The sequence below is a fragment of the Lemur catta genome, chromosome 11 (genome assembly GCF_020740605.2).
Source record: "Lemur catta isolate mLemCat1 chromosome 11, mLemCat1.pri, whole genome shotgun sequence".
In the NCBI taxonomy this organism is placed as follows: Eukaryota; Metazoa; Chordata; class Mammalia; order Primates; family Lemuridae; genus Lemur; species Lemur catta.
In genome coordinates, this window is record NC_059138.1 from 79,493,178 (window position 1) to 79,769,456 (window position 276,279).

Consider the following 276,279-nt stretch of genomic DNA (forward strand, 5'->3'; position numbering starts at 1 on the left):
GGTCCTCATTTTTTTCTGGTCAATATATTTTATTAATGACTTGGATGTGGACAGCAAGGGTCTGGGGATCTGATAACCCTGATCAGAGTGTATGGAGAGAGTCAGCCTGGCTGCCCCAACACGAGAAGCAGAAATTAGAATATGAGAGGGTAAAGCCAGGTTGCAATATGGCCCACTATATCAGATGGGAGCCACTCCCTATTAGCCAGCCATGCGCTTATGTAGTTGCAGATTTGGTGGAAATTAATGAAGCTACGTGACTTCCAATAGAGTTGAGGTAAGTCTCAAGCTAATACGGTATTGGGAAAAAAGTAAGGTCCTAGTCCCAATGTGCACTGAGCCTCTCACATAGTTTAGCTGCATGACAGAGTTCAGTTCTGGATCCACCTAAGAACTGGGGGACCCAGAAGAACTGGAACATGTTCAGAGGAGGTAAAAGCATTAAGGTATTATTACATGGGGAGCTGTTGAAGAAACAGAGAGAAGAGAAGATCCATGGAAGACAAAATATGTGTCCTCACATACTTGAAGGGTTGTCATGCAGCAAAAGGAGAAGACTAACTGCAGTTGCAGCAGGGGCTGACTGCACATCCATGTCAAAAGAGCTAGGAAAGAATAAATAATCTGCCTAAGTAGGAAGTGAGTGCCCCCTCACTGAGGAGTTTAAACAGACAGGAATCTGCTGGGGAATGTTTTGGGGGAATGCTTCAGTTAGAAATAATGGGCCTGCGGGTGTGTGTGGAATGGCTTGAGTAGTCTCTGCTGTACGCTTCACACCAAAATTCTACAAGACTGTGAGTGTGAATCAGATTTCCCTATGGTGTCTTCTTCCCACCTGTCACTGTTGCATGAAAGTTCCTTTTTCTGTGTGCCACCTTCTTGAGTGGCCCCAGACAGAGCTCTTTTCCCCCTTGTTTTTACACCCCTTATAGCACTCACCATATTCTGCCTTGTACTTGATTTTTTTTTTTTTTAACTCGTCAAGTACTTGTGTACTTGCTTTTTTTTACTTGTCTTTCTTCCTCATCTGACTGATTCTGACGTGTTAGGAGCAGGCTCTCACTCTCTGTCAATTGCATGCCCTTTATCCAAAAGCTGCCTGTCAGATGTGAGTATGTGCATCCTTGTAAATACATAAGTGACTCTGAGAAAAGAGAAGAATCTGCTGTAAGAAAAAGAGGATTGGTGAGAGATCTCAAATACTCATTTTATGGAATGCAAAAATTAAGGGAGTAAGCCAAAGTGTAAATTCCCCTTTATATAACCAACTGGAATTGTACTTATGTAAAAAAAATAATTTCTTCTGAACTGGAAAATATCATTTACACATTAAGGAAACTAGTGTTTTCTGAGGTCAACCAGACTACTGCTCAGAATAAAAAGGATAAAAATCAAGAATTCAGAAAAACAGAATAGGGGCTCAGTAAAGCCTTCTTTGAGCCCTGGGGTTCTGACTGTGCTGGATCTGACATGCTGGACAACCAAACCCAAAACCAACAACTGTCCGTTTTCCAAAATCATTAAATGGAAAATCCTGTCTAGCAATTTCCTGGATATGCAGCCTCTTCATGGGGATTCTACCTGGGTGTACTTGACGCTAGAGTTAACTTGCAAATTTATGACCTTCACTCTGCAGGGAGAGGTTACGAGATGGTTCTTTCAGACTCTTCACGTGCTGGACAAGCTGCAGCCGTGGATGCAGCCAGGGGAGCTGTCAACCTTGCCGCCCACAGTTACAATGGCTAGGAGCAAAGCAAACGTGCACATACTAAAAGTGAGAACAGACATCTTCGAGAACAGTGTATTTGAGACTGTCAAAAGTAAATGTATGAGAAAAGTTTCTTCTAATTGCAAAACTCGACTATGCTTTGATGTCATTGATTAGAATGAACTCTAATTTTTAAATAATTTCCCGGTGCCATTTGTCCATACATTTACTATTCGGCAACATCATATTACAAAAAAAAAAAAAAAAAGGCAGAATAAGGGGTCCCTTGCCTCAGGAAGATTATAGCCCTTTTGGGGTGTATACCTGGGGTTTACCCCAGGCTCATGCCAGAAAACAAGGGACAAAGCAGAAGCCAAGAGGGCTGAAGGAGTGAGCTCTCCTCCATTAAAGCACCTGCTGCTGAGAAGGCCCGTGTACCTGAGGAATCTGGGGCTACTGGGTTTGGGCAAACAGTAGAGCCATGGTGCCAAACCACTAACCAGGGAGGAGCAGCAGAAGAGTCCAGGATCCCAAGGTCCAGCTCGGCTGAGGGGTGCCACACTTCTGCTTGATCTCACTGTTCAAGGCAGGGGTGAAGCTCGGAGCTGGGGATACCAGAACAGGAACCTCCCTTGGAAGGGGACCACTGTCAGGGCAGGTCCCAAGGAAGTTAAAGGGCAACAATCCCATCTATCCTTTCTCAGCTGAGCCTTACAGGCAACAGACACCACTCATTTTTAAATTAAAAGTTTAAAAAACGAGGTTAAGTAGATTTATTATTCTTTTCTTTGACATGATAACTTCTTTTAAGTTCCTGGTTTCATTGTTTTTATAATTTTTGAAATGCTTAGAAAGCATCTGCCAAATAGTTCTTAGAGGGGATTTGTTTGTCAAGGTTGGGTTGTGCTCATGGGTTTGCGTTGTGCAGGCGAACATCATCCATCACATACGGCCCAGCAGGAAATGTTGAGATCTGCTACCTTAGAAGAACCTGTATGATGATGTCTTTGGTGGTCCCCTTTAACTTCCTTGGGACCTGCCCTGACAGTGGTCACCTTCCAAGGAAGGTTTCTGTTCTGGTATCCCCAGCTCCGAGCTTCACCCCTGCCTTGAACAGTGAGATCATCATACAGGTTCTTCTAAGGTAGCAGATCTCAACATTTCCTGCTGGGCCGTATGTGATGGATGATGTTCGCCTGCACAACGCAAACCCATGAGCACAACCCAACCTTGACAAACAAATCCCCTCTAAGAAGTATTTGGCAGACGCTTTCTAAGCATTTCAAAAATTATAAAAACAATGAAACCAGGCACTTAAAAGAAGTTATCATGTCAACGAAAAGAATAATAAATCTACTTAACCTCGTTTTTTAAACTTTTAATTTAAAAATGAGTGGTGTCTGTTGCCTGTAAGGCTCAGCTGAGAAAGGATAGATGGGGTTGTTGTGATTCCATTCATATTAGCTCCCAGGCCAGCCCCTTCTCTCCCACTCAAGGTTCAGGTGCTAACTACAGAGTGATCATTAATCTATGCTATAAGCTCTAATTGCTGATGAAATTAAAGTATCAGCATACTTCATTCAGTACTGGAGTACCAGCAACCCTCCTCAAAATTCATCATAGCACTCCCCTGTGTCAGTACCAGGTATGGGAAGACTGGGGTTCTGGGACCCGATATGCACTCTGAGACCCCTGAAGGAAAGTCTCGTCTTATGGAAACATCCTTGCATCCAGAGCTCCTTCTCCTCTCTGATGCCACTGTCTCTAGACTTCAAAGGGTAAGACCTTAATCCAGGAATAAGTGAGAGGAGGATGAATGGGGACCCAGTGGGAGAGACACATGCACAGAGCAGAAAAACAGAATGACAACTTCTCCTCCTCCTCCTCCTCCTCCCATCCTTTTCCTTCTTCTCCCCTCCGTCTCCTTCTCCCCTCCCCTCTCCTACTCTCTTTCTTGCTCTCTCTCACTCGCCTTTCTCATCACTGTCAGTTCAAGGAGAGAGGAAAGCTTAAATAATTGCAGGAGATTATTACAGAAAAGTCCAATCAATGTGTGATAAAAGGGCAATCTCTTCTTCCCCACGACCTTCACTGGAAACTGAAGGACCAGAGTATTCTTCACACACAGTAGCTAGCCCTGGATATAACCCAGAATATTGGGTAATGGACCTCCCTGTGTCACTTGGTTATTTTTCAAGTCAAGGCAGACAGTACAGTGGTTAAATGCAAAGGCTTTGACATATGATCAGGATGGTTCATGCTATAGCCAAACGGTTTACCATCTATGTAATCTTGGCCCTCAGTAAAAAGTGATCCTGTATATAAAGTGATTAGCACAGTTCCTGACATGCAATAAGCACTCACCTCAGGCCAGCTGATGAATAAATCCAGTGTTAACAAAAGTGGTAATACAGTTGGCCCTGTGTATCTGCAGTTTCCACATCCTCGGATTCAACCAACTGCAGATCGAAGATATCTAATAAACACATAATAACAGTACAACAATAAAAAATAATACAAATGAGAAATACAGTACAACAATTTATATAACATTTACATTGTACAATCAGCCCTCCTTATCTGAGGTTTCCTCATCTGTGGATTCAACCAATCAGAGATCAACAATATTAAAAAAAAATTATGTCTGAACATGTGCAGACTTTTGTCTTGTCATTGTTTCCTAAATAATACAATACAACAACTATTTATATAGCATTTACATTGTATTAGGTGTTCTAGGTAATCTACAGATGACACAAAGTAAATGGAGGATGTGTGTAGGTTATATGCAAATACCACACCATTTTATGGAAGGGACTTGAACATCCACAGATTTTGGTATCCGAGGGTTTTGCAGGAAAGTCCTGGAATGAATCCCTCATGGATACCAAAGGACAACTATAATGATGCAAAACATGTGGACTTTGAAGTCACACACTGCCTGGGTTCAAATCTTGGCTTTGGTTCTTTATGTGACATTGAGTGAGTTACTTGCCTTTCTATGCCTCAGTTTCCACATCTGTAAATGGAAATAATGATGGTATCTACTTTGCAGGGTTGCTCTGAATAGTAAATGATATTATCACAAAATGCTTGCAACACAGCCCTCATAAACATTAGCTTTTGGTTGTTACTATCCAGCTGAGGAGAGAATCATTCCAGCCAGAAATCCCCCAGATGTATAAGAGATCAGCACCCGTCTTCCCCGCTCAGACTGACTTACAGTTGAATTGGAAACCAAAGATGGTGGCTTCTTTGAGTTTATTCTAGGTGGCTGTTTGTGCCCCTCATGCCAATGGGCATTTTAGTGGGCTATTCCACTAGCAATGGCAACCTACTCTAAGCCCCAGTAACTGTGAACTTCTCACCGCTTCTTTAATAACTCTGGACAATCATGGCCAATCCGTGCTTCCGGGACACTGTCCACAGGGCTCCTTCTCTGAGGCATGCCTTTCCTCTCCTCTCTTCTCTCTCCTGCAAATGCTCATCAAGTCTGTGACTCCCCACCTCCCTCAGTAGAGGTAGGCATTCCCTCCTCTGGGGTACATGGCTCTTTTTCATAACTATTGTAGGATTTATTGTGCAGTATTTTGACTGTCATGTGTCGTCTTTTCAGCTAGACTGTGAGCTCCTTGAGGTCAGTGACTGTTCCTTTTTTCTCTTTCTCCCCAAAGTTTACCTGTGGCTGGTACAAAACATGTGCTCAGTAAATCTGTTAGCCTAAAGAAAGTAAATCTGTTCAACATTTCAGTGTATCATATTCTTAGCTTCTTTCAAGTTCCCCCACCACCCCTGCTAGCATGAATGGATTTTTAGGGCAAAGATGGTGGTTTTTTTTAAATCTCTAGAGTCCCAGGATAGCCAAGTACATAGTAGGTACTTAATAAGTAGAATAAATAAAAGGATGAATTTCTTTTGAACATAAACTTTTTATTAGTATATAAATTAAATCAATATTTCTTGTGTCAGATAAATAGCATAACAATCAAAATTAGGTAGCATCTTGTAAGTAGAACATTTAGTTGATACAATAAAGTATCAGTCATCTAGAGATCCTGATACTTGGTCCTCAGGAAATTAATAACAATGTCTATCATTTGCTGAGCTTTTAAAATGTGTGTTCTCAGGTTCCTACTGAACCTATTAAATCAGTCTCTAAAAATGAGCTTAGACAGATCTTTTGTTTTGTTTTTCCAGATATCTCCAAAACGTGAAATCTAGGTTGAGAACCATCTTGGCCCTATAAATTGCTAACCCTGTGATCTTCAGCAAATTTTTAATTTCTCTAAGCCCCAATATCTTCATCTGAAAAAGGAAGATAATTATGCCTACCTCCTAAGGTTGAGTAATAATTAAATGAAATAATCCCATAAGAAGTATTGAACGTGGTACCTAAAATACTGAAATCCCTTTATAATTGTTTTATTAGCAACAGCATTTTTATTATTGGCGTGTAAGTCATACCACCACCTGTGAGCCACTACTGCCACATCTTGGCCAAATATCATAACTGCAGGTTACTGACTTGTTTTTGAATAGTTATGCCTTGCTTAACAACCTGATACATTCCGAGAAATGTGACATTAGGCGATTTTGTCATTGTGTGAACAACATAGAGTGTACTTACACAAACCCAAATGGTATAGCCTACTACACACCTAGGCTGTACAGTGTAGCCTATTGCTCCTAGACTACAAACCTGTACAGCATGTTATTGTACTGAATATTGCAGGTCATTGTAACACCATGGTAAGTATTTGTGTATCTAAGCATATCCCAACATAGAACGGGATAGAAAGGGTGCTGTAAAAATACAATATTAAAATTTTATGGGACCATCATCATATATGCAGTCCATCATTGACTGGAATGTTGTTATGTGGCACATGACTGTACTTGAAACTGGACCAACCTACTACCCCAAATTAAACTTGTCAAGTCAGAGAAGGGCAAGTTCATAAATTTCCAGCTATCTTTCCTTCTATCTGCTAACAAGATCCAAAATTTCCCCAGCTATTTCTAAGCATTAAATTATTTGAACCTCATTTAGGCTTGAGTTTACTGCTTCCCAGAGGGGAAAGAAAGGCAACAGAGAAAATACTGTAGAAGAAAACTTTCTAAATATTATTTATCCCCAAGGGTGAAAAGCTGGCTTGAGAAAATCTGTGTAGGAAATCGTTTTGAAAGATAATTTGGATTGATTCACTAATTTTCTTTATGTTATCCCTCTAAATGTCCTTATAACTCTAGGAGGTCTCTGCAGTGTCCATTTCTATGGCATTAAAAAGGAGCTAAATGAGTACATTCTGTGCAAATCGTAGCTCACATAAACTATGATAAATTCAGAAGCCAATTTCTATATTAATAGGAGGGAAAACAGGTAAATATTTATAAGGAAAATGAATGCTTAAGGGAGGAAAAATGAGCCTCCTTAAAGAAAGCAGCCCAAGGATTTCTACATTCTTCTAAGAAAGTAAGGATGAGAGGAAAATATTAATAGAAACAATATTCTAACCTTAATAAAGCATTGACAGAATGTCTTAGAGACAACACCAATGCAGTGTCTACTACATATCTCATCTTCACATACATTATCAAAGGTAACCTTCCCAGTGACACTGAGGGGAAAATGCTGTTATCCCGCTATTAAAGATGATGAGATGGAAATGCACGAAGGTGGGACTTCACAAATTCACGCAACCGCTGGGTGGCAGAACTGCGCGAGACTCAACGCATGGCTGGTTTCATGCCATGGTTCACCTCCTTCTATTAAACTATTCTGTGTAACACAGGGAATAATCCACAACTATCACAACCCTTGCTAACTAAAACAGAATATAATGATTCATGCATGAGAAAAGCTCCAGAAATGAGCACAAGGCTCAGAGGGAAGAGTTTGTGGTGTGGGATGCTACCCGTGCTGCCTAAGGAGATGAAGGCTTGCACCAGAACAGGTTTTGATTCATTTGGAGGTCATGAATAAAACAGTTTTAAACTTTGGAACAGAAATAAATTGGTTAGGGGGTATGGGATGATTTTTTTTCCCTTAGGTCTTCGTATTTTAATTAGTAGAAGATTTCTTTTTCTTTTCTTTTCTTTACTTCTTATAAAAAGGAAAAGTTGTCCCCAGGACCACGCACTGGGACATTTCTTCTGTTTTGTCAGATAAGGAGGACTCAACAATTGCTTTTTTTTTTTTTTTTTGCTCTCCCTTTCTTTCTCCCATAAGAACAATAAAGCTTTTAATAAAAGTATTTGCTGTTTTCCTAACAATTCCTCAGAATCTTACCATGTGTTGTAAAAATCCCAATTCCTCCTGAAAGCTTGATGCTTCCTTCTCTTTACAAAAGCCCAGTGAGAAGGGGGATGCTAAGAGGATGATATTTGGAGAGTACTCCTAGGACTAGGTTTTGAGCAAGTAATCACAGATTTACCACAATGTTGGAATTATCTCTGTGCTTTGGTTTCCTAAAACTGATTTATATTTCACAGAGTTCTTATGGGGAAAAAAAAAAAAACAACGCAAAGGATAAACAAACTCCTCTGCAAAATTCTACTAGTTTTAAGTGATAATTTTGTGCCAGATGCTAGGCTCAGGTCTTACTAAATGAGACTATGTTGTCTCATTTACTCCTTAAGACAACCATTATTATACCCTTTTATCAGAAAAGGACACTGAGCCCTAGAGAGGTCAGGTAGATTTCCCAAGGCCGTGCAAATCCTGAGAAGTGGAGCCCAGTTTCCCTGATTCCTGACCTGTGTGCTTGGGTGGTGTAAGGACTTTAGAGTCAAAACGCTTGGCTTCAAATTCTCACTCCACTAGCTGTGTGACCTTAGGTCAGTTTCTTAACTTCTCTGTGCCTTCGTATCTTTTGTCTCCAAAACAGAGAATAGTCATAGGAAGAGTACGTAAATCACAGGGCGGCTGTGAGGATGAAAAGAGTTAATATATTTCAAGAGCTTAGAGCTGAGATCCCCAGCCTTTGTGCCAACATGCCCCAGGGCACTGTGGTCAACTCCTACAGGGTTGTTGGTTGAAACATTTAAAATTTTCAAGGGAAATGTGGGAATAATGACATCTGTCAGTCACTGAGTGGACTAGCTAGGGGTAGTTCACAGTTTCAACATTAGATCACACCACATTCCTTTTGATGGCAGTACATCTTCACAAAGCTGGGTTTTCAACTATTGCTGTGATGAAAGGCAAGTGCTGCCTCAAAATCAACGTGGAGCAGGGAAGGAGAATGGAAGTGTCCAATCCCGATTCCAAGGTTTCAGAAGTTGTACAGCACCCAACAGGTGCACACGTCCCGTTAGTAACTGTTGTATTATTTAAGAATGAAATACAAGTATTATCATTTCTTTCAATTTATGCATATTAGTTTTTTCAAATCTCTACTAAGTTGTCAGGACATAAATATGTATTAGGTTGTTGACACATAACTACTTAGTAAATGGATACGATGGGTATTTCTGTTGGCCGATGTGCTATGAAAAAATTACCATTACTATGAATGCCATGAAATGAGAACATTTGGAACTTCTGGCTTGGAACAGTTCCTAGTTGTATAGTCACAGTATGGATGGCAGCTGTTATTATCAGCCCCCATGCTGAATCTTATAAGAAATTTTGCCAGTTCCATATGATTAACATAGCTAATTTTTGTGTCTGCACTCTGCCGAAACAGGTTGGAAGAAGCGAAGGGCTGATTTTTACAGAAAAGGATATGGGGTTAGACCGGCATGTGACTTGTCCTAGGTCACTTGGCTCACCCTATGGGGCACACAAATTTCCAGAGAGAGGGGAGCACTTATTTCTCTGAACCAGGCTGGTTCTTCAGAACCAAATGACACAAAACAAGAAAAATGTTTACGAAAGTCAAGATTCTTTTTGTTTTTTTTCCCACCATGGGATTCGGTCTCTTTCTTTCTTCCATCATTAATTCACTTGAAAATATGTTATTTAATGATTTTACTGAGAGTGTCACTCTGCTGATTGGGAAGATAAATAATCAGAATTAATTTTCTTCTCTGACTAACTGGGAAGGCTTAAATTAAGATCCCAGAATTTCACTGTGGGATTCAAATTTCTGTTACTTCTATCTCCGGGAGATTTGTGCTCCATGGAGATAGGAGCCTTCTGCTGCCTCTTAGGGACCACGTCAGGCTCCTCTGAGACCTGGGCAGCAGCTGGGCTGCTTTAGTTTCTGGACTCAGTTCTGCCATTACTAAGAAGCGAGGGGAGACAGCATGGAGAAAAGATTCTGCTTGATGCCTAAGTGTGCAACTGGAGGCAGAGCCTTTTCAGACTGTTTCAAGAAGCTGCATTGAGGGGTTTGTGCTTTGTTGTTTGTTTATATTATTTTTTATTTTTCCCCTTAAATATTTAGGGTATTGATTTGCTTTTAATATTTTTATAGCATCCCCAGGGTCATTCCAAGGGAGTGCTTTATATCAGCTGCAAGAAATTTGGCTACTTCCACTGGTTAAAGGATTCTACAAAAGGTACTCTGAGAAGATGAGGTTCTCAATGACCTTCAAATATGCACGCATCCACCCCTGCCACTTACTAGGCACCTTGTGAAGGGTATGGTCTGGCGTACATGTTTTGTTCACAGACTCAGAGCTGAACTGCCTTAATGGATTCCCCAAACCCTCCTTTCTTGCCCTCAACGTGCCTCCCTATGGTCTCTTCATTGCCCAGTCCTGGAGTCTGGCTCTGCTGCAGTGACTGGGGCTGTCACCTTCCTAGCTATGAATGTGTTTCCTATCATGAGTCAAACGTAGTGCTGGATTTTTCATCCCAGCAACACTTTGACACCACCTTAGATCAAACCACTTCTTGGGGTTTGAGCCAACCCCCATGGACTTTCCTTCCTGGCACCCACAGCATTATCTGTTATCAGTATTATTAACATAACCTCTATTTTATTAATCCCACCATTGGAGCCTTGTGTTCTGGTTGGTGATAAGGAGATAAGCGTGTCTAATTTCTAGAATTCTTGCAAGAATTAAACGGCATGCTGAATGTAATGCACTTAGCCCAACCTCACAGGCTCACAGCAATTGTAGCCTTCATTGTTATGAAAAGGGGCCCCACCTCTTTACCCAACGAGGACAAAGGGAAACTTAGAGCCTGAGGAAGTCAGAAAGGTCCCCAACGATGTCCACACTCTCTCTTATCCCTGGATCCTGTGAAAATGCTACAATACGTGGCAAAAGAGATTTTGCAGGTGTGATTAAAGTTATGGACCTTAAAATAGGGAGATTAGCCTGGATTGTCAAGTGGGCCCAATCCAATCACATGAACCCTTAAAGGCAGAAGAATCCTCCAGCTGGAGTCAGCCAGCTGTGGCAGAAGGGGAAGTTAGAGATACTCAAAGTGTGAGAGGGACTCAACATGCCACCGCCGGAAGGGCCATGTGGAAAGTACAAGACGGAATGCAAGTAGCCTCTGGGAACAAAGATCTGCCCCCTGCTGACAGCCAGCAAGGGAATGGGACCTCAGTACTACAGTGGCAAGGAACTGATTTTGCCCAACAATCTGAATGAACTTGGAAGCAGATTCATCCCCAAAGCCTCCAGGCTGAAACACAGTCCTTCCAATACCCAATCTCAGCCTTGTGAGACTCAAAGCAGAAGACCCAGCTGGGCCACTCTGTGCCCAAACTGCTAACCTACGTGACTATGAGATAACATTTGTGTTCTTGTAAACTGTTAAATTGGTGGTAATTTGTTACCATGGCAATAAGAAACTAATAAAGCCTATATCCCGGATTAGGTCTGGTAGGAAAATGACCTCCAAAGAAATGCAGAATCCAAGTCACTATCAAGGGCCGCACAACAAGAGCAGCAGCCACAGGAAGCCAGCAGTCGCCTTGATACAAGGCTTGGCAGAGGGACTCAGACAATAACTCTACTTTTAACAGTGCTGATGGCCACAGCCAAGAGAATTGTGAGACCTCTGGCACCAGAGCTGAAGTGTAAAGAAACTGGGGGAGGTGGCATGCCAGCTGGTGGGACTGGGCCAAAGGCCAGTGTTTTGTGCTTAGCAGCCAGGGATGCATGTGTTGCTGTTACGCATCTTAAGGTCCGTTTAGCAAGGACTGATAGTGCTAACAAACAGATGAAGTTGCTTCTCTGTCTTTTTACTGCCGCACAGATTTGGTGAGCACTTCATTTAGCACTTCTAAATGAGTGACCCTCCAGTCCTTGGTAACTAATTAAAAAGATAAAACACAGGTGTCTCCATGCTCAGATAAGTTAACCTCTGAGACAGCTGGGGACTTCAAACACATTTAGATCTGGTTTCAATATCAGAGCGCATATGTCTCCCACAAAGTGTACTTTTTATCTTTAAAATGTAATTTATGACAGAACTGTCTCTTGCCCTTTTGTATTAATAATTATTCCCTTCCTCTGGCCCACAGTCCATGAGCATCACAAATGTAGCATTCTTATTTTCTTTTATAATAAATAATACCAGTAGCACCTGTTGAAAAAATAAAGCCCTCCCTGATCTGGTCCCTGCCAATCATGATTCTGCAGCAGGGGTGGTGCTGTTCAGTCCTGGCTCTACCCCTTCTGCAGATAGTTTTGTGACTGAAATGTAATTCTTTCCTACTCATTTAACTAACTCGTGATCATCCTTCAGAATTTAACTCAAAGCATTTCCTTTTGATGACCTTTCCCCACTATACCCCCATTCATTCGCTTCACAGATATTATGAGCCTTACTCAAAATTCCTCATGTTATGTAACATGATTCAACGTGTACCCTCTAAATCTATTAAAATTAAAAATTTTTAAATTCCCAGGGGGATGGGGGGTTGGGGGCAGGGATGGGTGTATACTTACATGATGAGTGCGATGTGCACTGTCTAGGGAATGGACACACTTGAAGCTCAGACTTGGGGGGATGGGGGGACATGGGCAATATATATAACCTGAACTTTTGTACCCCCATAATAAGCTGAAATAAAAAATTTTTTTAAATTCCTCATGTTAGGGATATAGAAGTGAATAAAAATGAAATGATCTCTACCTTCACGGAGCTTACAGTTTAGTGGATGAGTTAAACATTAAGAAAATAATTCACATGTAATCACAGATTGTGATAAGCCTGCTATACCAGGGTGATGATGTATGAATAATTTAATAAAGAAATTACCCTATGTATTTTTATTCTGCAGATAATTTATTAAGAAAAAATGTAAAGGTATTTTTTTCTCTCCCCCTTCATAAAGATACTCAGGCTTTATGTAAAGCAGTTTTAGGGCTCCCACTCTCTGAAGATAGAGTTGCCAAACGGGGAGGGGTCTTGGCCTCTGCTCTGGAAGGTTTAGAACAACACTGTACAATAGAAATGTAATGAGTTACATATATAGTTTTACATTTTCTAGTACCCACATTAAAACAAATAAAAAGAAACAAGTACAATTAATTTTTGTAATGAATTTTATTTAGCCCAATATCTGAAGTATTCTTTTTACATAATTAACATAAAATTATTGAAATATTTTACATTCTTTTTTCATATCAAGTTTTCAAAATCTAGTGTCTGTTTTACTCAAAGCACATCTATGCATACAAACTAGAAAATCTAGAGGAAATGGATAAATTTTTGGAAACACATAACCTCCCAAGCTTGAATCAGGAAGAAATAGAAATCATGAACAGACCAGTGATGAGTAGCAATATTGAAAGAGTGATAAAAAAAATCTCCCAATAATGACAACAACAGCAACAACAACAACAAAAGCCCAGGACCAGATGGATTCACACCCAAATTCTACCAGACCTACAAAGAATTGGCAACTATCCTACTGACACTGTTTCATAAAATCAAGAAGGAGAGAACCCTCCCTAACTCATTCTATGAAGCCAGTATCACCCAGGTACCAAATCCAGGAAAGGACAAAACAACAACAAAAAAGAAAACTACAGACCGATATCCCTCATGAACATAGATGCAAAAATCCTCAAAAAATACTAGCAAACAAAATTCAATAGCACATCAAAAACATAATTCATTATGATCAAGTGGGTTTCATCCTAGGGATGCAAAGACGATTCAACATATACAAATAAACACAAACATACTTAAAAACAAAAACCATATGATCATCTCAATAGATGCAGAAAAGGTATAGAGTAAAACCCAGGACCCCTTCATGATAAAAACCCTCAACAAACTAGGCATAGAATTAACATACCTCAAAATTATAAAATCCCTATATGACAAACCCCCCGCCAACAACATACTGGAAGCGGAAAAATTGAAAGCACTCCCCCTAAGAACTGGAGCAAGACAAGGATGCTCACTGTCACCACTTCTTTTTAACATAGTATTGGAAATCCTAGCCAGAGCAATCAGGCAAGAGGAAGAAATAAAGGGGATCCAGATTGAGAAAGAGGAAATCAAACTATTCCTGTTTGCTGATGACATGACCTTATATAGAGAAGCCTAAAGACTGCACAAAAAGATTCCTAGAATTGATAAATAAATTCAGTAAAGTCTCAGGTTATAAAATTAATGTACACAGATCAGTAGTGTTTCTATACACTAATAACAGTTAAGCTGAGAATCAAATTAAGTACGCAATACCATTTACAATAGCTGCAAACAAAATAAAATATCTAAAAATATACTTAACCAAGGAGATGAAAGATCTCTATAGAGAGACCTACAAAATGCTGATGAAAGAAATCATAGATTATACAAACAAATGGAAAAACATCCCATGCTAATGGATTGGAAGAATCAATATTGTCAAAATACCCATGCACTCCAGAGCAGATTCAATACAATTCCCATCAAAATACCAATGCCACTTTTCTCAGAATCAGAAGAAAACAATCCTAAACTTCATATGGAACCAGAAAAGAGACCAAATAGCCAAAGCAACACTAAGCAAAAACTACAAATCTAGAGGCATCACATTACCTGACTTCAAATTATACTACAAGGGTATAGTAACCGACACAGCACAGTACTCTTATAAAGGTAGACACATAGACCAGTGGAACAGAACAGAGAACTCAGAAATAAAAGCAGATAGCTATGACCAACTGATCTTTGACAAAGCAGACAAAAACATACCTTGGAGAAATGATGCCCTATTTAATAAATGGTGCTGGGGAAATTGTATATCCCTATGCATAAGAATGAAACTGGATCCCTATCCTCACCATATACAAAAAATAACCAAAGGTGGGTTAAAGACTTAAATGTAAGACCTGAAACCATACAAATTCTAGAGAAAAATGTAGAAAAACTCTTCTGTCCATTGGCCTAGGCAAAGAACTTACGACTGAGACCCAAAAGCAAATACAGGAGCCGTAAAAATAAATAAATGGGACTTGATTAAACTAAAAAGTTTCTGTTGGAAATAACCAACAGAGTAAATAGATAATCTACAGAATGAGAGAAAATATTCTCAAACTATACATCCAACAAAGGACTAACATCCAGAATCTACAAAGAATTCAAGCAAATCAGCAAGAAAAAAAAAACCCTATCAAAAAATGGGCAAAAGACATGAACAGAGTTTTTTCAAAAGAAGATAGACAAATGGCCAGTAAATATACGAAAATATGCTCAGCATCACTAATGATCAGGCAAATGCAAATTAAAACTCCAATGAGATACCACTTTATCCCTGCCTGAATGGCCATTACTAAAAAGTCAAAAGACAGTAGATGTTGGCATGGATGCAGTGAAAAGGGAATGCTTATACACACTGTTGGTGGGAATGTAAACTATTACAATCTCTAATTGAAAAAAGTGTGGAGATTCCTTAAAGAACTAACAGTAGACCTACCATTCAATCCAACAATCCTACCACTAGGTATCTACCCAAAGAAAAACAAATCATTTCATGAAAAAGACACCTGCATCCAAATGTTTATCACAGCACAATTCACAATCACAAAGATAAGGAATCAAACTAAGTGCCCATCAGCTGAGCAGTGGATAAAGATAATGTGGCGTATATATACCATGGAGTACCACTCAACCATAAAAAGGAATGAAATGCTGTCAGGTAGAACTAGAGACTATTATCCTAAGCGAAGTATCTCAGGAGTAGAATAACAAATATCACATTTTCACTTACAAATGGGAGCTAAATGAGGGATATATATTGTCATAAAGTGGTGTAATGGACATAAAAAACTGAGCAGTGTGGAGGGTGAGGGGGTGTGAGGGATATAAATCTACCTATTGGGTACAAGGTACACCATTCTGGTGAAGGGTACGCTAAAAGCCTTGACTTCAGCATGATAAAATTCATCCATGTAACAAAAAACACTTGTGTCCCCTACATCTATTGAAATAAAAAAATCTCTATTTTTACTATACCTTTTCTATGTTTAGGTACACAAATATTTAATACTTATTATTGTGTTACAATTGCCTACAGTATCAGTACAGTAACATGCTGTACAGTAGGTTTGAAGTCTAGGAGCAATAGGCTGTACCATATAGCCTAGGTGTGTAGTAGGCTATGCCATTTAGGTTTGTGTAAGTACACTCGATGTTCACACAATGATGATATTTCCTAATGATACATTTCTCAGCATGTATTCTCGTCATTAAGCAACACGTTTTCATAGTGAATATTAGATATTAGAGAACTATTAGTTTTCTTAAATGTGATAATATAGCTAAATGGGAGAATGGCCTACATTTGGGGAGTTTCACAAAGGCGTGTTTAGGAGTGAGATGTTTTAATATGTGTATCTTAATTCACATAGTTCCACAAAAATGACAATGACAACAACACACACAAACACACACACATGGGGGATGAGATGAGGGGTGAGCAAATGTGATCAAATATGAATAATTTTTGAACTTGGCTGTAGGGCATTGTACTATTGTACTATCCTTTCAAAGTTTCTCTATGGTTGAAATTTTTTATAATAATACATTAGGGAAAAATAAAGAAATTAGGATTATTCTATGGCATTAAAATTTGCATAAAGGTCAAGGCAAGATCTTAGAAAATCTTTAGCAAGAAGGTGGTGGTGGTGACTGAAGACATTTAAAAAATGTGTCACCACTGTATGATGAGGGTTGAAGTCAGAGTAGAGGGGGTTTGGAAAACAACAAGGCAGCTTGACACTCTGAAGCAGCAGTCTCCAGCCTTTTTGGCACCCAAGACTGGTTTCATGGAAGACAAGTTTTCCACGGACAGGGGCGGGGGAGGTGGAGCTCAGGCAGTGACATGAGTGATGGGGAGTGCCTGTAAATGCAGATGAAACTTCGAAGCTTCTCTTGCCCGCTCACCTGCTGCTTACCTGCTGTGTGGCCCAATTCCTAAGTTTTTATGGAAGACAGTTTTTCCACAGATGGGGTTGGGGGGCCAAGCTCAAGGCGGGTGGTGCTCCTGGTTCCCAACAGGCCACAGACCAGTACCAGTCCATGGCCTGGGGGTTGGGGACTGCAGCTCTAAAAGATAGGAAATTGTAAGAAGAAAATGGGTTGAGTTGCTAGATCAAGTACTAAATTATTGATTTTTAATAGAAAAGACAATATCACAGTAGTATTAAAGGACCTTTGAATGAGATAATGATAATAAACCATCCATTATTCTACCACTCTCCTTCATATTAATTGCATATATTACATTCTACATTCAAATTTTACTAATATTGCCATGTGTGCTATTTTATAGTCTACCTTAACTATATATACATTATGTTAACACATAATGTTACCACATAATGTTTCCACATTTGTAAAAACATTTCCAAAACAGCTTCATATTTTATTATGCTTTTGTGCATAATATTTGTTTTTTAATCCATTGCTCTATTAAACTCTTAGATACCCTCCTTGTTTTTGCTAAAACATATGGTAATACAATATATATAATTATGTATGTTTTCTCTTTAATAGATTATATCTTTGGTATTAATTCATAGGAATGAAATAACTGGGACAGAAAGTATAAGGAGTTTTATGTTTTATCATGCTGCCTTCCAAAGTGTTTTGCCCATATATAATATCACCAATAATGAACAAGTGTATCTGTTTCCCTCTGACCTCATCTGACACCACCATTTACCAGTTGTGAGCTTGGATGGGTAGTCAAACCTCTCTGAGTCTCTGTTTCTTGATGGACATTTCCTTGTAAAAGGTGGGCACAGAGATGCTGGGTCTTATATGTAAAGCATCCTATTAATATCCACCATGCAGAATATTATGAAAACCAAATATGATATGTCCAAAATACTTAGTATTGTGTCTTGTTTGTAGTAGGTACCCAATTAAATATACTCATCAATCTCAATGTCCCATTGAAATGATAAGAAAAAAATATATCAATGTTGAAGAAACAGTTACCACATTCTCAAGGCAGAATCATCCATGAAATTCTAGATCAGATGGGAATACATTGAGATGAAGTCAAACCAACTCATAAAATAAACATACTTGAGAGTATGTTCCAGAATTAAGTGGAATGTATTCCCAGCAAAACCCATTAAACAGTCCCTACCTCAGGTGTGGGGGATAGAGGCTGAATTAAGCTGTAGCAGCTGAGAGAAGGGGAGGAAAGTTTTAACTTCATTAATAACTTTGGGAAATGCACTAGCTGCCATCGAGCTCTGAGCTCTGGGATCTGAGCTATTCCTAGAGTACATGTGCCACGCAGCGTGCGAACTAAATAGGGCCAAGTCAGAACCACAGAGGTGCTGAACAAAGACAGCGCCTCATTTAGGGATGATGGGCAAGGCCACAGCAAATACATATAGTTGGATACCTCAGATATTCCATAGGTAGGGTACTTTTCCAACTTAGTGTAACTGGTGCCAGAAATCACCAGACAATCTTTAAAAGTGGCCAGCCTGGTAGGGTAGAAGGCTATACTCTGGAGTCCCTTGGGAGATTTCTGCCAAGAACTGAGGATACAGAGGCCCCCTGGAAGCATTTGAAACAGTCTCCCTTATGAAGCTGAGGAGAAATCTCACTGTCCACTTAACACAGGAATAGTTGGGCCTTTTCTGTGTTGAGAGTCTAACCTTAAGGCTTGGATGTAGAGCCATAATAACAGAAGGGGGCATTAATTCTTCATCCAAGAGAGGAAGGACACCAGAACTAGGCCTGATCCAGCCAGAGTTTCTGATATTGGATGGGGACCTGAGAAGAGGTTGGATATGGAAACAAAGAGTCGAGTTCTAAATACCCAGCATGAGGCCTCCTGGCACTTCGAAAGTGTGAGAGTCCCTTCTCCATTCAGACATCTGAACCAGAGAGCATTTCACAGTGTAGGATTTATAATGGAAACATTCCAAGCACTGCATGAGAAAGCAATGTGAAATATATTAGGGCATATCCATTCAATGAAAACCATTCAGCATCAGGGTCATTGTCAGTCACAATCCAGTCAGGGAATTGAGCATATAGGTGACAGAAGAGTTGAGAAGACAAACAGGAAATGAGGAGACAATGCAGAGAGTAGCAACAGCAGGAAGCTTCCTTGAGCCTGGGCTGATGACGAAATGATGTTTCAGGAACCAGAAGCTGAGGCCTCCCTGCGGGAGCTAGGGTCCCCTCAGGCACCTGAGTGAGGTCCCACAGGGACAGGGAGCCAAAGAGGAAAGGGCTGTCCTGCTCTTGCTGGAGCCAACCAAGAGGCTCAGTTGTTGTGGGAAGTCACACCCAAAGTAAAGAGAAAGGCAGAGAAATACCCTGACTTACCCTTTCCAGTCTTCCACCAGTTCCTCCCATTGGTGAATCTGACTGGAAGTTAGAGGCGAGGGAGTCTGGGAAACATGATTCCCTGCAGTTCAGAAAGTCAGGGGGATGAATCTGAGAGGAAACAGCAATAAGCTGACACAGCTATTCTATCATGTAGTACTTACTGATGATGAAAAAATATCCATGATATATTGTATGGAAAAAACAGGTTATACACATTTTTATTGTCCAAATAGGCATATACATACATATGCACATAGAAAAATGTCTAGAGACTATACCAAGATATTAATATTAACATTGTCTGGATAATAGCATTTTAACTTATCTGAATCCTCGAGTTATTCTAAAATAAATATATATCACTAGTGACAAAATAATAAAAGGATAATTGTGTTTCTGTATTTAAGCAAAGAACAGGTAGATTGCCAGCTCCTTGAACACAGGATATGAAGAGGAGCTATCTTTATCATTTTTAGGGGCCAAAGGTTAAATTTTCTGCCAATATGAAATACACCACTGCATCTACTGATGTTGGCCATCAGACAAAATGTTCGATATATTTTCATTTCTGCTTACCCTTTTCTACTCCCATTATAATTGAAATAATAAGGTATATTACATCTGATTCCTTTTTATCTCTTTCAATAATACATTATGAATCATCTCCTTTAAGAATTCCTTTCATCATGGCTTCTTTTATTGTCATATTAACTTCTATAATTCAAACGGTTCTATTTTGTGGTTTTCATAGTTCAATATCATTTCTCTTATAACAGGTATTCTCAATCCTTTTATTTTTAATCTTGCCCATTATCTCCCTCAACACACCTCAACATGGTATTTGAGTAGTAGGAGAGTATAGATCCTGTTTGGAAGGATGATCCTGACGCCAACTAGAAATGGTAAAATGAGAAACCCTTACTTTCCCATCAATCAACAGTCCTCCTTTTTCTCAGCTTGTCCCCGTCAGTATCCAGTAAGCAGACAGTGATCACACCAGTTATTTGCATAGAGAGCATTTAATGTGAAGAGTAGTTAATCAGGTATTGGAGAACAGAAAGTGCAACTCCGGGACACTGGGGTATTACAGAGGTTGTAACTGCAGGAAAATGCAGCTACTTCCTTGAGTTAAGAGGACACAGAGAAAGGATTGTGATTATAGAAGCTTAGAGAAGGGATCTCAAGGAACCGGGATGGACGCCTCCAAGGAAAGGGCATTCACCACCTGATTGGTGCTGGTGTGATGCTTCAAGGGCTTGTAGGAGGCGCCCTGTGGAGCTGGCGCTCAGACCTCTGGGCACAGGGCTCCCCGGGCCAGTGCAGCCAGTGCTACTACCCCTGAGAGGGTACCATGAGGCGGGTTCTAATGACAAACTGGGTAACTACTACTGCTAGAACTTACTGCCACTGCCAGGTGGACCGCCACAGCTGTGGTGTTGCTGAGGTGAACAGGAGAAGGCATGAAGCAGCAATCCTTGCTCCCTCTTCCACTTGGCCATCCTCCCTCCAGCACCCCTATGGCAGAGCCTAACGAGGAGCCCGCTGATGGAACCAAAACGGGGCTTGCAGAGCCCTGGCTCTGGTGTGAAAAGCTGAATCCAGAAGGGTGGTCTGAAGCCGAGAGATAGTGACACACAGCGCCTGTCAAGAGTACCTGGAAGTAATAAGACTCTCTGCCTATTTCTGAGGGTGAAGAGGAGGATTGGGGACCAAAGAAGAGTAGAAGAGGCTTGGAATAAAAATTGTGGGAGTTGTTTACCCTACTAAGATAACAAGGAGGAACCACCTCCCGCTAACTCAGCCAATGCTCCAGGTAAACACGCTTTGGGCTTTCTTGGGCTGAAATCCTCTGACCTTATCACTGTGTTCATTCTGCTGTCTGACTATGCAGCTCCTGGCAGGTTTTGCCTCATTTCCTGTTATTAGTCCCCATTGAACCAGATAACGAGTTTGGATTTTTGAGTTTTGACCCGAGAGCTTTCTGTCAGGTACAAAGTGTGTATGTTCACCCTCTGGTCTTTTAGATGATATCCCTCTCCAACAGTAAAGTGGCCCATAGTATTCTACCTTGGTATTACCCTTTCCCACAAGACCTGTGCTGGCCTAAGAGAGGCTGAGAGGCCTCTTCACTCATGCACCAACTTATTCAGCAAGGGTTTATTTGGAGGTTCTGTGTGGGGCATTCTTCTCGACACTGGAGATAGAACAGTGAGCAAAACAGACCAACTCTCTGCTGTGATGGAGCCACACTCTAATGGGAGGACATGGGGAGAGGTAGGGGAGTGGCAGGCAATACACCAAAAAGTACATCTTAGTGGGTCATGGAATCATAAGTCCCGTAGAGAACAATACAGCAGTATGAGAAGACAGAGAGTGACTCAGATGTAGGGGTATAGAGAGTGATCAGGGAAGGACTCTGAAAAAGTGACAATTGAACAGAGATCAGAATGATACGAGTCACAGGAATATCTATGAAAAAAACAATTCCAGGCTGAGGAGATAGGAGGTACAAAGGGGCTGAAGCAAAAGCTATCCGGCTGAGCAGACAAGCAAACAAGCCAGTGAGGTTGGCAAGAAGCTGGCCGGAGTCAGATACGGGATGAGATCAGACGGGGGCAAGTCACACAGCGCTGCACGAGCCATGGTAAGGGCCTCGCAATGCCTTTCCCATGTGAAAGAGAAGCAACATGGGGGGGGGGGGAGAACAAGAGATGGAAATCTGTTTAAAAATTTAAAAATCATCCTGGCTACTGTGTGGATACCATAGACTCTAAAACCAGTCAATCAGAAGAGACACCATTGTTGTAGGGACCACCAAGAAATTGAAAACACTGCTAATTAAACATCACATGAAGCTTTCTTGTGACTCAGAAAATTTTTTACATTTGTTTAAAGAGTTGTTCTAAACTTATTCAGACATAGGTTTTTATTGTGTAGCATTCTTCTGCATACATTAAAGGAAAATATGTATGAAATTAATGGGTTAATTCCTAAGTCTTCTTCCTATTCAGAGTTCAGCTCTTCTGAACCACTTTTTAATTCAAAGTCATCAATGAAACCAAAATATTCATCAATTCATTCATTCATTCAACAAATATGATCAAGGATGTACTATGTAGCAAGCACTGTTCTCAGTGCTAAGATACAGTCGAAAATATGACAGACGCAATCCCTGACCTCACTAAGTTTACAGACTGATAGTCCACAAAAAACAAGGGAAGAGAAGGCAATAAACACAAAGGAAAGGCAACATTTCTGCCAGTGGTCTGCCCTCATAAAATGTTGTTAACAATGGGAACTTTAATGTCAGACAAAACTGACTTTGAATGTTGACTCTTCATTGACTATTTATGTGTCCTTGAACAAACTATTTGGCCCTCCCCCCCGCCGAGTCATTCGTTTTCTTCTAATATATAGAGTTGTCATTAGGGTAAAATAAAACAATGTATGTAAAGCCCTTAGTAGAACATTAGCTCTAATTTCAGAATTCATGGTTACTACATAAGCATATATATTTTTGTGTTTAAATATTTTTATATGGTTCTCAAATTAATTCATATGCTCATGATACCTGGGACCCTTTGTGAGCACAGCCATAGTGCCTTCCTCCTTCTTTCTGTAACCCTTGAAGGATCTTCTAAGTATGCTACACATGCACAAAATTGTAGCAACATAACTATTTTGTTTTCTTATAATTATGTATTGGGTTGACATCTTGTTTCTCCTTCTAACTCATAAGATCTCAGGTGAGGCATATTTTGCTAACAATTGTGCAAAAGATATTATTTATTATTTGCTATTCCTTCTGTTTGGCAGAGGTAAAAATTGAAGAACTGAAAGGAGATGGGAACACGGGCTCAAAGACACTGAAGGACAGTGCAGCCATTATTGTAAATATCTAAGCTGATTAAAGGAAATACTGAAGTGTTCCATTTAGATACCCCATTGCTTACTTGGTTCTTCTGTGAGCCTCTATAACAGTTTTCTGTCAGTGTATGAAGTTTCATATCAAAGGCCTCTTAGGCCTAAAGCCAGAGATGCTGTTGATATTCACAGTAACACACTTCATGATCCTGTTATTACAATCTTTGTGCTAACAGAACTGACAGTATCAGTAGCCTGGTCATCTTTCTGGCCATTTATATAAAGGTCTTATTGGGCACTGCTTCTATTCCAAAAAGCCTTATGTAGACAAAGAAAACCACAACTACAACCTCCCTATCTTTTAAAGCATAAATGATATAAATTGTTGAAGTGTTCTTGGTGTAAGTTTCTTTGAGGAAAAACGCATAATCTATCTCCAAAAGGTAATTAGACTCTGTTTCTCTTCTAATTTCTAGACCTGACTGGAGATTTCATTTGCCATCTGGCTCATTTGTGAGAATCCCCCCAAAATTGGAGTTATGACCTGGAAAGATATACATCTTTCTTTATGCATCCTCTGTTAATATGTTGGCATAGGGTATGTATGACCAGCGATATGCCCATGCATGTGAGAGGGCCATTCTGCTCCCTGCCGACCCTCTCTGTTCCAGAGTTGGTGCAATGCCAGAGATCAGACAGTACAACAGGATTCTATGGTCCCAATATGACTATGAGAGCATAAAGTCCCTTTCAACTCCTAAATATTTTTCAACAGAGCAACTTGGGGCAATGTGAATCTAGGGTATGACCATAAATAGCTACTGAAAAACAATGAGATTAATGAATTCTTATCCAGGCAACATATGGTCTTCACTATAGATATATGAAAATGTTCTAGGTTTATAAATTCCTAATTTTTCAAAATATTCCAAGCAGCTCAAATTAATTTGTGGCATTTGTTAAAACTTCAAGACTTTTAACTTATGTTGATAATCATATGTCAACCGTGTAGAGGGAACCCATTTCATCCACATTATGGATAAATAGTATTTTAAGTCAATGATGTTTATATCTTTCAAAAGTCTTGCCTGTCCTACTTTCCACACAATTTCTTTCATGAAAAGAAATAAATTATTATAATAATTCCTCCATTTTTAACTTGTCAAAGAAAACTGTGACTCCAAGGCTGGAAATGCCTGGTATAAGGTTTGCACATGGGTCCCACTTTCCTCTGAAACTTTCCAATTTACTCCCTATACTTACTGATGATTAATGATGATGATGATGATATATTTTATTTTATTCACTCAAATGTCTTTCAATAGTCCTGCACTATAATGCTTTCAAAGTACTATCATATTTATTACCGAATTTAATTCTCACATCAACTGTGGAATAGGCAGGGCAATAATATTATATTTATTTTTATAAACAGTATAAGAGACATTAAATTATAATTTCACAAAATGATAGAATTATTAAGGATTGGTATTCAAAATAGTTCTCAGACCTCTTTACCCCAGCACACCATGTTTTCCATGAGGTCCTAGGTGGGAAAAATTTGAGTTTTGCTACTGCATATACCTCAGCTGGAACCTTCTCCTCACTCGTCCCTAGCCAGGGGAACGTGACTTTAAGTAAACTCCTTAGAACTCTTCTTGAGCTTCAGTTGCCTCGTCAGCAAAATGGAAATAATAAACAATGTATATAAAACACCTGGCTCAGGTCCCCACATGCCCTAAGTTTGTAATAAGCAGTTGTGAATGTCCTCCTGCGTGCATAGCAGACGCTCCATAAATGCAAGTTTCTTCTTTTCCAGCCAAAAGACATCATGGCTCTTTACAAATGACACGGTCACTAAATGAGAGGATTGATGGAGTAAAAAAAATACAAATTAAGTCGAACAATTACTAATAGTAGTTCATATTTATTGAGCTCCTACTATGTGTCACACACAGTCTGCTCTCACAGTGAATCTCATAGTGCTTTATGTGTAAAGCTAGGTGCTATTAGTACCTCCAGCTTAGACATAAAGAAACTGAGGCACCAGTAGGTTAAGTAACTTCCCAAAATTACACAACGAAGGGTAACAGATCTGGGATCTGAACGAGTAAATCTGGTTCCAGTGTCCTCCAACTACAGGTCAATTGCAATATCAATGCTATATCCAAATTATTACAGAAAGCACTAGTAGTAGCCTTGAGGAAAACCCTAAGTATATACTGGGACGTAGTGGATCCAGATGCCGTGATAGACCAGTGGGTGCAGGACAGGCAGCTGGCATAGAGAGTGGACAGTGTGCCCAGGTCTGACATAAGGAACGAGAACATAGGTGATGAAGTATTAGGAGGTTGTTTCTCCCCTTGGCCTCCTCATAGCCATTACCCAAATCAGCTATTACCCAACTCAGCTACTCTACAGCCATTTTCAACACTATTATTCCTTTTTGCCTCCTATTACCAACTATCTAAAAGCCAGGCACTCATTTTCCAAACGCTCTTATATAGCTAGGGGTTGCTGTATAATCTAATTCCTGCCAACAAGATGGAAACAGGTAATTGCCAGCACCTTCATGAGCATTGTGAAAATATATTCCTCTCTGAAAAGAGAGGCAGATGATAAAAACATATCCTGCCCCCCAACCAGCTCCCCCACTATACCCATCACCATCCTTGCTTTCTGCTTTGGATGCTGACACGTGAAGGTAAGATGATTAGGGTCTGGCAGCCATCATGTGATCATGAAGGGAGACATCTGCAATATGACAAAAATGGCAGAGAGGAGAATGAAAGGACCCTGGGTCCCCTGGGGCCTTGTTGTGCTATCAGACTTACCCTGATACTGCCCATGGCCAGCCCTCTGTGGTGTAAATGATACATGACTTCATGGTTTCATCTACTGTGAATTAAATCTTCTTCTCCTTGTGGTCCAAGGCATCCTAAAACCAATACACCAGCAAATGGCAACAGCAATAACTTCTTACATGCTCTGCCCTTTTGGGCAATGTAGATATAGCCTAGAACAAGAAAGTCACTGAATCTGTGAGTGACATTTTTGTAAAGCTATAGAAGCGAAAAACACAAGTCTTAAAAGACTTAGCTTTTATTTGTAACAGCCAGATGACTGGATTCTTGGGAAAATTCCTGATGGACTTGGAGCCTACAGTTTACACAGTGAGGCAGGAGGAGGAGAATTCTACTTGAGAGTTGTTTTCTCCGTCTGCACAAAGAAAATAAGAATATTTTTTCTAGAGAGGATTGGTAATGGACAGCAAGACAATAGATGCTAATGTTGAGCCCTGCTTGCTGGCTGCCCTTTCCTGCAGGTTTGACCCAGTGGTAGGGAGTTGAATAAAACAAGCTTGGGGATCTGAATGCAGAAAGGGCTGGTACCACACACTTGCTGCCTGGAACTCAGAGAGGAGACAGCCTTGCAGAGAGCCTTGCACTAACACAGGCACACTGCTGTGGATACGTGACAGGGGCATAGCATGGTAAAACCAACCCATGTCGGGCCGCGGAAGAGATTTCAAGAAGTTCCCAAGCTTCCCCCAAAGGGCGCCAGAGGACAGCTGAGAATTAAGAGCGGGTGTGCATCAGGATTCACATGCCCATAGCAGAGCCTCAGAAAGTGATTATGCCTGAGAGATGGGGGAGAAATGAGTACAAAGAGAATCAGACAATTTTAAAATGAATTACCCTGAAATGGGGGGCTAAAGGTTTGATTCCACTACTGAGCAAAAGTGGTGTTTCATGAACTGTGTTCATTTCCCTTATGAAGAAAGTTTTGTTTTGCCCATCTGAGTTGATATTGTAAAATTTAAAGTTGCTGCAGGCAATGTGACATCTCTGGAGTGTAAGACATTAGGATGCATTTCTCTGAACTAACAAGGCTTTCCAAAAAAGCTGTCAGTGGAGGGCTGCCTGCTCTGTTACCATCACATCTGACTCTTCATTTGTCTGAGCCAAAAGATGGTATCAACTCATACTTTCATGTGACCTAAGGGAAAAGACCCAAGTTGAGAATCTCCAGGTTTAGAAATGCCACATGCTAAGAAGTTTTAAGCACATTTCACAACCATAAAGAGCAGGCATAAACCCACCAGATGAAGATGGCTTGATCATCTTTTGCAGCTCTCACTATACAGCACTTCCATGTTCAGTAATGGACCTGTTCAAAGGAAGCCACATCACTCCACTGGATTTGCTTCTGATACCAGGTTCCTGGGGGTTACTGACCTGTCATGAGTAATGTTTCACTGTTGGCAGATAGGCTTCTTAACTCACTGTGGGTAACTTTTCATGTCATTTCAAGCTCTGCAAGGCCCAGAAAGAGAACGTTCAAATTAGGAACCAAGTCAGAAATAATGAAAGAGAGTTTAGAGCAGTTGTGGGCACTCTCCTTTACCCCTCCCATCACAAGTCTGCTTTTCCTACTCTATGTCTGGGGCCCTGGGTCTGGCCCGACGGCCGCAGACCACCACCTTCCTCTGGCAGAGGAGCCGGATACACTGTGGAACATATTTGGCATTGGAGTCAATAGAGAACAAAGGACAAGGACAGCTTGAACAGCTCACGTCCTGTTGTCCCAGCTTCTGCCTTATTGTGAGTTCATGGTCAATCATGGTCTCACCTGGAGTAATTGTTCAGGAGAGCATCCCAACAAAGAGGGTGTAGGCAGTTTCCCCAAACCTAATTCATAGATCAGAAGCCAAGATAGAGAGAACAAGGTCAGGAAATGAATGGGAAGTTGAAAGAGCACAGGCCAAGCAGGAGCAATCATGAAAGTGTAGGGGAAAGGTCTGGGGTATGAAGGTACAGGTGTGAGACAGAGTTGGAAAGTGCTGCTGAATAAGCACAGCAAGGAAGCAGGGAGGCAGTAAGGAATCCTTAAGGACTATTTCAGATTCTCTTCCTCCATCCCCACCCCAATCAGACACACATGGGCACTGGTATTTTTGCCTTCTGAATCTCTGGGATGACACATCAATCATAGCTTTTGCCCTGGGGATAGGGTCTTTGAAACTAGCATAATAACTCTGATTTTCAGCCAAACTGTTAATCAGAAGGTGACCTAATGCATAAAGAATAGGGATCTATTGCTTTTGTAGATTCCTTATTCCTTGGGCAAGATATAACTCTAACTTGATCTTACCTCCCTTCTCTGATTTTACACTAACCAGGGGTGTAACAACCATCTCAAACTTCCCAAGCTGTCCCTCGTCCCACCAATAGCTGAATTTGAAAAATTGGGGCAGCAATTTGATCTCCTCATAAGGCCCAGTGAGTATGTTGCCAAAGGACATTTTGAGTGTTGGTTCTCTAATCCTGCAGAAACTTTGTAACTAGTTGAATTTAGTGAGATCAGGAACTATACAACTTTTGTCACCCTATCTTCAGAATGCTAATCTGTATTCTCTTTCTTTGATACATTCTATAGATCAAATGACAGGTGCATTCTCTGCAATGACAAAAGGGGCATTCTTGGGGAGGCCCAGTTGGTCTACTGAGTTAGAGGGAACCTCCCCTTCAGCCAACATACACAGAGTACCTGATATAATCAGCATGAATTAGGTTTACAGTGATAAATCTTCTCTTACTTAAGTGACAGGACATTGGACTTTTAATTTTGTTTTCAGCAAATGTCTCTTAATATGAATATTTCTGAGATTCTTTACAGCACTATAATTGAGAAGAGTTTAGTGTGCAATACGGAGCATGATGTTCTGATTCTGATAGAAGTTTGGTCGTAAATGAGAGAAGGGAGAAATAAAAGGCTGGTCGTTCAGATAAGAGAAAATAATTGGCTGAAAAGATTTTATATTTGAGACTGATATAAAAGTGGAAATTGAAATCATTGACATGAACTGAGGACTTTGGCAGACCTTTACACTGGAACCGAAATTACCCAGCTGTGCCTGGCATCATCCCCTCTGAAGTCAGGGGTGGTGATATAAACCTCCTCTCTCTTATTTTACGCGAACTCAGCCTGCAATAGACATCTCAGACTTCCCCAGATACGCCACATCCCTCCAGTACCTGACTCTGCCACCTTGCTATCTATGGATCAGGGCAGCAATTCAATCGCCTTCTCATATGGTCCAATCAGTATGTTGTCGTCAAGTAAAGTACAAAGATATAGCTCAAGAAATTTCTACTATATATAACTGAATTTAAGTCATAGGAGACTATGCATGAAAACAGTGCACAAATTGCGAAAGACTTACTAATTAAGTTCCCAGGAAAATACCCTAGTGCAGTGATTGTCAAATTTGTGGTATATATCAGAATCCCCTGGGGAACATGTTGAAAATACAGGAGCCCAAGCCCTTACCTATTCCCTGAGCCCGAGCCTCTACCTCTCCAGGTGATTCTGAAACACATTTAAGTTTGAGAACCACTGACACAGTGCTATGGAAATTAAGTAGAATAAGGATGGGCTGTAGGTAAGATGGCAACATTTCTATCACCCTTCTCACTGCATGTAGCAGTATTTTGAGAAGTGGTTTAGCTGGATGGGAAAGCAAGTGTCCCCTTCCTCTCTTTTTCACTGAGCAGGCAGTATTTTAACTGCAGAGCCTTCTTCCTCTGACTTGAGGGAACACTCCTTACCCATACACACATTACGAATCTGAGGTTATGTGGCCATGCAGTCACACCACAAGAGAGACAAGGACCTATTTACTTGCCCATTAGACATGTAGGGACATGCTGTTTATCCCAGACATGCAGAAAGCCTGCGGGGGCTGTGCTTCTGTTTCACTCAGTACTTCTTAACCATGACAATACATCAGCATCACCAGAAGAATATTTCAAATGCCCTAATGCCCAGGCTGTATCCCAGACTCTTTACAGCAAAACCGGGAGGTGGAACACAGGCATGGGTGGTTTATAAAGCTCCCCAAGTGATTCAGAGTCTGACCCAAATTGAAAAACACTGTCCCAGATTCTCACAAAGGAGACAGATTCTCCCTGGATTAAGAAAGTAATCAATCTGTAACTTGAAGGATACACCTTCTATTGGACACTCTCATAATTTAATGTCAGATTGAAGTAGCTTAAAATATGAGAACATGCAGAAAAAGTCCTAGAGATATGACTGTCCATATTCTTGCACCTTTCCTACTGGCCTCAGTCTACATGCAAATGCCAATATAAGCCAGCTCTTTTGAAGAAGAAAACATCCACCACACCAAGATATGGAAATAACAAAGTGCATAGACTTGATTCCTTTCTGAGTACAGGAGTAAATGAAAACAACACATATGGAATTCAGAATTTATAAAGAAGTTTTACAACTCAATAAAAGTACAAATAACCCAGTTTTTTAAATGGAAAAAAGATTTGAATAGCCATTTCACCCAAGAAGATATACAAATGACTAATAAGCACATATAACGATGCTCAGCATCATTAGCCATTAGGAAATGCAAATCAAAACCACATGAGATAACATTTAGTCCTCACTAGAAGGGCTATAATAATAAAAAAAAAAAACACAATAAAAGTGATGTCAAGGATGTGGGAAACTGGGACCCCTAGTCCAGTCCAAGAGAGATGAAACATGTCCACACAAAGATTTGCATGTGAATGTTTATTATTCATAATACTGCAAAAGTGGAAACAACCCAAATTGTGGTACTTTGCATAGGACCTCAGGGCCTCTGTGTCACAGGGGAACACAGCACAGGGCAGAATACTGCCAGTGTACACAGAGGGAATATTTAGACCATTCTGGCCAGAGGGAAATCCTCCACCTGGAAACCTAAATTGCAGTTAGCAGCTAAAAAGTGGCCTGGGGCCTGCAATAAAATTTGTAAGGCAGTCAGGCCAGAAAGATTGCAGTCCTTGGGCAATTCCTGCAGCTGTGCTGGCTTGGAGCCAGTGGGATGGGGGTGAACATGACCCAGTGAGACACTAATGGTGGCAGCCAAGCCAGTAACTATGTCACCCCTTCCCAAACTCTAGGCAATGCAGTTCAGGGATGCAATGCAGCTCTCTTCCACTTAGAGAAAGGAAAAGAAGAATTTAGAGGGCTTTGTTCTGCAACTTGGGTACCGGCTCAGCCACAGTAAAACAAAGTACTAAGCAGACTCTCGAAGCCCCTGATTCCAGCCTTAGCTCCCAGGTGGCATTTCCAGACCCACCCTGGGCCAGAAAGAAACATGCTGCCCTGAAGGGAAGGACCCAGTCCTAATAGGATTCATTTCCTGCTGACTAAAGAGCCCTTAGGCTAGGAAAAAACATCAGAAATAGCCAGGCAACAGTCACCACTGGCTTTCAGTGAGACAGGGCTGGCTTCCCTTGTGAGCTGGCACAGTCCTAGTTGCAGTGGTCACAAGCAGGTGCCCACATCACTCTCCCCCAGCTCCAGTAGCCCAGCACAGAGTGTGAGGGACTTTGCCTGATAATACAGGGAATTCTCCCATATCTTAGCCAACTCTACCAAGGCAGTACCACTAGGAGTCTGCAAGAGTCACAGCATTACTGGGCTTGGGGCAACCTTAGTGCTGATATGGCTTTAGTGACCAAAGACTTAGGTTAAAACACTCAATTCCCTTTGAATATCTGGAAAACCTTCTTAAGAAGGACAAGTTCAAACAAGCCCAGACTGTGATGATTTAAATAAATACCTAACTGTTTAACGACCAGACATTGACAAGCATCAAGAACATCCAGGAAAACATGACTTCACCAAATGAACTGAATAAGGTATCACTGTCCAATTCTGCACCTTTCAGACAAAGAATTAAAATAGCTGCTCTAGAGAAGCTCAATGATCTTCAAGACAACACAGAGAAGGAATTCAGAAGCCTATCAGAGAAATTTAACAGAGATTGAAATTTTAAAAGATCAAGTAGAAGTCCTGGAGCAAAAAAAAAAAAAAAAATCTCTAAGAAATGAATCATAGTCTCTCAACAGCAGAATTGACCAAGCAGAAGAAAGAATTAGTGAGCTTAAAGACAGGTTATTTGAAAATACACAGAAGAGAAAAAAGAAAAAATAATTAAAAAGAATGAAGCATGCCTACCAGGTCTAGAAAATAGCCTCAAAAGAGCAAACCTAAGAGTTATTGGCCTTAAAGAGGAGATAGAGAGAGACAGTGGGGAAGGAAGCTTATTCAAAGTAATAATAACAGAGAACTTTCCAAACCCAGAGAAAAATATCAATGAAATATAAGTAGGAGCTCTTGGGAGAAGCTTCCAGGAAAGCTCTTTTAAAAGAGCTAAGCTCCCTTTGCCTTTCCCCCTTGCTCCTTCCATTACCTAGAATGCAAACGTGATGGAGCTTGAATGTCCATCTTACAACCATAGGGTGACCTTAAACGTGGAAACACTTCATCAAGGAGACTGAGCACGAAGATACAATATGAGCCTGGGTCATTGATGACATCCTGGGACCACTTAACTACCCTTTTACTTAGCATTCTAACTTTTTCTCATGTTTTCCTACATTAATTCAAATTTGACTCTGTAGAAATTGTTTTCTGGTATTTAATGTTGTGGAGAAAAAAATTCAGGATATTATTTTTTGTTTACTTACTAAATTAATTAATACTTCTTTTAAAGTGACTTGCTTCTATGGAGTGCATGTGAGGTTGTTTATTAATCCTTAAAATACAGGATTTCTTGGTATAACCACTTTTTCTTTTTACTAATTTTGTCTCTATATGATGAACACTCTAGTGTTACAGATTTAGTGTAATAAAATAGTTAAACATAAGGGCCTTTAAGGCTTATACAACTGAAAGTTTTGGTTGTATAACTTACCACCTATAGTTCTTACCACCTATAGTTGGTTGTATAACTTACCACCTATAGGCTCAAAGTAGATCATGCAATTTACCATGTGACTTTACAACAATCTTTGACTCTGTGTTACGTGGGGTGGGGGGGGGGAACACTATCCTGTTTAAGCTACCCTTTTTCAGGTCTCTACTATTTGTACCCAAAAGCAATTCTTAACATATTAACATAGAACAAATCAAAATCCAAGGTGAAAAAAGTTAACTGTAACAGGGTATTTTTACTTACTGATTAACATAACACAACATAAATATGTGTGTCATAAATCTTTCTATGACAGCAACACAGCATCAAAATGTATAGAGTAGACCTGTAGGAAATACAGGGAGAAATTTATATGGTCTTGATAATAATGAGAAACATAAAAAAACAGTTTCTGTGTCTGAAAAATTAAATAGACAAAAACTAATAGGTAAAGGATTGATGTTCTGAAGACTACACTGACATTAATAAGGGTATCAATATGCTTAGAAAAGTATTTGTGTGTGTGTATCTGTCTGTCTGTGAGTGTTTAATTATTTTGTAAATAAAATTCCAGGTATTCTTTTCAAAAATCAAATATATATACATTTTTAAATGTTTCAAAATATAGATTTTGTCTTTGAAATATAATGTAAGAAATAAATAAAAGTATAACATTGAATGGAACTGAACGAAAATATAAACATTTGGAAGGCATTCAGCAGCAATTCTTGTCTAGGAAAAATGCAAATACATATTACATTTATCATAGGACATACTAAAAATAAGAACACTACATATCAAAATCTCCAGGTCAGAGCTAAAGCATCTCCAGAGGAAAATTCATTGCCTTAAACATTTCAATTATAAACATTAAAGAATTATGAATTAAGAACATTAATGAAAATAAATCTTAAGCATTTAATCCAACGGTTCAGATTAAAAAAATTAGACAGAAGGAGAAGGACTGGATGAAGGAGAAGAGCAATTGTACCTTAATAAAATATTTTAAGTAAATGATTAGACAAGAGCTCAAAAATGTTCAGTGATCTGTTTCTGAAAAATCAGAAACAATTTTAATCTTAATTACTATAGGGATGATCATAGCATAACAGACACTAAAATAACTAGTTATTTCTTTATATAAAAACCTACACTATGTGAAATAGAAAAGTAGAATGCAAAGCAGAGTATAATATAATCTGACATGGGCATTGAATAATATGTTAGCAGTTATAACTTGTGTTTTTGCATGTGCAGAACTTTATTTAGAGTAGGCACATTTTACTGTTATAGTTAGAAAAATGCAACCCTAAAAGCATAGACTGTGAAATCATATTTTTTCCAGTGTCCTCTTTAGAGTAGAACATTGCATTCCGTTTCTTAAGGGAATATATCTCATATTCAGTGTAACATGTGTAAACTCTCATACCTATTAGAGCCAGCAATTACCAGATGTAATACTGCATTTGTCTTTTTTCCAGGATCCCAAGGATTTCTCTCTGTCTTCAAAGCAATCGTCTCTAACACTGAGCAGAAGAGACTATTATTTCCTACTAATGATTTAGGGCCCTCACCACCACATCTCAATGCCTGGCCAAAAATAAGGTACTTTGAAAAGTTACCTGGCATGGAGAGTCAATGATCATTTTTTATTCTGTTTCTCTGCTTGAAAAGCTCTCCTTTATCAAGAGCTCTCTGCACCTTTGCAATGGGGAAACATGTGCTCAATTTAAAGAAATATTCTGGGAAATAAATGCTGTGACACCTGTCAAGCACCCAGCACAGTAGTCAGATGGAATTCCCCCCTTTCCCTCCCCCATATCCTTTCCTGCTCCTTCCTCTATAACTAAAACTCCTCCAATCCATCCACTTTTACTTAGTTTCTAAAAGAGGCACTTACAGAGTAAATGTCCACATGCAGCAGCTGTGACATATCTTATTTAAATAATGGTTGCACCATTATGGCTCTTTCAAGCTTAAATTGTCAATTCATTCCTTTGAGAGAAAAGTCACGGGTGTGGGTGTCTATTCACACCTTAACTCTCAGAAATTGAATCTCTCTGCAGGCAGTGACACTTTCTCTTATCAGAGGATCAAAGTCCTGCTGCTGAAAGTTTATTTCCTTTGTCCAAAATCCACTCTTATTCACCATTCTCCACACAGGTGAAAAAAGAAAACTTTGTGTTCTTTATCCAAAGTAACTAAAAGCACAAAAAAAAAAAAATGAATTTAAACCTCAAAACTCTAATCTCTGTTTCCTCTGAACTCAAAATATAATCTAGAGATTAATCACATCCTGCCTTTATCACCTACTGCATTTGTATTATTTTAGTCTCCTTTTGTCATTTGACCTGGAGAGTTTGTATCTGTTCTCCCCAACAAGACCATGAATTTGCCCAGCTCAGAGACCCTCTGGCAGCATCTGGCCCAACCTTTTCCTTATATGTCATTTGCTTAATACATTTCTTAAGACTGAATTGTTAGCCAAAAACATTTTTTAATAGCATGTATGTTAAAACACTTTGGAGGTGTCAAAAAACAATTTGGTAGTTAGATAAGAAAAGATTTTATTCAAAAGTGCTCCCCAGAGGGGTGCAGGGGCCATCACCATAATGAGGGGGGAGGTTGTAGTGTGGAGAACGTTCCTATCATAAGGTCTGTAAGCACCGCAAGGGTTAGGGTGAAAAAAGGTTTTCTTTTATAGAGAGAAGTACACAGAGTTAGAAAGAACCAGGTATGGAGAAGAGGGATGACAGGAATAGTGTGATCTGTCAGTAGATGAGGGGACTTCTTACCCTGCAGGTGGCAGCAAAACAGAGTCGTAACCGAAGTTCGTTTAGCCAGTGTTTCATTCTGATTGATCAGTGGGGACAAAACAATCTAGCTGGCCACTTACGAGGCAAAGGAAGGGAATTTAGAGTCTGCACCCGGCCTTGTTCTCAGTGTTTGTGACCCACGAGGGCGCATCAGTGAGTCTGAGCTGAGTCACACAGAGAAAGAACCAAGGTTAGTTGCAGTAAAGCCCTTTCAGGAACACAAAGCGATGCAGGCATTTCTGAACCTTCTCTGTTTTCTAGGATCACAGGGTTCTGGGAAAGTTCAAAATTGTCAAACAATACAAAAAGAAAAGGGGCAGTATCTCCCTTCAGGAATTTGGAAACTAAGTGAAGAGCCAAAAAAAACACAACAAACCAATCTCACACATTTAAAAAAATGTAATGATTAAGGAGAAAGAGAAAAGGAAGACAATCAGCATTAATGGATAAGCATTATCTCATTTAGTTCTCTAACACCTTCGTAATGCAGGCACTACAGTCTTTCCAGTGAGCAGACGAGGAAAAGGAAGCTTAGGGGTGTAAAGCAAGTAATCCGAGGACTCACAGACAGGAACTAGCAAGCCATCTTCGAATTCAGATCGTGTTAACAGCCCTGATCACAGTTAATACATGAAAATGCCAAAATTTCAACTACAAAATGCATTCTCTAGGCAGTTAGAAAATACCTGTACCCTGCAGGATTTTCCATTTTATTTATATAGAACTAATAACAAACCTTTGGACTTTCAGCCTACAATGAGGCAGAGTGGCAATCCCTGTTGAGATGGACCCCAATAACCATTAAAAATATATGCATAAGTAACAAGTTTCAATATTTTGCCTATAATTTTTATTCCAAAGCTTATGAACTCTTTCCTTTTAACATTACAGGAAAACAATGTATTTGTTCAAGGACGTAAATATTGTAGCCAGGATTCCCATAATGAATGTCTGAAGCAGGAAGCTGGAGGGAATTCATGGAACTTTGAGCATCTCTCTTCCAAACCTCTCCATCATTCTGTTTGCTGAAACTGAAACACCTGTCCCAGGGGCAAAGCTTTTCACCCTGGGAAGGTCAAGACTTAAAACTGTTCCTACCAGGTGGCTCCAAGGGGTACATGACTGATAGGAGACTCATTCTGAACGAAGGCTTTCCTAATGGAAATGAGGAAGGGAGCCAGCAACCTGGGAAAGGTGACCTTCATCTAAGAAAGGAAGAGGCTGGGTATCCAGCTTTCCTAACACCATTTGTTAAAAAATAAAACAAGCAAAAAGGGAGGAGGGCAAGGTGGGAAGAGTCAGGGAGGGGAGGTGAAGAATACAAAAAGATTTCAAAACAAAGTCAACAAAATCCTGCCCCTTTACAATGGTCAAAATATTTAAAAATAATATATCAAATGTAAATTTGTATATTCCTTTCCCTCCACACTTATCAAATCTCCTTACTTGTAGACCAAGGTCATCCCCCTGTCAAGCCTGAAGAGCTGTTACCCACTGCTTTGGAGGACAGTGGTCCCTGTAGGGTGGGTCATGTGTGAGCCAAGTGCAGAGGCCTTGTGGAAGGCCAGTTGGCTCCCAGCTATTCTTTCGTTGGCATCTGGTAATGGCCCACAGTCAACAGTGGCCAGCACATCCCCAATTGTCCATTAGGTCTGTGCCCTGGGATTTGGGGAAACCCCCTTCACATTCAACCCACTCTGGCAATCGGAATGGGAGACAGCTGGGAGCAGAGCCAGCCAGATTCCATGTGACCCTGACATTGGCCACAGAGGACATTTGTTTCAGCTGAGGCTTTCGGGTTTTCCATCTTACCTGCAGGGGGGACACTGCACATGCTTCAGTAGCTACTAGAGGTTGGAGAGTGACCAAGGTGATGTGGGAGAAGGGGTTATTTCACTGACTGTCATTGGGTGATGTGAGATGCCATCCTCCAAGCTAAATGCTTGAATGACATACATCAGGAAGAGGTGGGGACAAAGGTAAATCAAGAAAAAAAGGTGAAACTCTCCAGATACCACCTCTTTTCCAAAGCCCCACAGCCTGATGTGTAAACTGTACCTCGCAAAGCCTTCTCTTAGTAGTCTGTGTGAATTTCTCTTTTGGGATCTCCAAGCCTTGGTCAAGTCTTAATGTGATGCCCTAGTCTGATATCAGTTGCATTCTCAGGCATAAGAACAGAGACCCACCTTTCCGAGGTCAGAAAGGCAGAATAAATTACCGAGCCACCCCAAAAGCAGAGAAAATTCAAGAGATGTAGCTGGAGTTTTGTAACCTACACTCCCTTTCTTATCTGGACATTCTTTCAGGCTCATGTTGGATATTTTTTCAATAAGGCAATACTTAGTCCTAGAAATGTGATCCAAATTTGGTGTATGAGAGTCTCTAAAAATGGATGTTAATTTCCTGTTGCTGAGAAAGAGAGAAAAGCTGGTGGCCCCATGATAAAGAAGTAGAAAAGTTGAGTCCCTTTCTCTGCTCCTCTGAGACTATGGCTACCCAAGGGCTAAAACTGGGTCTTAAGAAAGCAGCACACAAATGAGCTCAGGCTCTCTGTAGGTCCCAGCTGTGCCCTCAGCAGCCCTCAGGGCTCCAGACCAGGCAGCACTAGATAATTAAGAGGGCAGCCCCAGAATGAAGACTACAGGGCAGGCAGCAAAAATGCAGACTGGGAGCAGGGACATAGAACTGTCATCCTCCTAGGACTGGGCTTCTCTTCCCTGGATGTACATTAGAACCACCTGGGGAGCTTTAAGAAATCCCAGGGCACTGGTTACACCCCAGAACAGTCTTTTCAGAGCCTTTGGGGGTGGTGCCCAAGCATTAGTATTTTTTAAAGCACTCCAAGTTATTAAAATGTTCAGTGAGGACTGAAATTCACTACTCTGGTAGGCAGTAAACATGTAAAATGTGGGGCTTTCCAGTCTCCACAGGTAACAGAGAGATTTGATGCTCACTTTATTGCAATCTGTTAGTAAACCACGTACTAAGGCTCGTGTTAGGGGGTGGTAAGGAGAGGAATGCCAAGTTGGCTCTGCTGATAGAGTTAGCAGAGACCAGGGCTCTCAGAGTAGAGTAGAATCACTGTGAGAGTAGCTGCCAGACCCTGCCTTGAGCCAGTTTCCCCAGCACCATTGGATATTCAAGGCAAAGATTCTCAACTTCACCATCACAACATGCTTGGGTTTGTAGTTGTCATCAGTTAACACCTAATTCATAAAGTTAAAGTCTCGCGTTTTCAAATGATTTACCTGCTTTTGTTAAATTAGAAAAGTTTCAAGGTTTTCCTGTAACAACACTATACTCATACATATGCACTCTGATAGGTTCATTCATTCAACAAATATCTAACACCTGCGATACGTGTGCCAAGCACTGAGTTAGATACTAAAGATAAAGCAGTCAATGCAACAGCTGTGCTCTGTGCCCTCTTAGAGATTATTGTCTATCAGAGAGCAGAAATACTTAAAGTATAAAAATGAGATGAGCATTAAGACTACCAAGGGGACACAACGCAAAGGGCTCTTGGCAGAGGTAGAAAAGCCCTTTCTTGCCATGGCGCCTGAGTGGTGGATAGATGATGAGTGAAAAAGCAAAGGATGATGTCACAACTAATGATGAGGAATTGCCCAGAGTGAGGAGCCTATCTTCGAAGCTATTAATATAAAAGCCATCATCTCTAAAGGGAGTTAATAGTCATCACCATAATTAACTATCATAATACTGCAATATAGCTTACTTCCCTACAGATTTTGGTTAATTCATCAGAATCTCAGTGATACATGGGAGGAAATGTTCCAGGCCTGTGCATCACATTAAAAGAAAGGTCGAGATACATAAAACTGCATTTGGAAACATGGCAAAAGGTAATCACATTTATCTTATGCCTAAAAGCAATGGATTCATACATTTCTATCCCTCCATACTTCCACTCAGGCAAGTCCAGCCACTGTTATCAGTTCATTCTTCTGATGACTCCATGGCCTTCAACGTGCTTCCCTGGGATAGTGCTTCTCAAACCCTAGCAGGAATCAGGATCATCTGAAAAGTTTGTTAAAGCAGATTCCTGTGCCCCTCCCCCAGAGAGTCTGATTCAGTAGGTCGGAGTGGGGCCTTACAATTTGCATTTGCAGCAAGCTCCCAGGTAGTGATGCAGATGCTCCCAGTCCTCTGACCACACCTTGAGCGTCAGTGTTCCATAGCACTGGTCCTTGAGAGGAATACCCATCACATTTGTAGCCATCTGAGATTCTGCTCCATTCTTTCCCTCTGACTGCAATATTCAAAGAGGGTTCTGAAACAGGATGCAGACTTGGAATCTGCTGCCCCCATATTTTTATTTTGTAACCCTTAGAAAGGAACTTCCAAAAGAAGGATTTCTAGGTGTTGGCTACTAAACTTTGTGAATGTAACAGTCCATTATTTGACCTTTCTCTGATTAATCTATATTGTACTAAGCAGTGCTCTCAATCATTGTCTAATTGAAGAAACTATATAGCAATTGATGAGATTTTAAAAAGTAATAAAAGTAATATCATTGTATATAAAATATGTTTATTTGTAGAATGGTGTCAATAAATTTCTTAAACCATATATATGTTTTTATTTCTTTAAAAAAAATCATTTGGGGGAAAGAGGGGGCAAGATGGATGATTAGAGACACTGGTTGCCAGATCATCTCAGAAAGAAAGAAAAGTTTTAGAGAAACTTTAGAGAAAACCATTTACAGAAAAATCTCTCTAGAGAAAAAATATATCTCAGGTGTAATTCTGAGGAAAAAGTGCCAAAACCTATTGGAGACTCCACAGGAAAAAGTTGCAGAGCAGAGCAAGAAGAAGTAAGATATCAGCAGAGATCAACCCCTATGAAACTTGGAGTCCTGTGGAAAGGGTAGGTGGGGGGTTTATTTCTACTCCCCTCACACCTCCACTAGTCAGCAGCATCCCAGGCTGCTGGAGAGCTTCTCTACTCTCACAAACCCAAAAGCTGCTGTCACCAGTAAACTGGGAGCTTCTTGAAAATGAAGCACTGGGACCCATCCCCCTCGGGGTTACTCCCCATCACCATGAACCTGAGCAGAGATGGTGTGCCATGCTGGTTTTCCACCCATTGTGTGCCTTTGTCTTCCCCTGGGACCTTCGGCCCTTCAGCTTTTGTGTCATTGGTCCCCACACAAACAGTTTCCAACTCCTGTCCAGACTGCAGTGGCCACAGGGACTGGTGGGTCCCAGGAGAACTGTGAGATCCCAGAGCTTGGCCATTCTGGGTGGGCTGCCTTCTGGGAAATGGGATAAAGTGAATAAAAGTGCCAGCTCTCCTTCAGATTCTTTTCCTCCCCTACTCCTCCTCCACTCACTGCTGCTGAGTGGCACAAGTGACTCAAGAGAAGATCTCAGGAGCAGCTGCTTTCCCACTGCTGGCATACCTACTACACTGAGGCTTCTACAGAGAGTGGGGTTCATGCTTTTTCTCTTAAAGACCTACATCAGAGCAGGACATACCCCAAAGCAGAGGGACATAAAGCCTGCTTGAGCACTCCATGGGCAACTCAGGACCAGCAGGCTTCTCCCTGACACAGTTAGGGACTGAACTTGAGGGACCAGGAGACAGGCCTTCAGGCCAGATACCATATCCCCTGGGCTTGAACATGTTGGTTGGGGGCATGGAGGGGATATTTGTAAACTAATCTTGGGAAGCAAGGGAGCCCAGGTGGGAATAACTGAAAGGAAAGTGCAGTGTGGGTCTGAGCCAAGCGCACTCTTAGAGCGCCTCTCCCCACCATGGGAAAGTCATACTTTCTGTCTGGGACAGGATCTTGGGCAGGGAAAGTCCCAGCCACAGCACCATTCCTGGTGAGCTCAGCTAGTTTGGGCTACTGCTTGCAGACAGATGCCCAGAAGGAGAGCTTGGGGCAGGGGAGGAGAGAGAAGAGCAAAAACCACTCCCAACAGCTGTGAATCCCAGAAAGTCCCTCCCCCACAAGCAGACTTTCTGGCTTGGTGGGACCACTTCACCCCTCCATGATGACTTTCCCCACCAGCCTGGGAGCTGACCCTTAATCCCTGTGGAGGCAGCTCCCTTACTGGCCTTTATGGAGCTTGAACACAGGCTCACGCAACCCAGCCCTGCCAAGACTTGCTCCTCCACCCATCTCTGCTATGGTGGAGAATAAGGAGTCCCCTGGGAGCTCCAGGACCCTGCCCACCACCTGGGGCATCCAAGTGCTTCTCCTGGTGGACTAGAGTGGTCACAAGTCCCAAAAAACAACACTGCAGGTGGCTCTTTCCTGCAGGCACCACCTACAGGGAGGACACCTGGCAGGGAGAACAACTTGTACAGCCCATGATACCATTTACTGATTTAATTATACAGAACATGGATGACTCTTACGTACAAGCACCACTTAGTGTCTCAGAGATTAAATTGGCCATCCTAATATAATTCACACAGTTAAGAAGACCACAGGGCCTAGGAAAAGCAAAGTATTTCAAAGACCTCCGTCTTCCCATGTCAACAAGAGACAGGGCATCTGCTCATGCACATAGTATACCACCAAGACAGCCTGCAAATAATAAACAATTAAGAAAACCACCATGCTAAGGATATTTATCACCTAGGCATCCATCCAGAACTGAGATCCCTATCAAAGTACCCACAAGCAAATCCAAAGGTCCTTGTCCAATATATGCTACAGACAGATACTTAAGAATGGGGAGGAGGAGAAGCCCCATCTAAACAAAAGAAAATCCTAAACCAAGAAGTAACAGCTACTCCAGATGAGAAGGAATCAGTGTAAGAACTCTGGAAGTATGAAAAATCAGAGTGAAAGGGTACCCCCAAAGGAGCACACTAGCTCTCTAGCAACGAATCCCAACCAAAATGACAAATAAAGAATTTCAAATATGAATTGTACGGAAACTCAATGAAAGCCTAGAGAAAATGGGATACTAACTCAAAGAAACCAGAAAAATAATTCAGTAAATGGATGAAAAATTTACTAAAGAGATTGACATATTTAAAAAAAAAGAAATAAAACTTCTGGTAACGAAAAACTCATTTAGGGAAATATGAAACACAGTGGAAAGTTTTAAGAATAGACTAGACCAAGTAGAAGAAAGAATTTCAGAGCTTGAAGACAACTCATTTGAATTAACCTACTCAGTCAAAAATAAAGAACAAAGAATCAAGAGAAACAAAGTCTACAAGAAATATGGGATTATATAAAATGGCCAAATATAACAATCATAGGCATCCCTTAGGGTGAAGAAGAAAAAGCACAAGACCTGGAAAACCTATTTGAAGAAAACTTCCCTGGTCTTGGTGTGCATTTAGACAACCAGATACAAGAAGCTCAATGAACATCTGGAATATTCATTGCAAAAAGGGCATCACCAAGGCATGTAGTCAACAGACTGCCAAAGGCAATATGAAAGAGGAACTTCTATGAGCTCTGAGGTGAAAACCTCAAGTAACTTATAAAGGAAAACTCATCCGATTAACAAGAGACTTCTCAAGAGAAACCATCCCAGCCAAAAAGGAATGGGATCCTATATTTAGTCTCCTTAACAGAATTTTGTATCCTGCTGAACTAAGCTTCATAAATGAAGGAGAAATAAAGTCTTTCCCAGACAAGCAAACAATAAAGGAATTTGTCACTAACAGACCCATCCTACCCATTTTAGGAAATGCTAAAAGTGCAGTATACAAGCAACAGCACAAAAGACAACAACCAGTGTAAAAACACCCCAAAATTATAGCTCACAGCTCTTATAAAACAAAAGCACAATAGGAAAGACAAAACAATAAGGTATTATCCAACATGATGAAAAGAACAGCATCCCACATATAAATACTAACACTCAACATGAACTATCTGAATGCCCCTCTTAAAAGACATAGACTGGATGAATGGATGATAAAACACAACCCAAATATCTGCTGTCTCCAGAAAACACGTGTAACCCACAAAGACTCACATAGATTCAAGGTGAAGGGATGGAACAAAATATTTCACACAACTGGAAACCAAAAGGGAACTCGTGTATCCATTCTCTTATCAGATAAAATAACCTTTAAATAACAATGGTGAAAAAAGGCAAAGATGGTCATTATAGAATGGTAAAGGAAGAAATTCAACAAGAAGACTTAACAATCCTAATAACATAATATCCATAAATTATATATCTAACAGTCAGCTGATATCCAGAATCTATAAAGAACTCAAACAAATCAGCAAGAAAAAACCCAAACAACTCCATCAAAAAGTGGACAAAGCATGAACAGAAATTTTTCAAAAGAAGATAGACAAATGGCCAAGAAACATACAAAACAATGCTCAACAGCGCTAATAATCAGGGAAATTCAAATTAAAACTAAAGCGAGATAGCACCTTACCCCCATCAGAATGGCCATTATTAAACAGTCAAAACACAGTATATGCTGTTGTGGATGCAGAGAGAAAAGAACCCTTACACACTGTTGGTGGGACTACAAAATAGTATAACCTGTATAGAATTCCTCAGTGAGATAAAATGTAGACCTACCATTAGATCCAGGAATCCCACTGCTGGGTATCTACCCAAAGGAAATGAAGTCATTTTATCAAAAATACACCTGCACTTGAACGTTTATTGTAGCACAATTCACAATTGCAAAGATATGAAATCAACCTAAGTGAGCTTCAATCTGAGTGGATAAAGAAAATGTGATACACACACACACACACACACACACACACACACACACACATACCATGGAGTACTACTCAGCCATAAAAAGGAATGAAGTGATGTCATTTGCAGCAATGTGGGGGGAGCTGGAGATCATTATCCTAAGCAAAGTATCTCAGGAATTGAAAACAAAATACCATTTATTCTAACGAATAAGTGGGACCTAATGGATGGGTACACATGGGCACAAAGTGATATAATGGATGTGAGAAACCAAAAAGCAGGAGGCCAGGAGGGTGGATATTGGGATAAAAACTTAACCCATTGGGTATAGTGAACACTATTCTGGTGATGGGCACACTAAAAAGCCCTGACTTAAGCATTACAAGGTATCCATATAATAAAAACACTTGTACTCCCTTAAAAAATAAATTTTAAAACTCACTTGTTATTTTTGTCAAGATCATCTGACAATCTTGAGTACCCCCACCAGAAAAAAAAAACTGGCTCAATTTGGAGCCATGAATGTTAAACAAAAAATCCTTATATTATACTCACACATAACCTCAGCTTTTCTGGATATAAAATTCTAGACTTGAAGGTATTTTTTTAAATCTTCAAAAACATTACTCAACTATCTTCTCGTATCCAGTATTGTTATTGACAACTCATATATCAATAGGATGCTTATCTCTTTGCAAAAGTTCTGTTTTTTCTCTTTGGAAATGTTTAGAATTGTCTCATCTTTAATGTTCTTAAATTTTACTACTATTTGTCTGGATTCCTCTTTTATTCACCTGTTTCACACTTGCTGTATCCTTTCAATTTAAGAATAGTTATTATCTAATTATCCTTTATATCATATTACATATTTCTTTAATCCTGAGAAATTTTCAGTAAGTATTTCTTCAAATATTTTCCTGTAAATTTTTTCTAATATTTTATTATAAAAATTCCCCATCATATAGAAAAGAATTATACAGTGAAGACTCATAAAAATCTCTCATATTCTATCATTATTTTTTTGTCACAAAACTATCACTCTATCTCTCTATCCATCAATCATTTCAGGTTTTTTTATGAATTTCAAAGTAAGCCACAGACATCAGCACACTTCCCCCAAATACTTCAGCATGCATATCCTTATATTTTTCCTTAAATAAATGCATACTAATATTTATTTATATTTTCATGTTGCCTCTTTAGATAAAATTTATTCACAATAAAATCCACAAATTTCAATTACACCATCCAGTGAATTTTGACAGATGCATAAAACTGTGATTCCTAAACCTATGTCAAGATACAGAACATTACCATCACCTCAGAAAGTTCCTTATGCCCCTTCCAACAATCTCTACAACCAGCCCCATCCCCATGCCCACAGATGCAAACTCTGTGCTTAAATTTTCCACCATAAATTAGTTTTGCTTATTCTAGGACTTAAGATGAATAAAGTTATATAATATGCATTCTTTTAAAGTTTCTTTTCATTCAGTATGATTATGACATTAACCAATGTTGCAGCATGTTTTATTGCTTTGTTCCTTTTTATTGCTGAGAGGTGTTCCATTGTATCAATGTTCCATTGTATGAATCCATGTGGGGTTTATTTACCTATTCTCCTATTGATGAACACCTGGAATCTTTCCAGTTTCGGGCCATTAAGAATAAACATAAACCTCCATGGTGGTACCACTTCTTTTTTCTTCCACCAGCAGTGTGTGAGTGTTTCAGTCAGTCCACATCTTTACTATTCCATTGTCAGTCTTTTGAATGTTAGCTGTTTTTGTGAGTGTGTAGTGGCATTCATCGTGCATTTCTCTGACCATTAATCATATGAGCACTTTTTCAAATGCTTATGGGCATTCTCATATCACCCTTTGTGAGATGTCTACATAAATCTTCTCTTTATTTTAATTTTTTGTCTTTTTATTATTATTATTGCTATATCTTTGGTACTGGTTCTTTTTCAGATATGTTTTATAAATATTTTAACATCTTTTTTCCAAAAAAATACATTTTTGAAATATATTTTGATGAGCATAAGATTTCAATTTTAATAAAGTCTAGTTTATCAATTTTTCTGTTATGATTATTGCTTTCTGTATCCTAAGAAATATTTTCCTAACCCCAAGTTATGAAAATACCCTTCTGTGCTTTCTTCTAAAAGCTTATAGTTTTGAGTCTACGATCCACCTCAAATTAATTTTTGTTCCTGGTGTGAGATAGAGGCCAAGCTTCATTTTCCTTTTTATATGGTTATCCAGTTGCTTCACACCATTTGTTGAAAAGGCTTTCCATTCCTCATTGGATTATTTTGGCACATCTGTCAAATATCAGATACCTATACAAGTGGAGGTCTATTTATGTATACATAAAATATTTTGTTCCACTGATCTATTCATCAGTCCACACCATCTTGAATTCTGTAGCTTTGTAGAAAATCTTGAAGTCTGCTAATTTAAGCTCTCCAATGTTGTTCTTCATTGTCAAGAGGACTTTGAATAGTCAAGATTCATTGCATTTTCATATAAATTTTCATATCAGCTTGACAATTCCTTCTGAAAATCTTGGTTTGATTGTGACTAGAATTTTACTGAATCTATAGATCAATTTGGGAAGAATTGACATCTCTCACAAGACAGAGTCCTCCAATCCCTGAACTGGTATACCTCTTAATTTCCTCGTGTTTTCATCCATTTTTATCAGCAATATTTCATAGCAATATCTTGTGTCTTTTGTTAAATAAGAATTTTAAATTCTGAAATTTCAGGAATTACTATGGATTAAAAGTAAAATTGTTTCGTGAATTTTATTTTTCAGTTCCTTCCATTTATTTTTCACTCTCCCAGTGGAGCTCATATAAATGTTCACACATTGACTTCTGTTGTACATATTCCTTAATCATTTTTCTCTCATTCCTTTCATGATTTTATCACTTTCAATGTCTTCTGAGAGTTTTCTACCTGCCTTTTTAGCTCAATTATTTTTTTCTGACATTCAAAACACCTATTAAGTTCTTTTTTCCAACTATTTATTTTTATACTCAGTATTTCCAGTTGATATGCCTTAAACTCTTAGCTCCACTCTACCCTGGTCTTTTTCAAAAGCTGCCTCCTCAGTTGTGAACACCTAGCCCAGGGAGTGGTGTGGAGGACGGACTTTAAGGTGACCTGTTGATACCTGACACCTGGTATTCACGCCTCTGTATAATCCCCTCCTCTTGGGTGTGAGCAGACCCTGTGACTTGCTCTCAGCCAATGGAATGAAGCAAAGGTAAGTAACACCATATACTGTTTCTCCTTACTCTTGTCAACGCTTGGGAGTAGTCATACCCTAGGTAAAAGGTCTTATAGTTTCGAATTGCTTTTCCTTAATTGTTAATGTGGTCGAACATTTTTTCACCTTCCTTTGCCTGTGAGAATATGCTGTGCTCATTTTGTGATTGATTGGGTTGTTGTCCTGTTCTGACACTTTCCCTAAGAACTCACAGCTTATCCAGTTTTCTGGACGATTCCCTCTGTTTGCTGCCCCTTCATTACGGACTTAATGTCTCCTGATTACTGCTAGCACACTGTACTCTTCTTGGGGCTGGATGGGTCATGCTAAGGCTTTCCCAGGAGGTCTCATGGGGCCAGGTCTTTTATGATGGTCACTGAACCTGCTACCTCTTATTCCAGGTGTCATAAGCCAGCAAGGGCGGGGGCGGGGCTATTTGGCTCACAGAGTGTTCCCATGTGAGTGATCAGGTACGATGCTTGGTTGCAATACAAGCAGCTTAGTTGCTATTGTTTTATACCTGGCTCCTACCCTTGTTCATGTTAACTTCATGCCCTGGCAGGCATTTGAATTTCAGTGCAAATCAGTGTCTGTTACGATAAAAACACCACTGTCTAAGAATTTCTGAAGAGATGGGTTACCAGCTCATTTCTGTCACCAGCTGCGGGATCTTGAGTAAGTCATTTCACGTCTCAGAGCCAGTCTCTTCTAGTGTAAAAGGAGAATGTGCAGATATTAATACTTTCCCTGCCTACCTCACAGAATTGTTTTGAAAATCCATGTAAATGTGCTTTGTGAGGTTTTTTTTTTTTTTTTTTTTTTGATGAAACAGGAACAGCTCTTATTATTCTTGCCCACTCCTGTCTATAGTGCCAAGGACACTGCACGACCGCTTTCTACCCTCACCCTGAATATCAGTCCTAGGCAGGAACTGAGGCAAATATACTGAAGGAAATAAGAGAATGAGAGTCTTCACCAGGCACCCCCAGTCATATATTAACAGTCTGTGGGCCGGGTGTGGTGGCTCACGCCTGTAATCCTAGCACTCTGGGAGGCTGAGTCGGGCAGATCATTTGAGCTCAGGAGTTCGAGACTGGCCTGAGCAAGAGCGAGACCCTGTGTCTACTAAAAATAGAAAGAAATTATATGGACATCTAAAACTATATATAGAAAAATAAGCTGGGCATAGTGGTGCATGCCTGTAGTCCCAGCTACTCGGGAGGCTGAGGTAGGAGGATTGCTGGAGCCCAGGAGTTTGAGGTTGCTGTGAGCTAAGCTGACGCCACGGCACTCTAGCCTGGGCAACAAAGTGAGACCGTCTCAAAAAAACAAAAAAAGGGTTTGTGGCTTACTGACAACACAGACCCCGTGCTCTTCTGAGAACTGCCCTGTGAAAACCTCAAACTACAGATATAAACTATAAATGTACTATTTGCCTACATTTACGGAAATAACATGCATGCTAATAAGTAAATGTCAGGGTGAGGGGTGTGAATCAGAAAGCAACCTCAGCTGACACAAATGCATAATTCTGATTTGATTTGATAAGTGCAAACATGACCTGAATTAATGGACCTGCTAATTAGTCCAAATTCCTGCATTGTGGAAGCTGGATCAGAGGTAGGGGTCCATTGTGAAAGTTAGGAAAAGCACTCCAGGCCCGGGAGGCCAGTCCAGGGGGCCACAGAGAGGGCTCTCAGGGTAAGGCCTGGGCCCTAGTCCGGGTTACAGGGTGATGAGGGCTGCGCTGGCTGCTGGATCGGATCGTATCTGCCAAGGAGAGAACAGCACGTGGATCCTCCTGTCGTCAGTGAGGTGGGCTCAGGGAGGGCTCTGTGCCTCTGCTCAGCGAGCTCCAGCCAGAAGCCTTGGGAGGCAGAGGAGGTGCTGAGCTGCAGCTGCTTCCCTGCTCTCCGGAGGCGAGCTGGGCTCCCTCACTCTGCTGCAGGCGCAGGGACAGTGAGGCTCAGCCCTCCCTGAGCCATGGGAGCCACCCTCACAGAGGGCAGCCCCAATTCCAGCGGGACCACGCGGACGCTGGATTCTTCTCCAGTGGCTTGCACTGAAACGGTGACTTTCACTGAAGTGGTGGAAGGAGAGGAGTGGGGCTCCTTCTACTACTCCTTTAAGGTAAGTTTCCTGCCTTCCACTCTGAACGCTGACTTGAAATAATGAGACGGGAAGAACCTAAGAGAGCCAGTTAGAGTATCATGGCCAGTATTGTGAATGGGTATTGTTAATTTTCTTTACTAAAAAGGATTAAAAAAAACCCTGATGACCTAAAGCAACAACCTTTAGTGTGCAGATAATATTGTAGTTTCTCATGAATACAGGTGTTCTTTTTTCTGCTGCTTCTGATAATCATAAGTAATATTTATGAGTGGATGATTTTTATTTTCCCCCTTTCCTTAGGCAAAAGCACCTTTAATTAATCCCATAGCAGTGCTTGAAGTGTCTGTTTCTAGTAGGGGTTAGAGCTGTGAGATTTGTGCTAGGAACACCAGAGGTGTAGAAAACCCATGTCCCCAGGGATAGTGACTGCTGGAATGAGAGACAGCAATAAGCAAGGCAGTGCTGTCTTTATTGATCCTTTTCATTGAACGTCAGTGAGAAATTGATTCTTTGACAGTAGTTGGTGGTGCCACCTTTTGCAACAAGTTGCTTCCCATGACAAATGAAATAATCAGAGTTTGTTGAGTTTCATCTTCAAAGTATCCAAGAGCCACACTGAAAAAAAGATCTTCATTAAGCTAATACTGTACTGTGCCCTATTCTGCAACAAGACCCTGGGAACAAGAACGAAGCAGGCAACTGGCAAGCAATAGTTCCTTGCTTCTTGCATCCAAACACTGAGCTGCGAGGTTATTTCACACACTGCCTAATGGTACCTTTGTTGCAATAATCCACGGTCTCAAACTGGTTCTTTATACCAAAAAGGAAAATACTTCAAGAAAAATTCTAGCTGTTGCTTTATTGTTGTCGTTTAATCCTCTCCGTGTTCTTGAAATGATTTGGTTTTTACACAATAAGTTAGAATTACTGTGACATCCACCTCTCTACTGGAGGTTCGCTTCTTTGCGAACACTCAGAATAAAACTTTCAGCAGGGAGCTGTCCCGGGAGTCAGTCTGGCACTCAAGGGCTGGAGAGACTCTGTAGTAAAGCAGAGCCTGCACAAATCACTTCTGGCTGCAGCAGGGTCCAGTCCCTGGGAATCACCTCCTAACGCATGCACACGCACACAGCCCAACTGCTCAGCTCCGACACATGGCTTTGAAAGTGAAATTAGAGTTTGTTGCCATTTTCTATTGACTGAATAATTCCCTTTGTGAAATCAACCTGCAGATTCAGAGATTCTGTCTCGGCAGGCTTTGTGCACTCGGGAGGCACAGGACTCCATTCAGTGATGCTGCCTGTGCAGCCTCCTTGATATTTACAGAACATGACAGCAAACAGAATGAAGACAGACTGACCATCGCAAAGGGGATAATAATCAACAATGAGGCAGTTGTTCTGAGACTCGGGCCATAATCAGTCTCGGCTGAAATCTCATTTGCCAGTTTTTGAATACAGCACCTAAGGGAATGCTTTGAATATGTGAACAAACAAATCCCGGCTGGCTCTCTACAAGTGTTTGTCCTCTCTGAACTAGCAACATGATCTCTAGGCACGCAAAAGAATCACATCATCTTGATCTCATTCCTATTGATATGTTTGCAGCAAAACAGCTAGACCACTGGACAAAGAGAGAAGCAGAAAGAGAGGAATTATATCTTGCCAGGAGCTTAGAATGTTCCACCTCATTTTTTGAGAGATACATTCATTGACTAAATCATAGCGATTTTTAGTTGCACAGCAATCAGTGGTGGTATCCGTGGGAACCTAGCTTAAATTTCTTAGTGTAACTTTTTTCCTTGCTCCCCTTTGAGCACAAGTACTTTTGATGCACTGTTGATACAGAAACAGTTCTGATGCAAATGATTGTTCACTGAGAGTCATTTTATGCCACATATTTCTGAAGAAGAAAGTCAAAACTCTGCCCCTTTGCAATCTCTCAAATGTGTCCCTTTAATCCCCTTGCCTTTACCAAAAGCAGAAAAAAAAAAAAAAGCATAAAAATTTAAATGGTGACAGCAGTAAAAGTAGCAGAAATAATAGCAACAGTGGTGGCCACACATCTCATTTGCTGTGGGCATTTTTGGTGCCAAGCGTCTTAGCAAGACTCGCTTAGCAAGTGAGCTCTGTGAAGTATCCCATTTAATTCTCACAACCCTGGTGTAGCTTTCCATCCGGACTTGCCTCCCATCTTCATCTGTGTTTATGTAAATTCTACCCATTCTTCAAGGCTCAGCCTCAGTGGCTTTCTCCGTGAAGCCCTCCTTGACTCATCCTGCCTCTGAGTTTCAGTAGTCGCGGACTGTACCTCTCTTCTTGCCACATGATGCAACTCTGCCTTAAGCTGCTGTTTCAACACGTGTTGGGTAAATGTGTTACAGTCTTTAAGCTCTTTGGGTGAAAGGAATGGCTAATGTTTCATATTCTCTCCAGGCCCCAGCACCATGCTAGGCATATACAATAAACATTTACTGCATAAATGAAGCGTGGTGGTGTTTTTCTGTCAATTGCCAAACTTTGTCAGAATGAACAACAGACAGCTTGCTCTCCCTGTGCCAGAGGTGGGGGGGAGGGGTAGGGTGGTAGGGGTCGGTCTTGCGAACCACAATTCTACCCCTCAACCTCTTCTCTCCCTGGTCTCTACCAGCTATACTCACCCAGGTCCGATGATTAGCTCATCCTTATCCCATTTCTAAGCCCCTGGGACCCAGGTAAATTACAAATCCCAGTGGGTGGGCTATAGAATCAGTTGTGGCACCGTGGGCTGCTGTCCAGCTTGGTGTAGCCCTGGGGGGTCCGTACCCACCATGTTGCAGCCTTACCTAGTCTTAGCTGCCCTGCTTGGTCCACACACCTGGGCTTCTACCTTAGCTTCCCCCCTCACACTCTAGTTCTTCTCCTCTGAACCCCAAAACTCTCTTGAGGTCTAGTTCTTACTGGCATCTCCTTTACAGGTTCAGAGCCTTTTCCTTCCTCCCATCTCCACCCCCAAATCCTAGCTTCTATATCCACCACTCTAACATACTCTGCCTCCCTAAGCATGTTGGGCTCTTGGAAATCAGCAGGAAGGTTGGGGGTGAGACCACCTGCCCCTCCTCTATCATGGGCTTTGCGTGACTAACCCTACGTGGTCTTGGGTTCAAAGTTCGCAGCTCAGACACTGTTTTATTTTATTTTTTCATTGTTCCCTGTTTCTTGTATTTTCAAGGTCGCATCCACCTCACCTCCTCAATTCCTAGGCCCCAGCATTAGGAACTTATATGGGCTTCCAGAATCTGCTGAAAGTTTTCAAGGAGGATGGGACCTAGCTCATCAAAAAGTGAATGGGGCCCCTGAGTACACGGCTGTCCAAATGGAAGACAAATACAAAACTCACACAAAGCACTTAATTTTGCCGGTGAATTCACTAGCAATGTTTCCTGAATCTCTGATTCTTAATGATGGGAAACCTAATTAGAAGTAACTGGAAGGAATACCTGTCTGAATTAGTAAATTACCTAAATTATAAGATAATGCAAATAAAACTCAGTTTTATTACTCTTCCTAAAAGGGAGAAACATGAACCTAGACTGCTAAATATCCCCTAATGACGATCTTTTGTTGAGCCTCCTTCAGTGGGTAGTTACAAATGATATGTGATTATCTAACCATTGTTTCTATGTTATTATTATCTAACCATTGCTTCTCAGTGCTTGAGGGTGATTGGACACAGCTTGTTCCCTTTGTTTGTATACTCTCCCTTCCACGCTCTTCTACTGTTAATTCTCTTAACATATCCTTCCTCCATTAATATAACAAAACCAATTTCTGTTCAAGGCATGTCCCAATTATCTCACACTCTGCTTTTGCAAGAGCTCAATTTAAGAAGCTTAAGTAGACTGTGCTTGTTTTCGTTACACTTAGGTTGACAACTCGTTCTAAGACCTCGTTCTACCTCCTGAATACCGGCATTTTCACCTCTGTCATCTCAACTCCTCTCTGCCCACTTGCCTGCTTCCCTGTGCCCCCTCCCCACCCTCCCCAGCTCTCCGGACTCGCTGGTCTCCCTTCCTGCCCTGGACCCAGGATGCCCTTCCCGGAGTCCAGGAGCCCTAAGTTCCCAACCTTCTCATGCATTTCCTGAAATTTGTAACGAGGAGGCTTGCATTTACATCACGTATTTTTTATCCTCTTCTAATTAGTCTCGCTCAGTATGTTCAGTTTGAGTTTCTACAGCTGAATACTGTGGCTGTTCCTAAGGGAATGACTACTAGTTTCGCTCAGTTAAATAATTATTAAAGGTCTGATTCCTTCTGCCTGTCGTGCTCCCCACACCTAGCACTCCAGGTTCCAGTCCCCACCCTACCAGGCAGCGTGTCCAGTTTCACTCCTTGCAAATGAGAAAGGCAGAGGACGGCATGCAATTTCCTTATAGCCTGTCTTAGAGCTATAGACCCTAGTGTGTGAAAAAGGAAATTTTCCTCCATTAAATTTCTCTTGGCGTTACTAATACATCTTATGGCAGGAAACACAAGCTTAGTTAATTCAGAGTAAACCCGGTCATTGCAGAGCATTTCAGCCTAGGAAGAGTTTTCACATTCCTTGGCTTAGGGAAGGAATCCAACTCTAGGGCCAGTGCTTTTGCAGGGTATTCCTGTGTGTGTATGTGGGGGGTGGGGTGGAAGATGGTGGAGGGGGTTGGATCTTGTGAGGAACCTGGGAAAATTAGCCTCAGCTGAAACAAGGCCTGTGTGCCCCTTAGACATGGTCATCCTTGTTCTGAACCCTTGCTTGGGTCCCCATCTGGCCCAGGTCAGGACCCACTGCTTTCTCTCTCCAGGTACATAGTACTCAGATCTCCCTCTTGCCCTCTCTCAATCCAGGCTAAATTTCCACATCCTTACTAGGAATGGCAAGTTTGACTGCTCCCCACTCTGCTCTGGGCAGCAGAAAACATAGTGACATTATCTCTGACCCTCTCTCCCACCACGTAGCCATCTAAACTGTCCAACTCCCACCCCATAATAGCTGGGAAAATCCGGGAGGCTGCCCTTCCTCAGGCCCTATGCAGTACGTGGACCTCAGCTCCCTAACTTTAGCAGGTGTTCTCTCTCCCTCTCTCTTTTTGGGCTAACTCTTGGGGGGGGCAATCCAGTGCCCTCTCATAGGTGTCTAAGCTCCCCCACATCTCTCCTGCGATGCTACACCACTATTGGACCTTCTAACCCATCTGTCTCCCTCAGCCTCCCATCTCTGTAGTGGGAAATTGACTACACAACGTTCCTCCCAATTTATCATTCTGGGCTCTCTGCTCTGAATGCTCAAAAGACAAGAGCCATTTCTCTTCAAGCTGCTTATGATCTCCTCCAGGAAGTATTTTGAAAGCTCTGCGTTGCCTTGTTTCTCCCAGTCTACCTTGGTGGAGCAGACGTTGTACCCTGAGAGCAGCGGGGTAGGGGCTGGGGCTGCCTGGGCTGGGGGAGGTTGTATCAGGGAAATGGGAAGGAGCACATCCTTTAATGCTTCAAAATGTTACTCTGTCATCCTTGAAATGATTTCCTGTTGATACAGTGAGTAAGAATGTTTCAAGTGGTGCATTCAAGTAGACAAGAAATCAAACTTTGTTTTTCTGTCACTAAACTTAGCTTCTCTGTGGACCTGTCAGTCCACCTCTTGCAGAGAAGGCAGCTTAGTCATCCCAGGTAAACTCAGCCTTGAGCTTTCGCCACCGTTTCCGTGACGCTTTAGAGCCAGACTGCTGGGGTCAAATCCCATGGCCACCACTGTCTAGCTGCGTGACTTTGGGCAGTTCACTTCTACCTGTACCTCGGTTTCCTCATTCAACAAACAAGGCTAATAACTGAATGTCCTTCAGAGGGCTGCTATGAAAAGTCAAATGACAAAATGCTTGTAAAGCCTTTAAGAACTGCAAGTGGCCCAGAGTAATGGTCAATATTAGCCATTATATTCCCAGGAATTAGTCATTTCTCTCTTTTCTCAAGGCTACAACTGAGAGGTGAGAAGCCAATATTATCTGTACAGAAGCAGCTTCTAAACGTGCTGGGAGAGACACCGCAGGCCCAAGCACTTCAGCACGGCTTTAATATGCATCCGGGCCTCAACCACCGGTGGTGGATCGAGTTGCTTTGTTTGTTTTCTTTCTTTTTTTTTTTTAAATTAGATCATGAAAAAAAATGTAGAATAAGATATAGATATTTAGGGAAGATTCCATTTCTTACTTTATCATCGTGATATTATGTTCTAACTATTATCTAGGCAAGCTTAATGGCCCACTACATGAAAGGCTATTTGCAGAGAGGAGAAATTATGCCCTACCCAGAGAAAGAAGGAATTGGCTTCTTCTGTGGCAAAAAGCTTTTCCAGGCCACAGATGGCAAAAGCACCCAAGGTCATGATGAGGTTGTGAGCAATAATCAAGGTTCTTGTTTTCCCACTTAGGCAATATTGATGGCTGCCTGAAAACGATGGCTCTCTTACTCTTAGCGCACATTATAGTTTGCACTGTGATTTCATATCAGCACATTTGAACCTCCCATCATCTCCAAGGGGGGTTAAAATTGCATTCTTTTTTTTTAACTATATATGAAAAGATGAGAGAAGTTAAAGGTGTAACTTCCTAAAAAAATAAATTAATAAAATAAAAAGGAAAGAAAGTATTCTAAGCTGATTTTAGTCATGATAGGTAAGGCACAGTAGCAAATTCTGAATCTCAGCAGATTAACACACCAAACGATTATTTCTCTCTCACATTTCAATTGCAAAGAGGTCAACTTGTAGCTACACTTTCTTGACCAAGTGGCTTCCAGGAGAGATGGGAAACACTTTTTGGCTTTGGCCTGAAGTGACACATGATTTTGAAGCACTTCCATTGGCAAGAATTAGTTCCCTGACAGGCATGGGAAATGCCCCCAGTGTGGGTGACATAGTGCGTGGCTTTAAAGCTTTGGTCCCCACCTTCTGCAAGATAAAACCCAAATTCCTGGGCCTGGCCTACTGAGCTTTCACAGTCTGACCTAAACCCCTTCTGCTCCTCTCCTTACAACCTAGACCATGGCAATGAGTGTCTCACCATAGTCCAAGAGCAGGAGATTCTGTTTACCTTGTTGGAAATGCCTTTCTCACACATTTTTGTTCTGCTATCACTCTAAACCCAACCTCTCCTTCTTTGGTGCAAGCTTCAGGTAGGTTTAGTAGTCCAACGTCGTCACTATACCTGTCCTCCTAATGCACCTGGAATCTCTGTGCAACAGGATTCATCCCTTCACGTGCATATTTGCCTACATTCACATACACAGGCACACACACACATATGCACACACATACATACAGTCATGAGCACAAACACATGGACACACAGAGACACAGATATATACAAGACACACACAGACAATAGATGTCAGTCACTTAAGCACATCTCTAGGTCCCTCTACCCCTAGTACAATACCTGACACATAGCAGATAAATAGTCAATAAACATTTTGTTGAATGAAAGAGCATATCAAGGAACAATCTGTATAACACGTTTATTGCTAAAGTCTCAGTAAGTTCATGTAAAGGAATTAGGGTGGATGGAGTTTTAATCCTTATTTACCAACTATTGGGTTTGAATTTTAAAGGTGCCATAATTTGGGAGGATTCCTGACACCACCACGATAAGCCATGTTGAGAGGATGCATGGACAGGTCTTTAGAAGGAAAGCAAACAACACCCAGGTCCTCTCTCTTTCCCTTCCTGTGCTGCCAGATTCCTCATTCCAGGCCTTGGGATCATCCACCTCTGAGCCCCAGGAAACCAGGCAGGCATTGAGCAAAGCACAATGTTAACATTCACATCGCTGCTCTCCGTATGTGTCCTGGTGCTGATTATAAAAGCACAACCACAGACAGCTTCTGCGGGGTGCACTGGGCAGAGGGCACCACTCATGGGATAAACGGATCCAGCCCTGTCTACTAGAATTCTCTATCAGGCAGTTGCATGTGATTCCTGCCTCTGGACACTTCTAAAAGATATGTCAGTCCTGTGAAAAGTAAGACTACAGCTGTTTTCTCTGGGTTGAAGCCTAATCTAGTACTGGGGAGCCAAAGAGGATTCATTACTGTCCTGAGGCTGGTAAACTAATGTGATAATTCAATAAATATTACTAAAAATGATTTTAGGCTTGTAAATCTTAACACCTATGGATAAACATAAGTATTTCTTACTCTGTTTTGATTTAATTTAAATTTTAAAATTAGTATCCTGTTTAAAAACAGTCAAAGCATAGTAATGTGGAATACATGCCTTTAAACTATATTCTTTCCCTCCCATTACGATAGGTAACCCTTCACCCTACTAAGTTGAGAATGACAGATTGATTTGACCAAGTAGAATCGTTCCTTAGTATCCATGAGGAATTGGTTTCAGGACCCCTTTCAGATACCAAATCCATGGATGTTCAAGTCATCAATTTAAAATGGTACAGTTTTTACATATAGCCTATGCACATCCTCCTGTATGCTTTAAATTATCTCTAGATTACCTGTAATACTAATACAATATAAATGCTATGTAAATAGTTGTTATACTGTATTGTTTAGGGAATAATGGCAAGAAAAATGGCTGTACATGTTCAGTACATATGCAATCATCTATTTTTTTTCAAATATTTTCAATTCACAGTTGGTTGAATCCATAGATGAGGAACGCACAGATGCAGAAGATTGACTGTATTACCTTACACTCTGGGGGTTCAGAGATGGAAAAAACAGGTGCCTTGCCCTCAGGAAGCTCTGTCTATTGGGAAGAAACAAACACTTGGTCAATAATTACTTACATGCCAGGCACAGTGGCTCACACCTATAATTCTAGCACTTTGGGAGGCCAAGGTGGAATGGTCGCTTAAGGCCAGGAGTTTAAGACCAGCCTGGGCAACCTAGTGAGATCCCATCTCTATAAAAAATAAATAGATTAGCTGGGTGTGGTGGTACACACCTGTAGTCCCAGCTACTTGGGAGGCTGGGGCAGGAGAATCGCTTAAGCCCAGGAGTTTGAGATTGCAGTGAGCTATGATGACACTACTGCACTCTAGCCTGGGCAACAGAGTGAGAGACTCTGTCTCAATTTTTAAAAAACTACTTATAATACAAATTAAAAAGATGTAGTCATTTAGATAAAGAAAGAAAAGATGGGGGGCGGGGATAGGCAGAAGTATAAATAAATGGGGGAAAAAAGGATTTCTGCATAGAAAATTAAGTTGACCTGCATAGATGGAGTAAAGTTTAGGATTTATATAAAAGAGTTAGAGAAGTAAAAAGAACCAAAAAAAACCAAGTGGACCATCAGATTAAATAATAAGGGTTTTTTTCTTATAAGCAAGAAGAAATCTTTGAAGTTTTATCAGCAAAAAAATGTTAACTGTTCAAAATCATGATCTTAGAGAGATTAATCAGGTTGCTGGGTAGATTGCAGGGAGAAGATGCTGGGGAAGGGAGGTCAATTGTGATGATCAGAGTGAGGGGTTGAGTGCTCAATCAGCCAAGATTGTCCCAGATGGAGGAAGAAGCATTGGGGTGTCATGTGGGACCACATGTGGGGCTGGGGGATCATAGGAGATTGGCAGAGGCAGAGAAGTAAAAGAGATGAGGGTCAAAAATTGATGTTGATTCTAAAATTTACATGGAAAGACAAAGGAAATTGAATAGCTGCAATAATTCTGAAATAGAATAAAGTTGGAGAACTCACACTACCTGCTCCACAGACTTACTATAAACCTACAAGGTAGTATTGGGGAGAGGACAGATGTCCAGATTAATGGAATAGAAGAAAGAGCCCAGAAACAGTCCCAAACATATATGGTCAATTGATTTTTGACAAAAGTACAAAGGCAATTCAATGGAACAAAGGAAAAATGGTGCTGGAACAAGTGGATAGTCATGTGTAAAAAGTGAACCCCAATCCATACCTTCCACCCTATAAAAATTAATCCCAAATGGACCATAAACCTAAGGGCAAACCCAATATAAAGAAAATATAGGAGAAAGTCTTTGTGACCGTGGATTAGACAAAAGTTTCTTACATACACCCACTAAAAATAGCACAATCCATAAAGGGGAATTTTGATAAATTGGATTTCTTTAAAATTAAGAACTTCTGTTCTTTGAAAGATGCTTTTAAGAGAATAAAAAGCTAAGTTCCAAACTAGGAGAAAATATCTATAAATCCTATATCTAATAAAGAATTTGTATCCAAACATATAAAACTTCTTAAACCTCAATAAAAAGAAAGCAATCTACCCAATTTTTAAAAATAGCAAAGGATTTGAACATACACAGATGGCACATAAGCACATGAAAAGATCCTCAGCCTCATTAGTCACTAGATAAATAATAAATAAAACCACAATGAGATGCCACCACGCATTTATTAGAATGGCTAAAATAAAAAAATACTGATAATGCCAAATACCAGCAAGAATGTGGAGGTACTAGAACAATTATACATTGTTGATGGCAAGGCAAAATGGTAAAGACATTTTGGAAAGCTATTTGCTACTTTCGTATAAAATTAAACATACATTTACTATACAACCTAGAAATCCTACTCCCAGGTATTTGCCCAAGGGAAATAAAACACAAAAGGCTGTACGTGAATACTTATTGTGGCTTCATTTGAAATTGCCAAAAACTGAAAAGAAAAAAAAACACAAACATTTCTCAGCTGGAATATGGATAAACAAATTGGTACATCCGTACAATGGAATATTATTCAGCAATGAAAAAGAAATATACTTCCAGATTATACAACAGCATGGATGAGTTTCAAATGCATTATGCTAAGTGAGAGGAGCCAGATTCAGTTGCTATTTATCATAATGATTTCATTAGTATTATATTCTTAAAAATGCAAAACTCTAACAACAAAAAACAAATCAATGATTGCCATGAGCTGGGCAAAGAGGACAGAGTGACTACCAAAGGGCACAGGGAGATCTTTTTGAATGGTGGACCTATTCTATGTCTTAATTGTAATGATGGTTACATTTTTCAAAACTCAAAGAACAGTGTATTAAAAGGGTGGATTTTTCTCTTTATAAATTATACCTTAATTTAAAAAATGATTACATAGGGATTTATATCATGAGTTCAATTTTCAACAAAGCATGTTTCACTTAAAATTGTAGATCTCAAGTGACAGCATAGTGAGAGTATAGCTGAAGCCCCAAAACTGAAATGGGATGTAGATTTAGAAGTGATAAGTACATAATTAAAGATGGATAAAACTCCAAGAGCAACAAGTGTGGCTCAAAACGGGCAGAGTAATGAAGGCCTCACTTGGGTCCCTGCTCAACTGTCACTTTCTCAATGGTCTTCTATGATCTGACTGTCAAGAATGACGACAGTCCCATCATCACTCTCTATCCTCCATCAGGGTCTATCTTTCCTTGTAATGCTTACATGGCATTATATGATATGTTTATGCATGTGTTGTTTATCTCATAGTTTTTAGAAATTATGTTCCATATAGACAGGAGCTTCACCTTGTTTCACTGCCATGTTCCCAGTTCCAACAACCATGTCTGGCCCAGACTAGACACTCACAGAGTCGTGAAGAGTGAATGAATCTTGTTATGGACTTAGCACTCAGATAGGCATAAATTGACAAAGAATTTAGGAGACAGTTCTAAGAACATTTTCCACTTTATAAGTACTCATCAACCATGAGTCATTCACCATGAATCTTCACTATATATTATTTAGTACTAGTAAAGAATAACGACAATGCTACTGAATTTTAGGAAACATCAGTGGGATTGGTGAAATGAGGCACTAGATGAGCCTGGAGAAGGGAAAAGGAGAGAGAATGGATTCTTAATAACTAGTGATGCTGTTTGCTTGACTCAAAAGTTAGTTGATCTCAATGCCTTTCTCACCTTCCCAGCTAAATACTGACTGTCCTAGTCTCCCTTGCAGTTAAAGGTAGCACAGTTTGGGAGACTTAATTGGAAGTCTCTGAGATTTCTGATAAAGGTTTTTCCTTTGCTGATGAAAGGAGAAAGATGTAGATGGCATTTTCACTCCCATCTTTTTTTCCGTTTGAACTCAGACTCAATGCATGGTGCTACAGCAGCTATTTTGTGACCACAAGAGAAAAGCCAAGACAACCTCAGTGAACTGAGGTTAGCAGAAATCCACCGTCAAATTTCTTATTTTATGAGAAAAATTAATTATTTGTTTAAGCCATTATTGAGTACACTTTCTTTTATTTTGAGCTGAATATTTTCTTAACTGATATGAATACTAATTGTAATACAATGTTAAGAGTATTTTAAGCCAAGGCCTTAAAAAGTGGCCCATGGAAAGTCAGATGAACATTTCAGTTACATGGGGAGTGCAGAGGCTGGCTCTGCCCGTGTTTCTTGTGCCGTTGTTACCTAGATTACAAAGGAGTTAAATAGATTCTTATAAGCATTGATTAACAGTGGATTTTATGTTTCTGAGCAACCGAGAAAAAGAAAGTCTCTCCCACTCCCTAAAGAAAAGGGTCTTACTTTTCAGATGATTCTCCATATTCTAGATAATAACAATGCCATTCGTTTTTGTAATTTTACAAAAAAATACTAAAATCCCTCAAAAAACTAAAAAAAAAAAAAAACTACCCAAACATTAGGTTATTTGGATTATTCAATCCAACGGAACATTTTTATTCTCTTTCAAAAAGCATAAGGAATCTCATCCTTTCCTGATATTTTAAAGCAACCAAAGTAAGTGGAGTTAGGGACATGGGCTCTGGACCCAGCAGCCAGTATTAGGCTGTGGGAACCTGAGCACGTCACACAGCTGCTCTCGGCCCAGGCAGCTCTGCTCTGGGTGCAGAAAAATGACAGCTACCCTGCCTGGACAGGGAAGTAGGAGGGGAGCCAGTTCTGACGTGGGGGCAAAGTTGTGGGAGAGAAAGAAAGGGAGGTAGACATGGAGGAGTTCTGCTCACTTATCCCCTGGGAGGGGCCTCTCAGAGCCCAGAGCAGGAGGGAGGTGGAGGACTGATACTCCTCCCTCTCAAACGCCAGCCTCACAGCTAATCTGTCCAGCCAGGTTCTCAACACTCCCAGGCTCCCCATCCACCCAGATTCTTCATCTTTCCAGACTCTCCCTCTTCTCAGATACTCTACCCTCCAAGATTCTCTAGCCTCCTAGCTTCTCCATATACCCAGATTCTCCACTTTCCAGACCCTCCTTCTTCTCAGATACTCCACGCTCTCAGCTTCTTCACCTTCTCAGATTCTCCACCCGCCCAGACTAGTCCCCCATTGCCAAAGGTGAATAAAGCAGAAACTTCCTGGGACTCCTCCCCCTTCAGAGTTCCATTTTTGGAAGGAAAAATAAAAGTTCTCCTACAGACAGAAGTAGGAGGTTGGAGAGGAATAAAAAGCAAGCATAACCTCAGCACAATTCATAAGAACCCAGATGAAGATTCCCTGCCCTCTCACAAGCCACTCTTTCCCCACCTCCTCTGCCAGGGCGTTCAGCTGAGACCTTGCATGCCGTATTTTTTTAAAAATTTTCTTCTCTTTTCCCCAGTTCCCTTTTTATCTCATCTTAACGTTTTCCCTTGATAAACCAATTCCAAGTGCTAGCATAAAAGCCATTCTGAGTAAACTAACTCCATCCTGCAGCTGTCTCTCACCTTAGTCCCCCTAACTTTCCATGGCTATTTGCATATTAAAAAAGGTCTTTGCCTAATGTAAATAAACCCCTACTCTCCTGAGCTCCCTGGGCATGACATAGTGAAGGTCATACGGGGTCTAGAGGATTCTTAGAGCTCCTTGAGGAAGCTACAGCTCTTCTGCAGGGCTGGAACCACAATCCACTCAGGCCTCTGCATCAGACAAGAGATCTCCCCACAGCACTCAGAATTCCATTCACATACAGAGATTGAATCCAAGTGTTTGTTCAAGGAATATCATACACAAGTCACAGTTTGATAAAAAAAAAAAATGAAAAGAAACAATGCGAGTGCCCAAATGTAGGTTTCCCTACAATAATTTCATCTATTATTGTAGATTATAACCCTTGGCAACAGCTAGCAATCCATGCACCCAGGAGATAGTCTTTTGACTAAGAATACATTTGATTCCCTTTTTAATACATTTAGTCCCATTTGGGAATTTTTGGCCTAAGTTATGAAAACATGCAAAGGGTATTCAAGAGCACAGAAACTATTGGCCTAAAAGAAAACTTAAAATAATTTATTGAATGCTAGCTCTGTCCAGCCACTCAGTCTTCTCCATTGATTATTTGATTTACTACCTCATTAATCAGATTAAGTTAGGTTATGCTGAGGTGACAAATAACTGGGTATTCTCCATGAGTTAAAACCATTATGCCTTAGTGTTTATTTCTTGCTCATGTTCCATGTCCGTCACAGGTTAACACTGGGCCTTGGCTTGTTCTGTTCGCTCAGGGATTCAGGCTAATGGAAGCTCTGTCTCAATACAGGCTTCCCCTATACCAGAGTTATGAGAGGGGAGAGAAAGAGAGAGAGAATAACAAAACCTGCCCTGGCTCTCAAATCTTCTTCCCATAAATGACACATATCACTACCACTCACAACTCAATGGCCAAAATAAGTTCATGATCAAGTCTGATATCAATAGGGCAGAAAAATATAAGTCTCCCTCTGGGAAAGGCAAGCAATATTGGTGCTCAGTAACCATCTACTGCAACTCCTAAAACTCTGAGACAGAGGAAAAGTGAGCCTCAGAGAGGATAAGTTCACACAATAGTTAATAGTCCAAAAATATGAACCCAGACTCGGTTTTCCCATTCCATTTCTTTCTCCTGTCTCTCACATCAACTCCCCTGACCCTTATCATTTTTTCATGCCTTAAACACCATTTGAGATCTTGGTAGTGGTTCCTGGATTAGACATACAACATGTGAATTATCTATTTTGGGGAAAATCCATTTTTCCAATCATCTGCTGTTTTTCTACCATCACTGGGATGGGCTGAAGTATTGAGTGTGCATGGACTTCCATGTCAAATGGACAAGAGCAGGAAGATGGATTAGACAGAGGCAGGCATCAGGCTAGAGCATCAACCTGGCCCAGGGGACTGGCCTCTGCTGGGGTAACCAGGGCTCCATCAAAATCCAGGAGACCAGGATCAGCATAGTATTCCAGTCAGGCAGGCGGCTGCATCTGCAGACCTCAACTAAGCTCCCATGGAGTGACTCATGAGAGCTGGAAGAGGGAATGTCTGACCCCAGGTTGGGGGGGCTTGCACGACCCAGACAGCACATAAGGGGCCCAGAAATGCAGGCGAGGGAAGGAGAGGACAAATGAAAACAAAGGCAGATGATCATCTGTATGAATTGGGTGCACACTAACTCATTAGCTTTTTAAATCTTGCTGACCAGCCATCCAACTTAGTTGCACAGAAAACGAAGTTTCCAAGAGTAGCAATTTAGGATGTTCTCCCAGGAATACTCCTACTGCACCTCTCTCATGCTTCTCTCCCCTACCCATTCTCACCTCCCAGGATGTTCAGTGCCAGATCCTTACATCTGCTTCTGCTCTTCCACCTGTCAACTCTTTCTGCTTTCTTTTAGCTACTTGATTTTAGAGTCTCCTGGACGGACTGGAAATATCAGAGTCTGAGCTGAGGTGGGCTCCCAGGGGAACCTTCTCTCACACACGCTCTTTGTTATGCCCTCCAGGACAGAAAACAAATTCCTGCAGGTTTCTTTTTCTTTTTTTTTAATTATGTGGATCACCAGGAATAATAGTATTTTTATTACATGGTAATCACTTTGTTTTCTACTACATTGTAGAAATTTGGACCTAATTTAACCAGATGTTAGTTTTCCATATTTCAAGAGTCTAGAGCTTAAATAGCAATTTAAATGTTAATCTTAGTTCTTGGTACATAGCAGACATTTCATTCGTTTACTCAGCAAATATTAATTACTGCATAGACTTGAAGCCCAGCAGGTTTTCAGATGATTTCTAACATCTGTGGTTTGGTATTGTTAGAGCCGGTTCCCATCTGCCCCCGGAACAGAATCAGAAGACTCATCCAGAAGAATTTGCAGTTTTGAAGGTGCCGGGGCGGTGCATTGTCAAGCCTCTGCCTGGGGCTGAGGAATGTCTCTCAGAGGCCTTCCCCTGGGCAAGACACTCGACTCTGCACCTGGTCTCCAGGCACCGGTGGTCGCCACTTGCCTTATCTTAGAGCAGGATCTCGGTGGAACCTCCAAATGTTATGGTCTGAGATGCGAGAAATGACCACCTGAAGACCGAATTGAGCCAAATCAGGAGTCTTTATTAGCTGGCCAGCGACTGCCCTCTGCACCGCCCAAAGGCAGCACAGAGAGCAGCAGTGAGCCTTTGAAACAGAAAGTTTTTATAGTGTAAGTTTGTGGGTGGACAATTACTAAGACAGAGCAAGCATGTGTACAAAAAACCTTGAGTAAGCATGACATCATTTTCTTATCTTTGGTGTAACAGGATCTGGGCAGTTTGGGCTCTGGGCCATATCTTGTTCACGTAAAACATGAGTGTCATAATAGCTTTATGCAAAACGTGGGGGCTGTCATCATTTTACGCAGAACATGGGTGTTGTAGTCACTTAGGAATTTCTGTGTTGGGGGTAGCAAGCAGGAGCAAGCAGGTTTACAGAAGCAGAATGGCAGATTAATGATCTTTCACCGCAAAACTCAGACTGTAACAGTATATTATGGGAATTCAGATGGAATCCCAGAATTCAATTGTTTCAAAGTTTTCAATACATCCTATTTGTGGTTAATCTGGAAGTTCTCTTGTGATCCAAGAAAGAATTGCAAGAAGGGACTCACATTAAAATGAATGCAGAGCACTAGTGTTTCTGTTTCTGGTGAGATCTGTGGATTCACTAGTAACCAAAAAGCTGAATCAGGCAGTAATGCAAATGCAGTCTCATCTGCCAAGCCCTGATTGGAATGAGAACAATTAGACAGGGGGAGATTATCATTGTTAATAAAACATGATCTCTGACCCATGGCACTGATGATAAAACATTCTAGAACAATAACTTACCATTTCCAGCCAGAGCAGAAATGGCTAATGCAGTTAGTTATTCAACATGTCCTGAAGACTAAACTAAGAAATAATGTGTTAGGCAATAATCCAAGGTCCATTGAATGGCTTTCCTGCTCAGTCCCAGTCTGAAGGTGCTAACATTATGTTCTGTCACTTGTGACAGCGTACTGAGAGGTAGGGCACAGGCAGTTCAGGCAATGAAGACAATTGAAGAAGACCCCAGATGGACAAGAAAGAATCTTTCCCCTTGGTAGCAAGTTCTTTTAACTCTGGATGATTACCTTGTCCCATTTTTTAAATAAGTGGTTTGGTTTTCAGGATCAATCCCCAGTTTCCCATCATAAACCCTTCTCTACTGGTACCACACCTAATGGGCCTGAATGGCCACTGTCTGTCCCCACTAACCTGTAGTTTTCACCCTCCAACTTCACTCACACTACTGCCAGGCACCCTACTTCTTAGGTTGGCCACTTCTACTCATTTGTTCAGACTCAGCTCACATATCAATTTCTCTGAGACATACCTCTTGGCCAACTACAACCAGCCCCTCCCCAAGCTCTACTTTGGGATTCTACCTTTCTATCCTAGACATTCACATTGAATATTTTGGTTTACATTCTTTCCTCTACCATCAGACTCTGAACTCCTTGCCTTAGCCTTATGTCCCCAAATTATGTCGAACTTTGCTACTAGATTCTCAAAACATGTTCATTGAATTTGATTATACAGCCTAGAAACTAGTATAACCATGTCCACAGTTCCATGATTTCCAGGAGAGTTTCCCACTTTTGGCTTGAGTATCATTTCTACACCAACATGCAGACACCAAGGCTCTCCCTTCAGGGTAAATGCTTCTCCCTCTGACACACTACATAAGAGTTCACAGAATGACTCTTAGTCCTCAACTTGTTGGGACCATCTTCACCTCAGCAGGCTTAACTTCAACTGCAGCCCCATCCATGTTCTCTGTTCTTCATGCAGGAGGCCCCATCAGCTTGTCCTGCCAGCCCCTAGACAGGTCCAAAGGCACTGCAGAGGGTGCCACTTCCACCCCTGCCCTGGACCCCTGTCTAAGTGCTATGAGAAGCCTTACCAAGGTAGTAAACCTTGCATTAACATCAACCTTTATATGTAGCTTTATACAGGTTTCTTATTTTTTGTAATCATGATTAAAAAGTCTTATCATACATGTTTTCATAATTCAGTGTTAGAAAAGACTACCTCGGGTAATCTAAGATAGAACACCCATGGCTGTAGGTAAAATAGTTAGAAAAGGTGAATGCAGAACAGTGATTGTGATGACAATGATTCAACTATATTTGCAAGGGTATCTCCCTGCTGGGTTATAGGAGTTCGGGGGCAGGATTTCAAAAACGGCATCATTTGAAGAAAATGGCAGTGGGGAAGGAGGAAGGTGGGCCCTCCTGTACTGGCCCAGTCCTACCTCTGGGCTTCCTTGTTGACCTTGGCTGGTTGTTAACCACCTGGCAGTGCTTCTGAAGCAGCAGGTGGGAGTGAGACATGGAGAGAAGCTGGGACAAGCTCCTAAATGACAGGTTCCCAACTTTTCAGTTACTGCTCTGAGGTCACCAGATCCTCATAATGTAGTAATGTGTCTCCATCTCCAAGTCTAACTGAGCAGCTTCAGGAATCCATTGCTTTGCTATCTGTTCCTACTTCGCTATCTGTTTCACTTAAAATTGTGTGCCCCTATGTGTATGTGCATGTGCATCTCTGTGTTGCACCATGACTCATCCTCAATGGAATTAGAAATCCCAGTTCTTTGCTTTTGATGTTCCCCACCCCCCTGAGCAGATTAATGAGGCTTGAGGCTTTGAGTAGGCCTAAAAGCCTGGGTGCTGGAATGATAGAAGCCACACAGATCTAGTGACAGGACAGCAGAACTTCTCTGCCTGTTCACTGAGAACTGACGCTGAATCTTTTTTCGGAGACTTCATTCCCTGTCTTGGAATAGCCACTTGATATTCCCTGTCTTGGTATTAGTTCCTTCCTGTGTTTGAGATATTCCTCTTCAATATCACATAAATAGCAGCATTCATAAAACAAATCCTGAAAATATGAAGGGCACAGAAAGTCTTGTGACCCCCAGGAGTGATGATGTAGCTACATCTTGTGTGACATCTGTGACTACCGTTGTGTGGAAGCTACATGTTGCTCCAATGCATTAACTTGATACTCAGTCCTCGGAGAGACAGTCATGAATCTGACCAAGTCATGGAAACCCAGCTGCAGACAAGTTTTGGCTCAGAATGAAAATGAAGATTTGTTTCCCACTTGAAAATTGAAAGTAAATGAAGCAAATTCACTTTCTCTGAACCAAAATTTGAGCAGAAAACCACTACAGTAAGCAGGGCATGGACTTTTCAGTCAAGCAAAGCTATGTTCAAATCCCACGCATCACTTATAAGCCAGTGACCCAGATGAGTAACTTCTCTGAGCCTCATTTCTTTACCTGTAAGACTGAAGACAGTTATGGCTCATTGGCCAGGTTGTGATGGTAAAGTGAGCAATATGTAAACCTTCTCAAATGAGGCTTAGCATCCGATAGTTGATCAACAACAAACATTTACTGCTCACCTACTATACATTACAATCCAGGTGCTGGATTAATGTGATTCACTCAAATAGTTTCGTTCCCATTCACTGTACATTTGTTAAAGATATTTAGACTTTTTGTCTTCCAGTTTCCAGGACTTCATTGGAAAAGATTATCATTAGATCTGGATAAGTCGTATCTTCCACTCCAGACAAGCCTGACTTACCCAGATTCCACTAGAGTAACTGATAGTCCTTTATCTCCCATTTCAAATGACCTTTTCATTTGAATGATCCCTATAAATACCCTTGCACTTGCCGTCAACCATGTATCTATCCATGCAACTGATATGTATCAAGCACTTTCTGTGGACCAGACAGATGTTAAGCTTGGAGCAGTGACCCAGACCTAGTGCTTCCTCATGGACATCCTTTTGGAAGCATGGACCATGGGAGCCACATCCCAGTATTAGCCCTGTGGCAGCACCAGCATCATGAAGAGAACAGCGTAGTCCATCTCTCTGAATCCCAGTTTGCAATTCTTGGAATCTGGGGAGTGTTGATGTCACTGCACAGCCTGAGCAACCTGAAGTTGAAAGACAACCAGTCGTGTGATAGCAACCATGTAACTGAGCTGAGAACACTCCATCTTTAGCTATTGAAACATTTTAAATACACTTATATTTCAACTCTGTATTTGAGCCTCTGGCTGCGGTTTTGCCTCACATAACCACTAGGGGGCATTTAATCTCTAACTATATTCTGCAGTAGATTCCCCAATAGTGTTGAGACACCATCAGTACTTTGGGGAGGGCGTGGAGGGTGGGTAATATAGGTGGAGTCCTTAGTAGGTGAAATTCCAGTAGATCCGTACTGAAAATAGGATGAACAGAGTGAATTCAAGCATCATTCTGAAGAGGTTGTGAGTTATTTATCACTCCTCAGATGTTTATAAGTAGGTAGTCCACACCACTAAGGAAGGAGATAAACCAGTTTTCACTGCATGCCTACTATGTATCAGGCACTGAGCTAAAAATGTCCACCATCATCATCTTATCTACCTACCACAGCTATCCTGATATAGGTTTTGTTTTTAATCCTTATTTTATAAATGAGAAGATCAGAGAGGTTATTACTTATGACCAATCACACCTCTAGCAAGCAGCAGAGACTCTGAGTCCATGTCAGTCTGGCTTCAAAGCCTATCTCCTTTTCTTCTATTCAGCTCACCTGGTTGTGATGTTCCGATTCCTCTGAAATTGTTTTCTCCATCCCCATTACTGTAACTCTCCAAATTCCCATATTACCCTGGGATTTGAGTGTGTGTGTGTGTGTGTGTGTGTGTGTGTGTGTGTGTATGTTCACATGCACACGTGCATATGAGAATGCTGTGAATAAACAAGGCTGCAGCTAAGTATTTTCATACTTAGTGACCCTTATACTATTTGATGAAACAGAATTTAAACTTGGCTGAGTATAACTCATATCCTGTACATGTTTTGTTCTGTCTTGTAGCACCAACACTTTACCCCATGTCTAGCACATAGTAGACAGTTAATAGATGTTGGATAAATTCATAAATAGATAAGTAAACATGGCTCTTAGGAAGACTCCAGAAAGCAACAGTGGGAACTTCCTGCATCTGGAAGCTTCCTGAAACCTATGAAGAGAATGTGAGATTCTCTTCTAATAGAAAACTCCAGAGAGAGGGTAGAGGGGGCCTGATTTCATAGGATTTAGTCAGCCTGCCCTAGGGACCATGAGCCAATCCTAAGGATGATAGATCCCAACCTGTTTACAGAGCTCCTTGGACCTACCAGCCCAAAGCAAATTTACCTGAAACTCTTACGAAAAAGGCCAAGTACAAGCAAGCACTGGCTGTGAACTTCCCCCTTAGCACTACTTTTACTGTATCCCATAAATTTTGGAAGTCTGTGTCATCTTTGTCACTCAATTCAAAATATTTTTTTTATTTCCATATTGATTTCATCATTAATCCAAGGATCGTTCAGCAACAAGTTGTTTAATTTCTACGGATTTATGGATTTTTAAGAGTCCCTCTTGGAATTGATTTTTAGTTTTATTCCACTGTGGTCTGAAAAGATACAGGGTATGATTTTAATTTTTCTAAATTTTCTGGGACTTGTTTTGTGGTCTAACACATGATCTATATTGGAAACTGTCCCATGTACTGATAAGAAGAATGTATATTCTGCACTTTTTGGATAGAATGTTCTATAAATGTCTGTTAGGTTCATTTGTCCTAGAGTCTTGTTTAGGTCCATTGTTTCTTTGTTGATCTGCCTTGTGATGTGTCTAGTTCTGTCAGTTGAAGACCCAGCTATTATGATGTTGTTGTTTATTTCTTTCTGTAGATCTAGTAGTATTTGTTTTATAAATCTGGGAGCTCCAGTGTTAGATGCATAAATACTTAGGATTGTTAGATCTTTTTGTGAAATTTCTCCCTTTATCATAATATAGTGACCATTTTTGTCTTTTTTTACCATTGTTGATTTAAAGTCTATTTTATCTATTATAATAATAGCTACTTCTACTCATTTCTGGCTTCCATTTGCATGGAATATTTTTTTTTCCACTCCTTTACCTTGAGTCTATGAGAACCTTTGTGAGTTAAATAGGTTTCTTGGAGACAGCATACATTTAGGTTGTGTTTTTTATCCATTTAGCCAATCTACATCTTTTAAATGGGGGCATTAAGACCCATTATGTTCAATGTTATTAATAGTATTGATATATGAGATATTGTTCTGGGCATCATTTTGAGTGTTACCTAGTTACTTTGTTCTCTCCCTTGTGTTACTGTTTTATAAGAACTGTGAGCTTTAACTTTTGGGTGTTTTTACACTAGTGGGCATTGATTATTGTGCTCCACGTATAGAACACTTTTAAGCATTTGTTTGTAGGCCAAGTCTAGTGGTGACAAATTCCCTTAGTATGTGCTTATCAGAGAAAGACTTTATTTCTCCTTCATTTATGAAAGTTAGTTTTGTAGGATAGAAAATTCTTGGCTGGCAGTTCTTCTGTTTAAGGAGACTAACAATAGGACCCTGTTTCTTCTTGGCTTGAAAAGTTCCTTTTGAGAAGTCTGCTATTAGTCTGATGGGTTTTCTTTTGTAAGTTACTTGATGTTTTCACCTCACAGGTCATAGGAGTTCCTCCTTCACGTTGACTTTGACCAGTCTGATGATAATAATAATGATAATAATCCCATATTTCTCATATACTTTGTTTACTCACCTTGATTCTTTGTTCTTTATTTTTTACTAACTTGGTTAATTTGAAAGATCTGTCTTCAAGTTCTGAAATTCTTTCTTCTGCTTGGTTGAGTCTACTCTTAAAACTTTCCACTGTGTTTTGTATTTCCCTAAATGAATTTTTCATTTCCAGAAGTTCAATTTTTTTTTCAAATATGTCTATCTCTTAGTAAGTTTTTCATTTATTTCCTGAATTGTTTTTCTGGTTTCTTTGAGTTGGGAGTTGGTTTTCCATCTTCTCTTGGATCTCATTGAGCTTTCTTACAATTTATATTTGGAATTCTTTACCTGTCATTTCAGCAGTTTCATTTTGGTTGGGATCCATTGCTAGAGAGCTGGTGTGATCCTTTGCAGGGGGATGGTCCTTTCACTCTGATTTTGCATACTTTCAGAGTTTTTGTGCTGATTCCATCTTATCTGGGGAAGCTATTGCTTCTTGGTTTTGGATTTTCTTTTGTTTAGATGGGACATTTTTAGTCCTCCCTCTTAAGGGTGTGCCAGTAGCATATGTGGGGTAAAGACCTTTTACTCATCCTTTTATCAGGAACCCACTCTTGCAATAACTTACCCACTCCCAGAATAATGACATTAATCCATTCATGATGGCTCTGCCATGAGGTGAATTAATCTGTTCAATCACCTCTCAAGGGTTCTACCTCAACACCATTGCATCGGGGATTAAATTTTCAGCACATAAACTTTAGGGAACACATTCAAACCACAGCAATATTATTCAGCAGAACTTTATTATTGTTATCTTATGAAATTACGTCAAAAGAAAAAGAGAAAAGAGAATCCATAATCACACTACCCTCAGGTAACCACTCAGCATTTTAATGTACTTCAGTCTTTTCTTGTGGGTATAAATTTACGGAGTTGTGATCATACCCAATATAGAATTTTATCATGTTTTCCCACTTACCACTATAAGTATTTTCAATGTTTCTACACAGTCTTTATAACCACCATTGTTAATAGCTACACAATAGTTCACTGAATTAAAGTGCTTTATTTGCTTAACTATCCTGTTATCTTTAAACAATTTCTAATTTATTTTTACAATAAATATGCACATCTTTGTGATTATAGTATTTTTTTTCACACCTTGAACTCTTACATAGAGTTAAAATTACTTGGCCAAAACAACTTTTTTGTTTTTAGTCTCTTGACATGTATTTCCAAATAGATTTTTTTTTAAGAGTGCATCAGTTTACTCTGCTGCTGGTGTACATGGGGACCATTTTACCATTGTTGTCTTGAGAGCACAGCTTTGAAAGGTAGGGATATGGGACCAGAAGGAACACAGCCCTGCACCAAAGCCTGGGACATGCATTCTGTAAAGTGCCCTGGTCCTCACTGATATCCCAGTGTTATGTTGCTCTGTTTTTTTACAGACTGAGCAGTTGATAACTCTGTGGGTCCTCTTTGTTTTCACCATTGTTGGAAACTCTGTGGTGCTGTTCTCCACATGGAGAAGGAAGAGGAAGTCAAGAATGACCTTCTTTGTGACTCAGCTGGCCATCACAGGTAAGTCACTAAAAGAGGAGGAAGCTGTGCTCCTATTCCTTTGGCTTCCTGCTTTGAATTATTTTACCAATAGAAATGTAACACAAGCAGTCCAAAAGCTTGAGCAAATTTGGGAATAATTTCTGTAGGGATATAAAACTCATGTTTGAATATTTCCTCTGGCATATTTAACACACCTCAATGTCTGCAAGGTTCTATTGTAAAAATAACTCACTACACTGATGGAAATACCATTATCAGCACCACCAAAGGGTTCGATATGGTTTCATTCTTAAACACAGCAACCTCCACAGTTCACCAAGGCAACATTACTATATCATCCCATATTGTGAGCTTAAGGAATACATCAGAGAAAATGCACTAGAATTATCTCTACTCAATAATAAATGTGAAATCTCAAATACATTGCATATTAAAGCCTGCAAAAATTGCTTTTGAAATGCAAATGATGTGTAATACCACTGCTAGGGTAGTATAATGAAATAAAATAATCTCCAGGATGAGGATGCTTAAATGTGGACTTTGGAAACGACCATTTCAGGAGTGTGAGCACAACACACCTGGAGGAGGAAAGGTGGAAATAGTCCCCAGGAAGAAAATGACCTGTGAAAAGAAAACCCCCAGGGATGGGTAGAGGCCAAATTGGTAGAGCCCATGTTCAAAAGGAAAAGGAAAACACAACCAGGGAGAGAGTCCTGTTCTACGAGCCAGAGAAGAAAGTGGGCAAATGGGATTCGCAGAGGGTCCTGCATAAGCCAGGCTTGGAGTCCTGAGCTCTGGGAGCAAGATGGCTCTTATGTTAGTTTAATTTGGATCAAACCATAGGAAAAAAGCAAAAATTAAAAAAAAAGTGTTAAGTGCCTACAAGGAGAGACAGTGGATGACTTTCAGAAAGGGCTGTTTGGTACATTTCAACTTGTACTATCATCTCATTTGCAGCAATGACAGTGGCATTCTTGGGAATTTAGTCTTAAGCCACAATATGAAAAAATATGACACTGTAACTTACAAGAGAACCTTAGCCATATATTGTTGGTGATGTTAATGAAAAAAAAATCAAACTCTGTGAAATAATTTAAAGGGGCTTATTCTGAGCTGAGTGTATGACTGACAAGCCCAGAGCACATGTTTTCAAGAGGTTCTGAGAAAATGTGCCCACGGTAGCTGGATTACAGTTTGGTTTTATACATTCATGGAGACAGGAATTACATGTAAGATTATATAATAAATCAATATGTGGAAGGAATTCACTGGTTTGGTCTGAAAAGGTGGGACATCTCCAAGTGGGGGCTTATAGGTGGATTTAAAAATTCTTTGATTTATATTAATAATTGGTTAAAGAAATGAAGCTTTGTCTAAAGGCTTGGAATGTTTTAAGTTAAAATAAGGCTGTCTGTTAATCAGAGACAAGCCGCTGGGGACATTTACCAAAACTCAAGTGACCTGTAATAAACTGATGGCCTACAGGTGTGGTTTAAGCTTTTTCTTGCATGGCCTTGGGCTTGTTAATGATTTATTAATAGTATCTTGTTATAAAGAGTAGCAGAGAGGGAGGAGGCATAATGAGGTGTGTATGATCTCCCTTCTCCTCCTGGTTGGCAACTTAGTTTTAAGTCTGGAGTCTCCTTGGCCAAGAGGAGGTCCATTCAACTGGCTGGGGGTGCTTAAGATTTTATTTTAGTTCAGAATAACCTGAAAGCCCCCTTTTTCTATTTAACAAAATGAAGCAAGCCCATCTGCTTGAGCTGGGCTGCAGTGCCCAGGGTGAAAATCAAAGGCACCATTGAAAATTATGGAGAAAGGAAGAGGAGCTTGAGTCACAGAGGTGGAACTTGTGATGGGGAAAGGCTCCTTTAATCTTTCCTACAAACAGGAGCCCCATTTTTCACTCCTATGATTGTAGAAGATAATTAGTATTATCTAGCAAATGCTAAGATGCAAAATCTGTGGATGAGAGTATCATAACCTACTTTTGTTATATTTCTTTGGTTGTGGTGCTGTAACCCACATTCTGTGGAACCATGTATTCTTTTAGAGTGTACGGATTTAGAGGTGGCAAGGATATCAGCTTGGAATCTAAAGTTTTGTCACAAATAATTGATATATAACTAATTGAAATTACACCATCTATTATCAGAGAGAAAAGTTATATGTCCTATTCTAATTTGTAGTCTGCTGTATCAACCTGAGCTTATGTTCTCATGAATGTTCTAGACAGTTTGTATTTGTTGATTCCTTCTGGAAATCCCAAGGAGTCAGGTCAGAAGCATTTCAAGTGAAGAAGAATCTTCAGTAAGAAAAGCATTACCAAAGGTCTAGGATCAAAGCTCAAGGGTCTGAAATTGAACTTCTTATATATTAATATTAAAATTTCTTCCATACACCTTTCACCATGATTGAAAATGCTTTGATAGGGGAGGTGAGAATAACATCTGTCTTGAGTTTGTAAACAAGAGTTACTCAAGCATTACTGAGGGACCTATTATTTGAGATTTATATAAATTGGGTTTGAGTCCCCTATCTTACATCTATGTCCTCCTCAAGATTTCCTCAAACTTTCTGGCCCCTATATTCTTATTTATCATTTTAGATTCTTGTTTCCTACCTCCAGTAACTCCTGCTGTCTCTCATGGGCATCTCTTCTTCCTTAGTTCATCTTTTTTTGTGTTCCATGCTGTCTCTAACAAGGCATCCAACCCTCTTTTTCTTTATTTTCTTTAAAAGCATCCACAGAAACATTACTTTATATGTTTAAAAAACTTTTCTGAATATTTTAGGCAACATAAACATACTATTTTGTAGAAAGGCAAATATCTGTCTTAAAATTGATTATTTCATATTCTCAAACCATTTAGCTGCCACCAGAAATTTCTCAATATTACCTTGCTCCAGCCTTGTGTCTTGTCTTTACTTTCCTACTTTCTCTCTCTTCTAAAGGTTTATTATCTTCTACTAAGGATCTTTTAGTTTTTCTTTGCTGTTTTTGTTTGTTTGTTTGCTTTGGTTTTTACTCCTACCAAACCATGAACTTGGGAACCCCATATATTCCAAAAAACAAATGTCACATTGTTTTTTTTTAACAAAGGAAGTTGCTCCCTAAAAAAGAACCCTGGAACCAATAACAATGATAAACAGACAAACAAACATACATTCTTGTATTTATATTTACATGTGCCATAGCTAAATAAACTAGTCTGAATTGTATAAAACTGTAAGATACACAGTGATAGCTTAAGACTATATTACGCGATCAGCTTTCAAAAATTTTAAACTCATTCATTTAGAACCAATACTCCTATCTATAGTACAATAATTGGAAAATCTGGACAAAATTTAAACATTCATTAGAAAGTGTCATATAGCTACCAAAACAACTAAGACTTGGGGGGCCAAGATGCCATAGAGTAGAGAAATTCAAGAGTTAAATACATTATTTGACACTATTATTCCCTCAAAGCATTAACTGATTTAAAAGAAGAGGCTGGAAGGCTGAAAACCTGAGTAGAGCTTTTGGTAGTCTCATTGAACTAACGGGGGCAACGATTAATCTACCAAGCCATAGTAACTATGGTAAAGACTCCTGATTTTCTGTTTGGACTATTGAAGAGATGTAACCCACAAGTAAGAGTGAACTGAAAATAGATCATCCCTCACAAAGACTGAACTATAGCTCAAACCCTGAATGCAGTCAGATCTACCTCTGCATGTACCCAAACTGTCTGTCAGGGCAAAAGTAATTCCTCTTTGGAGGAAGATTGCATTATCAATAGTACCAAATTAGCTATGATTTTTCATGACAAATGCTCAACAGTTGATAAAAAAATAACCAGGAATTCAAAAAGATAAGAATTGACCAAAAACAAGAAGAAAAAAAGATAATAGAGTTGCACAAGAGATCAAGCTATTAGAGTTATCACACACAGGATTTGCAAATGTTACTGATCTATTTATGAACTGAAAAATAAGATGAAAGATTGAATGTCCTAGAAAGGAATAAAACAAAAAATTTAGAAACTGAAAATTATCAAATAACTAAAGCTGAAAATACAGTAGTTGAATATAGCAACAAATTAAACATAGACAAAGAAGACATTTGTTGAACTAGAAAATATGTCAGAAGAAAATAATCAGACTGAAGCACAGAAAAACAAAAAGACAGAAAATATAGGAAGAAAATTAGAGGCACATGGAATCAATAAAAAGGACTCCCAGAGGAGATAAGATGGAGTGGACAGAAACAATATTTAAAGATATAATGGCGGGGCAAAGGCAATATATGTAACCTAAACATTTTTACCCCCATAATAATGCTGAAAATAAAAAATTTAAAAAATAAAATAAATAAAAGATGGGCAAAAGATCTGAAGAGACATTTCTCAAAAGAAGAGATATGAATGGCCAACAGATATATTTAAAAAGTCAGGCCGGGTGAGGTGGCTCACGCCTGTAATCCTAGCCCTCTGGGAGGCCGAGGTGGGTGGATCACTCCAGGTCAGGAGTTCGAGACCAGCCTGAGCGAGACCCCGTCTCTACTAAAAATAGAAAGAAATTATCTGGCCAACTAAAATATATATAGAAAAAAAAATTAGCCGGGCATGGTGGCACATGCCTGTAGTCCCAGCTACTCGGGAGGCTGAGGCAGTAGGATCGCTTAAGCCCAGGAGTTTGAGGTTGCTGTGAGCTAGGCTGATGCCACGGCACTCACTCTAGCCTGGGCAACAAAGTGAGACTCTGTCTCAAAAAAAAAATAAATAAATAAAAATAAAAAGTCAAACATCCCTAATCATCAGGAAACTGAATATTAAAACTCCAATGAGATATCATCTCTTACCTGTTAAAATGGTTATTATCAAAAAAAAAAACCAAATAGTAATAAGTATTGGTGGGGATGTGAAGAAAAGAGAACTCTTGCACACTGTTGGTGAGAATGTAAATTAGTATTAATATAAGCATTTTGGAAAACAGTGTGGAGGTTTCTCAAAAAAATAAAAATGGAAGAACCATATAATCTCGTAATCCCCCTTCTGAGTATATATCCAAAGGAATTGAAGTTAGCATGTCAAAGAGATATCTGCACTTCTGTATAATGTAATATCTTTTTTGCTTAAGCATTTACATCACTATTAGTGCTTTGAAATAAATTTTAAGATGCACAAGTTAAAAATACAGAAGAAAGAGCAACCAACCAAACCTAACAATTTTGTACTGAGACTATGCATAGATTTCAGTTCTGTGTTTATTTTAAGTTGATAAAAACATATGGAAAAATGGCTAAAACTGTTTTCATCTTTCTTTATATGTATTCTTTGATGTAATAAAGCTTATATTCATTAACAAAAATAAATAAAAATAAAGAATATAAAATGGAATAAAAAGATATAATGGCCAATGATTTTCCCAAACTCTTGAAAGATATCAAACCACAAATTCATAAAGCACCATGGACAGGCTTGAAGCTCTGATTTGGGGGGGGGGACAAGGGCAATATACGTAACCTAAACTTTTGTACCCCCATAATATGCTGAAATAAAAAAAAATTTAAAACAGAAAGAAAAAATACACATGACAATAATAGAACAAAATAAAGAGGTTTGAGGGGTTAAAGACATTAAAGTCCTTGATTGTCTGGATATAGTAAAAGTACTAATTTCTATTATATTGTAATGTCACAGAAGTGTGTTGAAATCTCTGGGATAATCTCCCCAAATTATGAAAAGTTATATTATTAGCAAGTTAAAAGAGATATAAAATGGAATATTAAAATATGCATATATATAAATTTATATAAACCGTTGTGCCACAATATCCATGGAGGGTTGGTTCAAGTGCCCACCCATATAAAAATTCAATAATGCTCAAATCCCCTATATAAAATGACAGTATTTGCATATAACCTATGCACATCCTCCTGTATACTTTAAATCTCTCTAGATTACTTATAATACCTAATACAATGTAAACGTTTGTAAAGAGTTGTTATGGTGTATTTTTTAAATTTGTATTATTTTTATTATGTTGTTGTTATTTTATATATTTTTTAACAATTGTGATCTACAGTTGGTTGGATCCACAGAGGTGGAACCCACAGATACAAAGGGCTGACTGTAATACATATGTATCAATATATAATTAATCTAAAGAAAGTTAAGACAAGAAAGAAAAAATAGAATTTTGGGAATAGGTAAAACAAATAGGCTAGTACATTTAACCTCAAATATGTTAATAATTGCATTAATTATAAATAGACTAAATATTCCAATTAAAATAAAATTGTCAGAGTAGATGTTTTTTCAGAGTAGGTTTTAAAATTACCTACTTTATTCTATTTATAGAAAATGTATACCTTAAATATAATGATGTAGAAAAGTTAAAATTAAAAGGAAAGCTAAATAATATTAAAGTGATTAAAAATAATAAAACAAGAAAACACAAACTGAAAGACAGCCAATGAAGCTATATACTTATACCAAAAATTCATGTATTCACCGTGCTTTTGGGCATCACCTGTAGCCTAGCCAGTGTCTTAGCACTTGCTTTGAAGGGAACACCGATATTACCAGCTTCTAAACCTAGTCATGTTCTATTTATTGACTTTTCTCATAGTTATTTGGCTATATTCTCCTTGTAAGAATTCGACAAATTATATGCTCATGATCTCGTGCACTTTTCTCTATGTAGTTTATTTAATGAAAAGTTTACTTACAAAACACATCACATCAATACAGAGCTGGGGTTGCAATTTCAAATGCCTTCAGGAATCAAGCAGGTAATGCAAATGTGTGAAAGAGCCACAGGGAGGAGACAGGGAAATGAAAACTGAGATACACTAGAGAATGAATGCCCTGCCTGAAGATATTCAAACTTAATTTTTGTCAGACGCTGGGCCGATGAAACAAACCACACATGCAGAGCAGATTTGGCTGAAGGGTCACTTTTTTATAACCACAGCTATATAAAATTCAAAAAGCAGAATTTGAAAAGCTTATGCCACATAAAAGTCTAGCCCACCACTGAAGTATGAATCCTGCCTTCAGTCTGTGAGGTGGAATAGTAATCTTTTGGGGTGAGTTGTGGGAATTGAGGGCAAGGGGTTGGGGAGCTTAACATGTACAAAGGTTTAGAAAAATCACGTTTGAAAAAGTTTTAAAATTCACTCTGTTCAAAGAAGATGTTATGTTAGGACTTTCTTCTGCAGTTTTTTTTATTATTATAGATGTTTTAGAAATATGCACCATGATATGCCTCAGAGACCCTAAAAGTGGGAATGAAAATATAAAGGAAATTTTCCAAAGGATAGAAAGCCCAACCTGATAATCTTCATGATTATGAGATGACCATCTAGATTGAGGAGAAAAGTCAAGGTCAGCACATACTCATATCTGCTCATCACCAAAATTCTTCCATCAGGAGACCATATATTGAGTTTCTCTATATGAGGGGGAAATAAAAAACACTGACAAGATACTGGCCCTGTAAAAATGATATTAAAACAGAGGCTGCTGGCTTAAGATTAGCATGGATGAGTTGTTCTCACATAAAGATGCTGTTATTGGCTGGGCGAGGTGGCTCACGCCTGTAATCCTAGCACTCTGGGAGGCCGAGGCAGGTGGATCGCTCGAGGTCAGGAGTTCAAGACCAGCCTGAGCAAGAGTGAGACCCTGTCTCTACTAAAAATAGAAAGGAATTATATGGACAGCTAAAATATACATATAGAAAAATTAGCCGGGCATGGTGGCACATGCCTGTAGTCCCAGCTACTTGGGAGGCTGAGGCATAAGGATCACTTGAGCCTAGGAGTTTGAGGTTGCTGTGAGCTAGGCTGATGCCACGGCACTCTAGTCAGGGCAACAGAGTGAGACTCTGTCTCAAAAAAAAAAAAAAAAAAAAGATGCTGCTATTATTAGTGTTTCCCTGTAATGCTAATATGCTTACATAAATATAGCTATGATTTTATAGGTGTTTTCCTCTTGGCATCAAGAAGGGAGATATTTTATGATGAGAGACTGCCATGACAAAATACAATAGACTGGGTGGTTTAAACAACAGAAACTTACTTCCTCACAGTCCTGGGGGCTGGAAGTCCAACACTAAGGTGCCAGCAGGATCGGGTTCTGGTGGAGGCCTCTCTTCCTGGGTTGCAGAAGTTGCCTTTGGCCTTTCCTTAATGCCTCTGCACAGAGAGAGAAATAGTGAGCTCTTTGGTGTCTTTTCGTACAAGGACACTAATCCTACCAAATCAGGGTCTACTCAAAATCTCATTTAACCTTAATTACCTCCATAAAAGTCCTGCCTTCAAATACAGTCACATTAAGGGGTTAGGGATTCAACATATGAATTTGAGAGCAACACAAACATTCAGCCCACAACAGGTGGAAAGTGCTGGGTGCATCAGGTTGGGTGGAACGCAGCTGGGGGACAGAGGTGCCAGAGGAGAGGTAGCGGTAGCCAGAGTTGGGGGTGGAGGGCAGTGATAAGAGGAGCTTCATAGTCCTTGCTAAGAAGTTCAGGCTTTACTTCCTGCTAGCTTTGTTCAGGCCATTACTGCCTTTTATGTGGGTTACTGCAAAAGCCACCCAAGGTGAAGGAAATAAGAAAACACATATGGAAATTAATCCATGGCCAGGTTTTGCAGGTAACATGGGAACACAGTAAGGCAAGAAAATTAACCTTGTTGTCAAGAAGGCAAAGCAAGTGTTAGACCACAGAGACCATAGCTAAAGAAAGAAATGAAAGCAGGAGCAATCAGAAAGACATAGAGACAGTAAAAGGCCGAGGAATCAGAGGTCTTCCCAAAGGTATAAGGTGGGTATCATGAGAGCACCTGAACCACAGAACTGGAAGTAGGGAAGGATGTGTTCAGGAAGCAAGGTATCCACAGATGTGTACTGCAGAGATGATGTAATTCAGTGTGGCCATTGTGCTGGGTAGCCAAAGTAGGGTGACAGGCAAAGTCACTAGCAAACAGGGCCACAATAATAGAAGCTAAGCTCTATGAGGTGCTTACCATGTACCAGGCTTTGTGCTAAATGCTTTATGTGGATTATCTCATTTAATCCTTACATAGAGACTTAATCCTCACATTTTTCCAAAGAAGATATACAAATGACCAATAAGCACATGACAAGATGCTCAATAGTTATAAGTCATTAGGGAAATGAAAACCAAAACATCACTGAGATACCTCTTCACACACATAAGAATGCTTACTCTATAAATGAATGTACTAAGTCACTCTTTAAAATACACAAAAAATTCCACAAACTTGCCTCTTTGGATGAACATTTTGCTTTGCCAGTGTTTTAGGTTATTCAGACTTGAGTTTGAATCTCAGCAATTCTACTACCTAGCTCTGTAGCCTTGGAAAAGTGACAATTTCTCGGAATATAAATATCCCAATCAAAAAAGTAGGGATAACTCTTAGAGTTGTGGAGTGGATTGAATGAGATAATATATATGAAGTGCCTAGTATAGTGAGAAGCACATTATTGTTCAGTAAATGCCAGTTGTGAATGTAGCTGTGGTTGCTTCATTCATTGCAAAAATGATTAATTTAAACCCCTTCAAGTAACTTGCTGAAGAGTGAAAGTTCTTCAACAGGCCTAAATTTCATTGCAATCCTCCTCACTTACTTTGTTCTTTTATTCGGGACAATTAACACTGCTTAGGTGTATTTTGGCTCTCGAGTGTTGCTTCAAATGGTAACCAAACTTTTTCATATAACATTCTTGAAAGAGGTCAGGACATTCCATCCCCAAATATGCTGCTTTGTATATTGATTTTTTTGAGCAAAAAGCCCTTGGAAAATAGCAAATGCAGAGAGAGGCTTTCTCTGAACCCCTCTTACCTGCCTAAAGACAGATCCTCCAAAAGGAACTCAGTTGTCATAAATTCTCTCCCTGGGGATTTTATTAACCAGGGAAGATTGACAATTATTAGAGGAGAGGAGACTAGAAATCTAAACTATTATATCTCCCACCTATTATTCTTCTAAGGATGCATTTATGTTTTCTAAAACATAATCATTTACTTTCTCCTAAATGGCCTACATCATCTCTTCCATTCCCCTATTAAGACAGTGTATAAGCTCTCAAATCTCACCAATTTTAGGGGTATTCATTTTTTCTTGATGCCCCATACACACAATATTAAAAATTAATAAATCTGTATACATTTTCTCCTATTAGTCTGCCTATCGTCAGTTTATTTCATGGACCCAGCCATCAAATCTAGGAGGGTAGAGGGAAAGTCTTTCCTCTCCTATATTCTTAAATCATGAGTTTCAACTGACATCATCAATGACACAAATATTTGGAAAACTAAATTCGGAGGTGTTCTACCTGGCTTTCCTGAGGGAGAAAAGTAAGTGCTAACAGACATTGTTGAATAAGGCAATACTAATGTTCATCATTAAATAATATTGTTCATCACGACCCACATCTTGAAAATAGCTTCCTACTTACAGACCAGTAACCCTGAGTGATTCCTTGAAGATCACTTTGATTTCCATTTGGCCTTTTATTTATTTTGTTGAATGAATTGGTTGGAATTAGATTCAGCTATGTATACATAAAATCCAGACAATGCCAGCCCAAGTTTATAAGGATTTGTTTTTATTTTATGTGATGTCCAGAGGTAGGTAATCCAGGGCTCATACTGTGTTTCCTTATCTTTAGGGTCCCATACTCCTCTAAGTTTCTACCCTATTAAAAGACTTTCATCCTCAAGGTAAGCATGGCTCCTGGTTTGAGACGGCTGCTCGAACTCCTGCCATCAGGCAGAATGGAAGGAAGAGGGAAGGAAGGACAGAGGAGCTCATGCCAGCTACTTTCCCTCCTCTTAATTGACATTCCTAGAATTCCCACCCATTAATTGTTCCTTTCATCTCATTAGCAATCTCTAACTGAAGATTTCTTTCTTTATTTATTTTTCAACCTGGGCCCACTGGCCAGAATAAAGGAGGTTGATTTTCCTAAGGAAGAAGGAGGGAATAGCGTTAAGCAACAGTCTCTGGCATAGCTTGTCTCCCATTGAGAACTGAGAAGTTTAGACAACAAATCTTGTCTGTCTACCGTTCCTCTGCTTTGAGAATGTTTCCTCCACTGTGCCCTGCTCTTGCCTAACGACCTATTATCTTGGCAGGCTGTGGTTTGTTCATTCTCCATACACTGCTGAGATGATTGTTCTATTATGTAGATAAATTCCTATTGCTGGCTGTTTACATTTTTCCCCCCAATTTTAGGCTAATTTTTAGCGATTCTGCAATGAACATTCTCACAATTAAATCTTTGTGAGCATTCTGTATTAATTACTTAGGGAAGGTTTATAGAAGTGGAGTTACTGCATCTGAGAAAGACACTTTTGTGGCTTTTGAATGGTCTAATGTCCTTTTAAGTCACCCACGTCTAAAGGATGATGGGAAATGCCATGGGACAAATCTTCTAGAAGCTGTCAGCATAAACCTACACTGAGTCTTATTTAAAAAGAACCCTGAAAACAAAAGCCTCATTGATTTTCAAAAGTTATAGAATCATAACCCGTTCCTTGAGGGCAGAGATCTCTCAGTTCCTTCCTTAATGATACTTAACCACCTACTCACCGGTAATTTGCTTATTTTTACAAGGAACGTTTTCTTCCACTCTAGCCAGTGCATCAGAGAAGAATCCACACCTAATTGTCTTCTTTCCCCCACAGAGCCTATGGCAGCACTCACATTATTTGTGAAAAGAAAGAACATATCACTTAGCAGAACATTTGGAGGAAGTGTTTTAATATTTTTCTTCCCTGTTTTAACCCACTTTCCTCTTCTTCACAATTCTGACTCCTTCAAAAAAAAAAAGTTAACTAATTCCTCTATTTATATTCCACTGAGAATTCTGGCTATAGGGTTAATCTTGAGGTTGGGAGGAAAACAAATCTTGAAGCTGCTATTTTGGCACATTCTACAATTTTTAGCACTTCCATGCTAACAATTTTCTGGATGAATTTAATGACTGTTTATATTTTATGAGCTAAAGTGCCAATTAAAATTTATTAGTCATTTATCATCTTCAAGACTAACTTGTCTGTTTTATTCAAATGCAATAAAGAAGGGAAACTAATGAGAATAATTCCCATTGAGTGCTCAACAAAGGAAAGAAAGAAAACATATTTTTTGGCACATATTCAAATAATTTCCTTTTTCTGGTAGGGCCAAATCATATTGGGAAAGGAAGTTAACTTTGCCTCAAAGCACTTTCTGGAGGCTAATTTACTAATGAATGTAGGAATTCTCTATCTTTGCAACCCTCCCGTATATTACCTGAGAGCAGAGAAAATAGACAGAGGTTCAGCAAGGGAGGTAAGGCCAGGAATGAAGTGTCCAAGGCCATTTGTGAAGTTCACTACCACTTTTCTCTGTGGACTTCATTAATTTTTTTCCCTGGATTTTGAGTTACATGCTCAATTCATTTACTTATCTTAATTCTTATTCATAATAAAAACATTGAATCTTATGAATTTTTTTAATTCATACATTTTTATATGCAAATGTTATTGTTTTTTGTTTTTTGTTTTTTTGAGACAGAGTCTCACTCTGTTGCCCGGGCTAGAGTGAGTGCCGTGGCGTCAGCCTAGCTCACAGCAACCTCAAACTCCTGGGCTCGAGCAATCGTTCTCCCTCAGCCTCCCCAGTAGCTGGGACTACAGGCATATGCCACCATGCCCAGCTAATTTTTTCTATATATATAGTTTTTTAGCTGTCCATATGATTTATTTCTATTTTTAGTAGAGACGGGGTCTCGCTCTTGCTCAGGGTGGTCTTGAACTCCTGAGCTCAAGCAATCCGCCCGCCTTGGCCTCCCAGAGTGCTAGGATTACAGGCGTGAGCCACCGCGCCCGGCCTGTTATTGTTTTTATTTTCTAAATATTTTACTGTTGAAGCAGTTCCTCTTTCACATGATAACTATTTAATAGCTTTTGTTGTTGTTTATAATTTCTAGGTGACTTTATTTTTCTTCAGCATTTTGTAACTCACATTTAATTTTATTGCCTTGTACCCAAAGAATATCTTTGGAAGGAATTCTGCTCTTTAGAACTTATTAAATGTGTCTTTGAGGTGTAAAATGTAATCGTTATCTTGAAAAATATTTAATGTATACTAAAAAATAAGACATAGCTTACGTGAGAGAATTAAACAAAGACCACCCAAATGAGAATAAGCAATGGCTACTTACTAAGGGATTGTGATAGCACAGGAGTTAGTCACCATCGCCTGTGTTGATAGAGACTCAAAGGCAGGGAGAGGAGTTGGAAAGTTTTACAGAGAAAGAAAAAGTGAAGGTTTCACGTGTGCCCTGATTGGAGGCTGTTGGCCTGGGGAAGCCATAGGCAGGGTAAGCAGAGCACAGCATCCTATGTGATGGGTTAGGAATGCATATTTAACTCTCTCTTGTTGGTCTTAAGTTGGAAGCAAGGACAAAAATGAAAGAAGTTATCCATCATTAATCAAGTTCTGGATGTTTGGGGCCAAATGCTACTAGGCGTATTGTTTGGCTTTGTCATCCAAAAGACCACTAGGATGGCTACACAGTAGAAAGAAAAGCTTTATTGGTAATATTGGTTTACAAATTGGGAAGAGAGAGTGATCCAGAAGTGCTCTCTTTGAAGAGGGCAATACGCCTCATTGGGCTGGTATCATACATACTCAGCAGGTTTAGGAGAAGAGTTATATATATTTGAGAGGAGCTGAGTGCATGTGCAATGGGTAAACATGTATGTAACATACATCCCATATTCACTTGGGAGAAGGATTTTAGCATTAAAATGAGGTGGAATTTGGCTCTTTCCATCAAAAAGTGAACTATAGCAGGGGTCCCCAATCTATGTTGAGTTATACAATTATTTCATTATATATTACAGTGTAATAATAATAGAAATAACGTGCATGATAAATGTAATGCACTTGAATCATCCCAAAACCACCCCTTCCCCCACCCCACGGTCCATGGAAAAACTGTCTTCCATGAAAACGGTCCCTGGTGCCAGAAAGGTTGTGCACCACTGAACTAAGGACACAAAGACAACTTGCACACAGCCTCTATAAACAGGCTGAAACTGGCTTAAGGTTTGCAATAGCTTATTAGAAAGTAATATTTGTACGGCTGGTCCTCTGTCTAATCAGAGTTTTAAGAGTCTGGGTTATAAATAAGCCTGAAAGCTCCTATTGTTAGGGAGGTTAGCAAGGGTGTGGTTTTTCTTGGAGCTGTAGGAATTTAGCTATTTTCCATACTAGCTGTGCCCTTGACCTATAAGTAACTTTTGTTTCCTTAACCTTAGGGCCTGTTTTAGTTGCTAAAGGGGCATCTATTTTGGTCTCTCAGATCACAGCTTCCTGGACTGGTTGCTATAGAAGGTAGTTCCACTTCCTGAGCTGGTTTCTGCAAGTTGTGCATCAGAGTTCTATTTTTATGTATATTCTGGCCATTGTGTCTATATATTCATTTTCTCAATGTTTTCTTCGTACTTATCTTTTTAAAGTTGCCTTATTAATTATGGTCTCTAAAGTGTCTCTATTTTCATATATTTCTTACCCATTTGATATGTCATGGATGGCAAAAAGTGCTGTTAAAAACTTTCACATTTTCTCTCATCTTCTAATATTTTTAACTGATGTTTGTTTTATAAATTTCAACAATTTATTATTTGGTTCCTAGACGTTCCTGAGTAGGATATCTTTAATGCATGTTTGTGTGCTTAATCTCTCTCTCTCTTTCTCATACACGTAAACCTTTTGTTTTCATTTACTAGCTTTGCTTTAAATTTTGCTTAGATGATATTAATATTTTCCTTATCTATCTTGTTTTTATTGCATTTGTTTGCCAAATACTGAACTAAGCATTGTAAATAATATCTCCTTTGAAAATATTTATGGCATTTGCTTATGGCTTTGTGACTACACTTGCAACATGAATTTCTATGCTTGAGTGTTTCACTGCTTACCAAGGGTTGACTTCTCCATTCTTAGTTCCTATATTTTGATACAGCTCTCAGTACTTTGGGTGTTATTTTTTTTTTTTTTTCTTTTCAGTATAAGTACTTGGATAGGATTCTCAAACACCTGGCATTTCTTAAAGAGTCTTTCTCTTGACTCTCCAACAATGACAATATAGATGGACATAGACATCTTGAATTCACAACTTAAATCTCCACAGACATTGCTCCATTGACTTCTGACATTTTGTGTTACAAAGGAGAAGGCTTAAGTTGGCCTGAGGTTTCCTCTTTTATGGGTTATCAGATTTTGTCTTTGGTTTCTGAATTTATTTTTCTTTAAGGATACATACTTTCACCGGGTTATATCTATTTATTGGTCTGCCATATCAGTTCTGCTAGGTGCCAAGTATGCTATTTTGGTCTGTAGATTAAAGTGATTTCCTAGATAATTTTACTTATGTCTTTGAATATAGACCATCTTCCATTTTTTCTTACCTTATCTTCAAGAACACTTATTATTCATACATTAGTAATTATAGTCCTCTTCTACTATCATTTAAATATCTTTGTTCTATTCCTCTACGTTTGGAAGAATTATTTAAACTTTTCTAATCAATGATTTGATTTTGATTCAATTATTAACAGTGTTAACTCTACTTTTTATTGTTACTAAAATATCTTAAAAGTTGCTTTGCCTATGATAAGTTTCAAAACATTCTTTCTTTATATTATCTAGTGCCTTTTTATTTCTGTCAGCTTCTCAGTATTTTCCTTTTCACAACTTATCTAATGTCTCATTATCTCGTCTTTCACCTTTTATTCCGCAATGTCAAAGTGTTCCCAAAATGTAAAAAGAACACAAAACAGAAACTGTGTAAAATGTAACGGTGTTTCCTGAACTAACTTTTTTTGAATATGTATTCTTTTTTTGACATTTTTGTGCTCTTTTTGACTTACTTTATGCCAGGACATTTCTCTGCCATGTGACTCACTCATTCCACCAAAAGTTGCTTAACTGGCCAACATCTGAATAAATGCATGCACCTTTTATTTAGATTATTCCTACGGTAGCTGCACAATGCCATCATTGTTTCCTCTTCTGAGAAGAGATGGTCTCTGTTTATAAAGAAAATCTGTTTCTCTCGATCAGGAAAAAAAAAGGCATTGTCCTATCTCTATGGGAATAATTTAACTAAAAGGAATGAGCTGTTCTCCTAGTAAAGCTTTTTCTTCTTTAGAAAATTTGGGTTTCTTTATGTTCCCACCTTTTCTCCACCATTAGCACATCGTTAGACCTTGGAAAAGCACTTAACCTTGTTAAGCCTTTGTTTCTCTCCTCTAAGATGGAGGGGTTATCTCCATGATCCTTTAGGGGGCTGGAAGCAGTCTAGTTCTAATGTCCTTTGATTCTAATTAGAAATTTCCAACTGTGAAAGTTGAGGCGAATTCTTACATTTTCAGAAGTCTGCCAATTACACAACTTTTGTTGTAAGAGTGCCAGTCACCTTTATGAATTAGCTTTGTCACTTAACGACAGAAATATCTGACTTCTGGCCCATGCAGCAGGAATGTGATCGATAGAGAGTAGTAAATAGGTTGACTCTCATTGTCGTGCTGCTCTGCACCTCGCTCAGTTTCCCAGGCCAACATATTAATACTACAGTTCCATACTTTGCTTATTAATTCCTTCCTTGCTTTACTTATTCAACAAATAGTAGTAAGCACTTACCATGATGAGGCATGAGTCTAGGTGCTAACAGCCCTCATGTATTAGGTTACAAGTTACAGCTCAAACAATAAAGCAGTAAAGGGGATAGTTTTTCTTCTGCCATGTAGAGTTCAGTGGTAGAGTGGGCCTTGAGCGTGATTTGCCATAGCAATTCAGCAATGGTAGAAGGCAGAGGGCAGCCTCAGCCTAAGCCTTGCTCTCCATCCTGATGCTGATTAGTCTACTGGGGCTGCCATAATAAATACCAAAGACTGGGTGGCTTCCATAACATAAATTTATTTTCTCACAATTCTATAAGCTAGAAGTCTTTGATCAAGGTGTTGGGTTAAGACTTCAACATGTGATTTTGGGAGAGCACAATTCAACCCATAACAGATGCCTATGAATAACTCCCGGGGAATTCTAATCCACATGCATAGAGGTAGACTATGACTTCTAGAAGCTTTCTTAGACGTATAGGAAGAAACCCTTCCCAGCAGGGCTTGACAAACCTTTCCATGTGCCTCACTGACTTAACTTGCATTATATGCCTACATGTGAACCAATCCATGTAAGTAAGACATGACTCACACTGATGAGCTGAGGCTAAAGACAAATGCCCCACCCTTAGAGACCCAGCTTTCCCCCAAACATTGGGCTGACTAGGTGGAATGGACTCTTGAATTAAAAGCCTGGGTTCTTAACAAAAGAAGGAGGAATAGATGCTTGGGAGATAATCCCAATGACCACTGCTATGAGGAAAAAAGATAGTCTCTAACATGCAGAAGCTTACAGTTAGAGGAAGTGAAAATACAGTATTTCTCGGGGCTTCAGGATTGGCTGAGCTGAGCAGTCAGTGCCTGGACTCCAGAGCAGGGCAGGATCTACCTCTGCCCAAGATTCAGAAGCCTTTTGAAGATCTCTGAAGATTAAAAACACTGTAACACTGAGAAAACTAATGTTATGAAGTTACAAATTTAGCCTATTCCATTCAGTTCAGGGAGACTTGCCCAGCTCAAATACACTCCAATGTGTTTCTCCCCGATATTCATACAGAAGGATGAGTGGTGAGCACTAACTTCAGGATCTTTACAAATATCATCACTTTCATCCTTACACCAGCCTTATGAGGCAAATATTCCCATTTTCCAGATGATGATAATGGGGCTCAGAGAGGGTAAGTAGCCTGCCACAGTCTTCTAGCTGAATTATAACTGGCTTGACCTGCCTTTTGCATTCCACCATCCTGCCTGTGAGGGACACAGGAACGAGGAACCAGGAGTGACAGGTATTTGTTTTCCCCTAAAGAGGCTTAAGAGCCACCAAGCATCTGTTCAAGACACCTTTGAGAATTCAACGGCCTCCTCATCTTGTCAGCAGTCCTTAGGGCCATACTTTTCGGATCCCCAGGAGCAGAGAGAAAATACAAGTACCGCACCCTCCTCCTGTGCAACTGTGCCCTTGCTCAGCGATCACCGACTCCATTCGGGGTGAACTCTGCCAGAAACTCATAATGCTAATACCTATTGCCTGTTCCTAATTTAAATCATTAAGAGAAGTTTTACAACTTCCAGTGACTTTTAATTCCATTTTCTTTGGCTCACTGTTCCTGGGTAGTAACAGTGTGGTCATTGTTGTAGAGACAGCAGCTAGACATGGTCTATGATCAACGTCTTCCTCCACAATAATCTCATTAATTATCCTTCTTAATTATCAAGGTTTTTGTACAATTTGGTTATTGTTTCGAAATTTGAGGAATCAAGACTTGTGTTAAAACTGTGTTCTTGTAACATCCTTTTTAGGCCAGCCAGTTCAGGACACTCCATCTGAACTCATATACTCACTGCTTACCCAATAGGTCTAAAAGTCCCCTCTTTATGCACAGTTTTCCAGTCTCAGTTGATGCCAACACATCACATCTTTGCAGTTGCTTAGGATACACATGAAACTGTCCTAGACCTCTCTCCTTCTCTCTGCACAACTGATTCATCAGGAAATCATCTGACTTGAGAAAAAAAACAAAACTGAAACTCAACCACTTCTTGCCATTTCTGTTACTTCCACTGTGGTCTGAGTTATCATCATCTCTTGCTTGGATGGCTTCAGTATCCTCCTAGCAGGTCTTTCTGCGTCTATATTTGCCTTATAGTTTGTGTCAAGGGTGGCAAACTATGACCCACAAGGCAAATCTGGCCAGCTGCCTGTTTTTGTAAATACACTTTTATTCGAACATAGACAGGCCCATTTGTTTATGTATTGTCCGTGGCTGCTTTTGTGCAAAAATAAACGTGGCAGAGATTGTATATCCCACAAAGTCTAAAATACTTACTATCTGACCCTTTAAAGAAAAATTTGCTGACCTCCAGATGATTTTCAGCTCTGCAACCTGAAAGGCCCTTTTGAAATGAAAATCAGATCAGCTCATGCCTCTGCCCACCTCCCTCCTATGACTCCTCATTCTAGTTGGTATAAAATCCAAAAGGCTTTAGAGAGGCTGTCAAGGCTACATGGTCTGGCTTTTCCTTTGCCTCTCTGACTTCCTCTTCTACTACTTTCCCCACTCATTCACTACACTCCAGCGCAAAGGACCCCTTGCTGTTCTTTTTTTTTTTTTTTTTTTTTTGAGACAGAGTCTCACTTTGTTGCCTGGGCTAGAGTGAGTGCCATGGCGTCACCCCAGCTCACAGCAACCTCAAACTCTTGGGCTTAAGCGATCCTACTGCCTCAGCCTCCCGAGTAGCTGGGGCTACAGACATGCACCACCATGCCCAGCTAATTTTTTCTATATACATTTTTAGTTGTCCAGATAATTTTTTTATTTCTATTTTCAGTAGAGATGGGGTCTCGCTCAGGCTGGTCTCAAACTCCTGACCTCGAGCGATCCACCCGCCTCGGCCTCCCAGAGGGCTAGGATTACAGGTGTGAGCCACCTCGCCCGGCCCCCCCTTGCTGTTCTTTCAACACTCCAGACACATTCCTGCCTCAGGGCCTTTGCACATGCTGTTCCTCCTGCCTGGAGAGATTTCCCTAGACAATCTGTATGGCTAACTCCCTCATGTCCTTCAAATCTTTACTCAAATATCAGATTCATATGAGGCTTTCCCTTACCAACCTAATTAATACCCCCTGCCAGCCCCAGACTCCAGCATTCCTGACTTCCTTTACTCTGCTCCATTTTCCCTTTTTTTTTTTTACAGTTATTGTCACATTCTACAATATTATAATTTATTTATTTATTGAGTTTGTTGTTGATTGTCTGCCTACTCTCCCTAGAAGACAGGGCTCTTTGTTTTAGTCTTTATTCTCTAAGAACTTAGAACAGTAGTTACTTAATAAATATTTGTTGGAGAAATGAGTGAGCAAATGAATGAGTGAAAAATGAATATAAACATACCTAGGTCCTAATACTGTACTAAGCACTACAGGAAATATGCAAAAATCAGTGAAATGTTTCTTTACATCAAGAATTTATTATCATGTATACTGTTGAAGGGATTCAGAAACGATGCATTGAAATATAATTAGCATTAACATTACTTGTGTTGCTGAACGTACCAAGCAGATTTGAGTACAAGAGAGCAAAGTAGAGCAAAGTGGTTTAGGAAGGCTTCCGTGGAACACCACGAACCACTCCCAGAAAAATGGAGAGAATGAAACAGATAGGAAGTGGGTGGGGGGAGGGTTTCATCATATTTCAGGTAGAGGACACAGCATAAACAAAGCCAGAGAGACAAGGAAGAGCAATCCTTACCACAGCTGATGCTCAGCAAATTACTAGCTAGCACTAGCTCAGCAGTCCAGGTTTGAAGTTTTAATCTTCCTCTATCAATCAATCAATCAATCAATCAATCAACAGCACATTGAGGAGCTTGGTCTAACTCACCAGGAGGGTGTGTGCAACAAAGGCAAGCTGGGAAGGGGACATAAACCTTCTGAAGGACCCCCAGCGCTGTGGTGCCCGAGGGAAGCAGGTGTGGGGCATGGCTTTAGTGGAGCTTCTTTGTGTCTGCACGTAGGAAATCCCGGTGGGCGTTCAGGAAGCCTCTACCGCAGGACGTGAGGGTGAGGGAAAGAGGGTTCTCTTTCAGGAATTAAATTTACTTACTTCCCACTCCATGGTGGGAAAGGACAGTCTTCTGGACCCACTGAAATACCTATTTTACTGTAGCTTAAGCAGTGATACTAAATCCTCTAAATATGTAATACAATATGTATTATACGTTACAGTTTTATATAATATATAATATGATAATATATACTCTATAATATATAATAAATTATTATTCAGATCTGTATCTGAATCATCTATGTATACTATATACAGATATATAGTACATATATTTTATATTAATAATGTATATTATATATACATATTTTATATATAGATACTATGTACATCTATATTTATATATGCACAAATAGAGATATATAAAATTTAAAGAGACTAAGATTCTGAATTTTTTTTAATAAAAAGAAATTGTGGAATCAGGTTACCACTACCGGCCAAGAAAGAGGTGCTCAATCAGATCACTAATGTGGTCTTCTGTCCTTTGAATCAGTGATACCTCATCTGGCCTCGATTATGTGTTCATTCAACCAACCAAAACCCTTTGAGCATCAAGCCTGTGCTGAGTGCCAGGGATCAGGTAATGAGCAAAAAACGACAGCGACCCTGCCCTGCGAAGTCTCAGCCGGGTTGGGATGGCAGAGATTAAACACACACTGGTCAAAGAGGTGCGAGGAGTCTCCAAGACCAGCCACACCTTCTTGCTCTGCCTCTATGATCCTGAAGCAATTTTCCGATGACTGCTTCAGTCCCTCAAATAGACGGTTATTGGGAAACTGTGTGGGGTTTTCGGAGAAGCGGGTGGCAGGAGGGCCAGAGTGGAAGCTCAGTTTCTAGAGCTGCCATGCTGAGGACAAAACTACCCATAGGCCCTGGCAAATTCCCCATGGGAAGGCCACCCAGTAGGTCTCTTGCAGACATCTTCCTGCTTGCTCTGGAAGTCTTTTCAGGAGAAATTTTTTCTTGGACTTTCTTTCCTCTTCCTACTTACGTTTTTTTCACTTCTTCCTCCTTTTTTTTTTTTTTTTTGTTTTTTTGTTTTTTATAAGCCTTCCTCAAAATAAGCTTTTCTTGACTTACCTTTGGGTTAGTTTTGCCAGATTGTCTGTTCTTGATGCAACATCATTCTTACCCCTCTCTAGATTTTCCTGCACTTCACAGGAGAGAAGCCTGCATTTCTCAGAATTATTTTCCCCATTTGCTCCTGGGTCAGGTTCTGCCTCTGACAGGAACAGGCATGAGGTTTGGAAGACAGAAGAGAAGGGGAAACCATTATTCTCTGGTGGCAAGGCTAACAGAACATGAGCAGACGGCAAACATGAGACTGGCAGCTCCTTCTGGGCCGGCTTCTGGAAATCAGCTGACTTCCTGGTGCTTCCAAAGATTCTTAGAGTTTCAGAGACTCCTGGGTGAGTCCCTTCAAGCCACCTGTTCTGGTGCTGCAGGCACCTGCAGTAGCTTTCTAGCCATTCAGGCACCTGCTGACTTTACAAACTCAACCCATAGCTCCCGTGACCTTCCCTGCCTGAACACTCTTCAGTCTCTAATTCCGTCTATCTAAAACCCTTCCTACTTGGAACATCTAGAAAGGTACTTTATGACAACTTGGTAAGTTTGGCAGGTTTATACAGGAAGGATAATTGGATTATTCCCAATTTTTTGACCCTCATCTCAAGTTCCTAAGAGCAAGTATACAGTGGCCTCTCTGCAGGGAAAGGAGAGAAAGCTGAGGAAGAGAGGAAAAGAATCACTATGAGTGAATTAGCTGTTTCTAGATTCTATTAGTGATTAAAGTGCCCTTTGCACTTTGTGTATTAGATTATCAAAGGCCATGAATGATCAGAAGCTTGAGAAGAAGCCAGTAAGAGAAAGTCAGACCTTCACATCTGGCCTGATATTGGATAACGGAAAAGCCATCCTTGGTCTGTGGCATGACTCAATAAGCAAAGACTAGTTGGGAATCTGTCACACACAAGGCACTCTGCTAGGCACATTGGAGAAGAGAAGTATGCGTAGGAAAAATAGTCCTTCACTGGGGGTCCTTTATATAGCATAAGGGACAAATCGAAGTTGTAAGTTGAAATGGCACAAGACAAAAGGAAAAGTTCATAAGAAAAATATTCATCAAAGCAAGAACTAAGAGGGTGTCAAAGAAAGTGAAAGTAAATTCTGATAAGGCATTATACTGTGGATGAGAGAATTCAGCAAGGCCTTTCTGGAAGTGATGGATCTTAATGATGGGTAGGTTTCCCAAAGAGATAGGTGGGGAGGCCATTCTAACCTAGAAAACAGGATGCCCAGAGGTATGCGGCCTTTTCAGAAAGCGGCAAACGGGCTTGCTTGACTAGAGAACAGAGACTCCATAAAAGAGTAGGTTCGTAAATACAAGCACTAGAGCACCTTGCAGAGTTCAAGGCTAGTGGTTCTCAATCATCCTGCCTATAAAAACCAACCGCAAGAGCAGTTAAAATGCACACACACTCTAACATCCAGGCCTCACATCAAAGATTCTGATTTAATTAGTCTGAGGCCAAACAGAGACATCAGTATTTTTTCAGAGCTTCCCACATAATTTTAATTTGCAGCCAGGGTTGAGAAACACTGAGAAACATGAAACGCCTAGCACAGGGCCTGCTCAGAAAACGTTAGCCTTGTTTCCCTGCTGTCACTGTTCGGGAGATTGGGACTTGGACCCAGGCTTCCTATGGGATTGTTCTTTCCATTGCCCCACGGCCGGCTGGAAGTGGTGGAAAAACTGACCATATGGCAGCACTTCTCAGCACTGGCTACACATCCGAATCAATGGAGGAGCTTTGCCAAACAAAGTTTGCAAAAGACACCCTGGTCCTGCTCTGACCAATTAAATCAGAATCTCTGGGGGTGGGATCCCGGAATCCCCATTAATTATTTTTCCCAATAATTATTTGGTAAATATCTCCGTATGATCTGCTCCCTGTTTCCTCACAATAATGGATTTGCACTTCTCCAGCCATTGCAGCTTTCACAGGTGCCTGTATTACACCTGCTTGTTTATACTCTCTCTCCCACTGTGAACCACTGGAGATCAAGGACGACGTTTTGCTTTGTTTATTTCTGCTTTCATACACTCCCTTTCCCTTTGTACTCAGCGCACAGCAGAGGTCTGACACATGGTATATATTTAAGTAATATTAATTTCATTAATTGTCAAAGACTATAAATACCCAACTATGGGACTCTCTTGACTTCTCCGCTCTACTTTTCCATTTGTCATGTTTTCTTTGTCGTTGTGTTCTTAAATCCTTTTTCACACTGTAGCCAAAGTGGTTTTTTTTTTTAAAATTCAAATCCACTTTATTATGGAAGCTAGGTAGGTGATGGGTATAATAATATAAATACAATGGTATAATTAGCATGCAGTGAGTTACAATGTTCCATGTATTTTTGTGTATGTGCAAAGGCATCTATCATTTACAAAGTTTCCCAGTGATTCAAGAATGCTCCCAAAACTAAGAACCACTGCTTTAGGAGTAGTTTGAGGCCAAACTATAGAGGCCTCCAAGACACAGGGCCAGGAGTTGGAGTGTAATGAATTAGGGCACTGGGTCATCACTGAAATCTTTGAGCCGAGGAACTACCTAAAATAGACATGTCTGAGCTTATAAACCAAAATAAAACTTGCAGATTTAAGAAGGAGGCTTAATTACTTTGAGAAAAATCCTTTACTCATTTCTCGATGGGCTTATGTAATCATCTCAGTTGTGTCTCCTGTTTCCTTCCTTCCATGATTATTTTTTCTTCATTTACGTGCCCTGGTAGCCTTATATTCATCTGGGTATCTGTCAAAAGGCTACATTTCAGTATATTAATTCTCTTGCTGAATGGCACAGCTTGAATTCCCATCTGCTAGTTTTATTAAGAGCTAACTGGAGAAAACAATCCTCTACCTTATCTAGGAGATCCCCGTGAGCTTGCCGGCCCCATCAGCTGTTGTCTGGTGGAGATGGATTATGAGTGGGCAAGATCTCAAGGGCACATCCCCTTGGTGGTTGCTAAGAAGGACACAGACTGGGCGGGGTTACCATCCTGATCAGCCGACACCGGTTCCCACAGCAGACAGAATTTCAGTTGTCAGATCCATCCTGGTGGAATAATAGAACACAACTGTGAATTTAATAATTTGGAAACTGAGAATATAATCTCACTTTTATGAATGAGTTTGCATCTTCAGAAAGAGTCAGCATATTGGTGGTTTTGATGGCACAGTCTCGTGGTTAGGGGGGAAATACACAAAAATATTCTAGAGAGAAGAAGGGGGATGCAAGTTAAAAAGTCAGATGGAGCAGCCTCTGGAATTCCTCCTTTCTAGCCCATCCTCATACCTCACTCCAGATTAGAAATTCTAGGAAAAAAATATTTGAAAAATAATAATAATTTAGCTCAAAAGTAGAAAGTAAAATTTCTAGGTGGCAGAAATGAAAAGCAAATGTTTAAGTGGGAGGGCTATAGGAGTTGAAGCTCTGCAGAACATTGTGGGGACCAAGGGGCAATATTTAGAGGTTGGTATTTTCACTCGCCTGTGGAGAAGTCAAGGCTTCAGGTCTGGAGCACAGAACTGGGCTCCCCAAACAAGCCTGGAGCTGGCAAAGCTCAGCACAGTCTGTGACTGAGAGATGGAAAATCTCCCTGCTGGCCGGGAAGCCAGCCATTTGTCTTAGGCCTTGTCCCAGATCCTTCCAGAAACAGGAGCCTCAAGAAATAGGATTGCAAACCCACAGCACACCACATGCCAGGTGCCACGTCCACTGGACACATGCAGGGAACAGCATTCACATAAACAACCACCTTTGTTCTGGTCATTAATTGCTGTGTAACAAACCATCCCAAATGCTAGTGGCTTCAAACTCTCATGTTTCTGAGGGTCCAGAATTCAAGTGGGATGCAACAAGGCAACTCATCTTTGCTCCAGGCTGTCTGGGGTTCAGCTGGGAACGTCTTGAATGTCATTGTCAGCATGTTGGTGCTGGCTGTCTGACCGGAGCTTGGCAAGGACTCTTAGGCAAGTTCCTCAGTTCCTCCTCACTTGGGCCTCTCTAGAACATACTTGCTGAGTGGCACCTGGGTTCCAAGAGCACAAGGTAAAAGCTGCAAGGATTCCTATGACGCAGGCTCTGTATGTCACTTCTGCCATACTCCACTAGTCAAACATGAGCTGCAGCTCCAGCCAGGGTCTGAGGTGAGCAGACCACACAAAAGTGTGAATAATATGAAACATGGCTCAGTAGGGGGCTGTCTTTGGACACTTGTGACCACACTCCTAGAATTGTGCAGTTTTCCAGTATTTGGCTGTGGTTGTAGAAAACCTAGTGTAAAAACTAAATAGAAACACAGGCTGAGAATAAGTCAACCCAATGGTGCCCTTCAGAAGTGACCATGAAACTGTAGAAGGCCCTCCACACATTAGAGCACCTCCAAGACTCTCTCAGAGTTCCCAAAGATGATAGGTCTCCTGGAAGACAAACTTGAAGAGAAGAACCAAAGCTGGGCTGTGAGCTCCAAGCTGGGCCCACTTGTCCAACGGGGGTGCACAGGGTTATCCACCCTAGACCCAGTCAAGTGTTCTTTACCACCCTCGGGACTGAATCACAGCCAGGGTCCGGGCTGGGTGGGTCCATGGGCTGCCCATGACTTTAGCTATGCATTGAGCAGTGGCACAGAGACCAAGAGCCAAATGAATGATGCTTTGTCATTACTTGGAAGAACATAAGGCCATATGCATATCTATAAGAAATTGCACCAGGATCCCAATCCTCCCATCTCAGCCGAGCAGCAGTGATCTCTGAAAAGGAGCCCCCTGTCTGATACAATTCACAGTGAAGACACGTGTTCAGATTAACACAAATGGCAAGTTCCATTGTGCTACTTCTATCTGGAGGAGGATTGGGTGAGGACACCTGGTGTGAGAAAGAGCATGAGAGAGGTCCGGGTGTCAGCGCGGGAATGCTGCATTGTGGCAGGCCCTCTGTCTGGCGGATGCTTCAGAATAGAGCAGAGATACGATGGCTTCAGAATTTGAGCTGCTTAAAAGGAGGCAAAGAAAGGAAAATTACCTGATCTAGTAAAATCAGGAATTGTAAGCATGGAAAGTATATGCTATCCAAAACCAGCATTGCTCTTGAAATAAGTAGATGGGAATGTAATTCCAGAAAGTTCTTCACCCAGAGAAATCCTCTTTTTAACAGCCAATGAGGCCCAAGTGGTTCATAAAGTAGCCCAAGCATCAAAACATTTAAGAGAGTCAGAAAACGCTTACATCATTGGAGCCTCTACCAAAGAATTGTCAGTCGGCCTTACAGAACATTCTTAAACTTGTGGCAGAAGTAACACCATAATGTTAACAATGTCCCCTGGATAAGGTCAGGTGATGTGTTCAGGGCAATGAAATTTGAACAGAAGTGATTATGTCACCTCCAGGCTGAGGCCATGAAAAGCCCCTATACGATTGTCCTGTGTCTGTATGTGTAGAGGCCATGTGTTGAGATGATAGGATCCTTAGATCAAGGCAGCCTGGACCACCGAATCACTGCGTTTGGAGCTTGTATGCTACTACAGGTACCATAAGCCTCACCTCTTCCAGGGAGAAGATCTATAACAAGTCTTAGTCACATGCACCTCAGTATAAATTAATTTCTCAGATTCATTTCGTGAAAGCAGGTTAGATGAAGGGAAAATGTAAGACGGAGTGAAAGATTTGGGCATTTGAGAGGCAATTGAGAAGGAAAAGGACCCTGGGGGCCCCAAAGACAGTCACTGAGGTGGTACTCATTTGGTGCTGAACTTCTCCTACTCCTGCTGCCAACTGGCCATGCCCAAAATGAGGCATACCTCCAAAGGCCCGGTAGGGCCCCCCAGGGTCTTACCTGGAAAGGGCACAGCTTCCAAAGCCTGGGGTTGCGGAGTGTGTCATGGTGAGTTGAGGCACTGGTGCTGGCTTACCAGTGAACAATGAGTAATCAGAGTGCAGAACCAGTAGGCTGAGTCTGGCACCAAAGGCCTTTTCATTAAGACACGTCCTGCTTGGGAAATTTTAAGCGCCATCAGACCGGTCAAATCCCTGCCCTCCCATTCATTAATGTCCCCAGGATCCCCTGACCCAATCCCCTGCCTCTGTGGCCCTTCAGGGAGTGTAAGCACAGAAATGAACACAGTGGATAGACAAAGCCAGCTGTGCATTATCCTGGCATTGTATTTTGTGGCAACAGTTTCAAACTTTTTATCTTATACCTTAAAAATAATATTAAGAACCCCAAGGAACTTTTAATTAGGTGGATTAATTTATCTCTGCAGATATTTACTATTTTAGAAGGCATTTAATATTTTATGTTAAAATCGAGAAATTAAAAAAATATTTATGAATTCATTTTAAATAATAATAAAATGTTAACATAAATAATATACATTATGAAATATAACTATATGTTCCAAAACAAAAAAAAGTGCTTGCATTGTTTTACATTTTTGCAAATCTCTTCAATGCCTAGTTCTTTTTTGTTTTTCTTTTTCTTTTTTGAGACAGAGTCTCACTGTGTTGCCCAGGCTAGAGTGCCGTGGTGGCATCAGCCTAGCTCACAGTAACCTCAAACTCCTGGGCTCAAGTGATCCTCCTGACTCAGCCTCCTGAGTAGCTGGGACCACAGGCATGGGCCACAATGCCCAGCTAATTTTTTCTATATATTTTTAGTTGTCCAGCTAATTTATTTCTATTTTTAGTAGAGACAGGGTCTCGCTCTTGCTCAGGCTGGTCTCGAACTCCTCAGCTCAAACCATCCTCCCGCCTTGGCTTCCCAGAGTGCTAGGATTCAATGCCTGTTTCATTATCAGTCTACTGTGATATCAGTCACCATGTAGCCTCTGGAAAACTCCACTGTACACACAAGAGAAAATAGACAGAAAAAGGTAAATTACAGCTTAAGCTTGTTGTGAAAATGTGTTTTGACTTTGCAGGCCCCCTGACAGGGTCTCAGGGAGCCATAGGAGGCCTTGACCGCACTTGAAGATCTCTGTTTTAGGGGATTGGTCTGTTCTGAAATGGTCCATTCCTTGGCTCCTAAACACCTCATGCAAGTCTCCAGGGTCCAAGCAGAAGGTCAAACACATTTTCATGATTAAGGATATGCCTAGATTTAAGATCAAGGAGTCCTGGAGTTGTAGAATAATTATGGATTAGGATAAGACAGAATGGTTGTGAGTTTCTTTGTTGAGCCTCAGTGTTTGCAAGTCTCGGGCTCAGAGGGCAACAGCTGTGTCCTGAGGAACAGGCACTGGGAAGTACCAGAGTCTGCCACTTAGCTGTACCAATGTGGGGAAAGTCATTACATCCTTCCAAGATTTCCTTATTTGGAAAATGGAGGTAAGGTCCAAGCACTTTATGGAGATGTCCTTATTCAAGTCACACACAGAGACACGCAAAATCCAGGAAAAAATGTTACCCTGTTTAACAGATGAGAAATCACATGCTCAACAAAGTGCCCAGTAGACACAAAGTGACAAAGTCCTAATTTGAACTTGTGTTCGTTTGACCTCAAAGCCCATGATTTTCCTACTCCTGGTAGTTTGGTGAGATGGTGCCCTGGCTCAGCAGGGAGCAGAGAGAAGTGGAGGATGGAGTTTGTCCTGGAAGTTTATCCAGAGCCCATGGCATGCGGTAACAATGCTAGGAGTGTGTGAGCACTTAATACCTAATAAGTACACGTGGGAGGGTTAGACAAGGAGCGGAAAAATAGAGTGGTAACCTGGCTGGTTGTCAGAGGAGCCCAGTGTGGGTACACGCCCTCGGGGCACATGTGCTGTGTAGGCATGTGTGGACGCTGTGCTTCTCAACAGAGGAACGGAGGGAGGGAGCTTTCTCCTCTCTTTTCGTTCAGACATGCTGGTGCCTGGCATAATTTGCTGCAAAGCATTTTTCTCTCTCAGGACTTGGTTAGGAGAGTGGAATCAGAGGTTAGCAAGCTAAATTGGTCAGAGCTTTGGTGAAGCAGCAGGTGACCTAGAAAAGATTTTCCCTAGGAAAAAATGCGATAACACACTGTCTCTGGATAATGATGACATTCTGTCTCTGTACACTCGTAAGAAGCTTCAGAAATATTATGGGAAAATGAGCAATGGATTTTTCACACAGCTGGTTCCTTACTAAATAAATACACATTTCATACCTGTTTGGGTAATGAGGATTCAAAATGTATTCTCAGGTTACTGGCAGAGTATTTCTGTAAATCACAGACAGATTGTTTCCATTCTCTCATGCAAAAATCTAGATGGACTTCCAGTTCAAGATTGTGCCTGGCTAACAGCCCTCAATGCAACCTGTCCCATTTTCTCACTTTAAAAATATGGGAAAAAGTGAAAACTCTCATTACTATGAAAAACCACTAGTGACAGACAATCTAATGTCAGAATCAGAGAGGAATTGACATTAATTATAGGCAGATGGAGCTGCATGAAGAAACACCAAACCAAGGAGCCCTCCATGCCACACCTAGACTAGTTTCACAGAACAGAGAGCCAGTCACAGCAGAGGCAGATGCAGAGCACCCTGTGTGCCAGGATTCAGCCCACCAGATAAGGGACACCAGCCTTCAGTTGCTGCCAGGCTGTGAGGCAAGCAGAGTGTGGACTCCTTACGCCATTCGCCATTCTTTACTTTCTGGAAGGGAATATAAGTCCGGCAGGAGGGAGGAATGGGCAACACGTAGGGACAGACAAGGATATAATGCAATCTATAATTCCACAAATAAAGAGCTGGATGTGTGAGTTGAGGGAAGTCCTCTGGTTGCACATTGGGAGTTATGTGTGGTATGTAGGGTGTGTGTGTGTTTGTGTGTGTGTGTGCATGTGCCCAACTACAGTATTAAGAGGCCTGAAGAATCAGGCAACTGAGAAAGAGGAAGGCTTTCCTTGGATAAAGACCCACCAGGGACTTGGAACCAGTCTGGAGCTGTACACATTGACCTGCCTCCAGTTGCATCTCGGGAAAGAGTCTCATTTATTCACCATACGGTAAACAGAAAGCAGGAACAAGAGTAATTCAGTTGCCATAACTGCTTCCAAACATCAAGTGTGAAAAGAAATCTGGATTTTTTTTTAAGAAAAAATAAAGAAGCCATAAATAATTTGGAACTGTAAAAGTATATTTTATACCAAGAAAAAGGAAACAATATCTGTAAGGCTCAGAAGAAAAGGATATCTCTGAAAAAAAATACCTCAGTGACTAGAAAAAGATATTTCAAGGAAATGTTTTAGTGTCATCCAAAGTTGTAGGAAGACATAAATAGGAACAGTGTCATAAGCAAAAAGGCAGGGAAGGTAAAGGAATGGGATGATCCGAAAGAGTCAGGACGACAGAGGAGAGGCGCACATGAGACAGCACTCGAGGGCCCCACAGCCAACAAAGGCACAATTCACAACACGCAAAATCCGATCAATGCCAGCAAAGACAAATTTGAGAAGCCTTTCCAGAATGCTGAAGGAAAGGATAAGGAAATGAAAACAATATGAGAGGAGAGCAGGATCAAAAACAGCAAAGAGCATTTCTGGTAGAGAAACAAGAATAGATAGAAGAGAAGCAAAATCAAATCTATAACAGAAGAAACCCTTCTGATTTAATAAAAAAGGGGAGGAAACTGTGTGTGCACATTCCCAGGGCTCAGCACTTTCAAGCACAGTAATTAAAGAGACTCCACTCCCCATTTCCATCATCACATCTTGCCAAAGCATTTTTATTCATTCGCCCAACTAACACTTATTTTATTCTAACTATGTGCCAGGCATTGCAATTGTAAAGGTTAAAGAAAGAGTCCCCACAGTTTTAGGTTGAACAAATTGTTTATATATAATACCCAAAGTGACTTTAAATTTCTTTGCAAGAACAAGCATCAAAGCATCGTGGAAAGACATCTATAGTTTTACGAGGATAGTTTGTGGCTCAGGGATTTCATTTGCTGCCAAGTTACATTTTTATGTATAAAAGCAACAGTTTTAAAAACCATGGTGTTAATGTTGATGCTCAAAAAAATAATTAAAGTTGTTTCACAACCAATGGAGAATTGGAACAGAATTAAAGGCCTAAGAGTAAAGAAGTCATGATATAGAAGTTGTGAAATTACTAAAATGCAGATAAGCAAAAATAATTGGTACGTGTAGTTATAAATTCAAAATATCTCAAACATCATACTAGGAAAAGAATATAAATAAATGTCTATATGCGTAACTCAACAATTCCTTTTTTTTTTTAAGAAAAGAGGAGGAGAAAGTTTAAGAGAAGGAAGAGTAGGAAAAGGAGGAAGGAAGAAAGAATCAACAAAAATTCTACTGTGGTAGAAAAATTTCCCAGGGAATTATTTAAGGATGAGTATAATGGTTTCTAAACAAGCTGTAATTTACAATGTTATTTACAAAGTGAAAAAAATTAAAATAAGAATAAGACAATAGTGGGTTTATTTATATAAACAATAATTTATACCTATAATGAAATATAATAGAATAATGATGATAAAATCCATTTATAGGCAATAAAGTATAATATGTTGTCAAGTTAAAAAAAAAAACAAGTTATGACCCAATACTACAGTATAATTCTACTTTGGAAAAATATGTTTATATTACATAAATAGAAAATAAAGCCTAGAAATCTCTGCCATTAAATAACAGTTGTTATATCTAGATGAAAAGATTTTGTATGTTTTTTATTTTCATTTTTATGTTGGTGTTTGGGGCTTCTCTGGATTTTTTTAATCTTTCTACAAGTTACATGTAAAAGATTTAAACAAGAGTATGGGATACTTAGATTTTCAAGGGCAGAGACAGGATTGCAGGGGGCCAGTATGAAAGATAAGGTAATTGAAGCAAATCAGGTGAGAGATGATGGTGGCCTAAATCCAGACAGTGGCATTGGGAATGAAAAAAAGTGGGCAGACTCGAGCGATTCCAAGACGAGGAATTGATGAGGTAGGAGATTGATTAGATACCGGAGAGAGGCTGCCAAAAATAACGGTGCCACATGCCAGCATCAATGCAGATGGAAGTGTCTCAGGCCACTAGATCAGTCTGGGAGGAGTTGGCAAGGCCTCTTAGAAGAAACCATGTCTCCCCTAAGTTTTAAAGGATAAGGAAGAGTCAGCCAGGTGGAGAGGAGAGGAAGGCCATTTTAGCTTGAAGTGAGTGTCTCATTATTTGGCCTGTCTCACAGTGGCTTTTCCCAGCAAAATTGCAGAGTCATCAAATTTGAACCTTTCTAAAGGGAGGGGAAAGCACTGTTCCCTCTGGAACCTGTGAGCACATTCAGTCAGACCAAATCCACCCATTCTGGCTGCAGAAATCCCCAGACAATGCTGCCCAAGGAGAGACTGCTTTCCAGAAAGGGGTTATTCTCTGTTAAGCGCCTCATTTACTTCTGAATGGAGAACTCCTGGGAATCCTGGATCAGCCAAGCACAGCACAGTTACTATTTCTAGGAAAATTTCGTTTGACCCCAATTACTTAAAATAGCAGAGGGATGTCCCATTGTCCAGTAATAATCACCATGGCTTTCATTAGGATTAAGTGTCATTTCCCCAAGGACCTGCTCCAAAATGCCATCCAGCAGATCGGAGCTCCCATTGGAACACAAAGAGTCATCACGCTGACAAGATCTCCCTGAGGACTCCAAGTGCCTAAGGATTTAAATAAAGCATCCTTTTATGTGCAGGATGAAGGGGGCACAAGATTTCTAAATAGCAAAAAATGAAGATGAACTGTAATTATCTATCTTCAGCAGACATTTGAAATAGAAATAGGTCATTGGGATCTCCATTTGAAATCGTCATTGAAATTGTCTACCAAAAAATATTTTTTTCACTCGATCTATTCAGCATTTTTTTTAAGAGATGTGGTCTTACTATGTTGCCCAGGCAAGACTCAGACTCCTGGGGTCAAGTCATCCTCCACCTCAGCCTCCTGACTAGCTGGAACTACAAGCACATGCCACTGCACCCAGCTTAGCATTTTTTATCAGCTATCATTTGTAACAATAATAATAATAATAATAATAATAATATGAATGTTTGTTACTGTTTGTCAGGCCCTGTTATGACTACATCTAATTTTATCTTTATAACAATCACATGAAAAAGGTAATTCAATTTCTACAGATGTCAGAGAGAAAAATTATCCATCTGGTTGAACCAAAACACATCTACCACCCACACTGAGTTAGTCTTTTATTTTTAAAAATATGTTGCTATCAAGAAAGGCACAGCCAATCCATTATACTTTCACTTTGACCTTTTCATTCAAAATCACCCAAACCTGAATTACTAGCAGGCTTCTCCAAAAGTATAATTAATATAGACTTTCTTTTTATCACCTCCTATAACTAGATCTTGAAAAATGGTATAGCTAGCATAAAGAAAACCTTCTAAACAGTTTAGCCATATTGCTAGAGAAACAGATTCAGAAAAATAAACCTGAGAACTCTTGAGAAAGAACACATGTTACGTAAGTTTTTCCCTAGAGTTTGGCAGCCTTTGTTCATAGTTGGATATGAACTTATGCATTTCTACCCATAAGCCCACACAACTTCACTTCCTGACATCTGTTCTCTCCTCCTAGGATCTGGAAGTTTTCTCCCTTCTGATAAAGTGTGAAACATTTGTGGGGATAAGGTAGGTTCAGAAATGGAGAGAAAAATGACAGCCTGATTCATTAGTTCTGAGGTGGTACCCAGGAAGTTGGATTATTTTAATTCCCCCTTCAAAATTATTCCTACTCAAGTGGTTTGGGGACGACACTTTGAGAATCTCTCAGGGGGAATACTTGGTGGTATGCACATAGTGGTTAGGAACATGGTGTCATAGAGTTTGCGGTGAAATCCCAGCTCTGTGCCTAACCAGCTCGGTGAACTTGGCAAGTCAATTCACCATCTAAGCCCCAATTTCCTTGTTTTCTAAATGAGAGTGATAATATTCCAAAGTGCTTAGCGTAGTGTCTAGATTACAGTGGTGTGCAATAAATGGAAGTGATGATTATCAACATTATATTATATGGAAGTACAAAACAAGCAGGACCATAGTATGTAGCAAAGCCCTCATTTTATTGTACAGAAGTGATTAAACAAATCCCCACATGTCTGTTGCCTGTGGGGTTAGATGAGGGAAATGTCTAATGATAACAGAGAGCAAAATGTTACCAAGCTACTCAGATGGATGATCCATTTAAATTTCCACTTGAAAAAGGAATAAAAAAGGAAAGGGGCCTCTGAATCCCTTCTAAGCACAAAAACACAGAGCTCTCTGAACACTGCCAACTGCCAAAGGGTGACTACAGATACAACTTTCATAACCACTCCTGAAATCACTCATATTACAAGAAAAGGAAATACTTGTAGGACTAAATCTTAATAATTAAGATACTATAGCCAAAAAGGACATCACAATGCATGTCAGAACACCCATAACAATGGAAAATTTACCGTGTCCCATCAACTGCACCAAATCCTCTACTGAGATGAGATCATTCTATCTTAACAACCCCAAGTATTGGTTTTATCTCCATCTACAATTGAGGGTACTAGGGCGTAAAGATTGAGTAATCTACCCAGGCTGCACACCTTACCAACAGCAGAACCAGGACTCATACCCAAGTTAACAGATCCCAGAGCCTGTGCTCCTAAACATAGCCCTTACACAGAACTGCCCGTGTATTAACAGTCAAGAACGTAGTAGAGTCCCCAGAATTTGAGCAAAATGTAGTGCAGAGACTGTTTTCTGCTTCATATGAGCTGTTATCACCATTTTGTTAGTAAAAAGAAAGTGGATCGAGAGAATAAGAGGACAAGCCACAAACCGGCAGAAAATCTTGGCAATAGACACATCTGATAAAGGGCTATTATCCAAAATATAGATAGAACTCTTAAGTTCAACAATAAGAAAACAAAGAACGAATTAAAAAATATGCGAAGACTTAAGCAGACACTTCACCAATGAAGGTGTACAGATGGCAAATAAACATAAGAAAAGATGCTTCACATCAGACCTCATCAGGGAATGCAAATGAAAACAACAATGAGATACCTCTATACATCTATTAGAATGGCCAAAATCCAGAACAATGACAACACCAAATGTTGGTGAGCATATGGAGCAACAGGATTTCTATTCACTGTTGATGGGAATGCAAAATGGAACTGTCACTTTGGAACACAGTTTGGCAGTTTCTTACAAAACTCAGTATACTCTTATTATATGAATCTACAATTGCTTTCTCCTTGGTATTTAGCCAAATGAATTGACAACTTATTTCCACACAAAAACTAGCACACGAATGATTATAGCAGTGTTATTCATAATAGCCAACACTTGGAAGCAACCAAGGTGTCCTTCAGTAGGTGAATCGAGAAACTGTGGTATATCTAGACAATGGAATATTATTCGGCAGTAAAAAGAAATGAGCTATCAAGTCATGAAAATACACCAAGGAAATTTAAATTCATAATACTTAGTGAAGGAAGCCAATCTGAAAGGCTACTTATGATTCCAACTAGATGACATTCCGGAAAAAACAAAACTATGGACACAGTAAAAAGATCAGTGGTTGCCAGGGGTTAAGGGATGGGAGGGATGAATAGGTAGAACACAGAGAATTTTTAGAGCAGTGAAACTATTCTGTGTGATACTATAATGGTGGATATATGTCATTATAGTTTGTTTAAACCCATAGGATGCACAACACCAAGAGTGGTCGTAATGTAAACTATGGACTTTGGGTGACGCTGATATGTCAATGTAGGTTCATCAATTGTAACAAATGTTCCACTCTGGTGGGGGATGTTGACAGTGAGGGAGGCTGTGTATGTGTGGGGGCAGAGGACATATAGGAACTCTCTGCACTTCTTACTCAATTTTTTTATGAACCTAAAACTGCTCTAAAAATAAGGGCTACTTATTAATATAAAAAAGGAAGTGTATTTGTCAATTATACCTTAATAAAGCCGGGGGGGGGGGTGGTGAAGGCTAATCTCCAAACACAGGTGCAGGATTTTATAATTTGTTTATACACAGTGATTTCCAGCAGGGCAAGAATCATGTTTATCTTGTTTGCTTTTTAAATTTTATTTTATTTCAAAATATTCAGGGAGTACAAATGTTTTTGTTACATATATACCTTGTATAATGCTTAAGTCAGCATTTTTAGTGTGCCCCTTCACAGAATAGTGTTCATTGTACCTAATAGATAAGTTTTTATTTCTCACCCCCCTCCCAGCCTCCACCTGCTTGGTTTCTAATGTCCTTTACATCTCTTTGTGTCCATGTGCACCCATCGTTTAGCTCCCAGTTATTAGTGAGAACATGCGGTGCTTGTTTACTCACTCCTGAGACACTTCACTCAGGATAATGGTCTCTATTTCCATCCAAATTGCTGCAAAAGACATTACTTTGTTCCTTTTTATGGCTGAGTAACACTCCATGGTGTCTCTGTGTGTGTGTGTGTGTGTGTGTGTGTGTGTGTGCGTGTGTGTATACACACACACCACATTTTCTTTGTCCACTCATGAATTGATGGGCGCTTAGGTTGATTCCACACCTTTGCAATTGTAAATTGTATGGCAATAGACATTCAAATGCAAGTGCCTTTTGGGGAAGAAAAAAGTAAAAAAAGACTTATTTCCTGTGGGTAGATACCCAATAGTGGGATTGCTGAATCAAATGGTAACTCTCCATTTATTTCTTTCCAAAATCTCCATACTGTTTTTCCATAGAGTTTGTACGAGTTTGCAGTCCCACCAACATTGTATAAGGGTTCTTTTCTCTCTGCAGCCACACCAGAATCTCTTTAATAATGGCCATTCTGACAGAAGTAAGGTTGTATCATTGTGGTTTTAATTTGCATTTCCCTGATGAGTAGTGATGTTGAGCATTTTTTCATGTTTGTTAGCCCTTTTTTCTTCTTTTGAAAAAACTTCTGTTCATGTCTTTTGCCCACTTTTTGATAGGGTTGTTTGTTTTTTTCTTGCTGATTTGTTTGAGTTCTTTGTAGATTCTGGATACTAGCCATTTATTAGATGTATAGTTTGCAAATATTTTCTCCCTCCACAGGTTGTTTATTTACTTTGTTGATTATTTTCTTTGCCGTGAGCCGCTTTTTATTTTAATTAAGTCCCATTTATTTATTTTTGTTGTTGCTGTAATTGCCTTTGGGGTCTTAGTAATAAATTCTTTGCCTAGTTTTATGTCCAGAAGAGTTTTTCCTGTGTTTTCTTCTAGGATTTTTATGGTTTCATGCCTTACATTTAAGTCTTTTATCCATATTGAATTAATTTTTGTATATAGTGAGAGATAGGGGTCCTGTTTCATTCTTCGGCACGTGGCTATCAAATTTTCCCTGCAACATTTAATGAATAAGACTTCCCTTACCCAATGTATGTTGTTGTCTGCTTTGTTTAATATCAATTAGTTGCAACTATATGGCTTTATTTCTGGGTTATTAATATATAGAAATGCTATTGATTTGCAGACATTGATTTTGTAACCTGAAACTTTGATGAATTTGTTTTATCAATTCTAGGAGTCTTTTGGTGGAGTCTTTAGGCTTTTCTAGTATAAGTTCATGTCATCAGCAAACAGGGGTACTTTGATCTCCTCTTTCCCAATTTGGATGTCCTTTATTTCTTTCTCTTGCCTTATTGCTCTGGCTAGGACTTCCAGTATCATGCTGAATAGAAGTGGTGGCAGTCAGCACACTTGTTTTGTTCCAGTTCTTAGGGGGAATAGTTTCAACTCTTGCCCATTCAGTATGATGTTGGCTGTGGGTTTGTCATATATGGCTTTTATTATTTTGAGGCATGTTCCTTCTATGCCTAGTGTGTTGAGGGTTTTTATCATGAAAGGGTGATGGATTTTATCAAATGCTTTTTCTACATCTATTGAGATTATCCTATGGTCTTTGCTTTTGCTTCTATTTATGTGGTGAACCACGTTTATTGATTTGCATATGTTAACTGTCCTTGTATCCCTGGTATGAAGTCCATTTGATCATGGTGAATTATCTTTTTGATATGTTGCTGAATTTGTTTTGCTAGTATTTTGTAGAGGATTTTTGCATATGTGTTCATATGGGATATTGGTCTGCAGTGTTTTTTGTTGCTGTTGTGGTGTCCTTTCCTGGCTTTGGTATCAAGGTGATATTGGCCTTATAGAAAGAGTTATGGAGGATTCCCTCCAGTTTAATATCATTAAATAATTTCTGTAGGATAGGTACCAGTTCTTTTTTGTAGGTCTGATAGAATTTGGTTGTGAATTCATCTGGTCTGGGGCTTTTTTGTGTGTGTTGGGGGGAGATTTGTTATTACTCTTTCAATCTTGCTACTCACTATTGGTCTTTTCAAGATTTCTATTTCTTCCTGATTGAGTCTTGGGAGTTTGTGTGTTTCCAAGAATTTATCCATTCCCTCTAGGTTTTCTAGTTTCTGTGTGTAGAGCTTTTTGTAATATTCACAAGTGATATTTTGTATTTCTGTGGTATTAATTGTAATTTCTCCTTTTTCATTTCTGATTGAGCTTATTTGAGTCATTTCTCTTCTATTGTTGTTAATCTGACTAGTGGTCTATCGATTTTGTTTACCTGTTCAAAGAATTAACTTTTTGTTTCTTTCAACTTTTATATTGTTTTTTGGTTTCATTTCATTTAGTTGTGCTGAGTTTTGTTATTTCTTTTCTTCTGCTGGCTATGGTTTTGGCTTGTTTTTCTTTTTCTAGTTCCTGGAAATATGACATTAGGTTGTTAATTTGTGATTGCATGTCTTTTTGATGTAGGTATTCAAGAGTATAAACTTTCCCCTTAGTACTGCTTTTACTGTGTCCCATAGATTATGAAAGATTATGTCCCCATTTTCATTTAGTTTGAGGAATCTTTTGATTTCCATCTTGATTTCATCATTGACCCAAGGATTGTTCAGCAGTGATTATTTAATTTCCATGACTTGTGTAGATTTGAGAGTTTCTCTTGGAATTGATTTCTAGTTTTATTCCACTGTGGTGTGAGAAGATACATGGTATGATTTCAAATTTTCTGAATTTGCTGAGACTTGTTTTGTGGCCTAAGATGTAGTCAATCTTGGAAAATGTCCCATGTGCTGATAAGAAGAATGTTTATTCAGTAGTTTTTGGGCATAATGTTCTGTAAACATCCATTAGATCCATTTGTCCTACAGTCCCAGTTAAGTCTAGCATTACTTTATTGATTTTCTGCTTTGGTGATCTGTCCAGTTCTGTCACCAGGTGTTGACATTTCTAGCAATTATGAAGCTATTATTTATTTCTTTGTTTAAATCTAGTAGAATTTGTTTTATGAATGTGATAAATCCTATGTTAGGTGCACATATATTTAGAATTGTTATGTCTTCTTATTAAATTGTTCCCTTTACCATTATATAGTGCGCATCTTTGTCTTTTTTTCTTTACCATTGTTGATTTAAAGTCTATTTTATCTGATATGAGAATGGCTATATCTGCTCACTTTGGGTTTCCATTTGTGTGGAATATTTTTTTCCATCCCTTTACCTTGAGTCTGTGTGAATCCTTGTAAGTTAGACTTGTAAGGGTTTCTTGGAGGCAGCATATATTTGGGTTGTGTTTGTTCATCCATTCAGCCAGTCTATGTCAATGTTAGTATTAATATGTGGGATACTGTTCTGTTCATCATATTGAATGGTAGCTTGCTGTTTTATTTTCCCTTTTTTGTTACTGTTTTATCAGAGCTGTGAGTTTTAGCTTTGGGGTGTTTTTTACACTGGTGAATATTATAGTGCTATTCCATGTATAGTTTGCTTTTGAGCATTTCCTGTAGAGCAGGTCTAATAGTGACAAATTCCCTAGTGTTTGCTTCTCTGGAGAATTCTTTATTTCTCCCTCATTTATGAAGCTTACTTTTTGCAAGATACAGAATTCTTGGTTGTCAGTTGGTCTGTCTAAGAAGACCAAAAGCAGGGCCCCAATCCCTTCTGATTTGTAAGGTCTCCACTGAGAAGTTGGTGTTAACCTGATGGATTTTCCTTTGCAGATTAGTTGTTGCTTTCATCTTGCATCTTGTAGAATTTTTTTGTTTATTTTGACTTTGGCCAGGTTGATGACTATGTGTCTTAGAGATTTCTATTTGCTATGAATCTTTGCAGTGTTTGATGACCATCTTGTACCTGTATATCCGAATCTCTGATGATACTAGGGAAGTTTTCCACAAAATTCCCTTAAATAGGTTTGTGTTTTTTCTTCTTCAAGTTCCAAGATACCTATAATTCATATATTGGCTCTCTTCACATAATCCTATATTCCTCTGAGTGATTGTTCATTTTTCTTTATTCTTTTTTCTACATCTTTGACTGACTAGGTTAGTTCAAAAGCCTTATCTTCAAATTATGAGACTCTTTCTTCTGTTTGATCTAGCCTGTTGTTGATTCATGCTCTATTTTGAAATTCCCTAAATGACTCTTCCATTTCTTTAATTTCAGTTATGTCCTTCTTATATTGTTTATCTCTTTAATTACTTTTTCATTCTTTTATTTTTGTCCTGAAATATTATTTTGACTTTTTGTGTTGGTTTTCAACTTCCTCTTCAATCCCATTCATCTTATTTGCCATTCATATTCTGAATTCTGTTTCTGACATGTCAAGAATTTCTTTTTGGTTGGGTCCATTGCTGTGGATCTATTCTGATCTTTTGAGGATATCAAACTTGTTTTTTCATGTTGTCAGAATTCTTTTCCTGGTTTCTTCTCATCTAAAATCTCTTCTCTCAACTCAGGGCAGGTAGGTTTGTAGCATACCTCTTCTCCTTTGGCAGGAACTCACCTAGTTAGTGAGAGAAAGGTGATGTCCCTAGATGGTGCTTATGTGTCCTACTATAGAAGACTGATCTGGCAGAAGAGGGGTGGATGCACTGAGAGCCTGTAATGTTCTGTGTTGTCCTGTTCTCCTGTGATTATCACAGTCCAAGCTAGTGCTGCATGATCTTTGTGCACAATGGTGGCTTGTTCATCAGAATGCTGTTGGAAGCTCAGGTGGAGGTCTGGGCAAGTCCCTCTCCATAGAGGTTGGCATTGCAGGAGATTATTCTGCCCCAGTCTCCTCATGGAGGTGGCAGTGGCAGCTGGATGAGGCTATCTAAGAAGTGGTTGTAGATTGTAGATTTTAGGGCTACAGATGTTTGCTCCACCTAGGTCCAGGTACAATGGTGGAACATGGCTAGCATGTCTGTGGAGGAGAATTAGATCACAGGGGCGAGTCCTGCCAGATGATGAGTGGAGCCACAAAGGTCAGGGCATGGGGCAGGCAGCAGCATGAAAGTTGCAGGGGCCTTAGGGATGAGGCTGCGGAGGCTGTTGGCAGCACAGGAGACTTCAAAGGGGTAGCTACAAGGCCACACAGCAGTGGGGGAACTTCAGGGGCATGGCTGTTGGGCCAGTAGCAGCGAGGTTGCTGCAGGTGTCCAGTTTTTAAAAATTTATTTTGAAATGTAATAAATTCAAAGGAAGTTGCAAAGATAATAAGGAGGCTCACTGTATATTTCATCCAAAATCCCCCAGTGGATTTTGCACAGCAATTTACATAACTCTAGTTCAATATCAAAATTAGGACATTGACATAGGTACAATGTGTGTTTGTAACTCTGTGCCATGTTATGACATGTGTAGGTTCAGGTAGCACCACCATAATATCTTGTTCCCTTTTGTCATATTCTTGTGACTCAGTGAACCAACAAGTAAGCAAATGGCTGAGCAGATGACTTAATCCAAGACATCAATAAACAGCATGTGGTTCTTCTGATTTGGGTGTAGGCTCAATTTCACAGATCATATTTATTTGTATAAAGTCTTGAGCTGAGAGCTTTTTATAAATGCATGGGGTGGGGGCACCTACCATAATATTGAAGTGCCCTGCTCTCCACTTCAGGTTGGCTAATTGAACCTATGTGAATACAACTGCTATCCCCTAAAGCATTCTTATTGAAATAATATAGCATAAAAAATAGGAAAAAAAATTAAAAATATATCCCTGATGATAGCAAAGAGTGCTATGGAAAAAAAAAATGAGTCTTTCTTGCCAGATTCAGAACAAATGCGGTGGAAAGCCTCCACATGGGAAGAAAAACACAAACCTACCTTTGTCGTGATTGGAAGAGATACCCATCAGGACTCCATTTTCAACCCCAGAACACAGAACACCAACAGCTGGAGATAAAAAGTGTTTCAGGTGTCAGTTATGGAGGAAATAAACCAGACTCTGTTGCAGAACAGGGGATCACAGCATCCTCGCAATCTATACTGGGCAAAGGAAGCATGCTGCAGTTAGGCTGGACTGGGCTTGGGGTATGGCAATGGGGTGCCTGCTGGCAGAACCAGTTCTTACCTGAGCCAGTGATGCTAACTAGAGAGGTGTTCGGTGCCTTAGCCCCTGACAAAGCTCAAAAGCTCCAGGTCTAATGTATGCTCTTGCCTTAGTCTCTAAAAATAACAACTTTCTTGCCAAATGGAATTGGAAAAAAATTCTCCCTCTTCTCTCTGCTCACCTGAGGTTTTTCAGGAACCATCTGAGCAATTGGAGGATGTTATCAGGAGTGATGTTATCTCAGGAGTGATATGATCTCTGAAGGAAATAATCTCAGCCCCAAGTCTCGTATTATGAAAGACCCTCAGGAAAAAACCCTCTGCTGGGCTTGTGCACTGGTTTTCTTCTCACAGGAAACTGATGAGCACGAAGATGGTAGCGATTCACCTTGCTCTTTGTGCCTCTTCTCAGATAAGCTACAAATAGGAACAAAGAGAACATAAAATGTCTGTAAATTCTCATTATAGTCCATGTTTGTTTAGAAAGCATCTCTGCTTACCTTTTATATTTCTATTAAAGAGAAGAGAGAAACTTATTCCACAGCCTCCCAAGAGAAGAACAAAAGTTAGATTAGAATTCATAGTATACACACGGTTCCTGAAATAAGGACATTAATAAGGGAGTTCAAACCCTTCCCATCTATTCTTTGCTAGAGCCATCACCCGCTTCCCTGCTCCAAGGTTCAGCTCTGAGCAAAACCCTTCTGAGCCTCTCTCAGGGAGCCTTATGAACTCAGTGTCCAAAAGTAATTGGGCTCTCCAAGACTCTCACCCTGGCCAAGGGCTGTTGCAGTGCAAGTGATATCTGGAGACTGTTTAGTCTTATACTTAAGAAGGAGTAAAGACAAGGAAAACCTCCTGATTGGTCTCTGTGTGTTTCTGTGTGTCCTGAAATTTCCATCTCCTTGTGAATAAAAAAAAGCAAAGCATGTTCAATCACAGACAGAAGTTATATCCTTGAATTTTGCAAGATTTATAAGATCATGAAAAAATTGACCACCCTCTGGAAAGATAAGAAAAATAAAAAAAATGAATGAACACATTCAAAGAGTCCATATCTAGGAGTCTTATCTATGGCTAGCAAAAGGAATTTATCTAAGGAATTTAGCTAATTCAATTCAATAGGAAAACAACATAAAAGATCTAACTGAAAAAATAAGTGAAAATATCAGTTTGCAAATGATGTGACTCAGAAGAAAACACAAGATTGTTTTTAAAAACCCATTAGGCCTAATAAGAGATTTAATTAAAGAAGCTGATTGTAAAACAAACAAATATAAAAAGCAATTAGCTTTTCTATATACTAGCAATAACCAATTAGAAAATATAATTAAAAAAACAAAAGATTGAATTTTCAGTAGCAATCAAAATAAAAAATGCATACAAATAAATTTTAAAATAATTGTGGTGACTTATACGAAGAATATTGTAGAAGTTTACTGAGTGACATTTTAAAAATTTAATAATTCAAAATCCATTCAATATTTCTTCTAAGGAAACAGAATTAATGGCCAGAAACAAATCCAATATACATAAGAATTTAGGACTTAAGAAAAGTACATTTGAAATGAATAGGGAAAAAAAGATGTATGGAATAAATAGTGGCAGAACCATGTCTCTAACAGACTGATTTTCTCTTTTATGAACACACTTCACTCCATGCTGCCAGAAGACCTCTGTATTTGCTGTTCCCTCTCACCAGGACAATCTTCCCCCAAAACCTATTCCTGGTCTCTGCTCAATATTCCTGTAAAAGGTATCAGGAGCTCGAGGTCTTTGGAGTTCTGGGTCTTCTCTTATCTATGGCTAGCAAATGCTGGGCACAGTTTTGCAGAGAATGCAAAGCAGGCAAACTCTAAATGGTTAAAAATCTGTTTATTAGGGCTATGTTTAAAACAATTGGATGTATTAAAATTTGAGTGTGGTGCCAGCAGGAAGTTGCACTAATGGATCTCAGCCTGCTGTGAAGAAGTCAGTAACCTATGAGCCAATATACAGGGGCCATCTTTGATTCATTTACATAATACACCCTCATCCCCATTCTCAAGTTCCTTCCCCCATTTCATGTGCTTGAATAGTACCTATCACTGTGTGATGTTATAATCTATATTTATTTGGTTTTGTGTTTATTATCTGTTTTCCACAATAGAATGTTAACTCTATGGAGACAGGAAATGTGTTATCCTTGTTCATTATATTTCCCCAGTGCCAAAAAAATTGAGTGTCTAAACAGAGTGGGGACCTAAGAATCATTCACTGAAGAATGCAAGAGAGGAAAAGAGGAAGGAAGGGAATGTATTAACATAGGTTAAATAATACAATACAACCATAAAATTATTTTTAGAAAAAAATTTCAATAATTAGAGTAGGCAAAGATTGTCTCATAAGAATAACACCAAGGTAGAAATCATTAAGAAAACCAGCTGCCAGCTTAAGACTCAGGGGAAGTTGAGTTCGGTTACAGCCTCACCCTCTGATGTGGGGAAAATACATTGTCCTCACCGACTCATCATGCAGGTAATCAGCGAGAATTGCCAGGGTCACTTTTGGACTATTCTTTTTGCCATACCAGAGGTCTATGACACTTAAAATTAATTTTAATTTTACTGAGGCTGGATTTGACTCATCCATGCTTGAAGGGTAAGGTGCAGCGCACATCACTAAACTAGTGAGGTTATGCAAGTGCTCAGAACACTTACATTAGCCCACAGTTGGGCAAAATCAACCTCCAGCTGACCACCAGCAGTCACCATCTCAATTAGACTTCTTTTCATGTACTTATCAGCACACAGTCATGCTCACTTACACAATGAGGCTGCTATTTTGTGAAAAGTAGTCACAAAAGGATGCTAATTCCTAATGCTAGTGGGGGCCATAAAGAAAGAAATTATTATTTCTTAGACAGAAAAGAGAGGTTCTGGATATATGACAAAGAAGAAAAATATTAACACATCTAAAAGTTTGAATATGAGCAAGTCCAGCACTTAGAAAGAATTAAAGGTGATTTGTGAAACCATTTTAATGATTTACTCAACCAATTCAAAAATTCTTCATCAACTTGGAAATGAGAGAAATAAATGATGAAATGGTGGTTTACTTAGAGTGTTAACAGGTATCTGACCCTTTACAAGAATCCATGCAGAGCAAAAGTACTGTCACGTCTTTGGAACAGCATATTCTGCAAAATAAGAGTTAGTTGGAAATTTTAGGAAATATTTTTCTTTGCAAAATTTAGATAATAAGCCTTAGTGAAGAGAAGACTTTTCATAATCACATCTGTATACAAACGTGGACTCTATAGGAATAATTAACATCATTCATCACTCTTGGTTAGTGTTACTATAGAGATGTAATGCAATATTGTATGGTTATTCTCATGACAAAATATACTGTAATTGCTACCTAAATTATATTACTTTTGCATTTATATAATCATCATGGAAGTCACAAATTTTTCAGTTACAATTTACTGTATTATATGGAATGAAACTGTGTGACATTCAAGAAAATGGAATTTCACAACTGTTTTGAGATATTTCTCTTATGAATGCCACAGACTACTTTGGCACTGCTGTAGCAAAAATAGGGAGTGGAAAGGGACAGGAGATGCTCTGGAGGAGATGGGGGGAACACATACCATGGAGTTCTCTTTAAAGCCATGCATAGGGGTTAGGGTGACAGGAGAGTCACAATTACGGGAGTGAGAGAACCAGATTGGAGGTCTACAAATATTCCCCTGGAAATAGTAGAGAGGACAGATTGGAAAGGAACTAGACTGCAGGAGACAAGTTGACAACTTGGGAGGCTGGTTTAGTAGCCCTAAGAAGATAATGAGAATCTAAAGTTAGCCTCAAATCCAGTGGTCCTCAGCCCTGGCTGTATATCACAGTTAGCTAGACAGCTTTTGAAACTACTAATGTCTGAATATCATTCCAGATAAATTATATCAGAATATCTGTGATGACACCTGGGCACCAATATTTTTTTAAAGTCCTCCAGATGGTTCTGATACAAGATGAGAATTGAGAATGCTACTCTAAACCAAGCAGTGGCAATAAATGTGGATACTTCAAAAAGCCTTTAGGAGATAGAACTTGATGACGATTGTCTGATTGGAACAGAGAAACAGGAAGGGTCCAACTTCAAGATATATGTCAAGGACAATTTGGAGGATAGGATAGGGAATATCAAGACTAAAAATATTAAGGACCTTCTCAAAGCTGAACACTCTTCAAGTTTTGAATACATACTAAGCTATAGTTTATTCAAAATCTAACATGCCTTAAAGCCTACAGACCTGGAGTGGCAATCAGCAAAGAAAGCCCCCATTATCTGAAAAGTAATTCTTTGCTGTTTTGGGGAAAAGTACACCTTCTCAAAAGTCACAAGAAAAGATGGCTTGACTATAGATGCCTGTTCTCAAGGAAGATACGGATATTGAAATAGCAATATCTTATTAAAAGGATTTTGCTCCTATTTGAGATTAGACTAATGATTTCCTTAATACTGAACAAGTCTCCCCAGAGGACAGGATTTCTCAATAAAGTGGTCTACACAGCCACAAAGTTTTATAATAATAACAGATGCTCCCCAAAGTATGATGTGGTTATGTCCTGATAAACTCATCATAAGTTGTAAATATCATAAGTTGAAAATGCATCTGATACACCTAACCTAGAGAACATCATAGCTCAGTCTAGCTTAGCTTAAACAAATGTGCTCAAACACTTACATTAGCCTAGAGTTGGGCAAAATCATCTAACACAAAACCAATTTTATAATAAAGTGTTGAATATCTCATGTAATTTGCTGAATACTATACTGAATGTGAAAACAACAGAATGGTTGTATGGGCACTCAAAGTATGGTTTCTCCTGGATGCATATTGCTTTTGCACCATCATAAAGTCAAAAAAGTTGAACCGTCATAAATTAGAAACCATCTACATTAGATTTCAGTCTTCTTGAAAACCCATGTCTTCTGCTGGCCTTAACTGTTGCTCTCTTGCTTGCTCTCTACCCATTTCATGGCTGTATTTTCTTTCTGAGATGGTGTTTCTCTCAGGCAGGATCTTTCCACAAGGGACCTCAGCAGCACTAGGCTCACATGGCCCTTAGAGCTAGTAACCAATCACCATGGCCATGTAGTAGACTACTCTGATTGGCTACACCTGGATAACGAGTCCATCCTAGGTGGGGAGAATGGAGTCAACACCACCTAAAACATATGAATTAAGACCTAGTTGCAGCGAAGGATGATTGCGATTGTGTTATTAGAAGAAAAGAATATTTATAGAGTAGGCAAAAACAATAGACAATGAGTAAAACCTCAGAGAGTCTCTGATTTTCCACTCCCCCGACCCTCACCCAGGTTGTGACCCACAAGAATGACCCATGGATTACTGTGTTCCCTCCCTGGTCTCCATGCATAGCCACGAGTGGAGGCAGAGATGGCCATGCTTCATGTGGAAGCCCTGAAGGTTTCAGAGAAAAGACCACATTGGAGGTCAACAGTAAAATGAAGGCCATTGTACCATTTTTGGCAGGGCCATCCCTCCTGTTTCTTATCGCAGAGCCCTGCTCCTTGGCTCTGTTCTGCTGGCTTCAATAAATGAATAAATGAGTGAATGAATATGAAATGAGTATATATCTGGAAGACATCTGTTCCCTACATACCCCATGCCAGCCTTGCTCCTTCCCTCCAAAAAATAAATTGAGTGATTATTGGAATATAAGAGCTGAAAAAGTGAAACCTATCTGCTCAAGATCCAGAGAAAATAGCATGGGGCTTATGAAAATTAGTGCTTAATGAGTTAATTTCCAAAAGCCTGAAACAGAGTTTTAAAACCTTCATTTCTTTGAAATAGTAGTTAAGATTCTGATAATCTCCCCTGAGGAAGTCATCTAAAACTGCTGATAAAGCTTTTTGCAAAGAAATTTTCATCACAGGGCTATTTATAACAGTAGAAAATTGTAAACAACTTAAATGTCCAACATTGAAAGAACAGATGGTAAATTCACTCAAAGAATATTCTGTACCATTAAAACTAATGTTAATAGTAAATTTGTAATAATATAGAAAAAACTCATAAAATGAATAAAAAGCAAGATAGAAAATTGTATATGCACTATAAACTCCAGCTATATAAAAAAGTGAAGGCTTACATTTTTAAAAAATGGGAAGGATCACTCAAGAATGTAAATAAGTGTTGTTTTTGTGATGATAAAAGATGAAACATATGCTCCCTTCTCCCAACTTTCTACTTTCCTCTGTTTTCCGTATTTTGGGTAAGCATAACTGATGTCTAGTTCTCAGTCTTCTTCTTGATTGACCTGTCAGCAGAATTTGATACAGCTGATCACTCCCTTCTCCATGAAAAACTTTCTTAATCTTCCTTCCAGAGCACCACACTCACCTAGTTTTTCTCCTACCCCATTGATCTCTACTCTCCTGTCTCCTTCCCGTGTTTCTCTTCTTATTCCTGGCCTCTTAGTGTTGATGTCCAAGAATCTGGTCCACAGACCTTTACTGGTCTCCAACCACACCCACTTTAGTGATCTCACACAGCAACAAGACTTTAAATATCCTTCATATGCCAATAACGTTCTCATTCATATCACCAGACCAGCTCTTCCTCCTAAACTCTAAACTAGAATATGCAACCCTAGTAGGCATCTGCATAACAAGACATCTCAAATTTAATTCACCTCCAAAACTGAGTTCCTGATATTCTTTCTCCAAATCTACTCCACTTTTATCCTTTACCATCTGTTAGCAGTCTAGGTTTGGCCAAGAAATCAGAGTCACACTAATTATTATGGGAATAAAGAAATTTAGTAGATAAATCGGTGTTTCCCCAAGTGTGAGCAGGACTGGAAGAGTAAAGATCAAAAAGATGGTAGCCAGAAAGTTAAGGAAAGACCCACAAAAGCTGGTGGTCCTCAGAAGTTTCTCTGGGAATCTGCAGCAATTCGCAAGGTCTCTAAGAAAGCTCCCACCAACTATCTCAGCTACAGCAGCAAAGCAGTTTCTTTCAGAAGCCTGAGAAGCTGCTGTGAACCTTGCAGCTGCCCATACCTCTGCCCTCCACCGGCCTCCTGACAGTAATGGCCTCATGTCACTTTCACTTTTCAAATCTCATGCTGATTCCTCTTTCTGTAAAACTCTAACATGAAACCATATGGGGAAGAGAAATCTAGACAACGTCCCTGGAGTCTCCTCATCCATGCAGATTAGTTTGCTAGAAGTGGAGGGAGAGATGCAAAGCTGGCAACTAACAATCCTGCACACTACTCAATTGATGGCAAGGCCATTCTTCTAGCTTCTCAGGCCAAAAATCTTAGAGGTATGTTTTTCTTTCACACCCTACTTCCAATATATCAGGAAATTGAGTTATCACAACCTTCAAATATATCCAGTACTGACCACTTCTACCAGGACACCCTGGTCCAAGCCATATATTCCTGAATTCTTACTATGTCCTCTCACTTGGTATCCACACTTCTACCCTTTTCACGTTTATGCCCAAACAAATTATATCACTGCATTCAGAGAATTCTTTCAAAACTTAAGTCAGATCACGTCATTCCTCTGCTCAAAACCCTTCAATGGCTTCCCATTTCACTCAGAGTCAAAATCTCACAATGTTCTATAAGGCTCTACATGATCTTCCCTCCCCCATTGCCTCTCTGATCTCATCTTCTACAACTCTCTCTTTTTGTATAAGTTATCTATTCTACAATAATGCTATGTAACAAACTAACTGAAAACTCAGTTGCTTGAAATGACAATCATTTATTTTTTCCCATGACCTGCAGGTCAGCTGAGGATGAGCTGGTCTAAGCTGGGCTTGGCTCCAGGCTCCAGGTTGTGATCCTAGTGTGTCCATGTGTCTCTCGTTTTGCTTGCAGGAAACTAGCCCGGGAACTAGTGTTCCTCTCATAGTAATGTAAGAAACACAAGAGAGCAAGTTGACCACAAACATATGTTCCAAGTGTTTACTTGCATCATGTCATGGCTGCCTATGTTTAATTAGCCAAAGCAAGTCATATGGCCAAGTCTAGTATCAAGGGGCAGGGAAATGTGTTCTACCTAAAATCTTATGTGTATGGACCCAGGGATGCATAAAGAAGTGAAAGCAATAATGCAATCTACCACATCCTCGAGTGAACTCCATTCAGCAATATAAGTTATTATTTGACTAAACCAGGTACTCTCTTGGTTTGGGCATTTGCACTGGCTGTTCCCTCTACCCACAATGTTTCTCCCACGAGAACATGTGACACCCACACGTCAACTCCCTCAGTCTCCTTCACATCTTTGCTCTAGTTTCACCATTTCTTTGACCACTTTATATAAAATTTTAACCCGCCCTTCCACACCCTGGCTCTCCAGATTTATCTTATCCAACTCCTCTTTCATTTTCTACAACACTTCCAACTTCTAATAAACTACATGATTTATATATTTACTATGAATTTTGCTTATGGTATGTCTTCCTCCATGAGGACAGAGATCTTTGTGCATCACAAAGACTTGAAACACTATATAGCACATAGTAAGTGCTCAGTAAAAAGTAACTGAATGAATAAATAAAGGAGCATCCAAAGAACACTGAGCCTCACTTTGGCTTGATATTAAGGCTCCAGGTGTGGTCACATGACCAGAATTTAGGCTGCTTCGTTGCAAGCCTATGCCAGCAACTGAGGCCAAGGAAGAGTTGACATTTTCTCACCATGGTGAAAATCACTTGACAGCAGGGAGCATCTGATTTGGTTGGCATATGTCTTCCCAGAGAAAATCTTCCAGCCCCTTTTGAGGCTGGAGTCCTGGGGAAAGTTCTCTCTGATTATCACACCAGCAAGAGGAGGTTACAGAACCACGACAAGGGGTCAGAGAACCATGACTAGCACTGTGTTGAATATTAAGAGTTCTTTATATATTCTGCATAGTAGCCTCTAATCATATATACAATTTGAAAACATTTTCTCCCATTCTATAGCTTGCCTTTTAATTTTCCTTATAGTATCCTGTGCTGCACACAGTTTTTAGTTTAAATGAAGTTCAATTTATCTATTTTTTTCTTTTATTGCTCATGTTTTGGTGTTATATCTTAGAAGATTTTGCCAAACTCAAGATTATGACAATTTACCCCTATGTTCTCTTCTAAGAGTTTTAGAGTCTTAGCTCTTATATTTAGGTACCTGAGACATTCTTAGTTAATATCTGTAATATGGTTTGAGGTAGGGGTTCAACTTCATTCTTTTGCACATAGATATTCTGTTGTCCCAGCACAACTTATTGAAAAGTATATTCTTTCTTCATTCAGTGATGTTGATATTCTTGTCAAAGCCAATTAACTATAGATGTTTGGGTTTATTTTGGACTCTCAATTCTATTCCATTGCTCTTTATGTCTGTCCTTATGCCAGCAGCACAATGTTTTGGTTACTGTAACTTTATAGTAAGTTTTGAAATCAGGAAGTATCTTTCAACTTTGTTTTTCTCTTTCAAGGTTATTTTGGCTATTCAGGGTTCCTTGCAATCCGATATGAATTTTAGGATTGACTTTTCTGTTTCTGAACAAAAGGCCATTTGGGATTTTTGACAAGGTTGGCATTTAATCTCTTAACCAATTTGGAGAGTATTGTCTTCTTGATAATACTAAACCTTTCCCATTCATAAACATGGAATATCCTTCCATTTATTTAGGTCTTTATTAATTTTACTGAGGAATGTGTGGTAGTTTTCATCATGCAAGTCTTGTACCTCATTAGTTAAGTTCATTATGATGCTATTGTAAATAATTATTTTCTTAATTTTATGTTTGGACTGATTGTTCATGGCTTTTGTATAGAAATACATCTGGTTTTGTGTATAGATCTTATATCCTACAATTTTGCCAAACTTGTTTATTAGGTCTGATAGATTTTTGTGGATTCTTTAGGATTTTCTACATATAAGATGATATCATCTGTGAATAGGTAATTTGCCTCCTCCTTTCCAATTTGGATGCCTTCTATTTACTTTGTCTCACCTAATTCTTCTGACTAGAACTTCCAGTACAATATTGAATAGAAGTTGTGAAAGTGGGTATCCTTGTCTTTTTCCCAATATCAGGAGAAAGCTTTTAGCCTTTCATCATTGAATATACATTAGCTGTGTATTTTTCATAAATGCTCCTTTTTATGTTAAGGAAGTTTCCTTCTATTCCTAGTTTATTGAGTGATTTTTATCATGAGAATGTATTGGCTTTTTGTCAAATACTTTCCTGTGTCAATAGAGATGATCATGTGGTTTTACACCCCCTTCATGCCATTTATATGATATGGTCATTGATTGATTTCCATATGTTGAACACTCTTGCATTCCTAGGATCAACCCCATTGGTCATGGTATGTAATTCCTTAAATATGCTGCTGGATTTTGCTTACATGTTTGGTGTTTTGTTTTGTTTTGTTTTTGAAGATTTTTGTGTATTTTTTCTAAGGGATATTTGCCTATGGCTTTATTTACTTAGCGAAGTTTTTCTGGCTTTGGGATCCAGATAATGCTGGCCTCATAGAATGAAATAGGAAGTATACACTCCTCTTCCATTTTTAGGAAGATTTTGAAAAGTTTTAATGTTAATTCTCCTTTAAATGTTTGGTTTGGTAATATTCACTAGAGGAGTCACCTGGTCCTAGGCTCTTCCTTGTTTAGAGGTTTTTTATTACTGATTCAGTCTCTTTACTTTTATAGGTCTGTTCATATTTTCTATTTGGCCTTAAGTTAGTTTTTGGCAGTTTGTGTGTTTCTAGGAATTTATTCATTTCCTCTAAAGTATCTAACTTGTTGATACACAATTGTTCATAGTTTCCCTTTAAAATCTTTTTTATTTATGTAATGGCTGTAGTAATGCCCTCACTTTCATTTCTTATTTTTGTAACTTGAGTCTGCTCTCTTTTTTCTTAGTTGGTCTAGCTAAAGGTTTGTTGATTTTGTTGATCTTTTTGAAGAATCAAATTTGATTTTGTTGATTCTATTAGTCTTTTATTCTCTATTTAATGTAACTCTGCTCTAATTTTTATTGCTTTCTTCTTTCTCATAGCTTTGGGTTTAGCTTGCTCTTCTTTTTTTAACAATTTTTAAATTTATGTTATTGATTGAGGATCTTTCTTTTTTTATATTAGGAATTTAAAGCTATAAATCTTCCTCCACATACAGTTCTTATTTCACCCTGTTTTAAAATGTATTTTGAAATTGCATTTTTGTTTTCATTGACCTAAGTATTTTTCAATGTACCTGTGATTTCTTCTTTGATCCATTGTTTACTTAAGAATGTGTTAATTTCCACATATTTGTGCATTTTCCAGTTTTCCTTCTGTCCTTGACTTCTAGCTTCATTGCATAATGGTTGGAGAAGATACTTTGTAAAATTTTAATTATTTAAATTTATCAAGATTTTTGTGTTTTGTAACCTAACCTATGGTCTATTCTAAACAATGTTCCATACGCAGTTGAGAAAAATGTGTATTCTACTCTTGTAGAGTGGAGTGTTATATAGAAGCGTGTTAGTTCAGTTGGTCTACAGTGTTACTTAGGTCTGCTATTTCCTTATTGACCTTCTGGGCCGATGTTATATCCATTATTGAAAGTAGATATTGAAGTCTCCAACTAGTATAAAACTATTATAAAACTGTCTATTTTTCCCTTCAAGTTCATCAATTTTACTTCATATATTTTGGAGTTTTTTTGGGTGCATATATGTATATAATTGTTATATCTTCTTGATGAATTCACCTTTTATCATTTTACAGTGTCCTTTTTTGTCTCTTTTAACAATATTTGTGTTAAACTCTATTTTGTCTAATATTGGTACCTACTCTCTTGGTTACTGTTTGCGTGGTTTTTTTTTTTTTCATCCTTTTAGTTTTATCCTATTTATGTCTTTGAATATAAAGTGAATCTCTTTTAAGCAGCATATAGTTGAAAATAATTTTTATCCATTCTGATAATCTCTGCCTTTTAATTGAAGAATTTAATCTAATTTACATTTAAAGTGATTGCTGATAAGGAAATACTTCTGCTACTTTGTTATTTGTTTTCCATGTTTACAGTTCTTTTTCTTAATTCCTCTATTACTGTATCTTTTGTAAATAATTGATTTTTTCTAGTATACAATTTTTATTACCTTTTCATTTTTTTCTGTATGTTTTTTAGGGATTTTTTTTCCAGTGGTTACCCCAGATAGCTTAACATTCTAACAATCAAAGTTTAAATTCATACCAACTTAGTTTCAATTATATAGAAAAAAGCTATGCTTCTTTACAGCTCTTCCCATGTTGTTATTGTCACAAATTACATCTTTATACATTGTGTGCCCATTAACATATATAATAATTATTATTTTGCAAATTTGTCTTTTAATCATATAAGAAATAAAAGAGAAGTTACAAATCCAAAATCCAATGATATTGGCTTTTATATTTACCTATGTAGCTAAGTTTATTGTTCTTTATTTCTTCATGTGGTTTTAAATTACTGTCTAACAGTCTTTCATTTCCTGAAGGACTCCCTTTAGCATTTCTTCTAATGCATATCTACTACAGAGATAGTCCCTCAGTTTTCATTTGTGAGACTGTCTAAATTCCTCTTCATTTTTAAAAGGCAATATTACTGAATATAGTCTTCCTGGTTGCAGGATTTTTTTTTCTTTGAGTACTTTAAATATGTTATCCCATTGCTTTCTGTACCACATGGTTTCTGAAGAGAAACCTTGATTAATCTTATGGAGGATCCTCTATACATGACAAGTTATTTTTTTCTTATTGCTTTCAATATCCTCTCTGCCTTTGATCTTTCAAAAATTTAGCTACAATGTGTCCTGGTGTGGATATCTTTAAGCTTATCCTACTTGGAGTTCACTTTACTTCTTGCATGTGTGTAGATTCATGTTTTCTTCAAATCTGGGAAAGTTGTAGCTATTAAACCTTTAAATATTTCTTCTTCCTCTTTCTTTCTCCCTCTTTCTGAGATACCCAGAGGTGAAAGATCAGGGTCTTCACATGCGTTTTTAAAGAATTTGTCCAGTCCCTAGCATGCGTTTAAACTTTTTGATTCACCTGTACACATTGGTGCTTTTAAAAATTGTTATTCCCCCACCTATATTCTTTCTCAACCTCATTCTTCCCAAGCTTTTCAATCTATTGTTTGTCACAAGTATTATTCCTTGCTCCAAGCAGCTGTGGCCAATACTTTTGCTTCTAAATATTTTCAACAAATGCTGCTCAGAATATAGCCCTGGCAACACTCCAAGTCAGATGAAACAATGGCACAGTTTGTACCATTCCTTCAGGGAACTGCCAGATACGTCAAAACACACAACCACAACTCTTTGAGAATAAAGTTCACATTGTCCCCCTGTGGCACTAACAAACTGTGCCAGTAGGGCAGTGTCTTCATGGCCACCACTGATCTGGGGAGGGGGGCTGCCAAGTGGGCAACTTAAAATGCCATAACAATTTTTTATCACAATGCAGCTGCTTCTTTCTCCATTAAGCTTTCCCCTGGTTGATAGATTTTTACTATGTTCTCCAGTTCTGTGAAAGTTAATTCTGCTAGTTTTTGCCAGCTTAGTAGTTGCTGGGGGGAATGGAGCCCTGGAATTCTCTACTCTACCATTTTCAATAAAATAACTTCCACCTTTTTTCTTAACTTCTCAAGTTAGATGCTTACATAATTTATTTTCACACTTTCTTCTTCTCTAATATAAGCATTTAGGGGCCATAATTTTATCTTAAGAATTCTTTAGTTTCATCTCACAAGTCCTAATGTGTTATTTTCATTACCATCTCATTATGATCACTTAATTTCTAATTTTTATTATGATTTCTATGTTGACCAATTTTTATTTAGAAATGTTTTTAATTTTTGAAAGTACCAAACTTGTCTAGTTACATTTATGTTATTGGTTTCTACCTTAATTGCCTGTATGTTTTAGATTTTTTTTTTTTAAATTGAATGAAACTGGACATATGGTTTAATACATAATAATTTGATAATGTTTTATGTGCCCTTGAAAATATGTGTTCTTTAAAATTGAGAAGTATTCTTTTATATATTCACATTAGGTCAAATTTGTTTACCATGTTGTTCAAATATCCTGTATTCTTATGATTTTTTTATCTATTTGATCTGTAAATAGGAGAGGTTGCCAAAATCTGAAGTTATGATGATGAATTTGTTAACTTCTCCTTGTAGTTCCATTAATTTTTTACTTTATTTAATCTAATAGGTTTAAAATTGCTACATTTTCCTCATGAATTGAACATGTAATCAACATACAGTAACTCTTCGCTTTAAAGAAGATTTTATCTTATATTGATGTAGCTATAGAACCTTTCTTTTAGTTAATACTTGCCTGGTATATCCTTTTATTTTTTATTTTAACATTTGATTTTTTTGTTTGTTTGTTTTATGTGCTTCTTTTTTTTTCTGAAAGCAAATTTTTATGCACCTTGCCATGTGTTTCTGTGTCCAATAGACCACCTTCTATAAAGTTAGCAGTGGGCCTCAGGATAAAAGGGGCAAGGAGGGACAGGAAATGGGAAGGATCCCCCATGCTAGCACTTGGCAGGGATTCAATAGACATTCATTGACCTGTCAAAGTGAATTTAGATGGCTGGCATTTCTCCTAGTGCTGGCCTTGGACCCAGATGAAGTCTCCCCATGTCTTCTTTATGATTAAAACTCCAGGTATCCCACTGGGAAACCCTGATCCCCAAGACCTTCTGTTCATGCTGGGTTCTGCTCAACCCAGTCTGTGATTCAAAGCAAGTTCTATCATCTCTGTGAAACTACTTCCTCATCCTAAATCTGTGACATTGTTTGACATAAGTATGGGATATTTAAAAATAGGACTTTGTCAGGTTTCCTGTATTTGAGTGCAGTTGGCCCTCCATATCCATGAATTCTAACATCTGCAGATTGAAAGTATTTGGAAAAAACTGCATCTGTATTGAACATAGACAGACTTTTTATTGTTGCTATTCCATGAGCAATATAATATGACAACTATTTACACAGCACTTGCATTGTATTAGGTATTGTAAGTAATCTACAGATGATATAAAGTATATGAGAGGATGTGTGTAGGTTATATGCAAAAACTATACTATTTCATTTTAAGGAGTTGAACATCTGTGGATTTTGGTGGAAGGCCCTGGAACCAATCACCATAGACACTGAAAGACAATTATATTGTCATTGTCATTGATTATAGAAAATTTCTAGCCCTTACCTCAGTGCCTCTTTCCCATTATCTTAATTATCTCCTCCTGTAATTCCAGTGAGATTTTCTGTTGGAATTTCACATCCTATTCACTATGCTCTTAACTTCTCTTTGATCTGTCTCTTTGTCTCTCTACATTGCCTTCTGAGTAATTTCTTTGTTCCAATTTTCAAGTTTACCATTTCTCTTTTTACGTGGTTCCAATATCCTAATTGACATGTTCATTGAGATTCCAATTTTATTACATAATTTTTCTTCATTTCTAAAATTTCTATTTTTGTTTTCTTTCAATATGTCTGATCAAGTAGAGAATCACTTTTTAATCTAATAAAAAAAATTTCTGCTTACTTTTAAATTTTAAAATATTAAATAATATTGTTTATCTGATATTTCCAATATATGAAATCTTTGCACATCTGATTTCTGTGTGTATGCAGATGTTCATGCTTATACAGTCGCGTTTTCCAAAGGCCACAGTACACTCAAGAGGAAATAAAACAGAAAAAGACAAATAAAGTCATAGTATTATTATGAAAATAGTTTTGATCTGATAGATTCAGAGTCTCAGTCACCCTCAGAAGTCCTCAGATGACACTCTGAGAACCAGTTCCCTAAAGCATCCATTAATGCATAAATTATTTCTTTCCTATGCATCCAAAATTGCCCTACCTAGGTGTCAATCTTGGGAAAATTGAGAAAATGAAAACTCAAATACTTTTCCATAGAGCTTAATTTTCTTTGGAATTCTGATTAAGAAAAACTGTAAGTTATTTAAAAAAAAAACTAATATAGTAGCTGTACACAGTAGTCTCCCTTTGTCCACAGTTTCTCCTTCTACAGTTTCAGTAAATTTCAATGCAGTAGAATAAGATATTTTGAGAGAGAGAGAGAGAGAGAGAGACCACATTCACATAACTTTCATTACAGTATATCATGATAATTATGGGTTTTTTAATTTCAAAATGTTAGGGGGGGTATAATTGCTTTGGTCACATAAATTGCCTTTGCACCACCCAAGTCAAAGCTACAAGCATGCCCACCCACATATAGCATGCACCCCACCCATTAGGTGTGAATTTACCCAATCCCCCCACACCTGCCCAATCCCCAATGAATGTTACTTCCATATGTGCACATAAGTGTTAATCAATTAGTACCAATTTAATGGTGAGTACTTACAGTGTTTGTTTTTCCATTCTTGTCATACTTTGCTTAGAAGAATGGGCCCAAGTTCCATCCAGGTTAATATAAGAGGTATTAGTTCACCATTTATTTTTTATGGCTGAGTAGTACTCCATGGTATATATATACCATATTTTATTAATCCACTCACATATTGATGGGCACTTGGGCTCTTTTCACAACTTTGCAATTGTGAATTATGCTGCTATAAACATTTGAGTGCAGATGTCTTCTATATAAAATGTATTTTTTTCCTTTGGGTGGTGGGATTACTAATCCAATGGTAGGTCTACTTTTAGTTCTTTGACGTATCTCCATATTGTTAATACTCTCCATAGAGGTTGTACTAGTTTACAGTCCCACCAGCAGTGTATGAGTGTTCCCATCTCTGCACATCCATGCCAACATTTGTTGTTTAGGGACCTTTTGATAAAAGCCATGCTCACTGGAGTTAAGTGATATCTCATTTTGGTTTTGATTTGCATTTCCCTGATGATTAGAGATGTTGAGCACTTTTTCATATGTTTGTTGGCCATAAGTCTATCTTTTTTTGAAAAGTTTCTGTTCATGTCCTTTGCCCACTTATTAATGGGGTTGTTTGATTTTTTCTGGCAGATTTGCTTGAGTTCTTTATGGATTCTAGTTAACAGCCCTTTATCAGATATAACATGCAAATATTTTCTCCCATTCTGTAGGTTATCTATTTGCTCTAATGATTCCTTCCTTGGCTGTACAGAAGCTTTTTAATTTGATCAGGTCCCATTTATTTATTTTAGGTTTTGCTGTGATTGCTTATGGGGTCATCTTCATAAATTCTTTGCCTAGGCCTATGTCTATAAAAGTTTTTCCAACATTTTCATCAGAATTCTTATGGTTTCATGCCTTAGGTGTAAGTCTGATATCCATCATGAGTTGATTTTTGTGAGAGGTGAGGGGTGAGGATCCTGTTTAAGTCTTCTACATGTGGCTATCCAACTTTCCCAGCACCGTTTATTGAATAGGGATTCCTTTCCCCAGTGTATGTTTTTGTATGCTTTGTCAAAAATCATATGGCTATATGAGGATGGTTTTATGTCTGAGTTCTCTGTTCTGTTCCATTGGCCGATGTCTTTGTTCTTGTGCCAGCATCATGCTGTTTTGCTGACTATAGCCTTGTAGTATAGCTTGAAGTCTGATATATTGATGCCTCCTAATTTGTTCTATTTGCTTAAGGTTGCTTTGGCTATACAGGGTCTTCTCTAGTTCCACATAAAGCATGGAATTAATTTTATAGATCCAAAAAAAATTATGTTGGTATTTTAATAGTGATTGCATTGAATCTGTATATTGTTTTGGATAGTATAGATATTTTCACAGTGCTGGTTCTGCCAATCTATGAGCATGATATATTTATCCATCTGTTTACATCCTCTGCTATTTCCTTCCTTAGTATTTTGTAGTTCTCCCTGTAGAGGTTTTTCATCTCCTTAGTTAAATATATTCCTGGGTATTTTATTTTCTTTGTTGTTATTGTGAAAGGTTTTTGAGTCTTTGATTTGGTTTGAGTTTGACTGTTGGTGTATATGAATGCTACTCACTTGTGTACATTGATTTTGTAACCTAAGACTTTGCTATATTTATTTATCAATTCCAGAAGTCTCTTGTAAGATTCTTTGGGGTTTTCTAGATATAAGATCATATCATCAGCAAAGAGCTATAGTTTGACCTCGTCTTTCCCCATTTGGATACCCTTGATTTTCTCCTTTTGTCTCATTGGTCTGGCTAGGACTTCCAGCACTATGTTGAATAGAAGTGGTAATAGAGGGCAACCTTGTCTGGTTTCAGCTCTAAGCGAGAATGCTTTCAATTTTTCCTCATTCAGTATGATGTTGGCTGTGGGTTTGTCATATACAGCTTTTATCACTTTGAGGTACATCCCGTCTATGCCTATTTTGTTAAGCATTCTTATCATAAAAGGGTGTTGAATTTTGTCACATGCTTTTTGTCTATCGAGAAGATTATATGGTCATTGTTTTTACTTCTATTTATGTGTTGAATTACCTTTTTAGCTTTGTGTATGTTGAACCATGCCTGCATCTCTGGGATGAAGCCCACTTGGTAGTGATGGATTATATTTTTGATGAACATCTAAATTCAGTTTGTTAGAATTTTATTGAAAATTTTTGCATCTATATTCATAGGGGAAATCGGTTTGTGGTTTTTGTTTTTCGTTGAGCCCTTTCTTGGCTTTAGTATCAAGCTGATGTTGGCTTCATAAAACGTGTTAGGAAGGATTTCTTTCTTCTTGATGTTATGGAATAATTTCTGTAGGATATATACCAGTTTTTCTTTGAAGGTCTGGTAAAATTCAGGTGTGAACCATCTGATTTGGGGCTTTTTTTTTTGGAAGACTTTTTATTGCTGCTTTAGTTTCAGTACCTGATATTGGCCTGCTCAGAGATTCTATTTCTACCTTATTTTTTTTTTTTTTTTTTTTTTTTTTGAGACAGAGTCTCACTTTGTTGCCCGGGCTAGAGTGAGTGCCGTGGCATCAGCCTAGCTCACAGCAACCTCAGACTCCTGGGCTTAAGCGATCCTACTGCCTCAGCCTCCCGAGTAGCTGGGACTACAGGCATGAGCCACCATGCCCGGCTAATTTTTTTTTTTTTTTTGTATATATATTTTTAGTTGGCCAGATAATTTCTTTCTATTTTTAGTAGAGACGGGGTCTCACTCTTGCTCAGGCTGGTCTCGAACTCCTGACCTCGAGCGATCCACCCGCCTCGGCCTCCCAGAGCTAGGATTACAGGCGTGAGCCACCGCGCCCGGCCTTCTATTTCTACCTTATTGAGCCTAGAGAGGCTGTGTGTTTCTAAGAATTTTTCTATTTCCTCCAGGTTCTGAAGCTTATGTGAGATTTAGAGATTTTTATAGTATCTAGACATGACAGTTTGTATTCCATGATATGAGTTGTAATTTCCCCTCTTTCATTCCTAATTGAGCTTATTAGAGTCCTTTATTTTCTGCTTCTAGTTAATATAGCAAGAGGCCTGTCAATTTTATCTTTTTAAAAAAACAACTTTTTGTTTAATTAATCTTCTATATAGTTCTTTTCCTATCAATTCATTTAGTTCTCTATTTTTTATTATTTCTTTTCTTCTGCTGGGTTTGGGATTGGTTTGCTCATCCTTTTCGAGTTCCTTGAGATGATTCATTAGATTGTTGATTTGTGATCTTTCTGTCTTTTGGATGTAGGCATTTATGGCTATGAATTTTCCTCTCAGGACTGCTGTAACTGTATCCCACAGATTATAACACATTGACTGCCACACAAAAAAAAATCAGAAACCTTTTCTTGAGGCCACAGTGTTTTATTATGAAAATAGAATAAAAGCTTTAAGTGTAATTTAAAGGTAAACATAAATAGAAAAATAAAATTTATTCACTTCTATTCATTTAATCCATGTTTTTAGAATTAAATTGTCAATATTAATTGTAACAATAAGAACATCAACAAGTAAGATTCTATATATGCTTCATGAAGCCCCGAGGTCAATATTAGATGAGTTAAATACAACTCTCATGACAGTTAATGTGTTAATAACTTGTTTTCCCTGTATTATTTTTTTCAAAGAATCTTTTGATTTCCATCTTAATTTCCTCCTTGTTTAGTTTCTTTGTGTAGAGATCAATGTTTCTGTTGTAGTTGATTTCTAATTTTATTCCACCATGGTCTGAGAAAATGCGTATTATAATTTCTATTTTTTTAAGCTTGTTGAGACATGTTTTTGGGCCTAGGATGTGGCCAATGTTAGAGAATGTCCCATGAGTTGATGAGAAGAATGTATATTAAGTGGTTTGGGGTAGAATGTTCTGTAAATGTCTGTTAGGCCCATTTGTACTAGAGTTCTATTTAAGCCCATTGTTTCCTTGTTTATTTTACGTTTGGAGAATTTGTCCAGTTCTGTCAGAGACGTGTTGAAGTCCCCAGGTATAACAGTGCTGCTGTTAATCCTTTTCTTTAGATCAAGTAGGATTTGCTTTAAGAATCTGGTGCACCTGTATTAGTTGTGTAAATATTTAGAATTGCTATGTCTTCTTATTGAAATGTTCCCTTTACCATTATACAATGACCATCTTTGTCTTTCTTTACTTTTGTTGATTTGAAGACTATGTTCTCTGATATGAGTACAGCTATGCCAGCTTCCTTCTGTTACCCATTAGCATAGAATATTGTTTTTCATCCTTTCTTCTTGAGTCTGAATGAGTGGTGGTGGGTTGGATGTGTTTCCTGGAGACAGTGGATACTTTCTTTATATTTATTTTCCATTCAGCCAGCCTATGTCTCTTCAGAGGGCAGTTCACACCATTCACATTTATTGAATGAATTGGTAAGTGGGGTGGATTTCTGTTCATCTTGTTGAGTAGAACTTTGTTGCTTTGCTTCACCTCTTGAGCCATTTGGTATCTGGACTTTGACCTTTAGCTTTTGGGTGATTTTACACTGGTGTGTGTCTAGTGTGCTGATCTGTGTACAATGCAGCTCTGAGTACTTCCTGCAGGGCAAGTCTCATCTTTACAAACTCCCTCAGTGTTTGCTTGTCTGAGAAGGTCTTTATTTCTCCTTCATATAAGAAACTTACTTTTGCAGGATACAAAATTCTAGGCTGGCCATTATTCTGTTTGAGAAGACTGAGAATGGGACCCTAATGCCTTCTGGCTTGTAAGGTCTCAGTTGAGAAGCCTAGTCTGATGAGTTTTCCCATTTCCAGAAGTTCTGTTTGATTTTTCTCTAATAATTCGATTTCTTTAGTGAATTTTTCATTTATTTCGTACATTATTTTTGTAGTTACTTTGTGTTGGGTTTCCATTTTATCTTGTATTTCATTGACCTTCCTTATAACCCATGTTTGAAATTCTTCATCTGTCATTTAAATATTCTGATTTTGGTTGGTATCTATTGCTAGAGAGCTGGTATTTCCTTTTGTGAGTGTCCTTTCACTCTGATTCCTCATACTTTTTGAGTTCTTACACTGATTCCTTCTCATCTGGAGCAGCCGTTGCTTCTTTTGGATTTTCTTCTATTTAGATAATAACATGCCCAGTTTAATGTCTGAGTTAGTAGATGGTGCTTGTTGCTAAGAATCAACCATATCCTGTATGATTGAGTAAGTAATTGCAGTAAAGGGTGTGGAAATTTACCTCCCTATCAGTAGGTGGTACTTGCCAGAAGGAGCAAGCTGCAATGTTGTTTTTGGGTCTTGTGGTCAGCTGTAGTTCCTGAGGAGAAGCATTCTAATGCCCCAGGTGGTGGGTGTGGCCTTGGAACTTCCAGGTGAGTCCTTATTCTCCACCACAAAAGAGGTGGGTTGGGGAGCGAGGCTAGGTGGGCCTGGGTTGGGTGAGACTGCCCCCAAGCTCCACAAATGCTGGCAAGGGATAAGCAGGTTTCAAAGATCCATTCCCTGCCTCTGTGCAAAGCTGCCAGGGAGGGGCTGAAGTGGCCCCACTCAACCAGAAAGTCTGCACGTTTAGGCAGGGCTGTCTGAGATCTTCAGTCCAGAAGTCTGGAGCAGGCTTAATTCCTTTCCACCCTCCCCTATTCTGCAGTTTCCCCTGGGCCTCTTCTGGCAGGCAGGACCCCAAGCCAGCCAAACTCCCCTACAACTGTGATTCAGGCTGGGTGGTTTCCTACTCAGGATCCCAGCCTGAGCTGGGATCGTGGCCCTCTTGTGGGAGGAGGGATGTGCCATGAGCATGCCACAGCTAGAACTGACACTGCACTCCCCCTTGCATCTGCCCCTATGGGGACCCTCGCCTCCCGAGACTAATTCACAAATATCCCCTCTGTGTCACCAGTCAACAAGATTGAGACCTGGGCCTATGGGATCTGGGCAGCAAGCCCATCCCTAGGGCCCCAGAGATCAATCTCTGACCATGCCAGTGAGAAGCCTGATGACCCTATGTCACCAGTGGGGTGTCCAAGATGGTTTGATGTCCATCCACCTTGAGGCATGCTCTGCTCTGAGGGGCTGCCATGCAAGCAACACCAGGGAGGGCCAGCTAGCAGGGAACTCATAGTCCTATGACACCTCACCTTTCTGCAGGACTCCAAAAGGAAAGGTCTGACCCCTACTCCCTGTGGAAGCCTCCATGTCTGTCATGGAGACATGGTTGCTCAATTTGTCTCTCTTGGCAGCTGTAGATGGTGGGGGGAGGGGGAGAAAAAGAGTCTGGGTGGAGGAAAATCCACACTCTGGTTGTCTTTGACCCTCTCTCCAGGAGGCAGTCCACCCAGAATGACCAGGCTCTGGAGTCACACAGATTATCCAGGACCCAGGGGACTCCTGTGGCTCCTGCAGTCTGGGCTGGAGTTGGAAAATGTCTATGTGAGGATGAACAAGATTGAACCTGAGAAGTTGAAGCCCCCTGGGGAGGATAAATATGCACAGTGCATAGAGAGGTTGTAGAAATTCAAGAGCAAGGGGATCTGTAACCCACTGTACCCACTTTCTCAAGAGACAGTCCATGGAGTAAGAAAGGCCCTGGGTCCCTCGTCTACCCAGCATTGAAGGTGAGAAGAAATGTCTATGTGCCTGCCTACTCAGAGAGCCTGAAATAGTCACATACAGGTCTCTGCACCCTGAGCCTGCTGCAGGACTCAGAGGAATGTACTCTGAGCAACAGCAATCATGCCTTTGTGGCAAAGAGTGCCTGTGGCCCAAAGAGGCCCAGCAATTGGCACAAGGTAGGAACCACTTTGATCTGCTCACAGCTAAAGGCAAGATGGGATTAGAGACATTTCGGTAGATGCCAATGACAAGAGATGACACCAAAGACCAGAGGCCTTATACACACACACACACACACACACACACACACACACACACACCTTTGTACTACATAAACTTTCTAAAGCTTAAAGATAACTATAGAGATGAGGAAGAGTAAACACTTGATTGACTGCAATTAAGTTTCTGGTATCCAACAGAGTAGGAGTTTATACTAGCAATTAATTTCAGTTTTAGAAAATGAAGTCCAGTGTTTCTTCATTGATTTTCTGCTTTGATGATCTATCCAGTTGTGTCAGCAGGGTGCTGAACTCCCCCAGCAGTTATGATGCTACTGTTTATTTCTTTGCTTACATCTAGTAGAATTTGCTTTATGAATATGGGAGCCCCTGTGTTAGATGCATATATACTTAGGGCTTTTATGTCTTCTTGTTGAATTGCTCCCTTTGCCATTATATAATGGTAGTCATTGTCTTTTTTTACCATTGTCCATTTAAGATCTATTTTATTAATATCTGATGTGAGAATGGCTACACTTGCTCACTTCTGGTTTCCATTTGCATGGAATATTTTTTCCATCCTTTCACCTTGAGCCTGTGTGAGTCCTTGAGAGCTAGATGTGTTTCTTGGAGACAGCATATATTTAGCTTATGTTTTTTCATCCATTCATCCAGTCTTTTAAGTGGGGCATTAAGGCTATTTACATTCAGTGTTAGTGTTGTTATGTGGAATACTATTGTGTTCATCATATTAGATGATACTTTGTTGTTTTGTTTTCCCTCTTGTGCTATTGTTTTATAAGAGCTGTGAGCTTTAACTTTTAGGTGTTTTTACACCAGCAAGTATCTACGGGGCTCTTCCATGTATAATGCACTTTGGAGTATTTCCTGTAGGGCAGACCTAGTATTAACAAATTCCTTTAGTGCTTACTTGTCTGGAAAATGCTTTATTTCTCCATCATTTATGAAACTTACTTTTTCAGGATACAAAATCCTTGGCTGGCAATTGTTCTGTGTAAGAAAACTAAAAATGGGGCCCCAATCTCTCTGGGCTTGTAAGATCTCTACTGAGAAGTCTGCTTTTAGCCTGATGTGTTTTCCTTTGCAGGTTAGTTGTTGCTTTCATTGTGCAGCTTATAGAATTTTCTTCTTTATTTTAACTTTGGCCAGGTTGATGATTATGTGTCTTAGAGATGTCCCCTTTGCTGTGAATCCTCCCAGTGTTTGATGACCATCTTATGTCTGGATATCTGAATCTCTGGCGATACCAGGGAAGTTGTCCTCAGTAATTCCCTCAGATAGGTTTTCCATGCTTTTTGCTTTTCCTTTTTCTCCTTTAGGGATACTTACAATTTGTACATTGGCTAATTTCACATAGTCCCATATTTTTCTCAGTAAAATGAAAGATGTTATTTTTCTTGTACAACTGCAAAAAAAAAAAAAAATGTAATGATGTCACAGATTCCAGAATCCTGTAGCTGGGGTGACAGGTAGGATGTGCTGGAGGGGATCCGGGTGCTGCTGCCTCACTGGCTTCCTTCTATCCAGGCTGCATTACAAACAAGGCAAGGCTCTCGCAGCTCGGGGCAGGTTTACTGCCTAGCTCTGCATGCAGGGCCCTCAGCCAGGGAACACAATTGATGTGCACAGAGCTGAGCTCTTGCCAGCTCACGGAGGAAGGGTCTCTAATTCAGAGAAAAGGAGTTAGACCTCTGCCAGTCATGTACCTTTTATGCTTTCATATAGGCATCAGTTAGACCCTGATTTCAGTCTGACAAACCAGAAAATATAAAACTGTCAGAATCAAGGCACACTCTTTACTGGGTCTGTTAGCCTGGTAATGGAGAGGAATGTTATTGCTCTAGGCATTTGCATAATATCTATTGATCAAGCCTCCTGGAAGCTGCTATTCCTCATGCCAGCTCTGGTGGTGAGGGTGGGCTGTTTCAGGTTTCACCCTCACAACCGATTTATACGCGGGCAGTGCCACAGTTGCTAACACAGCTTGAGAATGGAGCAGGAAGTCCCCAGGGTGACCAAACAGGAAGCAGCCTTGGGAAGGGGCTAAAGCCTAAGACTGGGATGGGAGTTGGGACAGCTAGGTTTTATTCACACCTTGCTGTGTAACCTTGGGCAAGCTGCCAACCCATTCTGTTTCTTGCTGCATCCCATACTGCCACTGCGTCACTCCTGAGCCAAGGTTTGATGTCCTTATTAAAATGAAAATGCAGCTGGGATAATAAGCGGCTTCAGTCATTAGCCCTAGAGAATTAGTTCATCATTCAGATTTGTTTACAGCTGAGAGCTCTTTCAGTTTGGGTGGTTGGGGGAGCAGGTAAAAGGCTTGCTGGAGTGTAGGGGATCTGTTGCCTGGGAGAGGGGTGGGAGCAGGGGAGGGTCCTAATTAGTTGCTATAGAATCATAGCACATGTCATTGCATCCATCTCCCTGAGTGCCTGAGTCTCCCACAAATGGACTGAGGCTCTTTGCTTAGTCACCTCTAGTGATGGGATAATTGCCTCCTCCTAAAGCAAGCTACTTGAAAGCTCTAAGATATTACTGAGAAAGACCCTGACACCAGCCCCACATTAGTCCAAAGTCATATGCTTCTCCTAGGTGACATCCTTTAAAATTAGAGTATGAGATAAGCACTATGCCTTCCTCCTCCCAAAATCTTCTCTTCTTCTGGATAAATAATACCTGTTCATTTCTCTGCGATGTGTGCAAGCCAAACAAAGTTGAGCCTCCTTGTGGCCAGTTTCAGCCTCATGTTGTGCCCCAAAACCTCCAACTTCAGTCTTCATGCCTGGGAATGGAGAAATGTTTGAAAAATTGCATGAAACACAAAAAACACAGCAAAATGTCTTAAACTTTCTCTCTGTGCATCTTCTATCTCTCCCAAAGTCTCCATTAGCTGCTCAGAATCTCTTTATTCTCTATCTCTTAGACTCTTTTCTCAAAAATCTTTTTCTAAAACTTCAAAGGGAAAAGGATAGAAAGGAAAGTGAGGAGAAAAAAGGAAGTAAAGCTTACTTTATTATGTTCCAAACACTTATGACATTTAATCTTGATATAGTAAGTATACTTTTCTTTATAAGGTAGAAACTAAGACCCAAGATATCTAAGTAAGTTGCTCAAGGTTACAAAGCAATTATTTGGCAAACAATGGATGCAGATAATGACTATATCACAGGCCAGGCCAAATTACACTCAAAATAATTTACATCCTCCTGAGAGGCAAGCCCTGGGGACCCGTGAAAAGAGTGTTGAATAAGGGCTGAAAGTACAGAGGAGACAAGTTGCTAATCACAGCTTGACCCTGATTATAATAACTGCTACAATTAAAGTTAGATTTCATATCCTTAGAAGGCTTCAAGGTTGATGGGAAGTTCACATTCTAAAAATGAGGATCTGTTGAGTGTTTAAAATTCAGGCCTTCAGTTAAGTCTTTGAAGATGACTCTTCCTGTGTTTGCTCTTAATCATTTATTTCCATCTAATTTGAATGTCCAGAATTTTACTAGGTGTTTGGGGGAAAAGGGAATAGAGAGTCCTGAGTTAGGAATCTTCTCCATGAGTCTCTCACAATCTGGTTAGAAAGACTAGTAAATTCAATGATGTATTGAATAAATAAGTGACAATCCGTAGTCCATATTGCCATACTCACCTGGTCTATCTAGCAAAGCCCTCCTCATTCTTCAAGACACAAGGCTGAAGGGGCATTCTGTGAAGCCCGCCTGTTCTACTTGGTTCCTACCCTAGAATGTTCACCCCTCCTTTGGACAGATATTACACAACACTGTATTTATTTATTTTACATGTCTCTCCTTGATGCTAGAATGTGAGCAAGTTGAAGACAGGAATGGAGTTTTCTTCCTTGTATCCCTAGCACATGGCATAGTCTCTGAAGCCAAGTAGTCAGTGATCAATAGTTACCGACTGTGTCTAAAGAAGCACTGAATGAAGTGATGCAAATCAGAGTCCTCCAGTAAAACACGACAGGGACTTTATGGAGCAGGTGGAACTTGTATTGGGCCTTAGAGAATGAATGGTATCTGGGGTTGTTGATGCTGCAAAGATGTAGGAGATGGCCTCCAACTAGAAAGATAAGAAGGAATAAAAGGCCAGAAATACCAGGATGTCTTCCCAGGTGTTTCATGGTGGTCCTGATTTAAAATATCCCATCCTGCTGTCAATGTCACAGCTTTGGGATGAAGAGAATGGTTTCATGGAGGTGACGGATGCTGTTTTGAATCGCAAACCCAAGTGAGTGTTCATCAAGAACAGAAGGCTAGCTGGGCGCAGCGGTCCATGCCTCTGGTCCTGGCAACTCGGGAGGCTGAGGCAGGAGGATCGCTTGAGCCCAGGCCTTCTGGGCTGTAGTACTCTACGTCCATAGGGTGTCCACACTAAGTTTGGCATCAATATGGTGACCTCCCGGGAGCACAGGACCACCAGGTTGCCTAAGGAGGAGTGAATTGACCCAGGTCAGAAACAGAGCAGGTCAAAACTCCATACGGTGCCAATCAGTAGTGGGATTGCACTTGTGAATAGCCACTTTACTCCAGCCTGGGCAACATAGAGAGATCCCACCTTTAAAAAAAGAATAAAAGCTTTGGGGACCAGGGTAACCCAAAGGGATGCCTAGAGTTTCAAACATAAAGTAGGCATGGGAGACTTTATCTAGATCCCAACCCAATCCTAGAAGAAAATCTTGATATCTCAAAGCCCCTAAATGTATAGTGCTGGGAACATTTGCTGAAACCTTGCCAGGTCCAAGTTCATCCAGTGTTGGGGTTCCTTCCCATCTCCTCTCATCTCCCTGTCCCTCTCTGAGACCTATGCACCCTTTGTAGCAAGTGGCCAACTGGACATAAAGCTAGGCATATAAAAACTTGCTCACAGGAAATAAGAAGAAAATAAATAAACAAAATATACACAAGCACACATGTTCTAGTGCATCAGCAACTACCTCTGGATAGTCTGTCCCTGGATATTGTCTGACAGCAATAGTCGTCGCTTCTGAGAAAGGAACTGAGTGACTAGGAATCAAGAGTCAGAGAAAGGCAGGTTTTCTAGTTTTGATTTTTATTAATTTTATGGAAGTATGAAGTCTAATCCTGTGCACACATTACAAGTATCAGCTGATGAATTTTCAGAAGCTGAATACACCAGTGCAACTAGCACACAAATCAAGAAACACAGCATTAATAGCTGCCCCCCGCCCCCTCCTACCAACCTCTAGTCGCTACTCCTCACCCCCACCAAGAGTAAATCCTGAGGCACAGATGAGCTTCAACTGATTTTGTACTTATTTCTTTTTTAAAACAGCTTTATTAAAATGTCATTCACATAATATACAGTTTACCCATTAAAAGTGTAAATTCAATGGCTTTTAGTATATTCACATATATGTGTAACCTTCACCAAAGTCAATTTTAAAACATCTTCATCACCTCAAAAAGAAACCTCATCCCCTTTAGCTATGAATCCCCACCTCCGTCCTCCCCACCTAGAGCCAACCACTAATCTACTCCCTTCCCGTCTCTATGGAATTGCCCATTCTCTACACATCACAGAAATGCATTCCTGTGATATAATGGCCATTTGTGCTGTCTTCTTTCACTTAGCATGATATTACATCTTTGCTGTAGCACGTATCAGTACTTCATATACCAGCAGTATATGAGGTTTTCCATTTCTCCTCATCCTCATGAAGATTTGTTATTTTTGAATTGTTCAAAAATATTAAACAGTAGTTACCAGGGTGGGGGTGGGAAAGAGGAAATGGGGAGATGTAGGTCAAAGGATACAAAGTAGCAAATATGTAGGATGATTTTAAGCTTTATATAGATGGAATCTTGCAGTGTGTGTGCTTTTTGTATCTGGCTTCTTTTGCTCAGCATTGTGTTCATGATTTCTCAACGTTGTTGCATAAAGTTGTAGACTGTTTACTATCCTTACTGAATGGTGCTCTACTGTGTGAATATACGAAAGTTGATTTCTCCATTCCACTAGTGATGGGCATTTGAGTCATTTCCAGTTTCAGTCTGTCATGAATAGTGCTGCCTTGAACATTCCAGGACACATTGTTTTGTGAGACGTTTATTTTTATTTGTCCTGTGTGAATTTTGTATTGTTTTCATGTATTCCTTTTTTTAAACTCCCTTAAAAATACTCTCCAGGGCTTTTTAACTAGGATCAGGAACTAAGCTTTTCCCTGCTGACAAGTAGACAGAAAAAAATAGAAGTAATAGCTAATATTTACTGAATGCTCACTGAGGCAACTCTTTGGGAAAAAAAAAATTTCATATATTTTCTCATTTAATCCTCCAAATTACCCAGAGCTATAGGCACTCTCGTTATTTCCATTTTAGACCTGCAGAAACTGAGACTGAGGAAGGTTAAATAACTTGTGTAAAATCAAACAGCTGGCAAATGGGGAACCACAGTACAAACACAGATCTCTGACTCTAAAGCCTGTGCATCCAACCTCCAACTATGCAGCCTCCTATTAGACGTGGCTTGGGGTTCAGGGGGTCTCTTAGACATGGGGAGGAAGAGCTGAAATTAGAGCAGCTCAGACTGCCAGCTCAGTCCAGCCCAGGAGCACAGATTGTTCTTCCCCTCGCCCCACTTCATGTCCTAATTAATGAAGTCCTTTTGACCATGAAAGAGAGTGAGTTTGGATTTTTGTTAAGATGAAAGAAAGGAATCTCTTCCCATCTGGCACCTTTAAAACTCTCCCATTTAAGTCAGCAGGGAGTATTTAGTGCAAACTGCATGGCAATTTAATAATTCCCCAAGAATGCTGGAAGATTTAACAATGTCACAACCGATCTGGATTATTGAGAATAATGGAAAGAGTAGGGGCAGAAGGTCTAGGGCAGGGATCAACCAACTTTTTCTGTAAGGGGCTAAATAGTAAACATTTTAGGCACTGTGGGCCATATGATCTTTGTCTCAACTACCCAACTCTGCTGTTGTAACATGAAAGCAGCCATGGACAATATGTGAGCTAATGAGCGTGGCTGTGTGCCGATAAAACTTTATTTGTAGACACTGAAATTTGGATTTCGTATAATTCTTACATGGCTAGACATGTATTTCTTCTTTTGATGTTTCTCTAACCAGTAAAACATTTAAAAAACATTCTTATTTTGAAAGCTATGGGGCAAAGTCAAGAGCCCTGTGTACAAATCCTGGCTCTACCATTTCTGCGGCTTTTGACACATTGCTTAAATTAGCCAAACTTCATTCCTCTCCTGAGGAAATGAGCAGAACAGGTACAGGGCCTCCCTTGTGCCTGGCACTGAGCCACGTGCTTTATATGCTTTACTTAATTTAATCCTCATAATAACCACAAGTGCCTGAAATTGTATAATTGCCTTTCATTGGGTAGTTATGGTGATTAAAAGAAATTATGTATATAATTGTGCCTGAGCTGGTTTCATTCTTCATTAAGGTTGGTGCTTCCTGTTGTACGCTGAAGTCTCTTTGTTGGTTCAGTGAGAGCGTACCTGCTTCTTCTAATATTCTGTGATTTTTTTTTTTAGTAGCTATAGTTGAATTGCACTTAGAGTGAATCACTATATAATTACATTAGTCTGTTCAATTAGAATTACATCAAACTCCAATTTTCACTCCAAATTTCACCAAACTAAAAGTTGAATGCACACTCTGAGGGGTCACTACTTCTATGCATGTGCAAAGTAGTCAGTTCCACTCAGATACACTCATTCAAAACACTATGTTAAATAAGACAATACATGTTAGATGTCTAGCAAAGAGCCTGGCACATAGGTGTCAGTCAATATGTCTTCCCACTTTCCTTAGTGACAAAGATCAGACTCAGCAACTTTTGGGGAAAGGTGAATGCCACCAGAAAGTTGAGGCCAAGTCCTGTGAGACACACTGGAACAAACAAGCCTTTCCAAGAAAAGAAATCCACAGGGTCCTGTGTGAGTTCTAGCTCCAAAACCTAGCCCATTCTCTTGTTCCCCGACTGATCTTCCTCCAGTTTCTGCCTTGATCAGTTGCGCACTAGGCTGGGCATTGCTTCCTCTCATTCCTAGTGGCTCAGTTTTGGCTCAAATTCTCCAGCTTTATTCTGGCCTTGATATTTGGTTCTGCTGGTCTGCCCCACACACCTGCTCTTGAGTCTTTGATGCCACCTCCGGGCATTGACCCATTCCCCACTCAACACAGACAACCACATCTGCCTCTGCGTGTGCAGCAGTGCGGACTCTTCTGGATGACACTGATCCTGGACACCTCAGTGTACTTTATAAGAGAAATATGGAAAGAAGAGTTTCATTGCTGAGAGCCCCTCAAGAGACAGAACAGTAGATGGTGAAGGGAGAGCCTGGCCTCTGGAACCACCTTGGCTGGCTTTTCCATCCCAGGTCTCCTACATGCTGATACTTGGAGAAGTTACTTTCTGGGTCTATACCTCAGTTTCTTCATCTGTAAAATGGAGGTTATAATAATATCCTCAATCCCATAGGATTGTGGTGATGATTAAATTAGTTCTTATATATATATCTATATAAAGTGCTTATAGCAATATCCATAGCACATGGTAGTACTATATGTGTTAGCTGCTGTGTGTGTTCGTTATTAATAGCGTCCATATTTCTGGGTTCTAGACCTCACCACCACCAGAGAGTATGAAGTATTCAGTGTTTCTTGGGAATACATATGAATACACCTCCTTTCTCAATCAATGCTGTAAAGGTTTCCAAATGATAATTTTCTAATTCCATCCTTCTACATGTTTTTAGTTGGCACTTTACTGTAAAAAAAAAAAAAAGAGCTTTCCATTCTCTCCCATTTATTAATTTATAACACGGGTTCTTATTTTATTCAGTGGGTTGTAATTTGTTACTATCTTTATTTATGTTGATGCTCAGCCTGCCAATTTGGTGAAGAAGAGCCCAACAATTTGGTCCTGGGCAATTTGCAGTTGTCACAAGACTGGAGCAGCAAGGCGCACTCCTAGCGTTTAGTAAGCACAGTCCAGGGAGGCCAAATTTCCTGCACAGGACCATACAGCCTAACAAAGAATTTCCCCATAAATAGCATCCCAGATGCACCCCATACATAGAGTCTAATCCCTTAACCACTCATCACAGCTAGTCTTTCTTGTGTTCTAGTCTCTCAAGGATTGGCTTGGTTCTTTTCACCTTGTCAGCCATCAGTTAATTTAATTTCTTGGTGAAAATCAAATGTATTAGGTTAATCAGATGTTGTGATCAAATGTATTAGATTAACTAGCATACATTATAGCAAAGAAAATAGCCAGTCTTTATTGTAGGTCTACTTTAAACAAAGCCGCTACCTGTTAGGTATCAATTTTTCCAGAAAACTATCTTCCAGCAAGTTGACTAGGACTTAGGGTGAGACATACCCTCTCATCCCCCATTCTTTCAGCTCTCTGCCTAGTCATTGGCCATATCCATTGCACAGGCACTCAGGGTTTATGTGCCAAGCATTTCACTAAGTACTTTACATGCATTAACTCATTTAACCTCACAACAAATAAATAAATCAGGTACTCTTATTATCCCAATTTTACAAAGAACCTAGGATTCGGTGTGTTTAGTAGCAAGCCCAAGACTGCACAGCTATTATGTGACAGAGCCACCATCAGGCTCCAGTACCCATGCTCCACACACCGTACATGTAAAAACATACCTGATAAAATGAAAAGTACAAAAATAAAAGAGGAGGGTCATGGAAAATGTTAAACCATAACTACAGAGAAAAAAATAGGCTTTGAGGTACTACAACATTACTGCAACCTAGCCATATTTTATTCTGTGCTTCCTACTGGCCAAAACTAAGGGCAAAACTGATCAGATACGATTTGCTGTAGTCTTGAGAGAAATGAACCAAGATGTTTCCTGATCAAGAAAACAGATTCTATGGAGCTTTACATTCAGGACTTTGATAATGCAGCAGTAAAACGTCCTCAACAACATCCCTACAATGGAAAAATCAGTGATTCTTACAGACCTCCAGTAGGAGCCAAAAGCAGGACGCCTAAGCACAGGCATGTTGGCTACTTGGCAGATAGGCTCTGAGCACAGCAGTCATCATCACACAGTAATTTCTAGCATCCTGATAGTTTTCTCACTGGATTTATTTTATAATAAATGGGTTTTTTACTAAGATCTTAGACTATGCACCAGAGGCAACCGTAAAGACCATCCCTAGACAATGGGATAATCTTGTGCCCCTTCCTGCCTTACCTCCTGCTTCACATTGGGTTCTTTGAGAAGCAGATGCTGAAACAGAATTAGGCATACAAAGGTTTTGGGGGGATGTCACACCTATGAAAAGAAAAGGAAAGGAAGAAGATTGGGCAAGAAGACCCATCAGAGCATGACATCAACCTGACAGTCTCTGCCAGCCATTAAAGGATTCCCCTGTTGGGTGGCAATGACTAGACCCTTCTACTGGCACTTCCCTTGGTCATTGGTAAAGGTTACACCAAGAGGAGCATAATTTCAACTGGAAAGCTGAGGCAAACTCTGAGAAATCTGACAGCTGGAGGAGGACCGCAAACCAGAGTCATCACAGCTGGACAGTAAGCTCATTCTTGAGGGGGGATCTTAGCAGCGTATCTCTGTGTCCGCCTTACCTCCCTGTGTACAAGCCTGTACTTGATTGAAACAGGATGAGAGGAGAACCAAATATTTCTTGTTACAATCTATAACACCACTTTCATCTCAGACTGTACAACTCTGCTCTCCTTGAACACAGGGAAAAAGAAATTTGAAGAACTTGATTCTTGGATAACTAAAAATGGAACTCTTCTCTCCTTCCCTTAGATTTCTAAACATCCCAGAGCATTTATGTGAATTCTTCTTACTAGGAAAATAAAATCTCTTTAAAAGAGGAAACAAGTCCATTTCTTACATATACACTCAGAGTCAGTTTGAGCCCCGTGTTATGCAGTGATTGCACACGACCATGCTTCAAGAAACTTCCCCTTAAAGTGGAATGAGGAAGAGAGAGAGTGGTAGCTTGTTGCCTTATTTTCCCTTATTTCAAGAAAACATTTTCTCTTGCTGAACCTGATACTTGCACCTACGAACACAAGAGTTCTTCATCACCCAGCAATGACCAATAACCCAGACAGGTTAGTCGGCCTTGTGTAATGAGATTCTTAGTTTCTGCACACAAAAAAGCAAAGAGCATAAGTTTTATGAGAACTTGGGTTTCCTTAATTAGACACAGGATTTTTATTTGGTTAAGGGGACTAATGGAGAAAGAAAGCTACTAGTGGCATTTGTGACTTGTTAAGACTAATTGAAAAACTCAGGAACAAAGCTTTCTGTGACAGAGTGCTGTAATGAGAATGAATGTGATGATTATTTACTTAATTGAGCAGTAATGACTAAGGTGCAGGCCACTTCCGCAGGATTAATAAAGAGCTGGGAGTTGACAGTTTAGGCCATTAAGCTCAGCTGGTACTTAATCTTGGCGAAGGGCTTAGTGCCAGAATCATATGAATACTGTAAAATAATCCCAAAACACAGAGATACAGGATTATACTTTTTGAAAATAATTTTAATTGGCAGTTAAGTACCTGACATCAGGTTGGGCAATGTAATTCTATCACTAAACAAATATTCACATAATGTCTTTGAGACTTGTTCCATTTAGAGTGTCCATAGCATCTTGTTGCAAAAAAAGCAAAGTGGAAGGAAGAAGAACCCTTCGCCAGATCAAAAATAGTTTATCGTGCAACCACAGACACGCAAGCTGTTATCACACACCCAGCCTTGTTTTGAAAACAACACTAAAGATGTTGAGTTGAACTGGACTCATTGCACATTCTGAAGTACACAGTTGATATTGTTACCCACAGCGTCCATCCAGGAAAGTGAGAGAACTCCTCATCCATGATGCACAGTTAAAGCTAAAAGGATTGTATATTATCACAAATGTCAATATCTTCATAAATATCATGTTTTTATTCAGTATCCCCCTTATCCAGTGTGACAAATGTTCGTGTGATACTCACTTACCCGGAAAAAGAGTTACTCAGCTTGCTAAGTGTTCATTATTCCTACATCTCTGCTCTGCATGGTAAAGTGCAAACAGCAACTGAAAGCAAGCAGGAATCTAAGAAATGGTAACTCAGCTTGCCCTTCACATGGGATGAATCCTGCACTAATGGTCTTTGCATTTTTAAGAAGTTTGCAGATATATTTGGTTGGTCAGCATTTACTCCTCTATGTAGCAAGCACTGAGTATCTTGCCAGGCACTATGAAAAGAGATGAAACTATAAGCATGAGTAAGGCACAGCCATTGCCAATCAGGAGCTTACAATCCAGCAGAGGTGTTAGAATCCAGAAAGCTCCTATACAAATCTGTTTTAGTATCAAAATATCCAATCACGCTCCTCCTTCTGGCATCTTGATTCTGCAATCATTATTTTAATCTATACTGAAGATGATTAAAGTGGCTCATTCTGCTTGTGAAATCACCTATGCTGCAGTCAGCCAATCAACATGCATTAATAGCAGTAATAATGTATTAATTCATGTAATAGAAATTTACCAAGCTGTTACTGTGTAATGTCACAGTTCTAAGGCCTGGAGCAGTGGAGTGAATAGAAAATAATGTCTGTTATACCATAGTATAGTAGAATAGGAAAGAAATTTTTTAAATGAATGCATTGGTGTACTATAGGTACTATAATAATAGATTAAGAAGAGGCACAGAGGAGGGAATACCAAGCCAATCTCAGTACTCTAAAAAGGAATCATAAAGAAGATAACCTTGAACTAAACCTTGAGGAAATAGGAGATACTGTTTGGGTATAGGTGCATAGGGAGCTCCCCAAGCCAAGGGAGCAGCATAAAGAAAGGGCATGGCAGAGTAAACAGCTGGGTATGGCCAAGGAATAGTTAAGTAGTTTCGATTAGAAGCTCTCTCAACTGCATCTTCCTAACTGCCTCACTAATCAACACTCCATTCTTTCCACAAACCACCCCTGACTAACTAAACACCTGTGACTAGCAGTGTAGCCCCCTAATTAGCCTGTCCTTTTCTGCTCCCACTTTAGGAAGACTTGACTTTTTTCTTTGTAGTGAGTCACTAAAAAAGCGGCAATAGAATTAAGCTCAGGAGATACAACTATAAAAGATGAAGGAAGATTATAAAAATCCCTGCAATGAGATCCTGCTTCAGATTGCTTTGCTGATATGTCAACTTCTTACTCCAATTTAAAGAAACCCAAACTGGAAATTATAAAAGATGGGTCATAGGTATATTTTATGCAAAAAAAATGAATAAAATCTAATAAAAGTCTTTCCTCTACATAAAGAAATGACAAATGCACATTTATTTTTTTTATTTATAAAGAAAAGAGATTTATTTGGCTCAGAGTTCTACAGGCTGTACAAGGAGCATGGTTCCAGCATCTGCTTCTGGTGAGGGTGTCAGGGAACTTCTAGTCAAGGTGGAAGTTCGTGAAGGGGGAGCAGGCAGGTCACATGATGAGAGAAGGAGAAGGAGAGAGGGAGGAGGTGGCGCCAGGCTTTTTTAAACAATTAGATCTTGTGGGAACTAACAGAGTGAGAGCTCACTCATTGCCACAAGGAGGGCACTGAGCCACTGATGAGGGATTTGCACCCATGACCCAAACACCTCCCACTAGGCCCCACCTCCAACACTGGGGATCAAATTTCAACATGAGATTTGGAAGGGACAAATATCCAAATATAACATATGGTAAATGCTTATATAAAGCATTCAATATCTCCCTTCTCCAGTGTGACAAATGTTCATGTGATATTCACTTGCCAAGAAAAAGAGTTACTCAGCTTGCTAAGTGTTCACCATCGCTGTGGCTCTGCTCTGCCTGGACCAGAGCAAACTGTGTTAATACACAGCGGTGCAGCAATGCTGGAACATGGGTGGGCAGTTTTTCATGCAGTTAAATGTATACTTACCCTACGGCCCAACAGTTCTACTCCTGGGTATTTATCCTACAGCAAGAAAAATTTATGTTCACACCAAAACCCTATACATGAATGTGCATATCAGCCTTGTTTGAAATAGCTAAAAACTGAAGACAACTCAAATATCTTTCAATAAGTGAAAGAGATTATGATATATTCATCAAATTGAACACTATTTAGCAATAAGAAAGAGCTAAGAAATGATACACACAATGATCTAGATGAATTTCAAAGGCATTATGCTGAGTTTTTTAGAAAGCTAAGTTTTAAAGGTTATAAATTATACAATTCCATTTTTATAAAATTCTTGAAATGACAGAACTCTAATGATAAAGAACAGATTAGTGGTTGCTAGGAAATAGGAATAAGTGGAGGGTGTGACTATAAAGGAATAGCACAAGCGAATTTCTCTACAGTGTTAGAACAGTTCTATATCCTGACTGTGGTGTTAGTGACATGACCATATATGTATGTGAGACTAAATTTTGTAGATATATAAAAGTGCTTGTAAAAACCGGTAATATCCAATATCCAAATAAGTTCTGCAGTTTAGTTAATAGCATTATACCAATGTCAATTTCCTGGTTTTTATCATTATACTGATATCAATCGTGTGAAGTGTACATGAGAACCTTCTACACTATTTTTGCAACTTCAATGTGAGTATAAAATGATTTCAAAATAAAAACTTTTAAAAATCTTCTCTGCTAAATAACCATGATTCATAGGTTAGTTTCTAGGGGGAAAAGTGGACAATATAGATGTACAGTTGAGTGATTTCAGTAGAAGATAAAAACTATAAGCAAAATTCAAGTGGAAATGTGAGGGGAAAAAAACACAGTAATAGTTCACAGAATTCATTCAAGAAATAGTCAGTAGACTTTATACAGCCAAAGGAAGAATCACATAATTTGAACATAGGCCAAGAAAAATTACCCAAAGTGAAAATCAATGAGAAAAAGACAGGGTCAGGGGGACAATTCAAAAGCTGTGACACTATATCAAATGGTCTAACAAGCATAATTGAAGTCACAGAAGGAGAAGAGAGTGGACCAAAGAAATATTTGAATAATAGCCAGAATTCTCCAAAAAATAATGAAAAACATCAAATTCAAATTCCCAAATTCTTAAATAACCTGAAGCAAGATAAATTTTTAAGGAAAACTAGATACAACTTACTCTGCTGCTTAAACTGCTGCAAAAAGATGAAGAGAAAACCTTGAAGGCAGCCAGGAAAACAAGACAAGGACACATTAAGTACAAAGTTGTTAAAAGAATACAAAATTACAGCTAGATAGGAGGAATAAATTCTAGTGCTCTATACCACTGTAGGATATAGTTTCAAATAGCTAGAAGGAGGATAATGAATGTTTCTAACACAAAGAAATGATAAATGTTTGGGATGATGGATATACTGATTATCCTGATCTGATCACTATACATTATATGTATTGAATTATTACTGTGTACCCCATGAATATGTACAATCAGTATTTGTCAATTAAAAAAATACAAATAAATAAATAAATGCAAAGAAGCAAAGATAAGAATTATACCAGTCTTCTTATCAGAAACAACTCAAGCCAGAAGGTCAAGCATCTTTAAAACCAGTTGGGGTTTTTGTCTGTTTTGTCAAAGATTAGATGGCTATATGAGGATGGTTTTATATTTGGATTTTCTGTTCTGTTCCACTGGTCTGTGTCCCTGCACTTGTGCCAATACCACGCAGTTTTAAGAACCACAGCCTTGTAGTATAGTTTGAAGTCTGGCAAATTAATACCTCCCATTTTGTTTTTATTGCTTAAAGCTGCTTTTGCTATACGAGGTCTTCTCTGATTCCATACAAAGTGTATAATTATTTTTTCTAAATCTGTGAAAAATGATGTTGGTAATTTAATAGGAATTGCATTGAATCTATAGATTACTTTGGGTACTATAGACATTTGAATCCCTATTCAATAAATGGTGCTGGGAAAACTGGATAGCCACATGTAGAAAACTGAAACAGGATCCACAGATTTCACCTCTCACAAAAATTAAATCACGGTAGATAACAGATTTAAACCTTAAATGGGAAACGATTAGAATTCTAGAAGAAAATGTAGGAAAGACTCTTACAGACATTGGTCTAGGCAAAGAATTTATGAAGAAAACCCCTAAGGCAATCACAGCAACAACAAAAGTAAACGAATGGGAGCTGATTAAATTAAAAAGCTTCTGCACAGCCAAAGAAACAGTCACGAAAATAAACAGACAGCCTACAGAATGGGAAAAAATTTTCGCATACTACACATCAGATAAAAGACTGATAACAAGAATCTATTTAGAACTCGGGAAAATCAGCAAGAAAAAAATCAAACAACCCTATCAAAAAGTGGGCAAAGGACATGAATAGAAATTTTTCAAAAGAAGATATAAGAATGGCTAACAAACATATGAAAAAATGCTCAACATCCCTAATCATCAGGGAAATGCAAATCAAAACCACAATGAAATGCCACTTAACTCCAGTGAGAATGGCCTTTATCAAAACATCCCAAAACAACACATGTTGGCATGGATGCAGAGAGACAGCAACACTCACACACTGCTGGTGGGGCTGCAAACTAGTGCAACCCCTGTGGAAAGCATTATGGAGATACCTTAAACAGATTCAAGTAGACTTACCATTCGATCCAGCAATCCCATTATTGGGCATATACCCAGAAGAACAAAAGTCATTCTGTAACAAAGACACCTGTACCCGAATGTTTATAGCAGCACAATTCACAATTGCAAAGATGTGGAAACAACCCAAGTGCCCATCAATCCACGAATGGATTAGTAAACTGTGGTATATGTATACCATGGAATATTACTCAGCTATAAGAAATAACGGTGATACCACATCTCTTTGGTTCTCCTGGAGAGAGTTGGAATCCATTATATTAAGTGAAGTATTCAAAGAATGGAAAAACAAGCATCACATGTACTCACCAGAAAATTGGTTTCCCTGATCATCACCTAAATGCACATCGGGAAAGGATACCAACTGGATATCAGACTGAGACAGGGGGTGGGGGGAGGGGATGGGTGTATGCCTACATGATGAGTGCGTTACGCACCATCTGGGGAATGGTCATGCTTGAAGGTGCTGACTTGGGGAGGTGGGGGGAGGGGGGAGGGGATGGAGGTATGACTACATGGTGAGTGCCAGGCGCACTGTCTGGAGAATGGACATGCTTGAGGCTCTGACTCAGGGGGACGGGTGGGACATGGACAATGTATATAGCCTGAGCTTTTGTACCCCCATGAAGAGCTGAAATAAAATAAATAAATAAATAAATAAATAAATAAAACCAGTTGGGGTATAACTGTCACCCAGAATTCTACATCTAGCAAAAATATCTGTTAAAAATGAAGGTAAAAAAAAAACTATGCAAAGTTTTTTTTTTTTAATGAGGAGAATTCATTACCAGTAGACCCATACTTCAAAAAATATTAAAGAAAGTTCTTCTGACAGAAAGAATATGGCACCAGACCAGAAATTTGATTTATATAAAGGTATGGAGAGCTCTGAAAAAAAGTAAAAATAAAGATTAATATTTAAAAATACATTTTTCTTAGTTTTAAATAACTCTAAAAGGTAATTGACTGTTTGAAGCAAAATTGTAGTAGTGGGGTTTATAGCACATGTAAAATTTTTTTTTTTTTTTTTTTTTTGAGACAGAGTGTCACTTTGTTGCCCAGGCTAGAGTGAGTGCCGTGGCGTCAGCCTAGCTCACAGCAACCTCACACTCCTGGGCTTAAGCGATCCTCCTGCCTCAGCCTCCCGAGTAGCTGGGACTACAGGCATGTGCCACCATGCCTGGGTAATTTTTTTTTTTTTTTTTTGCTATATATATTTTTAGTTAGCCAGATAATTTCTTTCTATTTTTTTTTTTTAGTAGAGATGGGGTCTCACTCAGGCTGGTCTCGAACTCCTGACCTCGAGCAATCCACCCGCCTCGGCCTCCCAGAGTGCTAGGATTACAGGCGTGAGCCACTGCGCCCGGCCAGCACATGTAAAATTTAAATGTCTGATAATAGCGCAAAGTTTATAAGGGATTTGAATGTGTAGGTCCTCACGCTATATAAGAATTTGTATAATAGTATATAAAACATTTGTTACTCAGCCTTTAGTAGCTGCAGGGAGGATCAATTCAGTGGGTACAATACTGGAATCACCATTTAAACTAGTTAGGAAACTGCAGAAGCTCAAGAAAAAGATCATTAAATAGCAGCAAGGATATAGAGAGGATACAGATCTGACCTATACTTTATAGGGTAAAATCGGGATGATTTGGTAACTGAATATTGAGATGTTTTGAAAGTGAGATAGAGAGAGGATTCTACAACGCATTACGAGTTCTTGGCTTCAGTGTCCCTGGTAGGTAGTGGTGCCATCCATTGAGTCTGCAAATAGAGTAGAAGCTCATTAAGATGAAAAGTTATGAAGTTTGGACTTTAACTGGCATCTCAGACAATTTACAGGAAATGCCATTATTGATATGCTTGGATTGAAATCTATCATCTTGTTAGTTGTTCCTATTTGCTCCTATCTATTTTTGTTTTTTTTTTCCTTCTATTTTTGCCTGGATTAATTGAATTTTTTATGATTTCATTTTGTCTCCACTATTGGCTTATCGATTATGTCTTTTTTTCCATTTTTTAATGTCAACCTAATGTTTACAATATATACCCTCTCTATATCCCTACTGTTATCTGACATACACTAGGTAATGATCATTTCTTTTTGAACTTCTGCACAGTTCCCTAACTAGTCTAAATAGTAATTCCAGTATTGGACCTACAGTTTTCTAACTAGTCTAAATGGCAATTCCTGTACTGGACCTAACAAATTGATCCTCCCCACAGAAACTAAAGAAATCTCTTTAAAATATATGTTTGAGTGTTCAACATCTCTCACAGTATAAAGGAAAAAGTGCAACATCTTTTAATTGGCATGAGACCCTAAAAGATCTGGATTCTTCTTGTCTCTCCAGCTCCAATTCTTGCCACTTCCTAGCTCCTATTTAGGCTGCAGCCACAACAAACAGATGTCATTTCATATACACAAGCCACTCAGTTTCTCATCTCCATCAGTTTGTTCACGCCGTCATCTATGCCAAGAACCAATGTCCTTCATTCCCTGTTCACCTGACCAGTCCTTCCAGAACAGTTCAGCTGTTGCCTCCTTCTTCACTTCTTCCCACTCCACCTATATCTGTGCTCCAACCAGGAACCCCCATTCGGCGTTTGCAAGAAACCCTCAAAGGAACAATAAAGCCCGCTGTGAGTCTGCTTTGGCATTTCTGACTATTACAGTTTCCTAGGATCTTTCACAGAACAAATTTTAAAAAGCAGGAGTAACACATGGAAGTGATTAAGCCTTTAAAGTGCATCCTTTGTTCCCAAGGTCCTGTTAATTACCATTTAGGAGCAACTTATTTGCAATGAACTCAATTACTTAGGTAACTAAATAGCTTTTTACTGATCAGATTGGGCATCGTTTGCTTAATAGCAACTAACAAATGCTGTGGCACAGTTCCACAGATAATCCACTCCTAGAAATAGGCTTATTTAAGATTGAGCTCCAAGGGAAAACATAGATTTTACCAAAATAGATTATTATTGTTTATATAGCCACTTAGATCTAGCTAGAGAAAAATAAGATAATTTTTTTTAAATTAAGCAATCAGTAAGTCAAAAGAGAATGTCCAAGTAACTCCAACGTCCATTCTATTTATTCGTCCAGTCCATTTCTGCCAGGAAAAGCTTCATTACATTTCTATTTGATCAGTCACAACCCACAACTCTCAAGGACTGTTCAAGTCTGACCTTCTCAGTAAGAATGTCTCTTAAAACCCAGGACAGTCATGCGATTTTTTTCTCTCCAAGCTTTTGACACTTCTGTTGTAGGTCCCATGCACTTGCCAATGCTGCTCCTTGTTGTTACCTGTAGAGAAACAAAGTAGCAGAGACAGACAGACAGGCCTAAGACTGGGAGAGCCTATACCCTTTCGTGGCGGACCATGCCACGTGAATGGTCAAGGAGAGCTTCTGGAGAAGGAGACATGTTAGGTAGATATTGAACAATAAATAAGAATCCAATAGGCTAGAGAATGGAAGGAGGCTATTCCAAGCAGAGGGAATCCATACCTGGAAGTAAAGATGTTTGTACAATACGGGATTCAACGCTGAAATGCCAAATGGGGACTGGACAAGAGGTAGCTGTCTTACCGTCATTTTGTGCTGCTGTGACAAAATACCACAGACTGTGTAATTTACAAACAGAAGTTTATTGGAACACAGGTCTGGAGGCTGAAGTCTAGGTCGAGGTGCCAGCAGGTTTGGTGTCTGGTGAGGTCATTCTCTTCTTCCAAGATGGTGTCTTGCGTCCGCCTGGATCCTCACATGGCAGAGGTGGAAGGGCAAGAGTGAAAGAGAGTGAACACACTCCCTTTCTATCACGGCATTAGTCTATTCATGGGAGCTCCACCCAAATACCTCCCACTGGGCCTCACTGTTGCATTGGGAATTAAGTTTCCAGCACATGAATTCTGGGGGACACATTCAAACCATAACAGCAGGCAAGGCCAGATCATGGAAGGCTTTTATGCTAAGCTGGGGGGTCTCAGACTTTATCCTGTAAACAATGAAGATCCAGAAAAGGGAGATTTACCTCCCCATTTCTCTAAAGGAGTGAAAGCAACTTCTTTGGGTGGAGTAGCCCTATAAGTAGAAGGAGCCAAAGGAGAAAGAACAACAGCCAGAATAGAGGCTGGGGGTGAGAGGAAGACAGGCACTCACGTCTGCACGTTAGTCTGGGGAATAAAACAGACACAACAAGAATCTAAGAAGAAAAACAAAAACAAACAAAAAACAGGCAGTGTGGTGGTGAAAACCATAGATACTAATATCCCATAGTCTGGGTTAAAAGCCTGGTTTCACCTTCAGATGTTCTAACTTTTCTTAGTTTGCTCATCTGTAAAATGGAAATTTTAACTCATAGTTTGTTGTGAGATTAAACAAGTAAATGGTTCTAAATACTTAAAACCTTGCCAAAGATATGCTAACTGCTTAATAACATCCCTAAGGATCTTGCTCAATGTTGTACAGAAGCCTGGATTAAGAGTCGTAATTCTCCTCTAAACCATGAAGTCTAACTACAGTTATGTAAGATGTCACTATGGGGAATGCTGGGTGATCCATACATGAAAATCTTCTGTACTATTTTTTGCAACCTCTTGTGAGTTTTTAATTATTTCTAAATAAATATTTTGTTTTATTTCTTTTTTTAAAAAAAGGCTTTTTCAAGTTACAATGACAATTTATTCAACAAATATATGCTGAGCACTTACTACATGCCATACCATGCTCAAGATACTGAGCTCCCTTCTGTTCTGACATTAATAAACCTCATTTTGCAATGTTCAAAAAGTAATTAATAAAATGACAATGTGATTTTCAGTTTTTGCTACTCCTCTTTAGCAGAAACATAGCAATAAAAATAAACTACTGGATATGGAATTACAGGTATTCTAGCTTCATCCCCAAAGTTGAAGTTTCTTTTGTTGTTCAGCTGTTCAATTTTCTCAAAGCCTGAACCCAGCCAAATACATACTCTATTTCTGATAGGAATCTTCCTGATACTCTGTCTGATTAGAATTGCACACAAACCACAAACCCTCTCTCGTAAAGCTTAGCGGTGTTTCTCAATAGAGGTATAACTGGAATTCTGAGCTGAATAATTTAAAATAGGGTACAGTCCACGGGTAGCACAGGGCAGAATTCTTGTCTTTGTGCAGCCCCAAGCCAGGGTGCACGACAATAATGAAGACCTGATTTCAGCCCTCCCACTATGGCAAGGGCAGAGCACCCTAGAGCATGAATAATCTGAACAATCCTATGTTGAGGGCCTGCTGGGAATGTTAAACATCCTTGACCCCAACCACTATTTGACTTCCGTCAATCATGACTTGACAATTACAAGTAAATTACCTGTGTTCTCCCTCCCTTCCTTCCTCATTGTATAACCACAGCTCTGCCTCCATCTGTGGGTCACAGCCAATCACTCTTGCCAACATGGTGACTCCTCTTCTTGCCTGCTAGTCCCTGGACACAAGGTCTCCAAAGTGCCCTGGTGGCAGCCATAGCTTTTAGTTCAGTGGGACCTCTGCTATTTCCCCTGGCAGGAGTGCACTTCCTTCGGGGACTGAGACCTTCAACCTGCAGAGCACAAAGGTGCACATGAAGAAGCACAGAGCCCCTCCAGTGGGTCATTGGGAGTGATGTTAACTGAGGCCCTTCCTTCCTCTACCCCTTGGTTCTCAGCTCTATGTATACTTCCTGTTAGGGACCCAACACCACAAGGAGGGCTCTGATTTAATGCATATGCTGCATTTTGAAGGATGCTACCCTATCCTTTCAGATGGTTACCTTTAAGCTGGTACTTCACCTGTTCCTTCAGTACTTCATTCTACGGCTCTAGGAGGACAGCTACTTTTGGGTGGTATAGTATGTAATAGAAATAGTAGGTTCTAGAATCATGAACCCAATCTTAACCCTCCTCACTATGAAGTGGGTCACCGAGTAGATACTATGCTGTGTGAATTTCCATTCCTGTGAGGCGATCTGAAAACTCTCAGAGAGCAGTTAGTGGTGTTGAGTATGGCTCAGAGGTCAGGAAAGGCAAGTTTATGCCCTGAATAGGTACCTCATTAGAAGGATGGATGGCTAGGCCTTGCAGGACAGAAGGGGCCCAATGTGGTCAATTTTCCACAAAGTAACCAGTTTGTCTCCCCTCAAGAAATAGTACCCTACTGGGGCTCAGTGTTGGTCTCAGTCATTGGCAAGTTGGACATTCAAAGTCAGCCGTAGGTAGATTTGCCTTGAGGAGTGGCAGTCCACTCTATAGGCTAATAATTTGTCTTGTTCTTGGCCATTGTGGCCACTCCATTCATGTGCCCATCATGCCAGTACTAGGGTGACCAATGACAAAGCCTGGATTATACATCAGCTGAACAAGTCATTTTGTCTATTTGCTTGTTCATTGCTTCTTATGTACTAGATGCTTTTTGATAAGTGTTTACTGTGTGAAACAACAATCTTCACACATTGCACCCACTCCCATAGTTCCAACCACGTGCCTCTGTCTCAGATCCTTGTGTCTAATTTTCAAGTCTTTTTTCTTTCAGGCCCCTGTCCATGCAGGTAGACTATGGGCTACTGTGCAGGAATCTATATATATTCTCACCTTAGGCCATTTTTCCTTCTACAAAAAGTCGATAACCAGATGCATTGCTTGCAGCTCCACCCATTGGGAAGACCTTCCTTCTCCACTGTCTTTCAAGGCTACCCCTGAATGCAGCTATAGTGCAGTGATCATCCATTTTTGCTTTGTGGGTACATAGTGAATTAGTCCATTTGTTAACCAAGATTGGGCTTTTACTTCCTCTTCAGCTAGTCATAGAGAACCCATAAATGTAAGCTGGGGCAGGGGCACTTGTGCAAGCCTGGTGGGTGACATGGGAGCATCTGGGGTACATGCTCATGCAGCTTCCTCATGCTAATATAGTCCTGTGTGGGCTTGATCCCAGATGTGCCACTTCCATCTTCCAACAGATGGCTGTGGGGCAAGTCTGACTTTACTCTTAGTGTGTCTGAAAGACTCTAGCTCATAATTTTTTGTTCCACATAATTTGGTGCCCCATTATGAACCATTCATCCTTTTTTATTTTTTTATTTTTTTTATTTTTTATTTCAGCATATTACAGGGGTACAAATGTTTAGGTTACATATATTGCCCTTGCCCCACCCAAGTCAGAGCTTCAAGCATGTCCATCCCCCAGATGGTGCACACTTCGGCCATTAGGTGTGTATATACCCAACCCCTCCTACCCCCTCCCACCTGGCTGACAGCCAATGAAAGTTACTACTACGTATGCACTTAAGTGTTAATCAGTTAATACCAATTTGGTGGTGAGTACATGGGATGTAGAGAAATAATAGGAGGTCCAAGTCATAAAATAATGGGTGCAGAAAGGGGAATTTTGAGGGGTTTTCCAAAGGTAAAGATTTTGCCTTTCTCAATTTTGCCCTCTTTTGACTCTCACACAGTGATGATCTCACACAGTGCTTGCTTTAGTACAGATATAGATCCCCTTAAACCTCTCCTTCTGTGACTTAAAAGGTCAACTCTAAGATTAGTGTGATTCTTCTTTAGTCATTACTGAAATTCTTCCTGGGTGGTTACATCTAAGTGGTAACAAGCTCCAATAATAAAAGTCAAAGAACTCCCTGTGTTGCCTTGCTTTTCCTCAGTGGCCATCTGATAAAGAAAAAAAAATGTCATCAGGACATTTCTATTGTAGCATAGCTGCAAATTTGGAAAAGACTGAATTTAAGCACTTATGTGTTTTCATTAGACTCTTTCACTGGCCTGGTCAACATCCTGACAGATATCATTTGGCGATTCACTGGAGACTTCATGGCACCTGACCCGGTTTGCCGAGTGGTCCGCTATTTGCAGGTACGTAACACCTTCTGAATGCCATGATCAAACTGACACCAGAGTTATCTTTTGGATTCATTCATTTAAAATGTTACATATTCCACATACTTGTATTATTAATACCTAATATATATATAATATAGATTAAGACAGTTCAACTGAGTATTGAAAGAATGGACCATTTCATAAGTGGTGTTAAGAGTTGATGTACTCTGTTTCTGTAAAAAATGTAACAGAGTACATTTAACAGATGTACTCTGTTAAAATTATTTTTCATTAATGTATTTTTATTCTGATGCCAGTGCTTCAGATCTAAATTATTGTAGCGTTACAGATGTATAATGCATTTTTAGAAAGCCTTACCCTGCTAGATTCCATTTGTTAGTAGGATTTTTTAGGATCTTTGTATCTATATTCATAAGTAAGACTGTGATTTTTCATTTACTTTATCATTTTCACATCTTGGTGATGGAATTATTCCATCTTTAGAAAATGAATAGGGAAGAGTTAAAATTATAATCTCCTTTTGTGCTCTGAATATAATCTTAAAAGTTTGAAAAGTGTGATAGGTCTCCTATCACTATATGGGGCTAATATTTTCTCAGGACTAATTTTTTAAGCCATATTTAAGTTTATTCTTGAGAATTTTTCAATTGTCTACTGTATTAGTATTCCATTGCTGAACAACTTGTCTGGGCAGATCTGGATAAAGGTTTATCGTAACGTTCACTCAGATGTTTCACGGCACTACAGCCATCAGAAACCCTGACAGAGCTGAGACAATTCATTTCCAAGGGGGATCACTCACATAGCTGGCAAGTTAGAGCTGGGTTTGGCAAAATACTCACTTCTTCTCCACATGAGCTTCTCCATAGGGATTCTTTAGAGTCCTCACAACTCAGTAGCTTGCTTTTCCAAGAAGAATCTGTCCAAGTGACCAAGGAGGAAGTGGCAATGTATTTATGAACTAGTCTCAGAAGTTATACACCATCACCTCACGTTATTCTTTTGGTCACACAAGTCAACCCTGATTCAGTATGGGGAGAAGGAAACCAAGAAACACAGGAGGCAAGGATTACTAGTGACAGGTTGGAGGGTGGCAACCACGCATACCTTCACATTTTTAGAAATCATGTTATAAGCTATGTTTTTTTTCTATTAACTTAAAGATATCTACTCAATTTAGAAATGTTAATGTCAGTACCATTTCTTCTAACTATATTTACAATGAATATTAAGATAGTACCATACATAAAATATATCTTAATGATAAAGCAACAATGTCAGAGAAAGAAACTTTGATAATTCTCTTTTCTATAAAAGCAGCAAGAAAACTGGCAAAAATTGTCAGAATCAAATTTTTTTTCAGGACTCTAGAAATTAACCAAAGGCTTACAGGGAGCATTTATTCAAGAAAATGGCTAAAGCTCAGTAAGAAAAATGAGATGTATGATATTTTAGCTTGCATTATTCTCATCCCCCAGCATCAAGCTCCGTGGTAGCCTTGAAAATTAACAGCTCTCATTCATGGTTAAAACAAATAGTCTGGCAGCTATGAGAGAAAGCAAAACAGGGCTAGAGCTCTTTCAAAGCCTCATTCCCAAGAAATTCCCATTATTTGACATGTCTGACAGTTCTCTGAAAGACCCCACTTGCAAGGCTGTCTGGATTTCACTTAATTTAGAACTCACCCACTGTGGAAAACCCTTTTTCTCTGGATATTTGTCAAAAACAATTATAAGCAATTTATTAACTTCACAGATGCCTGAGGTATTAGGTAATACTGGGGGAAAACAATAGACTAACCAAAGCTTAAAAACATAAGCTGGGTAAAGAGATATTCATAGGGGCTTTGCAAATTTTTGACATATTCCTGAGAACATAGAAAACCAAGTAGATTCCCAGAACAGTGCTCATATTCAGGAAGAAATAGTGAAAGCCCTGAGATGTTATCTTTGACTGACGTCAAGGCTTTGTGCAAGCAGGAAGTGAAGGCAAAGGCAAAACAGTCACCTTCCTGGCTGAGTGTCAAAATCATGCCCCAACATTCACACAAAGTCACTCTTCAATGACTGGGAGACATATTAGTTCCAGGAATTTAAGAAAATATCTGTTTAGGAGACATTACCAATGGCAGAGTAGCAGATTGTCAACACAAAATAAGTGACTGAGGCAAAAATCTCAATCAATGAGGTTTATTAACCCAAAGTTGAGGATGCACCTGGGAAAAAATGCAAACCACAGATAAATCTATGGCTGTTTTTCTGAAGGGGAATTTGAGAGTTTCAGCATTTAAAGGCTCAACTTCTCTAATCATCAGGGAAATGCAAATCAAAACCACAATGAGATATCACTTAACTCCAGTGAGAATGGCCTTTATCAAAAACTCCCAAAACAATAAATGTTGGCATGGATACGGAGAAACAGGAACACTCATACACTGCTGGTGGGACTGCAAACTAGTGCAACCCCTGTGGAAAGCAATATGGAGATACCTTAAACAGATACAAGTAGACCTACAATTTGATCCAGCAATCCCATTATTGGGCATCTACCCAAAAGAACAAAAGACATTCTATAAAAAAGACATCTGCACTTGAATGTTTACAGCAGCACAATTCACAATTGCAAAGATGTGGAAACCACCCAAGTGTCCATCAATATGTGAGTGGATTAATAAAATGTGGTATATGAATACCGTGGAGTACTACTCAGCTATAAGAAACAATGGTGATATAGCACCTCTTGTATTTTCCTGGATAGAGCTGGAACCCATTCTACTAAGTGAAGTATCCCAAGAATGGAAAAATAAGCACCACATGTACTCACCATCAGGTTGGTTTCACTGATCATCAACTAAGAGCACATTTAGGAATAACATTAATCGGGTGTCGGGCAGATGGGGGGGTTGGGTGTATACATACTTAATGAGTGTGAAGCTCACCATCTAGGGGATGGACACACTTGAAGCTCTGATTTGGGGGGATGGGGGCAAGGGCAATATACGTAACCTAAACTTTTGTACACCCATAATATGCTGAAATAAAAATAAAAGTTAAACAAAAAAGGCATACAGAAAGAAAAGAAAAGCCAGGGTGGGTTAGTGAGACAAAATAGTTACATTCTTGTAAGATCCAGGAAAATCTACATTTTATGTATGATAAGGTGAATGTTAGAGGAGTTAAAGGGAGTGAAGGAAGCACCAATTATGTAGATGTCTCTGGGTAGGTAGAATGTCTGATCCTGCCTTGTCTCTGTCCTGCTCCTGTGAAGATAAACTTATAATTTATTATTACAGTGGAATTGGAACAGACTATAGTTGTAGAAGCTAGACATAACCTGCAGACCTAAAGTTACAATTTTCATGTCCTGCTTATGGGAGGCCAGCAAGGAATTATCTTAAAGAATGATCTGTGGACCGGGCGCGGTGGCTCACGCCTGTAATCCTAGCTCTGGGAGGCCGAGGCGGGTGGATCACTCGAGGTCAGGAGTTCGAGACCAGCCTGAGCAAGAGTGAGACCTCGTCTCTACTAAAAATAGAAAGAAATTATCTGGCCAACTAAAAATATATATACAAAAAAAATTAGCCGGGCATGGTGGCTCATGCCTGTAGTCCCAGCTACTCGGGAGGCTGAGGCAGGAGGATCGCTTAAGCCCAGGAGTTTGAGGTTGCTGTGAGCTAGGCTGATGCCACGGCACTCACTCTAGCCCGGGTAACAAAGTGAGACTCTGTCTCAAAAAAAAAAAAAAAAAAAAAAAAAAAAAAAAAGAATGGTCTGTGGGTTGGGGAAAAAAATGGAAGACTAGAAGCAGCCTGCCAGCACACTGCTCCCAAGGAAAGAAGTGAAAGGTACAGGCAGCTGCCTACATATGGATCACTCTTCTCTGAAGCAGCATTGTGAAATCACAGAGAAGCAGCATGGAACACTCAGGCTCCAACCTGAGAGGATTTGGGTGACCACTTTGGCAGGTCCTGGGTGAGGAGTGGAGAACTCCATGGTGTCTGGGCCACCAAAATTTTGACATCTGCCCACCTGACTTGTCATCCACAGGGCCCCTGAGCCTGCAAAGCAGCATACAACTTGCTCAGCCCCAATTCCCCTCCAAAGGCCCCAACTGCCTCCTGCCTGCTTGGTCCTGACCCTGCCCTCCAGGTTGAATCAGCCCCACTGTCCTCACAGACTTGCTTCTGGTTCCTCAGCTCTGCTTAGAAGCTCTGCTTCTGGCTCCTCCCAGTCCTGGCTTTGAGGCTGTCATGCCAGAGCCCAAGCCTCTACGTCTGTGCCTCGAGAATCCCCTCCAGGCCTGAAACATAATCCACAAGTTTCCACACTGCATCTGAACCTCAGGACCCCATCACAGAGCCTCTACCACCACAGCAGGGCCAGAAGAACTGCTCCAAAAGTCCAATACCCCACAAGGCCTCAAGCTGCCAGTACTCTGCAACCTAGTTTGAGCAAATGCACACAGCTTGAGAACCAATGAAAAGCACATATAGCTGCTGCTGTTACCTCTGTGGAGAAATCCTGGGTAGAGCAATCCCCACAATACCAGCCTCAGTGAACAGGATCTCACCCAGCTCCCAAATCGAACATCCTACAACTATCTAGTGAACAACCCAACACCCAACCCAAGCAGCATTCAACACAGGCTCCAGCAGAGGCAATCCCAGGTAAACAGAACAAGTCAGAGGAGCTGCACTACAGGCTTTTAGAGCACATGCATCTCCTTGCCGTGTGAATGGCATTCCAGAGTAATGGGGGGAAATGAGCACTATCTAGTAATGTCCCCTTACTCTAATCAAGTAGGAGAGTTTCCAGCAGGGAGCAGGAGCCCTACAAAGCCCTGAGTTGAGCAAAGAGAACTAAGATGAAAAGAAACCAGGAAAACAACCCTGGCAATATGAAAAATCAAAAGATCAACACTCTCAAGGAATCACAATGGAGCTACAACAGTGAACTCCAACTACAAGGAAACTGTCAAAATGACAGAAATGGAGTTCAGAATATGGATGGCAAATAAGATGAATGGAATTGAAGAGAAAGTTGAAAACCAACCAAAAGAAGCCAAAAAAATATTTCAGGAAATTAATGAAAAAGTCACTGAAAGCTAGACTAAATTAGGTAAGATATAATAGAACTTAAAGAAATGAAAGAGTCAGGCAGGGATTTTCAAAACACAGCAGAAAGTCTAAGCAACAGGTTAAACCAAGGAGAAGAAGACATTTCAGACCTTGAAGACAAGGCTCTTGACTAGCCCAGTCATTTAAAGAGGCAGAGAAGAGAACAAAGGCAGAGCAATCACTTACAGAGATATGGGACTCTGCAAAGCAAACAAACATATGAATTACAGGTACACCTGAGGGAGAAGAAGAAAGTGCTAAAAGCATGTAAAATCTATTTAAAGGAATTATGCTAAACTTCATATGGAAACACAAAAGGTCCCGAATCACCTAAACAATCTTAAACAAAAACTAACAAACAAACAAAAAAAAAATAGCAAAGCTGGAGGCATCACACTACCTTGACTTCAAAATATACTACAACACTATAGTAACCAAAAAAGCATGATACTGGCATAAAACCAGGCACATAGATCAATGGAACAGAACAGAAAGCCCAGAAATATATCTATACATTTTTTGCCAACTGAATTTGGGCAAAGATGCCAAGAACACAATTGGGAAAAAAACAGTCTTTTCAATAAATTATGTTGGAAAAATTGGATATCCATATATGGAATAATGAAATTTAAGACTTTATCTCTCACCATATGCAAAAATCAATGCAAATGGATAAAAGATTTAAATATAAGATCTGAAACTATGAAACTACTAGAAGAAAACATAGGGGGAAATTTTCATGACCTTTGTCTCAGTGAGGATTTTTTGGATATGACCTTAAAAGCACAGGCAACAAAAGGAAAAATAGACCAATTAGATTATACACAACAAAAAAGGTGCTGTGCAACAAAAGAAACAATCAACATAATGGAGATACAACTTACTGTTGGGAGAGTATATTTTCAAACTAAACATCTGATAAGTGGTTAATATCCAGAGTATATAAGGAACTCAAACAACACAACAGCAAAGAAACAAATAACTCAATCAAAAAATGGGCAAAAGATCTGAATAGATATTTCTCAAAAGAAGACATACAAATGAACGAAAGGTATATGAAATGCTCAACATCAGTTGTCATCAGGAAAATGCAAATTAAAACCGCAATAAGATATCGCCTCAGTGCAGTTAGAATGGCTACTATAGAAAAAACAAAAGATAACAAGTGCTGATGAACATATGGAGAAGAGGGAACCCTTACACACTTTTGTGGGAATGCAAATTAGAACAGCCACTATAGAAAACTGTATGAATCTTCCTCAAAAAATTAAAATAGAACTACTATAGGATCCAGCAATCCCCCATAGGGTATATATTCAAAGGAAAGGTAATCGGCATATTGAAGAGACATCTGCACACTCATGTTTATTGCAGCACTATTATAATAAGCAAGATATGGAATCAACCTAAGTGTTCATCAATGAATGAATGTATAAAGAAATTGTGGTATATACACATAATGGAATACTATTCTGTCATAAAAAAGAAGAAAATCCTGTCATTTGCAACAACATGGATGAACATTATGTTAACTAGGTTATCAAATTTGTAGGCATAAAATTGTTCATAATATAACAATAAGCAAGGCACAGAAAGACAAAAATCTCATGATATCACTCATATGTGGATGCTTAAAAAGCTGATCCTATAGAAGTTGAGAGTAGAACAGTGGTTACTAGAGGCTGGGGAGGGTAAGTAGGGAAGGAGGATGGGGAAAGGTTGATCAATGAGTATAATGTTACAGTTAGATAGAATAAATACATTCCTGTGTTCTATTGCCCCATAGGCAAATATATTAATAATTAACAATAATGTAGTGCATACTTCAACAGAGCTAGAAGAGAAGAAGACTTTAAATGTTCTCACCACAAAGATGATAAATTTTTAAGGTGATAGATATGTTTATTACCCTGATTTGATCATTACATAATGTATACATATATCAAATTATCACATTGACCCCATAAATATATATAATTATTGTGTCAAAAATAAAATAAAACAAAACTTTTAAAAAGGTTAATAAAGAAATATTATGAACAATTTTATGCCCACAAATTTGATAACCTAGTTAAAGTGGACCAATTCCTTGAAAGATACAATCTACTAAAACTCACACAAGAATAGGCAATCTGAATAGTTTTATATGTATTAAAGAAATTTATTATTGAATAAATTATTAATAAACTTCCAAAATATAAAACACCAGGCCCAGACAGATTCACTGGTATATTCTACCAAATGCTTAGGAAGAAATTTTACCAATTCACTATAATCACTTTCAGAATATATTAATAGAAGCAGAGGCAATACTTCCTAAATCATTCTATCAGTCCAATATTACCCTAATACCAAAACCAAAGATACTGCATGGAAAGCGCAGACCAATATCTGTCATGAACATAGATGCAAAAATTCTCAACAAATATTAGCAAATGAATACAACAATTTATAAAAATAATTATGCACCATGACCAAGTACGATTTATCCCAAGTATGCAAGGCTGGTTCAACATTCTAAAACAATTATGTAATCTGTTACATCAACAGGCTAAAGAAGAAAACCAACATGATTATATCAATAGATTTGGAAACAGCACTTAACAAAATCCAACATCTATCCAAGATTTTTAAAAAAAACTCTCAGTAAACTAGGAATAGAGAGTAATATGCTCAACTTGATAAATAACATCTACAAAACAACCTACATCTAACAGCTTACTTAATGGTGACAAACTAGGAGCTTTTTTGCTAAGATCAGGAATCAGGCAAGACATTCCCTCACATATTCATTTTCAACATTGTACAGTAAGTCCTAGTTAATGCAATAAGACAAAAACATAAATAAATAAAAGGTATACTGATTGAGAAGGAACAAATGAAATTGTCTTTGTTGATGACACAATTGTCCACATAGAAAATCCAGAATAGGTGATCCAAAAAAATCTTCCCAGAACTAATAAGCAATTATAGCAAGATTGCAGAATACAAGGTTAAATATACAAAATCCATTACTTTCCCATGGACCAGCAATGAACAAGTGAAATTTGAAATTAAAAAACAATACCATCTACATTAGCACTCAAAAAAATACTTATGTATAAATCTAACAAAATATGCTCAAGATCTATATACAAAAAACTACAAACCTTGAATGAAAGTAATCAAAGAAGAACAAAATGCATGAGGAGTTATTCCTTTTATGCAAAAGAAGACTCAATATTGTCAAGAAGTCAGGTCTTTCCAACTTGATCTATAGGTTAAACACAGTCCCAGTCAAAATCCCAGCAAGTTATTTTGTGGACATCACTACACTGATGCTAAAGTTTACACGAAAAGGCAAAAGACCCAGAATGGCTAACACAATATTGAAGGAGCATAAATTTGGAGGACTGACACTACTTAACTTCAAGATTTACTATAAAACTACAGGAATTAAGATAGTGTAGCACTGATGGAAGAATAGACAAATAGGTCAATGGAACAGAATAGCAAGCCAGAAATAGACCCACATAAACATAGCAAACCGGTCTTTACAAAGGAGCAAAAGTTATACAATGGAGAAAAGATCATCTTTTCAACAAATTGTGCTGGAACAAGAGGACATCCACATGCATAATAATTACTCTAGACACAATTCTTGTACCTGTCACAAAAATAAACTCTATATGGATCATAGATGTAAAATGCAAAACTACAAAACTCCTAGACAATAACAGGAGAAAATCTGGGTGACCTTGAGCATGGGGATAATTTTTTGATACAATCCCAAATGCATGACTCATGAAAGAAAGAATTGATAAGCTGTACTTCATTAAAATTAAAATTTCTGCTCTGCAAAAAGACACTTTCAAGAGAATTAGAAGACAAACCCAGACTGGCAGAAAACATTTGCAAAAGGCATATTTGGTAAAGAACTATACCAATTAAAAATATACAAAGAACTCTTAAAACTGATGGATAAGAAAATGAAAAACCTGATTTAAAAATGATCAAAAGAACAGACAGATCACCAAAGAAGATACATAAATAAATAAGTATATGAAAAGATGTTCAACATCATATATTATTAGAGAATCATAAAACAAAAATGAGATAATACTACACCCTTATTAGAATGAGCAAAAGCTAAAACACTAACAACACCAACTGCTATTGAGAATGTGAAGCAGCAGGAACTTTCATTCATTGCTGGTGGGAATGCAACATGGTACAAACACTTTGGAAGACAACTTAGTGGTTTATTCCAAAACTTTATGCTAACTACACAATCCAGCAACTGTGCTCCTTGATATTTACCAAAATGAGTTAAAAATTTATGTCCACATAAAAACCTGCATACAGATGTTTATAGCAGCTTTATTCATATTTGCCAAAACTTGGACACAACCAAGACGTCCTTCAGTAGGTGAATGGAGAAATAAACTGTGGTACATCCATAAATGGAATATCATTCAGTGCGAAAAAGAATTGGGCTATTAAGTTCATTTAAAGCCTACATTTCTTCTATAAAGACATGAAGGAACTTTAAATTCATATTACTAAGTAAAATGCCAATCTGAGAAGCTACATACTGTAGATTCCAACTATATGACATTCTGGAAAAAGAAGACTACGGAGACAGTGAAAGAATCAGTGGGTTTCAGAGGTTGGGGGTGAGGGAGAAATGAAAAGACACAGCACAGAGGATTTGGGGGGCAGTGGGACTACTGGTATGATACTATAACAGTGGATATTTGTCATTATACACTTGTCAAAATACAATATATAGCACCAAGAGTGAATCCTAATGCAAACTATGGACTTTGGTTGATAATGATGTGTCAACGTAGTTTCATTGATTATAATAAATATACCACTCTTGTGTGGGAGCTTTATGATAAGGGAGGCTCTGTGTAGGGCCAGGGGGAAGAGGGCTTATGGGAAATCTCTGTATCCTCTGCTCAGTTTTGCTGTTAATATAAAACTGCTCTAAAAATAAAGTCTATTTTTTAAAAATGGAATAGGATTTCCAAGAATTATAGGATAATTACACAAAATGTAACACATATGCAATGGAAATACCAGAAGATGAAAGAAAGAAGCAAGCAGAAAAAGTATTTGAAATAATAATGGATGAAAATTTTCCAAAATTAATGGCAGACACCAGTCCACATATCCAGGGAGTTCAGAACACCAAAGCAAGATAAATGCCAAAAATATATATATAACCCTAAGCATATCATATTAAAACCATAGAAAACCAAAGATGAAGATAAAATCTTGATAGAAGTTGCAGGGAAACTTTCTTACAAAGGAACAATAATAAGGATTTCCTTTGACTTCTTGTCAGAAATCAGGCAAATAAGAAGAGGGTGGAATAAAACATCTAAAGTATCAAAAGAACAAAAAGCTCACTAACTTAGAATTCTGTATCAAGAGAAATTATCCCTCAAAAATAAAGAAGAAATAAAGACTTTCTCAGACAAACACAAACTGAGGGAATTTCTCATAAGTATACTTGTCTTGTAAGAAATGTTTTTAAAAATCTTCAGAAAAAGAGGAAAATGATAAAGTTATAAACTCAAATCAATATAAAGAAAAGAAGATCATTAGAGAAAGAATAAATGAAGGTAAAATAAAATCTTTTATTTTTGCTATTCTTAATTGGTCTATAGATAGCTGCTCAACATAATAATAGCAACAATGTATTGGTATTAGACTTATAGCTAAGTGAATTGAATGGCAGCAATGTTAAAAGGGATGAAAAGAGAGATATAGTTGAACTAAACAACTATCAGTTGAAATGAACTGAACTATTAATCAAATTGATCTAGCTGGCATTTATAAAATTCTTCATCCAACAATAGCAGAATATATTTTCTTATCACATTCACATGGGACATGCGCCAAGAGAAAAAACATTCTGGGCCAGAAAACACACTTTAACAATGTAAAGAAATAGAAATCACACAAAGTATGCTATTAAACTGCATAGAATGGAACTAAAAATCAATAACAGAGTAATAGCTGGAAAATTCCAAACTACTGGAGATTAAGCAACATACTTCTAAGTAATACCTGGATCAAAGAAGATGTCTTGAGAGATGTTTTTTAAAATTTTTCAATAACTGAAAATATAACATCATAATTTGTGAGAAGCAGTGAAAGCAGTCCTTTGAGGAAAATTTATAGCATTGAATGCATATATTAAAAAGGAGAAATATGTAAAGTCAATAATCTAATCTTACACCTTAGGAAACTAGAGAAAGAAGAGCAATGTAAACCTAAAGCATGCAGAGTAAAAGAAATAATAACAATTAGAGAAGAAATTATTAAGTTGAAGTAGATTTTAAATGTTCTCACCATGAAAAATGTATCTGAGGTAATGGATATGTTAATTAGCTTCATTTAGCCATTCCGCATGTATACATACATTCAAACATCATGTTGTACACCATAAATATATACAATACTATTTGTCAATTTTAAAAAATTAATTAGTTAAAAATAGAAAAAGAAATTGTTAAATTTAAAACAGGAATTCAATAGAGGAAAACAATGAAACCAAATTTGTTTCTTTGGAAAGATAATACAATTGACAAATTTCTATCCAAGCTAATCACGAAAAGAACAGGGAAGACACAAATTACTAATATCAGAAACAAAAAAGAGGTCATCACTACTGAGCCTATGAACATTAAAAGAATAATAAATATTATAAGCAATTCTATGTTTAAAAGTTTGATGCTATGATGATGCCACTGCACTCTAGCCAGGGCAACAGAGTAAGATCCTGTCTTAAAAAAAAAAAAAAAAAGAGCTCAGAAATAAACACACATGGACAAAGACAGTTAACTGATCTTTGACAAAAGAGCAAAGGCATGGAGAAATACCGCATATTCAAGAAATAGTGCTGGAGTGATTGAAAATCCACATGCAAAAATAAAAATATATATATATGTGAATGCAGACCTTATACCTTTCACAAAAACAAACTCACTATAGATCATAGATATAAATGGAATGCTCAATAGTATAAAACTACTAGAAGATAACATAGGAGAGGATCTAGAAGACCTTTGGTTTGTCAGTAAGTTTGTCAACACCAAGCACACAGTCCATGAAAAAATTTGAAATGTTGGACTTTATTAAAATTTAAAGCTTCTCTGTGAAAGACACTGTTTAAGAGAATGATAAAACAACCCACAGAATGGGAGCAAATATTTGCAAAATAGACATTTCATAAAGGACTTGTATCTAAAATATACAAAGAACTATTAAAACTCAACAATAAGGAAAGAAACAGCCTACTCATAAAATGGGCAAAAGATCTGAACAAACACCTCACCAAGAAGATGGCAAGTAAGCATATGGAAAGAAGCTCAACATCATATGTCATTAGAGAACTGCAAATTAAAGCAACAATGAGCTACCACTATCCACATTAGATAAGGGTTAAAATGCAAAAAACTGACAATACCAATGGCTAGTAAGGATGTGTAGTAACAGAAACTCTCATTCATTACTGGTGGGAATTCAAAATGGTACTCACTTTGGAAAATAACTTGGTAGTTTCTTACAAAGCTAAACATGATTTTACCACACAATCCAGCGATTATAATCCTAGGTATTTACACACCTGAGTTGACACTTAAATCCACACGAGAATGTTTATAGCAGCTTATAATCACCAAAACCTGGAAGAAACCAAGATATTCCTCAAAAGCTGAATGAATAAATAAATTGTGGTATATCCATATTATGGAATATTATTCAGTGATAAAACAAAATGAGCTATCAAGCCATGAAAAGACATGGAGGAATCTTAAATGCACATTGCTAAGTGAAAGAAGCCACTCTGAAAAGGTTACATACTATATGACTCCAACTATACTACCTTCTAAAAAAGGCAAAACTATAGAATAGTAAAAAATCCGCAATTGCCAGGGATTTGGAGAAGGAACAAGATGAACAGATAAAGCACAGGGCATTTTTAAGACAGTGAAATTTTTCTGAATGATCCTGTACTGATGGAACATGACATTATACAATTGTCAAAACCCATAAAACTGTGCAACACAAAGGGTGAACCTTAATGTAAACAATGGATTTTAGTTAATAATAATGTGTCAGTATTTATCCATCAATTTTAACAAATGTACCACACTAATGCAAGATGTTAATAATAGGAGAAACTGTATGAGTGGGAGAGGGTTAATATGGAAACTCTCTGTAATATCTGCAACTTTTTTTGTAAACATAAAATGGTTCTGAAAAATAAAGTCTATTTTCTTAGTGTCAGTCCAAGGATCCTTCTTTATATATGAATACAATCTGGCATTTTTTCTAAGTAAAATTTCTCTGTTTCCAGAATTTGAATCTCACTTCTCTGTGCAAGATTTTCTTGAGTTTTTTATTTCCTAGGTCATTTCTGTCAGAATTAAGGGGTGGGGTAGTGAGAATTCAGACATATGTCCTCAAGCTGCCATCTGTTCTCCGAATGGTATCCCATATGTTGTTGATGTGTAGAGTTTTCATTGTTGACATTTATGAATTGACTATAATTGTACTTTGATTTCCTTCTTGACTCAAGTTAATTATGAGGGTGTTTAAATTTCCAAGTGGTATTTTTTTTTAAATGTTACTAATTTCAGCTTCATTGCTCATTGTTTTAAATATGCAAATTGCATAAATCCTACTTTTTGGAAATATTGAGGGCTTACGAGTTTTTTATTCCTTAGTAGTTCAGAATAGGACCAATTTTTGAAACATTACCTAGGTATTTTATAGCAATGTATATCATTCTTACATACAAAGTTTAATTTTTTTCTATCTATAGATTTTTGTGTTTTTTCCTCTGCAAAATTTTGAACACTTTTATTATATATATTGTTATATTAGTTGTTACATATAAGTTTACGAATATTCCATTGCCAGTCTGTATTGTATCTTTTATCAATGTAAATAATCCTTTATCACATGTTATGTTATTTGCCTTAAATGTAATTTGTCTAATAGCAGTATTATCATGAACGCCTACTTTTAGTTTTTAGTTGCTTGATTACCTTTGACCATCCCTCTACTTCTAAACTTAGATATCATTTCATTTTAGAAGTTTCTCTTCTAAACAATATAGAGTTGAATTTTAGGGAAGGTTTTTTTAAAAATAGTCTTTGTTTTAGCAAAGGAGCTTAAACCATTCACATTTATTGTGACACATCATGTTTGGTATTATTAATATTCCAGTCACTTCATTTTAATCTTTCTACGTTAAGTTTGTCTTGCTATTTATTTGGGTTTTCTTTTCTTTTTACTTGGTTATTAATTATAGCCTGAAAAAAAACAGCCCACCAAATTAGCCACATCCTGATCCCTGGTAGTTTTATATGTTAACTTATGTGGCAAAAATGAATTTTGTAGATGCAATTAAGTTAGGATCTTGAAATGGGGAGATTATTTTGGATTATCCCAGTGAGTTCTAAATACATTCATAAGAGGGAGGCAGGAGGAGATGTGACACACAGACAGAAGAGGAGAAGCATTATAACCACAGAGGCAAAGATTGGGCTGATGCAGCCGCAAGCCAAGGAATGCCGGCAGCCACTTGAAGCTGGAAGAGGCAAGGGACGGATTCTCCTCTAGAGTCTCTGGAGGGACCTTGGCCTTGCCAACACCCTGAGATTGGCTCAGTAGAACTAATTTTGGACTTCTGGTCTCCAGAGCTGTAAGAGAATAAATTTATGTTGTTTTAAGCCACCAAGTGTGTGGTAATTTCTTATAATAGCCATAAGAAACTAATACACCAATTTTCTTAATTTTAATTTTATTATAGCATAGCTTCACCTTAATTTTAGATTTAATATATCTTTATCAAAGTAAAAAACAAAAGAGATACCTAAAATGTCTAAATGGAAATTTAACATAACTTGTCTCCTTTAACTGTCTCTCCTTATTCAACTCCTTAGATTTCTTTTCTGAATGTTCTCTATCTATATTTATAATTATTTTGTAAACACTTTCTGTTTTTCTAACTTCATTGCTTATCATAGTTGTTATTATTCTATCTCCTTTTTTCTTCTTGAGTCCTTAATTTTGAAACAATTCTCAATCAGCTGAGTATTGTCTCAAGGAGCATCTTCAAGAAGAGTATACGATGTTAAATTTTCTTCCTTTCATATTTCTAAGAAAAGTGTTCTATGCCTTGGCACAGAAATGATATTTACAAAGTTCTTGGATCACAATTTTTCTTTCAAAACTTCAAACATGTTTTTATACTGTTTTCTGGCATTTATTTTTGTGGAAAAGAGGCATGATAATTTGAGAAGTATCTCTTTTAGGTAACCTTTAAGTTTTTTACCCTGCCTAGATGTTTAAAGATGTTTAATCTCTGAAATTAAATACTCTTTTTGATTGTGTCTCAAAGTCCATTTCTTTTTATCAATGTTGCCTGCTCCTCTGGACACGGTATTTTGTGACTCTTCCTTCTGCTCCAGATTCTGGACCGTGTCAGCCCCTCACTCATGACAGGTGCAGATGTCCCAGATGCTGACGACCTTCTCACATGACCTTTCAGCGCAAAGGGCTCTGCCATTGAGCACTCTCTTTCCTATCCTTCTCTGATGCCAGCTCCTCTACTGTGTGTAGCCAGCCTTAATAACTCTGAACTCATGGATGACACACAGAAACCCCAGTGGTCTCTAAGCAGACAATTGTCTGATTTTTTTTTTTTCTTAAACTTAGCCATTCATTTTCTCTTTCTCCATCTACCTTTTTTTGCAAGAGGAAAATTTCTTCTTATATCCCCCAGGAGAGCCCTTAATCTCTGATCATTCCTCAACACCCCCTCCCTATAGCCCCTTCCCCAACACTTAGTGCTGAGATGCCTCTGGGATAGTGCTATAGAAATAAAATATAATAAAGAATGACAACAATGTTGGCCATTAGACCAACCAATAGTTTGCTGTTATTTGTCTGAGCCAGGGAAAGAACAAAAAGGTACAAATTCAGAGTGAAGGTGATTGTCAAGGAGAAAGTCAAACACTCACCCTTAGACTTCAGTTACTCTTCTACTCCCTCTGGATTTGGTCCTGAGGGTTACAAAGCAGAGACATAGCTGGACTCTTGGTAGAAATGAGGCTCCAAGTTACCTGGAAATTTTTCACCTTGAGCATCCTTTCAGAGATATTTCATTTAGTTACATTATAAACATGCTCCTCTTATGAGAGATATTTACTTCTTATACCCCAATTTCCTTTTCTGCTCAGAATGCAAATAGTACTATACTCAAGGTAATTAAAGGGTGTGAGTAAATTTATTAAAAGAGAGAGTGGGAAGGAGAAAGAGGAGGTGCAGGGCCTGAGCCTGGTGAAGTGGAGGGAGGGGGGAGCCCTCTGATGGCGTCAGCCCTGACGGTGACAAATGCTCCTAGACAGCACATGAGCTCCCTGAAACCAGAACCATTCCATCATCTCTCAGCAACTCACACTGATAGAAGACAAATGAACTTTTGTTTCTAATTATTCTGGAACATCAATTGTGGCAGAGAAAATTAGTTTAGCTTTAAAAGTTGATTACAAACAAATGTACCATGCAAATGTCAGGAAGGACTGATCCTGAAATATGGCATTTCCAAGAAGCCAAGTGAATGAGTAATCAAGAAAGAGCTGGAAAAATTCTCACTCATCATGGCTAGCAATGCAAATTCCAGCACCAAGAACCAAAATCTGCCTCCTGCGTGGAGAGTCAGTTACTTTCCTCACCACCCCAACTGTCATCCCTACCTTGTTTCAATTCCCAGGTTTCTAAATGGCACCAAATGTTATTCTTTCTATTCTGTGCATTCCCTCATCTCTCCGAAGTCACATACCTCCTCTCACTTCTGTCTTTAGGTTGTGCTGCTCTACGCCTCTACCTATGTCCTGGTGTCCCTCAGCATAGACAGATACCATGCCATTGTCTACCCCATGAAGTTCCTGCAAGGAGGTGAGCTGGCCGTGGTCAAGAGTGGGATTGTTTTCACTAATTGTTTCACTAATGTTTTACTCTTAATAATACTTCTCTTCCTCCTCCTTTCTTCTCTTCCTCCTCCCCTCTGTTCTCTTCCTCCAACTCTTTCCCTACTTCGTGGGTCTGATTGTCCAAAAAGGTGTAGAAAAGAAAGCTTGCGGTGGGGTGTGATATCTCATGCTTATAATCCCAGCATTCTGGGAGGCCAGGGCAGGAAGATTGTTTGAGGCCAGGAGTTCAAGACCAGCCTGAGCACAATAGAGAAACTCCTGTCTCTACAAAAAATAAATTAAAAAAAAAAAATAGCTGGGTGTTGTCTGTAGCCTTAGCTGAGGCTGAGATGGGGGCATCACTTGAGCCGGGGAGTTTGGGGCTGCAGTGAGCTATGATCATGCCACTGCACTTCAGCCTGGGTGACAGAGTGAGACTCTGTCAAAAGGAAAGGGGGAGAGAGAGAGTGAGCCAGTCTTGAACACCTGGGAGAATACTGATTGATCATTCCCTACAGATGGTTTAGAATCCTTAAGGAAGGGGAATTGCTGGATCCACTTTGCTGAAACCACACAGCCCGTGATACCCCCAAGTGATGCTGCAGTGATTCAGGAGAAGCGTTAAGAGCACTTCCTGAACAGACTGTGAAAATGGCCAGAGCAGGAGAGGACAGAGGCAACTGACAGGGAGGTTCTGAAGCACAACGCAGGGGGTTAATCTCAGCATGTCTCCCTTCCTGCTGCCCTCCCCATCCCAGACAGGAGGTCTCTGCTCCCAAGCAGGGATCTTAGTGGGAATGCTGGATTTGAAGAGACATAGTGGGGTCCTGGAAATCAGTGTGCCCTAGAAGGAAGATTTGTCCTACTCACAAGACTAGTGGCCCATAGCGCCACCCGCAGGCGGAGCACACTCGCCTCCCTGCACCCTGAAAGCAAGTAAGAAGCCAGTGTGTAGGGACCTCTAGGGTTCCTCAAGCCACCCTGAAATCTGATAAAATAAAGAACCTAACAGGCAATCTTGACTACAAAGATGAGGTGCAATCAAATATCATAAGAAATGTGACAAAATCCAAACTGTGGAAAATAGATAATACATTCAAAATGTCACTCCACAGAATTTGCACCTAAAAAAGGAAATTTAATAGAAGCAGAAATTTAGCATAAATATAATTAATGTCATCAATGACCTGCAAGATGGAGAGATATGGTAACATTTACTATTGACAGGGGTATAAATTGGAGCAGATATTTTGAATGGCAAATTAACATCTCATTAAAATATAACGTGCAGCCTTTTGACATGACTTCTTGGTATCTACTCTGGAGAAACATTCACATAGGTGCAGGGATACATATGTGTTATATATTGTAGTATTGCTTAGAATAGCAGGAATTTAATGCTAACCTTGATGTCTCTCAGTGGAGGAATGGCTACCTACCCTGTGGTGGAAGTGTCAGTAGTTCAGGTTTATTGATTGCATACTAGGTACCATTCATGATTCTAAGTTCTTTACATAATTTAATTACTTTAATCTTCAAAACAGCTCTGTGGGGTAGATTCTGTTATTATCCGCATTTTACAGTCAAGGCAATTGCTATTCAGAGAGTTAAAGTAATTTGTGCAAGTTCACACAGCTAGTAAGTACAGGAGCAGGATTTGAACTCAGACAGTCTGGGTCCAGCTTGGGTGCCTTTACCCACTACATATCCTGCCTCTCAACGCAGAGGTGTTAGAGCCATGGGCGGTAATATGCATTGACAAGAGCATATCCACATCACATGTTGAGTGATAAAACAACAAAAATCCATGTTAAGTATGATAACATTAATATAAAGTTAAAAACTGAAAACAATACAAGATACTGTGTACAGAGAGAGAGAAGAGCACCAGGAAAGAACACAAAAGAGAGCTCTAGGAATAATTAACAACTGTCTGCAAGGACATACACCAATTTGACATTAGTCCTCACATCTGGGGATGGAAGTTGGATTAGCTACTAGGAGTGACCACAGGAACTTATTAATATATTCAAAGTGGTAATTTTTATACAAAAAACATATCAATGTGTTGTGTACAATGAAAATTAATTTATTTCAGCCATGCAAAATAAATAAGTTCTGAAAATGTACTATACAACACAGTGCATACGATTAACAATATTGCATTGTATACTTAAAAATTTGCTATGATGGTACATCTTATGTTAACTGCTCTTACCACAAAAGTAAAAAACAAGGCAAAACAAGACAAAACAAAGGGGACAGGAGGAAGCTTTTGGGGGTGATGGGTAAGTTTATGGCATTGATTGTGAAGGTGGTTTTATGGGTATATATATGTATGTCCAAAGACATCAAGTTGTACACGTTAAATTTCTACAGCTTTTTGTAGGTCAATCATACCTCAACAAAGTGGTCTGGAAATTATTTTTTAAATAGAATTTACACCTGCTTCTTAAGCTTTTTCTCAGTTATTTGGTTTGTCTGTTTTGTAAAGGTGTGAGACTCACACCAAGTTTTCTGGGCACTGTCAAGCCCAAGTTATTAAGGTCGAGGAGGAGGCAGGAAAAGGGATGAGGCAGGAGAAATGGGAGAGACATTCCGTTATGTAAGTGTGCAAAGGTGTGATACACTTATTCATCCATCTATTTGTTTATGTCAGGCAGGCTCCAGAAAGGATGAATGTGGTGGAGAAAAAGACACCTGCACCAGAGTATTTTAAGGTGAAGAAATCAAAGTAAAGGGAAAATAAGTATAAGAATTGCATGAGGGGAGCCCCAGGACACTTACCAGAGGTGGAGGCTTAGGACCATTGGTTAAGTGGGTAACATGGTCAGTTACGTGTCTCACCACAGTCATTGGGCAAAAAATCAACTGTTCACGGAAAATATGACCAATTTTGGAAGACACTGTAATATTATGAACAGTGTCCTAAATTACAGGAAGGGCAGCAATGAATATTATAGTTCTCTTTTAAAGATGTAAAACAAATTATTCCTCACTACAAAATTAATAGAGGCTCAATGTAGGGAACTTAGAAAATAATCATCTTCAATAGCTTCTGGGAAAGATGAAAGTTTGGAAACAGACATTAGCCATCTCCCTTCCTCTGCCCAGTCCCAACTAATGTCATTGAAGAAGTGTAAAAACAAGGGAGACCTATAGCTGGATCGGGAGCCAAGGAAAGGAGCCATCCACATACCGGAAATTTCAAGGAATTCCCAGCACACACGCGAGCAGATTAAACACAGAAGCCAAGTGTCAGTGTATAACTCAGCCCCTGGGAAAGCTACACGGCCTCGTAGAGATTGAAAAGATCCTCAGAGTTTATCGGGTGAGGGCAGCGGGTGGGTACGGGGCATGACCAACGCTGGAGTCATTTTCGTGCTCAGCTCATTGGAGTTTAAGAGCATCTGTGAGGGGCAGGGTTAGGGGTTTATGCCACTTACCAAGAGAAGGAGGGAAAAAGAGATTTCCCCCAGAATGGCAGGGCTCGCTGTGCAGAGTCTTGGAGCAGGAAGAGGCCCCAGGGAGTCACATTATCTGGACAGACACGTGGCAATGGCAGCTAACCAAGGGCAGGGGAGGAAAAGGGAAGGCCAGAGTTTATTTCTTACTGCTTTTTACTGTTTCCTTAGGCAACAACTCCAGAGAAGTTGACAATTTTAAGGCTCTTTAGGAAAAATAAATATGAGAATAATTAGAGAAATATCGGTAAGAAGAGAAAGATGTAATGTGAGATATTAAAACATAAGACTTCAATAATGAAAACAATATGATAATGGAACCAGAATAACATATATAAGCCATGTAAAATTTCATATCAGTCAGGGAAACAACGAATTAGTCAATGTATGGTGTTGGAATATGTGATTAGTCATTTAAAAAATATTAGATCACCACTTGTCATAGTTAATTACAAAGTAAATTCCAACTGGATTGAAAAAGTAAACATTTTAAACATAAAAAGTTTAAAAAAATATTTGGGTCACACTTTCATAATCTTGGGGAGGGAAAGGTCTTTCCAGAAATCACACCAAAGGCAAGAATAATCGGAAATATAGTTTTTGCTACATCAAAAATTTTGAATTATTTATACAAATAATAAACATTCATGAACAAACTTAAAAAGCAAAATCACAAATGGAAAAATATTTGTATATAACAGGCAAAGAGCAATATCCTTCTTATAAGAAACTCAGAAAAAGAAATAAGAACATATCAACTGAGAAAATGGGCAAAAGACGTGTACAAACTGTTAAGAATCAAAGAAATACAGATGAATAGAAGATATATAGAAATGCTCATTTTGACTTCTAAAGAATTGCAAGATTAAACATTTGAATATGAAATTTTACCAACCAGACAACAAGATTAAAAGGAAGAATCCTCTCAGTATCGGGAAAGTGTAAAGAAATAGGCACTTCTGCACACTAACAGTGAGAGCTTTAAATTGTAGACACTTTATATTAGCCAAAAACTTATAAATCTGTTTCTGAAATAACAAGATCTGGGCAAAGAGATACATAGAAATTATTTATAATAAAAATTATTGGAAACAACCTAAATATATAATGATATGCTACTGCTAAATTGGAGTTTAGTGTAACTGTGGGAAAAAAATGTTATCAGGGCTTTTCAAATTGCACTTCACACACTGGCCCCCAGGGGGCTCATTTTTTGGACAGTTCCAGGGTGGGTCTGGGCGGTGCTGGCTGTCACTCAGCTTCCACCTGAGCTCCCCAAGCTTTCTGCATGTTTCTGGGCTCAAGATAAAATTATATTTGAGGAATGAATCTTACTACCTGAAAAAAGTCTCAGTGCCACTTGTACAGATGCGTATTTCTTAACATTTTTTTCAAAGAAAAATTTGAGGTTACAAGGCAGCATATATATTACGATCTTGGGTTGGAATGAACAATCTATATATTATATAAAAATGCATTATAAAAATTTAAACTAGCTGCTTCTGAGTGATGCCATTATGGATTCTTTTCTTCTTGCTTATTTTTATTTGCTAACATTTCGGTAACCACCATGTGTAACTTACGTGATTTTTTTTAAAAGATTATGTGTTGCATGGAAAGGAGGAAGGCTGAGGTAGAAAAGCACAGAATTGGACAAGAACAGATGGGAGAGGGAGTCTGACTTTCTGTGGGTGAGAGACACGGGAGACAGCCCAACTAGCACTCAGACCTGCATTTCATCTCTTCCATCCCTGATCCTTCAGCCCTGGGCGGTTGGTCACTCCACATGTCAGTGGGCCAGCCGGCTGGAAGACCAGCAGTCTTCCTGCTGTGGTGGCCACGTAAGAGCCTAAGACAGTGGGGCTTTCCCTAGACATCCCAGCACCAGTCTGAGAAAAACAGCTCCAAGCCTGTACCCCACTGGGACTTGGAGGAAACATTTTTAGGTACCTTGGTAGAGCTAATTCTTAAGCATAATTTTCTATTCTTTTAATCCGATTGCTTCCATGTCCATCCCCCTTAAAAGTGAATGCACTGCTAACCCATTGAGTAGAACCTGGATGGGGCCCAGGAGTCACAAGTTGCCCTTAAAAGTCCAGGCTCCAGGACCTAAAGAAGGAGATGAGTCCAGTGAAAGACAACACAGAGGCAATTACCAATGTCGCCAAGGTCCACAGAAACACATCGGGCTTCACAACTCTGCCATCAAGAAGCAAACCCCTCCGGCCGCATTTCCTGCTCTCGTAATCCCATCCTGCTTCTTTCCTGATCCAAACTCTCACTGCTCCCCTCCACCCCACATTTTTTTCTATTCCTTCAGGACCAACTCCCCTAGACCACCACCATCTTCACAGGAGGTTCCCTCCACCTCCTGCCTCCTAAGGTGCCTGATGCTCCTAAGATCTCTCATGACGGTGCTCCTCAGCCCTCCTCCTTGGGTACCTCATGGCCTGGTGATGGTGGAGACATCTTCCTATCTTTCTGGACCATGTCTCCTCCACTGTTGTATATTTGTGCCCACTCTGTTCCCTTGGTGCCCATGCTGTCAGTCTAGACCACCTTCTCCAAGGCCTCCCCTAGGTCTGTGTACCTATGGACACAGCCCGCATCCAGTGATGATGTGGACACTATTCTCAACCTGTCTCTCACCCTTCATACTGTCCTCCTCCTGGGTGACTTTGATGTCTACGGAGACAAACCATCCAACAACATGATCCCTCAGATTCTTGCTCTCCTTAAGTCTGGTGAGAGGGGCTTCAGAAGATGACTCACAGAGCTTGTCGTGATCCCTGTATTTGGGGGCACTGTGGACCAATGACTAGCTGTCTCACACCTGAGACAGCTAAAGAGAGCCTGGCTGATGCCCTGGGGTCCTGGCCCAGGGGGCTGATGTAGAACCTGCATTGAGAAGTTTGCATGGGGCTGTGTTACAAAAAGATTCTGCCCTAGATATTTCTGCCAGAGAAGCCTCAGGAGAAAGAGGCTGGAGGTGACCAGGAAGGAAGGGAAGGGCACTGCCCAAGTCAAGCAAGTAGCAATCCAGAGACCCCACAGGAGAGTGTCCAAAGAACTCAGGCAAGTTCTTCAGAAGACCAAGAATCAGCTTTAGACAGCAGCCAGGCACAGAGAGCACAAAGCCATCTTATGACAGTATCAGTCAGGGAAGAACTCTCCTGTCCCCTGTCTCCTCCTTGTTCCCTGCACCCCAGCTCCAGAGAGGCCCCAAAGTGTCAGCAACCTGGGGATGGGGTGGGAACACCAGATGGGAATAGAGACCAGGAGGGCTGATCCCCCTTCCCCGACTCCAGGTTCTTACCTGAAGCAGGCCCACCTGGGAAGAAAAGATTTAATTTGAAATCATCTTGGGACTTTTGAGTTTTGATTGTTATCTAGTATTTTACCAATTTTTATGTTAATTACTAAATTGGTGCAATGCTTACCACTAAAGTGACTGTCAGACTTTTAAATCACCCATGAGTTATCACTGACATCAAGGGGCTAGCCTGAGTTTTCAAACCAGAACAGGAAAAACCACCAGCACTGGATGACTGGACATATGTAAAGGGACAAGGAAAAGACCTAGTCAACTTGCTGTTACAATTCTATCCCAAGATTTCTGCTTGTTCAGTGGGCTGGTAACAACTTTTTTTCTAAATGTGTCTAATGTCTCTTTCCAGTGTGTATAACTCAGCAAGAGGAGAACCCTAGATATTCTCTCAAATATTTAGGATTCAAAATTTTAATAGTATCCCTAGTTTCTTCTAGAATTTTTCTTAGTTCTTACAGCTCCTCGACCACAGCCTACACACCATTCTAGGAAATCACCTGACTCGACATTCCAGCCCCACCCAAAGACATACACCTGCTTTCCAACTGGAAAGCTGGGGAGCCAAGGTGATTGATGTCCTGTCTCTGAAAGGAGGAGGCCCCCAGCACCAGATCAGTGCAGATAGTACGGCTAGGTGAGGGATGAGGACGAAGAGCTTCAACAACAGCTTAACAGAAAGCATTACTTGGATGCACTTTCACATATGTTAATCATCTCTCTCAGGCCCAGCCCATGACCTGCTGAAGTGGCCAGAGCAAGTATTTTTGATCTCATTTTAAAGGGAAAAAGCTGAGGCTGAGACTAGGTGGTTTAACCAAGGTCAGAATATTACAACTGAAAGAGCAAAATCCAGCACGTAGACTCATAGCTACCAGGCTTCAGAACTTGGCCGAAATAAGTCCCACTCTCCAGAACCAAGTTCAGTGCTCTTTCTCTGCCCCACAATTCCACCCATGTTTCTACAAAGAAAAGATGCCTCCTTCCCATTTGGCAAATAGGTCTCCAAGACTGTCCCAGTGGTTCACAGTGCTGGGTACAATGGAAGGATGCCAGATGGACCCAAGGCCGTATCCCTGCCTTGTAACCAGAGAGATGGACCACATGTCGGTGGACACAACTCAGCATTTGCACAGCAACTTATCAAATGCATGTGGTACAAAATGAGCTCCCTAATACTGTAGGAATGGATGCATCAGCATCTCAAGTCAGGTGGGCAAATCAGGGAAGTGGAAGGGGAGTAGAAATTGGGAAGCCCAACCTTACTCCAGGCAGCATGCTGGCTTCTGTTCAAGCTTCTTTTTATCATCTTTATATCATCCCTATATGTTACATCAGTCCCACATGCAGGTACCATCATCTCTGTTTACACACGAGGAACCTGGCTCTGGAAGGCCCTGAGAGGTCCACGGTGGGTCTCCCACTGTGATCATTCTCTACGCTAGACTCCACTGTGCTCCCAAAAGACGTTTCTACATACCCAGGCATCCCTTTCTTTTCTTTGAGCAGAAAAGCAAGCCAAAGTGCTCATCATGGTTGCCTGGATCCTGGCTTTCCTATTCTCCATTCCCACTCTGATTATATTTGGGAAAAGGACACTCTCCAATGGTGAAGTGCAGTGCTGGGCCCTGTGGCCTGATGACTCCTACTGGATCCCGTACATGACCATCGTGGCCTTCCTGGTATACTTCATCCCTCTGACAATCATCAGGTAGGAGGCCACAGGCCAGACCCATGTGGGGTTTCCTGCTTAGCCAGTGGCTGCTCTCCTCCCCTACAGGTCACTCATTGTTCCTAGTGCCCTTGGGGGAAATCGCCAGGCCACAGGATTTTAGCTAAAGCTACAAAGGGCTCAGCCCAACTCCTTCAAAATAAAGGAGGAGGGAACTAACATGTACTGAGTATGTGCTACAGGGGCAGCATCGTGCTAAGTAGCTAACAGTTATCCCATTAGCCTCAGTACAGCCCCATGAAATAACTACTGTTGTCCCCATTTTGTGAATAATGAAGCCAAAGCTTGGAGAGGTTAAATTATTTACCCAACATTACTCAGGATTGAAATCCAGGTTAGTCTGATTTCATACCCCATATCCTATACCATGCAGCCTTTCAAATGCAAGGCAAAATACCAGTTTCAGGGATCTTACAGATGAAGAGATAGACATACTTGAAACAAACTTACCAGAAAAATCAGTACTCACTAATATGCTAAACTGTGTGTACAGTAGAGTCAGGTAATGGCAAGGATCACCACCTGGAAGCTACCACTGGAGAAGGGAAGAATTCAGGTAGGATAAGGAAAGGTGAGGAGGAAGCAGGCTTCGAGATGACCAGAGGTTGGAGTGAGTGTGGGGGCAGTGAGTGGACAGGTCAGCAGTGCCCATGGGACAGAAGCTGGCACTGGGCTCCTTGCAGTGGCTGGGGGGAAGGCTCACTTATGAAGGGCCTTGGCAGCCAAGCCACAGGATGTCCCCTTGGTCCTGCAGCCAGTGGTGAGCCACACATGGTCTTTCAGCAGAGCTGAGCACAGCCACCTGGGTAAGGCATGTCTCAGCTGGCCACGTGGCAGGGTCACCCTCTGGGACAGGGGCTCTGCATGTGTGCATGGGGTGGGAGACTGTGGGGAGAGACCTGGCACGTTTAGTGTGTCCCTGGGCCACGCTGATCCTGCATGTTTTGAGTGCTCTCAAGCCTATCATGGGGTGGCATATGTCATGGGTGAAGGAAATTCGGCCGTTGGTTTTTTATTATATAAATAATGCTGTGAGAAAAAATTCCTTGTACTTAAAATTGCACATGAATCTCTCTCTGATTATTTCCTCATAACTTATTCTGATGGAATTGCTAGAACAAAGATGAGGCTCATTTTAAGAATTTTGATGCATATTCACAACCTGGCCTCTAGAAAAGGTAAATTCCAGCTAACACCACACAAGGGCTCTTTTTTCCTCCCCTGATCCGACGGAAGGTAGCATCATTTATTAAATCTTTCCCAACCTGAGAGGTTAAAAAAAAAAGTATCTCTTTGTTTTAATAAGCATTTCTCTGATGATGAAGCCGGTTGAGTGTTTTTCAAGTGCTGTTTGACATTACGGGAGTCACCTTTTCTCACTCATTACTCATCCGTAGTCTCACAAAATACTGAAGCTGGGAGAAATGCTACCCATCATGTGGTCCAACCTCTGAATCTTCCACAAGAGTAGACTTAGGGCTCAAAGAAGCTACGTGACTTCCTCCCCACCAGAGGTTGAGCTGGACAGGAACACAGTGACCCCAACAGCCAGACCAGCGGCCAGTCATCTCTGCCAGATGGACGAACTAACACCTACATTTTATTTCAACTTCCTGCCCTCCTCTCCACCAAGTGAAGCTTGGGAGGAAGGTTGAGGGAGAGGAAGGTTATTTAGACAATCGATCAAAGGTAAGTCACAGCAGCACTGGGAGGGGGACACGGCGGAGGAGAAGGGCGAGACACATCAGAAAGGAAGTGGCTCCGGCCATGGCAGGCAACAGAGGCGTCGATCCCAGTGGCAGCGCCCGTCCGGGCGACACACCTGATTGATGTCCCATCAGCTCGCGACGTCAGCTCCAGCCGAAGCCCCGCGCCGCGGAGCAGAGCTGCAGGGTTCAGGATGGCCCGTGTCTGACGCTCCCCCATTCATTCAGGCTGCTGTTTCCACCAGGGCTTCTCAAACTTGCCTACGCGTGTTGTTTTAAGTGTCCTTGAAAAGGCAAAACTTCATGTGTTTGCTGATGAAAGGAAATGATTTCAACAGCAGATTTCATTCAGCTCTCATCGAACTCAGGCCCCTGCAAGGCCTGCTCCTTGCCCCTTGCCCCTGACCCCTTGCCCCTGGCCGTGGCGGAACCAGAAACTTCCCTGCGACCTCCCTCATCCTTGAGCGGCTGCGAAGCATTTCCTGCAGGTCTGGATGGAGGCGACTGGCTCATCTTTTCCCTTCTCTGTTCCAGGGGCAGGGAGGGCAGCTCCTGCTGATGAAGAAAGAACTTCTCTGGGGGCCACAGCAGCCCCCACCTCCTGCAGCACCAGCTCCCTTCTCAAACCAAGGCCGGGCCCTGGGGGAATTTTGTGAGGAACTTGTTTTCCAACTAGTTCCTGGTTGCGTTACTACAATGTCATCTCCCTCAGAGCTCAGGTCTAGCTATTTTCCCTCCTTCCTTGCTTCCTTGCTTCCTTCCTTCCGTCCTTCCTTCCCTCCTTCCTTCCTCCCTCCCTTCCTTCCTTCCTCTATTTGTCATACCCTGTCCCCCTGGGCTTGATTCTGTGGCCTATGCCCCTTTGGGGTAAGGGGTTAAACTCTTCATGCCAAGCTTAGGCAGACAAAGGAAACAGCTCAAAGATGTTCGCTTGCTTCGTGCACCGCGCCTCCTTGTTTCTCATGCATGCTATATACATGTATATATATTTACCAAGTTGATACTGAAAAAATAAACCCATATCCTTGTTTTAATTTGCATTTCCTTCATTACAAATGAGGTTAAATACATTTTGTATATGTATTATTGTTTTTTAATACTTATAAGTTTTAACCCATTTTTCTTGTTTGAATGTTTTTATTTTCTCTATTCTCTATCTTCAGAGATATTGTTTATAAACAGCCTTTTTCTTTTTGTATATGTTGCAAATATTTCCCTAATTTGCCATTGGCCTGTTCATATTGAAGATGGTTTTATTTTGTTTTCACTCACTAGTGATTGACATAATTAAGAAAAGGAGAAAAAGCCCAAATAACAAAATTAGTGGCTTTTCTACCATGAATACTACACTATTTTAATTATCTCAGCTTTGCATGCATTGATATCTGCTAGGACGAGGTAGCTTGTTTTTTTCAAAGACTCCCTGGCTACTCCAAGGGGAGCCACTGTCACGCCCTGCTTGCACTGATAGCCTCAGCCATGTGACAAACCATTTGTTGTTTCCAGAACACCTACGCTTCTCTCACCCCTGTGCCCTGGGCACATCATTCCTCCTGCCTGAACACTCTTCCAAGCTCACCCTGCCTTGCGTCTGGCAAATTAGTTCACATCCTTTGTGTCTCAATTCTAACACCAGCTCCACAGTGGAGCTGTCCTTGCCAAGCCTGGGCCAAGTGGCACCTCAGGGCTTCACTCCCTAACCACTAACATCACTTTGTATGTGTCATCATTAAGACTTCGTGGTAGTGTAATCGCCCGCTTGTATGGCTGTGTCTCATGAGTGCAGGGACCCCAAGTGCCAGTCCAGCACTCAGTAGACACCTGGTAAATGTTAGACTGAGTGAACAATGCAGGCCTGGCTGATAAACTGCACCAGTCACACAACAGATAGGTCATGTCCCTCTCTGCCCCCCTCTCTCTCTCTCTCTCTCTCTCTCTCTCTCTCTCTCTCACACACACACACACACACACACACACATGTGCACACATGCCCTTAATATATAAATGCCTGGCTATATAGCATCTAGATCAATTTTTGGCATGTGGTAGCTCCTCCCTAAATATATGTGAAAGGAAAGAGAGAAAGGCAAGAAGGGGGCAGGAAGACAGGCAGGGAGGGAAGGAAGGAGAGAGGAATAGTTGTACTGTCTGTGGCAAGCTCTCATGAAGGCTGTGCATGAATAAAGATGTAGCTGTTCCACCATCAACTAAATCAGGCTCCCAGGGCTTGAAACCACAGTGACTGACGGCAAAGGCAATACATTGTCTTTCTGGGGCAAAACAACTCCTGTTGTTTCAAAATTCAGTTGATGTAACTGTCTGATTGTTACTGAGCAGGTTATTAGCCTTGGTGTAATTGCTTTACTTTAGCTATGCTTATTTTCTTGCTACCTAATTGATTTCTCATCCTCCTATCATTTTTATCTCTGTAACATAAAGGTAGAGGCAGAAAAGATCCATGGCCGACAATTGCAAAGGAATGAGTGGAAAAAAACACATTAGTCATGGAGCACCGATTTGTGATATGTGAGGAAAATCCATTTATTTTGCTTGGGAAATGGAGATCACACTGTAGGAGAGCCCCAGGCAGGATGTGCGCAGCCCTGGGGATGGGGTACACAGCCATGGGGGGTCTGAGGGGCCCAGGGGCCCAGCCAGCTCTGTCCATGGGCATGAGGTCCAAGGCCGTGGAGGATGACAAGGGCCTGAGTCAACTCATCACATCAGGAAAGGAGGTGACATCCTATATATTATTACCTGAGAGGTGGCAAAAGGTATGTCTTTTGAAAAAACCTTTCTCACTACGTTGCTAAGTTATGGTGGATGTTTGTGGTTGAGATTCCATCATGCATTCCACTTCCACTCTTAAACACTCAAGGCAGCCCCTCCCCGTGGCACGTGAGTAGCTCAGAAGCGGCTCAGTGATCCTGTTCTAGCCAGTAAGATATGAAGGAGTGTCTTAGGAAGATATCTTGGAAAAGGTTTCTCTATTCTCAAGAAAGAATGTCTTCTCTTCTTCTGGACATTCCTTTGCCTGGAAGTGCTGGAGCCTGAGTTAGGGAGACACCTACACTGAAAAGAAAAGGAGAGATTGAAGGAAGCCCAGACATTTAAAGTTTAGCCTTGGCCCAGCCCTACCTTTGAAGTTGCAGTTATGGGAGATAAGAAATATTCTAATGGCTTAAGCCAATTTGGGCTGGGAGTTTTCCGTAACTTGCTACCAAAAGCATCCTGACTGATACCCACCATCCACACTTGCTGGTTCCAGACATCAGTGAATTCATTTGAGCTACTGAAGGCTTTAGAGTCCATAACTACCCTGTTTAAATCCCTGCTCCCTGCCACAGCCAGAACCAGCATTTTTGTGGAGAATTGCTAAGCATGCAAAAGCATATGAAACGAAAATTTAAAATCTTCCTCCCACTCCTCCCCTTGTCCCACTGCTCAGAAATAGCACTGTAAAATTTTCTTGAACGCCCTTCCAGGACTGTTCACTTTATATACCAGCATATCCATGTGTAATTTTTCTTTTTTATACACAAATGAAAAGAAATTGTAAATATTGAACAATGTCTGATCTTTGAACAACAAAAAAAGTGGGTCAATCATTTCTCCTTTCTGCTTAGAGCCCTTCAGTGAGCTTTCATTGTTCCAGGATAAAGTGCAAAGCCTCTAACCCAGCCCACTAAGGCCATGTGTGATCTGGCTCCTGCCTCGCTCCTCTGTGTCGTCAACTCATGCTGTGGAGGCTGCCTTGCTCTCCAGGCATCAGCTACACGGGCCTTCTCTGAGTCCTTCAAATGTGTCATACTTCCTCCTGCCCCAGGGCCTTTGCACATGCCGTTCCCTCTGCTAAATGATCACCTCCCTCTGCATTTAGAAAACCTATTTACCCTTCAGATCTCGGCTGAAACTTCACCTTCTCTGGAAAGGCTTCCTGACTTCCAGAACAAGTCGTGGCCCCTATTATATACCCTTGTACCACTTGTATTGCTTCTTTATAGCACTTTGCTCCTTTGCACCCACATGTTACTTGCATCCTAATTTTATTATTGCATCTCCCTAAATAAAATGTGAGCTCCTGAAGGGCTGGGACTTTGTCTGTTTGACCTACCATAGTAATCACAGTGGTTCACTCAGATCCTGGGACAACGTTAATGCTTCAATAAATATTATGAAATTAATTAATTAATGAAGGGGCAAGACACTTTAGGCCAGGAAGTATGTTTAAGGGTCCTGCTAGGAGAAGCAAAAAAAGGCGCATTGTCAAGTAAAGGTCCAGTCCCCCCACTGCTCCCATGCGTGGCCACTTGGCCAAGCACAGGGTGTGCAGCTTCTGGCGCGATCTTCAGAGCACAGCTGCACATCCCCCTCAGGCCCCAGTGGGGGGTCAGGGAATCCAGCTGGCAGAGATGGAAGCTTAGGCCCTCGCTGGCTCTGAGGTCTACAGCCCGAAGACTGCGGTGGACGTCCTTCAAGTCCCCAAGCCTGTGCTGAGCCCTGAGTGGGTTATGAAAGGGGCACTTATAGTCTGAGTGTCTCACTCTCCACTGTATCTTACGGGGAGAGCAAACCATTTGCTCAGTTTCCTGGACATTTCTCCCACGTGATCCAGAACTGAGACTCAGGACCTGGCCTCCAGCATCCTCCTGGACAGTCCTGCAGGCCTTGCCCTGGTGCCTTGGGCTCCACATTCTCCCACCACCGTGAGCTACCTCTGTGAAGGAAAACAGGCCTGTGTTTGGATTGTTTTCCATGAAGTCAGGAAATAAACTGGCCAGTGACAGGGGAGGGGTACTCTTCTCAATCTGAGCATGACTTCCATTTGCAGATTTCTAAGAAGCTCAAAGAAAAGCCAAACCTGTTGAAAGAGTGAAACTAGAGCAAAGACATGGAGGAAGCTGTACTCAAGAAAATAAGGATGCTTCTCCTTAGCTCTGTTGAAAAGGGGCTACTCTGGGTCCACTTGCTCCTTAAGACATGACCTCCCTAGACAGGACCCAGTGCCAGGAGGGTTCTACCAGCATGGAGTCCCCAAGGAAGGGGAGCTGGTTACTGAGGAGCAACAGGGCAGCCCAAGAAGCTTTCATAGCAGAGTGGTGTGTGGATTAAATGGACTAACAACGGACTAAAATGCATTCCAGAGAGAGCAAAGCAGCTACAGAGAAAAGTGCTGGAGCTCACAATCACCCAAAGTCTACTGCATACAAAGTGTGGGTCAGGGTTGGTTTGGCCGGCCTGCTCCTGGTGGCTGACCACACAGGGGAAAGGTGTGTGGAGAGACAGTGGGTAGATGGACGCAGGATGGTGATGAGGAAGGTGAGGGAGGCTGAGGAAGACTGTGGGAGGTTTGGGGGCCCTGCTGAAGAGACTGGATAACATCTTACGGGCAAGGGGGGGCTGCTGGGGGTGGGGAAGGTGGTTAAGCCAGGGAATGGTGCTCTGTCCTGGAGCTCACGCACTGGAGATGGTGGCAGACTGGGAGTATTAGAAGATTATGACAATAATTAGGCAAGAGACTATAAGGGTTGCTTATATTGGCAGCAGATTGACTAAAATTGGAATGATGCAGAGATTAGCATGGCTCTTGCACAAGGATGATACACAAATTCATTAAACATTCCATATGTTTGTGTTTGATGGGGACAGAGTCTCAGTTGGGGAAGATGGAAAAGTTCTGGAGACAGATGGTGGTGACGGTTGCACAACAATGTAGATGCACTTAATGTTACAGAAATGTAGACTTAAAAATGATTAATATGGTAAATTTCATGTATATTTCACCACAAAAAAAGGAGTCATCAAAATGAAAAAAGAAAGATTGCAAGGGTCTGAACTCATGCTGCAGAGCCTGGATGGAGAGGAAGTTACAGACTATGGAATCATTTTGAAGGGACAGCCCACAGAACTTGCTGATTAATTAGGTGAATGAAGAAGAAAGGAGGAAACAAATAGTGATGCTGGGGCCTCTCTGATGCACAACTGCTACACTCTAAGAAGTAGCCTGGTTTGGGCAATGATTGTTAGGGGCACCCGGGTTATTAGGTGCTTGGCAAGCTAACAGAAGAGCTGGGACTGGCTTTACACTCAGCTGATTGGTCCTAAGTAAAAAAAACAAAAAAGAGGGTGTAACTTGGGCCCAAATCTCTAAAACAAAAGACCTTTCTTAACTTTTCAATTGTGTATCTGGTGGATGGTCAATAAATATTTCAATTATTGATCAATTAAATATTGAGGCTGCAATTGTCATACACCATTAAAGTTTCCTGGTGGATGCAACCTTACCTTGCATGGTATTTCATTTATCTGGGAAAGAATTTTCCATGTTCTAGAAAATATTCAACTTAGGGTTGAACTCACTAATAACTTTTTTCTCATTTTTTCTTTACTGCAGGCATACACATTTTCAAAAAAGTCCCTGGGCAGTTATATGAGAAAGAATGGAAATGGTCCAAAAAGGCCCCGAGCTTTCCTGGAGCGCTCAGAGGGGTTCACTGAGCAAGAATGGAAAAAGCAGTGAGAACCAGAGCTTTAACACTGTCATTAATTAAGTTATATTCTAAAGATCATTAAAAGCAGTTAGTGCTTTGTCAGCTACTGCAAACTGGAGCTCTGATTTTTTTTTCTTTAACTAATGATTCTCAAGAGGGAAGGTTACACAGTTTTAAAATAAAGCACTGCTTTGTCCCAAAAGCTTTTATTCAAGGTGCTTATACTCGAAATGTCAAGTAATGTTAAGGAAGAGTATAAATTTTTATATTTATCAAAGAGGACATAGGGTACAAAATTTGCTGATGCTTTTGAATCATTAACACTTTGTTAGGCACAGATTATATCATGCAAGAATTGATGTGATATACTGTGAAAAATGAGCAAAAAAGACAGGAAAGAATATACCATGTTTTAAGTCTCCACTAATTTTTCAAGCACTGTGCTTGGCACCTTAAACAGTGTCATAAAGCTTTGAGAGGTTTATATTGTTAACTCCACTTTACAAAATTTCAGCTGAAGCTCAGTGTATTTGTTATCTATTGGTACATAACAAATTATCATGAAGCTAGTGACCTAAAACAATACACATTTATTATCTCACAGTTTCTGTAGGTCAAGGGTCCAGGCATGGCTTCACTGGGTCCTCTCCTTGGGCAAGGCAGCCTTGGGATGTTACCCAGGGCCGGGGTGTCATCAGAGGCTGGACTGGGAAAGAATCTTTTCCAATCTCCCTCAGGTTCTTGGCAGCATGAATTTCCTTGTGGCTGTAGGATTCGGATTGGTGGCAGCTTGCGTCTTCAAAGCCAGCAGTGAAGAGTGACTCTAGCAAGACAGGCTCTACATTCTATGCAATCACACACACCCCATCACCTTTGCCACATTGCATTGATTAGAAGCAAGTCGCCAGCTCTGCCCACACTCAAGGGCAGAGAATCACACACAGGCTTGAAAACCAGAGGCAGGGATCCCAGATGCCACCTTAGAGACTGTCTAAAGTCAAAGTCATACCCTAGGCAAGTAGTAGAGGAGACCTAGGTCTTTCTGACTACAAAGACTGCGTTTGGATTCTAATTATGGCTCTACCTCTAACCATCTGGGTTACACTGAGGAAATTGCTTAACTTCACCAGGTTCTAGCGTTTTTTTCACTTGAGACAGAGGTTGCTCCATCCAGCTGACATTTAGGGTGGTTTTTAGTTTCTATTGGCTGTAATTCTACAGTCCACAAGTATGGGGCAGGTGTGGTTAAGGGATCCCTCCCTCTGCCCCTCACACTCAGGCGAGTGGGAGTGGTCCTCTCCCTCCTCACAGTAGAAATCCACCGGCTGTTTTAATATTCCCTTTGGTCCTTTCTGCAGCATCATCTATGGCATTGTGATCCGAACTATTTGGATTAAAAGCAAAGCCCATGAGACAGTGATTTCCAAATGCTCAGGTAAGTCTCTGATCTGCATTGCAAACTTGTGGCTAATTTTGTTCCTGCAGGGGTTTTCCTCTAGCGAATGTGAGCTGGGCTTCCTGGATATATGAGCCTGCAGGATTGTATCAGGACCCAGCCTGCAGACCAGACCCACTGACGTCTGTCCCAGGCAGGCTCTCTCTTCCCTATGTGACTTCCCTGAGAAGTTGGAGAAGGAAGGGGGGACTTTGGGAGAGTCAGGAGAGGGTCCCTTGAAGCAGCCTCTGAGCCAGGATCTGAGCAGGCAGACTGTTTGAAGAGGATATCACATGTTCAGCAAACACAAAGATGGGCTTTCCTATTTGGCTTGAACTTACAGATGGGTCAAACTGCCATCTGTCCATAGAATGACCCTGGACCCTAAGCCAGTCAAGGCACAGTCCTTACTTTCCCTGCTGCCCCAACACACCAGCTCAAACCAGACTGAGCCTGCAGCTGCCTGCTACAACCCTCCTCCAAATTCCTTTTCAGTAAACCTATGCGATAGGCTCTGAGACCTGGAAGGGTGTCCTGCTTCCCAGGCAAACACTACTGGAGGTGACTGGGGTCGACCTGGAGAAAACACAGCAAACCAAAGTGTCAGAAAGGAGAGGAAAGGGCTCCTAACTTTCCTGTTTATTATAACCTGACAGCTCTGCAGGAGACTGGCTCTGCTCAGTCCATGCCCCTCCCATTCCTTCTGCATGTGCCCAACACACACACACAGCAAAGGTTCACATACACCAAAATATACACAAATACACACACCTCCACACACCCATTCTCTCCTTTCTTTTATTTGACCCAGAAATTGCTCTTTTGCTTCCACTTCCCTGAGCATTCCAAACAAACAGCAAACACACACACGTAACTCATATGCACAAATGTGTACATACTCCCACCCGCTTGCACTCACGCGAGGACAACAAGCTATTACACACATGTCTGGAATAAGCAAAGCTGCTTTCTGTTCCAGATGTACCACTACAGCTGTGCTGCCTTGTATAGCCATGTGACCTCTCTGCGCTCCAAGAGATTAGAATAAGAGGATAGACTAGATCCTCTCTAAGTCCTCCTCTTTTCAGACTTTGAGCTAATACGTTTATTGGACCAAGACTGAGCTTGTTTTCTCCCTCTCGAAGCCACAAGGATTCTCAAGTATTATTGGCCACTGATAATCTGTGTCTATTTCCCCAGGAAGGAGAATGAGTTTCCAACTAAATTCAGTTCAATTCTGTGTTCTCCTGTATGTCAGAAGTAAGAGAGGGAGAGAGAAAGGGAAAGGAAAGAAAATATAAGAATCATTGTTTATAATGAGGAAAAATTGAAAAACATCTGAATGCCCTACAATGAAGGACTGACTATAATAATTAGATAGCCATGCAATTAAACACTACAGCTGTAAAAATTGTTATGTTGAGTATATTTATACTTATAGAACAATGTCCACACTGTATTAGGTTAAGAAAAAGAAAGTATGGTATCACTTTTCTAAATACGTGCTTATATAATATATAGTAGAATATATGTGCATGTATAGGTAGATGAGAGCTAGCTAGAAAGAAAGATGGAAAATGTCAGGAAGGACAAATACTAACTGTTATAGTGATTATCTCTGAGTGATAAAATTTTACTTCATTTTTATTTTTTTTCCCATTTAACCGTATATTAACATTTTCTGTAATTACATAAATTGTATAACATGAAACAATAGCCCAGTGGCCCTTTAGCCTGGATAAACAGCCACTATTATTCTAGCTGTATATATATGAGATATTAACTTTATTAATCATCCTCTCAGTCCCTACAAAGAAGCACATTTTCGATGCACTTCTCTGTGCAAACTTCATGCTTGGACCCTCTAAAGCCCCATGCTGGGACTGATAATATATGTATTTATTGACACTATGAATCCCTAAACTTCTGCAAGTTTAAAACTTGCGTGCTCAGTGAATAGGTAATTGCCAAGATGAGATATATTCTGATACACAGGTAGGACTGGGTACCACAAGCAATGAGGAAGCACCGGAGGCTGATAGGAGAGATGTGATAGACGCTCTGCCGGCCTGCAGTTCTCTCCTTGCTGACCCTCCCGTGATGCCTGAAATTCACATCAATGAGTCAGTCCTTTTTCATTTAGATATTATGCCTAGGAGAGCCCAGGAAGGAGTACATTTGTTGCCTGGAGTGAGTAATGTACCTTATACAAGTATAAACTGATTATGTGGGAAGTCACTTAGCAGAGGCGGGGAACCAGGTTTCATAGTGGACAGGCCAAGTGTGGTGGGACCAGAAGGTTTAGGAAGGTCCAGAGCTTTGGTTGGAGGGGAGCAGAGGGGATAGGGAGTGTCTTAGTCTGCTCAGGCTACCATAGCAAAATGCTATAAACTGGAGGACTTAAAAAACAGAAAATTATTTTTTCAGTTCTGAAGGCTAAGAAGTCCAAAATCAAGGTGCCAGCCAGTGCATTTCCTGGTGAGGCTTTCTTCTTGGCTTGCAGACAGATGCCTTCTCTCTGTGTCCTCACATGGCAGGAAAAGAGAGCCCAAGCTCTCTGATGTTTGCTTTTATAAGGCCATTGTCACATCATGAAGACTCTACACTATGACCTCATCTGACCCTAATTATCCCCAAAGGTCTCATCTCCAAATATCATCATATTAGGGCCTAGGGCTTCAAAAAATGAATTCTGGGGAGTCACAAACATTTGGTTCATAACAGGCAGAGAGATGGAGGAGAAAGACTGCAGAAGCAAAAGACCAACAGAGTAAGAACAGACGAAGGCTGCTTATTCAGAGCTTGCTGTAACAAGAGAGTCAGCTACTATCACTTGCCTTTTGGCAAACAGAGGAGTGGGAAGGCTTTACAGTGGACAAGAATGCGAGGCTCCAGGTGTGCCCTGGATGGGGGCTTTGGCAGGGAGAAGTTGTTGGTGGACTAACTGGGTGCAGGCACTTCCTATCAGAAGGAAGAACATTTAGAAAAAGAGGTGGTAAATGACTTTCAGAAGAGCTCAAAATGAAAAAAAAAAATTATTAAAAACTCAAATGCAGGGTCTTTAGTGTGGCTTTCCCTCCGTGGCAGTCCCTCCAGTGTTCTGTCTTCAGAGAGCTAGTCCAGCCTCATCTCCTGAAGTTTTTGTTTTGATATATTTAACATCTAAAAGCTGAGTCATGACTGGTAGGTTCAGGGCCCAATTTTGTTGAGGCAGGTGAGGTCCTCCTGTACATTCAGATTCAAATCAGACTGGTTTAAACTCCTGTCCTGTGATTTCTACCAGTTCCAGGAGGCTGGCATGGTCCTCTCTGCCCCTCTGAGCTCTCGCCCTTCCTGTCTCCCTACCTCCCTTCCTGTAGCTCTCTGTTCCCTCCACTCCCGGCCCAATGAGCCCCGGAGCCCACCCCATTTTCCTTGAGTTCACCACTCCCAGGAGCTCATAGAGCAGACACCACTGGAGGTTTGAGTGATAGGTTTCCACAGTGCCCTACTCACCACTGTTTCTCAGCAGGCCTCTCCTCGCTGTTACTGAGCTCCTGTCTCTCTCCAGAGTGCCCCGTGTCCCTGCACTCTTGGTCTGCCCCAACCTCCAGTCTCTGAAACGGCACAAAGCCACTTAGAGATTTGTCTCCCCCGATAGACAGAATGTCATTACCCTTCACCAAAGGTGGGAATGGCTACAGTCAGTGTTTATTGTTTAATACAGTTTTATATCCCATTACACTTATTTTGTAGTTGTCCATGTATTTTATTACCATCAGTGACCTTCTGGAATGAGGGCAGCTGGTATTCTCAAAAATTCATATACTCTTTATATCTTATTAATAAATGGAGCCCACTTGATTTCCCATCTGTCACTACAGCCAAGCCGCTCTGGAGTTGGCAGGTAAGTAGGATCTCCAGCTGTGTCAGCAGGCCAGGATTATTGCTCATCAACAAGGGGACATTAGCCATGATTAGTGTGAACAGAAGCTCACTTTGTAAACACTGGCTGAAAAATTCAAGCCATCCTTGGTGTAAGAACCACTCTTCTTGCTGACAAAATGTCTGTTTTCTCCCACTCAAAGGCTGACAGAAAGACAAAGAACCGTTTCAAAAATGATTTAAAGACTTTCCCACAAACAAGCGTGCAGGGTGAGAAGTAGAGGAAATGAGGTTTCCAATCTCATATGTCGTCTTTCATAAATGAGCATGCTGTGCATGCCCAGGGGTATCCGCTCATACAAAATAGAACATTTACTGCAAGGGGACAGGAGACTGGGGACCGTAACCATGGAATATGCAAAGTGTAGCATATCTAGATATAACTGTGTCCAGCCATTATGCTTGGCAGATGTGATGTGATCCATGATATGTCCAAATTGCGTGTTTCAAATTAAATGAGGCAGAGTGGGATGGAGAAAGATGCTATGGATTAGGAACTGGGTTGGGTCCTATTCATTTTCTAGCTTAATGAATGTAAGAGAAGCACATTAATTGCTCTCAGTACCAACTTCTTTATCAGTAACAGTGGACAGAATGGTTTCTCTGACAATAACTACATTTTTAAAAAGACGTGCAAGAAAAACATAAAGATACAAAATAAAAGATTATAACATGTTGGTGAATAGTAAAATTCAATGTCATAAAGACAGGGTTGACCCTCCCCAGCTGATCTTCATGTTAATAAAGTTCCAGTCAAAATTGAATAGAAACATTTTATTGAGTTGGACCAGCTGATTTAAAAATATACATGGAAAATTCCAGAGCCAAGAATAGTCAAGACATTCCTGGAGAAGAAGAACAAGGTAGAGGCATTTGCTATACCAAATATTGAGATTTATTGTTATAAAGCCATTGTGATTAAGAGAGTGTGGTATTGGCACAATACAATAGAGAAATAGAAAAGAAAACAGGTCCTAAACTGACCTACAATTACATGAGAACTTGATAGATGTCAGAAGACCTAGGGGAAGAAATAAAACTGGATCTTTACCTCAGTCCATAGGCAAAAGCAATTTCCAGGGAAATTAGAGACTTAAATGTGGAAAATAAGACTTTGTCAATTCTTTTAAAACATGTAGGATAATATCTTTATGATAATGGGGTAAAGAAGGATTATTTCTTTGTGGATTTTTTCCCCAACATATTAAGGAGGGACAAATGTTTTTATTACATGGATACACTATATAATGCTGAAGTCAGGGCTTTCAGTGTGTCCATCACCAGGAAACTGTTCATTATACCTGATAGGTAAGTTTTCATCCAACACCTCCCCTCCCATCCTCCCCCTTTCCTGGTTTCCAATGTCTTTTGTGCCCGTGTGTGAACCCATCAGTTAGCTCCCACGTATTAGTGAGAACATGTGGTGTTTGTTTTTCCATTTCTGGGATACTTCATATAGGATAATGATCTACAGTTTCATCCAAGTTGCTACAAAAAACATTATTTAATTTCCTTTTATGGCTAAGTAGTATTCCATGGTATGTACACACCACACATTTTCTTTATTCACTCATGAATTGATGGGCATTTAGGTTGATTCCATATCTTTCCAATTGTGAATTGTGCTGTGATAAACATTTAAGTGCAGCTGTCTTTTTGATAAAATGATTTCTTTTCCTCTGGGTAGATACCCAATAGTGGGATTGCTGGATCTAATGATAGATCTACTTTTAACTCTCTGAGGATCTCCATACTGTTTTCTGTAGGGGTTGCAGTCCCACCAAAAGTGTATAAGCATTCCTTTTTCTCTGCATCCATGCCAACATCTGTCATTTTTTGTCATAGCGATTGTGACAGGGGTAAGGTAGTATTTCACTGTGGTTTTAATCTGCATTTCCCTGATAATTTGTGATATTGGACATTTTTTAATATGTTTGTTGGCCATTTGTCTATCTTCTTTTGAAGAAATTCTGTTCATGTCTTTTGCCGACTTTTTGATGGAGTTTTTTTGTTTCTTTCTTGCTGATTTGTTTGAGTTCTTTGTAGATTCTGAAAGGAAGGATTATTTCTTAAACAAGACATAAGAGATATTAAACTGAATATAGGTATATTTGACTCTTGTCAAAGAAAAAGAACCCAAAGTCTGTAAAATAATCTAAAGAGGTTTATTCTGAGCCAAATATTTGTGACCAGCCCAGAGCACATGGTCTCAAGAGGCCTTAAGGATTTTTGCCCACAGAAGCTGGGTTACAGTTTGGTTTTATACATTCACAGAGGCAGGAATTACATGTAAGACCCTAAATCAATATGTGGAGGGCATACATTGGTTTGGCCTGAAAAGACAGTGCATCTCAAAGTGGCTTCTAGGTTATAGGTGGGTTTAAAGATTCTTTCATTTGTAATTAGTTAAAGAAATGAGGCTTTGTCTAAAGGCTTGGAATATTTCAACTTAAGGATATCTGTTAATCACAGACAAGCCACCAGAACTTTACTAAAATTCAAGTGATCTGTTGAATAAATTGATGGCCTACAGGTATGGTTTAAGCTTTGTCTTGTACAACCCTACGTCTGTTAATGAGTTACAAAGGATATCTCCAAGAAGGGAGAGAGGCATGACAAGGCACGTCTGACCTCCCTTTCTATGGCCAGCAACTCAGCTTTAGGATATTCTCGAGTCCCCTTGACCAAGAGGGGGTCCATTTAGTAAGCTGACAGCATAAGATTTGATTGTAGTTCACATTCTGCTGACATTTAAAAGGTCAATCCACTAAGTGGAAGTGTAACTGAGTCTAAGCTGGTACCAGTCGCTGCAGGACAATCAATAAGTTGAAAAACAAGGCATTGGGGAAAGCAAAGTGACTTTTATTTGAAGAGCCAGCAAACCAAGAAGATGGCAGACTAGTGTCCTAAAGAACTATCTTAAGCTGGTATGAACTTTAGGCTCTTATCTTAAGGGAAGAGGGAAGGGGAGTTGTAAGAGGTAGCTGAGGACTGGGTATTAGCGAGGGTCTGAGGAAGTTGTAAAACATCTTTACTCTCGGTCAGTTAACTTTGGAGGATGAAGGTCAGGATGTTCCTACAAATCTTTAACATAGCATCTGTACGGAACATATGCTTTCCTTATCTTCCCGGGGGTTAGTTTCTGGGAAAGGAATGATTGTCACCTTTTTTTCTAGCCTATGATGCAGAGCTGAGCAAAAGCTTTTAACCTAAAGAATGTTAGTTACCTCAGGGGGTCAGAAACGAAATGGAGCTAGTTGTGTTAAGACACCCTTCCACTGTCACAGGAGAAGCTGGTTGCAGCACATATATCTGGAAAATGATTAGTATCCATGATATATGAAAAACTCCTAAAAATCAATTAAAAATATTTTTTAAAAGACAAATAGGTTTGAAAAATCAGCAAAGCCCAAACAGGCATTTCACAGAATTGGAAACAGAAATGGCCAAAAATAAGATTTTCAACGTCATTAATAATCAGAAAAGTGCATGTTTAAACCTCAATTAGATATAATTTTCCACTCACAGGGTTAGTGAAATTTTAAAAGTCTGATAAATCTATGTATTGACAAAGATATAAATTTCATGGTTTATTTTGGCAGTGTCATTTCTCAAAAACTTAGTAGGCTTCTGATCTATTTGCTTCCAGTTAGTTTCACGTACCAGCAATCATATCCAAAAAGACTTTCTTAATATAATTCTCAGGCCTGATTTGTTTCTTTGCTTCCTCGCCCGGTCTCTGCCTCTCAATTTAATGGAAGCTAGTTTGAGGCTGTCTGAAGCAATAGGTGAGAGGCTACATCCACATCCTGTGCTCTTAGCCTCAAGGATGAATCTTAATGGGTCTCTGCTGGTTAAAACCTCTCAAAGTTATAGCTTAATTTGGGGACCAGGGCCATCTTTATTGGCTGGGACCTGCACACTTGGAAGGAGCCCACGTTTAGTTTAATGCTCTGCCTGCATTTTCATTTTGCACTGGACCACACACAAAGTAGGCAGCAGTACTGTTGGGAAATAGAAATAGCTGGCATTTGCAACTCTGCAAGATGCCAAATTGGGGGACTTTCTATAACTCCCTTTCATTTTTGTTCATAAGCCAACTAACTCTTGTCTAGGTTCATTTCTTTTTCCCAATGTCTTGCTAAACACAAGTGGTAATGATCAGTACATGCTATTAACATTTACCAACCTCATCCCCTGGGCTCCAGGCTCACCAGGCACAGTCAGCCTCCCCAGGCATCATATGTGACACTTCTATGGAATGGATCTCCAGTGCATCCCGGCTTCCAACCTCAGTTGCCTTGCCACATGCTGCCTGCTCACTAAGCCAGTGCCACATGTTTTAGGTTTTTATTAAGACAGTACTGTGTATGAGGTACCAATGTCTGCTTTAGTTAGGGAAACACTAGCAGCTGTGTAAACTGCAATATCAGTAGCCTTAACAAAATAGAAGTTTATTTCTTGCTCAATTAAAGTCCAATTGGCAGTAAATGCCCAAGGGAAAGACATTGTTCCACATGGTTATTCACAACTTCAAGCAAGTGGAGATTCCACCACCTTTAATGGAAGACTGCTAAGGTATTCCTCAGCATCTACTTTCAGCAGGTAGGGGTAGGAGAAGAGAGGGGGTGGAGGATTACTCAGGTGGTTTACCTGGGCCAGGTTTGGGGACGGTAGACATCAATTCTTTCCAGGTTCCTTTAGGCAGAACTTAGGCACATGACTACACCCTGCTGAAAGGAAGGCTGGGAACTGTAGTCTAGCTATTGTTACCACCCAGGCTCATTGCCTACTGCTCAAAAGGAAGCCAATACACTGAGACAGCAAACATTGTGGTGGAGAAAGAATTTAATATCACAGGGTGGCCAAGGAAGGAGATGGGAGAAATTTCTCAACTCCATCTCCCTGAGAATTTGGGGGCTAATATTTTTAAAGGTAGTTTAGTGGGCAAAGGGGTAAGGAATTGGGTCTGCTGATTAGCTGGGGATGACCTTGTAGGGCTGGGAAGTAGAAATTGTCTTCTTGCCCTGAGATAGTTCCTGGTTAGGGGGATCACAGGACTTGTTGAGTGAGTTTCCAAATATGGCCACTGGTCAGTTATTCCCTGCTGAATGCAGAGTCTGGAATATATCTCAAAGACCAGTCTTATGTTTTACAATGGCAGTGTTATCTATGGAAGTGATTGAGGAAATCACAAATCTTATGCTAGTCAAGAATACATAGCTCCTAAGCAATAAGAAATTACAGAAAGGCAAGCTAGGGAACAATGGCTGGTTTTGTTTTGTTTTGTTTTGTTTTTTAACTATGCCTACACATTGGCAGAGTTCAGGCCCCTACCACAATTTGGCCTTTTATTAATCTTATAAAGGGCAGTTTCACTGTGTGCCTGGGCAGGGAGCAAGGGACAGGTTTGGTGAACAGCTCTGCATAATTATTTTAGGCCCTTCAGAGTTTCTGGCTCTGCCTGATCTGAGGAGCTGACATATAGGAAAGACTAACCGGTGAGTTAGGTGATACCTCCTCATAACTAGCTGTGACTTCTGGTTTGCACTGGGCTAAAAACTTCTTGAGAAAAGAACTCCAAATGCTTTCATACTTGCACAGGTCCAGGCTTATGCAGGTATGTCCAGCTGGTGGGAAGAAAGGGAGCACCTCAAATGACAAGAAGGGGACAATAAGATCGAGGAAAGTAAAGACATGCTGGAGAAGATGGGCTCGGCCACAGTGAATGCAGACCAGGAAGAAGGCCTTAGAGTCAAAGGGAACTGTAAGTTCTGAGTCCCTGAAGGGCATTCCTACCTAAGCACTCCAGCCACCTGTCACCATCTAGGGAGGAAAATGCTCTGTGTGAAGCTAAAGGAGCTGAACCCCTGGGAGCTTAAGCAACTGTGCGGCAGGCCCCTGAACCAACAGAGCACATAAGAACAAGGTCATTTTCTTGCTTCCTGGCAGAAGAGCTTTGAGAGCAGATATCGCAGAGAAGGGTAGTGGTGCTGACTAATCCCCAGCCCAGAGACAGAACTGAGGCCCTGAGAGGCAGAGCAGAAGAGCAAAGCAACCACCCAAGGGCACAAACAATAATGACCCTTCTAAGTGAGCTTAGAAGTGACCATGGCTACCGAGTAGCTGGCACTCAGCCAGAGCTCCTCCAGAGGAGATCGCTGACAAAGAGAGTTCTGGGTGGAGTGGCCTGGGGCTGCCCAGGGCAGCGGCAGTGACCGTGGGAAGCAGGATCCAGACAGAGGCACAGGGGGTGGCCCAGGCAGAGACACCCCCTGGGTCTGTCAGAAAACCAGAGGTTCAAAAATATCCTGGGAAGGAAATGATTGATGTCCCACAGCCAAATAAGGCACTAAAAATATTTAACTGATAAGTTCCAGGGGCATTTTCTATATTTGTATTTATAGAGGCCATTACTGTTTAAAATGAATTTCAAGTTTTTAAAATTTTAGAAATCAAGACAAACTGCATTAAGAAGTTTAATTTTTAAAATCAACCTAAAGTACATAAAGTTTCCAACATATGAAACGTATTTATTTTATTCATTTATTTTTTTCAGCATATTACAGGGGTACAAATGTTTAGGTTACATATATTGCCTTTCCCCCACCCAAGTCAGAGCTTCAAGTGTGTCCATCCCCCAGACAGTGAGCACCACACCCATTAGGTGTGAATATACCCATCCCCTCCTCCCCACTCCCGCTTGCCCGACGCCCGATGCATGTTACTACTATATGAAACATATTTATTTTTAAAAATTGCCAGTTAGACTTCCTTGTTTCTAAACAACTCACCTGTACTCATTATAGGACCACAGGTGAATCCCCCAACCCCCAGGAATAAATTCGGCCTCCATTTAGCATCCCAAGGTATTGTTCCAGCTTCAGGTGCTCAGCCCACATAAAGATGGGTTCCCAGTGGCTCTGTAAAAGGCCTGCAGCCAGGGAAGGTGAGAAACCAGACCAAATTTCCAGCATGGGCCCCCATTAGGGATGTACCTTGAAACTAAAACAGTCAGTGAGCTTCTTCCAGTCCCAAATCGAAGGGACCTGCCACCTCCAGGCTACCCAAGCTGTTAATGCACAGTGACAGCTGAATTTAACTGCTTTTTACTCCAGCTCAATGCCAAGGCCTGAGTAGAAATAATCCTTTTATCTCCCAATAAAGGAGAATTACTGGCATTTTGTAGCTCAGCTCTCTTTGAAGAGCCATCCTTAGAAGCTGGAGGCTTTGCATCTCCTGCAGTGGTCAGATTAAAGACGCTTTTCAACCATCTCAGGGCAGGTAGTTGATTATGTTGTCACCCAGTTGCCCTGTGGAAAGTACTGTGAGTTTCTGTTTTAAACAGATTTCAAAACACAAATGTCATTTCTGAAAGACCAACTGAGTCTTTAGAGACATACTATTTAGAAGCCAGATGTTTCCTAGGACCAGCTAGCAGGGATGCTTGGAAAGAATATAATTTGATCAGCTGCCTTCTTTACTTCCCCCCCGCCACAGGTAGAATCCCACCCTGATCATTTTATGCTGTATGTAATTTCCATACAGATAACAACCTTGTGTAATAGATGATCTAATTTAGTCAGACCTTCTATTCGCTTTTATAAGGACAGTTCATATTCCACCTGAAATGCCATTAAAATTTTATTCACCCCAACTGATAAAGCAACCAACATCCCCAGCATGTGACTTGGTACTTTGAATACTTTATTTTATTCCTCAAGGTAACTCTGTGAGTGTGATTTTCTACACGTCATTTTTTAAATGGGAAAACTGAAGCTGGGAAGTTTGGCTAATTTGCCTAAGTTTACACAGTTAGCAATTGGTAGAGCTGGAGGATGGATTCCAGCATGATCCCGAAGCCTGTGTCCTCCCCAGGATACCATCCCGGAAATCAAGGTTTCTTCCCCTTGGCATGATTGGCATTTTGGACTGGAATATTCGTTGTCATAGGGGGATGTCCTATTCATTGAAGGACGTTTGGCAGCATTCCTGGCCTCTGCCCACTAAATGCCAATAGTGCACACGCACACACACACACACAACTGTGACGACCAAAAATGTGTCCAGGCCAGGTGTGATGGCTCACGCCTATAATCCCGGTGCTTTGGGAGGCTGAGGCAGGAGGATGGCTCGAGCCCAGTTTGAGGCTCCAGTGAGTTATGATCACACCACTGCACTCCAGCCTGGGTGACACCCTGCCTCTAAAACAAACAAACAAAAAATGTGTCCAGATATTGCCAAAAGTCCCCTGGAAAGCAAAATTACCCCCAGTTGAGAACCACTGCTGTAAACGCTCCTGAGGCATTGGCTTCCTTACAGTCCTAAGGTTTCGTGGACCTGAAATGCACAGAATAATTTGAAGACCATAATAGAACTAAACAGTGGACTTATGGATATACATTAAGGAACATGAGTCGATTATAATTACTATTTTAGTTATTTGCACCCAAGAAACCCCTATTCCTGTTATTCCTGATAACAGCTCGTCCTCTTCAGTGAGTAAATATTCACACTACAAAAACACTCCAAAGCTCCCATGGCCTCCTGCTGCTTCAGAAGTTTGGTCCAAACTCCCCCCAAAGACATTCAAGTTCTCTCCAGTCTGCCCTCAGTTCTCCTCTCCACCCTCAAACCCCACGCGCTTGCAGGCTATAGCCAAGCAAGATGACTCACCGTAGTTCAAACTCATCCTACATTTTCTTTTTCCATGTCTGGCTGAGGATACTCCCTCTGCTTCCCACGTCTCCCAGTCCCACGCCTGCACCTGCCTTCACCTTGGGCCCCTTCCTGTGTCCTTCCAGCTCACCCGATGCTCCCTGCGCCTCCCACACAGCCTCCCGGCACAGCGGTGGAAAAATGGGTCTCTCCTCTGTCCACAGTCGGTTTGCATTTGTCTTAGTCCATTTTCTGCCACTATTACAGACTAGCACAGACTGGGTAATTTATAAAGGAAAAGGATTTATTTGACTCATGGTTCTGGAGGCTGGGAAGTCTAAGAGCATGGCCCACCTCAGGGGGTCATTCCAGGCAGAAGGTGGAAGGCAAAAGTGAACATACGAGACAGAAAGAAAGTCAGGCCAAACTCATCCTTTGTATCAGAAGCCCACTCCTGCAATAGCATCATTAATCCATTCATGAGCACAGACCCCTCATGGCCCAGTCACCACTTAAAGGCCCCACCTCCCAATACTGTTGCAATGACAATTAAATTTCAACACAAGTTTTGGCAGGGATATTCAAACCATAGCAGCAGCTCTCTCATGGTCCCCCAGCCTTTGAAGAGTGTGCGAAGGATTAAAAGTTCTTGGAGAACAAGAACTCTATTCCACCCCTTCTATTCAGTCCTTATCTTTGAGCAGATGTGCTTTGCTTGTTGGATTGGGCTGATTGGATCGGAGATGGGATTGAAAGAACATTGCAAAAGTAAACTTCTGACCCAGTTTCTGTGGGGGCTAAAATAAATTTCATATATGAGAGCCGAACAGGGTCGTGAGGACAATTGAGCACAGCAGTTTGTCTCCCTAGTGTGCAACCTCCCTTCCCTGTGTGACTTAGATGCATTGGGTGGGTACTGACGTTGACCATCACTAGGGATGTGCCCACTGAACCCCACACAACAGCTCCCAGCTGGGGGGCACTTGGGGCTGGCACCTTCCCATGCCTCCCTCACTGTGTGCTGTGGGCAGGTCTGTGTTCATCCAGAGGAAAGGCCCCTTTTCCTAATTTTCACAAAGGAGCCATATGGGCTGGCAGAAGCCCTGACAATAAAAACTCTTTCACAGAGGTAAGGGATACTGCATCCAACATTTTCATCCCCAAATTTGCCATTTATCCACTCCTTTTATTAAGAGCTATTACACTGAATTCTGCCCATCCTAATCAATCTTTGTTTTGTCACAACTTCTTGACTCATCAGAGGTTGGTATTGATGGATTCATTCAACAAATATGCATTAATCATTCAATATGTTTATAGACTACAGAAGTGGAGAAAACAGAGCCCCTGTCTTCATTGAGCTTATGTTCTAGTGGATTCTTACATTAACCTCTCAAGTGTTTTACCATCAGACGACAACCAACACATGATTAAACTTATATCCAGGCTCCTATTTGACACCTCAGGCTTGAGCTTATCTTAAGAGTGAACTTCTTGAGTTAGATGAATGAGTTGGCCTGGGGCAACAATTCTAGGAAAATGACATTGCCCAGGTTACTAAAGTGACCACATAGGTATCTCAGTATAGCACTGGTTCAGGAAATAGACCTCCATAGGGAAAGCCTCACCCCCTGCAGTCACATGGTCTAATTCCAGCTGCAGCTGGTTCAGGCCATCTGACCAAGTCTCTTGAGGGAGTCTGGGTGTTCCATAGCATTTGCATATGACATTAAGCTGCAAACAGAACATTTTTCAGCAACCAACCCAGAGCCATCTTTACTCTGAAAATTTCCAAGGAGGGCCTTCTAGATTTAGGTGAATAGGATATAAGCAGTCCTATTTGTATGCAAATTGTGGGTCTAACCTTTGATGTTTCTATTGGCAGAAACAAAATGTCACATCTTGAGCACTTCATTTTACCATTCCCCTGTTGTATTGGCAGGTGGGAAAATGTGCACCAGCTACAACCGAGGGCTCATCTCAAAGGCAAAAATCAAGGCCATCAAGTATAGCATTGTCATCATTCTTGGTAAGCAGTGTCCTTCCTTGCACCGTGGAACTGTTTGACCATTCCAAAAGCAAACTTGCACCTGGGACTTGGTGGCAGAAAGCCCACACAAGAAAGGAATTTTTCTACGGGCACTTCTACTTTTGTCTGACTGGCAAACAATGTGTGGAACCCGTCAGTCCATCTCTGGCTCCTTCAAGAGTCAACGTTTGGTTCCTAATGTCTCTCCTTATGAATACAGTTTTCTCCAAGGCCATAGGTTGGATAATTTGGAGAAAACCTGATTAGGACCTAACTAGCCGAAGCAGATGGTCCTATCACCTGCTCGGTCACTTCCTTTAAGACACACTCTCCTCCGGGGACAAAGTTCATGAGTCAAAGGAAGATAAAAGTGGCTTTCCATTTCTTCTGGATATTTAATTTCAGGGTCACTACAAATCCCTCCCCTATGGCTACTTTATCTGCCCTTCCACCCTCCTGTCTTCTGCCTTTTCCCTTCTTTTTACTCTTAAGACCGTAAAGTCACTTTGCACTGTTTCCCATCTGAAATGCTCTGCTCGCGGGTGGGTGGCCTGGCTTACTTCCTAGCCTCATTTGTTCGCCAACAATGCCACCTCCCTGAGGCCTCCTTGACAAGTCTTTTTAAAATAGCCCTCTCTAGTTTCCACCTGGACTTATTTTTCTTCATGGGTCCTACTTCTACCAGACACTACAGGATATATATTGACTTTCTTATTGTCTGTCTTCCCTGCTGGAGTAATAAATCCATGAGGGCCATGACTTTGGCTTTTGTGTTACTTACATTATTATCACCAGGGCCTAAAATTGGGTCCCACACATGCTGTTCAATTAAGATATGTTGAACGAATGAGTGCAGATATACAAAAAAAAAGGAAAGGGATTTGTGCTATTTTCTTCTGATTTAGCTCAAATGCCCCCCTCCCTGCCCCTCTGGCAGGTTTTGAAGCTCCAAGAAAGCATAGCTCTTCCATTAGCTGCATGTCAAACCACCAGAACAGTCCTTCTCACCTTTCTAAAACGCAACTGCAAAATGCCAAACAGACCACACGCGGCGTGACTCAGCCAGCAGAACACACACACACAACAACAACACTGCAGGTGGAGCTAGGATAAAGCACATACAACCCACCAAGGTTCAGAAACCTTTCTTAGAGGCTTCTGAAACAGATCAAAGATTCCCTTGCTTTCCCACACAATCAGAATCACCGACGCACCTTCCCTGAATGCTGAGCTGGGAAATGTCAGCTTACACGTGTGTTCCAGAGCCAGCATAGACCTTTTCAATCAGAAACCATTTTCCCAGGCCCTGTGGGGTCCTTTCTGTCTACAAGCAGGGGTGTCCACTAGAGAGTCAGCAAGTCCTGACACCCCCATCAGACCAGAATGGCCCTTCCTACAAAAATATGTTATAATGCCCCTTTACCACCCTGAAATAAAAGGTATACATAATACTACTACCTACCCACCATAATTCTTAAAAAATCAATCTGTTGTCCCAAAAATAATATAAAGGATGGATATAAAAAATAATCCATAATAAAGCAATACCAATTTTAAGATGCAAATTCTTCAGCACAGCTACACTAGAAGAATAATTAAGTAGTGAGATGCTTACACCTAGACATAGTAACAGCTACAAATGAAAACCAATACAGGTGTGTTTCATGGAGACATAAAAAATATACACAGTATTGCTGTCAGTGACTTGATTTTCTGAGCAAGCAAAAAAAGTAAAAGTTCAAATTTGAGAAAGTAATCTTTACTTATAAGGAAATAGCATTTCTGGGAAGTTCAGTATTTTTGAAAACATCTGTGTTCATTTATAAAAGAGAATAGGGTTTCAGATGGGGTAATTATAAACAGCGTTCTCCCCTATGTGAATGTCCTGCTGGGCATTCAAAGGCTGTACAGAGCGTGAGACACGTCGTTGCTGGCTGGGCTGCCTATACCGTGCAGGACGACTGGCATCCCTGTGACAACCAGAATCACCCCACACACACTCACAAGCACACAGGGCCATTTTGCCCCTTGATGCCCCAAACCACTCTGCTGGGCCAATGTTGGAGTTAATCACCCAGAGTCCAGAATGCTCAGTTTTCTGTGTTCGAATTGCTCCCCTTCAATACATCGCCAAGGTCTGGGGTGGGATGGGAGACCATAAGTCAGTCAGTTTTCCTTCTAAAGCTCCCCAACAAGTTACAGAATCCCCACTGAACAGTTATGGAAGAAATTTTGCCCCTGCATGCAGATGGCCAAGGAACCAGACTTCTGCTCTAAGAAAAAATGCTATGGGTGTGAAAGAGGGAGACAGGAGGTGGAGAGAATGTGGTAAAAATGTAGGAGACACATGTGTGTGTCCAGTCACCCCTAGAGTGTGTATTAGTCTGGGCTTTCCAGAGAAATGGGGGGGTGTGATGGTGGAGGGGAGAGAGATACTAAAAAAATTGGCTCATATGATTATGGAAGGAGAAGTCCCAAGATCTGCAGTTGGCAAGCTGTAAGCCCCAGAGAGCCAAAGATATAAGTTTTAGTCAAAATCAAGATGCCTGAAAACCAGGAGAGTTCATGATATAAATTCCAGTTTGACTCCAAGTGAAGACAGGAGAAGACCAATGTCCCAGCTCTGAGACAGGCAAGCGGGGAGCATGAATCTCCTCTCACTCAGCCTTTGTCTTCTATTTAGGCCTTTAACAGATTGGATGAGGCCCCACCACACTGGGAGGGAAATCTGCTTTTCTTAGTCTACTGATTCAAGTGTTAATCTCATCTGGAAATGCCCTCATACACATCCAGAATAATGTTTAACCAAAATCTGGGCACCCCACGGCCCAGTCAAGTTAAAGACACATAAAATTAACCTTCACACTGTGTATTCCCATTTCCTATCCATTTCCTTGAGGATTGAGAGCCAAACAGAATCAGGGTGTCACACATATCGGTGGATTTGGAGAGTATTGGGTGGGTGTTTTTTGGAGAGACTAACTTAGAAATGGAAAAGAAAATTGAGAACATCATGATGAAACTGGGCTGAGCTGTGAAAACATGGGGATCACCCCTTCTCCTGCCATACCCCCAAACAAAGAGTCATGATCTGGTCAAAATGCTTCCTGTTCTTTTTCCAGAGAGTCTCCCAAGGATTTGTCTTGTTTTCCTTCAGCCCCTGTGTTGCATAAAAGGGTACAGTCACATACAGCCATTCCCAGGCTCTCAATACAGAGTCCACAATGGTAGAAACTGGACCTCCCCTCTACAGATGGAGAAGCTGCAGAGTATTTATGCAGTTTTAGGAATATGTCTAAAGCTGTACATATGACTGTGTTTGTACAATGTGTTGAAGTGGACATGACATCAGTGCCAACACAGACCACCATTCTAAGCAGCATACCCAACCCCGGTATTTCTGAGAGATCCCAGGTGCCAAAGAACTTCCTAGCTGGAAGTCCCATCAGGGCTAACCCAGAGAGACTGTGGCCTCGGCTGCAGCCTGCGACAGTGCTAATGCGCTCTTCTCCCCCAGCCTTCATCTGCTGTTGGAGTCCGTACTTCCTCTTTGACATTTTGGACAATTTCAACCTCCTCCCAGACACCAAGGAGCGTTTCTATGCCTCTGTGATCATTCAGAACCTGCCAGCCTTGAATAGTGCCATCAACCCTCTCATCTACTGTGCCTTCAACAGCTCCATCTGCTTCCCCTGGGGGTAAGGGAAGCTCTTGCATGGGTCACTCTGATTCCAACGTATGTGTTCCTCTCGCCAAAACTCCCTGGCAGGTTATGGAATCCCTTGTTAATAGATGAGACACTTGAGAGTCAGAAAGTTTCCGCTAGTGTGACAAATTCAAACCCTGGCTCAGGCGACAGCTGATGCTATTTCTCCTACATCATGTCATGACATATTTAGAAGACCTTTTTTTTTCCTTCAGAGCTTCTCTGCATGAATTGCTTCAATATAATCCTATGGTGATAACAGGACATGGAGCATTATTAACATTTTACAGGTAAACAAAGTAAGGCTTACGAGGTTAAGTAACATTATTGAGGTTATACGAATAATTACTGGCAAAGATGAAATTAAATGCTTCTCACAACTACTGTCATTCTGTTGTTTTTTAGCTGTTTTCTTGCATGAGCTACAGAGCATAGGTAGAGAAATCCACAGGAGATAGAACAGTAGAATGATTCAAGGCTTGAGCTTAATGCTACTGGCTGAGGTTCAAATCCTGCAATTGCTTATTCATAGCTATGTGACCTTGGACAAATTATTTAACTTTTATAAACCTCAGTTTCCCTATCTGTAAAATGGGACTAATAGCAGTGTCTACCTCTTGGCCTGTGATGCATCTGTCCACTGGGCTCAGTGCTGACCAATGGAAAGGGGGGCTGTGAGTAGTGGAGGAGGAAGGTCAGGGGTGTCACATGTCAAATGCCCAGCACAGTTGTCTGATCTTTAATATGTTCTCCATAACTATTATCTCCCAACATCTCTACCTCCTCTTCATCGGGTTTAATTATTTTCCCTCCCTGCTTTATTCTGACTTTCTCCAGGGAGCAAAGATCACAGGATTCCAGAGTGACATTCCGGGAGAGGATGGAGCGGCATGAGATGCAGATTCTGTCGAAACCAGAGTTCATCTAGACCGGGGGCAGCGGCAGTGCTAGGCTGAGCCTCATCAGCTCTCCTGGGTCCCCATCACCAGCTTGGGCATGTGCACGAAACCTCAGCCAGCTTCTCCATCCTGCTTTTCATCACTTGGGGGATGGACAAGGCAAATGTTCTAATGCATGTGCATTGCCTACATTGGCAAGTATTAACCAACAGGAACTCACTAATTATTCACCCCAGCCAGCAAGGACACACCTTCCATCTCCAGCATGCCCAGCCCTCCTTCCCACTGGTCAGCACCCGAACCCAGTGGACAGAGACATCACTGGCCCAGGGTCCTGGGTGGGGTGTACTGAGGAGACAAGCAAGCAGAGGGCACAATATTACAACTGAAGAAGCAAATAAAAGATTTAACAAAACCTAGATATCTTTCCACAGTTTTGGATTGGAGGTGTGGTGGTTGTAGCCAAGAAGATGTTCGTCCCTGAAATGCCAACAAATTCATTTCTAGGCATTGGCAGTCTGCACCTCCTCTGTGGATAGCCTTGGTTTGCAGATGAATGTGTTGGCAGCAGCCAAGCTCACACTCGCATTGTATCCACAAATGATTTGTGGAAAGATCACAACTGCTGGCCCTCCAGGACAAGGCCAAAATGGAGGGACACTTTCTCTGATGGGAAAAAGATTGTGCTAGAAAGCCACAGGCTCCTGACCTCCTGTCTCAGACAGGACCTGGAACTCGTGTGTCTTTGACGCTCTCTGAAGGCTCCTCCCTCTGCATTCAACATTCAGGACACTCTGGGCTCCACTCCTCACACCTCAGGGACAATTCTTCCCCCTTTTAATTCTCTGAACCATCTCTTTAGTCGAGAGCTGAGTTCCTGTGGCTTTTCCAGGCTTGGTGTTTCTGTAAGCTCTTTATCGTTTTTGCATGTCGCCTTTGTCTAACACCTCGACCGGGAAGCGCTGGTGGGGCTTATTTTGACAGGTCTGGAGTTTGGTATTTATAAGCATAATCCAAGTGAAATATGACTAAATGTTTTGTAGTCAATTTCTTCCATCAGATTTTTCCAGAAGTGGAAGTGGAATAATTTAATTTGATTATATATACATCGCCACCCACGGCTCTGGGATGCGTGTGAGCACCTTATTTTTAGCTTCACATACATTCTTGACATTAAAATCTCCTTGGCAAAATCCTCCTTCCCAGAATTATTCAGAGCTTAAATCTCTTTTCTTTTTTTTTTTTTTTTTAGCCTACTGCTAGTGGAGTCATTAAAATATTCAGTATATTTTAATAGCACCCCATTCCTCATTAAGGTGTCAGCTCAAAGTCTGCATGTTTAAGGTCATGTTGGCATTTTTTTTTTATAAAATCTCTTTTCAATTCCATCAGACCTTAGGTAAAGCATCTCTTGAGGCAGAAATCAGACCTCTTAGTCATCGTCTCTTGGAGAATTATTCTCTGAATTTGAGGAGCCTGAATAATCTAGTTTTATGTCTACACAACGGTTATGAAGGCTGCTTCCCTCTCTGTCCAGACAGCTAAACTTGAGCAACCCTGGAAGCTTTGAGCAGTTGAGAAATGCTTTTCAACATTTCACTTTAAATCAAGATCTGCCACCGAAGACCCACAAAATCGTTGCTAAAATTGTTGCCTGCACAGGAGCCAATTAACACAGCAAAATCTGGCGGGTATCCTAGACGGCAAAACAGAAGGACCAGGTTCTCTTGACAGAAGCTTTCGGTGTTTGTCAAGTCTGGTCTGCAGAGACATCACATGCCTTCCTCATCCATCACTAGATTCTGAAAGTTAAGGAGAGTGGGGATTGAGGGGCTTCGTGCTCTACAGAAACTGTGAATATGATTTTGTGGGTATCGTGATGCTGTCTCTCATTCCCAGAGACTGGAGATCAGTAAGATAATGGTTGCTGGTTACACTGCCATTAAAATGAAACTTGCTTTATACTAATGTGGATTCTGGAATCCTTATTTCCATGTTTTTGCTGAGCTTGGAGAAACATGATTTAAACTTTGTGAGACCACTGGTAATTGCTAGTCTTATGACCTTGGACAAATCATTTCACATCTCTAGGTATTAACAGTCTCATCTGTAAGACGGAGACAAAATCAGCCTGGAGCAGAGGATCTTGGAGTTTCCTACAGACTCTGAGATTGTATCCAGAGAGCAGGAGCTTATGGAATTGTTTCCCCTGGGGACCAATGACTAAGTGACTCAATGCTGAGTCATGTGCCCTTCAGAAGTGTGACTTCCCCATCTATCACTATGAACTCAGAGAAACATCATTTCCCAACAGGGAAATACAGTTTGAGCTCTTGGAAAAAATTAGCAGCTTAGTGCTGTGATGTCACTATTTATAGCTTTCCATGCCCAAGTGGGGTCAGAAGAGTCAGTAGCGTGGTTTATAAAATAAATGTGCTTATTTTCTGCACCAAGATGTCAAAGAAGTCCATGGTTACATTATCCCATAGCTTCAGGGACAAGTGAAAATTTAGGATAACAAGAGGAGGTGTGCTTAATATATTCAGCCACACTATTGAAAACGAGTATTTCCACTTTTCTGAACTAAGTTAAATATGAATTATAAAAACTTCTCTGCTTTTAGGGTGTTTGTGGAACATAATTTAATTGAAGTTTAATTTCACCAAGCAACATCTCCCATGGTTTTTCCCCAGAAAATGGTAACACCTTTTTTTTTTTTTTTTTTTTTGAGACAGAGTCTTGCTCTGTTGCCTGGGCTAGAGTGAGTGCCATGGCGTCAGCCTAGCTCACAGCAACCTCAAACTCCTGGGCTCAAGCGATCCTACTGCCTCAGCCTCCCGAGTAGCTGGGACTACAGGCATGCGCCACCATGCCCAGCTAATTTTTTGTATATATATTTTTAGTTGTCCAGATAATTTTTATTTCTATTTTTAGTAGAGACGGGGTCTCGCTCAGGCTGGTTTCGAACTCCTGACCTCAAGCGATCCACCCGCCTCGGCCTCCCAGAGTGCTAGGATTACAGGCGTGAGCCACCTCGCCCGGCCTGGTAACACCTTTTTAATGACTTTCATCTGTGATTAATCATGAGCAAAGTTTCCCTTTTAAACCAGACCAACGTGGAGCTTAAACTTTCATCCTAGCTTCATTCAGACAACTCTTTTTACACGTATACAGAAATGACCTTGCCTCTTCCTTCTGCATTCACAGTGTCAATCAAAAAAGGCCACAGGCCTGGGTCTGAGAGGAAACAGGAAAACAAAAATATTTTTAGCAGGGAATAAAGTGATTCTGGTCTTTTGGAATTATCTTTGGTGAACTACAGACTGCTGGCAAGTCCAAGTTTTTTTTGTTTTGTTTTTGTTTTTACTGTCATTTAAATATACTGTCATTTGAATATAGCTCATCTATACCTACCAGTGTTCCCTGCAGCTTTTCAATTGCATTTAATTGCAAGGAGATGGCCCTAACTGTTTAGGTATCAACCTCCTTGCTTTTGGAAACATCAAAAACCCATCTCTCATTTCTCTGCAATTGCATTTTAAGAATGTATTATCCACAAAAGTGCTGGTCCAGTTAACACTTTAAAGTGCAATTCTGGCCGGACACAGTGGCTCATGCCTGTAATTCCAGCACTCTGGGAGGCCGAGGCAGCAGGATTCCTTGAGCTCAAGAGTTTGAGACCAGCCTGAGCAAGAGCAAGATCCCATCTCTACTAAAAATAGCCAGGTGTGGTGGTGTGTGCCTGTTGTCCCAGCTACTTGGGAGGCTGAGGCAAGACGATCCCTTGAGCCCAGGAGTTTGAGGTTGCTGTGAGCTATGATGACTCCACTGCTCTCTAGCCTGGGCAATAGAACAAGACTCTGTCACTCACTCACTCACTCACTCAGTAAATTGCAATTCCAGGCTTACAGAATGGTAAAAGTAGATGAGGTCTTGGATCATCTAGTCTCATGGTTTTCAGACTGTTTAGGAATTCCCAAAATGTTTCAAGGAGGTGAACAATATTCAATATTAATATTCATGCACACAACAATAGCACATAAATCTAGAGGCAACTAAATCTAGTTACATAGTTTCAAGTTCCCTGAATTATCTCGCATGTATAATGTGGATTAAGATTAGACATTGATACACCAAAACTGCATGCTAGAATTTTAGGGTAATTACTAAAAGAATAGAAGTGAAGAAGTATGTATAACTTCCAAACTAAAAGAGAAGGAAAACTGAATGATAAAATCACTCAAATAATCCAAAAGAAGGTAGTAAGAAAAGAGAGAAACAGGGACACAGAATAACTGGGACAAATAGAAAGCATACAGGAAGATAGTGAATTCTTTATCCAATTGTATCAATAATTATAATAAGTGCAAAGAGATTAAATGCTCCAGTTAATAATCTGTGTTTACAAAAGACATACCTAAAACATGAGGATACAGAAAGTTTAAAACAAAAGAATGAACCAAGGTATTCCATGTTAACAATAGCTAAAAGAAAGCTGGTGAGGCTATATTAATAAAAACTAAATAAACTTTAAGGCAAAAGTATTGGTAGAGTTAAACAGGGACACTTTGTAATGATAAATGTTTTAGCTTAATAAGATGAAATAATAATTCTAAGTTTCTATGCATTTAAAAACATAGTGTCAAAATACATACTTCAAAAAGTTGTCATAACTATAAGACAAGTAGAAAAATCCACAACCATAGTGGGGGATTTTCTCACACTTAATTTCAGTAATGAAGGTAGAAAAAAGTTATGAATGATCTGGCTAATCTGAACAACATAAATAACACAGGAAGAGCACTTTAGCTTACCACCCCAGAATAGACATTTTTTTGTAGGCACATATAAAGCAGTTACAAAAGCTGACCATATGCCAGGACATAAAACAAGCTTCAAAACTTTCACAATATTGAACTCATACAGTCTCATTTTTCTGAGCACAATGCAGTTATGCTAGAACTCAAGAGAAGGAAAATAACTAGAATATTCTGATAGGCTTGAAAATTAGGAAATACACGTCTAAATAACTTATTGTCAAAGAAGAAAGCATATGAAAATTAGAAAACAATTGTACTGAATGCTAATGAAAGTATTATATCAAAATGTATGGGCTACAGATAAAATAATATTTAAAGGAAAAGAAGAAAGATTAAAAATCAATAAACAAATCATTTATCTCATGAAGTTAGAAAACTTCACCAAATTAAACCCAAGGGAAGTAGAAGAAAGAAAATAATAAGAGAAGTAAAATTAATGAAATGAGAAACAAACGTAATAAAAAAGACTCAACAAAAGTAAAATTCTGTTCTTGAAGACAATGATTAATTAATAAACCTCTGGTGAGACTAGTCAAAGGAAAAAAAGAGAAAGCATAAACAAACAGCATTTTTTAAAGGATATCACTTAGATCCTGGAGTCAATAAAGAGATAATAAGAATATTATGATCAAGTTTATGTCAATATAAATTGAAAATATAGATAAATGGGATAACTTACTCTAAGAGACACAAGAAGAAACAGAAAATCTGAGTAGTATCATAACTGTTAAAGAATATGCCTTCATTCCTGAGTTCTACCAACATTTAAGGACAAAGTAAGTCCAATTTTATACACTCTTCAGGAGAATAGAAAAAAGGTGACTTTTAAGATTGTTTATAAGATTAGGAAAACCTTAATACAAAAACATTACAAGAAAAGAAAATTACAAGTCAATTTTGTTATGAAAATATATGCAAAAATTCCAAATAAAATATTAACAGTCAAAATCCAGCAAAATATAACAAGGCTAATGTATATGACCAAACTGGATTCATTCCAGGAATGCAATGTTGGATTAATATCAGGAAATCACTCATTATGTTAATAGATTATAGGATAAAAACAATATATCATCAACTTAATATATGCAGGAAAAATGTTTGATAAAATCATTCAACTTCCTGGCATGATAAAAGATTTTTGCAAACTTGGGATAGAAGGAAATTTATTAAGCCTTTAAAGTTTACGCATGAAAACCTAAAGGAAACCTTATTCTTAATGGTGATGCTTTAAGAGTGTTCCCTTTGAAATAAAGAATGAGTAAAGAACTCCAGCATCATCACTTCTATTCAATATTGTAATGAGATCCTAGCCAATGCAGTAAAGCAAGAAAAAAAAAATAAGAAAAGAAGTATATGGATTGACAATGAATAATAAAAACTAACATAATTGATATAAATATATCATTGAACATCCAAAATAATATACAAATTAATTATTAGAATTAATCAGGAAGTTTAATAAGGTTGCAGGATACAAAATTGATATGCAAAAATCAATACCATTTCCACATAGCAGCAAGTAAAAACTTCATTCTTTTGTTATTTACAGTAGCCTTAAAAGATGAAGTTCCTAAAAATAAAGTCATAAAAGATGTGTAAATATCTATAGAGAAACCATAATACTATTGAGAGATATTATAAAAAACTAATTAAATGTAGAAATATATCATGACTATTGTTTAGAAGACTGAATATCATAAAATGATCAATTCTTCACAAATTGACCTATGAAGATTCCGTACAATACCAGTCAAAGTTCCAGCAGGAATTTTGTAGAACTTGCTAAGGTGCCTCTAAAATTGGCATGGAAATGCAAAGGGCCAAGAATAGTCAAGAACCAAGACACTATTGACTAATAAAATGGGAGAGGCTGACTGACCACATATCAACCCTATCATGAAGGTATAATTATGAAGCTTATAGTGTTTGCTCTAATGTCTACAATTAGCAAATGGAATAGAAAAAGAGTCCAGAAAAAGATGACCACATACAGGTTTATTTCAGTTGTAGCATTGCAGAGGGATGGGGGAAGGTGTTCTTTTCAAAACATGGTCAAGTTATATGAATAACTGGGCATTTATGTGGGCAAAATTTAAATGAATGCTTATTGGATTATATGTAAAATCAGTTCCAGGTGGATTATAGATCTAACTGCGTAAGACAAAACAACCTTAAGGAAATAATAAATGGGAATATCCTTAAAGATCTCAGGGGAGGGAAAGAGCTCTTAAGCAAAACACAAGACCACTGTATTCACTAAGGAAAATACTCACAAATTCGATTACTTAAAATTAGAAGCTTTTGTTCATCAAAAGACATAATTAAAAAAGTGAAAAGACAAGTTATAGAATATAAAGTAATATTTTCAAAATATGTAACTGACCAAGATCTGTTATAATATGTAAAAATTCAGACAAATCAGTAAGAAAAAGATTTTTAAAAGACAATAGAAGACACAGAAACATGCACAAGACTTGACTTTAGACTAGAGGTTATCCACATGGACACAAAACATAGGAAAAAGTGTTTAATCTCATTAAAAAGCAAGGAAAAGTGAATTAAACCACAATAAAATATGAGTCTGCACCTGCAAGATTAACAAAAATTTAAAACTTTGGCAATATCAAGTGTTAGTGAGAATGTGGAACATCAGAAATACTCAGCTTGTGCTGGTTAGGAGAATAATTAGTGTAACTATTCTGGAAAATTATGTGCTTTAAACTAGTAAAATTAAGGATGCATATTTCCTGTGACCTTGAAATTCTATTCTGAGTACACACCCTACAAAAGTGTATGAGTATGTTAGCCATAATATAGGTGAAAGAATATTCACAATAGCATTGATTATAAGAGCCTCAAATTGGAGGCAAAACTAATGCCCATCAACAATAGAATGGATAAATAAATTGTGGTATATTTCATACAGTGAAATACTTTATAGCAACAAAAAAAAATGAAGAAGCCACAGCTGCTTACAAGAACATGAAAAAAATCTTTTAAAAACATAATGTAAAGGTCAAGGAGAAAGATATCAAAAGATACCATATGATTCCCTTTATATAAAGTTCAAAACCAACCGAAATTAAATTATCACGTTTGGCAATGCACCTGTAGGTGATAGAACTCTAAAGCAGAGCAAGAAAATCATTTTATAAAAGTCTAAATTGGAGCATCTTCATGGGGAGAGAAACAGCAGCATTTGGGAGGGAACGAGCCAAAGAGGCGTGACAGGGTTCTATTTCTTGCTCTGAGTGGCAGGTTCAAGGGCATTCACTTTATTCTGGAAGTAGTGCAGAGAAGGGAGCCAGGCCAGAAACAGAGAGGTGATCAATTGGATCTCAGCTATATACAGAAAACAGCAGAGACAGCTGAAAGATCCTTCTCTGTGTTCAGAGCCATCATCTATCATTAGCATCCAGTGATAGCAGGAACATTGATGCCAACATTTTTCAAAGTCTGCAGAACCGTCTTGGCTCCTCCATACAGCCTTGTGAGTCAGTTCAAATCAATATCCATCTTCTTCTCTCTTCTTGCCTGCTCAGGGGCCTGGAGTCCTTACTCCTTTGCTCCTGGGCTCTCATTTTCATCCCTGTCCATAGAGCCTCCTCCTCCTTGGCCCCATTCTTTCTGCTCTTCCTCGTCCTTCAGGGTGGAGACCTCAGGTGTAAAACACCCGCACTAAGATGTTATTCCTAGAGCCTGGCTGAACGTAGCATTCCTCAGGAGAGCATTTGTCCTTCAAATAGGGAACGCTGGAGATAGTGTTACCCTAACCCCAAAGATCCAATCACCAAAAGTAGGAACTTTGGACCTGCAGTAGGCGGCTGGGAGAAATCTCTGGGGCAAACAGCATAACCCACACATCTCCATAACTATCTGACAGACTCTAAGGAGGCTGATCAAATAGTCTCAGACCTGGCTGCATCATGAGTCACCCAAGGGATTTAAAAATATATATATAGATCTCTAGATCCCTAACCCCAGAGATTCTGATTTACTGGGTTCTGGGTAGAGCAGGGAAATCCCTATTTATAGCAACCAACCCAGGTGATTGACACAGGTGGCTCTAGTGCCACTCTTCCATGGGCTGGTACTTAGGAGCCAGGGAGCAAAATCACCCCAGGTGGTCAGAGCTCAAGTTCCTCATGGCCAGGAGCTGTGCAGCCTCCCTTTGCTTACGTCCCTGCAGCTCGCCTGGGTCCAACCTGAGCACAAACATGCTCTCCTAAAGAGTCCAACTTTATCACTTCTCATAACTATGCAGATGTCTGTTGGTAAACTCAGGACATCTCTAACTCTTCTTCCTTCCACTCAGATTAAATGCATTTTTGTACATGAAAACAGACCTTAATCTAAAGTAGTTCTGCATGCACTTAGATACCCAAAAGAGAGCCAAGTTGGGAAATATGGCCATGTGTTTATGTGATGGTTCGAGACAAGGTAGGACGCCTCTACAGAGGTGTTTTGAGGACTATAACATAACATGCTGCTGTGATAGCATATCAAAGCCCTCTAGAACAGCTTTTCCCAAACGTTTTGGCCTCAAACAGACCCCCCAAAAAGCCCATTATGTTTGTTTATGTGAATTATATACATTGATATTTACATTGATATTTGTAGTCTATTGGTGTTAAAAATTAAAACTCAAAAAATTTCTGATATTTGTGAATCATTTATAAATAACAATAATAAACTTATTATTTATTAACATAAATCTTTTATATGAAAAGTAACCATTTTTTAAAAGTTTAGTGAGAAGAGTGACATTATTTTAACTTCTTACAAATCTCCTTAATTTTGACTTCTTAATAGAAGACAGATGGATTTTCATATCTTCTGCATTTTATCTGTTACAATATGCTGTTTTGATGGAAATATGTAAAGAAAATCAGGCCTCACGAATATGCAGTTAGGAAAAAAACCCGAATATTTTTATCTGCTTCTGCACTTAATGTGTTGCGCTATAACTTGCCAGGTAACCCCTGGAAAATTCCAACGTACACATGAGAGAATGAAAATAAAAAAGGCAAATAAGTCTTATTGTCATAAAAACAGTCTTGGCTTCACAGACCCCCGAAAGGCTCACAAAGACTTGGCCCTCCACCCAATCTTCCCCACCCCCACCCTGCTTCTGGACCACACTTTGAAGACTGCTTTTTTAAAGAAAACAAGGTGCTCATTTGTCTGCATACAGCCATTGCTGTCATACTGTTGTCTTGGATGCAAAGCTGAGGTAGGGGAGATGTACGAGCTGAGGGACCACTTAGCCACCACAAAGCTGGCTAAATTGCTAACTCTAGCCAATGCTGATTGAGGCTCCAGAAAACAGACACCGCAGTGGTTCACCTGGTGATTAAACCTGCCTCTGCTGGGGGCACGAGCCCAGGTGCCCTACTCACACAGCTGCTCACAGAGTGTCCAGGACAAGGGACAAGTGATTGCTTGAATTAAGGAAGAGAATGGTCAATATTCACCTCAGAGCCTGTGGCATTGGCTAGGGTTCTGAGTGTGGGCAACAAACAGCACTCACTCCTTATTTTGTTGGCACAGACCCCTGGGCCATTTCCCCTGACTCCCATACCTCGTCGTCTTCCACTCTCTCCATCACTTGCTCCACTCCAGCGACACTGGCCTCCTTGCTAGACTCAAATGCACCAGGTGCAAACACTCTTCAGGCCTTTGCAGGTCAGTTTCCCCTCTGAGAATATGTTTCCCCTGATGTCTGCTTGTCCAACTTCCTCACTTTCTTCAAATCTTTGCTCAGACGGCAATTCAATACTGTAGCTGCCAGCACCAGCAATACCAATCCCCCTGACTATTGTGTGTTTTTATTTTGCAGTAGCATTTATCAGCTTTTAACATACCATTTAATGTACCTATTGGTTTTGTTTATTGTTTACTGTCAATATCTCCCATGAGACAAGAATCTTTGTCTATTTTGTTCACTGTTGTATTCCCAACGCCAGAACAGTGCCTGGAATAGAGCAGATGCCAATAAATATTAGTTTAATGAATGCACGGGTGACATTTACTCATGGAGGGGGACAGAACTTCAGCTTCCTGCAAGCAGCCTGCTCCCAAGAGAAGGGGAGGGCCGAGCTGAATATGCCCCGTTTATTTCATCCACATTCATGACTCAGGTTAAGTCACTCCTTCCCCTGGGTGACTGAAGGGCAAATGGAAACTGGGAATGTGACATCTCCACAATGACAGGAAGTGTCAGGAATGGAAAAGAAGAACCCAGCACTGACATTCTCCAACCGCTTGTTCTCAACTCATTTGTGCTTGACTCCTAAGCCCGCAGTCAGCCGGGGTTGTGGTGACCCTCAGAGGAGGGTCAGGAGTTCCGTCAAGACCATTCTGCCCCTCGCCAGTCACCCCCCAATGCCAGCTGCCGCACTTGTGCCCTGATTTCCCTATTTTTCTCAGCTCCAAGGTGTCCCTTCTATTCTACTCTTAATGCTGGGGCTGGGGATTTGCAAACTATATTTCTCAGACTCCCTCAACAGTTGGCTTCCTGTTAGGGTCTGCCAAAGGGATACAGGCAGGAGATTGGAAGGAAGGACATGATTTGAGGATGTGGAGGGGCACCAGCCTCACCATGTCCTCAGTCACAAGCAGCATGCAGGTGGCACCTCTCCTTAGCAGCATGGAGTATCAGCTCCGGGGCCTCCTCCGAACTCCTAGGATAACTCCACCTTTTCCCTTTTGTTCCCCTGGTCTTAGGGAAGGTAGCAGCTTTCTGCAGTTATCAATCTCTCTGTTACCCTTCCTTTTCGCTCTTTCAGCCCTCCAACAGTTGTGCAGCCAATTCCCTGCATTGAGGCCCCTCTATCTGAAATACCTAGTGTGGTTTCTCCTTGCCTGACTGGATAAGCCCTGAGTGATGCCACAGCTTTGTGGATCCTTCTGGGACCATCAACAGACAAGTTAGAATTTATCTCCAGAGAGATTTTTGTGGATCAGAAAGTTTCATTAATTAAATTTACTATAAGGCTAGAAATCCAGTCCCTATTCCATTTCTTTCCTAATTATGTCCTTCCACATTATCTGATATCGCTAGAGTGATCACACATCCCAGTTCATCTAAGACAGTCCAGATGTCTGCCTGTTGTCCCCACATAATTATTAACACAGCTTCCTTCCTCTCTCAAAACTGTCCTAGTTTGGGTGACAAATTATACGGTCACTCTAAATATAAACCACTATATTTTCTACAATGAAACTCAACGACAACATTAAGATACTTTAGCAATAAAATACCAACTACAAGATGTTCCAAGTTTAAATATAAACCCCTTCTCATCATGAATTTTCTGGGATGAAATTAAAGTTCAATGATTAAATTGGATGATTAAGTTAAAATACAAAGATATTAAAGTCCAGAATCACATTTTCTTCCCCTTTTCTTCTTTTACTTAAAAGCTCAAAGAAAATTAAAGTCCAAAATTCATCCCAATTTCTTATTCAACTCCTATGTTTTGTTTCTCAATGTTCCTAGGCCATACAGCAAATGCTAGAATGGAGATGTCTAAAAATAGCGTCTCTGCCTCATGAGAGGTTTGAACAGATTATAAAATAAAAAAAAAAAGGTGGCAGAAAGGAGATTGAAACAACAAGCTTATTACTAACAAATGTGGCTTGTACCTACAGGCAAGACAGCCTACTACTAATAAACTCTAGCACTGATTTTCTAGCTGGCATAACAGCTACTGTTTACCAACATCTGTATTTGCCCCTTCTTCTGGGCACAACTGCATGGTATACTTCTCAGCCTCTCTATGGTCAACTCTGGTCATGTGATTGAGTTTTGGCCAAAGGAATGGGAGAAAAGTTATGTGCACCCTCTTAGCATGGTTCATGAAAACATCTCATGAGTGTTTTCCATGCTTTCACACCCCCACACCTTTGCAAGCTGAATGAAGAGGAATCTGAGGGTTTAGAAGAGGGCAAAGCCACAGGACAGAAGAAAACTAGGTCTCTGAATTACGGCATGGAACAGAGCCTGTCTCTCTACCACTAACCCCCACTGAACAATGATGTGAGTGAGAAATACGTACTGCTTTTTGTTCACCAACTACATTTCTGATGTTATTCGTTGCAGTGGTTCATCCAGGCAGCCCAATATACCCACCCAGGTCCTGGAAGCCCTGACCCAGGGCAGGTTTTCCTGTGGCAGGGGGCTGACTGCTCAGGTGACCCAGAGAAGTAGAAGAAAACTTTGGCACCCTGTGCACAGCCCACCCCCAGAGAACGAGGGCAGGGCTGAGCTGAGCAGGCTCAATACAACCTTCCCACATTCAGATCAAGCAGAGTGATACTAGCTCCACCTCCTCCCCATGTAGGAGGGAGAGAGCTTCTTTCCAGAGGCAAAAATACTCACACCTCCACATGGAAGAAAACAGCTCCCCACCAGATACATGTTTTCCTATTGTGCACTTCTTTTCTTGATCTCCAGAAATCTCTTCCTTGGCTCCCCATCCCGATTCTAGTATTAATATACGGTCCTGCCAAAGACAGGCATAAAACTCCCAGCATCCTTACCAGGTGTAAAGCAAAGGGGCACTAACTACCTTCATTTCCCTCCTTTGATTAGCCCATGGAAGGCCAGCCTTAGAGTTCCTGATGGACAAGCCTGAGTGAGAGTTAAAGGCGAAACAGCCCTTCCTGACCTCTCCCCTCTCCCCACCTCCAGGTTTCAGAGTCCATGGTGGTCATTCTCAGCAAGCATAATAGGAGATCCTTGCCCATTTTTTTTTAAGAATGGTGGCATTTCCTTACAAATCATCAGGCTCTTCCTGGTGATTCCTAAGAAATGTTTGTGTCCTCAGCAACTCCCATAGTCCACCTCCCTAAAGGACCCACCTTCCTGCCCCTACCTTTACTTAAAAAGGAGAGAGAAAAGCTCAGATGTTCACCATAGCAAGAACAGTGCTGGGACAGGCCCACTTCAGTGTGCTTGCCACACCCACAGGCCCCACCAAAGAATGCTGTCCTGAGCAGCCCTGAATACTTAGGCCAACGTTTGGTCCCAGGTGGCCTAGCACATCCTGATCAAAGCAGATTAGACAGAGATGGACATCCAGTGATGGTCAGCAAACCATGGCCAACAGACTGAGCCTATTAATGAGGAAATTGAAATCCAAAGTTCATGATGTAGGATTGAAATGGGAGAAATCACAGTGAACCCTTTCAAAACCATAAGACAGCAGGACCCAGGAGTAAGCAGAGGGAGTTACCTGATAGGAAAGGACAATGGTGCCATTGTGAAGAGAAACACAAACAATGAGAGTGGAGAGGATGGATGGGGACGGGGAGAACACAGTTAGGAAGATGCCATCCATGGAGGCTCCTTGGATGCTGACAGTTACTCAGTTCTTACTGTGTTTATCATTATAATACTCCCCTTCACCTTGACCTGACCAGAGTGGTCAAGGTCACTGGGCCTCACTTGACTAACACAACTCATTTCTGCAACTGTGTAATCAGACTATGGAGAGTGATCCCCTAGAAAACCATGAGCATATGGGCTTCTACCTCTTCCTACCTAAAGCAGATGGCTTGAGCTAAGAACTTTGGGGAAAATGTGTGAATAAAGGACAGAGAGTTTTGCAAGATTTGCACTTTGGGAAGAAAGGAGAATAAGCTAAATGAATCCCTGGGGAACCCTTTGGATTACTGTGAGGCTCAGAGTTTAGGGTAAAAGGAAAAGTCACCCATAGCAGACCAGTGCCAAATCAGAAAAATCATCCAGGTCACATGAGGAAACAAAGGAGGTTTTGTCAGAGACATTGTGATGCTAGTAAGAAATGAGTTTGACTTTCTGTTTTGCTAGGAAGGAGAAAACTAAAGCATGTCTTCAGTGTCACTTTCCCATCCAGGAAAGAGTCTGGTCCCTCCCACTATGGGAGTTTGAGGCCTGAATAAGACCCTTCCAAGCAAAGATAAAAGAGGCTCTGAGTATAAGAGCCCATACTCATGGGCTGTTGTAAGGTAGGAACCCAGAACCCTGATCAGCAAGACCAACAAAGGTTCCCAAGAAAGGGAATGGTTGCCCTGACAAACTTTTAAGAGCCAAGAGGCTTTGTAGGCCCAACCTCCAAAGCAGAGTGAATGGGAGGGACGAAGGATGGGTGAGAAGACATATTCCCAAGCCATGCCTTAGAGAGGATGGCAAACTGGCTTGTGGAAAAATTGGGAGATGTGGACCACATATGAGACAAGCTATGCTAGCTGATGCCTCACAAAAACCTGGCACGTGCTGCCTCTCCTTGCACCTCCCACCCCTATCTTCAGTAAAGGCTTGAGGCTATTTGGAACCCAGAAGCCAGGAGCTGGAGGGGACAGGCAACTGAGAGGCTAGCTCATCAGCCCAAGGAATGCAGGCCTAGGGCCCATCGCAGAAACACATCTAAGTCCCTGTGACCCACACCTGTCATAGCCATGAAGTGACATCATCTTTCTTCCTGGAGATTTCCTGTATCCTGTGAGGAACAACAAGGATGATTGATTTTGCTCTGGAAATAAGAAAAGGATCACTGGGGACATTACTTGAACTATAGCTGCTTCAAGAAGCAATATCTCTTAAGAAATTACAAAGCAAGTGGCTACCCTTGCTCAGTGGTATCCCTGTGGCATTGTGTTCCGAGCCTGGGTTTCAGGATAAGTTGAAAACAGTCTGGCATTCAATAACGAAGTTCACTTCTGGAAGAGAAGGCACTCCACAATCTGTGAAATGAATAAATGACAAGGCATTTATACCTTACCCCAAATGGAGGAAGTCCAGGTGGTTTTATTAAAAACTTTCAACCTTTAAAATTCATAATCTGGGAAGCTATAACACATTGAATTATCTCAGTCCCGTAAAAAAGCAAAGACATTAGTGAGGAAATCAGATGAGATGAATCTAATACTGACAGTTCAACCAGCCAAACAGCCAAATCATCTGTAGGATAGTGGAATATTATTATAATAATAAATAAACTCTTGGTGAATTTTCTTTATTAAAGAGCAAGAAGTCCGCAGGTTTCAGAAGCCGAGGGGCCTTACTTAGGTCCTTCCAGCTATGGCTGAAAGTGAAAGTGAGGGGGTCTTTCTTCCTCCCCCAGCCCGGCTCACTGTTGGCAGGAAGCCCCAGACAGCTGAGATTTCTTCCCATCCTGGTGGTCCGCCTTGCCACCACACTATCGCCAAGTCTTTCTCAATTCCCTGAGCTTCCTAGTTTGTGTTCTATAATCATCCAAAGTAGGTGAGTTTCAAAAAACCCTATGGATAAAAAGGTGTTGCTTTGATAGAGTGGTCTGTAAGCATGACTTTTATTGTCTCCACCTTTGCAAGAAAAAGGGTGGTCCAAGAGAAGATGGTTAAAACGAAGTATGATGAGAACCTGACTGCCTGATATGAGTATATTTGGCAGATGGGGGCAAAGCAGCTATTTCAATCAAATAAATGCCTTCATTTTGAGATGTGTTCATTTACTCATTCAATCATTGAGCCCCTGGTTGTGGCCCAGGTATTGAAGATACAAGAGACAGCAAGATACTACTTGGCTGGCACATTCTTTTTAGATTTTCACAGAGTCTTCACCACGTGTGTGAATGACACGAACACATGTTGTTCACTTGCTCTCCATCACCCCTCATGGATTCATTTGCTCCTTCGTCTGGCTTCACACCCACCTGTCTACCGACTGGGTGGCCATTTTGTTGTTACTCTTGCCTTGTCTCCATGCCTGCTTTTAACCTGGCTCCTATCCACAGGGATTTCTGAAACTTCCTGCCTTTATACCACTCATTGGGGTCTTCTTGGACCCATAAGGGACATGTGCTTTTGGGGCTGAAGAGTTCACAATTTTTGGAAATGTAAAAATAAATAAATGTGGCAGAATTGAAACATTTACTAACACTTCAGTTTGAATGTGCAAAACAAAGGACTCATTCTCTGCAGCCACTATGATTTTCTTTACAAATCCCTACCTCCCGAAAAAGGTGTGATGGGGAGGGAGCTAACTAGATTTAATCCAACCCTGGAGTCTTATCCAATGAAATAATTCAAATAGTCCCTTTAGGTAAAATTTTTGATCTCTTAGGTTTTTCCCCATCTTCTTTCCCTAAGCCGAGGGTGGCATTTGGTGTATGCAGAGAGGGCTTACAAGCTGTGCATGGCAGGCTCTTGAGCCCATGAGTCATCCTGTTGGTTCCCTGGGTAACAGTGGAAAGGAAGTGTAATCTAACTAGCTCCATGTTGCTTCTGACCCCATGTAATATCCTTTGGGTTAAAAGTTTCTGCCTCACTGTGCACACAGGCTAGAAAATGACAACCATCCCTTTCCCTAAACGAGCTCCTGGGGAGATAAGGAAAGTATAAACGCAAGTAACAATGCTATGTTAAAGATGTGTAGCAACATCGTGATCTGACCTGTCAGGGTTGGTTTTTGAGGGGTGTTGCCCCAGTTCTTTGGCTCCTGGCTTGGAATAATCACAAGCAGGGCCAGTGTGATGGAGTGATGACAGATTAACACTTCCACATGAGCACCTTTTATGGCAGGCTATCTTTGCACAGAAATAGAATGCAAAAGAATGTTTTCTAAGGGGAAATGGGTCTATCTCCACAAGTGGAGAAGATCCTGAAGTTTATTAAAAACTTCTGCTTTTATGTCTATGCCTTATGATGTGCTAAATGGTGGGTAGAATATTTATTACTTTCCTGGGGAAAAGGTGGAGAGTTCTTAGAGCTAAGGGAACTCCCCAATTTTATCCTTATAGGGTAACTTCCAGTGGTTGCTGTGGCATTTATGAACTGTCATGGTGCTAGTGGGTGTGATTTTTACTATGCTAATATATGTTAATGGGGAAAGGGTCACTTTTGGACATGAGCTCCTCATTTCTGCACATGCTCCTGGCCAGGAAAAGTCCCTAACTGCAAGTTCCTGCCATTGCAGGTTAGGTTCTAAATGCCCATTTGCCTCCTCATTTTTGCCCCCCTCCTCTTTTCCTGTGGTTAACACTGCCCACCTACACCTGTCTGTAACAGACCTACTCATCCAAAATTAACTAACCAAGAGCAAAGAAGTTTTACAACCTCCTCAGACCCTCATTGATGCCCAGATGTCTGTGGTTCTCAGTTTCCTTTTTCAAACCCCCCAACACAAAAAGAAGCCTAAAGTTCATACTAACTTTAGATGGCTTCTTAGGACATTAGTCCACCATCTTCTTGGTTTTCTGGCTTTCTGAATAAAAGTTGTTTTCCTTGTCCCCCACCAAAAAAAAAAAAAAAAAAACATGAAAGTGAGAAAGGGTCTAGGACCCCTGCTTTTTCTCCACTAGAAAGCCAGGCGTGGGGAGGGAAGTACCAGGCAGTGGCATCCCTCAGCACCCCACAGCGCTCACCTACTCCCATCTGGCCCATTAGCCTCTCCTTCAGCTTGACCTAAATAACTCTGACCTGCATGGTAAGAAAAGTAGAGTTGGAAATGTTAGTATCCCTGACCAATGAGGGTTGAGGGTCACTCTTCAGAAAGTAATCCCCAGAGTCAAGGGAAGGACATGAGGCCTGGACATACAGCTACACTTAACACCCAGCATGGACCCTAGCAGGACACACCACTGGCACAGCTTGTCCAGCAGACAAGTGGGGTGAGCTTGACTCTGCATGAGACAGGAAACTCACTCTAACAGAAGAAGGAACCGAGTGCTCAAGATTGGCCCAGTAAGACAAGCCTTGTTCCCCAGAGGAGAGAGGCAGTTCTCAGTCTTGGTGACTCCTGTCCCCCAAGTCAGTTTCCCAGGACTCCTATTTAAGCCCATGGGGCAGGCGCAGGTGGGCTCACTAGAAGTCTGATAGGCATCTGGACTACTTTGTCCTTTTCTGTCAAATTATACAGATGAAGAAAGAGGTGCTGCAGGCCTCAAATCACCAAAGGCCGGGATGGGGGTGGCCCAGAACAAGGAGCATCGCTACCTGCAACAGTTAGGCTGCTTGTAGGAGACATGGGCTCCGGGAGGGGAGGAAACCAACCATTCCTGAGGACCCGGCAAGATGTCACACACACAACCCCCTCTGTTTAGCATTTAGGGCCAGGGTCCCCAGGGAGTGAGTCATGTAATGCCCATAGGAAGAAGATTTCCCATCTTGCCACTCTCCGAGACAGGGCTACATGTCATGGTAGCAGAAGGGACTATTCATGAATGACATCCTCTGGAAACAGTGGGGAGAAAGTGTCCTGCATTACTAGTGGAAGCAAAAATCAATGAAACATGGATTAGACAATAAAACAATTCAAGTGAAAAACAAAATAATTCAAGGGGAGAAAACACAGGCTGTCATTCATAGTACTTTCAAGTGATTATTCGAATATGCAAATTTGATGACATCAGATCCTGTTTAAAACCTCTGCCTTTTCTCCATTTCCACACAGCCTGCCTTAGCTCAGACATAATTATCCCCTGCTAGGATTATTGCAGTAGTCTTCTAACTGTCATCAGTCTCACCTCCCCATCTGCCCCCGCTTACTGCTTTCAGAACAATTTGTGTAAAGCTCTAAGCCCATCACAGCGCTCCTTACCTCTAGAAATTCTCCATGGCTTCCTACACCCTCGAGGGTAAGTCTTAACATTTTATAGGCCTTCTAACACCCTCTGTTTATTCATTCATTCAACAAATATTTACTGAGTGCCTACTTCATGCCAGACTACTGTTAAAAGTCCTGGGAATACAATAGTGAACCAAAGACCAAAAGTCCCTGACTTTGGGAAGTTACAGTCTAATGGCAGAATTTAGCACTACCTCTCTCTTCAGCCTCTTCTGTAGCCTGCAGTCAGTGGTGCTGCTCCCCCATCTCCACCAGCTCATAAATACCAAGGGTGCACATCTCTTCCCAACTTTGCATTCAGTGATATTGCCTTGGTAGCTTGAAATCAACCAAGGCAAGAGTATTCATACCATGGAAATCAGCAGACACAAGGTTTTTCCTTCCTTCTTTCTTTCTTTCTTTTTTTTTTTTTTTTTTTTTTGAGAATAGATTTTGAACATTTACCAGCATACCCCTGCTTACATTCCAACAATAACAGTTTGCAGCTTCCAAACTATTCCAAATTAATATGCTTCTGTACCTTAGCCTTTGCTACTTTCTGTGCCTGGAAATCTCTTCTTGTAAAATAACTGTAAGTCATTTTACAAGAAGTCAATAGTTGAATAACTATTTTCAAGACTTAATTCAAATATCACTTCCTGTGCAAAGCAGTTTCGCACCCAGGAGGCCCTCTGAGCTGCCCACTGCACCAGGTGTGGATGTGCACACCTGGATCACCTTCAGCATTTATCTGCTCATGTGACTGTCTCCCCACTATTCTGTAAATTTCTTGAAGCCAGAGCCCATATCTGACTCATCAATACCCCCAGCCCCTAGTACAGTGCTTGGCCTAGTTCCTGGGCCACTCTAAAATAAATTTCTGTTGAATAAATTTGGAACCAGGAAAAAAATATCTTATTTTAACAGCTGTCAATCAGACTTCATTTTAGGAAAGGAATCAAGTGTGAGCTGAGATGAGGCTGGAGCCTGAATTGTGGAATGACCATGGAATTTTTAGGTATAAGAATATGTAACATTGAAATTTTCTTTCTGTGCTAAAATTATTTCATACCTACAAGACATTCACTGTGTGAATGCCTTATGTGAATGGATAGAGTGGTGGGTGTTAAGGAAAATGGTCAAGTCCCACAACTGAGTTAATGGGGCATAGACCAGGGAATACATGAACAACGTGCATGGTGATCTCTAGACCCCATTAACACAGCAGAATAGGGAACCTGGAGCCAGAGGTGACCAAAATAATAATCCTCCAGGAAATTTATGAAAATCTTGGGGATACTCCAGATTTTTCAGAGTCTTTGGAATAGGGCTTTAAATCCTTCTTTTCTAGATGTGAAAGAACAAGGTGGCCCAATTTGACATCTTGACCAGGAAGAAAAGGGTGAGAAGAATGGATGGATGGATGCACGCATGCATGGATTTCTGAAAGCAGAAGTTGTGCGTGGCTTAGTGGAGGAGGTGGCATGTGAGATGAATGCTAACGACAGAGGACTGGGTGGCACAAGCCAGGAACAGCCCAGGCAGGGGGCAGGAAGACAAAGCTGTAGCAAGCAGCAGAGAACAAAGCACATTCTTCATCAGTCCACTTTCCCTGAGTGCAGCAAAGGGGCCTTGTTCCCAGCCAGGAACTGACTGTTGATAAAGAGCTGAAGTTATTAATATAACAACCTGCGCCTGCACGGGCCACGGTGCGTCAGAGCTGGCAAGACCCTAGTGGCACACACTCTCCTTTTCAGAGAGGGGGGCCCTGCGGCCCAGAGGGGAGAGTATATTTTCCAACAAGCAGAGATCTGAGACTGGACTCCTGGTTTCCGGGCCCAGACCAGTGCCCTTGGACGGTACGAATGGTTTCAACTGAGGGGAGCCCCCACCCTGGCCACACCAGCCAAGCGACGTCAGGGAAGTTGCCGTGCTTATCTACACCTCACTCTGTTTGTATTTAATGTAAAACCAATAATACGGCCTGTCACGATCTTCTTGTAAGAATTAAATTACTTAACATTTTAAAACATAGTGGTGTCCTATTTGAGCTCTGATCACCCTAAGATTCACCCTGGCAGAGGGTTGCCACAGGAGAAAGAAGAGATTCCTAGGTGGAGAGTTAAGGAAAATTCACACTGGTAAAAAAAACAAAACAAAACACAACAAAAAGGTGGCAAAATTGAGGGGTGAGGGGTTGTCACTCGTCTTGTCCCCAGGTCTTACCTCTGGAATTATTCAAGGGCCTCAGTAGTCAAAACCGAATTATTTCATGGGAAGTTTGATGAAACTATGGGAGTATCTTGTCCCATTACTTAAAACCACTGAAAGCTGAAAGGGCTGGGTTTATGGAGCTCCGGGGTGACATCTTCTGGGGACCCCAGGAATGGGGAATGGGAGTGGAGTAGGAAAAGAAGTGTTTAAACTGAGCAGAGCCAAACTCTCTCTGTGCGGGTGACTACCCGGAGACCTCGGTCCCAAGTGAAGTGCCAAGTTACAGGACCTGAGCAGGCCGCTTCCGTTCCCCTTCCCATTTCTGGCGTCACTGCTGCGTCAGGGCTGAGCGGATTGTTGGCCTTCGCTTTCCTCTGTTCCCCTGGTTCCTGCCACCTCTCCCTCTTTCAGCGATAAATGTATTTCTCAAGGATCCTGCTCCGGGAAATTGCTTCCTCTATCATAGCATCTCACTGGACACACTGTGCCCTAATTGTGGGTTTCATTGTCTGCTTCCACCTCCAATAGTTACAGGCACGTACATTCTATCTCCATGCCTGTGGTATCCTCTCTCCTAAATAATAGTAGGCACTCCTTGCGTACTTATTGGATGACTGAATAAATGAATGAAATTCTTCTTGACAATGTAATTCAGGCCCTAGTCCCATGCATAAGTAATTAAAGGTCAAGGTGACCCTACTGAGCAAGTCCCTAAGTACTTGCTACTAAAAACATGGTCCCAGGAGCAATGTTGGTCTTTCTTGGAAGCTTATGAGAAATACAGAATCTCAAGCTAAATCCAAACCAGCATGTTAACAAGATCCCAGGTGATTCCTGTGCACGCTGAAGTATGAGATGCACTGTTCTAAGGGGTTACGTCTTCCAAAGAGCGTAGCTGCTCCTGGTGCCCTGCACCAAGGGCCTGATTCAGGAAGGAGATGGGAGGCTGCAAGTGTGGGTACATCACTATGGCAGCCTGGCCATGCGCCTCCATCCCCAGGGTACCCTCCACCCCGAACTTGGGGATCCCTAAGTTTAAGGCAAGGAATCAAGCCCTTCTCCAAGAGGTTGTCAAGCCGCAGTGCCTCCTGGAGCCTCCAGCTGTGCCGAGTCATGCTCTTGGCAGCACCTGGTCACTATTGTTGGGGGAGAACAAGGACCGGCAGGGACAGTGGCACTGCACGCTCAATGAAAAGGCAAGGCTCCTATCTGCATTCGGAATGACAGGCCCATTCTGTTTGGGAAAGATGCACAACGGCCCTTTATTACAGAATTTCAATGGCAGGAACCAGCCAAATGGACCAGGAAACGATTAAGAGACAAAAGGCAAGGCACTGTGTGTGCGCCACTCTCAGTCCAGCCCTGAAAGCCCTATTGTCAGGGGCCCTGTTCCCGCAGCCCCCCCTGGCCCCACCACCTCCCTCAGGAGCACTGCGGCTCCCGGACGCTGTGCCGAGGCCTCTTCCTCCCTTCTCCAGGGAAAGGGGTAAAGCCACAGCAAGCTCTGCCAGGGTCTGGGAGGGCTGGCAGGGCAGGGGGAGGTGTGGGGGAAGAGGACGGGAGGGACAGCAGGTGACGACTGTAGCCACAAGTGGATCAGGGAAGCATGCAGACATCAGGGTACATAAACTTTGTCCTGTGGCTTTGAGGAGAAGAGGAAGAGGGCAGGAAACATCACCACTGTCCCTACCAAGGGACAGGATGTCACGAAGCCCAAGCTCAGAACCTGCACCCCACGTACTGGCTCCGTGGCTTGGGCATTTTGTTTACCCTCTCTGGGTCTCCTTTTCCTGGTCTGCAAAATGCAGATGCTGATATTTGCCTCAGGAGTTGATATGCTGGTGACATTAACTGAAATGAGGCATAGGGAGGTACTTAGCGCAGCACCTGGCACAGAAACTGTGAGTTCCTGTCCAGAAAGAACTAAAAGTAGCTTCCTGTTGCCAGGCAACTAAAACAGTTACCCAGGCCCTGTCCATGTCACCCCCAGAGACAGGTGTGAGGCAGGATTCCTCTCAAGATGTCTGTATTTAAGTGGGTTCTCCCAAAGGGCCAGTGGCTTCTGGTTCGAAAGACAGACTCTAATCATGGAAATGGTAGCGGGAGGGCTGGGAAGGACCTGGGCTGATATCTCTCGAACCATAACCTCTGCAGGGCCACTTTCCAGCTGAGCATCTGTCTGAGCTCCTCAAACATGGTCTGATTCCAGCATTGGTTGAGCAAAGTCAGAGAGCAGAAATGGACATGGGACATGGGCTCCACAGGCCGGCAGTGGGGACAGAGGGTGGCAGGAGTGGGTGGGGAATCTGGCCTGGGGGAGTCAGAGCTGCAGGTGACACTGCAGGGCCAGCCACTCGCCAGCCATACCCACACCACTGCCTCTCAGGAGCTGGGGACTTAGGAGTTCTAAGCTCAGTTCATGAACCACAGGATGGGGCCACCAAGCCGACAGTCATTCCGATGCCCCACAGGACCTGTGTCCTGGCATGGACCCTGGAGCCACTGAGCACTGATGAGGCATCATCTGATGGGGTGGAGCCAGGAAGGTGAGGTTCAGACAGGCCATGGGGCTTTGATGTCTTGAGGGGGTGTGGGGGTCTTGCAAGAACACAGGGCCAACCTGAGGTCAAAGGGGTGGCCCCAGGACCTCTGATCCCAAGCCTGACACAGAGGAGCATGGCCAGTCCTGCACTCTTACAGACCCTTGAAGGGAGGGCAGGCCAGGGCAGGGGCTTCTAGGACAAGCACAGCAGCCAGGCCCCGGGCGCTGGAACAAGTGTCCCTGCACTGTTTGGGGGTGGGGTGGGGTGGGAGAGGGAGGTCAGGGTATGAGGCACAGCCTCAGAACAGCTGGGCAGAGCACGGAGAGTATCCAGTGGCAGCCTGCAGAGCCCCGACGAGGGCCTGCCCACCCACAGGGAGAGGGTCAGCAGCTGAGGGGCCTGGGGGTAGGACAGGTCACAGATGGAGAAGAAATGTTGTGCCCCCTTACAGTCATCAAACTGAGCTGCCCGAGGAGTCGCTAGCTTGATTCTAAAGCCCCCAGGGAGGCTTCGAGCAAGCTGCTCCGTGGCCACATCCAGCCAGAGTGGCCAGGACATCCAGGGTCCCTTCAAAGCAGACACCCAGAACTGGCAGCAGGGCCCAGCCCTTGGGAAAGAGTTGGAGAGGATGAAGGAAATAGAGATGTCACCTAATAAAAAACTATCTTTGTGGTGGTATTAGACAGACAGTGAAGGAGCAAGGTGGGGAGGTGGACCATATGTTTTAGGAGGAATTACCAAAATGAGGCCGCATTTCCTTCCTTCTGTGCTAATAGAAAGACTGTGCAGCCCTTGTCCATGTCAATGAGGCTTCCTTCCGTCCCAGGGCCCTCCTTCCCACGTCCACTCCAGGAGGCAGACTCAGCGCTCTGCCCTCGGGACAGAGCTGGCAGGGTGCCCGGCAGCTGCACCTCCCTGGGCTCTTCCAAGGGACAGCCTCACCCTGTGCTACAGGTGGCCCTGCACCTGGTGCCACTTCTCACTGCTTATGAGGGCACACGGACACTGGCAGTTCCATAAATGGGTCACAGCAGGACAGGCTGCATCAGAATCACCAGGGAGGCCTATAAAAATTGCAGACTTCTAAAACTGGAAATTTTGACGCAATAACGTGTAGGAAAGAGCCCAGAAATTTACAAGAATGTTTAAACTCCCCAGGCGACTATGAGACACAGCCAAGCTTGGGAAGTACTGATTTACACACAGTAAAAGTATTAATACTATCCAACTATTAAAAATGATTTCACAAAAGACAATTAAATGCTAATGTTATAGTATATCTCCAATTTTGTAAATATAAACAAATATACTTTGTGGTATGTAATAAATAACATAACTCTGATTTTGTACACACACATACACACACACACACACACACACACACACACACACACCTGGGTGGTAGGAAGATAGAATTACAGGGTTTTTTCCTTCTTAATTCCTTTCACAATTTTCTAGCTTTTCTATAATAAACACGTATTCCTTTTGTAGTAAAGATACATTTCTGTGAGCCCCGTGGAGCCGATTATAACATGTCTGGAACTGCAGAGTGGCTTAGCTAAGGCTCCGTGTGTGGGTTTCCTAGAAACTTGGGCCTCCCAGAGGGGTGTGCAGTTCCTCCTTCCTCCTGCAAAGAGTTCACATGTGTCTGCTGCGATGCACTCTCTCCATGCTGTCTAACAAGTTGCACAGCTGGCTTTTGTAAATGAACACTGGATTAAATAAATATATTGACTTTTTTTTTAACAGGAGTTAAAGAGGAAGTCAAGGGGTTTGCATTCAGGACAGGGCTCTAGTCAGCAGAAAACAGGGAGACTGAGCAGGGAAACTGAGGCAAAAATAAACAACAAAAATAAATAAATGGGACCTGATTAAATTAAAAAGCTTCTGCACAGCCAAAGAAACTGTCATGAGAATAAACAGACAACCTACAAAATGGGAAAAATTTTTCGCATGCTACACATCTGATAAAGGGCTGATAAATAGAATCTATTTAGAATTTAGGAAAATCAGCTAGAAAAAAATCAAACAACCCTATCAAAAAGTGGGCAAAGGACATGAATAGAAATTTTTCAAAAGAAGACAGAAGTATGGCTAAAAAAACATATGAAAAAATGCTCAACATTTCTAATCATCAGGGAAATGCAAATCAAAACCACAATGAGATATCACTTATCTCCAGTGAGAATGGCCTTTATCAAAAAGTCCCATAACAACAAATGTTGGCGTGGATGCAGAGAGATAGGAACACTCATACACTGCTGGTGGGACTGCAAACTAGTGCAACCCCTGTGGAAAGCATTATGGAGATACCTTAAAGAGATACAAGTAGACCTACCATTTGATCCAGCAATCCCATTATTGGACATCTACCCAAAAGAACAAAAGACATTCTGTAAAAAAGACATCTGCACTCAAATTTATAGCAGCATAATTCACAATTGCAAAGATGTGGAAACAACCCAAGTGCCCATCAATCCATGAGTGGATTAATAAAATGTGGTATATGTATACCATGGAGTTCTACTCAGCTATAAGAAACAATGATGATATAGCACCTCTTGGATTTTCCTGGATAGATCTGGAACCCATTCTACTAAGTGAAATATCCCAAGAATGGAAAAATAAGCACCACATGTACTCACCAGCAAATTGGTTTCACTGATCATCACCTAAGAGCACATTTAGGAATAACATTAATCGGGTGTTGGGCAGATGTGGGGGGGGAGGGGATGGGTGTATACATACATAATGAGTGCGGTGCGCACTGTCTGGGGGATGGACACGCTTGAAGCTCTGATTCGGGGGGGGGGAGGGGAGGGTAAGGGCAATATACGTAACCTAAACGCTTGTACCCCCATAATATGCTGAAATAAAAAAAGAAATCAGCATGGTGGTGAGGAGGGGCCACCGTGGCCGTGGGGAGCCTCCCTCTGATGCCAGAGCCCAGCCAGGCTGTTGCTGACCCAGGGACAGGAGGGGAGAGGGTCTGGGCGAGGCCAGTTTGAGCACTCAGCAGTGGTGTACCATCTTGAGTGTGCAGCTGACATGCTTTTCAGTTCCATTTTCTCAGCTGCAAATGGGAATAACCAAGCTCACCTCAAAGGCGTGGTGGTGACAGCTTAAAGGTACAGTAGGTGGCACACAGAGGGCCCTCAGTCAGCACTCTCCCCTGCCGTCAGGATGGGCTGCAGCCGTGGGTGGGTGTGAAATTGCACCAGGCACCAGGGCTCCCAGGGAGAGTGCGGAGGAGAAAGGCTGTGTGTCCCGGAGCCGGCTCGCACACTGTGCAGAACTCTCTGCGAAGCCCAGAGCCAGCAGAGGCCCTAGCCCTGGCCATGCACCTGCCCCTCCACCCTCATCGCCCAGATGACAGGGGGTGACCTCAGGCCCCCTTGTCCCTGAGGAGTGTCTGATGAGTCACTCTGGTCTGGAGCCAACAGGCAGGGGTGTCAGGGAGGCCTTGGAGCAGCTGTCCTGGGCCCCAGTCCTCACCACTTGCAAGCTGGGCGAGAGAAGCATCACTGTGCCTCAGTTTCTCCACTGTGAAATGAAGCTAAATAACACCTTCTTCAGCAGGCTCAGCATCCCTGGCACGGAGCACAAAGTAAGATATTGAACAAACATTTTCCCTCCCTATCCCTTTATTGGCAGAAAGGAAATGTCTGCATATTTAATTCCAGTGAAGTCTCCAGAGCATTACATCATGTTTCTTGCATTTATTTCTGACAGTTTTGATACTTTTCTCTGTGTTAGCATGAAATTTATGAAGCCTTACCTGGCCAAGCCCTGGCCTTGTAAGGAGCCCCCAGCTCAGGTCCCAATCGCCCAAGACCACCACTGCCGGTGGATGTCCGCTCAGAAAATGGGAGGTAGAGGTTCTGGTTATCCTCCCCCCGCCTCACATACCCTTTCAGCCACCCCTACCCAGAGCATTTGGTCCTGGGGTCCGTTTGGCACCGTCAACCTCAGAAATGCCCCTGGGGTCTCCATACGACACAGAGCATAACCCACTGCGGCGTAAAAAGTCTGAATATTCTGGACAATTTGTGGGGTCGACACCAACTTCAGTGCTCTCCCACCCTCCTCTTTAAATGATGACCATAGTAATCTTAGCACCAACTTTTAGAAAGCGCTCTCTTTTACTCATTTTACTTTCATTTCCGTAACCATTCAGTGAGATGGGCTTTTGGTCCCCATTTGATTCACAGAGAAACAGCCTGGAGGAGAGTTTGTGGTCAGGAGAGGAAAAACACAGGCCAAGTTCACGTGCATTAAGCTCTTCTAAAGGGAAGATAGAATTGTCTTCATTTTATGGGTGAGGATTTGGAGGCTCAGAAACATAAAGTGACCCAGTCAAAGCTGGAAGCCGAAGTGTCTCTTGGATGGACATTGAGCCCACATTGGTCTGATGTCAAAACTCATGTTCTTTCCACTGTATTCACTGATCCAATCAGTGGTGTCACCTGTCACATGCTATGTTCTGGGTGCTGGAGAACAAAGCTGAGCAAAGTAGATGACACGGACCCTCCTCTTAGGGAGCTTACAGAATAGGAGAGAACATATATTGATTAATCACAAAAAATGTAGAAATAAAACTGTGCTAAATGCTTTGAAGGAACACATCTATGACATATGAGACCACTTCCAAAATCCTGGGCCTGGAGCCCGAAGCCAGGGTGCATCTTATCAACCATGTGGCCCGGGCTGGGCACAGAAGCAGTTTCGTTGTCCACTGTCATCCCCACAGGCTGCCGTGGGGCTGGAGCCCTCATTCTCGGCGGGCTCTGAGTGACCCTGCACTGCCCGCCTTCCCGTGCTGCAGGTCAGTGGTCCTGAGGGTCAGGCCAGGCAGACTCCAGCAGCAGCAGGAGGCCTGGCAGCTAACCGGAAGTTGTGGAGAACCCCCTAGGATGTGAGTCTCCCCAGCTCGCCTGCTGAAGGAGCTGTCACACTGCCCTGTAACAGGACAGAGGCAGCCTGGTTAAGAACTAGATTCTGGAGTCAGATAGAACTGGATTCAAACTCTGAGCCTGACACTGAACACTCAGTCAAGTTACTGACCCTCACGAAGCCCAGTTTCCTGGTGTCTGTTAGAGACAACAGTCTCTACTCAATCAATTTCTTGTTATGAGCATTTAGCACTCTACATGCGTATAACTCTCCACCCACAGCCACAGGGCGCTCGCCATGCACTGGCACATCGCTGCTGTTCTATGGCCTGACAGCTCCCTGAAAGCAAGTTGCTGTCATGGGCCAGGACCTCAGGACAGCGTCTTTAACCAGCAGGGAGGGGGAAGCACACTGTAGAGCCCAGAGCATCCACCCCAGTGGGGAGGACAGCTCTGCGTGATGATGCCTATTACCAAGACGAGGACAGGGCAGTGTGGAAGGTTCTCAGGGGTTCTGGAAATATAAGACATCATCACCACCAGACAGCATGACCTGGAGGCCAGGTCTGGTGACAACTCCTTGGTCTAAACATCTTCTGCCTGCTCCCAAATGAGAATCTGGCTGGTCTATAGAACTTCAGAGGTGGAGGTGATGCTACCGAGCTTGGCGGAGGTTCAGAGCTCGCCCACTGTCGTACAAGGAAATGCCAGGTGATGAGCTTTGAGACTGGGACATTGAATTAATGTTATTCCAACTGAAAAAATGTTATTAACAGTCTTACCTCTCAGCCATGTGCAGAGAAGAGAGGGACAGGGACAGGGAGTGAAAGAGAAAGAGAGAGAGGCCTTGGGAGTTGGTAGGATATGGATCTGAGGAACTTAAAGTTCCAGTAAAACAGTTGCCTGTCGAATCAGGTCTTCAATTCCTTCTCCAGTGCTTTTCTCCCATGCCACCCTCTCTCAGAATAGTGACCTGGAAAGGCAGTGGAACCACAGAGGCTGGGATTGGAGCCAAGTAGCCATAAATCGAGGAGCGCTGGCTGCCACCAAAAGCTGGAGGGGGCCAAAGACAGATTCTCCCCAAAGCTTCTAGAGGGAGCTCAGTCTTACGGATACTTTGATTTCTGTTCAGGCATGCAGATTTCAGACTTTTGGCCTCAAGACTGTGAGAGAATAAATTTCTGTTGCTTAAGCCACAAAGTTTTTGTGAATTTGTCATAGTAGTCTGATAAACTCATGCAGATGGTAAAAGATGCATTCCACCAAAAAGTGAGAAAATGAAAGCAAACCTGGGTCTCCTGGCTTATAGCTACTTGTCACTGCAGGAATGAGGGGCTGTCTGGCGATGCACACGTGTACCTCTGCAGAAAATGAGACCCATCCATGCTCTGGGCCCCCATCCAACTAAAGAAGAAGTTAGGTCTAGAAGAAACCAATGTGTAGCCTAATGATCCCATTTTTCAGATGAGGAAAATGCAATCTAGGGAGAATATCTAATTTGTCCAAGAGCAACCAACTAGTTCCTCATAGCTAAAGTTGTGTTAGGACTCTAGACCCAGTCTACAAGACTTTGTTATACACATACATACACACATAAAATTAGGTCATAATGACAAGAATGCATTCAATTAAGTGATGATTAAAAAAGGAAAAAAAGACTTAAGATCTGGGAAAATACTATTAAAAGTAGAAGATCAAGACCAAAGCAAAAAGTTAATAAAATGTAACATCTGCACCCTAGAGCCAACAGACTATCTATAGTTAAGCTTCAAAATAGACTCTAAAAAAAATTGAACACACAAAAAAGAACTGACTTTGAGCTTCCCAGGAACCAATGCAAAAAGGGAACAGGACCAGTTGCACAATTTTCATTATTTGAGGGAGAAAACATGCCATTTCCTCAGGGGATGCCAAGTATTTCCTTGCATTAATTTGAAATGTCATTTCTCTTGTGAGACTTTACTTCAGAAGCACTAGGAGATGTAATAGATGGTGACCCCAGTAATATTATAGCAGAGGAATAATGGTTGTGTCTCACAGTGACCTTTATTTGATGAAAGCCTCAAGCAAATCATTAGGACAGTTCTGAAATAACAGTTCTATGAATGATGGCGTGCATGAAGAGTGGATGAACTACCTGTCCATTTGAAGACCTCCCATTGACATTTTCCTCAAAGGGGCTTTTTCTAAGCGCTCCATAGCAGGCAGTCTGAGTCTATTCTCTCAAACAAAGGTGCAGAGCATTGATACTACTGTTCCTCTGTTAGATGTAGAGCCAGTCTTGCAGGTGATAATACTGACATCCTTTCATAGAAATGAACTCACCTAAGCAGTCAGGAAACACCATGTAACCTCCACCAGGTGTACCTGGAAGTGAAGGTGGAATTTTCCTGAGGACACAAGGCACATCTATAGAGTAAACACAATACTCATGAACATGGTGACATGGTGGCCAATGGAGAACACCATCGCAGGCTGCCATGGTAGAAGTGTGGGGTCTAAAATGACAGAGGGGACGAGGGCACGTTGCTCTGCTCTGTGCTGTCATTTGGATGCACCTGGAAGATCGTGGTCAAACTCACGTGCCACACCTCAGGAGGGCATCTGTGGTAGTCAGGACTCCTTCTGTTGCAAGTGACAAGGACCCAGCTTAAAGTCACTTAGGCAGTAACATGGAATTCATTGATTTAAGTAACTGGACAGTGCACAGTAGAGCTGCCTTGGGCCCAGCTGGATCCAGGGCTGAGGTGACATCATTAGGACTCCCTTGTGCTCTCCTTCCACTTCCGCCCCTCAGCATGTTGGCTTCACCCTCAGCTGCAGTCTCTATCTGGCAGGCAGGTGGCCACTGGCAGCCCCAAACCTACATCCTTGTCTCATGGTTGAAAAAGAAGAGGGCCTGCCATCTCTCAGCACCATGAGGGCATCTCAAGGAAGGATTCTTACTGGCCTTGCTTGGTTCCTGTGCCCACCTCCAGATTCATTCATTCACTTATTCATTCATTTATTCAACAAATATATATTTAGTGTGAGTCACATACTGCTCTAGGCCTGCAGGTATAGCAAGGGAAAAAAATCACTCTTCCGTCTTCTGAAATCTTAAGAACTTGAGAGATAACATGTCATGTGATTGACATATGTGATGAAGAGGGAAAAAGTGTGGCAAGGGGATAAAGTGTCATCGCGAGGGGTACTATTTTGGATAGGACAGCAGGGACAGCCTCTCTGATGAGGTCATATTTGAGCAAAGACCTGAAAGAAGTGAGAAGATAGCCTGTGGCTGTCTGGAGGAAGAGTAATCCAGAGTAGGAAACAGCAAGTGTAGAGGCCCTGAGATAGGAAACTGTTCATCATGTTTAAGAAACTGCAAGGAAACAATTGCCTCTAGAGAGGCGAGAACAGAGGAGAAAGTAGCAGGAGATGAGGGCTGGGCTTTGGGGTTGGCTGTCCTATGGAGCCTTGGAGGCCATGACAAGGACTTTAGACTTTGCTCTAGGTAACGTGAGAGCCATGGAAAGGTGTTAAGCAGGACAGTGATGTGTTCTAACCCTTTGGGAGGACCCACGTGCTATTATGTAGAGATTGGACTGTAGAGGCATCAGTGTCGTCTAGCGGAAGACCACCAGTCTACAATTTGGTTCTGCTGACTCACTGCAATATGAAGAAGTGGGTGGTGTCTCAGTGAAAAAGTGATGGAAGAAAACTTCCTGTAGGATTTTGGGCTCTGTCAGGTGATTTGAAGGTGGAGCTTAGGAAGCAGGGCTTTGCTCCGGATTGGATGCCATGGGGCTAATCTACAGGTGTATGTTGTAATCATTCTTGTCTTAAAGGTGAGAAGAACAGAGTGAGGCTATAGCTGTGATTGGAGAAGCAGCAGCAGTCACTCACCTTACCCACGCCGGGAGGATATTTGGTCACCTTTTACACGTTGGACAATATTCTTGCTTTTGTCTTGACCCATCACGGTCCCTGAGTGACTCCCTGTGATGTGTGTGCTGCGTGTGTGAGTGTCAGCCAGGTCCCAGCTGTCAGGGTTGCTTTGCTGTCCCTCACGGAGCCAGGGAGGGTCAGGGAATCAGATACGAGGCTGTCGATGCAATTGTCTTTGTGGCTTCCATCAAGATCACAGCATTTCCACAGGTGTGAAGAGGCAGGGTTCGGGGCATATTTTGAAGGTAGAGATGGAACTGGTTGATCGATTGTATGACAGAAGGCAAGGAGTTCAAGGTGATTCCTGGGGGTTTTCCAAGTGATGAAATGCAGTAAATCATGGGAGGAGCACGTTGAGTGAGGTGGCACATGGAGAGCTCAATTGTAAACGTGCTAAATGTCAGATGCCTGTCGGACAGCCAAGTGGAAGAACTGAACAGGCAGTTAGTTAGGCAGATGAATCTGGAGTTCAGGAGAGGGGTCCAGGCTGGAGAATATATCTGCAAGTTACTAGTGTATGCATAATATTAAAGCCATGGGCCTGGGTGACATCACCTGGGGCTTAAGTATAGATAGAGAAGGAAAAGAAGGAAATTGGGTCTGGCCTGAGCCATGGGATGCTCCAGTCTTTAGCACCCAGCACTGTGACTGAGGTGGAGATATCCTGAGTGTCCCACCTGAGTCACATCCCCACCTGGCAAGAGGGGGCAACATGATGGATAGGTTTCTCAAGCCCCCATGGAGTGGGAGAAGGCAATTTCCTACAGCAAAGAATGTTGAGTCGACAAATACCACCTTCCTGCTTTGGCATCAGATGAGGAGCCCCCGCCTTTTGGTTATCATCGAATTATTTGATTAATCAACAGACCTTACCTGCTCCTATGTGGCATATGTGATATATGATCATGTGGTTTTAGGAGTGTGAGGGTGATAGGAATACTAGTCATCTTGGCCTTGAGAACACAACACTCTTCTTGCATATTAAAAAGTGATCTTATTTCTTCTGTGTAGCCCTTCAAGGAGGAGCAGATTCCAGATGATTGGTGCCTCAAAGAGTCACAACTCAGCTCAATGAAAATCCGATGTTTCTAACCACGACCCCCTTCGCCAGTGAAATGGGGCTCCCCAAATGCGGGAGCCTCTGTCCTCATGGACGCAGAGGCCACGGCTGGACCCCATGCAGGGGGATGCTGCAGAGAAATGTCAAGGATGCAGGGCTGGATGAAATGGTCCTCGGTGATAAGCCCATGGCTAAGACTTTGAAGACAGAGAGATTCGCGCTCTTGTCCTCATTTGCTAAGTGGGTGACCTCGGGCAAGTCACTTCACCTCTCTCAGCTTCAGTTTCCTCCTCCCTAAAACTAGGCATAATAGCACCTTTTCCACAAGGTTGTTGTGGAAATTGAGGAAGATATTGTTTGTGAGAGATTATAACATCAGGACTGGCCAGTAACAGTACTTGGTAAATGTTAGTTTCTTTCCTCTTTATAATAGGCAACCCACAGAGAGAGTTCTATTCTGAAAATTTTATTGTCCACTTATTATGAATTCTGTAATATTTGGAGAGTGGCTGAGAGCCCGAGGGCTGTGGCTTTAATAAAGGAAGGCAATAGAACCGCTCACCCTGGGGAAAAAGAGGCAGCTGTTTGCCTCTGAGGCAGTGGCTTCCCCAGACTCTGGTGGGAGGTGTCACCTCTGACTTACGCTCTCCGTCTTGCGCCCAAGTGGCTCCCACAACGCTAGAGCGATTGCATCTCCTGCGGAAATCTGGCAGAACTGAGTTCCACAGGCTGCCAAGGCACAGAAGAATCTCCATTCATGGATTCAGAATAGGACCAAGATTAGGGAAGGGCTCTGGGTGCTCCCAGGCCGGGGCCGGCGGGTTTGAGCAAAGTACACTTAAGTTTCCGAGGGGCGAAGGACCTCAGCAGACACCTGCCTTCCCCAGGCATTGCACCAAAGATGCCCTAAGAGCGGCTGCAGGGGCATTTCTGCAGTCAAGGATCCTTGCCACAAAATGCTCAAAGGATATGTTCTTCCTCCTTCTGCAGTGCAGCTGTCAGGACAGCAGGATGAGTAGATTCACCCGAATCTGAAGTGACAACCAGAATCAGCTTCCTCCAGTTCCAGCCCCTCCAGCCCCCCAGAGAGGACCTTCTGTAACTACCTTAGGAGAGTTCTCAGAAGCGCCCACCACGGGATAAGCCTAAGCAGCCCGCACAGGTGTGAGCAGAGACATTGGATCTCCAGAGCTGTCAGTGTTGAGCCTGGCATGTTTGAACCCCCACAAAGCCCTCTGCCCGGCTGGCAGTCACACAACCCTCCCAGCTACCTCTTCCACCCTTCCACCAGACAGCCAGGTACCAGGATTAATAACACGTCTCTGAGAAATTCAATTATATATGCATTTTTTGACAGACCTGGAGCAGTTACTGTCTGCTACTAAGGTTTTCACTACAGATTCGAGAAAAAAGTGTCCTCCAGCTTCCTGTCTGTCTGCTCATGGCAGCCAAGATGGAATAGAGTAATACAGGGGGAAATCCAATTACAGAACAGAATTGTGATCATATTTTTCAAAAATTCTTATCTTTTAGTAATGCATATTTAAATATTTATGAGTAAAATGATATGATATCTTGGGTTAGCTTAAAATAATGCAGGGTGAGTGTGATTCCATGTTAATACAGTTCAAAAGCAAACAAAATGAATCCATGCTGTGAGAGGTCAGGGGTGTGGGGCCCGGATAGTGACCAGTAGACGGGGCAAGGTGGGCATCTGGGATTTGGATTGACACAGTGTTTTCAGCTTATGAAAATTCACTGTGGTCAGGGAGGAGGATGTGACATCTGAAGTGTGGGCCAGACAGTGTGCCAGATGTTTTCACAAATGTAATTTTTTGCTCACATGGTGCAGCCACTTTAAATCAAGGATTGCTCTCAGCTGGGTGCAGTGGCTCACACCTGTAATCCTAGCACTCTGGGAGGCCAAGGCAGGAGGATTGCTCGAGGTCAGGAGTTCGAGATCAGCCTGAGCAAGAGGGAGACCCCGTCTCTACTAAAAAAATAGAAGAAATTATCCGGACAACTAAAAATATATATAGAAAAAATTAGCTGGGCATGGTGGTGCATGCGTGTAGTCCCAGCTACTTGGGAGGCTGAGGCAGGAGGATTGCTTGAGCCCAGGAGTTTGAGGTTGCTGTGAGCTAGGCTGACGCCACGGCATTCTAGCCAGGGCAAAAGAGCAAGACTCTGTCTCCAAAAAAAAAAAAAAAGGATTAATCTCATTTAAAAGAGATATAATTTTATACCTGTACTGTATACATTTATATTATGAACATCGTAATACACATATAAAAAAAGAACTTTTAAAGGAGAAAAAAAACATAAAAGTAAATGTTATGGTGTATTCTTCCTACAGGCTAATGGATATTGTTGGGTGCCCCAGGGTATATAATTTGGAAAAAAAAATAGACAACACTAACAATTTAAACAACCACGGTACCAATAAATAAATAAAACAAAAAACTAAATTCTGCTTTGAATATCATCTATTATACAAACATCAGGCTTTGCCCTGAATATCCTTGGCCTTGAGGGGCTAATGGACCAGTGGGCAACTTGGTCATTGGTTGGATGTGGGGGGACAATCAGGGGACAATGTAGTGGGAGAAACATCGGTGGATAGCGATTTCATGGCAAAAGTGAGGAGTAAGAGCCAGTTTGAGGCATAAGGAGAGATTATGAATTCAGTTTTTGACTTGCTGATTTTGATTAGCTTCCGGGACATATAAATGTGTGGAGCAGGGAGTTGAATATAGAAATGTAAAGCCAAGGGGAGAGGCAATGAACAAAGATACACGTCTGGGACTCAACAGTGTAGATGGGCATTAAAACCGCAGAGAGAGGCAAGGAGTGCAAAAGTCGAGTGTCAAGGAGAGAGCCCTGAGTGACATCATTACGGAAGGGGTGGGTGGAAGAGACCAAGTAAGAGATGGAGAAGTGACCGGTGAAGCTGAATGGAGAGTCCACAGGGTTAGAGATGGTAGAAGTGACAGGCGATGGTGCCAGCTGTAGGGGGAGCAGAGGGCAGCCTGCCCTGGTGGGAAGTGAACGGTAGACTAGAGAGCGGGGACAGCAAGTAAATAACTCCAAAAGACACGTGGCAGAGAGTGAAGTGGGAAAGGGGTGTAGTCCAAGACAGCGATGGACACCCCAGGGCAGAGGAGCCTGCAACAGACAGCAGACAAGGAGGCAAGGAGAGCTGAGGAGACTTGCAGTCCACCTCCTGAGCAGAAGGGTGTCATGCTGGGGCAGGGAGGAAGTTAGGAGAGGATCAAGTCTCCTGTGGAGTGCTGGCCTTGCCGGGGTGGGAACCTGTGGCCTCAAGGCCCCATGTGGCCCTCTAGATCCCCAACTGTGGCCCCCAAACCTCACAGAACAAATCCTTTTATTGGATTCAGTCCAAAGGCCACACACGCTCAAGGATCCAGAAGGCCACATGTGGCCCCAAGGCCGCAGGTTCCCAACCCTGATGCACCCAGCCTCGGCACCAGGAGAAAGAAGGACTTGGGTGGATTACAGGCAGGTACATTTGTATAGGAAGCCGAGGGAGATCATTCCTTAAGGGATTTTTTTTTTTAAGTGAAGTCTGGGTTGAGAAACTGAAAGGTGGGGTGGATTGGGAATGGATGCAGAAGTGAACAGGAGAGCAAATAAAAGAACAGCCAAGGGGCGTGGGCCCTGCTGAGGCTGGAGGCAGCACACCTGTGGCAGCGTCTTCTCTGGGCTGAGTGATCCAGGGCCTTCCTCCAACAAGGTGGGAGGAAGGGCTCCCAATACCGCACAGGAATTTTGAGAAGTCTGGGGACGCAGCTCCCTCCTGGATCCTCTCTCCTTTTCTCTCTCAGGCCAGTTGTGACTTTCCTGTCCCCCAGGCCTACTTGCAGCTTCTGCCTCTGCCACCAGCATGACAAATGACCCCATTCTCCCTAGCCCCCCAGTGCCACTGCCTCCCCACCCATTCTTTCATTGCCCATCCTGGGCTCAACTCAACCCTGACCTCGGGCTTCCCTTCCCTGAGACTCCTCCCCACCTCCTTGGCTGCCCACAGCGATGTCTGCACAATGGTGGGTCAGACCCTCTGGCATGAGAGGCCTGGGGTCCCTCCTACAGCAAAGGCTAGCTCCATGCCATCTCCTCTCCCTGGCATTGTCAATCGTCCCCATTTGCTGGGTCATTTCCAACAGTATTCAGACATCCTCCAAACCAAACAAATCCCATTTTTGTCCCCACAGACTTCTTCAACCATGGCCCCACTGCTCCCTTTTCTAGAAGCTCCTGGAGTGGGCCTTCACACAGTCCCCTGGTCCTCATTCCTCTTTCACTCCCCAAGCCTCACCCATCCTGCATCCACCCCACCATCCCTCCGAACCTACGCTCCTTCCCTTTCTCCTGGGGAATAAGCATTGTTCAGCCAGCTCTAGGGAGGGCCAAAGCACTTTTATGTCATAGAATAAAGAGACCAGCCATAGAAGTAGGTAATTCCCCAGTGCACAGGTTGTTCAGGACAGCCCGACGGTGCTGAACACAGCGGTTGGGCACTTGCACTTGCATCCTTTCCTTGTCCCGTCCCTGCTGCTACCACCTGTGGCTCCGATCCAAGCTCACCCTCCTGGTCCCTGGCCTTTCTTCTCTGCTTGGTCCTCTTGTCTTGGGTTCATGGCCTGCCCCCCTGGGAGTGCCCCCAGGTGTCCTAAGCAATGACTGCCTGTGTTCCAGAGACAACACTTCCTGAGCAGAGTCACTTGTCAGTATGTCCCCACCCAGGGGGTCCCTTATTCATTTTCAAGTCTTTCTGAAGCAGATGTCCCCTTGGGATACCCCAACCTATGACAAACCTCTCTGCTTTCTGTCCCCAGGTTGTCCAAGTGGCTACATCTCTTCTCTATCCCTGCTCATGCTGCACGATGCTCTGCTCACAAGACAAGAGGAACCATTGTGACCTCATCTTGTTCCCATTTGCTATCCTCAAATGTTATCTTTGGCTTCCAGAGATCACATACTTCCGCCTTTCTGTAATCACATTAACATGCTCACACTTCACAGAATGTGTAGAGCCGTGGTGAGCTTCTGGGGGAAAATGTTCAGTTGTGGTGGGGCCACGGGGAGGAGAGGCAGAACGTGGGTGACAGAATCCAAGGTCAGAACAAGGGAAAGGGCATCCTTGTGATTAAGAAAAAATAGGGAGGGGGAGAAAAGAGCTAAAACTCACATAGCCAGGACAGTGACGATGAGCTCTGAGAGTGGTTAACACGGGCCCGGACTAGCAGACGGGGCTGGCGCTGCCATTTGCCACGGTTTCCGGGAGCGTCAGACTGAGGTGCGTGGCAGGGCCAGGGGGTAAGTGCGCTTGCTCGAGGTCTCTCACCCACACACCAGCCAGGGTCCCCAAAGGTGTCCACACCCTAATCCAGGAACTGTTACCTGACACGATGAAAGGGACCTTGCAGATCTGATTAAATCAAGGCTCCTAGGATGCTGATTGTGCCAGGTTATCCAGGTGGGCCCAAGGTCGTCACAAGGAGCCTTATGCAAGAGAAGCAAGAGGCTCAGAGTGAGCCGCAGAGGTGGCAATGGGAGCACAGAGTGAGGTGCGGGAAGGGCCAGGAGCCAAGGAGTGCAGGTGCCTCTAGAACCTGAGAAAGGCAAGGAAATAAATTCTCCCTGAAGCCTCTGGAGCACAGCCCTGCTAACACCTGCCTTCAGACTCGAAACTGCCAGGAGTGGAAAAGAAAAGAGTTGTGTTGTTTTAAGCCACTAACTTTATGGTAACTTTTTTACAGCGGCAACAGGAAACAAATACACTCCCATATAGCATAGGGAGGGTTGATGGGTGCACGTGGGGGGCTTTGGGCTTTTGCCAAAACTTCAGGGGCCAAGCAAGACGTGTTGCTGGGCTGCTCTGCATATGGTAACCTCGGCCCCTCCTGAGGTTCCCACCCCTTCTCTGGATCAGGCACCCACACGGCAGATGCTTTCTGTATTGCCAGCAAGGTCACCCTTAAAGTCGGGGGAGCCGGAGCCCAGCCAGGCCATTTAGCATAACAGGCTGAGCCCTGACGGTACCGTTCCGATCCTTTCATTTGAAGGTCAATGCTTAGCAGATGCGTCGTGGAAGGTTGGCAGCCCTGCATTTGTTAGTGCCAGTGGGGCACAGCTGCCTCTTAACTGAACCATGGCCTGCCTTACCTTGTCACTGTGGGGGCACTTGGGAGTCTGCTCACCTTTCCTGGCTTACACGCAGAGCAGAAGCAGCTAGGGACAGCGAGTTCAGGCCGACTGCGGGTGAAACGAGGGCACCTCACCAGGCCCAGGTGGCCCATGAGGCCAGGGTCCAGCAACAACCCCCACTAACAGCAGCCCCTGCCCACCACAGCTGGTATTGGGGTGCTTGTATATTGCAGGTGAAGAGACGGGAGACCCCTGGCTGCCAGCAGGCCCCCTCCTCAACTCTGTGTGGCTCATTCCCACCATAAAAGCAATTTCCAAGCTAGCTCCCTGCAGAGAATTAGCATGACATGCTAAGCCCCGACAGTACCATTCTGATTCTTTCATTTGGAGCACATGCTCGTGATAGACTTTCTTTCAAATAAGTCATTTTGTGTTTCCAAGGGAGAACGTTTCTCTGGGCTCACATGACACCCCAGAAGACAACAGCAGCACCGCAGTCTCCGTTCCATTCCAGACACTACGGCCTCCCTGTGGAAACCTGGAGAGCGCCTGCAATTGTAGCTGTGTTCCTACCACGCTCCTAGAATAAGGACCACTGACCTGCAGGTGCATGCTCCAGGGAATATTAGTTTGCATGCACTCATGCTGCTCGAGGGGACTGGAACACCAGCCTGTGGGACGGCAGGAGGCAGGGGCCCCAGTGCAGGACCCGGCAGGCTGTATAAGGCAGGAGACCCACTCAGAGGTGAGGGAGATGATCCTTTCGCCTAAGTTCCCCAAAATTCCGGCATGCCTCCTAGGAGTAAGTGTAGCTCTCGAATGTGAGGCTACCTAAATTCATATTAGCCAAAGTCTTTTTTTACCTAATTGTCTAAATTGGATTAAGGGAACAGAAAACAGTCATTGATTGGTCAGAGTCCAGGGCAACCACCTGGCCATGTTTTATTAGTGGCCCAGGATTACTGGCCCTTAAAGGTCAGGGCCCTGTGCACTCATGCATGCTCTGCACACCTGAGCCGGACTTCCTTCTCAGGGCAGGCTAGCGAGGGCGCTTTCTCTACACCTCCACTCAGTGCTTGCAAATTTAGGCTGGCATCTTATGTTCAGGAAAGCAGAGTGAAGTCTCTCTTGGCTCTCCTATCTCTGCTTTGGGAGTTGTTGCATCTGGCATGTTTATTTCCATGTGGCTGTTATTCCCTGTGCAGAAACCCCGCACCTGTTAATCACACTGGGAGGCAGGTGCTGTTGAGCCCACAGCTGTTAACAGCTCCTACAGCTCAGAAAATAATGCCATCAGAGGTCGTCTGGCAGGTCCTGGTCAGAAAGTAGCTATAATTGAAAGTGGATGAGATCAACTACATATCTTGAGCAGTCCACACTTGATTCTGCTAAAATCGTATCATGGTATTGAGGTATTATAAAAATGACTTGAAAACCGGTCTTGATAAAGCCAGTACATGCATTTGATTTCAGATTGGGTTGTGGTCAGTACTTGCCTGGCGAGGGCAGAGCCTCTGTGGAAGGTGAAAGAATGGCCCCCAGAGATGTTCTCTAATCCTCAGACCCTGTGAACATGCTAGGTTATGTGGCAAAGGAAATTGAAGTCCCAGATGGGATTAAGGCAGTTTATCAGATGGTCCGAAAACAGGGAGATTATCTTGGTTTATCTGGGTAGAACCAGTGTAATCACAGGGGTCCTTATCAGTGAAGAGGGAGGCAGAAGAGGGTGACCAGGAGATGGCAGCCTGAGGAGGACTCGGCCTGCCGTTGCTGGCTTTGAAGGTGAAGAACAGGAGCCGAGAGCCAGGGGACGCAGGTGACCCCTGGAAGCAACCTTCCCTAGAGCCGCCAGAAGGAAGGCAGCTTGCTGACACCTCGATCCTCGATCTTGACCCAGTGAGACTGTTTCAAACCTCTGACCTCCAGAACTGTCAGATAATAAATTTGTGTTGTTTTAAGCCACTGTGTTTGTGGAAACTTTTTACAGCAGCCATAAGAAACTAATGCACCTTCTTGACCCTGGTTTCTTAGCTTCAGCAATATTTACATTTTGGTCTGGAAAATTTTTGCTGTGGGGGCTGTTCTGTGAATTGTAGGATATTTAGTAGGCTCTCTCACCTCTACCCACTGGACGCCAGTAAAGCCTCCCCTCCCCAAGTTGGAACAACCAAAAATGTCTCCAGACGTTGCCCTGGGGGGGTGGGGGGGTGGGGAGGGAGGGAGGGAAAGTCCCCCAGCTCAGAACCCTTGCTCTAAACTCACCTTGAAATATACACCTACCCTGGTGCACATGGGATTCCGGTCACTGACCTGAATTTTAGGAAGGATGGCTGTGTATTTAAGTGTATATTATAAGGTGGCAATTAGGAAGGATGACTGTGTATTTAAGTGTATATTATAAGGTGGCAATTAGGAAGGATGACTGTGTATTTATGGCCCCACCTGTGTGCTCTGGGGTCTCAGACTGTGACGTTCCTGCATGTATCGCACAGGGGCCCCTCGGCACAGCAGTCCCTGAGGCCTCAGTCTGCAGCAGAGATGGACATTAGGGAGTGGTGGGGTGTGTGGTGAACCAAAGGTGCAGGTGCCTTTGGAAGGAGAGAGTCATCCCTCAGTTCTAGCCAATTGTCATATCAGAATATTAGCAGACCTTGTTTTTCAAGAGTATAGAAATCAGAAATGTGGTGAGGAAGCTCCTAGTTTGAAAATGCAGGATAAACTAGCTCTTTGTCTGTAAGCCAGTTCCAGCCTGCAGGCCTCACTCCTGAGACCCTGGATCGGAGGCCTGTGCAATGACCCTCTTGCCATGCCCTTGCATGTGAGAGCACCAGCAGGAAGTCCGGATACTTTTCTGGTGAGACTCTAACAAGTCCCAGAGGAGGAAGTGAACCTATGTATTGATTAAGGGTGTTACTACCTTGACACCACTTTTCTGCCACTTACACTGCCTCCGCCCACAGCTCGCCAACCTCTCCAAGGCCAGTGGCCGGGGGTCGTTTGCTGTCTCCTGCTCCTCGCCTCCCAACCAGCCTGCGGCCGAGGCCCGGACAGCGCACCACTGCAGCATCTCGTGGACCTCCTGCTCCCACTGGCACTCAGGGCATGCCGTCCTCTTGCTTGTTGCTTCCTAACAGTGAAACCGCCCTTGCAAATTAATAAAAAGGGGTGCAAGGCGAGAACTGTGATATGGGCCTAGCTAAAAGTAAGGCACAGACCTAGCCAAAAATAATGATAATAATTAGCCACCGTCCCCCTGTTTACTTCTCTATAATTGCCACTCTGAAGCCACATAGCACTCTCTGGTCATAGAGATTCCTAGCTTTCTCCATAGATAACATCACCTTTTTGAAACATATGGGTGGTTTCTGACATGTCTTCCAGGCCCCGCATTCCAGCGGCACGGCTCACCCACCCAGACCAGCGGCGCCTACCCAGGAACTGACTCAACTGGTCTTGAGAGCCCCACCCAAGAACCTGGTCAGCAAAGAAGACAATTTCTACAACCCTATAGTTCCACCCTGAACCCAGCCAATTAGCAGACTCAATTGCCTATGCCCAACTGTCTTTTTAAAAACCCTGTCTCCCAAATTCTTGCGGAGGCAGATTTGAGAAATTTCTCCCGTCTCCCCGCTTAGCATTATGCAGAATAAACTCTTTCTGTACCATAAACCATGCTGTCTCAGCGTATTGGCTTCCTCTTGGACAGCAGCGGCAACAACAGGGCCTTGTGTCTTCACCTGACCAGGTTCTCCTGCACACTCCACTCTGCAAAGTTACCATCCAAGGTATACATTGGGTAAGATCTTGTCACTGCCATGCTTAGGGCTACTCCTATCACTGACAGATCAAAATACAAGCTCCTTGGCACAACATACCTGTCCAGAGAGTGGTGAGTAATCAGATGTGCCTGGAGTATAGGGAGCACCAAAAGGCAGAAACATCAGGCAAGATCTATATTTTAAAGAGCCTTGAATGCCATGCTAAGGACTTGAAGCTGCACTGTATAGGTAACGGGGAGCTATGGAAGGTTTGAAGCAGAGAAAGACCTTGCCTAGTCTAAATTCTGTAAACCTCCACCCTCTGCTTCCTTCATATCACTTACCGCAGTTTGTAATTATTTCATTTGCTTATTTTTTTCCATATCTCCTATTAAATTTCAAGCTCTGGCAGGAAACAAACCATGTCTGTTTTGTTCACATTTATTTCTCTACTACCCCGTAAGTGCTTGGAACATAATTAGAATTCAATAAAGGTCATTGAATAAATGAGCAAATGAAGGATGAACACAGGAATGGACGAGTCGAATCAACACAAAATTAACCATGGGTTCCATCCAACCCATACCTCACTGCTCCTGTTTATATACAAGATCCTTCCAAAATATATCGAGATAAAATGCATATTACAGTGAAGCTCTGAAGCAACAGGCTATAGCGGTAGTGACCGAACATTAATGATGTGCATCTTACTGAACAAAGCACAATGCAGAGCAGCAACTAGCAAGCAATTAGAGGAATAAGACATTCAAAAGTGCACACACATACCATAATTCATTGAAAAATCTGCTCACTGTTACTGGGGGCATAAATGCCAGGATTTGGTATTCAGCTCTGTCTAGCATGGAAGATCGAGAGAGCCAGCATTCTTTATTCGGCTATGCCTTCTTTTAATTTAAATTCAAATCAAGTTGTTTAACGATTTGGACATACACTGTAATGTTATTACAGTCTTCTTTGAATAGTGAGATTTTTCTCAGTTATTCAAATTTTTAATAATATGCAAGCATCACTTTATACATCATAAAAACAATAAAACTTTAAGAAATGATTTTTAAGAAGGGAATCAATTTATTATGCGTTGTCTGAAGCCCTGTAATTGATATTTTTCAAATCATTTTAATATCGCTTTGATCCTCAGAACCATGAATTTTTAGAGCAGGCAGAAATCTTGCCTGATTATCTCTGGTTTCACAGGTGATTTTTGACTACCCAGTGTCCCTCCCCCACTGCATGTGATTCTAGTAAGACTGTCAATCATGGGTATGGGTAGATGGTCGGGGAGGGGGCATGCAGGGAGAACAAGATCCAAATGAAACCAAATACTCAGAGTAACTTAGATAATTTATTTCTCTGGAAACAGTAATTAATCCAGAAGTGCTCACATGGGCCATTAAGACTATTTCTGTTGGGTGGAGGATTGTTCTCTTTATCCTGGCCCACAAGTCAGAGAAGATGTGGGCTTGGAACTGTCATTCAAACCTTGCATAACAGATATGCCTGACTCAGCACGTTGGCCTTCCCAGAATAGTATTAAGTCTATCTATATATATATTTTTTTTTTTTTTTCTGAAAGTTTGAATTTATTTTCTGTCATGGGCATCAGAAAGAATTCTTAATAAATAACCACCCACAACTAATGCCACCTGTCCCTTTTGTTAAGGTCTCCAAACAAGAGGACTCCACAATATCTCTTGGGTCTCCCATTTCAAAGGTTTTTTTTTTTTTTTTTTTTTTTTTTTGAGACAGAGTGTCACTTTGTTGCCCGGGCTAGAGTGAGTGCCGTGGCATCAGCCTAGCTCACAGCAACCTCAAACTCCTGGGCTTAAGCAATCCTACTGCCTCAGCCTCCCTAGTAGCTGGGACTACAGGCATGCGCCACCATGCCCGGCTAATTTTTTTGTATATATATTTTTAGTTGGCCAGATAATTTCTTTCTATTTTTAGTAGAGACGGGGTCTCACTCTTGCTCAGGCTGGTCTCGAACTCCTGACCTCGAGCGATCCACCCGCCTCGGCCTCCCCGAGCTAGGATTACAGGCGTGAGCCACCGCGCCCGGCCCCATTTCAAAGGTTTTGAAAGCATTTCTTATGTTTAAGTTAAACTTTCTGTTACATTTTTAAATTAGAGACTTCTGTTTCTACCTGAGATAGATTAACAGGAACTGGATATCCTTACTACTGAAATAGCCAAGAAAAACAGACAAAATATATGCAACAAAGGTTTCCAACTCACTAGATACTAGCAACAAAGGACAGCCATTCCTGAGACGGCTCGCTAAAGAAGTGAGCCCTGTGACTGCCCCACATCACCGCCTTGAGAGGGTTTGCAGGATACGGCATAAGGAGGGAAACCTATGGATTCTCTGAAGTGAGGAAACACAGCTGAGAGTCTGGGGAGACAGAGAGAGACAGAGCCTGCAAGACACAGCAGCAAGAAACAGAGCTGTGCAGAGAATGATCTGCAGAGCTTGCTTCTCAAATACTCAACAGAGTACTGATCAGCATATGCATTTGAGGAAACTACCTGAGGCTGGAGGAAATCCATATGGAAGGGTTAGAGAACAGCGTCCAAGAGCCACACAGGACTGTGAATAGTGCCTATTCCTACCAGCCAGACTGGAAAAACACATAATCCATGGCACACTGGTAGAGCACTCAGGAAAGTCATGCTTCAATAGTAGGAAATAAATAGCCCTAGACTGAGCACTGCTCTGGACCCATCTAAAAAATCATAAAATCAAGACCCAAATGGATCAAACTGTTTCAAAGTAACTGAACTCTCTCCCAGAATAATGTTCAAAGATATTTATAGGAATATAAAAATAATCAACACCAAACAGGGTAAAATTCACAATGTCTGGCATCTAATCAAAGACTATCAGATGTGCAAAGAAGCAAGAAAACATAACCCATAATGAGAATAATAATCAATGAAGAGAAACTGACACAGATGGTAGAACAATCACAGAAGGACATTAAAGCATTTATTATAACAGTATTCTGGTATGTTCATAAAGTAGACACATAGAAGGTATTTTTAAAAGATCCAAATGGAACTCCAGGGAATGAAAACTATAATGTCTCAGATAAAAAATATGCTAGATGGCATCCAAAGCAGATCATTTCAAAGGAAAAGGTTAATATTCTTAAAGGCATAGCAATAGAAACTACTCAAAATGAAATACAGAAAATAAAAAGAATCCCTTCCTTCCACCACCCTCAAAATGAAAGGAGCATCAGTGAGCTGCAGGACAATTATAAGCAACATAATACCTATGTCTCTGGAGCCTTCAATAGACAATAGAGAGAGGGGTGTGGACAGAAAATATATTTGGAGAAATAATGGCTGAAAATTTTCCAAATTTAATGAAAACTATAAAACCAAGGATCAAAGAAGCTCAAGGAAACCCAAGCACAAGAAACATGAAGAAAACTATTCCAAGACACATCACAATCAAATTGCTTAAAACCAGTGATAAAGAGTAAATGTTAAGCATATCCAGAAAATACTGACATATTATACACAGAGGAACAAAGACAAGAATTACAGCAGATTTCTCCTTGGAAACAGTGAAAGGAGGAAGACAGTGAAGCAACATCTTTAAAGTACTGAAAGAAAAACAAAACTGTAAACCTAGAGTTCTATACCCACTAAAAATATATCCCCAAACAAGGGCAAAATGAGGACATTGCAGTCATATAGCAGCTGAAAGGCTTCATTGCCAGTCGAGATGCACTCCAAGAAATGTTAAAGGAAGCCCTTCAGGCAGAATGAAAATGATACCGGATGGAAATCTGTATCTACACAAAGGAATGAAGAGTAGGGGGAATGGTAATAACATGAGCAAACATGTAAGTTTTTACTATTTAAATTTTAAGTCACTCTTCCTTCATCTGGTCCTTTGTGACCTCCAATTCTTCATTAAAGTCCTTCATATAAATGAGACCAATCAAATTGCTTCTCACTCATCTCTCCTTTTAATTTAATATCCTCATACTATTGATTTTTTTTTCTTACCGGACTCACTTTCTGCATCTTCAGGACTTGTGCTGTTCCTCTCTATACCCTCTCTAGCTTCTCCCCGCCTTCTTGGGCTACGTAGCCAAATGCTCAGAACAAGCATCATTTGTGACAATAAACCAGAGTGGTTGAGTGCCACCTGCTCCGTTAGAGGACTTTTGGTTGCTTATGCAAATGCTTTGGTTGCATTATCCTTGTCCTGGAAAGTCATGGTGCATATTAGCATAGTAAAGTCTCTGGAAAGGTCATTACTAAACCATCCTAAGCATTTACCCCAGAATTTCCCCACCTTATTGACTACGGGATTCTTAGCACACAGTTTGAAAATTATTAATCCCATTCAATGTCTTCGTTTTATAGGTGAGAAAACTAAAGTACAGAGAAGTCAAGTAATTTGCCCAGGATCACACAGCATGTCAATGTCAGAACAGAGACTAATACTTAAGTCTCTGGAATAAGTCCACTATGCTTTCCCCAGCATTCACCTCAGAATTCTTAGGATTTTCCATGGGAATTTCCTATTCCTTCAAATCAATCTCATGGCCCACAGCTTTGCTTTTCACACTCAGGTGTGTTTGCTTTGTTTCCGTAGTGTACCTCGTACATCTCTGCAACTCTGTGAATCAGTGGATGCCTGGGCATTTGGACAGGAATCAAACCTTCAGATCACGAGGCTCTGCAGCAAGTTCATTGTGAAAAAGCCATCAGAAAAGACAATACTGTGCCTTCTCGGAGGTGGCAGTTCCACTTGGAATTGGCAGCCATTTCTCTGTCATCACTTAGTCATTTCTCTGCTCGGCTCAGACGGCAGCCCTGGCCCTGCTGGGAGTGACAGTCGCTGTGCTGAGCAGAGCCCCACTCCAGCCCCACCCCACCTGGCCCTCTGTGAGCAAAGGCTGAGTGAAAGGGGCAGATGTGGGGCCCAGACTATTTTGACAGGAGATTCATTTTCTTCCCCTCCCCCCCAAAAGACGTTTTAATCTCCGTATGCTTGGATGAATTAATTCTATTCTCAGTGAAAAGCAAAGAGGAGCAGCAAGAAATTATTCTGGGTGGGTTGAGAAGGCACCTAGGAGGAAATGCACAAAAAGAAAACCTCAGAGGTTTTCAGTAACAAAAAACAGTTAGTAATCAGACCTACCCAGCCCTAATTTGCTCATCTGTGCTGGACATTGTGATTAAGGAAGGCGGGGGAGTTTTTGTTTTTTTTTTTTTTCTTTTTTGCTTCCTGTTATTTAAGCTTGATGGTCATAGAATTCATCTTAAAAAGAGTCTTAATTTTCAGGTTGGAAAAAAACAACCTAACTGACATGTTTAATTACGAACATGAAGCCCCCTGGGAACAGATAGCCTAGATAAGAAGGCGAGACAAAGAGGAAATAAATTGCTCCTCATAATGACGGAGAATTTGGGATTTGACCAGAAGTTGCTCCCTAGTGGCTAGAAGTGGAGTGAGGGAAAGCAGGGGACAGTGCCCAGCAGAAGGATAAGGGGCAAGGGCTGAGGCAGGAAGCTTAGCCAGTGAGAGATTTCCTGCAGCAGAATGACTGACAACACATTGGCGGTACCACGACCCAGCCCCTTCTCTTGCCCCAAAGCTCAGTGCAGGGCTTAAAGAAAAACGGTGCTATGAGAAGAGAACAGCCATAGGAAAGAAGACACCGGTGTGATCAAAGGCCATTGAGGTGGAACAGTGGCACATGGGTCAGGATCCCTATGCTGTTTTTATCGTTATATTAAATGGAAGATTAGGCACTGAAAGTCAGCAGTAACTTGGTCACAAAAACAAGATCTCATCTAAACCTCACATCTGGGCTATGCAGAATTATGATCCTGTTTTACAGACATGGAAACAGAACTTGAGAAAGGGTAATACATCACCTGAGTTCACTCAGCCTTTGCCAGAGAACGGCAGAGCCAGACTGCATACCCTGTTCCTACCCACTCAAACACATGTGCTCTTAACGATTCTGTTTTTTTTAAAACTTGCATGTCCCAAAACTTAATTCTGGATCTCCTTGATGGTAGGGAGTGTGACTTATCTGTTATGCAATACTTGCCCAGTGCCTGACATGCAGTGGCTACTCAGTATGTGTACGTTACATTGGAACAAAGAAATGAAATGAAATTATATGAGTTCTTTCATGAAGAATACTCCCCAGATTGCTCAAAACTTAACTAATTTTCCTGAAGTCATATAGCAAGAATATGATACACTATCCTGTAGCCCTAATTAGCCTCAATTAAACGCTTGCTGAGGACCTACTGTGTGCCAGGTAGAGCTAATCAGGCAAAAAAGTAAAGACGAGACTACAACTGAGGCATCCCGAGTGCTAGGGGAGCAGAGGGGGACACCCAGCTGAGTGTTTGGACGAGGAGGCAAGGACTAGTTTCGGGCAGGTAACAGCTGACACCACACAGAAGACTGAGAGATGCCAAGTCCCAGGTCTTCAATAAAGGCAAAGGTTGAAGCAAGCAGGCATAGGAGGAAACAATGGCTTCTTTCTCCAGCTAATATGGGTCAAATTCTTTGCTTTTCCAGAAAACAGAGAAGCGTGGACACCCTTCTCAATTGGCCCCAGACCTCCCTCCCTTTCTGAGCTTGGGTCTCAGAAACTGCCCAACCTTCGCTCTAGTGAATATAATCAATTCAAGAGTCGCCAGCTCTCGCCAGTTCTGCACAGCCAGACTCCCTAGGGCAGCACTGTCCCATATGGTAGGCACGAGCCTGATGTGGCTTTTTAAACTTAACTGAAATTAAATAAAATTAAAAATGTTTCTCAATCACAGTAGCCACATCTCAAGTGTGACCACATTGCCGAGTGACGCCTTACTGACAGCACAGATGCAGGACGTCGCCATCCCTGCAGGAAGATCTATTGGACTCTGGGGCTCCTTTGCCTTCCCAGGGTGGCCCAGAGCTCTGCCCCGGAAGTAAACAGCATTTCCTCTTCCTCCCGGCCAGTTTCCTGTTCTGCCCCGGCGCTCAGTCTGCTCTCGTGCCCAGCCTGGGGAGTTTGGGTCTGGACTGCCCCCTCCTTAGTGCCTGGGACCTGCTGCTCTAGTCACTTCTTGACCCTCGCTGGTGAAGTCAGGCTCTCACGTGTTCTCCCACGTCTCTGAGCACAGCCGTTCAGGTTAGCACGACCTCATTCTTCCCCGGCCAGGCAGTCTACACGGCAGTTCTTCAAAGGAAGCCTATGCTTTCCCTCCCCAAGCACTGAAGCCTCATGCTTGAAGCATGCTTTTGCCCCTTAGGAGGTGATTTTAGTGACTTTGGGCAAATCACTCGACCCCCTCAGCAAAGTGCAAAAATGCATCGTGGGAAACGACAAAGGTTCCATAATCCTACAAAGTTCCCCTCATGGCTCTTTGTCTGTGTTCTTTCCCTGTGAGATGATAATCAGGAATCCTCCTGGCTTCTCCAGTTGGCCTTTGCATGCCAGCCTTGGGGCAGGCACGCCACATCTCAGTGGAGGCTCTACCTGCCAGCCCTTGCCTTTCTCACCACGCCTCTTCCCAGCCTCAAGATGCCCTCGGGACTGACCCGACTTTCATATGGGCCATTTGCTCCTCTGGGGACCCTTGGTTCACCAGCCTTCGCCTTGCCTGGCAGTCATCCCTGGTGAGACGGTGCTCCTGGAGGGTGGGGAGCTTAGTGACCGTTCTTGGCCAGAACAGAGGCTGTTCCTGCCCCATGGGCTCAGCTGTGTGTCTCCCTGGGCTCTATGGTGCCTTTTTGCTGCTTTGGAATACGGTATGTACAGAGCCCCAGGCATTACTCCCCAACAACATCTTTGGACCCACATCAAAATGGATGTCTGTTGAAAAGAATGCTGTGCCTTCTCCATCCCGCCTCCTTAAGGAGACTTTCCACACAGATGTCAGAAATAATGGTGTCTGTGTAGGGGATCCCTTTGATGTGGGTGCTGGGCATTGTGTTGGGTGCCTTGTCATGACTGCTCACCACACTGCAAGCTAAGCAGTGTTGATTCCATACTTTCTGAGGAGGAAACTGAGGCTCACATAAGTTAAGGATTTCAGACGGGAAATGGCCAACCTAAAATTAGGGGTATCTGACTTTGACCTTTCTGTTGGTCCAGACTCTTTCTACTGTTAATACCTGAGAAGGGCTTAATGTGTCATATCTTCAGGGGAATTTGCTATCTTTTTCAGAAAGTACTGGAAATGAGTCTTGAAGACTTTCTGATGTGGGTTTTTAGGTACCTTGATAGACAGCGGGAGTCATAATTTGGGCAGCAGTCTGCCTGGTACTGCTCAGCCAACCTCCCGCTGGCCCTGCGTGGCCACCACAAAGCCCCAGCTTCCCACATCTCTTCCTTGGGCCAAACCCAAAGTCCTGAGTGGGAGCAGAGAGATGGTGTCACACAGTGCCCCCAAGGTAGGAATGCCCTGCCAAGTCCTTTCCATCCAGGGTAAGATCCCAAAGTCAGGGCAAAATACTAGGCAATGAGAGGTGAGGAAGAGGGAGAAATCAATAAAGGAGTCATTCTTCAACAGCAGCAAAAAAATTTTTGGACACAGACTGTGAATGATAAAGCTTCCTGGCTTCAGGAAATCGATTTTGGGTGGAAATCTTGGTTCATACTGATTCTTTTGGTTTCCATAAGAATCTTTTGGTGATAACAAAAGCTCTGAGTGTCTGGAGTAAATAGAGAACCATAGTAATTATTTGCACAAATGCAAAGTGAATTATCTGGAAGCAGAAAAAAATTCAGCATGAGTATCAAAAACAAAAAGCCAGGGGCATAAAGAAGACACTTAACAAGAAACACTGATGTGCCCTTGAGTGTGCAAGGACACCCAGGGAAGTCCAGGGCTCTTTGTCTCTGCCGTCCTGCCTGGGTGTGTGTTGGAGGAAGGAACTAGCACTTATTACACTTGGACTATAAAACTTTTATATACAATACTTCATGCAAACTTCACAACAGCCGCATATATGAGACTGGCCATTATTTCTTGACAGCTAAGTGCCACAGCCTGGATTCTAATCCAGATTCAATGTATTCCTAAACCCATGTTTTCCCACCCATACCATGGTGAATGGGGTCTCTTGGCTAGGACCCAGGGGCCAGCTTTCTAATTTCAGCTCTACCAATAAGTACTAGTGTGAGCTTGGGCACCTCCCTTCCCCTTCCAGAGCCTCAGTTTCTTCATTTGTAAAAAGAACATGTTGGCTTCAATCTTGTCTGCTAACACTTTCTTCTAATAGTCTGTGGTTTTATTATTCTAATTGGGCACTGGTTGTCTCATAAATAAGACACCTGTTTTATTCATTCAGCTTTTCCCTTCATAGTGAGGGTCCATCAAGATTTCCACTAAAGAAAATATTATAGACAAATTGTGATTGGTGGAGAAAATTGAGGATTTCCTCTCAAATTCTTGTAGATTTTTTGCATGTGTATTAGTATCTGAGTGTCTACTTGTTGTTTTCAAAATTGAAGACATGCTGGAGAATATTTATCAAATATGAGTAAAGTATAAAAAATTGCAGTAAAATTACATCCACATATCCACTACCCAATTTCAAAGAACATGACCTTCAACTTTTGTTTTTGAGACAGAGTCTCGCTTTGTTGCCTGGACTAGAGTGAGTGCTGTGGCATCAGCCTAGCTCACAGTAACCTCAAACTCCTGGGCTTAAGCGATCCTACTGCCGCAGCCTCCTGAGTAGCTGGGACTACAGGCATGTGCCACCATGCCTGGCTAATTTTTTTCTATATATATTTTTAGTTGGCCAGATAATTTTCTTTCTATTTTTAGTAGAGATGGGGTCTCGCTCTTGCTCAGGCTGGTCTTGAACTGCTGACCTTGAGCCATCCACCCACCTCGGCCTCCCAGAGTGCTAGGATTACAGGCGTGAGCCACCGCGCCTGGCCGACCTTCAACTTTGAATACAGCCATAGGTCCTATCCCATCCCATCCTCTGAGAGATGACCACTAATCTAACTTGGTATTAATCATTCACTAGCTTTTCTTTATATTTTACCATGTTTTAATCCCTTAAAAATATATTGTTTAACTTTACATGTTATTGAACTTTATATAAATGAACTAACACCACATATATTCCTCTGGAAATATGTATATAGCTTAACAATATTTCCCTGAGAGTCATCCGTGTTGTTGCCTATAGCTATGTTATTTTACATGTTTAATAGGATCCTACTGGTTGATTACACCTCAGTATCTTTATCCATTCTTCTGTTTAAACACATATTCACATTCAAGTGACTTCCTTGTTTTCTGCTTTCATGACCAATATGGCAGTGAACATCTTAAACATGTCTCCTGGTGCACACGTGTAGGGATGTTTCTGGGGTATATATCTAAGGAGAGGAGATGCTGGGTCTTAGGAGGGCATTCTCAAATTTACTAGGTAATGACATTTATTTCCAAAGTGGTCACCCTTCACTGGGAGTAAAGGAGAGTTTGTGTTTTTCCACCTATTTCTCAGTACATAAAAAAATTTTACCAATGTTACAAGTCATAAACAGTAACATTATTGTTTTATTTTGCATTTCCATGATTATGAATAGGTCAGATTTTTTAAAATGGTTATGAATGTTTTATTTTTCTGAAAAATGTCCATGTCTTTGGCCAGTTATTCTAATGGGTTCTTTGCATTTTTCTTACTGTTTATAGTCCTCTATTCTGGACTCTCATCTTTTGTCATGTATACAAGTTGCAACTATCTTCTATACATCATGGCTTGCTTCACTCTTTTTATGATGTCTTTTAGTGAACAGAAGTTATTAACCATAACATAATGAATTTATTGATCCTTTACAGGTAGTGCTTTTTGGGTCTTAAGAAGTCCTTCTTAGAGGAAATCATTTTCAGCAAGGTAAAGATATCCTATATTATCTTCTAAGTTTTATAATATTTTCTCCCATGTTTAAGTCTTTAATTTGTCTGGAATTTTATTTTTGTGTATGATGTGAAGTAGGGATTCAGCATCGTTTTCCATATGGATAACTAACTGTCACAGCCTCATTTGTTAAAGGTATGCAAGTTTGCGCCTAAGTTATCTATTCTGCTCTATTAGTCATTTTTTAAATATCCCTGTGCCAATACTTCTATATCTGTTCTAATAAATCTTGCTACCTTGTAGGAAAAATGCCCCTTTCTCATATTCTTCTTATTTTGATTATTCTTCACCTATAAAAATTTTACATTCAGTTGGTCAAGCTTCATAAAAAGTCTTAATGGGATTTTGATTAAAACTTTAGATAAATGTGAGCACTGCTATTTTTACATCTTATATTAACTTTATCACCAGGTTCTGGTTTACATTTTTATTCATGAATGTAACAGACCTGCAATTTCCCTTTACTGCATTGACCCAACTCTGCTCTTAATATTAATGGTGCAGCCACATGAAAAACTGAGTTCTCTTATTCTTTGGATGTTTCACATTAGAATAATCAGTATCTTGAATGTTTAGTACAAAAAGCTTATAAAACTGTTTGGATATGCTGTTTCCTTTGAAGGAAGATGTTTTTCAAATTGTTCATTCAATTTCTTTGCTGGGAATGTCTGTTCTTTCTCTCTCTTATTGGATCAGTTCTGTTAAGTTGTATTTTTCGAGGAATTTAGCCTTTCATCTATGTCCAAATTTATTGACAAAGTTGTTTGTAATAGCCTCTTACCGGTTTACTCTCTGCAGCTTCTGTACTTTGCCATTCCAAATTTTTTATGCTTTCTCTCTTTTCTCCTGATTATGGTTTCAAATAACCAACTTTGACTTTGTTGATCTCTTTGTCTTCTATTTCATCAATTTCTGCTCATCATTTCCTTCAACTTCAGGGAAAGGGGATGCTATTCTGCTGTTATTTATATTCCTGAAATAGATATTTGAGCTCACTAATTTTTAGCTTAATGTATGCATTTTAGACTAAAAAGGAAAATAAAGTGTATCTCTAGACCTGCTTTAACTATACTCCACAAGCTATTTCTAGTATATCATTGTTCTATTTTTTTGTCAAATTTTCATCATAAATTCTTGACTCATGGATTATTAAAAACCATGTTTCATTTTTTATTGATTTTCAATTAAGGGTTTTCAATCCTTAAGGGTTTCTTTTTTTTAATTGCTATTTGGCCCCATGTATGATCAATTCTTTCATTCAACAAATACTGAGGACCCATATGTGCCAAAGTACTGTTCTAGGTGCTTAGGTTACGTCAGTGAATAAAATAGACCCAAAAAAGTCATGCTTTCCTGGAGTTCATGTTCTATTGCCAATTCTTGGAATGTCCCATGTATGTGGACAGAATGTATATCCTTGTTGGATGTAGTCTTGTATATGTCAAGATTGCTTTTTACTCAAATCATGCATTTGCTTACTCATCTTTTTACCTGCTCAGCATGTTGATTTCTAAGAGAGAGATGTAAAATTTCCTGCTATGGTTGTGGTTATTTCTAATTAACATCCTAGGAGGCCTATCTTTTTGAAAGACAAGAAAGCTGATGCTCAAATCAAGAAACATGCCCTATTTCATCATGTTGATAAGGGACGAATCCTAGATTCTGACTTAGTTGTCTACATTATGACAATATGAACTGTACAACTGCTGTCAT

The 276,279-nt window shown here is 41.0% G+C and overlaps 1 protein-coding gene and 2 non-coding genes across 5 annotated transcripts; all 3 read left to right on the forward strand.

Annotated features, from left to right (window-relative positions):
• Positions 1-49,798: 49,798 nt before the first annotated feature.
• Positions 49,799-219,780, forward strand: NPSR1 (neuropeptide S receptor 1). 3 transcript variants are annotated; one of them, XM_045564032.1, is made up of 9 exons: positions 49,799-49,945; positions 74,210-74,342; positions 165,122-165,225; positions 182,200-182,293; positions 190,606-190,807; positions 200,384-200,460; positions 214,985-215,071; positions 218,589-218,769; positions 219,615-219,780. In XM_045564032.1, the coding sequence occupies exons 1-9, from the start codon at positions 49,799-49,801 to the stop codon at positions 219,703-219,705; spliced, it is 1,116 nt and encodes a 371-aa protein (XP_045419988.1). In that variant the 3' UTR covers positions 219,706-219,780. The 3 variants fall into 3 exon arrangements, with proteins under 3 accessions (XP_045419988.1, XP_045419989.1, XP_045419990.1); XM_045564033.1 differs by lacking the exon at positions 219,615-219,780 and adding an exon at positions 219,370-219,433 and having other exon boundaries at positions 218,589-218,766; XM_045564034.1 differs by lacking the exons at positions 165,122-165,225; positions 182,200-182,293.
• On the forward strand, positions 198,063-198,166 carry LOC123647831. Its single transcript, XR_006738369.1, has one exon. It is a non-coding gene; the product is annotated as a U6 spliceosomal RNA (small nuclear RNA).
• Positions 219,781-255,048: 35,268 nt separating the features above from the next.
• Positions 255,049-255,181, forward strand: LOC123647874. The gene has a single exon (XR_006738403.1). It is a non-coding gene; the product is annotated as a small nucleolar RNA SNORA31 (small nucleolar RNA).
• The last annotated feature ends 21,098 nt before the right edge of the window (positions 255,182-276,279 follow it).

Bases quoted from the DNA above. Each gene is read 5' to 3' on its own strand.
- NPSR1 (XM_045564032.1), top strand. From the start codon at position 49,799: ATGGGAGCCACCCTCACAGAGGGCAGCCCCAATTCCAGCGGGACCACG. The intron at 182,294-190,605 runs GTGAGCTGGCCG...TTCTTTGAGCAG, and splicing joins CATGAAGTTCCTGCAAGGAG to AAAAGCAAGCCAAAGTGCTC. The intron at 215,072-218,588 runs GTAAGCAGTGTC...CTTCTCCCCCAG, and splicing joins TAGCATTGTCATCATTCTTG to CCTTCATCTGCTGTTGGAGT.